We start from the raw sequence: 288358 nt of genomic DNA on the forward strand, positions 1-288358 counted from the left end.
TTTCTTTATAAAATTATGCAAAAGTAAAATTTTTTTATAGACTGAATAAGATTGTACACTTTGGTCAGACATTTCCCTAAGAAAGTAATTAATAAAGATCACAACAAAAAACAATGAAATAGAAAACAAAAAACAATAGAGAAAAACAACGAAAACAAAAGTTGGTTCTTGTGGAAGATCAATAAAATTGATAAACCTCTAGCCAGACTGATCTGTTTCTAAAAAAAGAGACAGGACACAAATTAGTTATATCAGACATGACAAAAGGAACATTACTAGCGATCCTACAGATGTTAAAGGCATAATAATGGAATATTATGACCAAGTTTATGCCAATAAATTCCACAACTTAAGTGAAATGGACTACTTCCTAGAAAGCTGCAAACTACCAAAGGTAACTCAGAAAGAAATAGATAGCCTGAATAGTCCTATAACTATGAAAGAAATTTAATTTTTATGTAACCACTACCTCATAAAGCAACGTCCAGGCACAGAAGTCTTAACTGGTGAATTCTACCAAACATTAAAGGAAGAAACAATACCAATTCGACACAAACTCTTCCAGAGAATAGAGGGAATACCTCCAACTCATTCTATGAGACTAGTGTTACCTTAATACCAAAACCAAATGCCTTACAAGAAAAACTCCAGGCAAATACCATTCATAAACAAAGAGGCAAAAATTCTTAACAAAATTTTAGAAAGTTAAATCCAACAACATATTAAAAGGATAATATATGATGACCAAGTAGGGTTTAACTCAGTAATGCAAGGTTCACTTAACATTTGAAAATCAATATATTTACCATATTAAGAAAATCATATGATCTTCTGAATAAGTGCATTAAAAGCATTTGACAAATTCTAACTTCTGTTCCTCATTTTTAAAAAAACTCTCACAAACTAGAAACAGAAGAGAATTTCTTCAACCTGATAAACGGCATCTTTAGAAAAAACCTATACCAACCTACATCAAGCATCATATTGAATTGTGAAAGCCTTAATTCTTCCTCCCAAGCCCTAAGATTGGGGATAAGGCCAGAATGTCTACTTTCATCACTTTTTTCAGCATTGTTCAAGGGGTTCTAGGAAATGCAATAGTGCAAGAAAAGGAAATAGAGGGCTTGCATTTGGGAAAAAAAAAAGGAGCAAAACTTTCGTTATTCACAGGTGACACTTATCTATGAAGAAAATCCTATAGAACACACATACAAAAATCTACTAGAACTAATAAGTGAGTTTAGTAAGTTTGGCAAATATAAAGTCAGCATACAAAAAATCAATTGTTCCTTCTCAAACTCATTCAAAAAATAGAAGAGGAGGGAACATTTGCAAACTCACTTTATGAGGCCAGCATTACCCTGATACCAAAATCAGACAGACACTATAAGAAAAGAAAACCACAGGCCAATATCCCTGATGAACATAGATGCAAAAGTCCTCAAAAAAATAGTAGAAAACCAAATTCAATAATATGTTCAAAGGATTATACACCATAATCAAGTGGTTTATTCCAGGGATGCAAGATGGATCAACATCTGCAAATCAATGTTATACACTACGTTAACAAAATGTAAGATAAAAATCACATGATCATTTCAATAGATGCAGAAAAAGCATTTCACAAAATTCAACATCCATTTATGATAAAAACTCTCAACAAAGTCAGTATTGAGGGAACATTCCTTAACACAATAAAAGCCATATATGACAAGCCCACAGCTAACATCATACTTAACGGTGAAAAACTAAAAGCTTTTCCACTAAATTCAGAAACAAGACAAGGATGCTCACTGTCACCATTTTTATTCAAAATAATATTGGAAGTCCTAGCCAGAGCAATTAGGCAAGAAAAAGAAATAAAAGGCATCCAAATCTGAAAGGAAGAAGTAAAAATCTCACTATTTGAAGATGACATAATATTATATATATAGAGAGAGAAAACCCTACAGACTCTAACAAAAAGTGTTATAACCAGTAAACAAATTCAGTAAAGTTGCAGGATATAAACTTTATATAACAAATATAGGTTGTACTGCTATGCACTAACAACAAGCTATCAGAAAGAGAGATTAAGAAAACAACCTCATTTACAACTGCTTCAAAATGAATAAAATACCTAAGAATAAATTTAACCAAGGAGATGAAAGACCTGTACACTGAAAACTATAAGACACTGATGAAAGAAATTGAAGAAGACACAATAAATGGAACGATATTCTGTGTTCATGGATTGAAAGAATTAACACTGTGAGAATGTCCATACTACCCAAAGCAATCTATAGATTCAACACAATCAAAATTCCAATGGCATTTTTCAAAGAAATTGAAAAAAAAATCCTAAACTTTGTATGGAATCGCAAAAGACCTCCAATAGGCAAAGCAATATTGAGAAAGAAAAACAACGCTGGAGGCATCACGCTTCCTGATTTCAAACTATGTTACAAACCTCCGGTAATCAAAACAGTATCGTATCGGCATAAAAACAGACACAAAGATCATTGGAACAGAATAGAGAACCAAGCAAGAAACCTGTGCTTATATGGTCAATTAATTTACAACAAAAGAGCCAAGAATATATATTGGGGAATGGGTAGTCTCTTCAATAAGTGATGTTGGGAAAACTGAGCAGCCACAAGCAAAAGAATGAAACAGGACCACTATTTTACACCATACCCAAAAATTAACTCAAAACGGATTAAAGGCTTGAATGTAAGACCTGAAACCATAAAATTCATAGGAGAAAACATCGTTGGTAAGCTCCTTGACATTGGTCTTGGCCATGATTTTTTGAATTTGACACCAAAAGCGAAAGCAACAAAAGCAAAAATAAACAAGTGGGACTAAATCAAATTAAAATCTTCTGCACAGCAAAGGAACCCATCAACAAAATGAAAAGGCAACCTACAGAATGGTACAGAATATTTGCAAACCATATATCTGATAACGGGTTAATATCCAAAATATATTAAAAAAATTGTACAACTCAATAGCAAAGAAACAACCAATGTGATTTAAAAATGGGCAGAGAATCTGAATAGATATTTTTCCAAAGAAGAGACACCGATGGCCAACAGGCACATGAAAAGATGCTCAACATCTCTAGTCATCAGGGAAATGCAAACCAAAACCGCAATGAGATATCACTTCACAACAGGTCAAAAAAACAAGAAATAACAAATGCTGGTGAGGCCTGTGGAAAAAAGGGAACCTACGGGCACTATTGGTGGGGATGTAAACTGGTACCACCACTATGGAAAATAGTATGGCGGTTCCTCAAAAAATTAAAAATAGAGCTACCACATGATCCAGCAATTCCATTTCTGGGTATTTATCCAAAGGAAATGAAAACACTAACTCAAAGAGATATCTGCACCCCCATGTTCATTGCAGCATTATTTATAATAGCGAAGATGTGGAAACAACCTAAGTGTCCATGAATGGATGAATGGATAAAGACGATGTGGTATACATATACCAACAGAGAAACATAAATACTGTATGATTTCACCTATATTGGAATCTAAAACAAACAAACACTGAATCATAGATACAAAGAACAGATTAGTGGTTTCAGATTTTGGGGGAGGGGTATGAAACGCGTGAAGTTGGTCAAAAGGTACAAATTGCTGGTAAAAATAAATGTCTTGGGAACGTAATGTACATCATGGTGACTATAGTTAATTTTACTGTATTGTATATTCAAAAATTACTAACAGAGTAGATCTTAAAAGTTCTCACTACAAGAAAAAAATTTGTAATTATGTGTGCTGATGGATGTTAACTAGACATTGTGGTGATCATTTTATGGTATATACATATATTGAAGGAACTGAATGTTGTTCATCTGAAACTAATAATGTCATATGTCAATAAAAACAATTTTTAAATCAATTGTATTTCTATAACTAACAAAAAATAATCAGAAATTGAACTTTTAAACTACCATTTTTATAGCATTGAAAATATGCAATACTCAGAGATTAATCTGACAAAAGGAGTATAGATTTATATATTAAAACGGTAAAATATTGCTGAGAGAAAATAGAGAAAGCCTACGTAAGTGGAGACATAGACTCATTCAGGGGTGACAACACTCAGTATGGTTAAGATGTCAATTCTCTCTAAATTGTTCTATAGATTCAATACAATCCCAATCAAAATCCAAGTACTTGTGCTGAAACTGACAAGGTGATTCTAAAACCCATATGGAAGTACAAGAATCTAGAATAGCCAAAACAACTTTGAAAAAAAATACCATTGAAGAATTAACACTACTTTATTCCAAGACTTTTCATAAAGGTACAGTAATTAAGACAGTGGTTTGTTGTAAAGACAGACAGATATATCAATAGAACAGAATGGAGAGTACATAAATAAACCTACACACATATGGACATTTGTCTTTTGACCAAGATGCAAAGGCAGTTCAGTGGAGAAAAAAATAGATTGTTTTTACAATAGTGCTGGAAAAAATTAAAGATGGATATGCAAAAGAAAAAATAACTGATCTATACTTTTCATCATGTACAAATTTAACTTAAAATGCATCAGAAAACTTCTAGAAGAAAACATAGGATTTTCTCAGAGAAAATCTTCATGACCTTAGCTTAGGAAAAGATTTCTGAGATATGACACCAAATGCACATCCACAAAAGGAAAAATTGATAAATTACACTTCATCAAAATGAAAAACTTTTGCCCTTCAAAAGACACCATTCTTTTGAGAATGAAAAGCAAGCCACAGACCTGGAGAAAATATTTAATAATCATTTACCTAATAAAGAATTCAGAATATATAAAGAATTCAACTCAAAAATAAGAAAACAACCCATCTTTTAAAATGGGCAAAGAATTGAACAGATATCTCACCAAGGAAGATATATGCAGGGCAAATAAGTACATAAAACTGTGCTCAATATTATTTCTCATAAACGCAAATTAAAAATCACTACATACCTATTAGAATGGCTAATATTAAAAAGACTGACCAAGGCCAGCCCCAGTGGCCTAGTGGCTTAGTTTGGTGTGCTCCACTTCAGTGGCCCAGGTTCAGTTCCTGGGCATGGACATACACCACTTGTCTATCAGTAGCCATGCTGTGACAGTGACCTGCATACAAAATAAAGGAAGACTGGCAGCAGACGTTAGTTCAGGGTGAATCTTCCTCAGCAAAAATAAGTAAATAAGTAAAGACTGACCATACCAAATGTGGGTAAGATGTGGAGCAACTAGAACTCTCACAAATCACCAGTAGAAATGTAAAATTGTACAATCATTTCGGACCATGGTATGATGGCTTCTTAAATGTTAAACATACACCGACCTCCGGATCCTCCACAACTAGACATGTACCCAAGAGAAAGGCAAGCATATGTACAGACAAACATTTGTATGCTAGTGTTCATAGCATTATATGTAATAGCTCCAAACTGGAAATAATCCAAATGTCTATCAACATTTGAATGGAATGGATAAACAAATTATGGTATTTCCATAAAGTAGAATCCTACTCGACCATAAAAGAAATGAACCACTGATACACACAACAATATGGATGAATCTCAAAATAACTGTGATGAGTGAAAGAAGCCAGACAAAAATGGAGTACATAGTGTACGATTCCATTTATATAAAACTCTACAAAATGCAAAGTAATATATAGTGACAGAAAGCAGCTCAGTGGTTGCCTGGAAACTGACAGGGAACATGGGTTGTGAGAATGGGGTGAGAGAGAGGATTACAGAGGAGCACAACGAAGCAAGGAAGGTTATAGATATGTTCACTATCTGGATTGTGGTTGTGGCTTCACATGTTTATAAAAATGTCAAAATTGATTAAATTGTACATTTAAATATATGCCATTTATTGTATGTCAATTATACTTCAATCAAACTGTTTTCAAAAATTAATTTGACATATTTACAGCCTGACAGCCATCACCACTCTCCTTGTACACCGATAGATTTTTTTTAATAATGGACCATCAACCACTCTGCTAAGTCTAGGCTAGACCTCGTCATTCTTCCTAACGTGGCTCCTTTTCTGAGCTCTGCCAGTCTATCAGAGGAAACAAGGATGGGCGGATGGGAGAAAGAAAACCTACCTATATTAAAATGACATTGAAATATTATGAATTCTATCTTGTGAAACTTTAAATGCAAATAAGATGAGTAATTCAGCTAAATATTTTGCTCTTCCTTTTACTGAACGTTTTAGTCTATGTTACTTTTAGGACTCTGTGCTGCAAGAAACAGAAACCCCAATCGAAATTGGCTTAAGCTAAAACTAGAATTCACTGGCTCAAGTAAATTTATAGTCCAAGGTTTTAGAATGGTTTGAACCAGAGACTTCACATTGTTATCAAGGCTTTGGCTCTATTTCTCTGCAATTCTCTGCAATTCAAGGTAGGTTTTCTCCTCTTGCCGCTTTATGCCACATAGGAGGATTTCTTCTGGTGACACTCTCAGAAAACGGAAAGTACCTGGGAAAGAGAACATATCAGCCATATCTCCTTGCTTCTTATTGGCCCAAGCTGGATTCTGTGCCCTTTCTTGTACTAATCCATGAGGCCAGATAGAGGGGCTGTGCTAATTGACTCAAGCCTATCAGGACTCATGCCTGAAGCTAGCAGCAGGGTTAGCATCCTCTGAGCACGTGGGCTACATGGAGGTAGAAGGGGACACCAAACAACAACTGAAGAACGTTTACTGAGAGGAAAGAAATAAATGTTGGGCAACCCAAAGAGCAAAGAGTCACCTTAATGGTGTCATATTTACTCTTTTAGGTTAAATTATACTACAAATACAGCATATATATATTCATACATGAAGGCAAACATTACGAGAGTTAATATCATATAGACAGTTGTGGGGTTGTTTCCACCTTTACTGAGATATAATTGACATATAACATTGTACAAGTTTAAGGTGTGCAATGTGTTGATTTGATACACTTAGATGTTGCAAAATCATACCACCATAGCCTCAGCAAACTCCTGTATCACATCACCTAATTACTAGTTTTTCCTCGTAGTGAGAACATTTAAGATCTACTCTCAAGGTGACATCACTAAGATGGTGACATAGGTCATTCTTAACTTCACTCTCCCTCACAAGAAGAACAGCTAACAGCTATCACGGACAAGACGCCACCGAGAAAATCCTGGAACACAGGAGTGAGGCTGAAGCACCCCCACTGAACCACAGAGACCAAGAAAGACTTGATTAGAAGAGTAGGAGGAGCAGCTATATGCTCACCACTTTGCCCCTCCCCCAAGCTGGTGCAGCACCACATCAAGAGGTCTCCCCTGAGACTACAGTTCCTCTACTGGGAAAATAGAGTGCAGCATGGATATTCAGCTTCCCCAGCATTGTGAGTCACTTGTTGGGAGTCTCCACTCCAGTCTCACCTCACAGGGATCATGAGAGAATCTGTGGGGTTTGACCACTGGGGATCTAATTGTGACGGACAAAATGGAAAGAGCTTGCACCTCAGATCTTAGCAGATCAAGTTCCTACCTGCAGTGCCCAAGTGTAGTCCCAACCAGCAATTTTGCTTATCTGCAGAGCCCAGATGGTAATAGAGTCTGACCAGGGAACTCTGCAGAGTGCAAGTCTGCCTTATTTGGGATCTCAAACGAAGAGCTTTGCCAGTCCTGGAGCCTGGTCTGCCTCCTACCCTCTGCTCAGGCAGGGGAGCTGAGTCATAGCCCTGCCTGACCAGAAAGTCTGGTCAGAACACCTGGAAGCTGCATAGCCCAGCAACACTCAAGTAGAGAGTCTGGCAGGCAGAGCTGGTCATCTACAGAGCAGAGTCAGTGGCACCATTTGGCCAGGGAACTTGGAGCACAGTTTGGCTTGAATGGAGACAACAAACAAAGAGCCTTGCCAAGCTTGGAGTCATTTCCCTGACTCTGCCCGGGCAGATGAGCTAATTCATAGCTCCATTCAAAGCTGAGTATAGCTCCTGGCCCTGTCCAACCACAAAGCCTGACAAGAACACCTGAGAAGATGCTTGGATTGGTGAATTCTCAACCAAAACTTTTTCAGCCAAGAGAGAATGGGATGATATATTTAGAATATTGAAAGAAAAAAACCTGTCAACCAAGAATTCTACACCTGGCAAAGCTGTTCTTCAGAAATAAAGGAGATGGGGCCAGCCCCATGGCTGAGTGGTTAAGTTCGTGCTCTCTGCTTTGGTGGCCCAGGATTTTGCTGGTTCGGACCCTGGACACAGACATAGCACCGCTCCTCAGGCCATGCTGAGGCGGCGTCCCACATAGCACAACTAGAGGCACTCACAACAAGAATATACAACTATGTACTGGGGGGTTTGGGGGAAGAGAAGACAAAAAAAACAGGATTGGCAACAGTTGTTAGCTCAGGTGCCAATCTTTAAAAAAAAAGGAAAGAAAGACAGGAGAGAGAGACTTTCCCAAACAAACAAAAATTGAGGAAGTTCACCACCACTAGACCTGCCTTACAAGAAATGCTAAAGGGAGTTCTCTGAGTGGAAGTAAAAGGGTGCTAATTAACACCATAAAAATATAAGAAGATAGAGTAAAACTCACTGGTAATGATAAATATGTAGTCAAAGTTAGAGTCTGTAATATGGTGATGACGGTGTATAACTTACGCTTGTGGCTTAAAAGTTAAAAAATAAATGTATTAAAAATAACTAAAACTACAATAATCTGTTATTGGAGACACAATATTAAAAATATATAAACTGTACCATCAATAACCTAAAATGTGAGGAGGAAGAGAAGTAAAAGTGTAAAGTTTAGGAACACTATTGAAGTTGTTATTCTTTTAAAACAGGATGTTATAATTTTAAGATATTTTATGTAAACCTCATGGTAACCACAAGGGGAAAATTAGTAATTACACCTGTAGGAATTATACCAAAAAACATGATAAAAAACTCAAAGCATACTGATACCAAAAGATATCAAAACACACAGAAAGACATCAGGATAAGAAGTGAGGAAAACAGATCTACAAAAAAGCCAGAAAACAATTAACAAAATGGCAATAGTAACTCCTTACATATCAATAATTACTTTAAACATAAAAGAATTAAATTCTCCAATCAAAAGACATAGAATGGCTGAATGGATACAAAAGCAAGATCCAACAATACACTACCTACAAAAGATTCACTTTAGCCTTAAAGACACACATAGACCGAGAGTGAAAGGATGGAAAAAGGTATCTCGAGCAAATGGTAAACAAAGAAAAAAAGCAAGGGTAACAATACTTAAATCAGACTAAATAGACTTCAAACTAAAAACAGTAAAAAGAGACAAAGAAGGTCGTTATATAATGATAAAAGGGACAATCCATCAAGATATATAACAACAGTAAATATTTATGCACCCAACATTGGAGCACCTAAATATACAAAGCAAGAAGCAACAGAGCTAAAAGGAGAAATAAACAGCAATACAATAACAGTTTAGGACTTTAATACACCACTCTCAACAATAAATAGATCATCCAGACAGAATCAATAAGTAAACAGCAGATTTGAACAAATATATAGACGTAATGAACCTAATAGACATACAGAACATTCTTTCTGACAACAGCAGAATACACATTTTTCTCAAGCACACATGAAACATTTACTAGGATAGACCGTATGTTAGGCCAGAAAATAAGTCTTAGCAAGTTCAAGATGACTGAAATCATACCAAGTATCTTCTCTGACCACAGTGATATGAAACTAGAAAACAATAACAGGAGGAAAACTGGAAACTTTACAAATATACAGAAATTAAACAACACTCTCCTGAACAATCAATGAATCAAAGAAGAAATTAAAGGGAAGATAAAAAAGTATCTTGAGACAAACAAAAATGGAAACACAACATACAAAAACTTACGGGATGGAGCAAAAGCAATTCTAAGAGGAAAGTTCATAGCAACAGCTCCTACATTAAGAAACAAGAAAGATCTCAAATAAACAACTTAACTCTATGCCTCAAGGAACTAGAAAAAGAAGATCAAACTGAGCCCAAAGTTAGCAGAAGGAAGAAAACAATAAAAATTAGAGGAGACACAAACAAAAGAGAGAACAGAAAAACAGTAGAAAAGATTAACAAAACTAAGAGTTTGTTCTTTGAAAAGATAAACAAAATTGATAGACCCTTTGTTAGACTAACCAAGGGAAAAAGGGAAAGCACACAAATCAACAAAATTGCAAATGAAAGAGGAGATATTACAACTCATACCACAGATATTGGAAGGATCATAGGAAGCTATTATGAAAAACTATATGCCAATAAACTGGACAATCTAGAAGAAATGGAAAAATTCTTAGAAACATTCAACCTATCAAGACTGAATCAGAAAGAAATATAAAATCTGAAAAAACCAATTACTGACAAGGAGATTAAATCAGTAATCAAAAATCTCCCAATGCAGAAAAGCCCAGGACTAGATGGCTTCACTGGAGAATTTTACCAAACGTTTAAAGAAAAATTAACATCAATCCTCTCAAACACTTCCAAAAAAAATCAAAGAGAAGGGAATACTCCCAAACTTATTTTATGAACCCAGCATGACCCTGATACCAAAGTCAGAAAAGTATGCTACAAGAAAGGGAAACTACAGGCCAATAGCCCTGATGAATAAAGATTCAAAAATTCTCAATTAAATACTAGCAAACTGAATTCAGCAGCATATTAAAAGGATCATTCAGCATGATAGAGTGGGATCGATCCCTGGGATACAAAAATGGTTCGAAATATGCAAATTAATAAATGTGATACATCACATTAATAGTATGAAAGAAAACAATCATATGATCATCTCAAATAGATACAGAAAAAGTATTTGACAAAATTCAACATCGTTAATAATAAAAACTCTTAATAAATTAGGAATAGAAGGAACATAGGTCAACATAATAAAGTCCATATAAGACAAGTCCACAGCTAACATCATACTCAACATGAAATGTTGAAAGCTTTTCTTCTAAGATCAGGAACAAGACAAGCATGCCCATTTTCACCACTCCTATTCAAATAGTACTGGAAGTTGTCACCACAGCAATCAGGCAAGAAAAAGAAATAAAAGGCATCAGAACTGAAAAGGAAGAAGTAAAATTTTCTGTATTTGCAGATGACATGATTTTATATGTAGAAAATCCTAAAGACTCTACCAAAAAGCTGCTAGATCTAAAGAACAAATTCAGGAAAGTTGCAAGATATGAAATTAACATAGCTAAATTATTAGTATTTCTGTACTCTAACAATGAATTATCTGAAAAAGAAATAAAGAAAATGATCACTATTTTAAATGTGTTTAAATGTATTTTAAAAAACAATAAAATACTTGGGAATAAATTTAATCAAGAAGGTGAAAGATCTCCACACTGAAAACTACAAAACATTGGTGAAAGAAATCAAAGAGGACATAAATAAATGAAAAGGTATCCCACCCTCATGGATTGCAAGAATTAATATTGTTAAAATGTTCATACTGACCAAAGCCATCTACAGATTCAATGCAATTCCTACAAAAGACCCCAAATAGTCAAAGCAACCTTGAGAAAGAAGAACAAAGCAGGAGGCATCACACCTGTCTTTTGTGATTCCGTACAAATCTTAGGATTGTTTTTTCTTTTTCTGTGAAAAATGCCACTGAAATTTTGATAGAGATTGCATTGAATCTTTAGATGGCTTTGGGTAGTATGGACATTTTAACAATATTAATTCTTCCAATCCATGAACACAGAATATCTTTCCATTTATATATGTCTTCTTCAATTTCTTTCATCAATGTGTTAGTTTTCAGTATACATGTAGATAGTTGTTAATGACATAATCTCATATTTCTTTGGAGTATAAAAAAATATTACAAAAAATTATCATAAAGTTAGGAATAGACTTCCTCCTGTTTTATTTCATGCAGAAATAAGTTACTAATTTATAGTCATTTTTATCCAGTTCAAACTACAAACACTCCCTTTTCTTGGCCCATACATAATGCTAGGAGCACAGACTTATCTTAAATGGTAGGCATGGTATCCCACAGTGACAAAATGCTAAATCAGATACCTAACTCATTAACATTGACTTCATATTCTTTTAATTTCAAGCATTTATAATGAGGAGGAAGAAGATCATAATCATGAAATACGTAAAGTGTTTGCAGAAGACTCTGTGTCCTGCTGCACACAAATGTTCAGGTTCCAAATCTCAGTGCTGCCTTTTATGGAGGATGATGCTGTCTCCTGTGTTGGTTCAACTGCAGAAAATCTTCAAAGACAAGATTATGTGACTGCCATACTACTAGGGACTTCAGTGAATTGAGATGCTCATCTTGTGAGTAACATAAACAAGCAATTAGAAAGGAAAACAAATTCAGAAATGTTATATCTGATAAAGTCTGTTTTCCCGGAAGGAAATGATTTAGTTATCTTTGTGAAACAAAAGTCTGTCATCTTTTTCTTCCACCAAACTGCTTAGCCTTATGCTTAGGATTCAAAAGCCTTGCTTGCTTTCAAAGGTTTTGGATGAAGATTAAAAAATTTCCTTTGGCTCTAACGTGGATTCTCCCAGTAAAACACTCCCCTGAGCAGCTCACTGAATATTCCTTTTTAAAAAATTTACTGATATTATAAATATACTTAGAGTACTAGAATAAATTAATCTGGTTTGTCAGTGCTGGAATCTAGTTACTGTTCTTTTATTTCTTGTGTGATCAGAGCCTGAAACCACTCATGAACTGGCTCCACCTTTGAATAATCTTCTCCCACTGTCCAGAAATTCAAATTGTCAGTGTTACCGGTAGGTAAGTGCTTTTTTCTTTAATTAGCACTTTTCTAACAGCAAAGATAGACTTTCCTTTCCCCTAAACTCCATCCCAATGCTCATCTAGAAAAGGCACTGCACTTGCTCACAATGGAAACCAATGCCGTTACTCAAATTGCTTTATAGGACACAACTTCCTGTTTTTATCAATCCCCAGTTACAGTTAGTATGAATTAAACTCAACTCCTTGACAGAATGTTTTTCTCAGTAAATTCATTTTTAGTCTTATCCAAATATAAAAATATCCAAAATATGGCCTGCATATCCCAAGAGAGACAAACGGTTCCAGAAAGAATCCCTGGATTGATACCACTGCATCATTATAATTTACGTAGTGTATTTAACCATGTATTTAACATAGTATGTATCACTGGGGTACATATAAAGACATGGGAGGTGGGAGGGGTTCATGGGTGGGAGAGAGTTAACTTAGTTGTTCATTGTGGCAATTTTAAAACATGCCTACAAATTCTTTGACACCTATTCCATTGAGAGGTGGGCTCTATAGCTTCCCCTCAAATATGGGAGGGCATGTGACTGACAGACCAATAGAGCACAGTGGAAGTGTTGCTATATTCTAGGCTAGGTCATCAAAAACAACTCAGCTGATGGCTGGTCCTCTTGAGACACTGGCTTTTGGTGCTCTGGTGTCCCATGTAAAAAGTCTGAGGCCACCATGCTTTGAGGAAGCATAGTCCACTTGAAGAGGCCCTGTTTGGGTGTTTCAGCCTACAGCCTCAGCAGATGTCCCAGAAAAAAGCTAATATCAACTGCCAGACACATGAAGGACAAAGCCTCCAGCTGATATTTGTTGCCCAGCATCATCACCTCTAGCTTTTGAGACAGCTGAGGCCCTAAATAATGTGAACAGAGATAAGCCATCCCCACTGTATTCTTTCTGAATTCTTGACCTATAGAATCCATAAGGATGATGAAATAGTTATTTTAAGCTGCTAAATTGGTTTAATAAGCAGGATAGGTAACTTGAACTTAATGGTAAAGGAATAAATTAGCTTCTAAAGGGAAGATAATCAAATAGATAAGATCTATATTGGACCACCAGCAGTCACTCTGTCTTGGTGTGCCGTATTTACTTTCCATTTTTACCTTCAATGCCTACCTTTCAACTTTCTTATTTCCATTAGGGTTTTATGCCAAAAATTAGTTATATAGAATTGGGACTCCTAGGACTAATGCAATCTTGGTTTTTATGTGATGCTAGATATTAAGGGCAGGGTGTCCTTGGTGCCCAAAAGCACAACCTTCATCTAGAGGGTTTCTAATGAAAATGGATAGGTGCTGCTTAACATAAGAAGTCAAAATCCCACAAGAAAATATGATCAAGAAACATCCTCTAAGGACTAATTTAGGGTAAATGTTATACATGTAGGCTCATTCTTCCCATGTCTCTGTGAAAATTTAATTAGCCAGTGACCACCAAACACAAACTTATAGTCTAACAAAATCAGATGTATTGATTTTTAGTGAGGGAACACACTGCAGGGGAACTGTATTAGTCAGGGGTCTCCAGAGAAACAGAACCAATAGGATTTATATAGAGATATATATTAGAGGAGATGCATTACAGGAATTGGCTCATGCAGTTATGGAGGCCAAGAAGTCCTACACTGTCATCTGTAAGCTGGAAAACCAGGAAAGCCAGTGGTATAATTCAGCCAGAGTCTGAAAGTCTAAGAACCAAGAGCGCTGAAGTCCAAGGGCAGGAGAAGATGGATATCCCAGCTGAAGAAAAGAGAGAGAGAATTTGCTCTTCTTCCACCTTTTTGTTCTATTCAGGCCCTCGATGGACTGGATGATGCCAGCTCACATTGCTGAAGGTGGATCTTCTTTACTCAGTCTACTGAATCAAATGCTAATGTCTTCTAGAAATACTCTCACAAACATACTTGGAAATAATGTTTTACTAGCTATCTGGGCATTCCTTAGCCTAGTCAAGTTGACAAATAAAATTAACCATCACAGGAACTGTGACACACCACTCAACAAGAAAGAGAAGAAAACAATTTTGTGTTCGGTTTGGGTTCCACTGAAGGCTTCTGAGGCAGGACTAGGAAGTGGCCATCAGTTCTGGATTGGTTGCTGTTTCTGAGGTGAGATTAGGAGAAGCGGGGATTAACTAGGACTTGAGTGCTGTCATAAAGAGTCCCCTAGAATACATGGGTATAGTAAAGTGGGTCCAGGGGCATCAGTGGTAAGAAAGCAGTGCTCACTCAGAGAGCATGTCACTGTGCTGTTGGAAAGAGAAGCTGTTCTCTGGGACTGCTCTTTGTAACGACTTCAGCCTGGAGTTGCCAAGGCTTACCTTATCATTATGTGGAGACAACTTGCCTAAGGATGAAACCAACATAGATTAAATCAGAGCTGGACACACTGGAATCCCTAAATCCGGCTCTGCCTGAAAATCCTATCTCTTGAATTCCCCATCACAGAGGCCAACACATTTTATTCAAGCTACTCCTAAGAAGTACTCCTGACTAATACAAGCCCAATAACATTTCCTAAGGTTCTTCAAGCCAGACTGGTCTCTAGACACTTTTTCACCTGACCCCAAAGAGAGGCTTGCAGTCTGCATGTGTGCATGCACATGAGCATACGTGCATGCATAGGTGCGTGGGGGTGGGGAGCATCTCATAGTATCTGCAATGCTTTGCTTTGGTGTCGGAGAATAATATTCAAACCCACATACTCTTGACATTTATATGAGTTTATATTTCTAAGTAACTAATAAAAAAGCACCTGATATTGAATAGACTCTGTTTATTGAGTACACATTTTGTACAAGGTGCTAACCTATACTCTGAGGAGGAGAGAGTAATCCAGTATCATCCATGTCTTCAAAGATATAGTTACCTCGTAAGTCACAGTCAAGGCCAAAAGTAATGTGGGCAGTGAGCCTTAAGAGCACTTCAGAGGGAGGCAGGCAGGGATGGAGAGAACTCCCCATCAAGCACAGGATGGGAGCTGGGCTTTGACTGAAGAGTAAGATTTAAACGTGGGTGGGAGAGAAGACACTTACAAAAGGATTCAGATGAGGAAGTGGAACACAATTATGGGAAGAATGACTAGATTAGTTTGGGCCAGGAAAGTGCTCCTAAAGGGAGAGGAATGGAATACAAGTTTGGAAATGTAGGTTCACACCAGTCTGCTGAGATGCTGAAATACCAGACAAAGGATTAATGCCTTATTTGGTAGGAACTGAAAAGCCATTGTAGATTTCTGATGAGAGTAATACCAAAGCAAAAAGGTTTTTAGAAAAATGTTTTTGATAATTTGATGTTTTTGACTGAGGAAGAGAATGGAGAATGCAGGATCCTGTTGCTATTGTGTAGACATAAGGTGATTAAGGTGCGACTGAGCCTTGGAGCAGAAGGAATGAAAGGGTGGGGACAGCTAGTGTACTAACTGAAAAGGAGGAAGAGATGATCTTCCCACTGATAAAATATGAAGGAAGGGAAGAAGAGTCATAGATGAAGTCATAAAATTTTTAAAACTAAAGAGCCCTTGGGGATTACCTAACTTAGACCCATTTTACAGGTGGACTGTCCATTCCAGAGCAGCTGAGCGACTTGTCCAAAGTCACCCATGTGGTCACACCAGAGCTGAGGAGCTGCCATAAAACCAAAGCCTATCCTCCTCACTCCAACCTCCTCTGGGTGGAGATATGGTAATCAATAAGGACTGTCATAGGATAGAGTGATGGAGAAGGCTGGAAGACCCCAGGGCAGTGTGGATAATAATCACTGAAAAGCTAAAGCTACATGAGATGATAGCCCAGGGAGAGAGGAGGATGCAGGAGGTCGTGTTTATCAAACCATCCCACCCCTATTGCTAGGATAAAACCATCAAGATATTAGGGAGCAAAACCTCTAATAGGAGTGAAGAGATTATAAATATTTGAGAGCTGGTAGGATTGGGCCTTCTGAGAGATTTGTTTGAATAGAAGACATTAGGAAGCTCATTTGGAGAGAGTGAAGCCCAGAGAGAGGGATCTAGGGGCTACTATTAGTTTGAACCATCAACTCTCCTTCTAGCTTGTCCAGCTCCATTCACCAGGAAGGGTCAGGCATTAAAAATCCAGGATGTCAACATCATGGCAGAGTGAGCTCTTCCCTTGGATTCTCCCCTCTAAGATACAACCAAAAGGACATTCATGCACCAATAGAGGACATATATACATCACAAAAGATATCTGGAGACCCACGCAGCCATTCACTTGAAGGTGGTGGTGGGGCTGGATCCTCCAGAGGAAGTGGAAGCTGATCTGCAGGAGCTCTGTGGAGGGAGACAGGTTGCGGTGGTGGGAAAGTGTGCAGGTAAAAAGGGTGCCCTGTCCCTGCCCAGTACTCCAGCCCCAGAACTGTCCAGAGCATGGTGCAGTGAGCATAATAGTGGCAGGGGGGAGAGGATGCAGGCACTCCAGCCCCAGGTTTGCTCAGAACAAGGAGCAGAGAGTTTGGTGGTGGCAGTGGGTAAAGTGCGCAGCGCCAGAGTCGTCCAGAGCACAAGGCCGAGAGTGTGGCAGCCATGGAAGGGAAAGTGTGCAGCCAAGAGAGGCGCCGTGGCACCCGCCTGGTACTCCAGCCCCAGGATCATCCGGAGCTTGGTGCAGAGAGTGTGGCAGCCACAGAGGGGAAAGTGCACAGGTGAGAGAGGCGCCCAGCCCCTGCTCAGTAGTCCAGCCTCAGAATCGTCTGGAGCATGGTGCAGAGAGCTTGTCAGCAGCAACAGAGAAAAGGAAAGTGTACAGTCCTGCAATCGCCCAGAGCTCCATACCGAGAGACAAGCAGGGACTGGGGGAAGCACTGGGGAAGGAGAGTGCCCATCCCCCTGCCCAGTGCTCCAGATCTGCCATTGATCAGTCACTCAGAGAGAAAAGCAGTCAGTGGCTGGAGCTGGGGAGACCCTGCTCATGCTTGGCCCAGAATACACAAGGCCTGATCCCCATCCTGTGGAGGTATGCGGCACCTGCGACCTGATAAGAATACCGTAAGGAAGCAAAAATCTACCTCATCAAGCAATATGAGTAGGTATATTAAAGCTCCAGACCAGAAGGAAAGTGACAAGTACCCAGAAACCAACCCCAAAGGAACAGAAATCCACAACCTAAATGACAAAGAATTCATAACAGCTATCATAAAAAAAACTCAATGAGCTACAAGAAAACACAGAAAGATAAATTAATCAATTCAGGAGCTTCTTCACAAAGGAGATTAAAACCATAAAGAAGAAGCAATGAGAATTGGTAGAGATGAAAACCACAACGGATGGAATAAAGAAAAATCTGGATTCCCTAGACAACAGAGCTGACAATATGGAGGAGAGAATCAGCCAGTTAGAGGACAGTACTATAGAAATGCATCAGAGGGAGGAGAAGAAAGAACCAAGACTAAAAAGAAATGAAAAAGCTCTCAGAGAAATATCTGACTCAATCAGGAAATGCAACATAAGGATTATAGGTATTCAAGAGGGAGATGAGAAGGAAAATGAAGCAGAAAGTTTGTTCAAAGAAATAATAGGTGAGAACTTCCCAAATCTGGAGAGGGAGCTGAAAATCCATGTGAAAGAGGCCTCCAGATCTCCTAACTTTGTCAATGTAAAAAGACCCACTCCAAGCCACATAGTGAAGCTGGCAAAAGTCAGGACAAAGAAAATATACTAAAAGCAGCAAGGCAGAAGAAAATAATTTACAAAGGAACCCCTATTAGGCTTTCAGCAGATTTTTCAGCGGAAACCTTACAGGCTAGGAAAGAATGCAATGATATATTCAAAATCCTGAAAGATGAAAACGTTCAGCCAAGAATACTCTATCCAGAGAAAATCCCCTTCAGATATGACAGAGAAATAAAAACTTTCCCAGATAAACAAAAGCTAAGGGAGTTCGTTGCCACAAGACCTCCCCTATAAGAAATCCTCCAGCTGGCCCTCATACCTGAAAAAAAAATAGGAACAGGGCTACAAAGCCCTGAGCAAGAGGATGAATAGGTAGGCAAAAATCAGAAAACAGCAACTCCCTATCAGACCACATTAGTAAACACTTAACTTTAACATCAAGGATAAAGAAAAGGAAAACACCAAAACAAAAATGATCTCATCTTTTTAACCACAAACTTACAACACAAGATGGAAAAAGATATGATGAAAATAACTTAGAAGGGGAAGAGGAAAGGGATGGAATCAGTATAGTCTAAGGAAATAAGAGGCTAAGTGGACTATCTCAACTACGAGAATTTTTTATATGAACCTAAGGGTAACCACTAAAAAAATAACTAGAACAGAGACATTTATGATAAACAAGGAGAAAACAAAGAAAACTACCAGAGGAAACTACCTAATCAAATTGGTAGTCCAAAATGCAGGGGACGAGAAACAAAGGAAATGCAGAAGAACAGGGAAATATGTGATAAGATGGCAGTGTTAAGCCTTCATATATCAATAATCACTCTAAATGTAAATGGATTCTCCAATCAAAAGACACAGAGTGGGGGCTGGCCCCATGGCCGAGTGGTTAAGTTCGTGTGCTCCACTGCAGGCTGCCCAGTGTTTCGTTGGTTTGAATCCTGGGCGCGGACATGGCACTGCTCATCAAACCACGCTGAGGCGACGTCTCACATGGCACAACTAGAAGGACCCACACTGAAGAATATACAACTATGTACTGGGGGGCTTTGGGGAGAAAAAGGAAAAAAATAAAATCTTTAAAAAAAAAATTTAAAAAGACAGAGTGTCAGGATGGATTAAAGAACAAGACCCAACAATATGCTGCCTCCAGGAAACACATCTCAACTCTAGAGACAACGATAGGCTCAGAGTGAAGGGATGGAAGACAATACTCCAAGCTAATGGCAAATAAAAGAAAGCAGGTGTTGTCATACTTATATCAGACAAAGTAGACTTCAAGATAAAACTGGTAAAGAGAGATACAGAGTGACAGTATATAATGAGAAAAGGGACTCTCCACCAAGAAGACATAATACTTATAAACATGTATGCACCCAACACAGAAGCACCAAAGTACATAAAGCAACTATTAGCAAACCTAAAAGGAGATATCAATGACAACACAGTAATAGTAGGGGACCTCAACACCCCACTTACATCAAGGAATCATCCAGACAAAAGTCATCCAGACAAAAAGTCAACATAGAGATAGTGGAATTAAACGAAAAACTAGACCAGATGAACTGAACAGATATATAGAGAACACTCCATCCAAAAATAGCAGAATATACATTCTTCTCAAGTGCACATGGAACATTCTCAAGGATAGACCAAATATTGGAAAACAAGGCAAACCTCAATAAATTTAACAACAAGCCCACATTAACAAACAAGAAAAAGCTCAAATAAACAATCTTAAACTACACCTAGCAGAATTAGAAAAGGAAGAACAACGCTGAAACTCAGCAGAAGGAGGGAAATAATAAAAATCAAAGCAGAAATAAATGAAATTGAAACAAAAAAAGACTGTAAAAAAGGATCAATGAAACAAGGAGCTGGGTCTTTGGGAGAATAAACAAAATTGACAAACCCTTAGGCAGACTCACTGAGAAAAAAAGAGAGAAGTCTCAAATAAATAAAATTAGAAATGAAAGAGGAGAATTTAAATGAATACCACCAGAAATACAAAAGATTATAAGAGAATATTATGAAAAACTATATGCCAACAAACTAGACAATCTAGAAGAAATGAATAAATTCTTAGACTCTTACAACCTCCCAAAACTGAATCAAGAAGAAATAGAGAATCTGAATAGACCAATTACAAGTAAAGAGATTGAAACAGTTACCAAAAACCTCCCCAAAAATAAAAGTCCAGGACTAGATGGCTTCTCAAGAGAATTCTACCAAACATTCAAAGACAATTTATTACCTATTCTTCTCAAACTATTCCAAAAAATTGAGGAAGATGTAAATATTCCTAACACCTTCTACAAGGCCAACATCACCCTGATCCCCAAACCAGACAAGGACAACACAAAGACAGAAAATTATAGGCCAATATCACTGATGAACATGGATACAAAATTCCTCAACAAATATTGGCAAACTGAATACAGCAATCCATTAAAAAGATCATATACCATGATCAAGTGGAATTCATACCAGGGACACAGGGATGGTTCAACATCCACAAATCAGTTAATGTGATACACCACATTAACAAAATGAAGAACAAAAACTACATGATCATCTCTCTAGATGCAGAGAAAGCATTTGACAAGATTCAACATCACTTCATGATAAAAACTCGCAATAAAATGGGTATAGAAGGAAAGTACCTCAACATAATAAAGGCCATATACGACAAACCCACAGCCAACATCATACTCAATGGGCAAAAACTGAAAGCCATCCTGCTGAGAACAGGAACAAGACAAGGGTGTCCACTCTCACCACTCTTATTCAACATAGTACTGGAGGTTTTGGCCAGAGCAATTCAGCAGGAAAAAAAAAAAAAGGTATCCAAATAGGCAATGAAGAAGTGAAACTCTCACGCGTTGCAGATAACATGATTTTATATAGAGAAAACCCTAAAAAATCCATGAGAAAACTGTTATAAAGAATCACCAACTACAGCAAAGTTTCAGGATACAAAGTCAACGTACAAAAATCAGTGGCACTTCTATATTCTAATAATGATCTAACAGAACAAGAACTCAAGAATACAACCCCATTTGCAATTGCAACAAAAAGAATAAAACATCTAGGAATAGATTTAGCCAAGGAAGTGAAAGACCTGTACAAGGAAAACTATAAGACATTACTGAAAGAAATCGATAATGGCATAAAGAGATGGTAAAGACATTCCATGCACATGGGTTGGAAGAATAAACATAGTTAAAATGGCCATACTACCTAAAGCAATCTACAGATTCAATGCAATCCCAATCAGAATCCCAATGACATTCTTCACAGAAATAGAACAAAGAATCCTAAAATCCATATGGGGCAACAAAAGACCCCGAATAGCCAAAGCAATCCTGAGAAACAAGAACAAAGCTGGTGGCATCACAATCCCTGACTTCAAAACATATTGATACCGACCCTGGTATCAGTTTCCCCACATTAAACCCAGCATATATGGGGTTAAAACCAAAGCACTCATTCCCTGCTTACTCTCTGGCTTCCTGCCTCCAGAATCCGCTATCCTCCATGGAGACAGACACCATCAAGGACAAGCACCTGGACCATCTCCTCCCCATAAAGAGATACGAGCTGGTGGGAAAGCTGCTGACCAGCAAGGTCATGAGCTCCCTCCTCTCTGCAAGTGTCTCAAAGCCAAAGACAGGCTGGTGGGAAAGCTCCAACCAGCAAGGCCATATGCTCCCCCTCCCCTACCTAAAGCCCCAAATGAAAACCCTTCCTTTTAGCTTTTCGGGGAGTTTGGGATTTCAGCGTTAGCTGCCCTCTCTCCTTGCTCAGTGCTGTGCAAAAATAAAATTCCTGCTTTCTTCCACCACACCCGGTGTCAGAGACTGGCTTGCTGCGCAACGGGTGAGCAAACTCACTTCAGGTTCAGTAACAATATTACAAAGCTATAGTGATCAAAACAGCATGGTACTGGTACAAAAGCAGACACACAGAGCAATGGAACAGAATTGAAGGCCCAGAAATAAAAACACATACATACGGACAACTAATCCTTGACAAAGAAGCCAAGAACATACAATGGAGAAAGGAAAGCCTCCTCAATAAATGGTACTGGGAAAACGGGACAGCCACATGCAAAAGAATGAAAGTAGACCACTATCTTTGTCCATACACAAATATAGACTCAAAATGGATCAAACACTTGAAGGGAAGACTGGAAACCATAAAACTTCTGGAAGAAAATATAGGCAGTACACTCTTTGACATCAGCCTTAAAAGGATCTTTACAAATACAATGACAAGGGAAACAAAAGAAAAAATAAACAAGTGGGACTTCACCAGACTAAAAGAGCTTCTGGAAGGCAAAGGAAACCAAGATCAAAATGAAAAGACAACCCATCAACTGGGAGAAAATATTTGCAAATCATATATCTGATAAGGAGTTAATCACCATAATATATGAAGAGCTCACACAACTGAACTACAAAAAAAGAAACAACCCAATCAAAAAGTGGGCAGAGGATATGAACAGACATTTTTCCAAAGAAGACATACAGATGGCCAATAGGTACATGAAAAGATGCTCAACATCACTGATCATCAGGAAGGTGAAAATCAAAACTACATTTAGATATCATCTTATGCCCGTTAGAATGGCTATAATCACCAAGACAAAAAATAATAAATGTTGGAGAGGGTGTGGAGAAAAGGGAACCCTCATCCGCTGCTGGTGGGAATGCAAACTAACGCAGCCACTTTGGAAAACAGTATGGAGATTTCTCAAAAAATTAAAAATAGAATTACCATATGACCCAGCCATCCCACTACTGGGTATTTATCCAAAGAACTTGAAAGCAACAATACAAAGAGACTTATGTAGCCCTATGTTCATCGCAGCATTAGTCACAACAGCCGAGACATGGAAGCAACCCAAGTATCCATCAACTGATGATGGGATAAAGAAGATGTGGCATATAAATATAATGGAGTACTACTTAGCCATTAAAAAAGACATAATTGGCCCATTTGCAACCACATGGATGGACCTTGAGGGCATAATGTTAAGCGAAATAAGCCAGACAGAGAAAGACAAACACTGTATGATTTCACTCATGTGTGGAATATAAACAAACTTATCAACAAAGAGAACAGTTTAGTGGTTACCAGGGGGAAGAGGGAGATGGTGGGCACAAGGGGTGCAGAGGCACATTTATATGGTATTTGACAAATATCACTGTACAACTGAAATTTCACAATGTTGTAAATTATTTAGACCACGATAAAAAAAATTTTTTTTTAAACCCAAGCCAGGTCCTGGGTGTGGACATGGCACTCCTCGTCAGACCACGCTGGGACGGCATCCCACATGCCACAACTAGAAGGACCCACAACAAAGAATATACAACTATGTACCGGGGGGCTTTGGGGAGAAAAAGGAAAAAAATAAAATCTTAAAAAAATAAATAAATAAAATCTTAAAAACCCAAGCCAGGACCTACTGTCTGGGAATAAGATCATGTCCAGAGCATCATGGGTTTTACGTCCCAAGAAACAACAAAGGAGAAAAGGTGGGGACAGTAGAGGTCCCCCAACAGGCAGCCTCCTGACTCCTGGGCGTCCCATTCCTGAGAGCAAGAAGGATGGTGATGTTAACAGAAACTGGGAGATCTCCAGTGGGCAAGGCAGAGGGAGAGAATGAAAAGAAACAGATTTGTAAAAGCCCCCTCAGAGGCCTGGGGCTCCTCCAGCCCCTCTTAGCCAAGGGGAGGATGCAGCTAATGGCGAGTACCCCTGCCTCCCACACCACCCCCAGCTGGAGTAGCTCCAGTTACCTGCTTGTTGTTCTCACAGTTTACAGAGCAAGCTAACATTTCTTTGAACAAAGATTTCTAACTTAAAAAACATTTTTGAGAACTACTCCTGCCGGGATCATTCCAGCTGCATTTTGGTTCCTAGCTTTTCAGTGTTATTTCCTTAAGAATACAAAAATGCAAGGACTTGATTTCCTCCACCTGTGGCTGTTCCACAAGCAGACTCCAGAAGGTGCCCCTCAGAACCACCTGGAGCACTTTTTTTCACAAAGCTGTATGCAGGCTCCAGCCTCAGAGTCTGAGCCAGGAAAAGAGATGAGGCCTGGGAATCTGTATATCTTAAAATTCTGCAGATGATTCTAATGAAGAAGAAGGTTTGGAAACCACTCTTGTACTAAATATTTACATAAATTTTAATTTAAACAACAGCGCAAATCAGCTAACTTCCTCTTTGAGTGGTACATTTAAAAATAATCATAAATAAATTTTTAAAATATATTCAAAAAGTCTTTACAGTTCTCCTCGAAACAGGCACAAGCACATCCTTCTCTCACCAGCTGGTCCTCACAGGCATCTTATATGGCTTCTAACACCCACCGTTCCAGAAGCCACCATTTAGGGTGCAGCTGTTCATTACGCCTTTAATACTTCACGTCTTCTGGTTTTTTCCAGTCTGAGCTGCTGCTCCAGCAGCCAAGCCATTGTAGAGTCTTGTCCTTGTTACCTAAGCGAGCAACTCACCTGCCGGAGCCCAGCTGTTATAGGCTGCTCAGCTGATTCAGATGAGCAGCCAGATTTGGGAACGGCAGCCTAAGTGCTATTTTCAATAGCCTGCTTTAGTCCCTCTGAACTGTGTTGTGTCCTATCTAGGTGAACAATACTAAAGGAGATAAATCCTATTCTTTTGGAAGACTTTGAAACAAAACATTAGTTTCACAATCTGAACCACATTTCTTCACACAGATACCAATAAAGCCACGCAATCATCTAAGCTCTGAGTAAGTGCACCAGTTAAAACCTATTTCCCCACGCATAAAAGAAGGGATAAGACCTTCTTATAGGCAGGTTTGTGAGTAAAGAGAGATTGAGTTATGAGCTTTCCTACACTGAGTTAGGAATAATGCGAGTTTAATTCAAATTGATTAAAAGTACTTTGTTTAAAAAGAAAAAATAAACAAGTGGGACTTCATAAGAGTTTCTGCAAGGCAAAAGAAACTAGGATCAAAACAAAAGGACAACATACCACTTGCAAGAAAATATTTGCAAATCATATATCCGACAAGGGGTTAATCTCCATAATGTATATGGAAATCACACAACTGAACAACAAAAAACAAACAGTCCAATCAAAAAATGGGCAGAGGATATGAACAGACATTTTTCCAAAGAAGATATACAGATGGCCAATAAACACATGAAAAGATGTTCAACACCACTAATTAGTGGGGAAATGCAAATCAAAACTACACTAAGATACCACCTAACATCTGTTAAAATGGCTATAATCACTAAGACTAAAAATAACACATGTTGGAGAGGGTGTGGAGAAAAGGGAACCCTCATACACTGCTGGTGGGAATGCAAACTGCTGCAGCCACTGTGGAAAACAGTATGGAGATTTCTCAAAAGACTACAAATAGAAATACCATATGACCCAGCTATCCCACTACTGGGTATCTACCCAAACAACTTGAAATCAACCATCCAAAGTAACATATGCACCCCTGTGTTCATTGCAGCATTATTCACAATGGCCAGGACATGGAAGCAACCTAAGTGCCCATTGACTGATGATTGGATAAAGAAGATGTGGTATATACACACAACGGAATACTACTCGGCCAGAAAAAAAGACAAAATTGTCCCATTTGCAACAACATGGATGGACCTAGAGGGAATTATGCTAAGTGAAATAAGCCAGACAGAGAGAGAAAGACAAACACCAGGTGATTTCACTCATATGTGGAACATAAACAAATTTATGGACAGAGAGAACAGTTCAGTGGTTACCAGGGGAAGGGGGGCAGGGGGTGGGCACAGGGGGTGAAGGGGAGCACTTATGTGGTGACAGACAAGAAATAATGTACAACTGAAATTTCACAATGATGTAAACTATTATGAACTCAATAAAAAATAAAAATAAAAATAAATTTAAAAAAGCCTTCTAATCTAACACACACACACACACAAATTACTTTGTTTAAATTTCACCAGATAGTTCTAATCTGATCAGATTTGTAACTGGAAATTCTGTAAAGGCAGCAGTTTCTGAGTTCAAAATATTGCTTAAATAAAACAAACGAATACTATCGCGTATTGATTTAAATTCTTCCCAGCCAGCAGTAACTTCTGAAAATACCTTTTGGGAAGTGGAATGTTTCACACTTTTTAGAGCAAAGTAAGACTTCTGATTGGAAAGACTTCATTAAGGGGATTCTTGTGTTCTCGGAGGCTTAACACGCCTAAATAAACATTTCTATTTCAGTTTCCAGGATGTGAAAGAATACATTGATTTTAGCAACAAATATACAATTTGATTCACTTCAATTGAAATAGCCATCAAATTCAGGAAGAGAAGAAAAAGTGCAAGGATTTTTTTTTTAAATTTCATGCTAGATAAAAACCATTTTGAGCCTGTGCTAGTGATAGGAACTTCTGCTAGAACTTAGTGCAAGTTAGGAAGACATACACTACTCATACGCTAGAACTAGCACGTGGGTCAGATTAAGGTATAACTGACAGTGGGTCACGATGACCAAGAGAAATACTACACTACTATATTTCTTTGATCATAACATGACATTGCTTGGAAGAGGCACTGTAGATCTAACAGCAGTTTTCATCAAGGTGTGGGATGTATATGTAGATTGTAATTTTTTTCAGCAATGGCAAAATGTCAAAAAAGTGTACATAATAGAAACAAAAAAAGAAGATAATTTGTACATACATGATTAGCTTTCAAAATAGGTTAACAAAAGACAAAAATAGACAAACTGGACTTCATCAAAATTAAAAACTTTCGTGCTTCAAAAGACACTGTCAAGAAAGTAAAAAGACAACACACAAAATGGGAGAAAATATTGGCAAATCATATATCTGATAAAGGTCTTGTATCTAGAATATATAAAGAACTCTTACAACTCAACAATAAAAAGACAAATAACTCAATTAAAAAATGGGCAAATGATCTGAGTAGACATTTTTCCAGAGAAGACATACAAATGGCTAATAACCATGTGAAAAGATGCTGGACATTGTTAGTCATCAGGGAAATGCAAATCACACCACACTCACTAGGATGACTATAATCCAAAAGTCAAATGATGACAAGTGTTGTTGAGGCTGTGAAGAAATTGCCGTGGGTTTGTAAAACGATGCAGCCACTGTGGAAAACAGTCTAGCAGTTCCCCCAACCGATAAACAGACCCAGCAATTCCACTCCTATGTACCCACCCAAGAGAAACGAAAACGTATATCCACACAAATACTCATATGTGAATGATCATAGCGACATTATTCATAGTAGCCAAAATGTGAAAACAATTCATTGTCCATCAACAGATGAATGGATAAACAAAATGTGGTATATCCATACAATGGAATATTATTTGGTCATAAAGAGGAATGAAATACTGACACATACAACATGGATGAACCTGGAAAATAGGCTAAGTGAAAAAGTCCAGTCATAAAATACAGTATATTATATGGTTCTATTTATATGAAATGTCCAGGACAGGTAAATCTATAAAGACAAAAAACATTTTGGTGGTTGCTTAAAGCTGGGGTGGGGGAGGAGAGGAGAGTGGGGGATTTGGGGACTAATACCTGAAGGGTATAAGATTTCTCTTTGAGGTAATGAAAATAGTCTAAAATTAATTGTGATGATATTTGCCCAACTCTGTTAATATGCTAAAATACATTGAATTGTACACTTTAAATGGGTGAATTGTATGGTATGTGTGCTATATATCTCAATACAGCTGTTAACACCCCCCCCAAAATAATGATGAATTTGAATTGCCCAAAGCGAAAACAGAGCTGAAATCAGTACCCTCTACCCCCTAAGAACGCCTTCTCCTGATTTCCTATCCTAACTAAAGACATCACAATTCATTCAGAAGCCCATCTACTTTTTTCGTGCCTCACAGCTTCTCCAGCATCCACTTTCCCCAAATTCTCCCCAAATTCCTCTTTATGTTCTTGGCTTTGTATGACTTTGTTCCCTCTTTACTCCTAAGTCTGCAATTTAAAAGCATTAAAGAACCCGTCTAATGATGTCAGAACCCTTTCTAAAGGGCTAGTGTTGGGGAGAAACTAAGTAGTCAAAGTCAGCACTCTCTTGAAAAGGTGGAGGGGAAAAAAGTCTCCTCAGGTTGGCGATTGCACGTAAGCTTAATTTATTAGGGGAACCCATTTAACGGGGCTGCACCTTATAGCTGCCCAGGGTGTGCACTGCACAACCCACAGGACTCAATAGACAGTGTCCTGATTCCCCGGCCTCATGCTTCCATACGGAGGAACCTCCATTCGTTTCTGGGCTCTCTCCACGCCTTTACTCACTTCTCTACAGGAATGAGTTATTTGATTGATGAGATTGTGGCAGGAGCCGGATGTGCCCAAGTCAGCCACTTCCTCTTTTGAGCTTTGCTTGCCCACAGGGAGTGTCTATTCTGTGTGCTCTTCACCATGTGGTGAGGAGCCTGCCTTTGTGAGGGAGGCCTGCAGTTGCCCAGCCATGCCAACGTCTGCATGTGTAAGTCTAGTTCATGGATGTTGGATTAGTAAGCCCAGATTTAAAGCCACACTGTCTAATCAGCTTTATTAGGTACCAAGGTAATTTTTCAATCTTCATTTTTATTAATCCTGTACACACCTCTTGCCTGCTCCCAAACTCTGCAAGAAGGAAAAGGATGTTATACACCGACACTTAAAACTCTAGCAGAGTATTTCAGCTTTTCCTTCAATTCCACGGGCTACCCCCAATTTTCCAACAATTTATTTTTAGCTGGTCAGTTTCTGTTGCTTGCAATCAACCAAAGCAAATGGAAATATCACTCAAAAAATATTTAACTGAAACTAAAATTTATAATAAAATCAATATTAAATTTAGGAGTATATGTTATAGAATAATATTTAGATGCATTTAAAAGGAAAGAACATCTTTATCAAGAGTCCTTGGGGCCGGCCCCATGCCAAGTGGTTAAGTTTGCATGCTCCACTTCAGCGGCCTGGTGTTCATTGGTTTGGATCCTGGGTGCAGACCTAGCACCAGTCATCAAGCCATGCTGAGGCAGCATCCCACATAGAAGAACCAGAATGACTTACAACTAGGATAGACAGCTATGTACTGGGGCTTTGGGGAGAAAAGAAAAAAGGAAGATTAACAACAAATGTAAGCTTAGGGCCAATCTTCCTCACCAAAAAGCAAAAAAAAAAAGAATCCCTTTAGCTGCTACCTATAATTTCAAAATACTGAGAAGCCCAAGTCCTAAGTAAATCATACTGTAGACAGTAGGACTCATTTTTCATCCCATTCTCATAAATCCTATTATTATTAACTTGGGATGCCAAGTTTTTCTTAAGTTATAGTCAGTTCTATTCAGTATTGTTTTGTGGTTTATTTCAAATTGATTGCAAGACAAATTTAATGATCTTTAAACTAGAAGGGAGCATGATTACGATTTCTGCAGCAGGTTCATTGTACTTGGAGGCTGTATGCGATATCTTTAAAATATACTTTTTTCTCTCCCAAAAGAAATAGTATCACATTATTCTTTGCTCTAATAAATCATTATGTAGAGCTATTTTTTAAGAACCAAGTAATTTCCATGTCATTCTAAAGTACATGCTAAAAAAAAATCTCTTAGGTAAGATGTAGCACTGTTGGAAATGAAGTAATCTCTCAAACAGAATTAGTGTCTTTCTACCTGAAATGAGCAAAAGCATAAATATGTAGGTATTTTCTTAGTCCGTTCTTGTTATACAATTTGTGACAAACTTTTGGTGATTCTGCTTTCTTGAAGTGCTGAGATAGACACTGGCCCTATAACTTAGAGCGATGAGGTCATATGGCATTTGCTGCAAACCAGAGTCAGAAATCAATGGAGCAGCATTGAAGGGACCCCTGGATATGAGATCACAGAAGAATTTTGGAGCAATTTTTGAGTCTTGTTGTACACAGACTCTATCAAGCTCCATTTTTCACAAGCAGAGAATGTTAAATTGCTGATTACCCACATAGATTTTGGAAGCACTAGGCAGACCCCATTATTCCAACCCTCCAAATCATCCTTACCCACGTGCTGATTTCTGGAATTCCACCAGACAGCCTGTGTCAGCTCTTCGGCTTGACATCATGTCAGTCATTAAGACACAAATGTGATGGCCAATAGGCACACGAAAAGATGTTCATCATCACTGATCGTCAGGGAAATGCAAATGAAAACTACACTAAGATATCACCTTACACCCATTAGAATGGCAAAAATAACCAAAACAAAAAGTAACAAATGTTGGAGGGGTTGTGGAGAAAAAGGAACCCTCACACACTGCTGGTGGGAATGCAAACTGGTGCAGCCACTATGGAAAACAGTATGGAGATTTCTCAAAAAATTAAAAATAGAAATACCATATGACCCAGCCATCCCACTACTGGGTATTTATCCAAAGAACTTGAAATCAGCAATTCCAAAAGTCCCATGCACCCCTATGTTCATTGCAGCATTATTTACAATAGCCAAGACATGAAAGCAACGTAAGTGCCCATCAACTGATGATTGGATAAAGAAGATATGGTGTATATATATATATATACAATGGAATACTACTCAGCCATAAAAAAGAAAAAATCGTCCCATTCACACCAACACGGATGGACCTTGAGGGAATTATGTTAAGTGAAATAAGCCAGATAGAGAAGGACAATCTCTGTATGACTCCACTCATATGAGGAATTTAGTCATGTGGACAAAGAGAACATATTAGTGGCTTCCAGGGGAAAGGGGGGTAGGGTGTGGGCAGAAAGGGTGAAGTGGTGCACCTACAACACGACTGACAAACAATAATGTACAACTGAAATTTCACAAGGTCGTAAACTATCATAATCTCAAAATTTTTTTTAAAAAAAGACACAAATACCACTCAGCTCTGGATTCATAACGGTTTAGGAGCTTGGCCTGGTGGAAAGAACCTCTGGTTTAATCCTAGCTCGGTGACACGCTAGGCCCTGGACACCCCAGCAGTGGAGACTGAGGCTGCAGCAGTACCTGCCACAGTGCTGAGAAGTGTCTTCAAGCCCCTTGAAAGAGGACGATCCTTCCAGTGTCCTGCTCCACAGAGGACGCTGCAGACTCGCACAGGCCTCTTTGAGACCAACTCTTTCAGACCACAACGGGGCCATTCTCTGGAAGGCTGGGACCACCTCAAAGACCCAGACTCCAGACCATGTCATCCTTGAGCCAGTGCCAGACTTGTCCACTAATCCCACCCCCTTGCTGCTTTAGGGCAATTTTATTTCAAAGGACCCTTAGCCAGGGTCCCTCTCAGTGGTCCCTTTCAATAGGGCTCCCTAACTAACCCTTCAGGGTATAGAGTTTGAGATATCAGGTCCTTCTATTCCAGGAGACCCTGGTCCCCTTGTGCCTGTTGGTCTACCTTCTCCTCCAGGGCTTTGCTTTCTGGTTCAGATGGCTCCCCAGTTTTCAAAGAGCAACAGCAAACAATGATATCCAGCCAAATACAACAACTCTATCAGAAGATGCAGGGAGCGCTGTGTTGCGAGCTGGTGACACAGTTTACTAGATGGTAGGGGGTATTCTTTCTATTCTCACCCCTTCCCATCCCACTTTGGCAAGGTAGCAGTCAGAGTGGAGCAGAATATCAAGACAATGCCAGAGCAAAGATGGGGGGGGGTGCACAACAAAGGGGGTCTTGGAGGAATCATGCCAACCTGGAGGGGTGCATCTTATCTAGGAAAAGCGATGCCTGGCAATGATGTGAGATCCACATGATGGAAGAAAAGAGGAAAGGGATGTCCTGGGGGAAGCAGGAGGATGCTGGAGCGGAGGAGCATGCATGGGACGTTCTCGCACAAGAAGGGAACAGTTTCCTCGGTGGCGACTGAGCCAGAGGCCACTGTTTAGTTGCACTAATTTATAGTCCTCATTTAAATTTTTCATTTTTAAAACAAAAGCTAAGACGACTGGCTCATAAGTCCAGAATATTTTACAATTTAGTCAGAACCACAGACTGCTGTAACAGGGCTGGCAGGGACCTTCAAGTTGATCTGGCTCTCCACTCACTCCCCATGTTGAACTTTTCTTTGCACCAGCCCCGAGAGAGGCTCCCAGGGCCCCTCCTTGGACATCACTCCCTCAAATGGCAGCACACTTTGATTGTTAGATCAAATTGTCAGACTCGTAGGCTCTCTATAAGTCTCCAAAACAGACGGACTGGATGTCCCCACATCGCTGCTATTCCCAGCTCTGCAGCCTAGATTAAAACAAACAACCTTCCAGTCTATAAGAGGGCATGGCCTATGCCCACAGATTTTCAGTTTGTCCCCTAAGAAGGGGTGAAAAACAGGAATACTTTGTTATCAAACACAGTGTTTTCTCTCTTTAGGTACTATTTTTAAGGATTCAATGATTCTGAAGGGAGAATATGCCAAGGAAATAATGCATTTTCCCTATGAAAACAGAGCTGAGATGGGGTGTTATATACACACAAGGACCTAGTCGTTCTTTTATCCAATCAACACATATTAAGCACACACTATATGCAAGATTTTATGCTCAGAGATAAGGGGGTCCAGCACTCAATGGGCTGGTCTACAATTCAACAGAAGAAATTTCTAGCGCCCCAGGGCCTCTAAGATATGCCCAAATTGCTTCAAGAGGGTAAGAGAAATGCTTAGTTCTCTTGCAGAGTAAGGGCTGTGGAGCACAGACCAACAGCGCTGTGCTCAGAGAGCTGGGCTTCCCAGGAGCGGGCCACTGGGGATGCTGTGTCCGGAATCGGCACCTTCTCTGTTCGCTGACCTCACTTGTTTCCCCAGGCAGAACGTGGGCAGCATTCATCCGAAGAGAGCAGACAACTAATGAGAGGAAAAGAAGAATCTCCATTACCTACTGTTTCCAGGCTTCAGGGGCCTTTTTGCATTTAAATCTATGCAACACGGAACAAAAAGCCCTGAATACAACTGATTTCAAAGAGATGCCGAATTTGTTGTGATTCTCTAATTCAAAGACACTGGAGCCACCAGCTGGCAGACGGGGCAGTCCAACTGAATAAGCAGGAGGCTGGAGGAGGAGAAATCCCCGCGGAGCCACTAGGGGGGACCGCAGCTCCAGGGAGCAGAGAGAGACCCGGGCACGCTCGAGAAAGCCGCAGGGATGCGGCTGGCTGCGTTAATTTTGTCCTTTAAAATTCTTAACTGTGGATTTCTGCCGCTTCTCTTGAACATCCACTAACAGGAGGGCACCCAGTGCTGCATTTATACATTAAGAACGATCATTAAAAATAAAAGGATATTAAATGAAACGAACTAATGGAGGTCTCCATGAAGGGGCAGGTTTAGGATCTCATCTCAATCTGTCCTTTTAATTCTGTCATAATTTTATCATGCACACAAAATAAGAGAGAAATGGGGCGCAAATGATTCTGTACGTCGTAGGAGGTGAAGACGCTCAGACGTGGGGTAATGGGATCAAGACGGAGGGTGGAGTCACCGCCCAGCCGTGCTCCGTCTCCATCGAAAGCCTGGAACGCAGCTCACGGTTTGCTACAGACTGGCCGAGGGGAAGTTCGAGAGGTGGGAGGCGTTTGGCTTAGTTGCGTCTTTATGGGTCCGGGAATGAGATGTGCCTCTCCCTGTCTCTACATGTAAAACGAGCGCTTAGCCGAAAATGCCCAACACATAATGGGCCCAACTTTCAAAAAATTCAAAATAAACGCGAGATCAGGCTGAATTTATAGGACAACAAAATACAGACCTCTCTTCTCATTACAAAAGCCGTAACGCTACGAAAGCATGATCACTTTTTAAAAAGATGTCCTTGTGGTGGGATTTCATTTGAAAGAAATCTTCCAAGTGCATTTAAAATAAGTGAAATTACCAAATTTTTAAACATACTCTTTCAATGTATTTACAGCCGACTGAATTATACTAATAACAGAAGAAAAAAACACATACTCTTTATAAGACATCAGTGCCGGGGCTGGCCCCGTGGCCGAGTGGTTGGGTTTGCCCGCTCTGCTGCGGTGGCCCAGGATTTCACCGGTTCGAGTCTTGGCACGGACATGGCACCACTCATGGGCCATGCCGAGGCGGGGTGCCACTGCTAGAAGGACCCACAACTAAAAAATGCACAACTATGTACTGGGGGCTTTGGGGAGCAAAAAGAAAAATAAAATCTTTAAAAAAAAAAAACAAAAAAGAAATCAGTGTCATTAACATTAATTTTTTTTCTAAGGTTTCATGTGCTCCATAATTATCTCATAATGGTAGTATTAAAATTTTAGAGGTAAGACAAAATTACAATTTAAGTTTGAGAAGGAAAACGCCAATCAGTTGTTTAAAAAATATGATGAACACATTAAGGAGAAGCTGAAAAGCAGCAGGAACAAAGTTTCTACCCAGCTTGTTTTCTCCTTCATTCCTAAATATTTAACACATCAACCATTTAACTATTTAAATACAAAGATTTCCATTGTATTGCTGAACTGGAAATTGCTGAGATCTTCAAAAATATTTATGAAGGAAAAAAAGAACTTGCATCAACGCTATACTAATTAAAGCTATGGATATATATTTTTCAGGGAATGTTTCAGCCCCAGGTTAACAATGTCTGCTTTAGACTGGGGATAACATGGGCTCTAAGAAAAGGTGGAATATGTGGAAGCTGCAAGGCCCATCAACCCCAAAATAGCATCTGTTCCCCCCGCCCCCCAGGCAACAGGAATGCCAAGCAGAGAATGCCTTTGGCCGCAAATCTGTAGGGTCTAAGCCTTGCACAGCAACGGCCTTGAGCAGCGGTCTTCACACGGCCTGTGGAAGGCTGAGCATCCAGCATATGGGCCTGTTGGTCTGTTGTGGGCAGTAGGGGTCAAGTTGAGCAGCTGGGCCCCGATTCACCTGCTTCTGATCCAACCCAGGCAGCTTCATCTGTTTACGTATCGGGCTTCTGAGTACAGTTTTATTTGTAGAAAAGTATTTGCTAAAAAATGGGAATTAGAGGATTTAAAAGCACTGGAAAGGTTATCTCTGGGTGATGTTTTTTTGGGGGATCATCAGTGGTTATTTTCTTATTTTTGCTTTCTGCATCTTCCAAATTTTCAACAATGAAAAAGTATTACTTTTGTAATTAAACACACACAAAGTCATATTAAAAGAAAAGAATAAGCTTTGCCTACTTCTCCAAAAAAAAGTGCTGAAAACAGGCTTTCTGCTGGGATCGTCGCATTTTGAATGTGAGTTGCAGTTTTCAAACATAAAGCACAGCTGTTTTGTCTCTTAGCCAGAAGCTGTGAAAAAGGGGAAAGATTTTGAAAGCAGGAACAGGAAAAGACTATTGAGAAAAGCGGCTGCTATTTCTAGGCCACGGTCCTGCTGGCAACACTGTTCTCAGAAGCTATGTCTTCCTACATGGACTTACCGGGATTTATGAGTGATGAGTCTAGAGGATTCGTGGGATCCACAGTCAGCGGAGACCAGGAGAGATCTGAGACAAAGGAGGGAGTCAAAGCAGGCCAGAGAGATGTGACAGACAGGCGGTTGACAGTGCTGCCTAGGGGTCAGTGCAGCTACGTGGTCCACAGAGATCTGCAAGAAGATCTGATCAGAGAGGTTGTGCAGACGGCAGCCATGAAAGTAAGGATGGGGTTCCTGAGATGCCAGAGGGCCAAAGACCTCAGGGGCTGTGATTGAAGACACAGAACGGCTTCAAGGAAGAGTTACAAAGAGCAGAAGGTGAGCTTAGTCAGCAACTGGCCAGTACGGGAAAACTGCAGCGTGATAAAAAGTGGGTACTGGAAATTGGGGTAAGGAATGATTTAGAGATGAGAAACTCTGAAGCCACCACCATCAAAAGAATCTAAGCCAAGTGCAATTTGAGAACAAAGTGCAACAGATAAAAAATATAGTCATAGTTTTCCTGACTAGATCACAAAGATTTACCCACTCATTTAGGTAAAGAAATTCTTCAATGCATGAATGCCATGAAATAGAGATATATTAGAGATTTGAAAAACAAAAGCAAGAAACTTGCATCAGAAAAGGCGTAAAAACATACAGAATAGAAGCTGGACTGAAGCCAGGACAGAGACAGCCTGAGTACCCTTCACAATCAGCCAACAGCTAAAGCTATGGTTCTCAAAGTGTGGTCTCAGCCCAGCAGCACCAGCAGCACCTGGGAGCTTGATGGAAATGCAAATTCCCAGGCTCCACCCCAGACCTACCAAATCACAAACTCTAGGAGCGAGGGCCAGGAATCTGTGCTTTAACAAGCCCACCAGGAGATTCAGATGCACACTGAATTTTGAGAACCATTGATCCAGAGGCATTAAAAGGGGCAGGAAAAGCTACCTGTCAAAAACGGTAAGACAAAGAGAGGAACATCAAAAAGAGAGTAATGCCCAAGGTAGCCAATCAAGGACTGAGATTCAGCCTTAAGCCACCCATGGCTAGAATCCTTAGCAATCTCCCCACCCTAGTTCAAGTCACCATTGTTGCCTGGGCTGCTGTAATAGCTGGGTGACTATCTGTCCTGGTTTGGCTGGGGAAGTTCTAGCTTGAGCCTGTGGTCCTGGTGTAGTGATAAGGAGTTTCCCTTTCATTCTGAAAATTGTCTGGATTTTCAATATAATTATATGGCTCCCCTAGTCATGGCCTCCTGACCATTCTCCCTGGTTCCCTTTTTGCCCATCTCCACTGTGTTTTCTTCCCAGAAGCTAAACATGTAAATCATTCATTTTACTCCTCTTCTACAAAAGCCTTCAATGGCTTTTCATTGCTCTGAGATAGAACTCAAATGGCTCACAATGGCCCATAGCGCCTATCCTTCCATCTTCACCTCATTCCATGTTCCTACCTGCTTTCTTTGTTCCAAGTACGTTAGCCTCCTGTCAACACCATCACAAGCTGAGTTCATCCGACCTCAAGGACTCTGCACATGCTGGTCCTTCTTCCTGGATTGTGCCCAATCTCCACCCCCCTTCCAATGTCAGGTAGTCTCCTGTTTTCATTTAATAATATTCCAAATGGTTTCTCAAATACTATTCTTTGAAGGTATTATTTTAATGACTGCATAATTTTCCATCATATGAATGCGACATAATTTATTTAGCCATTCCCTAATATTGTTGATTAAAATTGTTCCCTATGTTTTGCTCTTATGAGTGAAGCTGTTAGATGAGTTAGTTGTGGTTCTTGGTTGCAAACAACTCAAACTACCTCAGGCAAAAAGAGAACTTTATTGGAATGATGCTGGGGTTTCTCCAGAAGTGGAATAAGAGTTAAAAAATGAAACTGTGGAAAAAGCAAGATTAGAGGAATAACTTGGACCAAGGCTATAAATGTTACTAGGACACTCTCAATAGGGATAGATAGATAGATAGATAGATAGATTGATAGACAGATAGACAGATAGATAGATAGAATGTATGTGTATGTACACACGTACATCTACATGTATGTATATACACACACAGTTTGTGTATACATGCACACATACTAAAACTCTCCTTCAGCTCCCCTCTGTGTGCAGTATTAGTCTTTCTCATTAGAAAAGATTCACTCCCCTTGGTGGCTAACATAGCTGCCAATGCTCTCAAACCATGGCTTCCACCACCGGAGAGGATAGTGTTTCATACTCTCTAGTGCCAAGTGCAAAATTTCCCAGGGAAGGATTCTAATTGGCTCAGCTTGGGTCCAGTGCCCTCCCTGGGGTCCAGCAGCTATAACAGCATTTGTACAAACCTCATGGTTACCGAGGGGGATGAAGCCCAGCAAAAGGGGGCTGTTCATCCCAGAACAAGGGCAGAGAGCTGCTGAGCAAACACAGTCATGGACATCTACTACAGACAAAGATATTTTTTGTAAGGATATGGGGGAGGGGATTTTTTAAATCACATGCATATTTTTAAATAAGTTAAAGACATAAAAGGAAATGGTTTTTAAGGTCCATGATTTCAATCTCTTAAAAGTCTTTCCTTTTTTGATATTCTTTTCAAATATTTTTCCACATGTATTCATAGTTTCATATAGTTGCATTCAAATTAAACATGAAATCATATATTAAGTAAGGCTTTAGCCACTTAACAATTTATCACTTTTTCATACTTCTGCATTGTCTTTCCTGCTTTTCTTTTTATCTCATTATAAAAATAATATTTGCTCTCCGTACTACTGCTATAATAATAATGGCTAAAACTTGTATGGGACTCCCTGTGTGCTGGACACTGTCCTACATGCATTATGTACTTGAACGCATTTAATTTTGGCCCATCTGCCTAAGCCCTGACTTTCCAGGGAAGGTACAATTATTAGAGCCATTTCTTTGGAAGAGGAAACTGAGGCACGGAGAGGTTAAGTGGCATGTGCTAGTAAGTGGCAGAGTCAGGATTCCGTCCCAGGGAGGCCAGCTCTAGATCCACCATACCAACACTTAGAGGAAGCAGGAAAAGCACCACACAGGATCCTGACTCCCTGAGGCTGCATCCTCTTACACGTCGGTATATCTTCCCCTCATCTTTTTCTTTATTTGCATTCTTCTCCTTACACAGCTGAAATTATGCATAAGATGGATGGTGAATATTTGGCAGGTGTCATACCATTCCATACCATGACCCCCATCCCACCCAAACAACAACATCCTGCCTCCACTTTTGTTGCCCCTGTTCTTTCCCACTGAGCCCAGATGTGGCCGCAAAATCTATCTGAAAAGAAAGAGTCAATCAATTCTAGTTAACATACGAGATAAAACTCTACGCAATTTCTGCACTATATATCATAATAGTCCTGCATTTCCCCATGTTGTTAAAAACCTTTTAAGAACACCACTTTTTAAGGCAGAAGGACTTTTCCATTTTCCTAGAGATAATCATTTGTTTACAATATTTTACTATTATAAATAGGACAGAGCTATTTTTAAATAATACATAATGCTGTAATGAATAACAGCAATTTTGTCTTTATTTCTATTTTTTTCCTTAGTATAGGTTCGATAGGGAGCATAAATGTCAGACCTTTTATATCACAACTTTTCCAATATTCAGTCTTTAGTTTTCACTTATTTCTGGAGCCCTGGCATTGGGGCGGGTGTTGGGGGGCAGGAATGGGATGCATGGATTGATGCAATGGGGAGAAGGGGGCCGCTTCTTCCTTACTCCTGATGTCACCAGTGGAGCACTCTTGGCCCCTTTTCCCGTCGCCTCACTCGCTTTTCCCTGGGTGGGGGTGGAAGTGGAGCAGTGACTTATCTCACCAGCAAGTTTGGGCTAAAACCCAGAGACGTTTGAAATTGCTCCCTCCTTTCTGAGCCAAGCCTGCCTTCGGGAAGCATCTGTTCTGCTCGGCCCCTCTGTGCTGGATGTTTACCAGGTCAGACACCCACATTGCAGGAGACATTTGTGGGTACAGCTGTCTGGGACTGGGGTTCAGTTGAAAAATCCTGTAGTCCATAGATAGAAGGCACATTCTCCAGTATGAGCTTCACCAGCAACATAAGGGGAATATTTTGGCCCATCTTCCCAACTTCTGACTATTTCTAAACCCGTTCAGAACTTGGGCAGAGAAGATGGGTGCTGTTTACTGTACCCCAAACCCTCAATAAGTTGGAATAGTCATAGTTATTTTCATTATATTTTCCAAACTCTAACATATTTTAAACTATCTTCGCCTTTTTATACACAGTTGTGCTGTGTATAAACGTATTTGTTTACAACCATTTAGCCTCAAAACTTTGGCAATATTGCTACATTTTCATCTGGAATTTTGTTTTACAAGTGAAAGGTCTGGGGCCAGCCTCGGTGCTGTTTCTTTCTGGGTAATTTTTTCCCTGCACGAATGTTTTTTAAATCATTTTTAAAAATCATCATTAACTTTTTCTAAATTTCAGGTTATACCTAAAGATGATTCTCTTTTCATTGATTTTGCCTGGAATGTGGTAAACTAGTTCCATTTGCATATTTATTTGTTTTTAATTTTTAAGCTTAGAAAGATTTTCTTATCTTTGATCATGGTTTGTACTCCAATTGCCCCTTTTTGCTTTTAATCAACAGAAGCATCTATTCCTGCTGGATTAGACCTCCAGTTTCGGTCGTCCATGTCGATGATCTTCTCTCTTGTTTTCATCTCTTTGTCCTCCCTTCATTTCTGAGCATCTTCTCAAGTTTGTCTCCCACGTCCCTGATTCAGTTTTTACCAGGCTAACTCTGTTCCTCACTGCTTTCTATTTCTGTGCACGGCACATCTGTGAACATTAAATGTTTCCTGAATAAACAACAAATGAATGGTTACTATGCGATTTTTGGTTTTTCTGTTTGTTTTCTTTTTTCCTCTCATGTACCTCTTTTCATTTAATGCCATTGTTTCTTCATATCAGCTACACTGTCTTCTAATATTTTGTAGCCGTTTTATAGTGTCATGTCTTCCTGCAACCTAGGAACACACCAAACAAGTTTCTCCTGGTTCTTATGATAAACCATTTTTTAGAGGTCTGTCCTTTCTCTGAGTCTTGAGAATGATGCTTTTCTTCCTTTTACATGGCAATACTTTTCCCCGTGAGACCCACATTTCACTTTATCTTCTCATCCTTCAATGAGGTGAGTTCCATTCAGATCTTGTGTTGGCTAATACTTACATACAATGCATGCTTTTCCTTCCAAATGGGGTGAATGGAGTCACCTTCTAAGATCTATGTCTGATGTCTGTATATGATGAGTTGATGCACACAGTTTTTAGCTAGTTCCCAATTTCTAGCAGAATTTCATCTAATGGGGATGTGCTGGGATGAAATAGAGTCTCGCCCTGCCCCACTGCATCACTCCCAGATGCTCTGAACAGATGGAGTTCATAAAGCACGACAGTCCCCATGCGCTGACAATGCTTCCCCACTGCTCCCACCACAGCGCTTTGCTTGTGGGAATCAAACCTCCCAGGATGAAACTCAGTCTTCCCTTACTTCCTGCCCAGTTGTTTCCTGACAGTGTTTTATTCTGCTGAGTACAGAAAAAAGAGGTACAGATGGGAAACAGGGACAATAGTGGCTGCTTCAAGAGAAAGCGCCAACACAGGAGAGGGAAGACATTTTCTCATTTGGTGCAGATCTTTCATTTCTGAATGACAGATGACAAGGTGGGTCATCCCATCTTTGTTCTAGTAGGTACAGCACAGAATAGGTCAACAATCGTCTCTTCCAAATCAGCTTCTGGGGCTTTATAATTGTAAAATTCTTCCAAATTCTGGTACTGGGTTAACCCTTGGTCAACCAACCTTGGGTGAGGGTTTTCAAAATATAAGCTTCTAGAGTCAGAAAGGCTTCCGTTTGCATTCTGGCTCCTCCACTCACCAGCTTTTTGACCTTGGGAAAGTTAATTCATATCTTCAGGCCTAGTTTTACCATCTATAAAATGGGGATATCTCTGTATCTGTTTAATCTGCACACAGAACAAACCATGTGAAAAATTGGGCTGTACTCAGATGAAGGAGGAGCGAGATTGGTGGAAGAAATATCAACAATCTAACATATGCAAATGACACCATCTTTTCTTTTTTTTTTCTTTTGGTGAGGAAGATTCACCCTGGGCTAACATCTGTGCCAGTCTTCCTCTATTTTGTATGTGGGTCACTGCCTCAGCATGGCTGACGGGTGGTGTAGATCCACACTTGGGATCCAAACCGGGAACCCGGGCTGCTGCAGCAGAGGATGCTGAACTCAATCACTACACCACAGGACTGGCCCCTCAAACGACACCATCTTACTGGTGGAAAGCGATAATGACTTGAAACACCTTCTGACGGAAGTGAAAGAAGAAAGCGCCAGAGCAGACTGCACTTGAACATCAAGAAGACAAAATCATGACTACAGAAGAATCACACAACTTTAACCTGAATGACAGTGAAGACAATGAAGATGTTGAAATTGTCAACGATTTTGTTTCCCTTGGTTCAGTCACCAGTTTAAATGGAGACTGCAGCCAAGAAATCAAAGAAGACTGAGACTCGGAAGGGCAGCAATGAAAGAATTAGGAAAGATCACCAAGTGTAAGGAAGTGTCATTAGAGACTAAGGCCACGATTATCTGCACCCTTGTATTCCCAATTACTGTGTATGGGAGTGAAAGCTGGACAGCGAAGAAGGCTGACAGGAGATAAATCGATTCATTTGAAGTATGCGGCTGGAGGAGAGCTCTGTGCATCCCCTGGACTGCCAGAAGAACAAGTTAAGCCTGAATTATTGCTGGAGGCAAAAATGATAAAACTGAGCCTGTCCTACTTTGGGCACATCATGAAAAGGCAGGATTCTTTGGAAAAGACAATAATGCTGGGAAAAGTAGACGGCAGCAGGAAAAGAGGAAGACCAAATATGCGCTGGATTGATGCCATAAAGGAAGCATGAGTTTACAGGAGCTGAGTAGGGCTGTTGAGGAGAGGGCACTGTGGACACCACTCATTCTTAGGGCTGCCAGGATTGGAGGCGACTTGACTGCACATAGCAACGGAATGGGGATGATGATAGTACGCACTCCATCAGTATGTTCTAAGAGGTAATTGGGTTGAACATCTGTTGTAGGGTCAACGTAGATACTCATAGTACTATTGTAAATTTTTAGGGTTATTGTAAATTTTCATTTTTATCTATCACCATAGTATTATCAACCACTTTTTATTTTTCTTATACAGTTCATGAATATCCATTTTATAAAATTTGGAGAATATTGTCAAGCAAAAAGAGAAAATCGAAATCACCTAGAATCCTACCATCCAGAGGAACCACTTGGACATTTTGTATGTTTTTTCAGTTTTCTTCCCATGAGTGTGTGTGTGGTGCGGGGGAAGGTATGGGTGTGTTTAAACAAATGCAAGCTAATACTATTTTTTAACCTTTTTTTTTTTCTTTGTTGGAGAAGATTCACCCTGAGCTAACATCTGCTGCCAATCTTCCTCTTTTTGTTTGAGGAAGATTTGCCCTGAGCCAGCATCTGTGCCAATCTTCCTCCACTCTGTATGTGGAATGCCACCACAGCATGTCTTGACGAGCAGTGTGTAGGTCCACACCCAGGATCCAAACCCATGAACCCTGGGCTGCCAAAGTGGAGCACGTGAACTTAACCACTATGCCACCAGGCCAGCCCCCAATCTTCCTCTATTTTGTATGTGGGTCACCACCACAGTATGGCCACCAATGAGTGATGTAGGTCTGTGCCCAGGAATAGAACCTGGGCCACTGAAGTGGAGTGCACCAAACTCAACCGCTAGGCCACAGGGTTGGCCCCTCTGTTTTTTTCACTGTTTTCCACAAACATTTTCCATGTTACTAATTCTTCTTTAACATCACTTTTGATGGCTGCATAATATGCCGTCGTACAGATATGTCATAGTTTATTTTACCCAACCTATCATTGAATATTTAGGATTCCAAAAATTATTTTACTACTCGCAACACAAATATGGACATTCTTATAAATAAAATTTTCCTCTTTATCTATGCTCATTTTCTTGAGTAGATTCCTAGAAGTGGAAGTGTTGGATCAAATGATGTGTAGGTTTTGTAGGTGCTTCCTGCATATTTGCCAAATCACCCTCTATGAAGTTCATAGTAATCACCAATTTGTGTCATTTTCAACAATGTGAAAATGATAACACTTTTTTAGTGTAATTGTTAGTAAGAATGAACGTTTTAATGTTTATTGTTAATTGGAGTTTCTTTTCCTTTTTCAATAAATTGCCTATTTGTGTTGTTTTTCTGTTTTTAATGAGGCATTTTTTTCATTAACTTTTAAGAGAGCTCTTTATTTCATAAGCATTTTAGTCCCCTATCTGTAATCAATATTTCTTTATTAAATGTTTGATATAATTTACTGGTGATGTTACATTGGCCTGTAGTTTTCTTTGTGGGAAAGTTTTAAATTATGGATTCAATTTCTTTAATAGATATAGGACTTTTCAGATTTTCAAATGCTTTTTGAATCAGTTTTGGTAAATCATGTTTTTCTAGCAATTTGTGCACTTCTTCTGAAATTCCAAGCTATCTGCCAGAAAAAATGTTATAATATCCTCTTTTATCTTATAAAATATGTATCGATGTCCCTTTATTCATTCCTGTTGTTAGTAATTTGTGATTTTTCTCTTTTTCCCATGTTGGCTTGCCAGGGGACTTTGGTTTTAATCGTGTGTTTGTATTGGCAGTGTTTCGATTTACAGCAGTGTCACATTGTTACATAAACCTGTCCTTCTCTTTCTTTGTGATTACTTTCTTTTCACACTTTCCCCTCTCAAAATCAGATAATTATTTATCTGTATTTTCTTTCAGTTGTTTTGTTATTTCTTTTGTAGTTGTTGTTATTAAATTAAAATTTTTTAATCAAAATAATATATAGACATATTTTTAAAAAATATACCAAACAGTTCCAAAAGTATGAAATGTTAAATTCTCTCTTCACCCCCCACCCAATTTCACTTCTCAGCACTCCTGGAATGAGTTCTTGTATGTACTTCCAGAACGTATTTACGCATGGACCGGCCTCTGTGTGTGCATGTGTGTGTGTATGTACTACATATAATATATATTATTTTAACACATTTTGGAAGTTCTAAACACTATACGTGTATTCATATATTGTTATTAGACACTTGATTGTAAGAATAATGATTTTGTTCTTCTCAATTAGTGAGTCTCAAACTTTAATATGAATCAGAATCGCCTGCGAGGTTTATTAAAACACAGATTGCTGGGCGCGACCCCTGGAGTTTCTAGTTCAGTAGACCTGGGGAGGAGCCCGGGAATTTGCATTTTGAACAAGTTCCTTAGTGTTTCTGATCCTGCTGGTCTGAGACCACTCTTTAATAAGGACCACTGCTCTAAATGATTCTTGCAGTATCCCAGAGTCAAGACCCCCATCCAAGGGTATTTAATGAAGAAGAGCAGAACCTGGGACGAGAGTAGTCACTGATGATGGTCTGACCTGCTCACGAACTCCGTCTACGCTGACTGCCAGCCAGCCCCCTTTCTACACAGACACCACTTTCAAAATTGACATCCACGCAGGGAGTGTCCTTCATTTATTTCCTGATAATTCAACCCTGTTGTATAATCAAGTGCTAATAGGTTACTGGAGAGACAAGAATTGAAGCCATTTTCATACGTGACCACATGCGCATGACTCACAGGACACGTCATTGCTGACGGCTGCGGGGAATGTCTAGAGGACAGCTGTGCGGAAGGGGCAGTCTTCAGACCTGCATCAGCATCACCAGAGAGGCTCGCTTGAAACACAGATTCCCCCTCCAGCCCTAAGAATCTGGAGCTCCTGGACATGGGACCCAGGGATCTGCATTTTTACAAATCCCCCAAGGCAATTTGTATACACCCCTACATTTGATTACTCTGGTGTGGGCAATAGAGCAGACAGTAAGATCACAAGGGAAAAGGCTGTTAAGGAAACCTCCAGAAGCAGGTAGTGGCACAGCAAAATGGAAAAAGAAACTGAAACAAGGGGCTGCCTACCACCGATTCTCCATTTATTAGATACCTCCTATGTACCCAGCACTCTTTCAGGCACTTCACATACGTTACCTCCTTTTATCCTCACAATATTGTGGTAAAAATGAGGCTGCAGGGTTGAAGGAAGGAGACCTTGTAAGTGATGGCACTGAGATTTGAACCCATGTTTCACTCCAACGTCGACGTTCTTTTTCTAAGCTGTGCTGCCTCCTCTGCCCTTTCACCTGAGTGAAGCAGGAGGTGGGTGAGTGTGCTCCCATCCGCGTGCCGTCCTTTGAGTGGGGAGGTGGAAATAGTGGCGAACTTCCTGGTGCTCATTATGTGGACGTGCCAAGTGATTAAGAGGATAAGAATGGCTGGGTCACTGGTGATTCTGGTGATAGGGAGAGCCAACCTGAAGGATTAGAGATCAAGTAGAGTTTTCACTCCCAATTGCTCAATTTGCCACTGGCAATGCCTCATTTCTCAGACAACGATTCAGTCAACCATCCCATGAGTCACCATCACAAAAAACCAAGCGTGGTTATAGAAACCCACCAGGCACGAAGAACGGCAAAGCATTGGGAGTCTGGGAGGGCCGAAAACTACCATTGCCAAGATCTCCTGCCTTGTGATTTGTAAATCCATGTGTGCTTCTTGGAAAATTTAATCCACATGTTTGGGATCATTTACACTTAACCCATCAAAATGCGGTTTTATAAGAGGCAGTTGATGTCTAAGAAGCCTGATGTACTTTCTCTTCCTTTCGCTTTTAAACATAAGCCACTAAAAGCACATCCTTTCCCACCACCATCCCAATTTCTGAAGCTGGACGGCAGATTTTGTCAATAAAAACTAAGCCTAAAATCTGAAAACAGGCAACCTTAGGCCTAACCTAACCTATGAAAAGTGACAAGTTTGAAGTCTGGACAAATATGTTCCCTCATTTCCCAGAAAAGTCCCCTAGCAGCTGTGGGGAAAAAAGCCCACCGTGCTGCAGATTCAACTTCCTCCAGACAGCCCTCCGCCTGGCAGGGGAGCACGAGATGTATTCCAGACCCTTGTTTTCAATTCAAAGAGCTCTGCCCACTGTTCTCAGGGTAGCATTCTGGAAGCCCAACTTAGTGATTCATTCCAGTGAAATCCACAGGATGCCCAGCCACGATGAATAGACTCCAAAGTGTTTCCATCTCATTCCTGCGGAAGTGTTTCTCTCGGAAGAGCATCTCAGCCTCCGGCAAGTGCTCACCGCCCAGAGCCTCTTCAGGGACACCTGAAATAGCAGGAAAATAGTGAGCATTATCCGCAGCACAGTTCCAAGTAGGGAAAGAGTAATTATATCCAAATCTGTTGTTCATTTATTTCATATGCTCTAGTCCCCTTTGGCTCTGCTAGCTTGGTTGTAATTGCCGTGTAGTTTTTCCAAGTTTGGGCTACCCTTAAATTACTAGCATCTAGACTCTGTTTTCAGTACTCCTTCAGAAGCAAACCCAAATCCAGGGCAAACTGCGCCCTAGCATGAGATTCCATTTTAAATTCAAAGGAAAAACTTGATAGAAAACAGTATGGTAATTCCTCAAGAAAGTAAAAATAGAATTACCATATGATCTAGCAATTCCATTTCTGGGTATATAGCCCAAAGAATGGAAAACAGTCTCAAAGAGGTATTTGTACACTAATGTTCATAGCAGCATTATTCACAAAAACCAAATGGTAGAAGCAACCCCAAGGGTCCATTGACAGATAAATGGGGAAAAAGAATGTGGTATGTATATGCATACAATAGAATATTATTTAGCCTTAAAAGGAGAGAAATTCTGACCTATGCTACAAGATGGATGAACCTGGAGGACATTATGCTGAGTGAAATAAGCCAGCTACAAAGAGGACAAATACTGCCTGATTTCACTGACATGAAGGACCTAGAGCAGTCAACACCATAGAGACAGAAGGTAGGATGGGGGTTGCCAGGGGCTGGTGGGAGGAGAACGGGGAGTTACAGTTTAATGGGCACAGAGTTTGTTTTGCAAGATGAAAAGAGTTCTGCGGATGGATGGTGGTGATGGTCGCACAACAGTGTGAATATATTTCATGCCACTGAGGCGTACACTTTAAAATTGTTAAGATGGTAAATTTTATATCTATTTTGCCACCATTAAAAAAAAAAACAAAAGAGGAGTTAGTTTAGCCCAAATAGGTGAAGAGCAGCTAGGCTTGAGGTTATTTTGTCACTCGTCAGCATCCGCCTTGGGAAGTTTCATCTTGTTTTGTCCCGACCTTGGAGACCATTTTTGATTGGATAAGAACATTAATGTGGTCCGTGGTCTTTTACTGGATCTTATTTCTTAGCCTTAATATTAATGCAGAAGTGGTAAGGTCTTATTGAGGAGCTGACTTTGAGAAGTAATCATTTGAATAGCACTTCCCCCGCCCCCACCCTGAGGGACAATAAAGCCTTGCAGAACAGGATGGCGGTGAAGCCAGACAGTAAATTTTATCTCCCAAAACCCAAGAACAATGATCCAAAAATAAGTAAAATCAAATGAGAAATACAGGGGCACAAACTCAGGCTATCCTCTTTAAAAAGTGGTGACCAGGAAGAGAAACAAATTCAGAAGTGGCCTCAATACTCCTGCTGTGGCCCTCCAACATCACCCTCTGAAACCGCGGTGGGGAAAAAGGGGTGGAAAACGTCCTCTGAACCAATGAGTTCAGGGGTGGGTTGTACTTCTTTTTTATGTGTGTTATCCTTTAAAATATGGTTATGCACCAGAGTTAAGGCAAAGAATGATAATCCATGTCTTGATTCCCTTTGACTTGGACTTTAGCCCTTCCTCCATAACATTTTGAATGAGGCGAGAATTTAGACAACCCTTGTAGAAATGGAGAGAGAGATCGTGCAGATATAGAGCATCAGGTCATTCTAATCAAAGCAATTGTGAAAGAAGAGCCATTGTGCACAGTATCGGAAATGGGGAGGGGAAACCAAATTTAACAGTGATTTAAAAAAAAAGGTAGAGGTGGAAGATGTAGAGAAGTCAGGAAAGAAAATGTGTAAGAATATATGAGACCTGTTGAAGAGGAAGGAAACAGTCAAAGAAAATGTGGGAGAAAGTTTTTGATCACAGATTAAATCCTGGGGGACAAGCATGTGAATTGTTACACTCACTTTGCGATGACATGTCTGGAAAGTTGAAGCACAAACCAGAGAGACTTGCAAGCTGATCAGGGGAAAGCTTTTGATGGAAACATGAGAATTTGGATCTTTGCCACGGGAGAGGTTCAAGGGTTGACTGACGAGAGGATGCCTGAGCCATTCTCTGTCATAAACCAGAATATCACCTAAGCTCTCCCACAGTGGGTTCCATCTTGAATACCATATCCAGAGAAAGAAACCGCAACCTCCATTTGATTCTTAGCCACTGCCTGACCAAACAGGAAGCTCGTCCTAAAGTCTACAGAGTTCCAACTGTTTGTGGAAGGTGGAAGTCTTGCCAGCACACAATGAGTCAGCCGCCATTAACCAAAGGAGCGAGTTAGGGCAACCACTTGGACAATCTGTTATTTTGGAAATGAGGATTTCTTTTACAACATTTGAGCCTGGGAACATGGTGTGCTTTATATAAAGCAAAAAATAAATAAAAGATTTCAAGGAATTCCTCTCCCACATGACCAATTCGAAAACCCAAGCTGACAACCCCAAGTACTAAATAGATTCAATGAGCTTGCATTTACTCCAACTTTAAAAATACAATACACACGATACTATTTTAGAAGTTCTTTCTCCTAAAAAGGGAAGTCACTGAAATAGAGACAACTGGCCACAATAATTTAGGTTTTATCAAGTGTGGGCTTTCAAATGACATCCAAAAGGCACCAGAAAGAATGGATCTTTTTTTGTGGGAGGAGGAGGGCTCATCAGTTTGCTGTGATGTTAGGAAGCCAAGTCAGTCCTACTCAAAATAATTGCTAATAGTTTACAATTAGTGAGTACACGACTTCAGAGTCCCTTGTTTTTAATTTGGGAAGGAGAAACTCAATACCACATTGCTTCTTGTTTGCCATTATAATGTTTATTTATGACTGATATTCCTTGTCCCCAGTTATCCATTTGCTTCTCCTTCCATAATAAAACCCATGATTTTTAACTGAGCCCATGGCTGCTTGGAAGAAAGACCTTTCCCATTGCCCCTTGGAGCTGGGTGTGGTCATGAGGCTAATTTAGGTGAATGCAAACAGGAAGTGGTATATGCATCCTTAAAGAGAGGGAGCATACTCTTCTTTGCCCTGTTCCTCCTTTTTGTTGGTTGTAATTCAAATGTAAGGAGTGAAGTTCCGGTAATCAGGGCTATGGGATCCTTGAGAATGGAAGCCATGCACGGTGGAGCAGCAAAATAGAAGGAGCATAGGTCTCTGACACTGTGCAGTGCTCAAATTATCCTGGACTGACAACCTCTAGATTTCTGGCTCATGAGAGGAATAAACATCTATACTGCTTAAACGGCTGTTCTCTTACGTTTGTCTGTTACTTGCAGCCAAAGCTAATCCTGGTTAATAAGCTATTTTAAAAACGTTTTGTTTTATTGGGGTAGTGGCAAAGAAGTCTAAATTCTCTAATATCCATATCTTAAACCTGGTTGTTAAGATGACATGGTCATAATGAGCCATCCTATGCTTGTCTATTATTTAGCCATTTGACTCTGTGGCTCCTAACACCTACGAGAGACCTGAGAGGCCCTTGGAAAGGAGTGACTGAGAGCAGCACGGTCCCTAACCAAGAACAGACACATGTGCAGGCCAGATTCTGTGTTTCCAAGGTAAAACGATCTGTGATTAGTATCTTTGTCATGGAGAACTCTGGTTTAAGAACAATTCTAGCACTTGGGTTGGACATCCCATCACTAGGGACTCATTCCTTTAGGTAATATCAACGCTGTAAGTTCCCCTCTTAAAATGCAAACTCCGTGAGAGGCAAAAGAGTAAGTCCCTCACACTTCAGTGTCAAGCTTATTTCATTCTCGACTCTAGAAAAGTCTTTGAAAGATAAAAGATATGTGTGTTGGGGGCAAGGAGAGGAAAGTATGAAAATTGAGGAACTAGAAGAATGAGAAAAAAGAGAGACTTGAAAGACCATCTTTAGAGATTTCATAATTATGCCAAGGACTATCAGTGTAAATATGCCCAGGACACTCATTCCCCGGGGTAACTGAAACCATATAGTAAACAAATGACAAGACAATTCTGTGGAATTCTGTGGAATATGAACCACATGATCTAAGCTGCAACTAAGCTCAAAAAATGTAAAGAGGTTAAAAGTCAGAGTATGAGGAAGAGGGTGAACCCAGAGAGATACCAGCATTATTCAAAACAATAATCCATTTGGAATTTCCAATATTCAGCTGACAGTAGCCATTGATCAAATTAATCAGCTGCATTTTGCAACTCCTAATGAAATAATGGATCTAGGCAGTAATCATCAACGACTGCTAAAACCCCTGATTAAATGCTGCTGGGGACCGTATAATGGATGGGTCAAGCTGACAACATCTGGACTCACTGATCAGTCTTAACATCACAAATGAGAGACAACCAGACAGTATGTGCCTCCCGAAGTGATGCAGTAGCAACTGCATAGCACCGTCTATGAAGTTGTCTTGCCAAAACATGGAAGCCAAATCTGATCAAGCTTCCAGCTCAAACTATTCATCTCCTGGGAAATCCAGAAGTGGAGAAACATGAGGAAGCTATTTTGGGGACGCAATCAGCAAAATCCAGAATGTGGGGCATTCTACAGATAAATGAATGACAAGGAAAAAAGACAGTAGGAGGAGGAAATATTTGATTGAAGAGATTTAGGAGACTTATCACCCAGATGCAATTTGTGATCGTTGTTTGGGTTCCTTAGTTAAACAAACAAACAAACATACACCAATTGTAAAAAGATTTATGGGACCATCAGGGAAATTTGAACACTGACTAAAAATTGGATGATATTAGGAAACTGTCATTTGTTTAGTTGTAATAATAATATTGTGACCTTGGATTAGGCAACAATGTCTTAAAAATGACACCAAAAACACAAGCAACAGAAGAAAAAATAGGTTGGACTTCATCAACATTTAAAAGTTTTGGGCATCAAAGGACACCATAATGAAAGTGAAAAGAAAATCCACGGAATGGGAGAAAATATTTTCAAATCACATTTCTGACAAGGGTCTACTATCCAGAATATATCAAGAACACATATAATGCAACAATCAAAAGACAAATAACCCAATTTAAAAACAGGCAAAGGCCTTGAACAGATATTTCTCCAAAAATATATATAAATGGCCAATGGGCACAAAAAATTATGTTCAACATCATTAGTCATTAGGGAAATGCAAATCAAAACCACAATGAAATCTCATCTCATACCCACTAAGATGACAATAATCAAAAAGACAGATAACAAGCGTTAGCAAGGATGTGGAGAAATCAGAACTATACACATTGCTGGTGGGGATGTAAAATGGGGCGAGCACTTTGGGAAACAGTTAGCAATTCCTAAAAAAGTTAAATGTAGAGCTACCATACAATCCAGTAATTCCATTCCTAGGTACGTACCCAAGAGAAATGAAAACATACGCTCTCATGGAAGTTATACATGAATCTTCATAATTAATTAATCACATAACCAGTTAATCACAGCTTCAATCGCAATAGCCAAAAAGTGGAGGAAACAGCCCAAATGTCCATCAACTGCTGAATGGATAAACAAAATGTGAAATATACATACTATGGAATATTATTCAGCTAAACCATATGGAGGTTCCTCAAAAAATTAAAAATAGAACTACTATATGATCCAATACTTCCACTTCTGGGAATATATTCAAAGGAAATGAAAATAGTAACTTGAAGAGATATGTGCACCCCCACATTCACTGCAGCATTATTCACAATAGCCAAAACATGGAAACAACCTGAGTGTCCGTCAATGGATGAATGGATAAAAAAGATGTGGTATATACACACAATGGAATATTATTCAGCCATAAAAAATGAGGAAATTCTACCATTTGCGACAACTTGGATGAACTTTGAAAGCATTATGCTAAGTGAAATAAGTCGGACAGAGAAAGACAAATACTCCATGATCTCACTGATAGATGGAATTTTAAAAAAAAGACAACCCTGCCAAACTCATAGAAAAAGAGATCAGTGGTTACCAGAGGCAAGGGGGTGTGGTGGAATTGGAGGAAGGCAGTCAAAAGGTACAAACTTCTAGTTATAAGATAAATCAGTACTAGGGATGTAATGTACAACATGATGACTATGGCTAACACGGCTGTATGATATAGGGGAAAGTTGTTGTTAAGAGAATAAATCTTGACTTATCATCAAAAGAAGAATTTTTTTTTCCTTTTCTTTTCATTGTATCTATAGGAGATGATGGATGGTAAATCTATTGTGGTAACCAGTTCACAATGTATGTAAATCAAACCGTCACGCTGTACAACTTAAACTTATACAGTGATGTATGTCAATTATTTCTCAATAAAACTGGAAAAAAAGAGAAAGTAGCCATAGACATTATGTAAAGAAAAGAGTGTGACTGTATTCCGAGAAAACTTAATTTACCTACTACTTTATTTATTACTCTATGTATGTATTGATGGGTGGTAGATGGGCCAGATTTGTTTGGCTCACAAGTTATAGTTTGGCAACTTTTGGTCCAAAAGAATAGAATTCTCCAGACTCTAAATCCTGCTTTTCTGTGGGCTAAGTTACAAATAAATGAATAAAACATAAACTCTGGGACTTTCCATACTAATTGGCTTGTGCTCACAAATGAGGACTCAAAAGGAAGAAAAATACCATCCCTGAATGACAGAGTCCCTGCCCCCTCCATTCCTCACATCTCCACGTGTGACAAATGGATCCACGAGTGATATGGGCATGGCACCTTCACATCACTCTACTCTGTGACGTAGACACCATTAAAAATAGCGCATCCCAACTGTAAACAAACATGACCTCTAAACAAAGTCGGAAAGGTGGGGAGGGGGTCAAAAAGGAAAGGTATTTCTTGGAAACTCTCTTTCAAAAGAGGACGCTATCATACATGGTCCTGGGCAGAATTGTTTTTAAGTCAATCTTTTGGTTTTAAATCCTTCAGATGAAGGATTTAAAATTACGAATTAATTTTAATTAGTTCCTAATTAAATTAGCTCCTAATTTAACTAGTTCCTAATTAATCTTGGTTAGTAGATTAATCAACCAAAATAAATAAAAGTTAGTAATCTAATATTTACTGAGCCTTTAGTTCACGTCAGGCATTCTGATACAACATGCAATATCACATTGGATCTGCGCAAAACCCCAAAGAGTTTCCCAGAAAACAGCCCTATAAACCCAGGACAGGATGAATGGAGAGGCTGTTTGAGGACTCTGAGAGACAAACGCTAGCAGGCAGACTGAGGAAGAAGACCACCAAACTGGCAAGACTGACCATTTTCTTCCTCTGTGGTATCCCTGGGCCTGAGCTCAACCGGGCCTGGAACCCGGAAGCGGGCATTGGTGTGAACAGAGTTCCAGAAGTCCTCTAGATCTGGCTCAGGAACAGAAGAGGGAACTCTGAAATCTCAGAGAGGATGCAGAGGTCCCCCTGCCTCTACTTCTCTTCCCTCCATCTTCTTGCACCCCATGATCCTGTGGCAGCAGTCACAACGGCTGCAACTCGATAGGAGCCAGAATTCTGAGAGAAGGGAGCCTTCCTCCGCAGTCAATGGAGCTGTGATCCCAAGAGGGTGGGGCAAACCTGGTTGCCTGTTTTTTTTCTCTTTCCAATCTTCTACCGCTTGGCCCTGTGGATGCCGGAGTAGAGTAACCAAAACATTCTGGCCAGAGGACCAAAGAGGGGAGCACAGGGAACCAGAAGTTACAAGAAGATGGCAGAGAGGAACGAGCTCAGGCAAGCGAGCCCACAACAGGTTTTGTGAACTCCTTTGGCTCACCCCCTTGTTGTGCTTGTGGGTCGGATCCTAAGGGGCATACCAAACACTTCAGGAACTGAACCACCATAGAGTACTACCTGGGTTGCAGACTGACCACTGGATGGTGCATATGCCAGGGAGCCGGCAGGAGAGACTCAAAGAAACAGCAAGAGGGAGTTTCCCCCAGTATGGGACTTTTCTCTATCCTGATTGTGGTGGCTGTAACAGGAATCTATACAGGTATTAAAATTCATAACACTGTGCACCAAGAAAACCACCAATACCTATTCTGTATGATGATTTTAAAAATAGAATTTACAACAACAAAATCACAGGGAGAGAGTGTCTCTCTCCCATTTCTTGAATGTACACATCAGAAGTGACTCCAGCTAACAGACAAAACGGTTTTATTGGAAGATTACCGATTGGCTCACAGAATTGACAAGAAGGGCAAAGAACTAGGACTGGGAAGATGATACTACAGAAAACTCTGGCTAGCACGGAGTGTCCAGTTTCACCACAGCCACTCATGTCTAGCTGCTTCCACAGAGATTCCCAGAAAGGGGAGGGCAACAACTGCAGACTGGAGAGGCGCTCAGATGTCAGGTGGGCAAAATGAATAAATAAAATACTGTTATCGGCCCCTTCTGCAGATGAGAAAACTGAGGCATGCGGAGTTTCTATCGCTTTCCGGCGTTCACACAATTTCACCAGGACTCAAAACCTGTTTTCCTAACCACTACACGATGATGACTGAAAATGTCTCCAGTCTCAGGAGAACCTTCTGGAAACCATGTTGCCTGTCTAAAAACAAAGAAGAGAAGTAATTTGAAGCAGAAATTCCAGCTTCCTTCTGGCTCTGCATTTCAAGGGAATGCTAACCCAGCTGTTTGTTTTTCTTTTTGACAGTTTGTTTTGTCTGTGAAATATAAACACTGAAATTTTTCAGTATATGCACTGCCTCTGACACATTCCCTAGAGCCATAGCATCCAAACTTTTTTGATCACATACCCATTAGCAAATATTTTTGAGTATTACTCCTAATATATGTGGATTTATTTATAAGTGATATACCTATACTACAATATTTATATATTGTGTGCATCCCAAACAGCATCTAATAAAAGGAAAACAGGATGAAATAATATTTTAAAATAACATTTCTTAAAATAGTACAAAATCATTTTTTATTTCATTAAGAAATAATGTGAGCAATGTTACTGAATATGCTTCAAATGTCTGATCCTAAATTCAGCTTTTGTACATGATTTTAATGGAAGCTATAGTTAGAAAAAAAATTCAAAAAGATATGTAAATCCAAATGAAAGAAGTACATAGCTGGCTATGTTTATTAAACTATGGTTCACATTTTTTAAACTTCATCTACCTATTACACAAAAGAGTTTTTTGTGGAGATGGGGAAAATATGGTTAGTAAATTTCCATTTCTGCTGCTGTTGAGCAAACTGCTGGAAGATGTTGCATTTTTGTATTTTTAACAAACGACTTCAAGACTCACTCACATTTTTTTAGCTAGAAAAATTTAAATAGGTTAGAAAACCATGATTCCTAGTTTTTAACTGCCACACAGATGAAAGATTTTATAAATGCCAACTTGATATCATTTTCAACAACAAAATCTTGAGATGATGGAAATGTTTTTCAAACATTTCTTTTTAAAATCCGGTCTCCCTAGCACAAATTTCTTTTGAAAAGTGGTTTCTTGCTTACTGTTAAACACTGTCTTTACCGTGAAGGAATAAATCAAGAATGTTAATTGTTTTAAAAAATCTGCTAGGGAGTATACCATCCATAATTATTTGGCATCAGGAAATTTGGTACATTTCACCTTTTATAAAACAAATCTCATACTTCATTTTTCCCTTTCAATAGAATTCTGCTTCCAGCTTTGGTGGACTAGGTTGTTTCAGAACTACTATTCCACTTACAACAACTAGGAAAATGAAACAAAATCAGTTTGAAAGTATTGGAAAGCTACTAAGGTGGTGAGGAATCTTGGACCATGACCCAAGAGAGAGGTGAGCCCAAAGAGGTGAGGCGGGCATTTAGAGCGGCTTTTCCCCTCGAGGGAATTGCTAGTCTAAAAGGCAATGGCTGAAAGGCTAAACAAGATTTCCACAGACTCAGGACTCGGGGGACAAAAATCAGAGGAGGAGACCTGGTAAATATTTTAGGGGCCAAACCTAGAAGTAAGATGAACAAGAAATAAATCATCCCTCTTAAGGTCTGAGGTCCAGCTTCAAAGCATGTCAATCTCTTTTCTGAATTAAGGTGATCTGCGCTTGTTAGCACCCCTGGCCTACATACCTGCCTAAGCAAAAGTGAATCCTCTTGGAGGAAGATAACAAAATCCAGAGCTTTAGAATAGTTCTTCAATGTCAAAATCTCAATACAAAATAACCAGGGATACAAGAAGACAAGGCATAATCGAAAATCAAGAGAAAAATGCGTGATAGATACAAATGCACAAGGGACCCAAATAAGAGTTATCAGACGTAACCTTAAAACATACATGATTACTATGTTCAAGTAATTAAAAGACAAGACTAAGAATGTGGGCAGGGAACTGCAAACTGTAAAGAATAATCAAATAAAAATTTTAAAACTGAAAAAAATAAACGAAATTAAGAGTTCAATGGATGGATTTAATAGCAAATTGCACACAGCTTAAAAAATTTGTAAGCTGGAAGGTAAGTCAGAAGAAAATATCTAGACTGAAACATGAAGAAATAAAAGAATGGAAAATAAAGAAAGGAGATATGCGTGAAAGGAGAGTGTGTGATAAATATGGGAAAACATCTGTAATTAGAGTTGCAGAAGAAGAAAAGAAACATTTGAAGAGATAATGACAGAATTTTTCATACAAAAAGTTTTTAAGCAGTTTTGTTTGTATAAAATTAGCTTCATTGATGACATCATTTGGCTCTGTGTAAATTTCTGCCTTCGGTCATTTTTGGAGCAATAGCTCACCTATGAATTGTGTGGAGAATGAATTTCATATATGGTGCTATATTTATAACTCCAGATTCCTTTATTTATTCATTCTGGTCAATGCAGCCACTCCGTTCAGTGGTAATATGTATAAAAATTTTCTATAAACATTGGTGTTTAGCAGCTTTAAAATATCACTTACTATTAAAGCTGTGTACTCTCTGATAAAATTTTACATAGAGACTCACACAAAAAAGTAGACTTTTATATATTTTGTTTTTGAAACAGTCCAGGAAATACAAAATACGTTGATATAATTAGGAGCATTTTACTTTTTCATCTAACTCATGTGTCAGCAAAGTTTTTCTGTAAAGGGCCAGCAAGTACATATTCTGGGCCTTAAGGGCTCTTATAGTTTTTGTCATAACTACTCAACTCTGCCACTGTAGCGTGAAAGGAGCCATAGACAATACCTAAACGGATCAGTGTGGCCGTGTTCCAATAACATTTTATTTACAAACTTTATCATTTTAACCATTTTTAAGTTTAGAGTTCAGAGGTATGAAATACCTTCATACTGTTGTGCAATCGTCACCACCATCCACCTCCACGGCTCTTTTCATCTTGTAAAACTGACACTCTAAACCCAAACAACAATAACACCCCATTGCACCTTCTCCTTCCCTGGCATCCACAATTCTGCTTTCTGTCTCTGTGATCCTGAGTACTCTAAGTATTTCATACAAATGGAATTATGTAGTATTTGTCCTTTTTGTGACTGGCTTATTTCACATAGCATAATGACCTGAAGGTTCATCCATCCTGTAGCATATGTCAGAAATTCCTTCCTCTTCAAGGCTGAATAATATTCCATTGTATGTGTATACCACATTTTGTTTGTCCATTCATCTGTCACTGGACACATGGGTTGCCCATGTTTTAGCTATTGTGAATAACATTGCTATGAACACGAGTGCACGTAGTGTCTTAGATGACCATACATGGAGAGGGTTGTTATTGAGGATAATGGATAGAAGTTCATACTTCAAATTGTCTTGAACAGTCTCTAATTCTCTGGGTTGACTTCAAGGCATCGTTGTTGGAATCTCATGTGTTGGTCAAGGAGTTTGTACTGGCTGTCGTGGCGCTAAGTTACCATTTCCTTAATGTGACCATGTGCTGACATTAACAGTGTTATCTTCAATCTTAATATTCTTTGCAGGAATCTTTTAAAGCCATTTGTCCATCTCATCATGGTTTATTTGTTAAAACTAAACAATATTATCTTTAAGTCCCTTTAATTGGGTATATGCAAATGGTACTTAGTTACCCAAAGGATAAGCCTCTGAGATGATGATGAGCTTCCAGTCCGACCTCAGGACACCTTGGTTGACATCTGTTTAATGTGACTGACTAACATATAGACCTAACAGTTTTAGTAAATATTTGTAAAGCTTAATTTCCTTTCAAATTTTTAATTAAAGATATGTAGGTCTATTCCCTTCTTCCCGTCCCCCAGTGAATCATGACTTAGCACTTGGGAGATTGACCCTCCACTCTAACCATGGCTCTAAAGCTTAGAGGACATCTGAGCCAATGGTACCCTGTTCTGTTAAAATACTTTTCTCATCTGAGAAGTCTAGAACATTTAACTATGTTCCCACAAGCTGTGTAAGCGGTAGCTCTCAGTCCTGTTGAGACACGCACTCTCTGGAGAGTTTGATCAATTCTGTGGAACCCATCATAAAAAAGGAACATAAATTCTCTCTCCCTCTCTCCCTTCTTCCCTCCCTCTCTTCCTCCTTGCTTCCATCTTTCCTTCTTTCTTTCTTTCCTCCTTTCCTTCCTTTCTTCCTTTCTCTCTCTCCCCCTCCTCCTTTCCTTCCTCTCTTGCTTCTTAGTTCAGTCAAAAAATCTTTGGAGTCAGGGGCCTGGGTGAAGAAGATGTGTATGGCATCTCTGGAGGCTGCCAGGGACCCACATAAGGAAATTATGCCAATGTGGGTAGCATCTCAGAGGCAGGGAGAGGGCCACACAAGGACTATTTGCTAAGTGGGGTGGAGGAGGATTGAGCAAATAAGGACATATATTGAGGATAATGGGATCTAGGCTTCTAGATCCTGGAAGAAAGGACTTACAAACATGGGAAGAGGGAAAGCTGGAATGAAATCTGTGGTGTTGGATTGGAAGCAGAGATACCAAAATGAACTTGCGTTTTTAAAATATGTACACAGATAGATAGATAGACACAGAAATAAATATAGATGTAAATGTTTGTATGTGTGTCTCCATATACATACATGTATCCTTGGATGTGTCCACTGAGAAGGGCTGGGAGCTTCAACCCTTCAATAACAATGAAGTGCCTAGTGCCCAGATCTTGATTTCTAAATACCATCCTCCTCTAATAGGTGTTAGAGCTCAGCAGAGAAATGGCCAGTTCAAGGCTGGGACAGGGAAAGTACAAAATGAGTCTGGAACATCTGTTATGCCAGAAAGTTAAAAAGTGCTCAAAAAATGGTGGGGACACATCAAAAGGCACAGAAGTTAGTTTGAGGGGCTCATACTAGCCAAATCTGGAACACCACAGCATCAAAATAAATAATGATAATGCTGTGTCATAATTCTTTGAAAAAGCCTGAGTCTACACTTACGTAACGAAATAAATAATAAACAAATGTGGAAAAGAGAAAGCTTCACCCTACAGCAGAATGTCAACAATAAATGTAGAAACAGATATTCAAACCGTTAGGGAAAGTTTGCTGACTGATGAATGAATAAATAAATGAGACTATAACAGCAACAGCAAAAAGACAATCTGGGGGAAGCCACACTCCTTGAGTGTCCACTGACCAAAGATAGGACAATTTGAATATCAATAAAGACAATGTCTGTAATCGGTTACAACACATCAAAGAGTTCATGGATTTAAAGAAACTTAAAAGAGTATCATTGGCTGCTTCTGAAAGATTCTAGGAAACCACCCCACTGTTTTGAAAGTGGGTAAGTGAGGCGAAAGAACCAAGCCTTCCTCTCGCCTGTCCTGTATGATGTAAGCCTCAGGTAAGCAAAGAGTTGCTGAGAGAACTTCCCCTTCTTGGGCGTATCCTAGGTCATAAACGAAGAAAGAACTAGAAAAGCATCCTTCGGCAGCCCCTGATGAATTAATGGAGCCAGACAGTGAACCCTGATCACTGCTAATATCACAAAAAGGGAAACAACCATACATTATGCATCTCCTGGTGGAAGCACACCACACCCCCCAGGAAGTCAGCTCACTAGGAGAAAATAAACCTGCCTTTGACCACGACTCTCCATCCCACTTCCAAAAAAACCAATTATGAGACAAACCAGGAGACACAAACATCAACTCAGATATTTGTTGATATTAAGGAATTAACTGTTTTTAACTGTTGATGATAATGGTATTGCTTATATTTTTAGAAGCATCTTTATCTTTTAGAGATGTCTACCGAAATATTTATAGGTGAAATGATACAGATTCGATGCAATCCTTTCAGAATTTTCTCTGGAATACTTGAGGTGGAGGAAAAAGTTAAAATATGTATAAATAAGATTGGCCGGGAGCTGATAATCGTTGAAGATGGGTGATTTGCATACTGAGTGCTTTACCTTCTTCTTCCATTTGCTTTGTATAGGTTTGAAATTTCTCATAATAAAACTTTTTTTTTTTCAAAACTAGCATGCTGGGGCTGGCCTGGTGGCACAGCCTGTTAAGTTCGCACTTTCCGCTTCGGCAGCCTGGAGTTGGCTGGTTTGGATCCTGGGTGCGGACCTATGCACTGCTCATCAAGTCAGGCTGTGGCAGGCATCTCACACATAAAGTAGAGGAAGATGGGCACAGATGTTGGCTGAGGGCCAGTCTTCCTCAGCACCCACACACACAAAAAGAGGAGGATGGGTGGTAGATGTTAGCTCAGGGCTAATATTCCTCAAAAAAAAAAGAAACCAAAAAAACAAAACTAGCATGCTGTCTGAAACACAAGGCCTCATATGGTATTCCCAGGGCACCAAGGCTAAGAGGATGACTGGGGACGGAAGTCCAGCCCTGCCTGGCCTCTCTTGACAAGCCAGTTGCCTTGGAGGGCAGTGGTGTCAGCAGAAAGAAGGAGCATGTTTTTTTAAAAAAAATTCAGTTAGAGAGGTCATCTTTTTGCTATTCCTAGGGGGAAATCATCCTTTAAAAATTTGTATAAAGGTGACTATCAGGGGGCCTAAACACAGGTGGCATTCGAGAGCTAGCTAGCATCGCAGCGGACAACCTCTTCTCTAATCTGGAGAACGGCCGTGGAGCTGTGAGCGCAGCGCGGGTACCAGCAGCAGAAGCCAGGTAAGACCAAAGGAGAGTGAACAGTAACAGCCGCATTGTTCCGAAGAGCAGCAGGGGAAGGGGACCAGGTTCACACAAGCCAGCGGCCACTAGGAGGTGCATGAGATTCACCGGAGCCTCCGCGGTGGGCGGGGATAAAAGGCGTTCTCAGTTCCAGTAAGTGCTTTGGACGAGGCTCAAGGCATCCGCCTTGCAGTTATATTCAAGCCTGTGTCCCTAAGGTGGGGGTGGCCTCAGGAAACACAGGCCTCCAGAACACACGCACACACCCCACCCTGCCCCAAAGCATTCATATGTGCCTGATAGCCCCAGGATGCTGGCTAATATCCCACAGGTGGCCACTCACTGATTCCAGCCAGCCGTGTGAACCTGTATTTTCCCAACCTAAATCCACGCTTATTAGGTAACTACACATTGGGAGCCTAGTTTGCAATAGGTGCATTTCAAAATGGTGATTGACTTTGCTTCAGGCCACGATTGTTTCAGAACGGCTAAAAAAGTATTTAAACTGCAGGTGGTCGCTCGATTGGAAGTCAGCCTCATCACAGTGGCACACGCAGCATTCATTCTCAATGCCCCGATTCACGCTCCAGCACTGATGCTCGGCCTCCCACACGTTCCCACGCCGCGGGCTACAGACAGAGGACAATGCTCGTCCACAGACTTGCTGTGTGGGGAGCCTGACTCCCCGGTTTCCTCCCTGGTGATTTCCCGACTTGGCCTCTGCAGGAAGCAGAGCTGCTTTTCTCCCAGAGGAGGCCAAATGTCAGAATAGAGGAAAAGGCTGCTAGCAACCAGGGGCCCCGAATGAGAGAGAAGGGGAAAGGCTGGACCCAAGATCCTGAACAGATCATTTTCCCGGAATGGAGAGAGAAAAAGGAAGGTTTTTCTAAAGCTGATTCATTTACTCCAGACACTTCTTGTCCTGATGCCTCTGCATTCCTTCCTGGATCCTGTCCCCCGCGCGTAGATCCTCTTCATTGCTAGTTCTGGAAATCGGTGAGTGATAGGTTAGCATGGGGCTCATCCCATGGTGTCACCTAGCAACGCAATGTTCATAAATAGCCACAATCATCTCTTCTCCAAAAATGGCTAAAACTTCTTTTAAAGACATCAGGAAAAATGCTTAGCTCTTTCCGAGCTGGTGTGAAATATTCCCTTGTCTCAGGCCTCCGATTCCCAGTCTTCCTCTTCAGCGTCTCAGTTTGACCTCCCAGCGTGTTTATCGTTTATCCTCTGCCTTTTTTTTGAATGCACATTTCCTTCTCCGGGGTCACATAACAGCTGTTCATGTAAAAGCCGCCCAGTAGTTCTGTGAACTCCGTTCAGCTCCAAAACAACTCAAAAGCCAAAAACATTCCTATTTAATCCTCATCCCTTGCACTTTGGAAGCATTCAAACTAAAAGTCATAGAATTCTAAGGCTAAGAAAGAATTACTTCTAGGTAAGCTAAGACCATACTAATCAGATAAAAGTTTTACACTTTTATTAAAAGTTGAAATATACGAGGACAAAGAGGGTCCCTTTAACTAGACCAATATCTAGCACACCTTAATTAACTCATAAATCCAACATACATATTTTGAGCATCTACTGTATCTCAAATACTGTGCTGGGTAATGATACAAAGATGAATAAGGTTATGCCATTGTAGGGTTCTCAGTGTGGGGAGAAACGGCAGGAAATTCTCGTGGCAGATGGACTAAACAGCATTCAGGACAAACCACAGTCCTCTAATTCTGTAGTTGTTAAAGATGGAGAGTCACAGACAAACAGCGTTCAGATGAAAACCACGAGGATCCAGCAAAACGTCAGCGTTTTATAACAGAACTGAGTCTTAGGTTCTTGGCTTGAACAAAGGGATGCATGCTGGGGCCAGGTACCGCGCCGGGAGGACTGGGAGGGACAGGAGTCCTGTTTGGGCCGTGTTGAGTTTGAGCTGTCCAGTAGATGTTCATATCAATCAGGAGCAGGCAGGAAACAGATGTGCACCCAAACCGGAGCACTGAAGAGAGTTGAATGAAGAGACCGTAAGAAGCACACAGGCAAGGAGACTAACAAGCAGTGCTGAAGCCCCCTGGGACAAGCCACCGTGCAGAACGGTGACCTGCTGCAGGTCTGAAGAGCAAGGGGAGGAAGGGTGGGCTTATCAGAAGCCAGAGAGAATAGCTGCAGCCCTTGAGGAGGGCCGACCTCAACAGAGAGAAACACCTAACCCACGGTGAGCAGGCCAGGAGGGAAGCAAGGGAACACATAGCCAGCCTCACTCTCATCCTGCCTTCCCATCTATTGCCAATGCCTCCTATTGGGCAAACCCAACTGGAGGTCAGAAGAAAGACAGCTTAGTCAGCCTCACAGGGCACGGAACAGGGAGGAGATGGGAGGAGAGCGGATCTGGAGGGGAAAATGGAAGATATCCAGCTCCACATTCAAATGGAGATGTTAAGAAGGTTTTATTGGTTATGCAAGCTAGGAGCCAAGGGGAGAGGTCAAAATCAGAGATATAAATTTGGGAGCTTTTTTGGTCAATAGATGGTAATTAAAACCACTTTCCAGATGAGACCACTGAGAGAAGATGGAAGGGCTGAGGCCCAAGCCCTGGGGCACAGTTTAGAAGCTTACCAGAGGAGGAGACGCTAGCAAAGGAGCCTGAAAAGGAGTTTAGGGAAAACCAGAAAGTGGTATCTCTAGAGCTTCAAAGATTTCAAGAAAGAAAAAAGGGTTGGTCCATTCTCACGGACAAAGCTGAGAGGTTGGGTAGGAGCGTCTTTCACTTGGAGATATGAGGATAAGAAACACTATGCACAGATGGAATCGTTCCGTCGAATAAGCAGGACTTTAAGGGAGCAAGAAAAAGCAACTTTAATCCCTTTCTCCCAGTTGCCTTAATAATTCTTTCGAGTGGGCTAATTTTGGTTCACCCACGTGGATAAATTTAGGCCAGGCCCATGGTTTTTCTGGTTACTCTCAGATATAATTACTTTAATTATCTATGGCTTCCTAAATTTTCTTTCTGTTGGTTTTCAGAAGTGGAAGGGCCGTTAGAGCTCAGGGACCAGCGGGCAGATGCCCTCTGTCCATGCAGGATCTCCAAGTAGACAGACCAACGCGCAGAACCAGGCCTAGTGCCAGGGGCACGGGGGTGCCTTCCCCAACGCACAGCTGTTCTCCTTTCCCTCCCCTGTGCACTCTGCACCTGCAATGCAAGTCTCAGATGATCTCAGTGCCTCTCTAGGTGGTCACTGTCACGGAGGAAAGCAGATCTAATCACTCGGAGGGTTCTGGTCCTTGGGCCTCAAGGGAGGACCAGAGGAAGAGGGCGATACTTAACACATTTAAAAAATATTGATTGACACCTCCTCTGCTGGGGATCCAAATGATAAACAAAAATAAACATAGTCCCTGGTCTCATGGGGATTACCGTTTATAATTTCTCAAAAATCACACAAATAAACGTCAAGTGCGTGCGTGAAGCCATGAGAGAGCATAACCGGTCAGGAAGTCCAGGAAAAGCTTTCCTGAGGAAATGATGCTGCGGCTTCTGGGGCTTCTTGCAAGGTGAGTAGGAGCTGGTCAGGAGAGGAGATGTGGTGGGAACTGGCAGGCCGGGACTGCATGGCAGGAGAGCACTTGGACTCAAAGACTGAACCGAGGCCAGAGGGGCTGGAGCCCTAGAGGCCCAGGGGGCCGAGGGGGCTGCGGAGCGGGTGTGGCAGGATTCAGGGGCTGTGCTTTGTCCTGGGGCCAATGGGAAGCCACAGAAGGGGTCTGGGCTGGGGAGGCCCTGGATCGGACTTGAAGTGTAGAGAAGGGACTGAGGGAGATGGGCAGGCACAGATGGATGCGGGTGGAACAGACTAATGCTGAAGTCCAGGCAAGAGGTGAGGGCAGCTTGGATCAAGGAGGCAGTGCTGAGCAGCGGCCCCAGAACGGAGTGCAGGAGAGGCTGAGCCCAGAGGACGCTGGGTTTCGAGCTTGCAGACTGGTCAGAGAGTGGTGACAGTCACTGATTTATGGGGAAAGGAAAGGGCGGAAGACCTGAGCAATGTGAGGAACATTCTATTCTTTATACCATCTCTCAGTAGAAGCTGCTTACAGCCAATTTCTTTCCTTTGTGGGCTACCATTAGTACAAAATAATCATCGATTTTGTTAAGGAGATAGTAAGCTACTGAACGTAGGGTTTCACCCTTCAGTATGGGTGCGACTTCGCATAAAATGCGTAAATGTTTTCAAAGCCTGTTCGCATCCAGCATTTTGTTTTGTCCTCACCAAAATTTCCTCAGCTCCCCTCCTCATCCTTGTTCAAAGATTGGCGTGTTCACGATCTTGATCCATTGTGGTGTGTATTTCTGGGCACATCATCAAAAACCTGCAGCTGCTAAATCCATTATGAAATCTTAGAATCTCAGAGGTTTGAGGGAACATTAGCTCGCAGTTACTTCCAAACCACTCATTTTGCTGAGGCCCAAAAGTGCTAGCTAGAGGCAGAGCCAGGATTATAGTCAAATAAAACAAGTACACATGCAGACATTACTCACAATCTCTGATGGTTATTATATTGCTTTCACACAAGGTTTTTAAAGAAATATGCAGAAAATTTAAGATTCGCCTAAGCATGTCCTTGTCATGCTAACATGACAACCCAGTTCTGCTGGCAAGCAGTCCTCATCAATCAGCGAAAGCTGTGTGGCTCCCTACAATGTGCTGTGGGCACTAAAAGGCAGAATAGGTTCAGTTCCCTCACCTCTGCCCCTCCTGGGTGGGTACTGATCCACATCAGGCATTCTCCACTAGGGGAGAGCTGCCCCCAAGCCTCTGACAGAGCCTCCCCAAAGGGTGACTAGGTGAACCAGAAATGTCTACTTTAGCAGGGACCCAAAGTTGTTCTCTGTGCTAGGGTATTGTAAATTGGGTGGTTGCCTGGAAGTTACTTTTTTCTTTTTTTTTTTTTTTTTGGTGAGGAAGATTGGCCCTGAGCTAACATCCATTGCCTGTCTTCCTCTATTTTGTATGTGGGACGCCTGAACAGTATGACCTGCTGAGCGGTGTATAGGACCGTGTCCGGGATCGGAAACTGCAAACCCTGGGCCACTGAGACTATGTACAAACTCGACCACTACACCACCAGGCCAGCCCCAGGAACTTACTTTTGGGGAGATTTGAGGACAAGAAGACTGCTAAAGGGAGAGGAGGAGATGACAGGTGGAGTGGTGGTACTAAAGAAAACAAACCAAGCTTCTTGTACCTAAAATGAACCCCCAAACTTCTAAGATCCCAACAGTCTTCAGGATGAATTTTTGTGCCTCCTTTAGCTTCAAGCTTGCCCTGCATGTTTATTTGGATCTAATTTGTTCTGCAGGAAAATGCTGAAGGCAAGAAATGAGAGAGTTTCAAACAGAGGACTTGCCCCCTACTTAAATCCTACCCCTCATCCTTAGGGCTCCCTCAGCCTCAGGTCCCTCCTTCAACAAACACTCCCTGAGTGCCGTCACTGTAGCCTTTGTGCTAGCGTCTGGTGGCTTGATCCCAACATGGAAAAGACACTCTCTCTGTCCTTAGGGGGGTTACGTCTAGAGGGACTCAGACTGGTAAACAAATATCACCATATGAAGAGAGGTGCTCACTGGCCTAGGAGCGAGTGCTGGAGAAGGTACTAGAAATAAGGATGGGGATGTTGGGGGAGGCTTCACAAAGAGATGATGTTTCAGTGAAGTTTTGAAGAGTACAAATAATTTGATAGGCAGCCAAGGGCATTCGAGGCGGAGGGAAGAGTGTGCGCAAAGGGCACAGAAACATGGAACCACTGGGAAGAAACTGTCAGGTGACGGCAGATGAGGGGTCAGAAACAATCCCTTGCAATGGCTTCAAGATGTTCAGGGCCTTGGCACATAGTAGAAGCTCGTTTTGCTACAGTCATGCTGAGGAGCAAGTAACTTCAAAATCTCTGTGGTTTGCAACAACAAAGGTTGTCATTCCTGTTACCTGGCAGCAATGGGCGTGCTGAGGTGCAGCAGCTCTGTGACTCTGAGACTCTGCTCCAGGCTGCAGGGGGACTACGTGCCGACCCCTCTCTTCCCATTCTAGGACTCAGGCTGACCAAGTGGGCCCTCTAGGAGACACACTGTTCCCACGGCAGATGGCATGGAGGAAACCTCCCATACCCCTAAAAGCTTCTGATTAGAAGTGACGTCCACTCACCTCTCCATGGGCCCAGGCAAGCCGCGTGGCCAAGCCAAACAAAGGAATGAGGAATCATAACAAGGATGCTGATATAAAATGCTCTTTCAGAGGAGGAAATGGATGATTGGAAACGACAACACAGTGCAGCACAAATGGAATGAGAGGGGGTGAGGAAGCGGCTGTTGGAGTAGTGAAAAGGAACAGCAATGCTCCAGTTACTTACTGCTGCGTAACAAGTCACCCCAGAATGTGGCAGCTTAAAGCAACAACAATCATTCCATGATTGCTCGTGGTTTCTGTGCTCTAGAATTCAGGTGGGACTCATCTGGGCTGTTCTGGCTTCGGGTTTATAATGCACTAGCAGTGGAGGTTTGGGGGACTGGGGCCTGGGGTGGCTCACTCTCAGGTAGTTTCAGGGACTCTCCATGTCAGCAGGTTTGCGGATTCTTAACCACGATGACTCCAGGGCCCTCGGGCTGCTTATGTGGTGGCCGAAGCCTTCAGAGTTGAGTACTCCTGTCACCAGGGCGGAGCTGCATCGCCTTTGACAATCCAGCCTGGGGACTCAGGTAGCATCACTTCAGTTGCACTCTAGAGCTGGGATTGACAAGCTTCTTCTAGAAAGGCCCAGACAGGAACTGTTTTAGGATTTCTGGGCCATAAGGTCTCTGTCAGAACTACTCGTGACCGCTCATCTCTGCTGCTGTAGCATGAAAGCAGCCACAGGCAATTCAAAGGAACCTGGCTAGGTTCCAAGAACGCTTAATTTATGCACAATGAAATTTGAATTTCACATGATGTTCACGTGTCATGAAATATTATTCTTTTGATTTTTCCAACCATTAAAAAATGTAAAAACCATTCTTAGCTTGCAGGCTGTATAAGAACAGATGGCAGGGCAGACTTGGCCCACAGGCTATAGTTTGCCAACCCCTTCTCAACTGGAGAGATATCCAGTGGCATACGTCTACTGGAAACACAAGATTTTTTTGTTTTTTAAAGATTTTATTTTATTTTTTTTTCCTTTTATCTCCCCCAAACCCCCCGGTACATAGTTGTATATTCTTCATTGTGGGTCCTTCTAGTTATGACATGTGGGACGCTGCCTCAGCATGGTCTGATGAGCAGTGCCATGTCCGCGCCCAGGATTCGAACCAAGGAAATGCTGGGCCACCTGCAGCGGAGCGCGCGAACTCAACCACTCGGCCACGGGGCCAGCCCCTGGAAACAGAAGTTTTACAGAGAAATGTCTGGGCCACAATTAGACAGTTGGGTGTCACCTGTATAAGGATGGCAGCTGAAGCTCCCCAAACCAGTGAGGTTTCCCCAGAAGGGCGCATTGAGTGGGAAGCCAAGAGGTCCTGGGATGGAATCTTTGAGTCTCGAGTATTCAATACATGATTAGAGATAAGGAGCCAATGAAGAAAGCCCAGAGAAGACAACAGGCCTGCTCCCCTTTTATCTTTTTTCTCCACTCCACTCTAAATTTCAATCTTCCTGACCCCGTGTCCCTTCCCTGTCCCCAAGCCCAATCTCCCACCCCCAGACACTATTTTCAAAGTTAGAGGTAGAGAGGAAGGCATTGCTTGAAATTTGGAAGTGACATTCTTCACACTCCTTTCTGTCCCATTTATTCATGCAAAAATTTTGTGTTAGTGCTCTCAAACCAATTCTCTCTCTCTCTCTCTCTCTTTTTTTTGGTGAGGAAGATTGGCCCTGAGCTAACATCTGTGCCAGTCTTCCTCTATTTTGTGTGTGGGACGCCACCACACCATGGCTTGATGAGCAGTACGTAGGCCTGTGCCCGGGATTCAAACCTATAAACCCCAGCCTGCTGAAGCAGAGTGTGCTAACTTATCCATGACACCACCGGGCCAGCCCTCCCGGTTGATTCTCACTCCAGTGACCCTGTGTACAGCAGAGATACCCTGCTTGGTCTTTGTGTGCCATCCTTCACCTTCCGGTGCTATATCAGACAATGATCTGCTGCTAGTCGTGGAGTTTTCATGGTCAGTTTTTTCAGAACTGGGTGGCCAGGTCCTATACAAAAATTACAATAAGTTTATTTGTGAAATCCTCTGTTATTTAAATACTAGGTGGCATTATTGGATGTTAAAGGTTTTCTTAAAGAAAGCTGGCACAATAAATATTTATAAACCATAATATTTACCAAATGGAGAAACAGATCCACAAATTTAACCATGCGAACTAGTATTTGAAAACATTATTATTTACACCTTATTGACTGAGAAGGAAAATAAATTTCTCTAGAGGAGGCACTAAATTGAAGCCTTTTGAAAAGAGACTGAAAGTTGCTTAGCGATATTTTCTCTGCTTTTCTTTAGTCTTTCAAAAATCTGTTCAGAACCTCTTCAGAGAAGGGACTCTTAACACTGAGTAAATAATTGAAGTAATGAATGTACTTTTTATTCAGTGTTTGCAGTGGGGAATGTTTGATCTCCTGACACAGAAAAGGTCCGGGCAGAAGAGGCAGTAATATTTGATGAGCAAGGTATTAGAAGTGAGTACAGATAATTTTGCAAATTAAGGCCAGGATAAAAGTGACAGAAAAGCAGAAGTAGCAGTGTCGGGACGCAGCTCAGAAGCAGCAAGGCGGAAGCAGCCCCATCACGTGACCAGTTCTGGGAAGACGGATTTCTGGCTGGTGAGGTGGGAACGTGGGAGGGACCCCAGGGACCCTCCCCTGTCTGTGATTCCTCTATACTGTTTCCACGTGGAAATAACATGTCGCCAAGCGTTCATTGATTCAGCAAATATTTAGTGAACTCTAAGCAGAAATACAAATCAAAATCAAGGCTACTGTGTGGGGCTGAAGGATAAACAATATTTAAATAACATTCAGTCCTTGCCCAAGGGAAATTCTACTTTGTTAGGGAAGATTCGACACGTACATGAAAGGACTGCTCTCGACTGGAACATAAAATTTTCTATTAACCTCCTTCCTTTGAGACTAGTGGAGGGAGAAGCCCTGCCTAAGGAAATGGTGATTTCAAAGCCGGGTTTGCTTGTGGTGCAGATAGCCAAGGATCAGGAAGTTGGCACCTTTGTTTAAGAAAACATCTTAATGAGTGTTTTTTTTTTTCCTTTTTTTGTGATGCAAGTTAGCTTCTGGGGCCCAGTCTGGAGGACTAAAGCTTTCCAGTCTAATAATATAAGAGGCTATCTCCTTTATGGACAGGAGAATTCTTTGCGTAACTCTATTTTGCTATTTTAGAGGTTATTTTAGAATTTATGGTATAAATATTTATCAGTCTGCCTTCAAGTGATAACATTTCCCATATAGTCTAAGAACCTTATAGTTCCCTTTCTCCCCTCCCAGTTTTTGTGCTATTGTCATACACTTTATTTCTACATCTGTTATAAGCCACATACTACGTTGTTTTTATTTTCAGTGAAATAGCCAATATTCTTTCAAACAGAATTAAATATAAGGAAAGCATTTGTTACCAGATGAAACTGGGGTTCTCGTGCCCAATGCACATTAAAAAAACCAATTATTACCACATCAGCTTTTGGGGAAAGGAATCAGCTTTATTCTGTGAGATCAACCTGTAGGGAGACAGGGGGCATGTGCCCTTGGGTCTGTCTCCCCTATCCAGGACTTGGGGCATAATTTATGGGATGAAGGGCAGGGCAGTCTGAAGTGTGGAGATAGATGATTGGGGGTAACAAAAAGTGAGTAATTGATGCTCTGCTCAAGCATAGTCGAGCTTCATGGCTCTTCTTAGGACGCATGTTCACAAGGTGGCAGCATTACAATGATCTGAGGGTAGAGTTTTTAGCTCCTTGACATCAAAAAGTTCACTTCCTGAGCATTTGCGCAGGCCTGGTTGATGTGTTGGTGGTCTCAACTGGCCTGAACTGGACAAGGAGTCTCCGTTTCTGAAAAACCCACTCTCAATTACTCTGTTGATAAGAGGGGGCCAGTTGAACTGGTTCTGGAGGGCCCATGGTTACACATTTCTTTGATCATGTAGTTACTACTTCTGGTGCTCTTCATTCTTTTGTTTAGATCCAGATTTCCATCTGGTATCACTTTCCTTCTGGCTAAAAGACTTCCTTTTACATTTATTGCAGTGTGAGTCTGCCAGTAATGAATTCTTTCAGCTGTCATATATCTGCACAAGTCTTTGTTTTGCCTTTGTTTATGAAATATATTTTTCTTGGACATACAGCTCTGATTTGTTTATTTATTTATTTTTTGCTGAGGAAGATTTGCCCTGAGCTAACATCTCTTGCCAATCTTCCTCTTTTTGTATGTGAGCCACTGGCACAGCATAGCCATCAATGAGTGGTGTAGGGCCATACCTAGGAACTGAACCTGGGCTGCCGAAGTGGAGCATGCCAAACTTAACCACCAGGCCACCAGGGCTGGCCCTGATTTTGTTTATTTGATCCAATCTTACTAGAGGTTTATCAATTTTATTAGTTTTTTCAAAACCACTTTTTGGCTCTGTCGATCTTCTATGTTGTATGTTTTCCAGTTTACTAAATTCCAGCCTTATCTTCTTATTTTCTTCCTTTAAACACTCCTTCAACTTTATTACACTATCCTTTTTTAACTTTTCATATGGCTCTTTAGTAGCTCATTCGTTTTAAAACTTTCTTCTCTTCTAATATTAGAATTTAAAGCTATAAATTTCTCTCCAAGCACTGCTTTAGCTGCACCTTACATGTTTTGATATTTGATAGCTATTTTTATTATTGTTCTGGTCTAAAGAATCTTAAACTTTTGTTATAAGCCCCTCTTTAAACCACAAGTTATTTAGCTGTGTGATTCTAATGTTCCATATATACATATATATATATATATATAGCTAATTATCTTTTGATTCCCTAACTTCATTGAGATCAGAGATATGTCTATGACTAATCCTTTTAAATTTATTGAAATTTGTTTTATGACCCAATATATAGTCAGCTTATGTAAATTTTCTAAGTGTGTTTGAAAATAAAGTTTTGAAAACACGTCCACACAGTTTTAGGGTACAGTATGTGTTCCTTAGATCAAGCTTATTAACTATGTAATTAATAATCCTACAAAAACTGAAGGTCAAGGCAAAATCATTTATATGCCAATTTTTCATTTCTAAACCTGATTGCTCCTCAAAACTGTGTTCACATATTTAAGTCCCTATTCAACATCTCCACTGGGACGTCTAATAGTCACCTCAAATGTGATACGGCCTTCCTTCCTACACCGCCAAGACTTCCTCCTTCCCCAGGCTTGCCCACATCAACGTCTCTCCAGACTTAAACCCAAGGATTATTCTCTTTCTCTGACTCCCTCCCCCATCCTCCCCATTTGCTCCATTGGGAAGTCCTTTTGCTACCTCCTCCAGAATATATGCAGAGTCTGTCCACTTCTTTTCATCCTCACCGCCACCCTGATCCAAACAAGGATCTCACCAAGACTATTCGAACAGCCTCCGAATTGGCCTTCCTTCCTCCTTTCTGTTTCACCTCCCTTCTCCCCAACCAGTTCTCTGGATAGTTGCCAGACTAATCTTTTAGAACTGGAAATTATAAAATGTCATCCCCACACGCACTTAAAACCCTTCAGTTATTTCCTCTCATACTTAGAGTAAAATCGAAACTCCTTACCTTGGTTTACGAGGCCCAGATGATCTGGCTTCTGTCTGTTTCCCCATGCTCACTCTGCACCTATTCTGGTCTTCCAGCTCTTTCTTGAAACCCACAAATCTTGTTCTCACCTGAGGGCCCGCATTAGACAGGATAGGATAGGTTATGCCACTGTAAGACACAATCTCTAAATCACACAAAGTATCCAGGGGGCTAGGCAATTTTCTGCGACAACTGTTGTCCACGAGGGGACTCAGTCATTCAGGCTGCCTCAATCTTGAGCTTCCACCATCTCAGTAGGTGGCCTCATCCGTGATTGTTGTGGTAAAGGAAGAGAGAAATAGAGGGTCTCACATCAGCCTGGAAATTATTTCTATCACTTCCTCTCACAGCCCATTTTCCAGAACTAGTCCATAACCCCATCTACGTGCAGGATGTGAGGGAAATGCAATCCTTCTGTATGCCGAGAAGGAGGAACAAGATACGAGTGGCAAAAGTCTCTACCACAAAACTGTTGCCTATTCCTGGAATGCACTTTCCTCTAATTTTCACATGGCTGGCTCCCTACTGACAGTCGGGTCTCATCTCAAATTCACTTTCTTAGGCTCTCCATTCGCCACCCAGGCACTCTGTATTCCAACTAAATATTAATTTTCTGTATATCACTTTCAACTCTCTGATTTAGCTGTTTATTGAACGCCTTCTTCCTACCTAAAGTATAATCCTTGTGAAAGCAGGGAACTTGTCTGTCTTGTTCACCCTGGAATCCTCTTAATATTTGTTGAATAATCTAACAAAATAATCGCTTAAAAATGCAAATCTGATCATGGCATTCCCCTTCCCGTTAACGGATTTTTACAATCTTTGGGATAAAGTTTAAACTTTCTGGTATGACATATGAGTCTTCGTAATATAATGGCTGATTACCTTTCATTCATGCCCAGGGGCTGCCGCTGGGGATGTGGTCGTAAACTTAGAATTTCCAGCTTCATGTCTTGCCCTACTCTTTCCTGTCCTCAGTATTAGACAAAGTCACATAAACAACCTAAGACAGCCAACAAATTCCTGCTTCTTCAGACAGACAGATCCTCCCCAAAGTTAGGATTTATTTAGTGAAGATGGGGACAGATTAATGGTATACTAATATGCAAATTGTACGAAGAAAGAGATCCATTTCTAGTTTGCTTTCACTGGCTGAAGCTGAATCAATGTTTTAAAATAATTGTAGAAAATGCTTATCACTTATATTAGTCATGAGAGTGCTAGATTATGCTGCTGTAACAAAACAAAACAAACAAACAAAAACCCCAACGTACCATAACAAGTGTTTGTTTCTTATTCAGGCAAAGGCCAACAGAGTTCAGGTGGCCCTCCTCCGTCTCCTGGCTGCACCAGCTACGCATGACTCCGAGGGCTCTGCAGCAGGGCGAGAGACAAAGGAGGTGCACTGCTTCTTAATTGCCTTGCCCCAAATGTGACACATGTCACTACCCCTCCAATTCCGCTGGCTAGAACTAGTCATGTGGCCTCAACCTCTCCCGAGGGGAAGGTCGGAGATGTAGAGAAAGCACATGGATACTGGATAAGCACTGACAATCTCTGCCTTAATCAGGTCATCAATTATTCTTTTTATCCTTTCTATCCCAAGAACACAATCAATCCATTCCCCAGGGAGACAAACTAAAGTACGGTCCTATTGTTGCATGCAGCTTAATGTCCTCAATCTCCATGTGATCGATTTCTCTTCTCTGAGACATGTTTCTTCTCCAGAGATCTATGAGACAAAAGAGTTAACTTCTCTGCCCTTCCCTCCAACACATCCACTATATGATGCTGAGGCAAAAACAGTAAAAACTCTCATCTAAAAAGCGGAGGAATTGTAAATATAAAGCAATCAATAATCCACAGCAAGTCCTCCAAGTGGGAGACACCAGAAAGGTCTCCTACCCTAGAAGTGGGAAAAAATCCTTGATCAGCCCCATTCTGCTGAGGAAAACTCCCTTATCCATTGTTCTCTATGGCCCAAGGCTCTGCCGTTTGAGAGGTGTTTTAATTTTCTCTGGCTTTTGTAACAAATTGCCACAAACTTGGTGGCTTCAGTCAACAGAAATTTATTCTCTCACAGTTCTAGAGGCCAGTAGTTTGAAATTAGAACCACTGGGCTGAAATCAAGGTGCCAGCAGGGCTGTGCTCCCTCTGGAGGCTGTAAGGTAGGGGAGAATCCTTTCCTCCTCTTCCAGCTTCTAGTGGCTGCTGGCATCCCTTGGCTGGTGGCTACCTCCTTCCAGTCTTGGAGGCCAGCATCTTCAAATGTCTCCCTGCACCATCCTTACATTGTCTTTTCCTGTGTGTCAACTCTCTTTCTCTTCCTTATGAGGACACTTGTGATTGTATTTAGGGCCCACCTGGATAATCCAGGATAATCTCTCTATCTCAAGATCCTTAAAATAGTCGTACCTGCAAAGACTGTTTTTGATATAAAGTAACACTTACAGGTTGGGACCCGGTATCTCCGGGGGCCCTTATTCAGCCTACTACAGGAAGCGATTTCTTGTTCATTATTATCCTCCGTAAGTCCACCCAAAGTGGGCCTCTGGAGGCCACACAGTTTTCTCAGCTTACTTCTTGCTGGTTGAAATTTGGTGGTCCGAGGGTGGTTTTAAATCTTGAACACCACTTTTCCAGACTTCTTATTCTTGATTCAGTTTTCTTTTATAATTTTCTGAATCAGATGGCTTCTTAAGAAGCAAAGGGGAGTTGGAAAATTAGATACTACTACTACTAATAATAATAAATAATAATTTATTTCTGGTTAAAAACACCGTCATGTATTGTTAGGTTTGCTCACATTAAAAATTAAGTGGAGAAAATGAAAAGCCTAAGAAAAAGATCACTTATATAGAAGAAAGTGATTTTTAAATGCTGAAAAGGACAAATTCTCTATTAAGATACACACAGATTAAATCTACATTATGTTATCAGAAGTGAGATGATTTTAATCGATTGCAGATCAAACTACAGGACTTAATGCTGCCCCATTACCAGGAAGCAAATAACGGCCTCTTTCTCGGAAACCTGCTGCAGAGGCCCAGCCTGACGTTCCAGTTAGTCATTTTCTTTCTAAGTCTTCAAAGTATAGACTTACCATCTTTAAGTGGCTTTGCTATTGATGGCAATCATGAAACTAATCCTACAGACTGTCCCTTGAAAATCTAGTATCACTTGAGTGTCATTTATAGGTAAGAATAGGTCAGTGAGAATAATAAAGGAAAATGCAGAATGAGACAAAATATCAAGGCAGCAATTCAAAGGAAAACAAGACAGATTGAGCAAAAGCAATAAAGGAATAGAAATCAAAACAGAGAAGAAGAGACCAGGGTCTTAAGGGGACAATGGAGGACACACCTCAGAGGCAGAGCCGTAGCCAGGAAAGAATGGGAGTCAGAAAGACCAGGGTTTGAATTTCCACTCTTACACTTAATTAAGAATGTAGGTAAGTTTCTTAATTTCTTCTATGCCTTCAGTTTCCTCACCTGTGAAATAGAAGTAATTATCTCTACTCCATAAAGTTACTGAGGAATTAAATAACATATGTGAATATGTTCGACACAGTGCCTGGTACCTAATAGGCATATAACGAATGTTAGGGTCTCTTTCCTCATTACGTGCTCACAAAGTACAAGTGGGAAAGAAAGGAACAGAGTAAGGGAAGTAACTGTCTAATTAAGAAAAAAAAATACAGTAACAATTCTGAAACTAAGATAGTGGAAAAGACAAATATTCAATCACCGTAATACATACATACATCAATTCTAAAAGTAAAGGACGTAGCAGTGAAAGAGCGGAGGTAAGAAGCTGTTCGAGAAGTGTAGGCAGGAGATAACTGAGGCTTGGACTGAGATGGGAGAGGTGTGCGCATGGTAAGAACTGTTCAGATTTGCACATCTATTTTTAAGTCTCTTGAAGAAAAAAGACAGTAATTCTTTGAGCAACTAGGTAAACTACAATCATTTCCTAAATGAGGCAGACCGGACTGGAGTAGGTTTGGAGGGAGAAATCAGGAGTCCTGCTTTGGCCCTACTGAAATGGAAATGCCTGACACATCCAAGTGGAGATGTCATGCAGAAGATCTAAATGAGGTCACCACCAGCATATGTGTGACAGGTAACTGAGATTGGATGAGATCCCCTAAGAGGGGAGTATTGCTGGAGAAGAATCTATTACTGGACCCTGAGGAATTCCAACTTGTAGAGATTGAAAAGAGGAGAAGGATCCAGTGAAGAGAGGAGGGACTGGTAAAATGGGAGGAAACCAGGATAGCGTAGTGCCAGGGAAGCAGAGTGTGTCAAAAGCTGCTCAGTGAGGTGAGGTCTATCTAAGAAACATCCACCGGGGGCTGGCCCGGTGGTGCAGCGGTTAATCACGCACATTCCGCTTAGGCGGCCCCGGGTTCGCTGGTTTGGATCCCGGGTGCAGACATGGCACCGCTTGGCATGCCATGCTGTGTCAGGCGTCCCACATATAAAGTGGAGGAAGATGGGCATGGATGTTAGCTCAGGGCCAGTCCTCCTCAGCAAAAAGAGGAGGATTCACGGTATATGTTACCTCAGGGCTAATCTTCCTTAAAAAAAAAAAAAAAAAAGAAAGGAACATCCACCGGATTTAGAAACATAGAAGTAGTGGGGGACTTTGAGAACATTTCACTGGAATGGGCAGGACAAATCTTGAGGTCATACAATACCAGCCTAACATCTGAAACCAGTATTGGGTTTACTACTTAAAAGAAAAAGGGGGCCGGCCTGGTGGCACAGCGGTTAAGTTTGCACGTTCTGCTTCTCGGCGGTCTGGGGTTCCCGGGTTCGGATCAAATCCGAGAATAGTTAATAGAATGCGAATGATAAATGTAATGAGGGCTGTTGAAGGACTAATATTCACGAGAGCTAGCGCTGCTCCTCTGATGAGGTGAGTTGGGAGATGTCCGGCAGTGATGTTGGCAGTGCGAGTGCAGACATGGCACCGCTTGGCAAAAGCCATGCTGTGGCAGGCGTCCCACATATAAAGTAGAGGAAGATGGGCACGGACGTTAGCTCAGGGCCAGTCTTCCTCAGTAAAAAGAGGAGGATTGGTGGCAGATGTTAGCTTAGGACTAATCTTCCTCAAAAAAAGAAAAAAAGAAAAAAAAAGCCACATAGCAGCTGGATCACAAAATGTCCCTGTTCAAAACCTTCCAGTGGATTCCTATCATTCTCAGAATAAAATCTGAACTCTGTCCCATGACCTACACGTCCCAAGACCTGGCACCTGCTCTCTGTGACTTTAGCTTCTGTCAGGAGCTCCCTCACTCCGCCCGCTCCAGGGTGCTAGCCTCCTTGCTGCTCCTTCCAGAAGCCAAGCTCCTTTCTATTCAGAGCCTCTGCACTTGCTTCTCCTTTAACCTGGATGGTTCTTTTCACTCTTATTTGCATAGTATCCCGGGACTCCTCTCTAAAAATAGCACCTTCCCAACATCCTTTAAGTAGTTGGCTTTGCCTGGAGATGTGACCTTCGAAAGGGAAAAAACTCTGTACCAGATAGGCAATTTTTGATGTTGCTTTAGGGAACAATGAGTTGTAAAAGGCAAAGAAACCTTTTTTGAATACGGGCTCACCTGCTTATGGAGCTATTGACTTATAATGCTACTGGCAGTAGGATTCCAAAGGTTTCCCGTAATGCACTCTTTTCTTTCCCCATGCTCTCAGAAAACCACCACCACCACAACGAACAACAGACAACAAGCTTCTAGGAGTGAAAAATGGGAATGGGTTCAAGAAAAGGTGAACACACACAGCTTCAAGTTTCCATTTCTGTAAACTTGTACTTCGTCGTTCAAGTTGCTCTTAACTCCTTAGGCGCTGAACTATTCTTTCAAGTCGCCATCATTCGATTCCTCAGTCCCGCTAGAAACCATTTCTTTTGTCTAAATCTGGGGATATCTCAATCTGAAGATCTCACCTTTTTGTCACCATTTCATTGCAGTCTAAAGTACTTTTACTGTCCAATCATATTTAAAATCCAGATCATCTCTTGTTAAAGATAAAAATGTCCAAGCGATTCAATCCGAATCCCCAACATCAGTAGCATGAGGTGACTTCTACTAGGACAGCAGAGGTGAGGACAGAGGAACACAGACTTGAGAGACACTTAGGGAATAGAACTGTCAAAAATTGAGAATTGATGGTGAAAAGCAAGGGAAAACGAGAAACTAAAGGTGATGATCAGGTTTCTGGCTCAGACTACTGATGTGCAGTGGTGTCACCATCTAAGACAGAGAAGAAAAAAAAAGGTTTGAAGAATGGGAGAAATCAGTTTTGGGCTCATTTTGCAAGAGATGCACTTTAGGCGGTCGGTTGTATGCGTTTAAAGTACACGCGGTGTTTCTAAATAAGTAAATGACCTTGCACTCTCTCAACCTCCTGCGACCTGTTTCTACATTTGTAAAATAAGGGTGTTGTATTATTTCTAAAGTGCCTCCTAGTCCTAAACATCAGTGAACTCGACTTTATCAGCAATGGTAAGTAATCTGGTCTGGATCATTATTTCCATACAACTTTGGAGTATCATGCTATCTCTGTGCATTTTACTTTGATAATTTAACAAGAACTCTAACAAGAACTTTTAACTAGCTGGGAGCTCATGAATTCATACAACTTTGTGTTTTCTCTTAAATTTTAAGAGTCAGTGAAGCACTGGACTCCCCTACTGATGAAAGACATACACTTAAGTTCACTAGCCATTTTGGGGGAAGAATAAAAGAATTTTAAAAAGAATTATAGAATACTGTTGAAAAGTCTTCTCCATGAATTCTTGCCCTCATAGATTTGGAGAAAGTTGGAGACACTATTCCTTAACAGGGAAAAGGAAGGAGGAAAATATGGAGGGCACAAAAAGGATTTATATTTGACAAGTAAAATCCATATGATTTTCTGTTTCACGGTGTTTCAAAAAGAAAAAAAAGCATTTAAATTAATATTTGCAATTTGGCAATGCAAAATTTATAAGTAATGGAAATGAAACTTAAACACCTCTCCTTAAGTTTTATTGTCCAGAAAGAATGATCTTGTTGCATAATGAAATTCTTCCTGTCCCAATTCTTTCCAAATTGCACACCTCATGGTTATTGCAAATTATTTTCAGGTTAAGTTTGAAGAAAGAGAGAACACTAACCTCATCATGATGACACGTGTAGGAAGTAGCCCTGATACCAAATGCAACTCTGGCTCAAAGACAGGCTTGGTGGAAAAACTGACATTCGAACGGCTCACCACTTGAAAAGGAAGAGTACAGAATACTGTCAAAGACTCACTTGAGAGCAGTTTTCTATCGCCTCAAGAGGAAGTATCCTTGTTTTAGCGAAAAAGAATCGCTCAGATTCAGAATCTTTAGAGAAATAACATCAACCGAGCAAAAGGAACACTCCCACACACTGGCCTGTACACGTCTTTACTGCTTCCTGTTGGATCGGCACACAGTGGATGTATCTTGAAGCATTATCAATTTTATTCTCCCAATTTTAAGGATCCCCATGTGTCTTACTGGGGATAGTGCAGAGCCTCCTGAGATAGAGGAACAGGGGACCCAGAGATGAAACAAAAGGGAGTGCAAGTTAAGAAATTATTTCTATATAAAATTATTCCAGCTTAAAAAAGATTTCGTTTTAACAGAACAATGACTATTCTGTGAGGTCAATCTGCGACCCTTGTAACAAAACATACTGCGCATTGTGACTAAAAAGCATGGGCTTTGAAGTATGACAATTTGCTTCAAATCCTGGTGCCTCTAATGAGATCTTGGGAATATTTTTTAACACTTGAAGGCTAAATCTCCTCCTTAGTAAAATGAGGATAATACTTTCATTAGAGGGTTCTTTGAGAAATAAAAGTGATCATTTAAAATACATCACGCAACAAAAATAAAGACTGCTGGACAAAAGAAAACACCATTTCAACTGTGATTTTGTTCGACTTTTATTAAGAATATCTTTTTTGAGCCATTATTTCAAGGATCTCTCTAAAACTGCAAGTCTTAGAGCAGTTTATTTTAAAGGAGTTGATGCCAGCTTTCATATTAACACCAATGTTATCTTTTTTAAGGACCACTGTGTGCACGAACTATATTGATGGCCAAGCAGAAACCCTAGTTTTAATTTGTCTGATGTAAAAACTATTCCACTTACTCTTGGGTATTAACTTGATGTGAAGAACATAAAGCAAATTTCTGAAAATCCGGAAATAAGTAGAAGACTACATTTCATAATTCATGGTATAAAGGTCCCAAAGTTATTCTAGTGTTGAAATACACTATCGTTTTTGAGTATAGTACTGTCCTAATAATTTTTCATGTTGATTATTAAGTTATTTTTGTTTATATTACAAGTTAAGCGAAACTCTGAAACTGACTAGGACACAAAAAAAATTAGTAGTCACCTTGGGTCAAAAATTTCCCACATATCATTTAAGGTGGTTAATCCAGACTTAGCTGTAACATGTTCCCAAACCAATAAATATAATGTATTAGGTAAGAGACTACAAAAAAATCTGGATACAATCAAGGATGAATAAATAAGTCATTAAGATGAACCATACATGAACTTTCAGTTAAAAATATACCTTAAAAAAACTATGATAAGAAGCTTCCAATCATTTCTACTCCTTTCTCCATTAATAATTAGCATCTCATGTGATAGTTTGTTATCCTCTAGAAGAGTAAGAAAAAGTCCTTTTATATTTCAGGATAGGTTTAATCAGGTAATTAAAACAAATTCTTAAGATATCATCTGATATGTCCAATTACATGAGTATGATGTAACAAAAACAGTTACAAACTTATATATGCATATTTACATTATATATCCAAAACTATCAAGCTAGTCACCTATATCTAAGGAGATACATTATGATATGAATTAAACAATTTTTCATTGCTTATTAGAAAGAATGCAGTCAAGCTTTTAATGGAAATAATATACAAGTGAGGCACTTCTGAGGTCAAGAATAGAAAGCAAATGACACTACATACTGGCAACGTCCACAAAAATCTATGTGTATCTTAATACAAAGGCTTTTCAATTAGATTAATCTTGAAAAATTTCAAAACTAGCAACTTATGCAATTTAAAGAGCTTTCAGAAACAATGGCTAACATCAGTGTATCAAAGCATATGCAAGTTTTATAACCACCTGGCTGCTAGGCAAAAAGTACCTTCATACCTTGAAGCCCTTTTTTTGTTTTGGTTTTAGTTTACATAAATCACCTCAGGTTGTGATTTTTTTTTTTTTTAATATTTTGACTCACTGCAAAACACCTTATGGTGCTTTTATTGTGGTTTATAGACCAATTTTTTTTAAGAGCAACAATAATGCAAGATTTTAGTGCTTTCCCTTACACTTAGAAATGTGAGCCTGGAGGTCAAATTAAAAACGAGAATATTTAGCGAAGAATCTGTGTTTTCCAGGCAACTAGAGTTTTCCAAGTTTTATGTAGAAAAATGTTATACTTGCTTAATTGCATCTTTGGGCTAAAATTTAAAACTCAACCTTAAATACACTTTCCAAAGTATAAGCACAAAACCTAAGGTAGATTTCAACAAAAGGAACATACTTAAGATTCCTTAAACTGCCCATCTGGAAGAAAGGCCATTTTTTTTGTACTCTGGAGACTAACATGGATATTAAGCAACAATCTCTGTAGCGTTCAATTAAGTGGGGGAGAAAAAAAGAAAAAGCAAGACTTACCCAAGATATCAGATGGCACTATACATATGAATTGAAAGTGCATTTGTATTACATCAAGAGTTCATTTTAGGCACTGCTGAATAACCAATGAAAATAGGTAGTTTTCAAGTTTTCCCCTTTAAATTCTAACCCCTGCCCCAACAGCATCCCAGAGACAGACACACACTCTCTGAAATTGTCATGATGAAATACACGTGATGTTTATTTTTTAAAAAAATTCTCCCTGACTGGTAACGGGAGGAAAAATAAGAATACCATTTTGGTAGTGGCTTTTGCAAGTTAAAAGAATTGGTTCTATAAATACTTCGGCACATCCATTAAGTTTGACTGCCAGTTCCAAATATCAATACATATTTTAAAACAGGATATGTAAGAAAAAGTGCTTAAAATCTTTCAGTGACCAACAAGACACATTACGGAAAAGATTTGTTTTACAGTTCCTTGGAGATGTTTTGTACTCCTGCCTTCTCCGTTTGCAGGCGGCCACCGTGTAAATAGCCCTTTAGTACTGGTAGTAGTGAGAAGCCCTGTCAGATCCCAGTGCCACCTCATGTCTCTGGTCTATGCATCACCCAGTAGGTGGTGCTGAAGTTCCACCCCTCATACGTCTTCAGAAATCAAATGAGTCCCCCGTCAGAGCAGGAGAGGAATCTCTAAGAACTATCAATTCTGAACACAACAAGCCGTGAGACCAGACCAAAGTCTTTCTTGTTATGCCATCTAGATGATTTCATTTTCAATACTGTTACTGAAGCAGTTTTGTTTAGCCATTTGCTTATACTACCAGATTAAAAACAGAAAGGTTTTAAAGGAAAAGCCAACTGGCAGTGCCAAATGTGTACGCAGAACGAGAAAATAGTTCCTGAACATACCTATACACCTGTTTAGCGAGAAATTCAAACTACCCATTTGTTTTCACATAAGAATTCTAATTTACTCCAGAAAATTTCCACATAGGGATTCAGTTAATATTCTATTATCAGTTAGTCTTCTAAACTGATTTGGAAACTGAGTGTGTAACTACAATGATCCAAGGTGAAATAAAAACCATTTCATCACCATAGTTTTTAATGAAGAAACTTGTTTAAAATTGTAAAGGAAAAAATGGGGATGGGACGGCAAAATCTTAGCAGCAAAGTGGTTAAACAAATTGAAAATATTAATGCACAAACATTAAAATTTTAAAGCATATATGTTGCATATAAAATACAGTACGGAACCAGGAGTTGCACTATACCGATTAGTGCATAACAGAAGAAATGATTAAATTTGTTCTTCCAGAAGTATATACACAGTTCATTTCCACAGCATTTTCCTATATAGCCAGCAAGTTATTTTCTTCAGTTATTCACACCTTGCTCAAACCTGAATTATAAACTCAGCACTTACAAATATGAAAATTCATTCACAAGGAAAACCAATATTTCTATTTCACCAATAAAAAGTAATTTTGAAAGTTAACAGTCTATTCTAGGAAACCAAGTTTAGCTGAAAACTTCAGGGATGAAGATCATCTGATGTAGCAGCGTCCAAATATATAAACAGTAAAAATAAGACTTAAAACTGCTGCCACAGTGTCACGTTTTGGATTTAGTTCATCCAATTGATTTTTAGTACAAAACTAGAAATAACTTCTTCTTCATAACGTCTATAGTTATCAATATATTTTTCTTCTTTTCAATGTGAAATAATACTTCAAGATGATCTATATACACAATGTTGTCAGTTCAAGCTGTCATATAAATATAAATGCTTTCTTAAAAAAAAAGTATTTTACAGACAGATATAGTGTTATATACATTGTTCAGTTTGATCTGGGGCAAAAGAAGAAAGCAAACACAAGCTTAAATGTGATATGTAAAAAGAATGATACATAAATGACATTTTAAAACCTGCATAGAAAATAAGCTTCAAATGGTAGTGTGATTTTAGTTTTTATCACTTCTGAAACTTCAAGCCATTAAAAAAAAGGCACACTTCTCAACTTTATCCCTCTCAGGGAATGTTCTTAAAGAACCCCTTACTTGGCGAGAGTTGTAACGTAACACTTAAAAAAGACAATTTGACCCCAAAGTATTTTAAACAATGTGTTGGAACATTTATCCAACTGTTTTGTAAATAAAACATCCAGTAATACAATGTTCTGCAGAAGAAATCTATTTATATGTACAAGATATTTCATTCACAATGTTGGATTAAATACATTCCTGGGATAGTTTAGCACACACTTGAACACAAAATGATTTTGCTTTTGGCCAGTTTAAATAAAATAAAATGCAACTGAGAAAAATTACTGTTATGTGAATAATAAGTACTGAGAATTAAGCTAAGAAATTAGTAACACAGCTGAACATATTCTGGTTTAGCAGAGAGAGGAATGGAGATCTCAGGAGGACACTTTTATACTGACTATCCAGTTACACTTTTTGCCTTGTCAAACATTTGTAAATGCAATAGAATTTTTTGAAGGAGGAAACTCTGAAAGAAAACAACTTGCTGGTTGAATACCACAAAAAAACAAAACAACAACCCAAAAACCTCACTTTTTTCTATAATGTTTACTCAGTCTCTTTTTATATAAAAATAAGTGTTACGTTCCCATCAGAACATTAGACAATTACATCTGTGCTTTAAAAAAAACTTGGTCACTCAAGGCTATTAGAATATTTTTAAGGATTTTAGATTACCAGAATGTACAGATATAACTCAATATAAACTGTAGCCAAAGGGAAATGAGGATGAAAATATCAAATCATTCACATGGAATAAAAACGTTATTAACTAGGATGAGTAAAATATTCAAAATATAATGGAATGTGATAGTAGATATATGTACATCTACCTCAGAACTAGGAAGGGGAAGAAAAGTTTAATATGTAATAATTCGTACCTTATATTTAGTTAAATATAAACATTTGTTATTTATACATAAAACTGCTTTCAAAAAACAACTAATAAATGATTTAGTTGCACTTCTTTTACGTCTTACAATTCCCAAGTGTTAACTTTTCTTAGATTGAAATCAACTGTCCCCTTAGTGCACTTTTAGTTCACGTCTTAATGAATTCAAACCTTTAAAAGTCCCATCACCTAATGCATAAATATACAAAAATGCCAAAAATTAATCCCTTTTAGTTGGATCATATTTTATGCTCACTTTTTATAGCCAATAACCAGAAATGGTTTCCTTTTGCAAATACTCTTTACAACCTGTAACAAAACATGCCATGCACTCAAGGGAAAAAGTTAGGCATGGCTGGCATTTGTGAAACGCCAAGAACTGAAGAGTTCTGCTTCCTCCGCGTGTGGCCCCAATGATACCAGGCAAGATTTCAGATTGCTTGCCAAAAGCTTCCACAAATCCAAGTTAGCTAATTCCTGGAAACAAAGATTTAAGCTCATTTTGGCACTGGATCCTTTCATCCAGCAGCTTTATGTTTCCCTCCACAGCACCCACATGCCTCACCACAACGATGGCACATTCTCAAAGGGACGTAGCAGCACATACATGGTACAATGAAAGACAAAGCTACTAGGGCTAACCATCGTAAGCAGAACTTGTCATCGCTAGTGTCACATGAACAGGGATCAGAAAAATCTCCCTCTGAGTCTGACATACAATGATACAACATGCTCTCTGCACAGAGCATGCAACTAACTTGATATATGCATCTTTTAATAGGGTCTGGAGCATCCTGACACTTTCCTCTGCCGTTTTCTTCATGATTAAACCTTTCCTGGCAGTATACGCAGCGAGAACGTTCACCATCTTCTTTTCTTCGTTTTGACTTCTTAAATTTTAATGAGGAAGGCTGTGTCTTAAATACCACAGAGTCTTTGAGTGAACTTAACTTAGTCTCATCCCCACAAGAGTATAGATAGTCTGATTTTTTACTGTCTGGTTTAGAAAACTGAATATTGGAGTCAGTATCATCTCTCTCCAGGTCATTTTTCCACATATCAGGATGTCTGTAGTCCGCATAGCGACGTATTAAGATATCTCGAGGGTTTATTCTGACAATCTCATCCTCATCTTGAAAGCTGACATGTCGGATTGATTTCAAAGGGACCTAAAAAGGAAAGAGATGAATATTGCATTAAGGACTGTGAAGGTTAATTTTATGTGTCAACTCGGCTGGGCCACAGTGCCCAGATATTCGATCAAACATTATTCTGGATGTTTAAGTGAAGATGTTTCTTGAATGAGACTAACATGGAAATTGGTGGACTATGGGTGGAGCATATTATCCTCCACAGTGCAGGTGGACCTCATCCAGTCAGCTGAAGGCCTTAACGGTACAAAGACTGATCACCCGTGAGCAAGAAGGAATTCTGCCAGCAGACTGCCTTCAGACGCAAACTGCAGCTCTTCCCTGGGTCTCATGACTGACAGGCTACCCTGCAGATTTTGCTTATGCACCTCCACTATCGCAGGAGCCGATTCCTTAAAATAAATCTCTCTCTGTATATATACACACCTTGTTGATTCTGTTTCTCTGCAAAACCCTGACTCATACAAATTTTAGTACCAAGGAGTGAGGTGTTGCTGTAACAAATACCTAAAAATGTGGAAATGGCTTTGGAACTGGGTAATGGACAGAGGCTGAAAGAGTTTTGAGGTGCATGTTATAAAAAGCCTATGTAGCCCTGAAGGGACTGTTGGTAGAAATATAGATGTGCTTCTGGTGAGGGCTCACATGGAAATGAGGAACATATTATCGGACACTGGAGGAAAGGCAATCCTTGTTATAAAGTGGTAAAGAACGTGGATGAACTATATTCTAGTGTTTTGTGGAAGGTAGAACTTGTGAGTGTGTGATGGGCTTGGGCATTTAGCAGAGATCTCAAAGCAAAGAGCTGAAGGCGCAGCCTGGTTTCTCTTTGCTGCTTATGGTAAAATGTGACAAGAAAGAGATAAATTGTAGTAATTTTTAAGCAAAAAGGAACCAGAATTTGAAGAGTTGGAAAATTCTCAGCCTATCCATATTGCAAAAATTGAGAAAGCATGTTCCAGAAAGAATACCAAAGGCGTGGCTAGACAATCATAAAATAAAGAGATCACGGGACTCCTCCAAGGAATTAAAGAGACTCATGGATCCAATCAGCCATCTGAGCTGAAATGCTGCCACCTTGGACTGAAGGGGACTGAGTTGGGATGAAACGAAGGCAGACTTCTAGGATTTATAGGACTGGCAAAAAGAGCTATGTGGCTGAGAACATGTGTTATCCTGTAAGAAAAGGGAAGAATGACCCCAAAGGTGGGACTGCCTCCTCCGTAGTTCCACAGGGTGGGGCCACCTCCTCAGTTTCAGGAAGGGGGCCTAGGAATGATGCTATCATCCAAGGCCAAGGGGAGTGGGGCCACCACCCTGGTGGGCCTAGAAGACAGAACACTGAGGTAAAGAGGATTATTCTCAAGCCTTAAAATCAAACGGAATTTAGCCTGCTAGGTTTTAGATTTGCTTGGGACACATGACTCCTTTCTTTCCAATTTCTCCCTTTGGGAATGGGAATCTCTATTCTGTGGCTTTCCCACACCACTGTGTTTTGGAAGTAGGTAATTTGTCTCGTTTCACAGGTTCCCAGGTGAAGAGGAATTTTGCCTCAGGATGAATTATACCTTGAGTCTCACCCACACTTGACTTAGATAATATTTAGATGGGATCTGGGACTTAGAGTTGATGCTGGAATGGGTTAAGAATTTGGGGCTGTTGTGAAGGGGTGAATGTACTTTGCATGTGAGAAGGCATGAATTTGGGGACCAGAGGATGGAATATTATGGTCTGAGTTGTACTCCGCCCTCTAAGCTCATATGTTGAGGCCTCAACCCCCAGTACCTCAGAATGTAATTACATTTGGAGATAGAGCCTTTTAAAAGGTGATTAAATTAAAATTAGGCCCTTAGGATGGACCTTAATCCAATTTGACTGGTGTCCTCATAAGAAGAGGAAATTTGAACAGAGAGACACCAGAAATGTGGGTGCTCAGAGGAAAGACCACATGAAGACACAGCCAGAAGGGGGCCATCTGCAAGCCAAGGACAGAGGCCTCAGAAGAAACCAAATGTGCCAATACCTTTATCTTAGACTTCCATTTCTGGAACTGTGATGTGAGAAAATAAATTTTTGTTGTTCAAGCCACTCAGTCTGTAGTATTTTGTTATGACAGCCCTAGCAAACTAATACAAAGACATACACGTTTATAGCTTGGCTATACAAAAGTCTCTGAAAAGGGCTTAAAACACACTATACCACATACAGACACTCTCTCTCCCTCCCTCTCTAACGTTTCTGTGTAGATTGTCTCCTTGAGACCAGGGGGCAAAGTAAATCTCGGGGGATCAATCACAGTGACCCTTCCCTGCACCCATACAAGTAGGCTTCTAGGAGTCCTATTTGTATCTCTTAGCCCCAGTCCTGGGACACAGTGACTAGTCTACAAGTAAGCACCTGGTCCAAGTTGGGGCAAATTCCTATTCCCCAGATATTTAGAATCAGGGCTAAAAAAAATTCCAGGTCTGGGCTAAAGGTATAGTGATGGATGTAGTCCATTAAATTAACAATTTTCAATCCCTATCCAGTGATAAATACACTGTGGCAGTCCTCCAGAATCAAACTAGAAATCTGGATGGAATTCAAATAACAGCATATATGTAGTAAGCACATATGTACTAAACTTATATACAAAAAAATTTTGTAGTACAATTCAACTATATGGAGAATTAGAAGAACTGAAAAATTTCACTTACATGTTAATTAGCTACATTCAATATCAGAAGATAAACTAAGATTACTTACCCTATTTTGGGACTTTAGGCTTCCACATTCCTTGGATATTTGCCGCTGTACATATTCTGTGTTTCTACCCTGAATGTCTAGGCCTGGATGACTGAACGTTATCTAAAACACAAACAAATTCTACTTAAGTGACAAAAGAACAGACTTCTTATTTTTAATAAACTTACATACAGTGTATAATCCAAAACTTCATAACCCATCAGTACTGAAGTCTTTCAGAACAGTTTAATAAAAAGCATGATTTGAGTCATCCTATTTATTATTTAAACATAGGTCTTTCCTTATATACTTAAAATTTAATTTAAAAAGTAATAGAGTTCTCTGCTCTAACAAGTAAAAAGCTGAAGAGAAAAAAGAAATCAACAACTCTTCTTGGATCCATGAGAGAAAAGAGGAAACCACTGCCCCCAAGGTTGGAGAGACAGACAGGAAAATATAGGGAGTCACAGCTTACTTACCAGAGCAGAGACTCCTAAGTGGAAACTGCTGCGGAAACTAGCGCTAGCAAAACCTGAACTGTGTGTGGACAACTCTGAGAGTTTAAAACTCCAGGGGGATTCAGTCACAGTGAAGCCCCCAAACTTTTCTGTTTTTCTCCAGGAGTTCAACCAAGTTCCCACAGTAAATATGAGAAAAGTCCCCTGCATGCTTCCAGCAGGGGGAGGGGAAAAGGAACCATTTTGAAATTTGCCTGAACACTCTGTTCTTAACAAGACCCGCCCTCACAAGAAACTAGTTACCCAGAGCCTCACCTGCTGGGGCATTATCAGAGACTACTTGACCTGGGGAAGGAAAATACCCAACTCCAGTCAACTCTAACCATCTGACCCATCTAAGTGGGGGAAAAAAACCTGAGAAATACTTGTGAAGTACACAGTCCAGAGGCATGGGCTCAGACTAAGACTGAGACCTAATCACAGGACGATAGAACGCTGCCTCTCCCCATACATCTTACCACTACATTGCTAAGGGTCGATTTACAGCAGTTCTTTTGACTCAGTACATCATGTCCAGCTTTCAAGAAAAAAATTACAAAACACACCGAAAGGCAAAAACACAATTTCAAGAACAAGCATCAGAACCAGATATGGCAGGGATTTTGAAATTAGCAGACAGGAATTTAAAACAACTATGATTAATATGCTAAGGGCTCTAATGGATAAAGTAGACGGCATACAAGAACAAATGAGCAATGCAAGCAGATAGAAATTCTAATAAAGAACCAAAAAGAAATGCTAGAGATCAAAAACGTTAAGAGAAATGAAGAATGCCTTTGATGAGCTTATTAGTAGACTGGACATGGCTGAGGAAAGAATCTCTCAGCTTGAGGATATAGCAATAGGAACTTCCAAAATTGCAAAGACTGAAAAAAACAAAAACAATCTTCAAGAACTGTAGGACAATTACAAAAGGTGTAACATACATAAAATAGGAATACCTGAAGAAGAAGAGAGAAAGAAACAGAAGAAATGTTTGAAATAATGATGACTGAAAATTTACCCAAATTAATATCAGACACCAAATCACAGATCCAGGAAGTTCAGAGAGAGAGAACAGCAAGCAGTAAAAATGCCAGAAAATCAAAAAATGCTTCTTCAAAGTTGGTCACAAAAGAAATTTTAAAAAGATTCCATTTATAATGGTAACAACAACAAAATGGCATAGAGGAATAAATCTTATAAAAGAAATATGATTTCTTTTCATGAAGAAAACACAAAGATTTATTGAGAGATATAGAAAGATACTGAAGATATAGAGAGATACCCTAAATAGGAGGAGATATCATATTCATGGATAAGAAGCCTAAATTTTCCCCCAAACTAATATACTGGTTCAGTGCACTTCAAATACAAACTGCAAATGGATATTTCACCAAACTTGATAAGCTGATTCCAAATTTTGTGGAAGAGTAAACAGTCCAAAAACATTGCTAAGAGGAAAAAGATGAGAGAGGACTTGCTCTACAGACACTAAGACGCGTCACAGAGCTAAGGTAATTCTATAGGAAAGAAGACGACGCAGCACTGGTGCAGGGACAAAGAGACCAACAGATCACAGAGAGAGACCAGAAACAGATGCCAACAGACGTGAAAACTTGGTATATGACAGATACGGCCCTGCCTATCAGAAGGGGAAAGGATCCAATAAACGGTGCTGGAACAATTAATCCACATGAAAAAAATAAAAACGAATATCTACCACAGAAGAGAAATCAGCTTGAAGTAGGTTAAAGACAAAACTTTCAAAACAAAATAAAGAGAAAATCTTTGAGACAAGGACAGGGAAGAGTTCATAAAAACACCCCCAGGTAAAGAACGATAAATTCAACTGCACTGAAACTTAGAACATCTGTTCACCAAAACACCATAAAGAGAGTGAAAAACAACCACAAACTAGGAGATATTGGCCACAAATAAAACTCAAAAAGGAGAAGTGTCACAGAAAATTTTATTACTTAGTAACAAGGTTATATAAGAGCATGTAGTTAAAATCAGTTTGTAAAGAAACAATCACAGGCTATTTCCATCTTCTTTCACATGCTCAGTATACATCTCGTTTCCACAGAACACATGAATCCTACAGACTAACTCATCTCAGAGCCTTTTGTAGCCTAACACCAGCAAAAGCCCATTCCTATACACCCTAAAGAAACTCCAGCACTTGAACAGTGGAGGACAAGAAAGCCTGTCCTAGCAGTATGTCTAATAACCACAAAAATATAACACAACTGAAAAATAAGTGGTAGAACTACCAAGAAAAGCATAGGAATGCTAAGCAAACAAAAGTCAAGGTAAGGTTACCTCTAGGATGAAGGGGATAGAATTGGGGGTGCTCCTTTTTGTAAGTTGGTGGTTTCTCAGGGGTCATTACATACACTGTTTTCTATGTATTAAATATGTCATAAATCTTTGATCATAAGCTCACTGATATATGGTCTTATTTGTCTATAGTGAAATGACCTCCAGGAACCTGAAAGTAAGTAAAATGAGTAAAAGACCCACAATGGCTTCCAGGCCTATTAGACTTAACTAAAACCTGACTAAGAGCATCAGTATTTTGAAAGAATGTACCTATCCATCAAAAGCATTTAAGTAGCTCATGGAAGATAGAAAATGAGTTGAAGACAAACACTGGCAATGCCTACTAAAGCACTACTAGAGGGAAAAACCTAAGCTAGTGCTAGGTGACAATTCTCCATGGGTCTCATTTCTGCATATCTAGTGAGCAGAGCACCGTCTGTCCCTGTTTCAGATTATCTTTTCAAAGATGGGTGTATAGTAAAACCCTTGGACGACAGTGTCTCCCATTTGAAGTTAGGTTTGATTAGTATTCAGTATAATGAAGACACTGCCTCTCTCCCTGGCCAAAGTGAGGCAGGCTTACTGCCCATGAAAGACTAAGGTCCCTAAGCTGAGGGTTCCAGTGCTGTGATGCAAACCCAGAGAGTGTGCAACATCCACCTGAGCAGCTCAGCACTGCCCCTCTGGGGCTTGGGAGGCAAGGGGAACCAACACACAAACGTGAAGCTCATGCTACTTTATTGTGCTGTGAGTAACAAAGTCTTTTGTCTCTGATCTAGCAGCCTTACGTCTTCGGGCAGCATCGGTAAAACCTGCAGGTTAACTTGCTAGCTAGGGTAAAAATCTCAGACTCGTCATATTTCTTAACAGCAAAGGAGAAGTGTAGTTCTTCTGGCAGGGCTGTTCGTCTGTTACAGAGAAGGGCCCATCAAACTATCCCAGTCAAATGCAATTAGACATGCTATTGAGTATAGATGTGCAAAGCTAGCTTTTGGTAAAGATCTAGTATCTCATGAAGAACTACTTTATGCAGACAATGCACTAAACAAGATACTACTGGTACTACAGGTCACATGATGGCTTAAATTAAATTTTACATTATGATTTTCACACCTCATTTTCTTAAACCTGATTATTTTAGTCTCTGAAGATGACTCCAGTCTTAATATCCTGGCAAAATAAGGTTTCTGATCTGTAAGTTGATGGCCAGATTCTGTACTGTGGGAAATTCACCCTGTGAGGCCTTTTGGGTGACATCCAAATGGACAATTGGTACACAACAGTGCAGTGCTAAATGCAAGTGTGCATTATTCCTGTTAAGAAACTTCTGCAATATTTATTAAATGTATAGCTAATGTCTATTGTAGCTTTAAAAGAAAAAATTGGGGCTGGCCCAGTGGCGCAGTGGTTAAGTTTGCACATTCCACTTTGGTGGCCCAGGGTTTGCCAGTTTGGATACTGGGTATGCACCTAAGCACCGCTCATCAAGCCATGCTGTGGCAAGTGTCCCACATATAAAGTAGAGGAAGATGGGTACAGACACTAGCTCAGGGCCAGTCTCCCTCAGTAAAAAGAGGAGGATTGGTGGCAGATGTTAGCTTAGGACTAATCTTCTTCAAAAAAAAGAAAGAAAGAAAAGAAAAACTTAATGCCATTCTAATTCCTAATAAACTGAAAAGGTCACTTAGTTTTTTTTGGGGTGAGGAAGATTGGCCCCAAGCTAACATCTGTGTCAATCTTCCTCTATTTTGGATGTGGGACGCTGCCACAGCATGACTTGATGAGTGGTGTAGGTCCGTGCCTGGGATCCAAACCCATGAACCCTGGGCTGCCGAAGCAGAGCAGGCTGAACTTAACCACTATGCCATTGGGCCAGCCCGGTCACTTACTTTAACATCAGCAAATATGTAATTAAATATCTAGTTATGCAAACTTATATTACACAAACCTTGTTTCTCTATGTCACATCAATCTTGGTGATAAGGGAAAGTATTACTCATAAAGAACCTGGAATTCAGACCCAAACAGCCTGGCTCCAGAAGTCATGTTCAAACCCCCATGCTAAGAGCTGTCTGTCAACTGGTTCGCTTCTCTCTCTGCAGTTATCTAGCACTATCTTGTACTTTTCTACATGAGGACAACATTCTTCAACCACCCCATCACTACCATCATTGGCATTTGGGGAGAGGAGTTCAGTTCATTTCCCTCCCATCAATCAAAAGAATAGCTTTAAGTTTATAGTTCCCTAAGCCAAAGAAGGTAGGCCAAATAAATCCCCAGGGTCTGGGATGCTGAATATCAGTCTATTATAACTTTGTGTTATATCTGCCAGGTTTTTTCGTTTTTTCTCTGCTCAACTATACGAATCAGTGACCTAGTTCAAGATGTATGTATTTCCACTTTCTCCTCCACTGGGATGAGTTTTTCTGCCTATCACTCAAGATGCTGGAATATACTTTGTATTGAAAAGTGTTAAACTGGATATCTCCAGACTTAACTGCCTCATTTCCTAGGATGCCTAGATGTTTATGAGCAAATACGACTCCAGATGGATTGTTCCAACATCTGAAAACCCCTGGAGAAGGTATGCAGGTTACTTTCAGCCTCTATTTTTGCTATTATTCTGCTCAAAGTAAAACTGGCTTACAATTACTTTTTTCCTTCTTGTACCAATATTTTAATATGATTTTTCCTGAATTTCTTATAAAATTTCATAAGAAACTTAGACAAAAAACATACATTAACTATAGATAATTTCTACCCCTCAAATGAGGCAGTTTGCCATAGAGGTTGTTGTGAGGATTAAAATGAGTTATGTAAGTAAAGTGCTTTAAACCGTATCCAGCACAGAGTAGGCACTAGCTATGATAAAGATTAACAAACCATAATTATCAGATTGAATGAAGTATAAAGCTGCATATTTACCATAAAGGAAAATATTTTAATTTCAGCTAGAATAAAAAGGAGGAAGAGGAAAAGAAGAGGAAGAAGGAAGAAGAAATATATTTACCGTTTCTAAGTAACATTAGAATTCTAATAACTCAACATTCTATTCATGAATTTCTTCACTGATAAAAACTAAAGATATTGGCTCTGCTCAAATGAAGTACTGGAATCAAAAGAACTTAGTGAAGCACCAAAGGACGATGAAAGCTCATTCTTATTTTAAACAGTCTTGATTTCTTAAGATAGTCACAGAGGTGGTATAAAATTGTTAAACACAAAAACACATATAACACGTTAACAACTAGTCTGAAAATAATTATTAGAATTAAGAATCACTTCCCAAAGTTAAAGTAGAATGAGTCTCAGAAATTTGAGTGTTGCTTTCAGAATGTTTTTATTTTCTGTAGAAGTTAATGAAAAATACCAGACAGGAATACTACCAGGTTTCATTATGCAACTTCACATACCATTTCTCCTATAACATGATATTAGAGTGCAAAAAGTGTCAAGAATATCAGTATAAATTGCAGTTCTAATGTACTGGAAGAACAGAGACACTCATGAGAATGACAAACTAAGACAATCTAACACTATCAAAGAAACAAAAGTCTTGTCTTGTCTTTGGGGAAGGAAAGAAAACCCTAAGCAATGGATGGCAAAACTAACGTGTTTGAAAAATGGTCAACACTAAAGTGAAAGAAGGATTATAAAATCTGATGTGAGGAGGAAAAGTAAAACTTCAGTTAAGTAAATAATTAAAAACTATCTGATCATGAGAATTACTTAGGATAATCATCCAAAAAGTTTAGATAATACAATCCATGCTGCTACGGCGACTCCTGCTGAGACCAATTTTCCTTGAGCCACCCACAGTTCCTGGAGAATTAAGAAATTATAATCTTTAATTATTCTGGCCATGGAACCTCCCCTTTCTTCCTCACTGGGACCATGAATAGCATTAAACCTTGCTAGTATTTTACCTATATCTTACTGAGTCTGTAATTCAGTAAGATCATAAGTAAGGAAAATGTTTACAGATTGCTTAATTCACTCAGGAGAAAATTAACAGGCTGAGAGTGCTATCTCTGGAATCAGAAGGCTTGTCCTTAAGCCAGATCAATGCAACAACCCACCAGTCAGACCAGTTACCATGCCCTTTTCCCCCCAAAACAACACACAGGCTCACAAGCGTCTCTGTATGCGCACACGCATCCTCTGAGAGTCGGTCAACTACGGGTCCTAATCTGAGGCAAAGGCTGAAATACCAAACGTTCTGATCTGATCTTCCACTGGGTTCTCTAAGCTTTCTAAGAATTCACCATGTCATTCTTTTCAAGGAACTCTTAAGAGTCAAGATGTCAAACTCCATGCAGTTAGATTTCATCACTTGTTTTACATAAACAACAGCCACAACAAAAGATAGTAACTATTTGCCCAGGTTTACCCATTTTACACTAAAAATAAACAGCAGCAAGAGCAACCACAACATTAGAAACAGTATCTTAGGACGTATATATTTCTTCAACTTTTATGCTTTAGACTATTTCAAATCACTATAATGTTTAGAAAAGTTATGTTTTTCTTTTCATTATTCTAGGCCTAGTTTATCATTTATCTCCCTGATCTCTCTACTTGTAAAGATTTTTGGTCTTTCAAAGGATTGTTTTACTGTTTTCATTTTTACGCTTTTAATTTTCATGCCTTTAATTTCCTAATCCACACAAGTTTGGGAATTTTATCTTTATACTCCATCTATTCTTCACTGGTTAACTATTTATCACAATTTTATGCCCAGTTTCTGAGTTTCTGGTTCAAACTTCATTAAAAAATTTTAATTTTAATTACTTTTTAAAGTACTGCTTTTATTTACTTTTTCTTAACTTTATTTTACTACCCAATTTACACTGGCTGTCAGGACAAGTCATGTCTTTTACAGCCTCTAAATAATCATGAAGTTTGTTTAATCATGACACACATTATTCAGAATATAAGAGGCCACATGTACTAAAATGTCTGTGGTCTTTAACATACAAACTTTGAATATTAGGCAAATCACTCTGTGCCCTCTGGAAGTGGTGGTGGGAGTGGGAGTGGAGTTGTGTTGGTGGTGACAGAGGGAGTCTTCCTCCGTCTTCTCCATCTCAGATAACGGCATCGCCACCCACTCAGCTGTTTGAACTTCAAACTCAGAGGTCATCCTTGACTCCTCTCTTTTCCTCATATGCCACATCCAATCTACGATAGTCTTTTTTTGGCTCTTCCTCCAGAATTCACCCCATATCCAACCTTTTCTCATCATCTCCATCTAGTCCAACTCATCAGTATCTTTTACCTGGATGAAAACAATAGCTTTCTAAATTGGTCTTAACTCTACTCATGACCATTCTCTATCTGTCCATGCTCCACACTGCAGCCAGAATAACGTAAATACCTTCCAAATGCTTCCCATCAAAACTAGAACAAGATTCCAACTCCTCCCAACAGCCTACACTGTCCAGACCCGACCAAGTTCTCCAACTGTAACTTGCAGTATTTCCACCTTCACGCACTAAGTAAACCGCAGCCACACTGGCCTTTCTGTTTCTCTAAAATACCAAGCTCCTGCTTGGAATATTTTCCTTCCAGATCTTCATACGGCTGTTTTGTTTTATTTTGAAACATCTTCCATATCTCTATATAAAAACCTCCTCACAGGCTTTCCTCAATCATCTTCTACATCTGTCGAAGCCCCTCTCCGTACTTCTACTACTCCACTTTCCATTACTTTAATTCATAGCACTTATTACTACCTGAAATATTATTCGTTTGTGAACTTATTTACGGTCTATCTCCCTCACTAGCACTGACATCCCTCCTGAGGCTAGGGCTGGTATCTTTCTTGTTCATAGCCATGCTCGGGGTTCAGAACAGGACCTGGCACACAGTGGGAGCTCTCAAATTTATCACAGGCACATATATCACTGTATGTATGTATGAGTGAATGAGCTTCCTCCACGCCTAAAATAACACTATGAGAATAAGTGTTATCATTATTGCTGTCTACATACGAGGAAACAGGAAGACGAAGAGCAGCAGTAGCTTTGTAACTGTGAATAAGTTAAAAAGCTCGGATTTAAAACTAGATCTGCCTGCATCTAAAGCCCAAGATCTTACCCATTGCTGCAGAAATTCCTATCCAGGGAATAACTTTTCCCTAATGCCTACTTTGGGTATAGTAAGCAAACAGACCTTAAAGACAAACAGCAGAATAACAAGTTTATGCAGGAAATGTAAAACTCACAGCTCCTACTGACACAAAGCAGAAAGGAGCATCTCCTGACTCAAAGATGAAGATGATTAGCCATGTAACTCTCTTCCCAACCAGCCATAAATATGATCAAACCAGGATCTGGCACTCAACACAAAGGCAGGCCACAAGCTTGTAAGATAGCCTGGAACAAGAGCTCTGCCCAAAGTGGCAATGTTGGATGGAGTACGCATCATTTTATCTCCTCTTTAATCTGCCCATCCCATAACCCTGGAAGGGAGAGCTGTATACACCATATAAATCTGCCTTGTGCTCAGCCAATCATCTTTCTTCTTGTAAGAATACGGAATTGGTTTAGAGACTATAGGGATCTAGGGTGGATTGTTATGTAGACTACAAACCAATGAGGCAACAGAGAACTTAAACCATAGAGAACAAGAATGAAACACATATGTAAAGAGAATCAGAGATAGATGGTCATGTGGGGTTTGTGTGGGTAGGGTAGGAGGGAGGAGATGAAGAGTGGAAAGAGAGAAGCTACCTAATATGCCTTTCCAGATCTCAAAAGTCCTAGCTGTATTTCTTTTTCTTCTTCTTTTTTTGCGAGGAAGACTTGCCCTGAGCTAACATCTGTTGGCAATCTTCTTCTTTTTGCTTGAGGAAGATTGTTGCTGAGCTAACATCTGTACCAACCTCTCTCTATTTTATGTGGGATGCTGCCACAGCGTGGCTTCATGAGTGGTGCTAGGTCCACGCCTGGCATCCAAACCTGTGAACCCCAGGCCAACAAAGTGGAGCGAGTGCTATATGCCACTGGGCCAGCCCCTATCTGTATTTATTCTTAAAATAAATTCTGAGAAATGCAACTGAGTCATTAAAATAAAGTCTGCTTTCCTTAAGCTATTTTGAATGAATTTATCACTTGCTAGCCAATTGATCCAACATTAATCAAGTTCCCAATACTGGATGATAACAAGACTAGGAATAAGTTGAATCAAAACATCATTTGCTTCCAAGGTGATGCTGTTAGCATTTATTCATTTATTCAACAAATAAATGTTTACTGGATGCTTACTCTATTTCAGGGAATTCTAGGTTCTGAACTTATCAGAGAACAAACAAAAAAAGGACAGATAGGAAACAAATTAAATATATAAAGTCAAGAAGTAATAAGTGTCATGAAGACAAATAAAGAAGTTAGGATATAGTCAAGAAAGGGGTGCTATTTTATTTAGAGTGCTTAGGGAAGGCAACACAGAAGAGGTGACCTGCAGTGAGGAGCAAGCTCTGTGGAGGTCTGGGGGAAATATTCCATACAGAGGGAGGAGCAAACGCAAAGCCCCTGAGGCATGGATCTTCTTAATATATTTAACACAGAAAGTCAGAGTGTGTAGGAGACTGTGAGTGAGAAGGAATAAGAAGAAATAATTCTGGAGAAGCCAGGAACAAAATCATGTAGAGTTGTGTAAAAACTCTGAATGTTTCTAAATGGGATGATAAACTTTTGGAAAGTTTTGAGCAAGCTTGATTTATATCTTTAAATGATCACTTCGGCTACTGTGTGAACAGATTGTTGGGGAGGGTGGGAAGGATAAGGGTGAAGTAGAGAAATTAGAAGACTCTAATAGTAGGAAATGATGGAGGTCTGAAAAAGAAATATACATTAAACATAGAGGTGATAGGATTGCTGATCAATTGAATACACAGGGTGTGAGATTAAGAGAAGAATGAGTCAGGATGGCTTCAACTTCTGCCCTGAGCAAATGTATATACCATTTACTGAAATGGAAAATAGTGACATCAGAATTAGTTAGGGTGGAGGTACCAGGGAGGTTGTATGAGTATGTGCTGTTAGCCTGGTACTTACCCAGGTCCTTACACTAAGCCCCTAGTAATTGATACAGCCTGAGAATATCTATTTCTTGCAACCTTAAGTAACCTAATTAATCAGATCCATTAGCAGAGAATCTTTCAAAATTTGCCTACTGAATATTTCAAACTATACTAATTTGCTACGGTATAGCTACATTGAGAGTTTCTGGAAGAAAAGTTCCCAGATGATCTAGAAAGTCTTTTATTTTCTCTTCATCCCCCATCAAGTTTCTAGGATAAAAATAAGAGTTAAATTTTAGGCTTGCCTAAGAATGCTCGGGCCCACACTGCTGAGTTGATCAAGTTTGAATTTCATTAACTTTCTGTCTCCTTCATATTAAATCTAGTTCTTCCTAACTTCTCTTCAGCCTAGAAATGAAGTAACTCCACCTCTTTTCATGTAATTCCTTTACCTGTGTTCCTAACGGTCTCCTTTGTACCTCTGCTCTGTCAATCATTCTCTCTGTCCTGAATCTTTAACCGCTCGCTTTCTTTATCCTTTCAACTTATAAACATATTCCTTCCTTGGCCCTGCACTCCTCTAGCTCTATCTACTCTCTAAAGGAAAGCCTTTGCAGTCAACCTTTTTGAAAGGAGCCCACAGCAAAAAACAAAAAACAAAAAACAAATAAAAAGTCTTCGTGTCTTCTCCTGTCACGAATACCTTCTAATCCCACCGAAACTGTGCTAAAGTTACCAATTACCTTTATAGCGATGAATTCAAATTTTATTGGACCATTTAACTGCAAGACATTAACTACTCCATCACTTTCGTTCAACTCTCCTTCCTAGGCTTCTGAGATGCTATTATCCTTTCCTAGTTCTCCTATCTATGTGACTATTCTTTAACTCACTGTCTTTTAATATTTAGTGATCCCCAGTGTTCTAGTTTTGAACACCATTCTTCTTACAAAGTAATTCTAAGCATTCTCATAGTTTTAATTTGCATCCTTAGATAATGATTCCCCAATTTTATCTCCAGTCCCTATCTTTCCCTGAGCCTCAGATCCAGAAACAATATTTCAAGACACTGGTGGAGAAATTTCTAAATTTGCTCAAACACATCGGCCACAGATTCAAGAAGTTCCATAATACCAAACAAGATAAATAACATAATACCTAGGCATAGCATAATAAAACAGCTGAAAGACAAAAATAAAGAAAATATTTCTTAATAGCAATGATGGAAAACTATAAGCTAATGGTATGATATCTTTGAAAAGATGGCTGAAAGAAAAGAAACGGTAACTTAGAATGCAAGAGTCAGCAAAACATCCTTCAAAAATGGAGGAAATAAAAGATGTTTTCAGAAAAACAAAAATGGAGATTCACTGACAGCAATAAACAGTAAAAGATCCTCGAAGGAAGTATAGTAAAAAACGAGGGCTTAAAGAACATCAAAAATCATAAATAGGAGGATAAACCTAAATCAACATTGAGTATATATAATAATATTTTGGGAGGTTTTAACATATGTATATATAGAGAGAGAGAGAGAGAAGAGAGATAGGGAGGATGAGAACGAATTAAAATTCGTGACAACAGCAGCACAAAAGGTAAGTGAGAGAGAGCTATACGGTGTTAAGGTACTGTAGGATCCATGCATTGTCGAGGAAGCGGTAAAAACAAAATGTCAGTTTAAGGTAGAGTCTAAGGAGTCTACAATGCATACTGTAATCTCCAGGATGACTACCAAAAATACTGAACTGCAGTGCTAATTAGCTAATAAAGGGGGGAAATTAAGTAGTTAAATATACTTGAGAAAGGACGTGAAGGAAAAAAGGGAGGAAACAATGAACAGAGAACAAATGGGGCAAACAGAAAACAAGATGGAAGACGTATACTTAAATATCTCAGTTATTGCAGTAAAAGGACAAAATACTCTAAAAGACAAAGACACCCTGAGGGGAAACAACGACGACTAACTACACATGGTTTGAAAGAGACATCTCACATACAACACCCAGAAACGTTAAAAAAAAAAGGATGGAAAAATACATACTGTGCAAACGCCAAGCAAAAGAAAACTGATGTAGCCATGCTCACATCACACAAAGTAGCCTTTTAGGCAAGAAGTATAACCATCAACAAAGAGGCATATCTCATAACGACAGAAGAGTCAATTCAACAAAAAGATATAACAATTGTAAAATTACATGCAATGTATAACAGCCACAAAACATATAAAGTACAGCTGATGAAATTAAAAGAAGATGATTCTATGATCATATGAAGATTTTTAAACATACCCTGCTCAGTTACTGACAAGCAGATTTAAAACAAAATTAATAAGGATATATAAGATTTGAACATAAGTTCAAATACTTGTTCAACAACAAACCTGACCTAATACACAGAAAGAACATTGAACCCAACATCTAAGAATACATTCTTTTCAAGTGCACATGGCACACTGACCATATGATGAGTCATTAACCAAGTCTCAACAAATGTTACAGAAAGAAACCATTCACAGTATATTCTTTGAATGGATATTTGTAATAATAGAGAGAAAATTAGAAAATCCCAAATGTTTAGAAATCAAACAATCCATTTCTGAATAATAATGAATATATGGCATATCATTTTGCCAATGACTAACGGTAGAGGCAGTGTAGTACATGGTAGTTCATTCTACTATTCATTTTACTTTTGATACATTTGAAATTTTCCATTAAAAAAAGAATGAAAAACAAAATCCTGTACTATACGGATAGCCTTAAATACATAGATTAGAAAAAAAAAGACAAGAAAAAAAATCATGGGACTAAGCTTTCACAAGAAGCTAAAACAGAATAGTAAAATAAAATCCCAAGAAAGCAGGAAAATAGAAGTTAGGAAGAAAAATCAATGAAATAGAAAAGACAAAAGTAAAAAACCCAAAAGTTAAATTGTTGAATAGGCTAATAAAATTAATAAACCCCTAAGCAAGAATAATTGAAAGAAGAGAGGCACACTATTTCTAGTATTAGCAATGAAAAATAAGACATGTTTATGCAAATAAACTTGAACATTCAGATGAAATAGACAAAGTCCTTGCAAACCACAACTTGTCATAGCTAACACAAAAAGAATTAGAAAATCTGAATAGTCCTCTATCTGTTAAACAAAATGAATCTGTAGTTTAAAACCATCTGACAAAGAAAACTCCAGGCCCAGATGGAAAGAAAATCACCCTATCTTAGGGGCCGGCCCTGTGGCATAGTGGTTAAATTTGCGCACTCTGGGTTTGTGGGTTTGGATCCCAGGCTTGGACCTTTGGACCTACACCACTCATCAGCCATGCTGTGGCGGCAACCCACATACAAAATAGAGGAAGACTGGTAGCAGATGTTAGCTCAGGGCTAATCTTCCTCAAGCAAAAACAAACCAAAAAAGGAAGATTGGTAGCAGATGTTAGCTCAGGGCAAATCTTCCTCAGCAAAAAAAAAAAAAAAAAAAAAGACAAAAGAGAGAGAGAAAAACACTGCCCAATTTATTTTATGAAGCTAGTATATGTTGATTACAACACCTGATCAGGATATTATAAGGAAAACTATATGCCAACTTCTTTCAGAAAGACATAAGAATCCTAGATAAGTACTAATAAATCCAATCCAATTTTAAGTGTGCATGTATGTGTATGTATAATGAATATTATATAGCAACCAAGAAGGGTTTATTCCAAGACTGAAAGGTTGCAAAGTACTACAATCTACCAATCAATAGAACAAAGGAGGAAAAGAATAGGATTATGTCGATTACTGGAAACAAAGTATGTGATTAAAACTTAGTCATGTGAGAATATAAAAATACACTTAATCAGATAAAGGGATCTACGAAAAAATAAAGCAAGTATCATAGTTAATGATGACTACAGAAAGCTTTCCCCTGAGATAAAGAACAAAAGTAAAATTTCTTCAATGCCCCCTAGCACTAGAAGTCCTAGTCAGTGCAACAAGACAAGAAATCAACATCTAAAGAATCTACAGATTGAAGTAGAGAGTTAATAAATTAATTGAAGAATGTCTCTGGGTACAGGGTCAATATACAAAATATACTGTTATAAAGAAATAACAGGCCCCAAATGGAGTGATTTATGCTAACCCCCTCCAAGACTTAATACCTATCCTAACTGCAATTGTAGTCTCTCTCAGGAGATTTTTAAGCAGATCAGTCTAGAATTTCCTGACCAACACCAGTGAGGTAATCTGCCTGATAAGACCCCTGCCCTCCCCTAAGGAAGGTGACCTTGCCTGAAATAATCCAGTCTTAACTTCTTTGTCCCACTTTCTTTCTGTCTATAAAAACCTTCCATCATTTTGTACAACTCTTCAGAGTTCCAATGTATTTGTTCGATGGGATGGGTAACTGCCCAATTCAAGAACTGCTGAGTAAGGCCAATCAGATCTTTAAATTTACTTGACTGAATTTTTGTTCTTTAACAACACTTACAATAACAAAAAAATCAAACACCTAAGAATAAGTTAACAAATAATATATAAATGGATATAAACATCATTTCATGGATTAGAAGATTCAATGTTATCAAGATATCAATTCTCCTCAAATTAATTTATGAATGCAATACAATTTCAATCAAAATTTTATAAGTTTTGTGGAAATTGATGAACTGATTCTAAAATTTATATAGGTCAAAAACAACAAAGAAAATCCTTTTTTTTGGTGAGGAAGATTGGCCATGAGCTAACATCTATTGCCAATCTTCCTTTTTCGTTTTTTCTCCCCAGAAACTCAGTACATAGTTGAACATCCTAGTGGTAAGTCCTTCTAGTTCTTCTGTGTGGGATGCCACCACAACATGGCCTGATGAGCGGTGCAGAGATTCACAACCAGGACCCAAACCGGGGAACCCGGGGCCACTGAAGCAGAATGCGCAAACTTAACCAGTACGCCACCAGGCCAGCCCCAATAAAAAAAATCTTCAAGGACAAAGTTGGAGAACATAACTCCCAGATCGCAAAATTATTATAAAGCTACAGTAATTTAAGAAATGTAGCATTGGTATAGAAATAGACAAATAGGCTAATGGAACACAATAGAGATTAGAAACAGATCCATACATACTTAGTCACATAACAAAGGTGATAATGCAACGCAATAGTTTTAGAAAGCATGAACTTTTCACTAGATGGTGCTGGACAATTGGCTACCCGGATGGAGGGGGAAAAAACCTCGACCTTCTAATATCAACCATATATAAAAATCAAACATGAAAGGAAAAATAATAAACCTTCTGAAAGATAGATAAAATATCTTCATGATTTGGTGAGGGTACTCAAAGATTTCTTAGGACACAAAAAGCACTCACCACAGAGGAAAAGATTATTAAATTGCTCTTTTACTAAAATTAAGAACTCTTATCAACAAAAGGCATTATTAAGAGAGTGAAAAGGCAAACCACAGGGTAGAAGACATCTGCAATACATACTCAACAAGAACTTATTTCCAAAATAAATAAAAATAATGCCTATAAATCAATAAGAAAATGACAGACAACTCAATATAAGATGTACAAAAACTTGAACAGGTACTTCACAAACAGAATTTCTAAATGGTCAATAGGCACATGAAAAAAGCTGCTCAACATGAGTAGTAATCACGAAAGTATAAGTTCAAATCACAATAAAATATTACTTTACTTCCACCAAGTGACTAAATTGGGGGTAAAAAAAAAGGGCAATACCAAGTGTTCAGGAAAATTCCCCCCACTGTGGGAATGTAAACAGGTATATCAATTTGGAATTTTTTTGGTTTTCAGTAAAACTGATACTCTGTAAAAATGCAACTGGATTTAACTTGTGGTTTCTTGTGTCTTCTGGCACAAGACCATGTACCCAGGTTTGTGAGGCAACAAATAAGATAAAGCCCAAGGTGTATTGCAGAACATAAAAATCCAACACTCTGGCCCTTGTCCTCTCTGCCTCTCTTCTTTACCCTCTGTGTTGGTTTTCCCCCAGATCTTGCATTCCTTTGCTCATGTTGCTTCTTGTTATGGACTACATGTTTGTGTCCCTCAAAATTCATGAAACCCTAACCATCAACGTGATGGTATGTGGAGATGGGACCTTTGAGAGGTAGTTAGGTCATGAAGGGTGTGATCCTGGTCTTCTCATAAGCACAGACACCAAAGAATTTGCTTGCTGGTGCTTTTTCTCTCTCTCGTATGAGGACACAGAGAGAAGGCGGCTCTCTGAAATCTAGGAAGAGAGCCCTCACCAGGAATTGACCACGCTGGCACCCTAATCTTGCACTTCCAGCCCTTTCCAGAATTCTAAGACATTTGTGTTGTTTAAGCCACCTAGTTTATGGTATTTTATTATGGCAGACTAAGCTGACAAAAACACTCGTCTAAAACATTTATCCTTGCGCTCTTCCTGTGTTCTTTCCCGCAAATCTCATAGCCAGCCCTACCCTCTTCAATTGATTAACAATTCTTTACCTGAAAAGGTTAGGCATATGAGAAAAAAAATCTCTCATTTTCCACAATGAGTTCAATGTCCCCTTCCTGTGCTCCCATAGTACTATGAGCATGTATCTCTCACCTCACCAGAAACTCTTCAGAGCAGAAACCATGGTTTACCTTCCTTTGTAGCCCTCAACTCTAAGCACGGGGTCTGGCTTATGGTATACATATATGGTATAACAAACTAATATTAATACTGAACTGAGCGCTTTATCAAGCTGTTCATTTGATCTGTCTGACTATCAAGAGTTTACACAAATGTCTTCCCTCACAAACAGCCTGTCTGAGTGCCTCAGATCAACATGAGAATCATTAAAGGAGAACTAGGGGGCTTTACGAGAGTCACTCTGCTGCTGGACGATAACACATCTTACAGATGTCGTCTGTCAAAGAGAATAGATATTTTAAAATACGTTTTTAAAACCACTTTGATTGGCCTTTGATTTTGTAGACATATACTGGGTATGGTTTAAATTACATGACTTCACACAGAGTAACAGTTATGTTTATTTAACAACAAAAGCGTTTATTCGTATCACTGAGAGAATTCGGGTCAAGAATGGTCTTCTGAGATTTGATAACACTTGTGAATGGCAGAAAAATAGGGTTATACCCCACAACCATGGTTTCATTTTGAGATGAAGCTGGAAACATTAGAAGGCTGTATCCCTAGTGCCCAGTGGAAAACCTCTCACTGAAGTGATTTAGGAGCACATCATTAGTTTCTGAGGTAAGCTACAAGAAAGAACTTCAGGAAAACTGTCAGTGTACTTGCCACAGATACGTCTGCTAAAGACATGTTTTCACAATCTCTCTTATCTGAGAAGTTTCTTGCAGAATAAAGCAAGGGAAACTTGCTTCCTTAGAGGCTGAAATGAAACACTTTTTCCTCCTGGATAATGAAAATGGAACCAACATATTTCCCCTTTTCACCTCTGTCGTCAAAAAATTTAAAGTCAAATTTATAGCTCAATTATTATACTTGTTTAGGACCTTATGGCCTATATATTTATCACCCCATTCTAGATTTGATTCACTATAAATCACATTCTCCTGGATTTCTGTTGTTTGTTTACTTTCTCTGGTAAAGAGCAGATGGTTTTAATGTCCTTCTCGAACACATCCAATGTCTATAGATAGGAATAATAAACTGAAAAATATTTATCTTCTCACCTGATTGGCTTGGCTTTGCAAGTAGACTCTTCTGGCATTCAGATCTTCAAAAGGAGAAGGTCTTGAGCTTCTATAAGGCTCACTAGTAACAACTGTCTCTTGTTGGAAATGATCTTTCACTAGAGAACTGGAAGTATCCTCTTCAGTTGCCTAATGGGAACAATCCCCAATGAATTAGTTGCCAGAATATAAAAAGCAACAACAAAATAAGACACTTTCACTGAATCTACCAAGTATTTAGCAAATCAGTAAGTATGTAACACCACCATCACTATGAATGGCAATTCCCCAAATTCAAATGCACAAGATTAGTCGTGTCAAAATAAAATGAAATTTGTTATTTTAAAATAATTAAAAAAAAAATTTTTTTTAAATCAACTTTATGAGCAAAATAGGCTTTCTAATAGAACACATCTTGGGAAGAATTAGAAGGCTAATAACCATGCTATGTGAGAGAGAGTTCTAATTATACTGAAGCTTCCAGTTATAACTAAAAGTGCTATGTTTACATTGAAAATGAAGAAATTATTAGGAAGAAAATGCAAATCTATAAAAGTATCATTTTTCAGGTTAAAATAAAAGTATGTACTAATGACTATGCTGTGCTGTGTGATACAGGGGGTCAAAAGAAGGAAGACAGCAGTCCATCACCTTGTTGAATGAGTAAACGAATAGACTAGCCTGAACTTCCTAATTATTTAGACGGATTCAAATCATGCACATGAGACTTAGGTAGGGGATATGCTCAATCAATGACAGTTGCCAACAACATGCTTTTAAAATTCCATAAACAATAATATCTGTGAAATAAATGTTAAATAGGTGAAACTTAGCACACTGCAAAATAAAGTCCGGAAGGGCTTTGCTTGTTTGTTTGTTTCTTTTTTTAAAGAAAAAGTAATTTTGCTATTACTTTTCCCATTACTGTATAATTATTTGAGAAGAAACAGTGTCAGTTAAGTAAAAATGAGAAATATTTTCATTGGCTCATTCTAAAATAATTTAATCACTATAGGGCTAAAAATTTTAAAGGTAGAAACCTTTATAAGCTTTTTAAATTTAAATGAAAATATTAAAAACATCTGGTGTTACTTCTAACATTAAGCAATAAAATTCTTAAAATGGCTACAATATTTTAAATTTATAAATGCACGTTCTAGTCCTTGCTCCGGAACAAAGTAGGCTTGTGACATTTAACTTCTTTGGGACTCAGTTTTCTCAACTACTAAATAATTATAATACCTATACTGTTTTACGACATGGATTAGCATAAGGATGTAGTGAGATGATAATACATGTGAAAATGCTCTGAAAACTAAAAGCTATTATTTTATTAGGGAGTAAGCAATTAAATTTTTAAAAATATATCTGAAAACATACTGTCACTTAAAACTAAATATGTCAAACTCAGTTAATTGCTATTTCAAGCTAATTTTCATAATAGTTGTCCCAATGCGCTATGACAATTAATGCTAAATTATTAGAAAAGTGTTCGCTAAATACTGGTATCCAGCAAACATTCTTTCAACACGCATGATCAAAACTGAGAAGAGTAAAAAAACTCAAGAAATACATTTACTTGTTCCAGAGAGTATTCAAAAAAAAAAAAAATGACTCAAGTAATTCTCAAAAATCATAAGCAAATCGAACAGAAGAAAACATCGGAAAAAAGAAGTTTAAAGAAAGGGCCCACATTGGAACCTTGTTTCATCCAACTAGGGTATAAAATTTAAGCAAGTAAATTCCCTGAATCATAATTTCTTTTTATTATAAACTATGCATAATAGTTGTACTAATAATCTCGGGGTTAGCTGAGATACAAGATTAAAAAACTATAAATGAGCATGAAAAGTATAGTAGTATCAGTAGTAATTATAAAGTAATCATGTTTATAACGGTGACAACTATTTGGATCAGGTTGTCTTTACTGAATTCTAACATAATTGAGGAGGCACTCAAGAATTGTAAAATCAGATAAAGCTTACTTAAAAATCTATATCTGAACAAACACAAAATGCTTACATAACCCAGTGTTTTACTGTACTGACTTAAGTCTACTTACATTCTGTATATTAAATAGTAATATATTTCACTTTGATTAAGAATACATTTATTTTTAAAGAGAAACATCTAAAGTGTTTATTGTTTTGTTATTAAATAAAAATATGGATAATATTTGCATAACAAATGATTTAGTTCTACTTAAAAATGTTTACCAAAACAGCTGGAATTAACCTGCTAACTAGAAATATTTCATATCACACAGTGGATTTACAACTACATACCTAAACAGGTCTCAGCTAAAAACAACTAAAACATCTTTCAGCTATCTGATATGGTAAACAAAAAAACAAAACCCAAAACCCTCATTGTTTGAAAATGCAGAGTTTACAATTTACAATAAGGTAGATGTTATCCATGAATTGTGAGAAAGCAACACTTTTAGAGAATCCTAAGCTTGGAAAGAGTATTTTAATTATAATTCTTTCAGCATGTTATAAATTTAGATGTACGTTAAACTGACCAAAAAAAAAAAGGTGGTGATAAGGAAAATGACCTTTATCATTCATTGCTAATTCTACCACAGGAGTAATATCTGAAACGATCATTTCTGAAAAGCAATTTTAGTAAAATCTATCAAAAGCTTTCAAAATATTCACATATTTTGACTACTTCTTGAATCTAGTAAGAAAAAAAGTACTGAATGGAAGAAGCTTTAGGCACAAAATATTTTTCTCAGAATTATTTTTAATAGTAAAAAAGAAGAAACAATTTTACTGTCCCCAAATAAGGAAATGGTTAAGTAAATTACGGAATGCCCACTTACTGGAATATTTAATGGTCATTTGAAATTAGATTTATGAATAACATCTACTATGTGGGGAAAGGTTTAGTAAGAAAAAGACATTATATAAAATTTTATTTACAGGATTATCATAACCATAGAAAGGTAAAAGATTGAAAAGATATAAAATGAATGTTAACACATTCTTGATGGCATAATTATGAGTAATTTTCCAATTTTTCTATGGCTTGTTTACTTTTATATGGTTGATTTCTTTTAAAATCTAGGTATACACTCCTCCCTCGTTTCTTTTGATATAGAATCATAATACTTTAAAATACAATATATTCTACCAATATTTTCAAGTAATTCAGCTAACTAATGAACCAGTCATTTGCTTTTTGGCTTAAATACATTTTCCCTCAACTCTACATCTGAAATAATGAACTGAGCCATTCTTAAATCCTTGCCCCAAACCCTTCTGAAAAAAGAACATCTTTTTGTCAAAAAAAATTTTCTAAACCAGCTAGCCTTCTGAGTATCTTTTAAATCCACTTTCTCCTCTCCATACCACTATCCACTGTCTTAGTGCAAGCCCTCATTATCTTTTTTGCCTGTCTTATTTCAGTAGCTTTCTAATTGATCCTGTTTCCAGCCTGTGGAAGGCTATTCATGCAAATCTATTGGTTTTTCTGCTCAGAACCCTTCTAAGCTTTCCAGTTATCAAGGCTTTGTTGGGGGACCCTGCACATACTGGAGAGAGGAAAGAGAATCAGTATTGTCTGAGGAATGCTTTCATAAGATACATAATTTACACAATCCAGGGCCCTCTCCCCCTAGAAACAATGACATACAAGATAAAGTCCAATTTTACTTCACAAGAAAAAGAAAGGAACACTAACTATATGAAAAGATGCTGGACTTCATTCGATTAAAGACATAAAAATATAATTCTTTTTTTAATACAGACTAGAAAAGATGGAAAAGACACATAATAACACTCAATGTTGGCAAGGGTAGGAAGAATTAGGTATACTTTGGCACTGCTGGTGGGAGTGTAATTCTTTGAGAAAGTGATTGCATATATAGATACATACACACAAATAATCACAGTAGCACTATTGTTAAACAAAAAAAGAAAACATCCCATGGCTTTTTCAGCAATGGATTTGTTAAAAAACTATGAGATACATATATGATACAATTCTATACAGCCATTAAAAAGATCTGCATGCCGTACTCACAAGATACTGTTAAATGAGAAAAAGCTAGGTACAGAACCGTCTGTCTGACATGATCCCGTCTGTCGGATTGAGAGGAGGATGGATATAGATTTTTAAATTTTACCACTATCAGGAAGGATTATACACTAAACCATTGATCTTTCCCTAAGGAAGTATTTTACATAAAGAACTATGAACATAATATAAAGACTAATAAAATGAATATGTGTATTCGTGTCACCCAACTTAAGAAAGAAAATATAACCGATACAACAAATGACTCCTATGTATTTCTCCATGTGGGCATCCCCATCTCTACCACTTAGACCACCAGTAGGTAAACACTATCTTCAAGGTTTTTTTCATTTTCCTACTCTTCTTTACAGTTTTACCAAACAAGTATTATCCCTAAACGATATTTAGTTATAGATGCTTTTGAATTTTATTTGACTGATATCATGCTATTTGCGACATTATGGGACTTGATTTTTTTTGTTCAGTTTTTTGGGTGGAACTCATTCATGTTGACATGTGCATCAACAGCTCGTTCATTGTCACTTCTTTGTACAATGATAGCTAACACATATTGAACGTTTTCTATGTATCAGACACTGTCCCAAGTACTTTACATGGATTAACTTATTTAATCTCTACAACAACCTTCAAGGTAGACAGTATTATGTCTCTATCCCACATGAATAAACTAAAGCTCAGAGATAAGTAACTTGCCTAAGATGAAATAGTTAATTTTGGCTAATTCAAACAACGTTGCTAAGGGCATTCTTGTGTAGGCCTCATGGTACATATGTACAGTCATGTATTGCTTAACACAAGAATACGTTCTGGAAAATGTGTTGTTAGGTGATTTCAGTGTTGTACAAAAATCAGAGTGTACTTACACAAACCTGGACGGTATAGCCTACTATGTACCTAGGATACACGGTACTAAACTTATGGGACCACCATTATATATGTGGTTTATCATTGACCAAAATGTCATTATGTGGCACATGACTGTACAAGGGTTTTTCTGGTACATATATAGGAGTGGAAATATTGGATTATAGGATATACACATGTTCCAGTTCACATAATAAAAATTATTTTCCAAGGTGGTTTTAACAATTCACATATCCACAAGAAAGTTCCATATTCTCACTAAGACTAGGCATTATCACAACTTTCACTCTTATGTATCTATATGCTATTTAATTTCTAGAATAATGGATCAGTCCTACTAAAAATTATAGTGTTTTCTTTCTGTGGACAAGAATTTATTTTTTTTGGTGAGGGACATTGGCCCTGAGCTAATATCTGTGCCAATCTTCCTCTATTTGTATGTGGGACACCACCACAGCATGGCTTGACAAGCAGTGTGTAGGTCCATGACCGGGATCCAAACCTGTACTCTGCACTGCCGAAGCAGAGTGTGCAACTTAACCACTATGCTACTGGGCTGGCCTGTGACCAAGAAAATCTGAGAATGAACAAAAGAACAAATGAATGCACAGGTTTGTTACTTTACCATGGCTCCTACTCCTCTGTCACCCTCATCTTTTTGTTTCAGAAATACTGGTGTACTTGTTTCTCTCCCATTCCATGTGACATTTCACACCTCGGATTCGTTGTACATGTCATTTCCTCTGCCCACAATGACTATCTTCAATCTTCCCTCTGGAAAAAATCCTCTACAATGTCAGCCATAAACTGTTCAAAAAGTCTTCTTTGATCCACTCCCAAGTTAATCTCCTCTGAACTTCCTGAAAAATACTTGCATCTATCACCCCATATTCTAAGTGTCCTTTTATTTATATTTCTCCCACAAGGCAGTAATGAGACTTGGCCTATCCCTAGAGCTCAGAACTATGCCTAGCACATAGTGAGTACCCTATAAATAACCTGTGATATGCAAATATCCACAAATCGGATCACATTATATTAATATACACCCTTGGAAGTAAATTTGGCATAAGAGAAAAAAATGTAGAGAAAGAATTTAAACAAAAATTCTTCACTCACAAAAGAAATAATTTTAATAACTGTTCAAATGACACAAAAAATAATTTTGCCCCTAATCCCACCCTAAGGAATAGTACCTATTATTATATGACATATAACTTTCTGGACTTTTTAATGAGTGCATGTTTATACCCTATGTACAATTTGATCTCATTTATATTTTAGACAATCCATCTATGTAGTACTTTTTTTCACTTCATAATATACCATGGACCTCTCCCCATGTCAATATATAAAGATGTACTTTGTGCTCTGAAATGGTTGCAAACAAGTGCAGCATCGGTATATGTCAAATATTCCGTAGGCAATACTCTAATTATGGGCATTTAGATCACTTTCAATTTTCTGTTATATACAATGCAATTATCTCCTTATAAAGACATCTTGGTGCATTGGTAATATTATTTCCTTATGATTAATTCCCATAAAGCTCTCAATCATATATGACAAGAAGGATCATTTCCTCACATCTCTGCCCACACTGGGCCTTATCACTTACCAATCTTTGCCAATCTAATAAGAAAAATATTTCGTTATTTTCCAAAAAGATTATCTGTACCACTTCCATAATTAAAATTAATAACCAAAAGACTTCCTTAATTTGGAAACAACTGAGTAAAAACTGTTCAGGCTTAGTAAACTTTGAATGTTTTTTACTGGATTGTAACCCCTTAAAAGTAACAATTACTATGGGAACATAGACATAATCGAAAGTTAGGGGGTGGGAAATGCCAAAAATCTTCCACAAAAGCAGAAAATTGAATATAGGATATGCATACAGACTGTACATACATTTGCATGATCTCCAGCTTTTAACAAATTGCCTATAGTGGTTATATGCGCACCCACACTCAATGTTTTTAGTATTGTGTTAGCATAGGTTCATCTATATTATCTGTAAAGTAACCCATGCCAATATTTAACATACAATGGAAATCTGTTTCACTCTCAGATGGTGGTTTAATAATCATTCTCCCACAGTCACCAAGAGATTGTTTAGCTTTTTCTTTTTTAAAGACTACTATAGCAATTTTGTGCATAGAGGCAAAAGGGTGCTGGGTAAAGCAAAAAAATAATTCCAGCTGTAGCTCTCTATCAAAACACAGGGCTGAGAGCTGTTATCCAGAAAAAATAAAAACACTTTACTTCTCTTCCCCCTTTGTCCCTTCTTCTTGTATTAATTCTGAGGCACAGAAAACTTACCATTGTTCTGCAAACCTTTTTAAATGTATGATTCCCAATAAATAATCAAGTGTGAAAAAAAGTGGTTATCAGTCTACTTAGTGCTCAAGAACCTCATTCTTCTAGTTGTATATGACACATCCCAGGTTTGAAAATGTGTGGCTCAGTCATATCCAACAAAAGAAGTTTTTGATTAGTTTATTAGTTTACCTTAGCATGATGGAAGAATTTAAAAATGTTCTTTGATAAAGAAATCTTATATTTTAGCATTGCATATGTTAAAATGTTATTGAAGCTATTCTTGCGTTATTTAAAATTATACACTCAAATTATGCAAACTTAGAAAGCACAAAAAAGGAGAAAAAATTACTAACAATTCCACAAGCTCAGTAAAATCACTTTATCATTTTGGTGTAGCATACAGTAGCAATTCATTTTAGATTTGACCACAATTGTCTCCTATTCTGTTCATTAGATTTCTTTAGTTACTTTTGATTAGTTTAAGGATAAGAATATATTAACCATTGAGTTTTTCATTTTGCATATTTCTATGAGCTTTGTCTAAAAACATTAATAGCATGTATCTTATTTTGTTTAAGCAACCTGAACGCAATAACCAGTGATGAAATAATATGGAAGGAATCTGAGAATGGTAGCAAGATATAATATCTGGAAAAAACAGAAAAGGAAAACAAGTTCTCCACCCTAAATTAATTGACAGAAAAACTAAACTACGTTTCTAATGAAAAGTTACTTTGGCTTAAATGTGGTACTAGGTTTTCAGGTATTGTTTATTGTCTGTAAATCTGCTTTTGAGTTAATAGGCAGTAGTTACATAGTTCCTGCTACCTATATAAATCTTTATACAATCCTTTAACCGGTAGATCTATTTCTAGGATTTTATCCTAAGGTCACACCAAGAAAAATTAATGTAAAAGGCTGTGAAAAATAAAGTACATGTTCAACAAAACATGAATAGTTAAACAAATTGTAGTACAGTTTCAGGATATAATGGCTAAATTCAAAGACTCTGAAGTCAGACTGTGTGGGTTCAAATTTTATGATCTGTACTACTTAAATTCCAACCACCACCATCAGTACTATGACCAATCAAACAAAAATCCAACAAAAACACAATCAAAATGGAGGAGAGATAGATCCTGATGGAGCTTTTAAAAAGAACTACGTATCTGAATACAATATGCAAGAATAAAGGAAAACCTAGGCAGAAGTACCCAAAATACTAAAACGAGTTATCTCTGGGTAGGGAGGGATAAATGATTCCCAATTTCTTCTTTATAATTTTCTAACTGTCCAAATATTCTAGATGCAGATGGATGAGTCTAAGAGTCTAGAAAAATTTTAAATAATGATGAAACATTATGCAAAAAGCGTATACAGGGGCTGGCCCCGTGGCCGAGTGGTTAAGTTCGCGCGCTCCGCTGCAGGCGGCCCAGTGTTTCGTTGGTTCGAATCCTGGGTGCGGACATGGCACTGCTCATCAGACCACGCTGAGGCAGCGTCCCACATGCCACAACTAGAAGAACCCACAACGAAGAATACACAACTATGTACCGGGGGGCTTTGGGGAGAAAAAGGAAAAAATAAAAAAAATCTAAAAAAAAAAAAAAAAAGCGTATACAGAGGGGTTTTTTTGCTCCCTTATAAGATAATAAATAAAAATCCAATTATATTAAGGTTTTGGGAACTTAACTATAGGATAGTAGTTAATGTAGGACGGTGATTAGTCACAGTAATACAAAATCCATTTCGCTAGCTAACTAAGGCCTGTCCATTAACTTTGTTTTCAAATACAGCACCTTATTAAAACGTTACCGCCTTTACAAAATTACACGAACAATTCACATCCCCCTTGCCTAAAGCAAAATAACTTCAAAAAATAAATATAAATCACAGTCCTTTTAATCATTTTGGCTCAGAAATGACACTACCCAATTCTAAAAAAGAATAAGTTAGTCAAGTATTTCTCATTGGCCAAAAGAGAAAATATGACAATTTTTCACTTCAGATCAATTAGGTGTTATCTTTCTTCTGCCCAAAAGCATGAAATCTGAGATCTTTTCCTCTTATAACCCCAAGCCTGTCGTGAGGTGAGTTTATGGGTTTTATTACTAATCTAGCATATTTGAACAATAAGAGCTGTTATAATGGACACTCTGGTTGGAAAAACACTGTAAAAATGATCTTGAATATAAACCAGCATTAAAAAAAAACTTAACTGGCTCACTAAAATAGTCAAAGGAAAAAACCAAATGAAAAGAACATTCATTCCTTATTATTGCTTAGGTTTTAAAAAAATCCTAATTTTGAAGATTTTTCTTCAAAAAATCCTTTCTTGACTACAACTATATATGTGATCAGTACTGTACTAAACACCAGGGATAAGAGATGAGCAAGATATGATTTTAAATTCAAATGATGATGTGTTATGAAACCCTTCAAAGATAGGTATGAAATAGAAAGGTAAACATCTTCCTGTTGATTTACGACAGCTGAGGAAGATACTGAATCGTAGAAAGGAGACAGCTGTCCAGCAGCAAATAACCAAATATCTAGCACACTTATTGGAACAGAACAAGCACTCAAATATTTATTGAATGAATTTACACACAAAATGGAGAGGATTTCTGCTCTGATATTTAATGCCTTCAAGACATTTGCGATCTAAATATAATCATTACTTCCTCTGGGTTAAACAGATTAGATAATGGGTTATTCTTTAAAACCTGAATTTCAGTTGTCTTTGCAAATAATTACCAATAAAGTAAACCTGATATAACCACAACCACAAATCAGTCATCTTGTATTCAAAATAATTTCAAAATGTTTATGCCAAGGCCATAGGTGAATCAAAAAACAATGATGTACTTAATTCTTAATAAAGAAATTAAATAAATTAGAATACTTTACAACCTCCAATATATTCCAAAATAAGAATGAAGTGAAAACTTCCACATAATCATAAAATAAATGGTGCTAAGGTAAATTTAAGAGTTTTCTTTCAGTGTTTTAATCCTGGATGCTGATTTTTTAAAAATTTTCAAATAGGGTGTTTAGAAAAATTGATCTCATGTTATTTGCTCACCTGTCAGTATCCTCTCCCACTGTTTTTGTATAATTAAGGTTAATATATACTCAGGCTCAGAATATTTTTAAATAAGGACTACGATCTTTTTCTACTTGAATGTACTTTTAGTTATAAAGGGGCTATAAACAATCTTCTATTGAAAGAAGGAATTTAGTCTAAGCTACATATCATCTAAAATAGTTGAGAATAGCATGGGCAGCAGGATTAAATGAACATAGCTACAAATGTTAGCTTTTTTCTAACCATCTTCCCTTTCTGCTTGTGTATTGGTTAGCTACTGCTGCATAATAAATTACCACTAAACAGTAGCTTCAAACAACATTTATTATCTCAGTTTCTGTGAGTCAGAAATTTGGGAGCAACTTAGCTGAGTGGTTCTGGCTCATAGTCCTTCATGAGGTTGCAGTGAAGATATTACAGTGGCCCTCCTTTATCTGAGGTTTTGCCTTCTGCAGTTTCAGTTATCTGTGGTCAACCACAGTCCAAATATATTAAGTGAAAAATTCCAGAAGTCAGTAATTCTTCAGTTTTAAAGTGTGTGCCATTCTGAGTAGTGCCCAGGACATGAATTATCCCTTCGTCCAGTATCCATGCTGTACAGGCTACCTGTACACTTTAGTAGCTGTCTCAGTTATCAGATCAACTGTCTGGTATCACAGTACGTGTGTTCAAGTAACCCTGGTTTTACTTCATAATGGTCCCAAAGTGCAAGAGTAATGATGCTGGCAATTCGTATATGCCAAAGAGAAGCTGTCAAGTGCTTTCTTTAAGTGAAAAGGTGAAAGTTCTCGACTTAAAAAGGAAAGAAAAAAACCATATGCTGAGGTTGCTAAGGTCTATGGTAACTTTTACCATAATGTTCAGAAGAACATTAAAATGAATAGCCATTGTGTAATGGACATAGTGTTGGTATGTGAAAACTCTACTTTTTTAAGTTGAATTTTAACCAAATTTACTTTCATCACAGGAAGCAATTCAGAAAACGTTTCCCTAATTTTAGTCTCATATTTTGATTGATACCAGAACAAAATGGAACTCTGGAAAAGATTTAACTAAAAAAAATTTATTTTGCATTTTATTACGTATTTCTTATACTTAATTAACTGCAACTCACTATATTTTAAAAACAATGATTAAAAATCAATAAAATAATGTACAATAGGGGTATTGGCAATTAGGATACGTCCACCAAAAACAAATTAGATAAAAACAAAAACCTTAAAAATTACAAACCTGAAAAATATTTAAGGATACAGAAATATTATTACGTATTTAAGTGGGAAAAGAACAGACTATACTATAATGATAGCATAATAACACATGTGTACACACATTCATGTGTACAGAAAAAACCCAAAGGCTATATTTAAAAATATGTATGTAAAGGGGCTGGCCTCGTGACCGAGTGGTTAAGTTCACGCATACCACTGCACATGTTTGAATGCCGGGTGTGGACCTACACGCCGCTCATCAAGTCATGCTGTGGCGGCATCCCACATACAAAGTAGAGGAAGACTGGCACAGATGTTAGCTCAGGGACCATCTTCCTCAAGCGAAAAAAAGGAGAAGATTGGCAACAGATGTTAGCTCAGGGCCAATCTTCCTCACAAATTAAAAAATATATATATGGTTATCACTGATGGTAGCATATTTATGTTTATTTAAATTTTGCTATATTTGTCAAATTTTCTAAAATAGAAACATTTTGGTTTTATGATAACTGTTCATAAAACATTTTGCCATGTCTTTAAGCTACAACTATTTTTACAATAATATGAATAATTGATTATTAATACAAGGTATACATACAAACTTGGGTTCTTTTACAGTTATACTAAAACTATTAATACCTTTCACAGAAATTTGAAAAATACAGACAAGTACTGAAGAGAAAGCCCTATAGCTCAGAATCCCACAATCCAAAAGTAACCAACAAAAACATTTAACCTTTTAGCTGAGTAATGATGATAACATCACATAATTTTTGTGTTTTTATTATCAATATATTGCAAGCAAATAAATACCAAAAGTTTTCATGGTTGCATAACAAAGATATACCTTAATTAATTCAACCATTCTCATTCTCCTATTTAGATTGATTCTTATTTTTTATCATTATTTTATACACACATCTCCAAAACTTCATGTAAAAAATTTTTGTGCATCTCTATTTCCTTAGTATAGATTACTGGAAATTGATCCACTGGACCAACAGTCATGAATGTTTCTGTTTGTAAGGCTTTTAAAAAAATACATATCACCAAACTGCATTCTAGAAAAAAACCTACCAATTATGGAACTGCTTTCTAGAAAAAAACCTACCAATCTACATTTTCTCCAGCAGGGCATCAATCTGTCAATCTCATGGATAAATACACTGTGGGGTAGTTATCAACTTTCAAACTTTCGGTAACTAAAAAATGTTAATTAACACTACCTGCTGATTACCAGTGAGATAAAACAGAAGGATGTCCACATACTTACAACAATTTGAAATTCCTTTTCTGTGAATTTTTTATATAAGTAATAAAAGTACTTTGCTTACGGAATGGGGTGTCTTTGATGGTTAAATTTTGTTTTTTGTTCTTTTGTTTTTTTGGGGTTTATTTTTGAGGAAGATTAGCCCTGAGTTAACATCTGCCACCAATCCTCTTCTTTTTGCTGAGGAAGACTGGCCCTGAGCTAACATCCGTGCTGCGACGGTTAATTTTATTGGTCAACTTGGCCAGGCGACGGTCCTAAACTGTTCGGTCAAATACCAGTCTAAATGTTGTTGTGAAGGCGATTTTCAGATGTGACTAACATTTAAATCAGTAGACTCAGGGTTAAAAAGAAAAAAAAACTACCCTCCATAAAGTGGGTGGGCCTCATTTTGAAAAGACTTAAAGACTGAAGTTCCCCAAAGAGAAAGGAAATCGACCTTGAGACTGCCTTCTGACTCAAGACCAAAACATCAACTCACGCCCGAATTTCGAGCATGCATGCCTACCTGCCTACCCTGTGGATTTCAGACGTGCCAGCCTCCAATCACAACAGCCAATTAAACGAACAAACCAAATCAAACCAAACCAAAACAACTCCTCTCCTGTAAATACACACACACACACATATATATATACACATACACACACCATGTTGGTTACTATTTCTCTATATTTCCTGACAAATACGGTCTTAGACATTTTCTTAAAAATTTATATGAGCTGTTTATTTATTAAGGCTAGTGATTTCCTCTATATCTTTTATGTTTAGAAATTCCTTTCAAGCCAAACCACTTACTTGTAAGTCATCTTCTGCACCTTCAGCTTCATTTTTAAATGCTGGGCATCCTACAAAAAACAGGTAAAAGTTAATTTCAGCATAGGATTTTTGTCTCAGATTTTAGTGTTACTGATTAATTGATGATATCATTGTAATGCTGTATAAGAATAATCAGAGATCAATCTGGGAAGCCTGGCAACCAGTCAGGTATTGGCCACGTATACTTGCAAAGACTCTTATTTGTTAGAACAATAGAGAATAAAGGGATTGTTTTCCTCTTCTACAGGTAAATTCCCAGTTTCTTACTAAAGAGATGTTTTCTGTGAAAGTGTACTATCTCTAGCAAGCCCTGCCCATGATCCCTCCTAAACACTTCAACTGCTAGGCAGAGTATATACACCACGCCCCTCTGGTGTTCAGGTGACGCCAACATAGGATTTATTCATTTTTTCTAAATACTCTGATCCAGGAAACAGCATTTAGTATCCAAAACTAAGATTTTAGTTGCTTTCATAATGAAAGAAAATAAATGAGCCTCAATTCACTACTGATAATCAATGGCCAATTGTTGTTATTGACCTTTGTGCATTAATGTCTCTGTATAGGTTTTCATGGTGTCCAAGTGTGCCTTTAGTCCCAATAAACTAATAAGGAAGGATTTGTCCTAGCAAGTATTCTGAGTTTGTGCCACCCTTGAGATAAAGCTAGCATCAAGATGAGGACAAATCTGCCCTTTAGAAGGGGCTGCATAGTTTATTCTTATTGTCATGGAAGACTAAGTAAGCGAAATTTAATAGGATTGTTGAAAGTTAACACAATGGCTGATAAAAATGTTAAGCAACACGTTTAAGAAAATGTTCAAAAATAACGAGACAGGCTGAGTACTAGTCTATTCTACGTGGCTAAGAGTTTGTAACCTCCTCCTTATAAACTGTCTTTTAAAACATTAAACCCAAAATCTATTTGATCCTAGTGAAAGAACTTTGCTCTTAAGGGACATGAGTGTGGGCTTAAAAGTAATACAAAACTTTAAATAAACCATATAAATTCCAGCAGCCATGGATAATGATTTTCTTTTCAACATATTGGTTCTTCAACACTAGCTAAATATCAGAATCAAGTAGGGAACTTTTAAAACATGTTACTGATGCCAGAGTATAGTCCCAAAACAATAATGTCAGAATCTCTGTGGGGTGAGGCAAAGGGCATCACGTATTTTTAATTAAGTTCCTTGCAGTGGTTTGAGAACCACAACCACTGCTACAGAATCTGAGCATTCATATTTTTTTTTTCTAAATTCATAATACAACCATTTGACAAGTCCTCATCACATATGAAATGCATAGAAACTTCAAAAAAAAAAAAACAAAACAAAAAAAACAAAAAAGGAATGCCTCAGCTCCATTCCCCAGATAGTTTGATTCAAGTGGTATGGAGTGGGGACCAGTTATTCTATTTTTCAAAAGCCTCCCAGGTGATTCAAATGCACAGCCAACATTGACAATGCTGATCTAGGGAGAATTTATAGGTTTTTGTAATAAAAATCAAACGAGTGCTATAATTTCATGGAATGTTTTTCTGAATCGAAAATTAAAGACTGTTTGTTTACCAAACTCTTTAAAGTGGCTAATTATTTAACCACAGTTTTATGTACTATCAGTATAGATTTGTACTAAGCATTTCCATGTTCTTACCTATGGTCTATCTCATAATTAGTTCATTTCTTCTAATTTTCCAATTAAAATGTCATCTTCAAAATATACAAATTACAATGCTAACACATTTTGATTCAATTACTCTATATAGAAGCTTATTTCTATTAATAGAGATAATTTTCCTTCCTAATTAGAAAAACAAATCAAGTTTTAGTTATGACTTCTTTTGGGGGAAGAAATAGGTTTTAATGTTATTTTTTTTGTTGTTTAATTGAGCAGAGGCTAGTTTTATATGTAAATGTATTCTTTCTCCCTTAAAAACTTGCAAGCTTTAGAGTTAACTAACCATCAAGCAGATCGCTAAGATACACAAAGGGATAAATGGGGTTGTAGTCTCTGCTAATCCTCAATAATAAAATCAAGTAAAGAGTTAAGAAGGGATTTGTCATAGAATAACTGAAGTCTACATATATTTGCTTATTAGAAATTTTCTTTTCATCATTATCCAAACAAGGATTTGACTGATATAGCACACACACACGAGGATTTTGAAAGTTCTACCTGACTCTTCTCCTCTTCTTCAAGCTCTTATTTTAAAATACTTAACTTATCTGAAGGCTGCTGTTAATGGGCTCTTCAAGATAATACATGTAATTGGTATATACTGTAATGTGACAAATATAAAACAGACTAAGAAGCCCATTATTTTATCTTTACCTACAGTGAGCTTTCAAAGTCTGATCACATGCCACAAAAGCTGACTTGCTTAAAGTTACTCTACTCTACTATATATAACTGATAAACAAATTTAAAAAATAGTCAAGAAAACCTACCTTGAGAAATATCCTCTATAGCTCTTCGAATGCCTCTATCAAAAGCCCTAGCATCAGCAGGACTTTGAAAGGTAAGGCCAAATTTCTTGTCATCAATCTTCCAGTGGTGAAATGTTGGAGTGACCTTATTGTAAATGAGGTCTTTTTTAAGCATACATTCCAAAACCACCTGCCAAAAGTTAAATGCCAAAAATTACTATACATACATGAAATGCATCTGATGTAGCTCTTAAATACAAACTGAGGTGAGAAAAGAGCTATTAAATTTTAACAAGAACATTTCCCCCATATATTAACACAGAGGTCTTGATACTTAATCTAATTCACAAAGTCACTCAATACAGAAATCAAGATGCTATTAAGGAGGATTCTGGGAAGATGGCAGAGTAAGAAACACCAGGAGTCTCTCCCAGACCTAGACAACAATTGCACTGACAGCATCTGTCTGATGTAACTACGTTGGAACTCTGGAGTCTGTTGAAGGCTTGTAACTTCCAAGGGAAGACATGGACAGTAAATTGCAGTTAATTTCAGTCAGTTTCACCTATTAGTACAGTAGCAGCTCCCCATCCCCCACTCCCAACCCCATGGCAGGGAGCTATGTATGTGTTCCTGGAGCAGCTTGCACACAAATTACGGGAACAAAGGTGGGTAAAAAGGACCCTGTCCTCCAAATATCAGGGATCAGTGCTCTGGTCACTGACTACTGCTTCTCATCACAGAGGTGCAAAGAGGAGGGCAGCCATCATTTCTGTACCTTCCCTCATTGTTGTAAGTCCCTCATAATCAGAATGAAGTGACTTCCAGGGTTATTTAAAAGACCAGCACTCTTTTTTACCCATTGTATTTCACTTTTTCCCATTTGGGGAGACAGATACTAAAGACCAGGACATTCAAAAACAACTACAGAAAAATTAGAAAGTGACTATGCACACCTAGGGAAAGGTTCAGAAAAAGACAAAAGAAGACCTTAAGTTTATACCTCAAGCTGATCCTCCACACAGAGACAACTCACAACAATCCAAAAACCGGCAAACTCCAGAAAAGGGGCACAATCTAATATCCAGAGTTACCACATTGTTAGATTCAAATGTCCAGTGTTCAACAAAAAATTCCAAGGCACACAAAGAAACAGTAAAGTGTGGCCTGCTGAAATGAAAAAAAATAAATCAACAGAAATCGTTCCTGAAACAGACCTGATGCCAGATCTATCAGAGAAAGGCTTTAAAAAAAACTGTGTTAAAGATGATCAGTGAACTAAATGAAGATATGGAGAAAGCCAAGAAAATGATGTATGAATAAAATGGAAATATCAAAAAAAAGAGATAGAAAACCAACAAACAAAAAAACCAAACACACAAAACACACACAGACTAAAAAGAAATTCTGGAGCTGAAAAGAACAATAACTGAAATGAAAAACTCACTAGAGGGATTCAAAGTCAGATTTGAGCAGGCTGAGGAAAGATCAGTGAACCTGAAGATAGGACAATAGAAATTCTTGAGTCTGAGGAACAGAAAGAAAAAGGATTGAAAAGGGGCCAGCCCGGTGGCACAGTGGTTAAGTTAGCACGCTCTGCTTCGGCAGCCCAAGCTTCACCAGTTCAGATCCTGGGTGCAGACCTACACACCACTCAACAAGCCATGCGGAGGTGGTGTCCCACAAAGAAGAACTAGGAAGGATTACAACTAGGATACACAAGTATATACTGGACCTTTGCGGAGAAGAAAAAAAAGAGGAAGATTGGCAACAGATATTAGCTCAGGACCAATCTTTCTCACCCCCCTAAAAAAAAGCATACCTTAAAAAAATAAAGATTAAAGGAAAGCAAACAGAGCCTGGGGCACCTGTGGGACACCACCAAAAGGACCAAAATACACATTGTGGGAACTGCAGAAGAAGAGAGACAGAAAGGGGCAGAGAGAATATTTGAAGAAACAATGGTTGAAAACTTCTCAAATTTAATGAAATATATCAATATAAACATCCAAGAAGCTCAACAAACTCCAAATAAGATGAACTCAAAGACAGCCACACAGAGACAGAGAGAATCTTGAAAGCAGCAAGAGGGAAGAGAATTGTCACATACAAGGGAAACTAAACAAGAATATCAGATTTCTGTTCAGAAACTTTGGAGGCCAGAAGATAGTGGGTAGATATATTCAAAGAGAAAAAACTGTCAACCAAAAGTCCTATATCCGGCAAAACTGTCCTTCAAAAGTGTGGAAGAAATTAAGACAGTCCCAGATAGACAAAAGTTGAGGGGTTTGTCATCATTAGATCTGCCCTGCAAAAATGCTTAAAGGAGTCCTACAAAGTGAAATGAAACGACACTAGATGGTAACTTGAAGCCATATGGAGAAATAAGGATCTCAATAAAGGTAACTACACGAGCAATTATAAAAGCAGTACTATCGTAACACTGGTTTTTAATTGCACTTTGTTTTCTATTATATTTAAAAGACATTTAAAGAAAAAAATTATTAGTGCAAAAGCTAGTTATTACTGTAACTTTGGTTTGTATCCACAAAATTTAAGAGACTAATGCATTTAAAAGAAGTATTAGTTTATATTTCTGGGCACAAAATGTATAAGGATGTAATTTTGTGACATCAACAACCAGAAAGGGTGGGAACAGGGCTGTAAAGAAGCAGAGTTTTTGTACGTTATTGAAGTTAAGCTGATTTATTTATTTATTTTTTTTAAGATTTTTTTTTTTCCTTTTTCTCCCCAAAGCCCCCCGGTACATAGTTGTATATTCCTCGTTGTGGGTCCTTCTAGCTGTGGCATGTGCGACGCTGCCTCAGTGTGGTTTGATGAGCAGTGCCATGTCCGTGCCCAGGATTCGAACCAACGAAACACTGGCTTGCCTGCAGTGGAGTGCGCGAACTTAACCACTCGGCCATGGGGCCAGCCCCTGAAGTTAAGCTGATTTAAATTCAAATTCAAGTGTTAAAACTCTACCTTGTTAATGTAATCTCCATGGTCACCACAAAGAAAATAGCTATAGAATATACACAAAAGGAAATGAAAAAAACATTTAAATGTTTCACTATAAACAATCAACTAAACACAAAAGAAGATAGGAATGCAGGAAATGAGAGGTAAGAAAGCTATAAGGCATATAGAAAACAAATAGCACAAGACAGAAGTAGGTCCCTCCTTATTAGTAATTACTTTATATGTAAATGGATTACACTCTCCAATCAAATAACAGAGATTGGAAGAATGGATAAAAAGCACATGATCCAACTATATGCTGCCTACACAGAACTCACCTTAGATACAAAGGCACAAACAGGTCAAAAGCGAAAGGATAGAAAAAGACATTCCATGCAAATAGTAACCAAAAGAGAGCAGGGGTGGCTAGACTACTATCAGATGAAACAGACTTAAATCAAAAAGGTTACAAGAGACAAAGGAGAACATTGCATATTAATAAAAGGTTCAACAGAGCAAGAAGATATAACACTAAACATTTATGCACCTAATGACAGACCATCAAAAAATATACAAAGCAAAACCCAGCACAGTTGAAGGGAGAAATAGACAGATCCACAATCATAGTTGGAGATTCAAAGCCCCCTCACAATAATCAACAGAACAACCAGACAGAAGGTAAATAAAGAAATAGAGGACTTAACACAATAAACCAATTAGACCTAACAGACATCTACAACACACTCTACCCAACAACAGAATACACATTCTTCTGAAGTGCACATGGGACATTTTTCAGGACACACCATATGAAAAGGCCAAAAATTAAATCTTAATATATTCAAAAATACAGATATCATACAAAGTATATTCTCGGACCACAACGGGATGAAGTTAGAAATCAATAACAAAAGGAAAACTGGAAAATTCACAAAATTTTGTAAAACAACACACTTTTAAACAACCAAGCGATCAAAGAAGAAATCACAAGCAACATTATAAAATACTTACAGACTGAAAACAAAAACACAACTTACCAAACCTTATGGGACACAGTGAAAGTGGTGTTAAAGGGGAAATGTACCGCTATAAACGGTTATACTAAAAAATAAGTGGGAACCGCCCTGTGCCCAAGTGGTTCAGCATGGCACTCCACTTCGGTGGCCTGGGGTTTGCTGGTTCAGATCACGTGTGGGGACCTACACACCGCTTGTCAGGCCACGCTGTGGTGGCATCCCCCACACAGAAGAACTAGAATGACCTACAACTAGGATATACAACTATGTACTTGGGCTTTGGGGAGGGAAAAAAAAAAAAAGAGGAACCAAAGTCAGAAATAAATTGAAAATCTGAAAAATCTGAATAGATCTATAACTAGTAAGGATATTGAATCAGTAATCAAAAACCTCTAAACAAAGAAAATCCTGGACCTGATGGCTTCACTGGTAAATTATATCAAACATTTAAAGGACTTATACCTATACTTTTCAAACTTTTCCAAAGACCTGAAGAGGAGGGAACACTTCCTAACTCATTCTATGAGACCAGCATTACCCTGATACCAAAGCCAGACAAAGACACTACGAGAAAAGTACAGACCAATTTCCTTGTGAATACTGATCCAAAAATCTTCAACAAATACTAGCAAACCAGATTCAGCAGCCTATTAAAAGGACTATTTACACTGTAACTAAATGGGATTTATTCCTGGACTGCAAGAATGGTTCACCAGATGAAAACTGATCAATGTAATATGCCAAATGAACAAAATGAAAAAAAAACATGTGATCATCTCAATTGATGCAGAAAAGCATTTGACAAAATTCAACATCTTTTTATGATAAAAACACTCAACAAACTAGAACCATAAGGAAACTACCTTGACGTATTTGAAAACAGTGCCAAGACCATTCAATGGGGGAAAGAGCAGTCTTTCCAACAAATGGTACTGGAAAAACTGAATATCCACGTGCAAAAGAAGGAAGTTGCATCCTTACCTAACACTATATACAAAAATTAACTCAAAATAGATTAAGGACCTAAATAAGGCCTAAAGCCATAAACCTCTTAGAAGAAAACATAGGACAAAAGCTTTACGACCTTGGATTTGGCAATGATTTCTTAGATATGATGCCAAAGGCACAGGTAACAAAAGAAAAAATAATTGTGTATTACTGCTCACTTTTTCCCAACTCCATGTCTTATTGATTGAAATCAGCTATGGTGGGAGTATGTAAATGCTCTAAATCATTGCCTTTTTCCCCTCTGTTGGAGAGCTGATTGTTAAACCTTTACCAGGATATCACTGAATATAACAATTGTTGGTAGTAAGTCTTGTTAATTCTGAAATAAGTAACCAAGAAGGTGACTGAATTCTGTCCTGCCTGCTTAGAGACAAAGTAATGAAACTGTCTGAAGAGTTTTGTTTCCTACACTTCGATGATTCTACATGTATTAGAAAAGAATGAACAAGTATCTAGGGCTTTTACATGCCAGCACTTTGCCATGGCATTTTGTAAAAATTTACTATTTGTCACAACAATCATTTTGCAATAATAATAAAATTCATAATTAAATTAAATTCTGGAATTCAAGAAGTTGAAATTGGTGTTATAGATTACTGCAACGTTTTTACTGTATTCTTAAACAGTGGGAGAGTAATATGCATTTTGGAAAACGATGCTAAATTGCCATTGTTAAAAAAGGGGAGGACATAAACAACTAGTTTGGTCCTATAGTTATTATTACATGAAAATATCACTAAATTAATTTTTAACACATGAAAATATTGCTGAACTAACCCCTATCTTAAATTTTCCAATGCTGTATTCCAACTATTTTCTCTCAGATAAATAAAATCTCAACATGATCTACACTCATCTCTACCACTTGTTCACAAAGGGCATCTATTTTTTAGAGGCTCCCAAAACACAAAGAGAAGTGAGTTTTAAAAATGGGCTTTAAAATACATTGAGGAAATGGGGAGGATAATGAAGTAGCTCTTTGACTCACACAAATACCTTTGCAAGAAGATGTTCCACCTAAGTCATGTAAATATTGAGGTTACACATCCCACCACACACGGTAATTCTAATAGTAATGGGCATATAGGAAGTAGAATTCAATGTTTACCACATTCATGATTGGCATAATTAGCAAACAAACTGTAGACAACGGCAATTACATTTCTGCTAAGAGATTACAACCAATCAATCCAACATCACCAGGTGAGTTATTTGCTCTGTAGGAAAAATAAAGTAACAGGATAAATTATTTCTGGCCAATAGGGAGTTATATCTATTAATTACCAATATAGTAAACTAAAAGGTACTCTACTGGCCTGAAGCAGTTACAACTCTCCCAGAATACAAAATGAAATGAATAACTGTAAGTTCTGCTAAGACTATCCTAAAAGTAAATGCCAGAAACCATTAAAAATATAATCTTACAAATATTTTATATACAGTTGTTAAACCTGAAACACGTCTTTAACAAATTCTAACTAATAGTTGAATATACTTCTTTCTGGGCTTAAGGAGTTCTGGAAATACATGAATTTCATCAGACCTCTATGATAACCATGAAGGACATTTATAAATTAGAGTAAAGATAAATTTAAAAGTAGATCAGTGGGCCTGGCCTCATTCCTACCCAACAGATAGATTAAATTACTAAACAGAAAAGACATCAAGAGTGTAAACAGCAAATGTAAAATGAATATTAAATGTAAGACTGGCTCAACAAGAATAACTACAAAAGAATATGCTGCCAAAGAAATTTGACATCAATAACCCTTAACTGACCCATTAAGAATGTGGCTAATTAACAACGAAGAACAAATTAAAGAGTCATGTTGTAGAATCAGTACTAGAACTTTCTGAATATTTGATCATCTACAAGTATACTGGGATTAGAAATGAAGCATTATTATAAAGGAAAAAGTAAACATATAATGAAAAATTTTAAAACTAGAAAAAGAAACAACAAATTCAAAAGCACTTAAATGTTTATTCTGACTACACTCAAAAAAACCTTTTTTAGACTTTTACATACCAACAGACCTAACCAGGTTGGAGCAGAATACAACTGCTGCAAAGGGACTGGCTGAAGCCAGCTTCAGGAAGGGGACTGTAATAATGAAGGAGGAAAAATACAACTATGTAGGGTATTTGGTAGGACAGCTTTGCATTCCTATACAGATCTAAACACAACTAAGTTGGTTAAGACATACAAGTCAAAATTCTTTTCTGGCTAGATAAATACTTCTGGAACCATGAATATTTTAATAAGATCTTAGTCTTTCAATCTAGTGGTAACAAAAAAGAACATTTATTCTTTTAGTTTCTTCTGTTTAAGGCTAAATAGATGTTATTTATGAAAAAAATACAGATGAACAGGTGAACTTTAAATAGAAAGAAAAGTGAAACTACTGTTAGCATAAATATATTGAAATCTGATATAGATGAAGGGAAAGAGGGAAGAGTAAGGCTAAGAGTTAAAAAAGAAAGGCGAAGAAGAAAGGTGGTTAATGAGAATGGAGATTTACATGAATGAAAAGTGTCCAAAATAAAGTCACCAAGGTATGAATAACAGAAGGAGCAGGAACAGGACACATACACTTCCCAAGAAGAAAAATGTTAGCTCTGTGTGAGAGGAATTTGGTAGCAATTAATTAAGCTTGTGGGCTTTGCAGCTAAGACCAGCTGGGTCCCATCCCGTCTCTACCACTCATTATCCATCTGGCGGTTGAGAATTAAATGAGGTAATGCATACAGAGTACTCAAATAGTGCCTGACACATAGTAAACTTTCAATAAATATTAGTAGTAATGGTGATGTTGGTCACCAAGTGATGCCACGAGCCCATAATAGAACAGTTGCTATGAGAGGCTGGTATGTCATTTATGAGGGGAGACCTTTTCTGAGGATGGGAATGGGGAGAGTATGAATGATAAATAAAGGTACTCAGGACCTCAAAGAGTTTACACTCTGAGGAGCTTAAGTGAACGGATTCTAAAGGTACTGAAAACATTTCAATCTCCAACCTTTTTCCTTCTTCTGAAAGAAATTCTAGGATATTTTATAGAGGAAGCAAAAAGAAAGAAAAAGAAATGCCACAGTCACTAAATAACTAAAACTTCTGAAGATATATTCCAAGTTATTTTGGGAAATATAGAGTAAAACTCCCACCATAAAATTACTGGACTGTTTGCCAGAAGCATTTAAAATAGACCAAGCCAAAAATGGGTACAAGTGCATTTTTGTTTCACTAATAACAACTAATAATTTGGGACAGCAGAGTAAAATTAAATATGTACTTTCAAACTACTATGTACTTTATTACAGTTGCTACCTTACAAGTAGATAATTACATGTTTACAAGTAGTATTATCTAAGAAGTAAGCTAAGTTGGTAACGAGACAAAAAAAATTTACTAGTAATTTTCTGAAATATGAGTCCAAGGTTCATTTTTGAAATAAAAATTCCAAACTCAAATTAAATTACTTGATAACCAAAATCAATAGCTGGTATCTCAAACAGTTCTCTCATATTATGACTTTTTGTTTTCCGGACAATATAAAAACTAGTAGTATCCTTTATATAAAGGAAACCAAGGCATTCTATGAAATTATATTATCAAATACATATTTTTAGCAACTTTCTATTAAGAAAAACTTGTGTTTAATGCTGTGTTCTGAGCTGAGTGGGATTTTAGAATATTTAAAAAAAATGTTTTAAAGTAACAGAAGAAACAACGGCAATGTTTTTCGCATAATAACAGTCAGCTACCACAAAAAGAAGAGAGGCAGTCAGCATTCTTTACACATGTCTGTGTCATGAAAGAAAGACTGAGGAACTGCTCCAGAATACAGCAGAGTAAAGACACACGACAGCTAAATTCTACGTGATCTTGTACTGAAGGAACAAAAATGTTATAAGAACATCTCTAGGACAGTTGACAAAACTGTAGATTAAAGTACTGTATTCTAAATAGAATAATTATACTGTGATTATCTAAGAAAATATCCTCATTCTTAGGAAAAATACACTGATGTAGTAAAGGGTAAAAGTTGGGATGTATGCAACTTACTTCAAATACAGTCATGCACCGCATAATGCTGTTTCAGTCAATAACTGACCACATATATGATGGTGGTCCCATAAGATTAATACCATATAGCCCAGGTGTGTAGTAGGCTATACCATCTAGATTTGCCTAAGTACACTCTATGATGTTTGCACAATAATAAATTACTCAGAATGTATCCGTTTCTTTAAGCAATGTGTGACTGTAGTTCAAAAACAAGTAAGAGTGTGTGTGTGTGTGTACTGGGGGAGGGAGAGAGAGAACAAAACTAACATGGCAAAAGTTAAAAACTAGTGAAACTGAGTAAAAGATGTATAAGAGTTGTTGTACTATTAAAATTTAATTAAAAGTTTAATTAAAAATTAAAAGCTAAAAGTTGATTGTTTGCAAAGACCAGTGAAATGAACAAATAAAAAAGGCCCAAAAGTACAAACAAACAATGTTAGAATGAAAAGGGGAACAAAACTGAAGGTACAGCAAAGATTTAGAAACTAATAAAGAATACAATTTAAGGTTTTATGACGCAAATTTGAAAACCTAAGTGAAATAGTTGATTTCCTAGAAAAACTATAATTTACCAAAACTGATTGAAAAAAATTAGAAAACCCTTAGAGACCTGAAACCATTAAAGAAAGTGAATCACTAGAAAATAAGACGGAGAGGGGATGAGGGAACGGGAGGTGAGATCCACTGGGATTCGAACAGCGCCTGTGGGAAACAGGTCAAGTACTAGGAGCCACAAGCAAGAAGGCCACCCTCTGTAGAGAATTTAGGGGTGATTACTACCAGCAAAGAGGGGAGGGAACTGTCACAATTGAATTCTAATTAGGACACTGCCCTGACTAACTCTGAGTAGCCACACTAAAGAAGATCACAAAATTACTGGGCACACAAAATACTCCCAGCTTCTTTACTTGTCTCCTTCCCAAACCCCTACTGGCTGAGGGACCTCTGAACTGCCAGAATTAAACTAAACAAGCTTAAACAATTCTCTTCTCCCTCAACAGGATCTGCATAACTTGGAGAGGGGCCCATACAATTCTGATGGAATCAATGTTAATGATCTAAGGATTTAACAGACATGAACCTTTATTAAGCGATTCATACAGTAATATCTATATAACACAAAAACATTTCGGAAACACAAGAATATCCAAAAACATGATAGTTGGAGATCTTCAGCCTTTGAGTTGAAGTAGACAAAAAAAAAGAATATACTAAAGATTAAACTTTATAAATTCAAACCTTTCTATTACGGTGAACTGAATCCTTTCAAAGGGTATGGATGTTGGAATGAGGAACAGGCTCAAAGCAATAATTCAAGTTCCTACCTCAAGATACTAGAAAAAGAAGAGCAAAATAACCCCAAAGCAAGCAGAAGGAAGAAAATAACAAAAAACAAAAGTCAATAAAATTGAAAATAGAGGAGAAAAAAAATCAATGAAAAAATCTGGTTTAAAAATAACCAATAAAATCGATAAAGCTGTAGCAAGATTGGCAAATAAAAAACGAAAATACAAATCACCAATTTCAGGAATAAAACAGGGGATTACTGCTAAAGATCCCATAGCCTTTAAAAGAATAATTGAGATACTAAGAGCAACTTTATACTCATAAGTTAGACAACCTGGAAGAAGATATGGGCCAATTCTTTGAAAATCGTATATATCAAAACTCAACCAAGAGCTTTGGTTTTATCATCAACCAAAGATAAAACAGTTAACCTAAATAGTCCTATAACCATTAAAAAATTGAATTTGTAACTTAGGAACTCTCAAAAAGAGATCCCTCTACACTGAGATGGTTTCACTGGAGAAGTCCACCAAATATTTAAGGAGAAACTAACATCATTTTACACAATCTCTTCTAGAAAACAGAAGAGGAGAGAACAACTCCCAATTCATTTTATGATGTGAGTGTTACTTTGATGCCAATATCCGACAAAGGTAGTACCAAAAAAGAAAATGACAAACCAATATCTCTCATGAACTTAAACACAAAATTCCTCAACAAAATAGCAGCAAATCAAATCCAACAATATATAAAAAGATTATAGACCATGACCAAGTGGAATTTATTCCAGGTACACAAGCTGGGTCATCATTCAAAAAGCAATCAATGTAATGTACCACATCAATAAGCTGAAGATGCAATTATATCAAGTGACACAGAAAAAGTATTTGGCAAATTCCAACACCCAACCATGATAAAAATTATCAGCAAGTTAGGAACAGAGAATTATCTCAACTCAGTAAAGATCATCTATAAAAAAAAAAACCCCTATAGCTAACATCATATTCAAGGATGAAAGACAACGTGTTTCTACTAAGATCTGAGCAAGGCAAGGATGTCCACTATTACCACTCTTTTCAACACAGAACTGGAAATTCTAGTCATTGTAATAATGGAAGAAAAAGAAATAAAAGGCATACAGACTGAAAAGGAAGAAACAAAACTGTTTGTATTTGTAGGTACATGATTGTCTATGTTAAAAAATCCCAGAGAGTCTACAAAAAACCCTCATAATTCAGTAAGGTAACAGGATACAAGATCAACACACAAAAACTAATCACATTTCTATACACATACAATGAGCATGTACTAAATTATAAACACAATAAGGTTTACAACCGCTCCAAGAAAAATGAAACATTCAGGTATATTCTTAAAACACATATAGGATCTATATGCTGAAAATCACAAAATGCTAATGAAAGAATTCAAAGACCACCTAACCAGAGACACACCACATCATGGATTGGAAGAGTCACACAGTAAAGATGTCAATTCTCCCTAAATTGACCCACAGGTTTAACAAAGTTACTATGAAAATCTCAGCAAGGATCTTTGCAGACATAGACAAGATCATTCTAACATTGATCTGGAAAGGCACAGACCCTAGAACAGCTAAAATAATCTTGAGACAGAAGAACACAATGGGAGAAATGTCTCTACCCAGTATCAGGGCTTACAATATAGCTACAGTAATACAGTGTGTGATACTTATGAAGGGATAAACAAAAGAGAAATGGAACAAAACGGAGAACGTACACAAAAATGCCCAACTGATTTTTAACAAGTATATAAGTCATTTAAGGGAGGAAGGATAATCCTTCCCACACACAGTACTGAAAAAACTGGATATGCATAGGCGAAATAAATGAACCTTGACCTAAATATCACAACTTATATAAAAATTAACTCAAAAGGGACCACGGACTTAAATATAAAATGTGAAACTATAAAACATCCAGGGAAAAAAACCCAGGATAAATCTTCAGGACTGAGGGCAAAGCAGAGAGTTCTTGGACACGACACCAAAATCATCATCCATGAAAGGAAAAATTGATAAACTGAACTTCATCAAAATTTAAGACTTTGCTCTACAAAAGACCCTGTGGAAAAGATAAAAAGATCCCGACAAAATACTAAGTATCTAGAACATATAAAGAACTCTCAAAACTCAAAGTCAAAAAACCCAAACAATCCAGTGAGAAAATAGGCAAAGGACATGAAGAGAGATTTCACCAAAGAAGGTACAAATAAGCACATGAAGAGTTGTTCAACATGATTAGCCATTAGGGAAATGCAAACTAAAACCACAATGAGCTACAATTACACACCTATCAGAATGACCAAAAAAAAAAAAAAACAGTGACTACCCAAAATACTGGTGAGAACGCTTAGAAAATGGATTGCTCATATATGGCTGGTGGAGACGTAATATTGTATAGCCACTCTGGGAAAAACTTTGGCAGTTTCTTATAAAACTAAATATAAAGCTACCATACAACCCAGCAAGTTTAGTCTTGGTCATTTATGCCAGACAAACAAAAAGTACATTCACAGAAAAACTCGTACATGAATGTTCATAGCAGTTTTATCTGCAATAGCCTAAAACTGCAAACAGCCTAGATGTCCTTCAATGAGTCAGTGGTGAAACAAACCTTGATACAAAGATACCATGGAATACTACTTAACAATAAAAAGGAACAAACTATTGATACACTCAACAACTTGGATGAACCCTCAGGGAACTATGTTGAATGAAAAAAGCCAATTCTGAAGGGTTACATATTTGTGATTTCATTTATAACATTTTTGAAAGGACAAAATTATCGAAATGGAGAACAGAAGAGTGACTGCCAGGCCAAGAGGGAAGTAGCTGTGGTTATAAAAGAGTAACAGGAGGGAGAATTCTTATGGTGATTGAACAATATATTTTGTATCTTTTCTGTGGTAGTGGATACATGTGGTGAAATTGTATAGACCTAAATACAAACCCAAATGAGTACAACTGGGAAAATCTGAATATGATGAATTGTATCAATGTGAATACACAGTCTGGTTGTGATATACTATATCATTGCAAAATGTTGGGTAAAAGGTAACAGAATCTGTATATTATTCCTTACAACAGCAATTAATAATCTACAATTACCTCAATAAAAATATCAGATTACAAAAGTCTATGGAACATTTGCAACACCAGATTTCAGAAAAATCAGTATCAAATTATGGTGGTGGGGACCTACGAGACATTAAGGACATGTCCAAACAACAGTTAGCACCATACTTATCGGTGCAACACTAGAAATTCCATTAAATTCACAAAGAAGCCAAAATTATCACCAACATCATCTAATGTTATTCTGCGTTCTGGCTAGTGCTACACAAAAAGAAGATAAGTTGCATGAATGAGCTTTAAAAGACAGCATAAATGAGGAGAAAAAATCATTTACAAGTCATGAAAATTTTTATGTGCCTAGGAAGAAACATAAACAAATACACCTATATGAAAAAAATGGTAAATTGTTTAGGGTTCTGAAAGAATGAGCAGAAATATATAAAAAAAGGATAAAGAAGACTAACAAGGGAAAAACCAGTATTAGCAGATATTAAACTCTAAATAAAATAACTGTAAAAGTATATTATTTACACAAGAATCAACAAATCAGTAGAATTGAATAGAAAGTGTATGGATTGAATTCTATTCCTTCTGAAATCTAGGAAGAGAGCTCATACCAGAAACTGAATCAGCTGGCACCCAGAACTTGGACTTCCCAGCCTCCAGTACTGTGAGAAAATCACTTTCTGCTGCTGAAGCCAGGCAGTCTATGGTATTTTGTTATGGCAGCCCGAGTAGAGGAATGCAAGACTAAATCAAACCATCGTACTGTACACCTTAAACTTAAAAAAAAAACCCAAAAAACAAAAAAAGTCTAGCACATGGAAGGCTCAAACAGCTGTTGATTAATTAAAACAATATTAGTCAACCAATCAATTAAAAGCATGCTACATTCAGATTATAATTTAGATTCTAATAGAGCAAAAGCAGTGAGGAAATATTTAGAAAGCTAACAGGTAAGGTCAGTAATTTGAGAACAGAATTTAGACTTTAATTTAGCTATTAGGGAGGCTATTAACTGTTATAACAGTTTAATAGCACTTGGGACGTAACGGAAATATTACGAAATATATCACAATCAGGTATAAAAGAGAAAGATGAAGCCAAGACAATCCTGAGGAGCCTGATAGACTAGATCAACCAGGATAAATCAATGACGAAAGAACGGAGTGATGTTAGCCTAAAATAAACAATTCAATAATAAAGAGGAAATATAGTGTAGTCAGTAAAGAGAGTGCTGAAGTAAGTGTTAAGCTGAAGTTTTCTGAAAAGAGGAAATAAAAGTAGCCAGGAAGATAATATGGGACGCATTCTAAATCTTAATTTTCAGGAAACAGCTATCACGTGGCTCCAAAAGAATGAGAATAGAAACGCTAAGAGGCAGGGTTTTTTCTCTTCAGGGAATACTGGCAATATTCAGAATTAACTGCTGTAAAACAACTGCTGGGAGAAAGTCACAAAATTCATGGCTGTAGAGAAAAATTATTAATAGTTGAATTTATTATCTTTTAAATGGACTGACCCTAAAATGAACAAGTAAGTTTTGAATTAGATGAATGTAATTATTATTAGCATTTCTTCCAATTCCAGTCCTTCACAGCAAAACTGGTTTGCCCCAGGTGCTTTCTCTAATTCAATTTTCCTATTTTTTCCATCTGTGACCTACCATGACAATATAAAAGAAACTGTTCCTGCCATTATCATTTCCTCAGTAAGCTGTCTACATTCTCTATTCCACATAAATTCTTAAAATGCTATCTTTATAGTTTCTTAGTTAATGTAAAAGAGGGGAGGGCATTGCCCTAAGCAATGCATGTTTCTGGTGAACCATGAGTTGAACTCAGTAAGGCGGCAACACGGAAGTGATTGCCTTTGGGAAACAGGCAGATGGATTATAAAAGTTTTTGCGTTGAGATAAGGAGATGGAGTTGTCTCTAGGAAATTTTGGGGAACTATTAAAGAAATATTAGACTCAAGCTTTAGAAAGTTCAGTATGGTAAGCAATATAGAAGCTAGAGAGAATAAGTAAAACTAGGCCATGAAAAAATATTATAAGCCTTATCTGCATTAATACAGGCAAGATAAGAGAGGGGCAGAGATGAAAAGGATGAAACAGAATCAAGAGTAAATAAGACTTCTTTGAATAAATGGAGGAATCACAAATAGCTAGGTTTATGACTACTATTGATGCACAGTTTGACACCATTCACCAAATCCACAAGAAGTCCAAGATAGATGTTATATAGTATAGCAGAAGAACTTAACCAGCAATACAGTTTTCTACTTTACTCAAGATTTGAAAATCTGAACATATAAACTAGAATACAATGCCTTATTCATAACTAGAAATCTCTACTCAAATGTTAACACCTACCTTCTCAGTAAGCCCTTTCTTGGTTATTCTATCTAAAATTCTATCCACTCTCCCCATAAAACAATCCCTATACTTCTTTTCTCTGATTTGTTTTTCCCCTTAGCAGCTGGGACTGTCTAGCATATAACTCATTTTACTCACTTATTTGTTGCGGTATTTCTTAGTCCCTCACCAGAAAATATTATTTCCTTAAGAACTGAGATTTCCGCCTTTGTTCATTTAAATATCCCCAGTGCCTAGAACAGTGTCTAGCACACAGTAACTGTTCAATAAATATTTATTGCATGAAAGACTCACTTGTAAAAAGAAAATATTCTCTTTTAATAAGATTCAATGAAGTTCCCTTAGTGCGAGGAAAGGTAAAAAACTCAGCAACATATTGTTTACTGAAATACAAATGATAGAGTGGTTTAAATGATTGACAAGAAAAACTTAGACTGGATTAAAAAAGAAAATAATAAAAAAGATACTGAAGCCAGAAGAACTCTAGTGAAATTGGGTGGAAATAGTGGCAAAAAGTAATAAAGCAAGCATGAAAATGCAGAGCAAGAAAAGGGGAATAAAATAGAAATGACAGGAAATTGTAAAATTCCTCAAATGGAATAGTTCTGGGTAACAACCAGACTCAGGAAAGCAGCCCGCTGAAACGAAGACCAGGAGGTCAGGACAGTGCAAAGAAAAGTAGCCAAGAACGATGATGAGGCTCAGATGGGGAAAACTTGGCTATAGGAAGGAATTGCGAAGGTCACTAAACAAAAAATGAAAGCTAGAGGATGTTGATCTGAATGGTACCGTGTCAATAAAGGGATTCATATAAGTGGGTGATAGAGTAATACTCTGCAGGGGAATAAAAAACACAAAAATGCTGACACCAGCTCTACTCCCACTCCCACTTTTTTCCCTAACTCTGTGATATTATGGTGAACATGAGAACTACTATCTTTCAAGTGACAGAGCTGCTGAATCCTAAGGGACAAGCTAGTTAATGCAATTGGTTTTTAGTGGAGGAAGAGTCCTGCAGAAGGACTGAGGTTTCACAAATGAAATAATTCACAGAGGCACAATGGGAAATTGCTGTTTGGCACTTTTTCAAAGCAATCCAAGGCAGAAAGATGCTTCCCTGGTCTTTAAGGTTTCCCACTATAGAAAGAAGGTCTCATTTTTAATACAGATATTGCTATCTTATAATTACTTTACATCCTTCCTAGAAAACAAATACTCTAAACTTGTTCTAGTCTCTAACATAAGGAAAGAAACCCCATTTAAAAACCCCATTTGCCTTTTTAAATAACACAACTATTACCTTATAGGTATTTTAATTTTTATAAACCACTTTTTATCCACAATCTAATCACTTATTAATCTGCAAAAAAAATTCCTTAACTCTCTTTGGCAACTCTCTAAACTTGAAATGTTTGTTTTTCCTTTCTTCATTTCAATATTACCTTTTTCACTCTTAAGTTTACAATCACATCTATCTTATAACAGCGCAGCATTTTTTTCTTGTTTTCACAGACGGTCTTAAGTAATCCAGTTGTTGTAAAGATACAGTAGGATCTGTATCTTTCTAGGTAGCCTACTCCATTTTTTGTCATCTCTTAGTACATAATGTGCTTTAAAAAGCATGGTAATTTTAATTAAATTAGTAAATTTGCAGTGTTTTGTCTACAACGTAAACTTAAAAATAGCTATTTTAGATCCCTGATTGTAATTAAAAACTGCTGAGTAAATCTTTTAGCAAAATTTTAATGTCATTATTGACAATTTACTCAGGTACTTATAAAGTCTGTAAAGGTGTATTATAATTCAGTGTTTTAAATTTAGATATCACACACAATTTAGCTGAAAATGGTCAAATAATATTACCTATATATACGGTAAACACTTTGGTAAAATGTTTGCCCATAAAATAGAAGTGTTATACAAACAGAGAAGAGCCACTGTATCTAAGGAAAAATGCAAAGGAGAAAGTTTCTACCACGGGGAATGTGGAGCTCTATCATGAAGATTATCTATACAAATTAACAGTTAAATTTTAATTAGCATGTAAAAAAAAAATGTGATCCAAGATAACACTAACTTCTACTAAAGAATTAAAGGGAAAAAAATCAAGGATATAAAGATTTATCAGGAAATGAAGGATGCAATTCACACAGATGAAGAAAAGTGGTTCTGAGAATCTATCCTTGTTAAAGACCACTCCATCCATCCCCTCATGTCTGGGAGAGAGGCAGTACTTCCATTATCTTGGGCTACAACACCAACGTCTGGTGTTTCTTTTGAATTCCTTCTCAACCATCAAGAAAGTATGAAAGCCGGGGCCGGCTCTGTGGCCGAGGGGTTAAGTTCGCGCGCTCCGCCGCCGCGGCCCAGGGTTCAGACCCTGGGCGTGGACATGGCACCGCTGGTCAGGCCACATTGAGGTGGCGTCCCACATCCCACAACTAGAAGGACCTGCAACTAAGATATACAACTATGGACGGGGGAGTTTGGGGAGATAAAGCAGGGAAAAAAGAAAGTATGAAAGGCAATTATGTATTGCAGAGCTTTCCAACTTTTTCCTCAGACACACTTAGAAAAAGCATTTATAAGGCAACCAGAAAGAGGAGGAGCTGCTAGTGTGGAGAGGTAACCAGCCTGCAGGCTCAGCGACTTAGATGTATTCACAGCACACAGCTTGGGAAGCTCTAATTTAGAGTATCAGAAGGGCAACCTGGGAAATAAACCCTACCTTCAGAAGCATCATAAAAACAAGCAGGTTACAGGTAAGCATCAGAGGAAATAATTTCTGATCACTCTGAATGAACCAATGAATGAATGAGTACTGACCCAATCACACAAAATACTGCCTTCCTGAAAAAATCCTGGTCAGTCTGCTCTTTATTTGTGCCTCTTATAAAAAGGGAGTGAAACATAACTCTTTGGGAAGTTTAACAAGACATTTTTAGTACAAGTAATCAGAAATTAAAGGCTGGAAAAGTCTTCTACCAAAGTGCTTCTTTCACCCTTGGGAAAAGCCACCTTTCTTCTTCACTACTGTTACCAGTATTCTGACTTACAAACACTCTTTAAAGCATTACTTTTAAAACACTACCAGTAGAACAGATCACCATAAGCTCTTTCTTAGAAGTCTACAAACCTTATTTCAAATAAGCATCCGTATATGCCAGTCACCATCTTACTCATGGCAAGAACCATCTTTAAATATTTAAACTTTCAGAGATGACGTGTTAAACTTATTATACACATGTCTGACTTCAAACTAGGGTTTCCAACAATCCTAAAACCACACTTTGGTTAATTGAGATACATAGTGACGAGTGAGCCATAAACTCACACAAAACTAGAGTTGGAAGGCTTTCAAGATGATAGAGGCTAAGTCTCCATTTAACTGAGGCAGAAACCGGGTCACAGACAAATAAGACTACTTTCTAACTTACTGAAATAATTTAGTGAAAAATACCCAGAAACCAAGAACCCAAATTGAAAGTAGGCTTATTCAAAATGTTCATATATGAAAGAATTATTTGGAACTTAAAATACATTTTCAATAGAAGTAAGATTATAGATGCAACGTGGGCTCACAAACTATCCACAAATATATATTTAAAAGGAATTCTAGTTATTCTCAAGAGTCTTAGAAGTTTTTGGCACTCTGTTCTCATTTTGCTTCTAAGTGCATGCTCTCCTTTTGCTTGATGCAGGAATGACACTAACATTACTCAGCTTTTCAGATATGATTAGAGTTGTTTTTTGGCTTACAAACAAAGTAAAGAAGAAGAGCTTTACACACGGATTAAAAGAGTAAATATCTAACATTATCAAAGGTTAGGTTCAAATTTTAAAATACAGAGATGTAAGGAAACACTTGTTGGAGTGGAAGATAGCAGTGTTAAAATTAGGTTGGCCACCAGGTAGTCTTATGAGTCTAGAATAACTAGACTAATAGGGAATGAAATAAGAAATCTGAGAACACAAGAATCTAGGGCAGGGGCCAGCAAAATTTTTCTGTAAGGGGCCAGATATTTACAGTGTCTGTGGCAACTATTCAACTCTGTTATTGTAGGGTGACAGCAGCCATAGACAAAACGTAAATGAATGAGCTTTGCTATATTCCAACAAAACTTCATTTTATGGACAAAGAAATTTAAATTTCATTAAATTTCCATGTGTCACAAATCATTACTCTTTGACTTTTTTCAATTATTTAAAAACGTAAAAACCATTCTTAACTCATAGGCCATACAAAAACATGTGTCAGGTCTGGATTTGGCCTGTAGACCATACTTTGCCAATCTCCAGTCTAGGGGATAACGAGGAGAAGGGGAGGCAGGGTGCACCTGGTTTAATAACTAGAGGGACTATTCATGAATGTTCTTGTATTAAACCTAATCAGAAACGCAGCTCCCCTCTAACACGTGTACATTAATATTAGTCCCAATTGCAAAGAAACAGGCACATTTCACTATCTTTAACACTAAACAAACTACAGAAAATATAATCATTTATCCTGGGCAAAAGTAATTCTCATAATGTGCAATAATCATAATTTTAAATAGACAGTTTATTCTAGAGAATCTTAAAATTACAGCAATAGATGCATTATTTTTACCATTTTGTCCCTGAGTCGCTCTCCACGGATAAAAAAGTCAGCACAGCCATTCTCTTCCTGGTGAGGGACTTTGAAGACAGTGACGCAGCTTAGTCCACTCCCTCCAAGTGGTAACCATCCGCCACTTGAGTCATCCCGGGTCATCACCACAGCTCGCACTCGTGCATAACTATTACTAAAATAGACGCAAAGATTAGAAATTAGCTTTTCCATAAACAAAGAACAGTCAAGCTGTCAGTCTTGTTTGAGAAACCAAAGACCACATTAGTTAATGTGTGGTAACTAAATAGTGTTTACTGTTTCCATGATAGTTCACAGAAAGTAACCTACTTAAAAGAAGTCAAAAACCACAAACTAACTTAAAAGGTTAACCTTCATTTTGAAGACTAACCTCAAAATAAAAGACTACAGATCTCTCATTTCAATTCATCATTTGAGTAGTTCAAGCACATCTGACTGCCATGGAACAAGTTATGAAGGACCCCAGAGACAAGCACTGTCAAACTACATAGGCCACTATCAAACTCGTCTATGTACGTCCACCTGCTGCAATGTAACCAGGACAAATTACTGCTGTATTTGAGCACACTTAATTGTGACATCACTAAGTTTCTAACATTTCTGGAATATAGTATAAATAAAATGTTGAAACATACATGGTTAGCTCAGATCTCACATTTTCCATTTCTTCTAACAACTGGGAATCTAAATGACATAAATCATATAAAGATAAATATTGTTTCAAAAACTTATCAAGCAAATTGGTCTACAGAAACTTTTCATGCTTTATTTTTGGTAGACTCTGTTCTTAGGAGAGACTAGACTGTAGTTACATTCAGAATAATTTCCCAATGTTAACCAAAATTACTCTGCATAAAATCTAAGAAATGTTTCATTATACTAATGTTCTAGATAACACATTTAAGCATTTGATTCTAAAACTTTTAATATAATAATTATTAGTGAAATCCTTTCTAAAAGTAATATACCTTACTGACTTCTTAGAAAACTATACTGAATGTAACCTAAGCTTGTCTTGGTTATTATGAGTATCAACTGAGGTTCTATGTAACAGTTCTGTGCTTAGCGTCTCTGCATGTTCTTGCCAGCTGTCATTTCCGCTGTCAGTGCTTGTCTGAAATCTCCTCCTTGCCTTTTTTTTTTTACTTTATTTTTTATTTTGAGGCATACTTTACACATAACATCACATATTGATCTTAAATACAACAACAAAGTCTGACAAATGTACACATCTGTAATCAACATGATAATCAAGATACAGAATATTTTCATGACTTCAGAAAGTTCCCTTAAGGCTCCTTTCCATCAGTTGGGTAAACACTGCTCTGATTTCTAATGAGTGAGTGAGTTTTGTCTCTTATGGGCCTCCAGTAAATGGAATCAAAGAGAATCACCACTTGTACCCTGTTGGTCTGACTTCTTTCACTCTATAGTGTTAGTAGTTCACTCACTGAATAAACAGATCACCATTCATTTGTTCTTTCTTACGCTGATAGGTATTTAGATTGTTCCTAGTTGTTGACTATTATGAATAAAGCTGTTATAAACATTCTTGTGCAAGTCTTTTAATACAGATATGTTTTCATTTCTCTTAGATAATTACCTAGGAACGGAATCAATGGGTTATAGGGTAGTATATTTAACTATATAAAAAACTAACAAACTGTTTTCCAAAGCGGTTGTACCATTATACACTCCTATCAATAATGTATGATAATTTCAATGGCTCCACATCCTTGCCAACATTTGGTGTTTTCAGACTTCTAAATTTTACTTATTGTAGTGAGGATGTAATGGTAACCCACTGTGGCTTTAACATCCATTTCCCCAATGACTCATTACGTTGAGCATCTTTTCACTGCTTATTGGACACTTGCATGCCTTCTTTTTAAGTCTTTTGATCATTTTTTATTATGTGTCTTTTATTATTGCTTTTTAGAAGTTCTTCATATATTCTTGACACAAGTCTTTTGTCAGAGAGCTGTACACTTTTGAAGCTGCACTGTGTCGTGGTTGAGCAAGGAGTCTAAAGTCAAATTTTCCTAAGTTAGATCCTGGCTCAGCAACTTACTAGCTATGTGTCCTTGAGAAAGTTAAAGAACCCACATTTAACAAATGTAAATAATGCCTGACACATAACAAACACTATATAAGTATTAATTATTACTAAAACAAAGAATTTAAAATTGAACTAGCTGTCATCCTGGTAATTCAAACCCAAGTAGGGCCTGGGAAAAAATAAAATTCACCTAGTCAACCATAATTCTCTTTTACTGGGGTCAGAATAATTCTCTATACCGAAGCTCTGAAAGTCTTTAGCTTCATAGGCTACCATTGTGTCTAAGCTTTTTATTATTCAGTTATTCAGAGGCTCTGATTCCTGTCTGAGCCCAGTTCTTACCAAACTTCAACTCAGAGAACTGGCCAGAGGAGGTGTGAGTACATCAACGCTGGGCTGACACAGATATCAAATTGGAATACTCCAGGATGGGCTGGAACAAGTACCTCTACTATAAATAAACAGGACATGCATCCCAAGAAGCCAGAGAAAATTATTACACTGGGAACCAGCTTGGAGGGACAGAATCAATACTAGACAAAGGTCCTTTAGTTTATCAAGAATTTAAGTCTAAGGATATCCCAAGAAGCATAGCACATAACTTAGATAGATTAGGTTCAGATTAAATATGTGTGAACTGAACTCATGCATTTAAAGCTCAATAAATTTGAAGTTCAGTGAAGATACAAAGTCACAAAGTAGAACTTAGGTCAGAACCAAAATTCAAGTTCCCAATAATCATTTAAAAGTGTTTATTTTACGACAAAATCCTGACTCTTCCTTCTCTTCTACTTATATAGTAAATTGGGAAATTTAAGAATTTTATACTAGATTCTACAAGACTTGGAGGACTCAAGGAGTAAAGTGACTCAGTTCAGAAGCTCAGGGTGTACTTTGACTTCAGAGGGTGAGAATAGTTATCCTTGGTAGGGCACAGACTCTTATTTTTACCATCTTTGAATCTTACTAATTCTCATTTACAATTTGTATAATCCTTCTTAGGCATATTTTATATTTTAAAAATATAAATCTGTGCATAAGTAAGATTACTAAAAATCTATACAACTCTAGTGGTTACTTTAGGATGGGGAAATTAGGTATTTTCCCTTCATTTCTCAGTTTCTTCAAAAGTTATTATTTTATAATACCTAGAAATTAAAAGAAACAAATAAATTAAGAATTCACATTTTATCTATAACTTGGCTCTACTCAAAATACTATAAAAATTTTAAAATGTTGTTTTTAAGTGTACAAATATTTCTAAACAAAGGTGTCCCCAACATAATTACCCTCACTACCCCAATTTCTTTTTTTCTACTTTATAAAAAGTAGTACTCTTTTTGACTACTATGTAGTACTTAAGTAGCAGTAGTAAATACTTTTAAAAACTTTTTTTTATAAAAAGTGCCACCTAGAAAGATTTGTTGTCCTTTCTAGGAAAATAACTAAAACAAAGATTTCCTTACTGGAAGAGTAGGGTTGCCCAATTCATTGTTCACCTTAACACAACAAAAGAGGTTTTAAAGCTGCCAAGTAATTTATGGAAAATTTTTTTTGAATCTCATGTTCTCAACTATACCAAATATATAACTATTTCCCTTATCTATTCTAGTTGATCCTTCAAGCTTTAAAGTATTTCAGAAGCTTATGTGTATTCTCCCTACCATAGCCTTCCTTCGTTTATAATTCAACAACTCAGCTTTCAACTTCAAGACCTAAGACTAAAACACCTACCAGAAAACTTTTCAAGTTGTTCAATAAATGTTTGGCTTGTTTTTGACAGACCTTCCTTCTTGCCAAAGTTAATCTTTTCGCCTGTGCTTTTAATCTCATAACCCCCTTACCTTCAAATGTCTTCTTTCCCAAATAAAAGCAGTAACTCCTTTGTTGAAAACATTCACCCACTCCCAAATACTAACAGCAGCTCTTACAAACTTTGTCATACTCTGCCTTGTAGCATAATAAAATTTGTACTTGTCATCCCCTCCTTAGATAAAAGTGACTTAAGAGGAAGCAAACAGAATGCTCTACTTTCTGTGAAAGTAAGAAAGTCCCTAAAATCACGCATATCTGGCAGAGCAAGTATTCATGCATTTACTGAATTACAGCACACACTAATCCTTTTCCATTACCAGGAAGTTAATCCAATTTGGTCTTTGCTTCTCAGCTACGTATGATTCTCTTTTCCCCTGGGCACAGCAACCAGGTCTTCACAGCTGCTGCACAGTGTCAGTGAATTGAAGCCTACCTTCATTAGCATCTCTTTGTATCTAGGACCCACCTGTTCTAGCATGGATTTCTACCAGAAAACTTCCTCATCCCATTCCTAAGCTTAACCCAACTTCTAAACCTTCCTACCCTGCCATGCTTTAAAACTTCCAGATGTCTCTCTCTTTTTTTTTTTACTTCACTGATATTAAACTTTACCTCAAACACTGCTCAATTATATTTTCATTAAAAAACCGCCAAGTTATTACAATGATGTTGCCAATATACGTCAATTATGCCCTTATCTAAAGTTTCCTACCAAAAGGTGTTTAATAAAGATTTACATAGCTTGAAAGTACAGAAAAATTTATAAGGAGAGACTGTGGACAGAGAGATTACTTAGGAAGTTATTATAACAAATTTTACATAATAAAATATCTTAATAAATACAGATATGTATACAGACACTTCTGTTTATATCACATTGTCACAGTACCACACCTATCTATAAGGGAAGCTAGGAAATATAGTCTATATTTCCATGTGACCATGTGCCCATCTAAAAACTGGGGACACAATTACTAAAGAAAAGAAGGTAAGATACAAGGGCATAATTAGCAATCTCTAGCAGAAAGCTAAAAGAGAAAAATCACAAATAAATACTTAAGACCTTGGAACCAAAGCTCTCAGCATGGAGTCCAGAGGTGGGATGGTATGAGATGGCAGAGAGAAAGAGAGGAACAAAGAGAAAAGGAGAGAAAGACTAAGGAAAGTATTTTGAAATGTTAAGTCGAAGAACAGTCAGCTACAACATTATAAATGACCAACAGGTAATTAGAAATGTATATAAATTTAGGAAACAGAACTGAGGAAAAGTCAGAGCTGTACAAGTCATTTTGTTTGTTTTGCATGGTAATGGTTCTTAAATTGGGAGGCCAGGGTAATCACTGATGCTATTTAAAGTGTAATTAACACTACAGATTATCTCCCCTGAAGAAAATACATATATGGCTAAAAACCCACATTTAAATACAATTTTGGGGATTTGCAGTCCCTTCTAAGAAGTTCACAAACCTGAGATTAAGAATATTTGGTCTAAAGGGAAAAGTCGCTCTGCAATAGATTTTCAGATCCTACAATTTAAAAATTTATCAAGATGTTATTTCCTTGCAAATGAGTTACCTGAAACCTGCTTAAGTTACATCATCCTCTCTTAAGTAAACCATAAAATTATTATGGTTCCAAGGGAAGAAAATATGTTAACTCATATTCAGAAAACGAAAATGAAACCAATATAAGATGAATTAAAGTAGAAGAGGGAGGAAGAAGAGGTCAGAATCAGAGAGATTTGAAGATACTACACTTCTTGGCTTTGAAGATGGAAAGAGGGGTCATGAGCCAAGGAATGCAGGCCTCTACAGAAGCTGGAAAAGGCACGGAAAGGGATTCTTCCCTAGATCCTCCAGAAGGAATGCAGCCCTTCCGATACCTTGATCTCAGCCCAGTGAGATGCACTTGGACTTCTGACCTCCAGACTACAATATAATAAATCTGTGTTATTTTAAGTCACTAAGTCTGTAGCAATTTGTTACAAAAGCAATAGAAAACTAAGACAAAAGATGAGAGAAAACCTTCTTGAGGATATAAAAGCAATCTGCTAAAGGAGTACAAAATTCTAACAACTTTGTATGTCTCCTGCCTTCTGGCATCACTACCGTCCATCTCCTCTGACATCTGAATTACCAGCACTGATGCTATGATTTCATCTTTCGAAGTTCTCTAGGTCTATGTCAGAATAGCTGAACTATAAATACAAGTACTCACTGTCAATAAGAGACCAGAACGTAGAAGACAAGGAACCAACATTAATACTAGAGCTCATGATGAGAAAAAGCATTAGAAGAAAATATGGTAAAATTTTAAATAATCTTATAATAGGAAAGGTCTAAGATCTGGAGGCCATTAAAAAATAAAAGGATAAGGTGGCGGGCCCGGTGGTATGGTGGTTAAGTCCACGCACTCTGGTTCAGCAGACCAGGGTTGGCAGGTTCAGGTCCTGGGTGCAGATCTAGCACTGCTACCTTGAAGCCATGCTGTGGAAGCACCCCACATAAAAGAAAGGAAGATTGGCACAGATGTTAGCTCAGGGCCAATCTTCCTCACAAAAAAAATTCAAATAAAAATAAATAAATAAATAAAAGGGTAAATTCAACTATATAAAACACATTCCCCCATAGAAAAAACACATAAACATTAAAGTAAAAAGAAAAAGCAACAAATGGAGAAAAAAATGTATGGCACACATGTATGAGTTTTTGACTGCTGCCATAACAAATTACTGAAAACTTAGTGACTTAAAACACCACAAATTTATACAGTTCTGTGAGTGTGAAGCCTAAAGGGCTTCACTGGGCTTATCGAAGTGCTAGCTGTGCTGCATTCCTCTCAGGAGTGTATGGAAGAGAATGTGTTTCTTTGTTTTTCCAACTCCTAGAGGCCGTCCACATTTCCTTGGCTCATGGCCACCTTCCATCTTCAAAGCCAGGAACACTGCTTTTCTCTGATCTTTCTTCTGTAGTCCCATCTCTCTCTGACCACAGCCCCACAGGCAGGAAAGGTTCTCCACTTTTAAGGACTTATGTGATTAGATTGGGCCTATCCAGATAATCCAGGATCATCACCCCATATCAAAGCTCATAAGCTTCATCACATCTGCCAAGTCCTAATATATTCACAGGTTCTGGGGTTTAGGGCCAGGACATCTTTGAGGTGTGGAGGAGTGGGGAGGAAGATCAACACAGTATTCTATCTACCACAAACAACATATAACAGAAAAAAAAAGAGGTATTTCCTCAAAAATAACTTCAAAATCATTTTACTTTATTTTATTTTTTGAGGAAGATTAGCCCTGAGCTAACATCCGCCATCAATCCTCCTCTTTGCTGAGGAAGACTGGCCCTGAGCTAACATCCATGCCCATCTTCCTCTACTTTATATATGGGACGCCTGCCGCAGCATGGCTTGGTAAGCGGTGCACACGTCTGTGCCCAGGATCCGAACCAGCAAACTCCGGGCCGCCAAAGCAAAATGTGAGGATTTAACTGCTATGCCACTGGGCAGGGCCTCAAAATCATTTTAAAAAGACCAAGAACCCAGAGGAAAATAGGCAAAGTTCATGAATAAAATTCTCAGAAGAAAAATATAGATGCCATGAAATATATAATAAGAAAATTCACCTCATTCAAAATAAAGAAGAGTGCAAATTAAAGACTATTTTTCATCGATCAGATTGGCAAATATCAAGAAATTTGTTATCACAAAAGTTGGTGAGGGGATGGAAGCATGACATGTTTGAAGGGTCATTTGGAAATATCTACCAAAATTTAAGACGCAAATATTCTGACTCAGCAAATTCTACTTCTATTCATTTTCTTCTACATGTAAGAAATCATTACTTGATAAGCATAGTTTAAAGAGAAGCACTGTCTTTAACAGGGGGGAAAAAAAAAGAAAGCAACCTAAATAAGACTCAACAGGGAACGAGTTAAATTGTGGAATACCTATTGAATGCAACACTATGTAGCCATGACAAAAATGAGGAAGCTCTTTATATTATCAAGTGAGCTGATCTCTAAGTTCTATTAATTAGTTTTTTTTTTTAAGATACACAAGTATGTTTAGTATGCTACCAGTTGTGGGGAAAAAACACATATGCACATATGCTTGCATATAGACAGAAACTTTACACAATAAAACTAGTAACCTGTTTCTCTAGCAAGGTGAAATGAGACATAGGTACAAGGGTAATTTTCTTTTCATTAAATATCCTTTTATGCTTTTTGAATTTTGTACCATGTGAATGCCCTACCCATTCAAAAATGTTTTTAGCAAACTCTGACACACACAAACGTACTCTCTCTGAAAGGTTATGATCTCAAAATGGTACTTGTCTCTATAAAAAGAATTAGCAGTTTTTGTACACTTGCCATTCATAGTACAACGATGAATTTCTAGTGGAATGCAGATTGATTTTAACAGCCTTGTGCCCTTCCTGATGTCAAAACCTGCTGCATCCTGCACAGTGCACCTTTCCCACCAAGCTGAAAGAATCAGTCTCTCTGTTCCCACTATTTACAGTTTATAATTCTCCCCCATCACACAGACTCGTTCAGATACAGCCTGCATCCCAGCACTCTCCACACACTTCTACAGAACATCCCACAAATCACATCACATGCATGTATTTCTTCCAAAGATGCTGGGCTTATTTTACTAAACTTAACGTGGCTGCTCTGGGGAAGGGTAGATAGCAAATAAGGTCTTGCCTGAAGAAAGCTGGATACTCTCATGGGCATGTCCTGAGAGGAGACAGGAACTTCTTAGAAGGTGGACAGACAGGAGAAGGAATTCCAGAGTCCTCTTGCACCTTAGATCAAGGTTTCAAGAAGGAAAGATGTGCTTGAGAGAGGTTGCTGGGTGGTAGGAGAAAACGATTTCCACCTTGTGAAAGCAGGCATAGGGCTTAGCAGAGAGGTGTGCCTCCAGACTCCAAGGTGAACAGGGACAATCTCTAAATTTTAACACATTATCTAATTATAATTCTCACTCTCCAGAAAGTCTTCCCTGATGCCTATAATTAGGGTAGGTAGCTTTTGTAACTGCTTCCATTATATAAAGTATGAGTGGGAGACTCAAGTAATTGATACTTGATGGTTAGCTATGGTTAATAATTCTTACTTAAAGCAAAAAGGGGACATTGTCCCATTTTTCTGATGTAGGTTAGGTACATGATATCCTTGCGTGTACCACTATGCAGTTATATGAGAAGTTCCTTTTCACCAGGTAGGAAGAAGGCAGAGTAGTCTACTACTCGTTTCTCAGCGTCTTCAGTAAAATGATATTGCCTGGTCTCACCTGTGCTACCAGATATACTAATGAAAAAACTGTGGGTTTAGGGCTGAGATGAAATAATACTCTTCTGACTGCACCAGGGCAATGACAAGAGCATTCAGTGAGAAATCACCACTCTCTCTAGTCAGGGAACAGACAGGGAGATTGAGTTGACACTCCTGAAGAGGTAATTCTTTCATTGTCAACATAAGATGGCTTTTGCTAAGCAAGCCAGGAGAATCCCTTACATTTAGTACCCTCAACTTTTGAATATGTTGCCAACTCCTTCAATATGGTTCTGTACCTATAACTTTATTTAGCAGAGGTGAAGAGCATTCACTTTTCCAAATGCACCTGGAGGCAAGTATTTAGACTACAGCTTTACCCACGCTGAGAATGCATATAATATCTTGGCATTTAATGGCAAAGAAGAGAGGAGCAACAAGAGTAAGCTGCCAACCCTGCATATTGAGAATGCCAATTCTTCGGGGATCAGGCAAACAAGCCAGGGATGCTAAAAAGACATGGAGTCAGTGGCAGAGATTAATCAGTAGAACAATCTCCTGAGAAAAAAGGAAGCATCTCCACACACAGTATTAAAAATCACCAATATCTGAGAGTCCTGGATATGGCCAACACCTGAAAGTAAGTCCTAGGAGAACCTCCATAAAATAGGCATCTAATAAATGCCTGTATAATTGAATCCAGGGGGAAAAAAAGAAAATCAGATGAAGCAGCATGAAGAATGCTCACCCCTTCTTATAAACACCTATCAAGAGAGCTTCTGGTGAGAAGTAGACAGCACAAGGTGACTTAAACACTTAATCAAATGAGAATCTAGTCAAAATTTAGGAGCTTTAGTAATGTAGGGACATAATTACACAACATTAATAACACTTCATCGTACAGAAGGAAGTTTAGAGAGTTCCTGTGAAAATGCCACACTAGTCTTGGAATAAAAAATATAATGGCAAATAGCTAATCCTAATTGTGTAACTGTGGGACTTCTGAAAATTTTTGATATTTTTTCCTTCTGAATGCAACATAAATGAACTCAATTTTCACTGAAAATTTAATACCCTACAGCAGTACCATCCAATAGAAATATAATGCCAGCCATGTACGTAATCCCCATTTTCTAGTAGTTACATTAAAAAAGTTAAAAGAGGAGGTTGGCACTGAAGACGGCAAAGAAAATAGCTCCATCAGAAATACTAAAAAACAGGGCAAAAATTGTCAGAATAAATTTTGTCACAACTCTAGAAAACAGTCAAAGGTTTACAGCAACCAGGAAAATACTAAATCAAAAGGCAACTTAAAAAATGGTAGGAAAGCTTTGTGGCACTTTCATTGCCCTTGGCCTAATCCCACTCCCACCCCTGCCTCAGCAGCAGTCTGGAAGATGGCAGCCTGCGTTCTCAGCATGGATTCCTGGTCCCAGAGAGAGCAGAGCAGACCTTAGTCTCAAAGAATTGTGTCTTGAGCTATGTGAAGGACTGACACAGGGTGCCTGCACTCCTCAAACACATTGTAAGGCAACTGAACAACCAGTTGCTGCTGGGGACAAAATATTACAGATGAAGCCAACAACAGATGTAACAAAAGCCTGGGAGGAAAAGCTGGGGAGACTGTTTCTTCAGGGAATTAGAACAATCAAACCGATCTCATATACTGGGGAATTTAGGAAGCCACATGTACTCCCAGGACAGGACACATGTTCACAAAAAATCTGAGAAGATCCCAAGTATTCATCTTGGGCTGACCTCTAGGCTCAGCACAAGCAGGAAGTAAAGGGTAAGGCAGAGTTGTAAAAAATGTGGCTAAGTACTGAAGGAATGTCATGATACAGAGATAATCTGAAAAAACTGGGAGAGTTTTTCTTTCTTTCAGTTTCTTTTTTCTAGCTCCTGGTGTTCAAGGACATCTCTGTCAAAACATGAGATGATCACAGACTAAAGGAACAAAGACTTCAGAGACCACACATGGCAAAGAATAAAGACTTTACAAAAAGAGTTTAGAGAAGTAACTAAACAAACTATAGCCCACAGTCAGCAACAAAAATAAACCCTGGAGAGTGGGAAGAATCTGATTTCCCAAGTTATCACATTATAATATGCACTGCTCAGTTTTCAACAAAAATTTATGAAGCATGAAAAGAAACATGAAAACTTGACCCATTAACAGATGAAATTAAGAGAAATCTCCCTGAGGAAGCACAGACATTGGACTTACTAGACAAACACTTTAAATCAAATGTCTTAAATATACTCAAAGCAGTCAATAACACCAGGAAAACAATGTATGAACAAAGAGAAAATATCAATTAAGAAAACAAATTGTGAAAAGGAATGAAATAGAAATTCTGGAGCTGTTAAGTACAGTAACTGAATGGAAAATTCACTCAAAGGTTTCAACAGCAGATTGCAACACACAGAAGAATCAGTAAGCTTAAAGATAGGTCAGTTGAAGTGATCCAGTCTGAGGTGCAGAAAGAAAAATGGACAGAGCCTAAGAAATCTGGGGGACAATCAAACATACCAACACATGTGCAATGGGGAGTCTCAAGGAGAGAAGAGAAAGGGGCAGAAAGAATACTTGAAGAAATAACGGGCAACAGACTTCCCAAATTTGATTAAAGACATAAATCTACACATCCAGGAAGCTAAACTCCAAAAAAGACCAACAAAGAGAGAGAAACTGAGACACATTATAATCAAGTTGCGGAAAGACAAAGAATGTTGAAAGCAGCAAGAGAAAAGCTACTCAACACACACAAGGGACTCTCAATAAGATTAACAGCTGATTTCTCATAGGAAACAATGGAGGCCAGAGGCAGTGAGACAACATATTTAAAGCGCTGAAAGAAAAAAAAATTGTCAGCTAAGAATTCTATATACAGCAAAACTATCCTTCAAAAATGAAGGAGAAATTAAGACACTCTCAGATAACTAAAAAGCTGAGGGAGTTTGCCACAGTTGATCAACTGTACAGGAAGTGCTAAAAGGAGATCTTCATGATGAAATGAAAGGACACTAGACAGTAACTGAAAGTCATAAGAAATGAAGAACTCCAGTAAGGGTTACTACCTAGGTAAATGTAAAGCCATTATTATCGTATTTTTCATTTGTAACTTCTCTTTTTGCTTCCAATAACTATAAATCTATATTAATAGGCATATTAATGTATAAAGATATAAACTGTAACAATAATAACATAAAAAGGAGTGGAACTACATAAGAGTAGAGCTTTTATATGCTATCAAAGCTAAGCTAGTATCAATTTAAACTAAGTTGTTATGAATTTAGGATGTTAACTGGGGTTTCTATGGTAATCACTAAGAAAATATCTAAAAAATATGTACAGTCTTGTGCCACATAATGACATTTTGGTCAACAATGGACTGCCTATATGAGGGTGGCCCCATAGGATTAGTACCAGATCAAAGCCAGCCCCACAGCCGAGTGGTTAAGTTTGTGTTCTCCACTCCAGCAGCCTGGGGTTCACTGGTTCAAATCCTGGGTACAGACCAACATACCGCTTGCCAAGCCACGCTGTGGCCGCACCCCATGTAGAAGAACTAGAATGACTGACAACTAGGATATACAACTACGTACAAAAAAGATTGACAATGGATGTTAGCCCAGGGCCAATCTTCCTCATCAAAAATTAAAAAAAAAAAAAGCATACCTTAAAAAAAAGATTAGTACCAGACAGCCCAGGTGTGTAGTAGGCTATACCATCTAGCTTTGTGAAAGTACTGTAGAGGAGGAAGAAACTTTCCTCTACCCTTCTAGGTTGTTCTGGGTAGTCTTAAGAATTAAACTGACATTTTAACAGATTAACAGGAGAAAAACAAACGAAAGTTAATAATATGTATACATGAGGAAAACTGAGTAACTCGTCAAAATGGCTGAAGCCCTCACCTTAAATATCATCCTCAGCTAAAGAGAAAGATGTTGGGGGTAGAAAGAGTCAGGGACTTCAAAGGGAAAGAAGGCAATTCACAGGTAGGTGAAAGGAGTAAACATTTGGAAAATAAGTGTTTGGCTACAGAGAAACAGAAGAACACAGCAGGGAGATCAACAAACAGGCTTTTTAGGTTCCTCCCTGTCTACTACCTAGTTCATGTTATGCTAAGGCAATAGCTCACTTCCTGAGACAGGTTTTTAAATCTGAATTCTTTTAACCAGTTATGGGGGAGGTAACAAAAAAAACTTTGAGTCTTTTGTTTTCGTTTTTTTTTAAGATTGGCACCTGAGCTAACATCTGTTACCAATCTTATTTTTTTCTTCTTCTTCTCCCCAAAGCCCCCCACCCCAGTAGATAGTTGTATATTCTAGTCGTAGGTCCTTCTGATTGTGCTGTGTGGGATGCTGACTCAGCATGGTAGATGGGAGCAGTGCCATGTCCACGCCCAGGATCCAAACCGGTGAAACTCTGGACCACCGAAGCGGAGACTGTGAACCCAACCACTCAACCACAGGGCCGGCCCCTTTCTGAGTCTTTTGTTTTCTTAAAAATAATCAGCCTAAAATATCTTCATGTTAAAGAGACACATTTGGGGGGGCGGGGGGGGGGGGCAGAATTTGATTGCCCTTTAGTACACTCTATGATGTTCACACAACAATAAAATTGTCTAATGACACATTTCTGAGAATGTATCCCTATCATCAAGCAACACATAACTCTGTATAAAAGAAACTGGAAGGGAATTAAGAATAGACTACAAAAAAAATCAAATGCACAAAAAAGAAAAATGGAGGAAACTGAATTATAGAAAAGGTATAAAATATGCAGAAAACAAACAGCTAAATAGCAGAAATACTTCATTATCAGTAAGTACTTTACATATAAGTGGATTAAACTCTCTAATCAAAAGGCAGAGACTCGCAGAAAGAATTAAAAACAAACAAAAAAACCCATGATCTAACTAAGTACTGTCTACAAGAGAGTCACCTTATATCCAAAACTGCAAACAGGCTCAAAATGAAAGAACAGGAAATGATATTCCATGAAATAATAACCAAAAGCAAGCTGGAGTAGATATATTAATATCAGAGAAAACAGTCAAAGTAAAAAACTGTTACAAGAGACAAAGACAGTCATTATACATTGATAAAAGGGTCAATTCATCAAGAAGATGTAACAATTATAAATATATATGCACCAAACAGCAAAGTCCCAAACTATATGAAGTAAACACTGACAAAATTGAAGGGAGAAATAAATAGATCTACAACAATAGTTGGAGACTTCAATACCACACTTTTAATTATGAACATATCATCTATTAAAAAAAAGAATGAAGTAATGATATGCTACAATATGGAAGCTCACAAATATGCTAAATGAAAGAAGCCATACACAAAAGGTCACATATTGTATGACTGCATCTATGTGAAATATTCAGAATAGGTAAATCTATAGACAGAGGTCAGCTTGGTGGTTGCCAGGCGATTGGGGGTAGCTAAAGGGGAGTATCTGTTTTAATGGATATGGGGTTTTTTTAGGATGATGAAAATGTTTTGGAACTAGATAGAGATGGTGGTCATACAACACTGCCCATAAACTATACACTTTAAAATGGTTAAATCTGTGTTAAGTGAATTCCATCTCAATTTAAAAATAAGTAAAAGCAGATGAAATTAATATTAATAGTATATTTTAACTAATCCAATATATCCAACATATCATTTTAATAGATAATCAATATAAAATAATGAATGAGATATTTTACCTTTTTTTCATACTAAGTCTTTGAAATTTGGTACACAGACACATACAGCACATGGCAATTTTAACTAGTGCTCAACAGTCACATGTTGCTAACAGCCACCATACTGGACAAGGAATCTTATGAAAAGATTACAAAATTAGTTGTCAGGTAAGCACATATTTAAAGACGACATACTTAAAATCTGGAGTGCTCACTTTCTATCATACAACACATGCAGCTAATCCCCAATGCCTTCTCTTTTTTATAAACTAAAAAAGCCACCAAAGAAATAAAAATATATTCCTATTTTTCTCCCCTGGCACTCTTTACACCTGTGCAAAACATTTAACTCTCATCTTGGATTCTAGAGGCTAAAGGCTTCTCCCGGTGAATTCAATGTATTTATCATCTGTGTCTTTCATTAGGCAATTATTACCACTATGATTCCTCTAACATTATCTTCTATTATTACCTTCAAACTTCTCCCATTTATCACATCTTGAACTTCCCTATACCACTCATAATGCCTCATAAACAACAACAACATGATTCGACACTCGACATTTTCCTGTTCCATTACAGCTCTCTCCCTACTACAACTAATGAACAATATTTCACATGCAGGTATTGATAATACCAAAAGGACATCTGCAACATCTACTTTCAACGAATTGTGTTCAGCTGAACTAAATGATCAAACTCCACACAACCTGAATAGGCTACTTAGCATCCTTAACTTAAAAAAAGCACAGGACAGGAAATATAGCAGGACAACTTCAAAACTTTTCTTCAGCAAGAGTCCTCACAGCAATTCAGGGGCTATTCTTTAGTTCCTTAACTGACAGTTCAGTTACAAGGGAATGAAACCCCATGGCTATGAAATCATGAGTGTATGTATGGAATCATTCCTGGCTTAAAAGCCGCATACTCCATACAGAACCACACTATCTCATAACTGTCCCATGGACACAGCTTCTTAAAGTCCTGGCAAGAGATATCCCCAGGTAAAAGAATACACCACACTCAGGGCAGACCAAAGCTCTGGCTTTCCACCAGGTATATAGTTCATTCACAATCCTCCCAGTCCAGATGCCGTTTACCAATCAATCAGCAATGTTGCCTAATCACACAACTCACAGTCCATCTTCATCAGGATTCCATAGGACCAGAGCTTAAAAAGTTAACCCAAAGTCATTTTCCACAAAGAAGGAGAATGGATTTAGTTATTTTTATAATTATCTAAAACAGAGTAACTAAGGTGATGGGGACATATTTACATACATATCCTATTTAAAGAGGTGCTTGCTCACTGTAATTTGCCTTATTAATATCAGCTATCAGAATATGGATATTGCCTGATTATATGCAACTTACTCATTATAATAATATTCTAAGTTCTAAGAATAAAAATCAGTAAACAATGACTTTAGTATTTCTTACGCATGTTTTTTAATCTGTGTTGTAAATCCGAAAAGCATTGCTGTTTTTAACAAATAAGATATCCTCCAACATATCATCTAAAATGTCACTGACAGAGGCAGAAAAACATTCTAGTAGCATCTTATAAAAAAAGTGGACTGTGATAGAACATTTCGAAATAACATCAAGTATGTATCTGTAATTGTGGTGACAGAGAGCAGGTGAGGGAGTTTACAAGACCTGCCAGCCAATTTGTACTGCCACAGAGTCAATTTTAAAAGTGGAAAGACAGGACATATGCTCCTGTGTATCAAGCCTTCTGAGGACAAAGTCTGGCAGCTGCCAATTAACCAAAAGAATAGGGATCCCTTTGGGGATCAAAACAAAAACTCTCGATAACATTTCTCCAATTAGACTAAAAAAAATTAAGAATCAGTTTCAGAGCTAGTTTTTCTTACAGTGAGATTTCCTTAATCCCTCAATTTTTCCATACCCAATTACATACATAGTAAGTGATAGAACAAGTATTCAAGCAAAGGTCTGAATAGACAGCATATGCTTTTATCACTGCAAATGCATGTCAAAGCAAATGCATGACTGATATAACGCACTGAAAAAAACAGTATTCATATGTATTCACCTAGTCAAAAATAAAATCTTTTAATCTTATTCTTCAGGTTTCCAAGAAGCTGTTGGATTCCTGTAGAGTAAGTTAAAAAGCGATCTCTCTTACACACGTACATGTCCATCACACACACACACACACACACACACACCCCTGCCTGCATATGGACACAACAAACAACTATCAATATGGAAAATTTAGCCGAACCCCTGCTATGCAATTGTTTAAAGTGTACTGACAACGCTTCAAACCAAAAGGTTTTAATTTTAAATAAAACTGACCTCATTTTAAAGTTGGCTCTGGTTATGCTTCCTTATTTATCTTCCCCCACCCTATTAGCTCTAGGTACACAAAATCCTTAGAGTCACAGTAGAGAATGCCTCTTCTCAGAGTTCAAAAGTCCTGGAGTTGAGTCTCATTGTCTCTGATTCATCTGGCTTGAGTTACTGGATAATCCCTGAACCAATCACACCCATGAAGGCTCAAACCACTCAAACCAAAAGGCCTGACTGAAAGTGAAGAAAGGATGATTCCCCAAAGAAAAGTAGGGAGCTCTTAACAGAAACAGAATCAAGGTATGCTTGGCATACTAAACAATACTAAAACAATAGATGGCCGTTACAATGTCGAAGGAGGGAACACGGGCATAGATTTGAGAGAAGGTAAAAAAAACCTTTAAAGTGGGTAGCATATCATGAAAGAAGACAAGAGTATGCAATATATATGCTATTCTTGATTGAGTTGGAAGATTACTGAAGACAACAAAAATGAGTTAGACTAAATAGGAATCCTACTGGTAAAAAGGCCTTGCATATTCAAAAGGGAACTATTCTAGGCTTCCGTGCAGGGGGGATATCATTAAATTTGTATCTAAGAATAATTATATTGAAAAATAGGATCAGAAAAGCTTGGAATAGTCGGGAAGCAGAGACAGGCAGCTAGCTATTTGAATCCAAATGCTATTTCACTAATGAAGCTTGGGAATACAGCAGTGTCTTTACAGATAGAAGGAGAAGACAGAATTCTAGATCTATTCTTTTAAACAAAACTCACAGACAATACTAAGAAACTAAGAAAAAGAGAATACGAACAATAAAGGAGTCAAAGATAACATCCAAGATTGTAAATTTGTAAAGACTCAGTCCAGTGGTACTGCACACAGTGTAAAGGATGTAGAAAAGAAGTTGGCGTCAATCTAGAACAAGAGTTCAGTTGTCAAGTATAGTAAGAAAACTCGAAGGAAATAACTAAAAAGCCATGGAGAAAAGTAAACTCAACAGTCCCTAGCACATAACAGATGTTTGATTAAAAAAGCTCAGACAGAAATGGATGGATTGGATGTCTTTTACAAACCAAATGACATACTGAACAGCAAGTAGCCAAATATGAATAAGACACAGTTCTTATTCTCAAAGAATTCACAACTAACTCGAATAAACAATAAGCACATCGTTTTTTTAAACTGCCATCAGATTTCAGATGAACAAGTGATTGATTCTGGAAATGGAAGCTTTGAAAATGAATCAGAAGACTGTATAAAAGTAGAATATACTACTGAGACTGAGCTTTGGGAGAGAGACTACTTTTAAGGAAGAAGAGGAGTCAGGGATGGGGGTTAGAGTACTTAAGACAGGCGGGAAAATTTGAAGAACAGAGTTTAATGAAAGCCAAGACAATGGTTTTGTCTTAAAATGCAAAAGAGAAGCCTAGTTTATTGGAAGCATGATTTGAATGCAAAAGTACTAATGGATTGATACAAAAATGTGGAATATTCATTTCTCTAGTAATAGAGAATAATTAAAGTAATAATTCAGATTCTGCTAATATCTTCTGTTAAGCCAAATCATTTTAAGTAAGACAGTCTGCCTTTTAGAAAGGAATTCACAATATAAATAAATACTAGAATTTTCTAATTCTCATTTCACAGAAGACTGAGAATCAGCCTATACTGATAGCTGTAACAGCATCTGACGTCTTAAAGCAGAGGTCAAAACCAAACATAAATGAGTAAAGACTACTACAGTAAGTGCTTCCAATACTTGTAGTGGTGGGACTGTGGCCATCTAAAGGGAACACTTAACCCTCCAGCCTAGCAGCTGCCTTGTAGGTGTGCAGGCCCAAAACTACGAGAATGTTTTGATCTTTTTAGAGAAGCTGGAAATCCTGCCCATATGAAATCTCCTGATTTTCTAAATACTGGCTCATTTATATGTGGACAAGTTTCAATTGCAGTTTTCATCTTTTGTCTTAAACGAATAATGATCCTTTAGTTCAAGAGAAATATAAATTGTTTTAAAATGTTTTTACCACTGCATTTATCTGTTTTTTTAAACTAGAAAACTACATAAACAAACATAGCATATTTTGGGATCTCCCAAACAATGCAAGAAACAAGAAGGAGCAATTAACCAATCAGTACGTTACCTTTAATTCCTTAATCTAAATGTCACTTTAATATATTTTTTCACTTCAAAGTGCTGAATACACTTTGGCTCTTAAACATGAAACACAAAACTTGTAAAATCCCAACAAATTCATTTAATAATGACCACACGAATGATCAGGAATCATGGCCAACTTCTGGATAAAAATTCCACTAATTCAGAGGTCCTTAAACTCACGTCTGAGGACTGACTCTCTGAGTATCATGTGAAGAACTTTCTAAAAACACACATTCTCAAGGTCCGCTCCGTGATGCCTAAGGGATGAGGATTAAGAAATCTGTATTTTAAATTTCTGAAGCAGTTCTGATGTATAGCTGTATTTGGGAATAACTACTTATTCAGAATCTTAGTAAACTAATCTTAATTTTGAATAAACTAACTGAAAATTTGTCACTATAAAATTCTATTCAAAATAATTTCTTTGCTAGTACTTCAGGCAATACAGCCACAGTCACTCCAGTCTTAGGCTTTATTTAATTAATTAATTTATTTTTAAAGATTGGCACCCGAGCTAACATCTGTTGCCAATTTCTTCTTCTGCTGCTGTTCCTCCTCCTCCACAGCCCCCCAGTACTAGTTGTATATTCTAGTTGTAAGTCCCTCCGGCTGTGCTACGTGGGACGCCATCTCATCACGGCCTGATAGGAGGTGCTAGGTCCACGTCCAGGATCCGAACCGGCAAAACCCGGGGCCACTGAAGCAGAGCTGCAAACTTAACCAGTTGGCCACGGGGCTGACCCCTCTGGCTCTAGATAATCTTAAAAATTAGGGAAAGTACTAACACAAGAACACAGTAGTCAAAGCAAAAATATTGATTTAAGGTAGCTTGGCAATCTAAAATCTTTTAATAGCTTCTTACCATAACTTATAAGACTATACTTCTCTGACTACCTCTCTTAGCTCACTCACTATCTCCAACCACAATAGCACTCTTTCCTCTCCTTAAACAATTTCCTTTTGCCCCAGGGCCTCTGCACTTATTGTTTCCTTTACTTGGATACTCCCCTGAGATATTCCATTGGCCAACTCCTTAACTATCAAGCTAATATGAATCCTCCTCAAAGAGAATTCACCTGATCTAAACTAGCGCCAACATCCAGCTTCCATCCACCCTATTCTATTATACTCTATTTCTTTTCGTGGTTTTATTTTCCTCATAAGGCTTACAACTATCTGAAATCTTATTTACTTACTTCTTCAGTATTCATTATCTGTCTCCTACTAATAGGATTTATGTTCCTCGTGAGCAGGACTCTTGTTTCCCCCAGTCACTACTGTATTGAATAGAATGTTATCTGAGATACAAAAAGTGCTCAATATGTATGAATTGTTGAGTACACAAACGGAAAAGCATACAAACTCCCAATCTCGCTCTCAACTTATTAATGTCCCATATCAATGAGCCTCTATGAAGACAATAAAATGTTTTATAACATTTTAGTCCTGAGCAAGATTAAAATAGAAAACCTTCAGTTCCCCAGTTTCCTCTACCTTCCTCCTGTGAGTGCCCTTCCTCCAGAAACAATCATCCCCTGCACCCTATGGTCAAGTAGTTTTGACCTGGGGTAAATTAAACGAGGGAGACTCCGGAAGCATTCTAACGACAGAGAGATACAAGCAACTTACAGTCCAAGCAAAGAGCAAAAGATATAGAACTTTTCTCAATTATGTGTCATTCAGAGCAGACTACCTCGGATTTCAGGGTGATCTGTCTTCCCAGGAGCCAGATGCACTCCGGATCCTAAGAGAGCTGCAGGACGAGTGGAGGGAAACTAGACAGAAGGGGAAAGTGAAGGAGGGGAAGAATGGTTTTCCTGAGAGAAGGCATCTCTTTCTCTCCAGGAGTTCACAACCCTTCCTCCTCAAGGAATTCATCATCTAAATGGCATTATTAAATAGCATTACAGACAATGGAAAAGCGACATAATGTGCAGTACGAACAAAAACACACAGAAATAGAGAGGAGGAGCAGAATCTTAAATGTAAATTTGATAAAAATAAAGTGGGGCAATATTATTTTTACATAGTTTGTAACCCAAAATTCACATCTGAAAAGGGAACCAAACTGGGAATCAAGAGACATTGTTTCAGAAAAACTTTACTACTTCGAATGATGCTCAAAAATAATTTTTAATTCAACATTGATTCTTGAAAATGTCCTTGATAAAAAATATTAGAAAGATACTCCTTAACATGGTAAAGGCTATTAATACCTCAATAATTACCAGCATACCTCAAAGCAAAACACCTGAGGCATTTCTATTACAGCCAGATATAGGACAACATTACTGAGGAGGTAAAAAAAAAAAAAAAAAAATTACAATGATAGTAATGATTAAAGAGGAGAGCGGAAGAGAAATGAAATATAAATATTAATTTAAAAAATTACCCTTATTTGCAGATTATATGATTGCTTACCTAAAAAACACAAGCAAATCTTTTTGTTAGAAAACTAAGAAGGACTTTCAGTTTCCAGTCCAGCCTGTAAGAAGCTTGGAAGGCCCCAATCTGTGCTAACAAGTAAAAAGCTGAACAAACAAAAATCAACTCTTCTTAGATCCATAAAAGCGGTGAGGTCACAGGGCAAGCGCTGCCCCCACAATTGGAGAAACAAGTGGACGAATACAGAGAATCCAACTTCCTGGAGCAGAAACCCAAGAGCAGAGAGCAGAGACTTCCATGGGAAACAGCGCTGGGGAGGGAAACCTGAGGTCTAAGCGATGAAGTGCTGAAGGTTCAGTGAAGACAACTCTGAGAGAAAAGCTCCAAGGGGACCCAGTCATCAAAGCGCCCCTCACTTTTGAGAGTTTTACCTCTTGGAGCTCTAGCAAATCCTCACAGTGAATATCAGAGAAAAAGCCCCTCAGGCTTCCAGAAGGGAACGGGAAAAGGAAGCATTTCAAAATACACCAGAGCATTCTGCTCTTCTTAACAAAGTGTGCCCTCAGGAGAAATTATTTTCCCAAAGCCTAACCTTCTGGAGTTTTATCAGAACCTAACTGACTAGAGTAAGGGAAATACCCAACTACAGCCCCCCAGCCATCCTGTCCTACCTAAGAGGGGCGAGCGGGAAACTAAGGAACTCTTGAGAAGTTCACAGTCCAGAGACACAGCATCACAAAAAGACTAAGACCTAAATACGTTCTGGAGATCAAATATATGCCACTGTGATTATAACTAACAATACTGTACTATATACTTGAAATTTGCTAACAGGGTACATCTTAAGTATTCTTACCACAAAGAAAAAAAAAGAAAAAGAAAGAAAAAATGGTAACCATGTGCTGTGACAGATATGTTAATTACATTGTGATAATTTCACAGTGTATATGAAAACATCAAATTATACACAAGTATAAACAATTTTTATGTGTCAATTATACTTCAATAAAGCTGGAGGAAAAAAGACTGAGACCTAATAATAGGACAATAAAACACTTCCCCAGCCCCCATACTTTACCACCATATTACTAAAGGTCTCCTTACAGCAGTTCCTTTTAATCAGTACATCATGTCTGGCTATCAAGAATTACAAGGCGTACCAAAAGGCAAAAAACACAACATAAAGAGACAGAGCATCAGAACCAGACTCAGATATAACAGAGATGTTGGAATTATCAAACCAAGAACTTAAAACGACTATGATTAATATGCTAAGGCTGCTAATGGATACAGTAAACCATATGCAAGAATGGATGAGCAATGAAAGCAGAGATGGAAATCCTAAGAAAGAACAAAAAAGAAATGCTAGAGATCAAAAACACCGAAACAGAAATGAGAAATGTCTTTGACGGCCTCATTAATAGGCTGGATACAGCTGAGGAAAGAATCTCTGAGCTTGAGGATATCTCAACAGAAAACTCCAAAACTTAAAAGCAGAGACAAAAGACTGAAAAAAACAGAACAGAATATCTAAAAACTGTGGGACAACTAAAAAATGTGTACCATATGTGTAATGGAAATACCAGAAGGAGAAGAGAGAAAGAAATGGAAGAACTACATGAAACAACAATGACTTAGAATTCACCCAAATTAATGTCAGACACCAAACCACAGGTCCAGGAAGCTCAGAGAACACAGAACAGGACAAATGCCAAAAAAAAAAAAAACCTACACCTAGGCATGTCATTTTCAAACTACACATAATCAAAGATTAAGAAAAATATCCTGAAAGAAGCCAGAGAAAAAACATCTTACCTATACAGAAGCAAAGATAAGATTTATATCTGACTTCTCCTCGGAAACCACACAAGCAAGAGACTGAAATATTTAGTGTTGAGAGAAAAAAAACACTGACCTAGAATACTGTACCTTGTGAAATTATCCTTCCAAAGTAAAGGAGATACAAAGACTTTCTTAGGCAAACAAAAACTGAAGACATTGTTGCAAGTAGATCTGCCTTATAAGAAATGCTCAAAGTTCTTTCAGGGAGAAGAAAAATAACATAGGTGAGGAACTTGGATCTACATAGAAGGGAAGAGAACCGAAGATGGAATGAGTGAAAGTAAAATAAAAACTTTTATTTTTCTTATTCTTAACTGATCTAGCAGACAATAATTTGTTCAAAATAGTAACAACAATGTATTCGATTATGTGCGTTTATATGTATGTAAACATGTACATGTGTTTTTTTTGTGTGTATATATACAAAACACATATCTAAAATAACACATGGATCAAAGAAATCTCAAGTGACACTTTAAAATAGTTTGAATCAAATGAAAATGAAAACACATTTTGTTGAAATTTGTGAGATGCATCAAACAAGGCTTAGAGGAAAACTTACAGCATTGAATGTATATATCAGGAAAAAAGGAAACATCTAAAATCAATTATCTAAGCTAACACCTTAGCAAAGCAGAAAGAAAAGGGCAAATGAAATCCAAAGAAAGCAGAAGAAAATAATACAAATTAGAGCAGAAATCAATGAAATTGACTACAGAAAATAAAGAAAAATCAAAACCACCAAAACCTGGTTCTTTGAAAAGTTCACTAAAATCAATAACTCTCTAAGCCAGGCTAACTAGGAAAAAAGAGAGAAGACACAAATTACTAATATTAGACATGAAAAAGGAGACATTACGAAAGATCCCAGGGACAGTAAAAGATAATAAAGGAATACTACGATCAATTCTATGCCCAGAAATTTGATAATGTACATGAAATGGTACATGAAATGGATCAATTCCTTGAAAGGCATTATCTGCCAAAACTCACACAAGAAAGAAACAATCTGAAAAGGCCTATATTTACTTTAAAAAATGAGTCAATAATTAATAACCTTCCAAAACAGAAAGCACCAGCCTCACTTGGGTTCACTGACGAATTCTCTCACACATTTAAAGAAGAATTATACTAATTTTCTACAATCTCTTTCAGAAAATAGGAGAAGGAATACTTATTAACTCATTATATAACGAGACCAGTGTTACCCTAACATCAAAACCAGACAAAAACATTGTGAGAAAACTACAGACCAATAGCTCTCATGAACATGGATGCAAAAATCTTTAACAAAATAGCAAACCGAATCCAACAATGTGTAAAAAAATATATATGCACATCACAACCAAGTGGGATTTATCCCAGATATATAAAACTGGATCATTATTTTTTTTAAAATCAATTAATGTAATGTAAAATAATCACATGATTTTATCAATAGATGCATACAAAGCATTTGACAACATCCAACACACATTCATGATAAAAACTGTCAGTAAACTAGGAATAGATAAGAAATACCTTCATAAAGAATATCTATGAAACACCTACAGCTAACATCATGCTTAATGGCAAGAAACTAGTTTTCCCATTAAGATCAGTAACAAGGCAAGCAGTCCCCTCTCACCACTCTTTTTATTTTCTTTGGGAGGAAGATTGTCCCTGAGATAACATCTGTTCCAATCCTCCTCTGTTTTATGTGGGATGCTGTCACAGTGAGGTTTGATGAGCAGTGCTTGGTCTGCTTCTAGGATCCAAGCCTGTGAACCCCGGGCCGCCAAAGCAGAGAGTGAACTTAACCACTACGCCACCAGGCTGGCCCCTCACCACTGTTTTTCAACAACATATTGGAGGTTCTAGTCAATGCAGTGAGATAAGCAAAGGAAATAAAATGTATACAGATTTCCCAACACTGTACTTGGATTTCTAGCTAATACAATTAAGACAAGAAAAGAAAGTAAAAACTATACAGATTGAGAAGAAATAAAACTCTTTCTCTTCACAGATGACATGATCATCTATGTAGAAAACCTGAAAGATTTGACATTGAAAACTCCTGGAACTAATAAGTGATTATAGCACAGTTGCAGGACACAAAGTTCATATACAAACGCCAATCACTTTTCTACATACTAGTAAGGAACAAGTGGAATTTGAAATTAAAAACACACTAATATTTATATTAGCACCCCCAAAAATGAAATACTTAGGTAGAAGTCTAAAAAATATGTACAAGATCTATATGAGGAAAACTATAAATCTCTAATGAAAGAAATCAAAGAACTAAATAAATGGAGAGAGACCCCATGTTCATGGATAGGAAGATTCAATTTTGTCAAGATGTTGGCTCTTCCCAACTTGATCTATAAATTCAATGCAATCCCAATCAAAATCCAGCGAGTTATTTTATGGATATCAACAAACTAATTCTAAAGTTTATATAGAGAGGCAAATGACCAGAATAGCCAACACAATACTGAAGAACAAAGTTAGAGGACGGATACTGCTCAATTTCAAGACTTACTACAAAGTTACAGTCATCAAGACAGCATGGTACTGCCATAAGACTAGACAAATAGATTAATGGAACAGAACAGAGCCCAGAAACAGACTCACATAAATACAGTCAAGTGATCTACACTTTTACAAAGGCAATATAGTGGGGCAAAGATGGTTTTTTCAATAAATGATGCTGGAACAACTCAACATCAACAAGCCAAAAAACGAATCTAGACACAGACCTTACACTCTTCACAAAAACCGACTCAAAATGGATCACAGATTCAAATGTAAAACACAAAACTATCAAACTCCTAGAAGTTAACATAGGAGAAAAACCCATATAACCTTGGGTTCAGCAATGACTTTTTAGATATAACACCAAAGGCACAATCCATGAAAGATTGATGAGCTGAACACTTCATTAAAATTAAAATCTTCTCTGCAAGGCACTGTGAAGAGAATGAAAAGACAAGCCACAGTCTGGGAAAAAATATTTGTAAAAGATATATCTGATAAACGACTGTTATCTAAAATATACACAGAATTCTTAAAACTCAACAATAAGTAAACAAATAACAATTAAAAATTGGACCAAAGACCTCGAGACTTCACCAAAAAAGATACACAGATAGCAAATAATCAAATGACAAGATTCGCCACATCATATGTCATCTGATTAAAACAATGCACCACACACCTTTTAGAATGGCAAAAATAAAGAACACTGACCAAATGCTGGTCAAGATGTGGAGCAACAGGAACTCTTTCATTGCTTGTGGGAATGCAAAATGGTACAGCCACCTATTTAGAAGACAATTTGGTGGTTTCTTAATAAAACTAAACATACTCTTACCATGCAATCCAGCAATAGCACTCCTTGGTATTTACCCAAAGGAGCTGAAAACTTATGTCCACATAAAAACCTGAACACAGACGTTAATAGCAGTTTTATTCATAATTTGTCCAAACTTGGAAGCAACCAAGATGTTCTTCAGTAAATGAATGGATGAACTGTGGTACTTTCAGACAACAGAATATTATTCAGCACTAAACAGAAATGAGCTATCAAGCCATGAAAAGACACAGAGGAAGCTTACATGCATACTGCTTCATGAAGGAAGCCAGTCTGAAAGACTATATATTGTATAATTCCAACTATACGACATTCTGCAAAACAAAACTACGGAGACAGTAAAAAGATCATCGTAGTTGCCAGAGGTTAGGGAAAGGGGGGGCAATGAACAGGCAGAACATAGAGGATTTTTAGGGCAGTGAAACTACTCTATATATTATAATGCTGGATACATATCATTGCACATTTGTCCAAACTCAAAGAATGTACAACACCAAGAGTAAACCCTAATGTAAACTGCGGACAGTGGGTGATAATGATCTATCAATGTAGGTTCATCAAATGTACCACACTCTGGTGGAGGATGGGGACAACGGTAGAAGCTGAGCATGTGTGGGGGCAGGGAGAACACAGGAAATCCATACCTTCTGCTCAATTTTGCTGTGAACCTAAAACTGCTTTAAAAAATAAAGTCTATTAAAAAAAAATAAGAGAGTGCAGTGTGGTAGATATGAGAAATAATAAAAAATTAATAAGCCTTCATTCCTATCTATCAATAAGCAAAAAAAATACAATACAAAAAGAGCCAATGTATAATAATAAAAGAAATATAAAATTACTATAATAAAATGTGTAGGATCAATATGAAGAAATGCGTAAAACTTTAATGAAGGGTATAAAGGACTTGAATGAATAAAAAGACATTTTATGTTTTCTAAAAGCAAAACTCAGTATCCTAAAGATGACAATTCTGTCTAAATTCTGTTTACTTATAGGAAATTCAGTTAAAAATACTAATGGACTTTTCTGAGGAAGAAGGAGGTAACTTTAAAAAAAAGTGTCTTAAGTCTATATAGAAGCCAAGAACATTTGAATGATCTTTTAAAAACCTAAGTCAGGTCATATTACTCTTGCTCAAAACTCTGCCAAAAGGTGCCTATTTCATTCATGGTAAGAGGCCAAACTCTAAAGTCCTAGTTTGGAAAAAATAAGGCTAAAATATGTGTAATATGCCTTAAAAAAAAAAAAAGCACCTGGAAAAATTTACAACATAATGCCATCATGGCTCCCCCTTAGTACTAGAGTTAGAGGTTACCTTTATTTTCTTCTTTTATAGTCACAAAAACACAATAAAACCACCTAAAATGAAACAAAGCAATCTAAGCTTTAATAATAAACATTTAATAGTAAACATTTGTCTAGCTCTTACTACCTGCCTAATCTATTTCGGGTATTTGGTTAAAGGTGTTACCTTTAATTCTGACAATAACCCTGCAAAGTGGTGTTATTCCATATTACAGACAAGGAAACTAAAGTTTCAAGAGGTTAAGTGACTTGTATCATTTGTAAGTGACTGAGCAAGGATTTAAAACCCATGCTGTTCTAGTTCTGCTATACAACTTAAAGAGTTCTTTATCCCCAGCTCCACTTACATCGAAGTAAAAATATTCGGAGTAAATATTCTCTATCAATTACATTTTTCATTTTTCTACAATTTTAAAAGTCTAAAGGTAAGCTCACAGCATCTACTTAAAAAACAGGAGTCTACAATCATGACTCCCCATCCTGCAGAGAAACAAATCTCAAACTCTATAATCCTATTTCACAAAGTAAACCCATCCACCTTGACAACATAAGCTTTATGTAATGCCCAATACCCCTCAACCCCCCCGCCTCCACCCCAAAAATGTTCAGCAACCCAGTACACCTCATGGAAATACACAAAAACTTAGGAGATGCTTTTTAACTATGGGCAATACTGAATTCCAATTGGCATCAGGCTCCTCATACACAGTGGTTTAAAAAAACAAAAACAAAAAGAAACAGCATGCCAGTAAGGAAGGGTCTTACAAACCATGGTCCTCACATGGAAGGAAAAAAAAATAGGCAATGAGGAAATAAAAACAACCAGCTCCAGATAAATTTTAATCATCAGACTAACTATAATCTAGAAACTTTCATTTTGAAAGTCATGAGTAAAATGTAGAGAATACATTTCCCATTGATATTAGGAAACAGGCATAGATAAGAATTTTCAAGAGTTTCCAAGGTCTAAAAACTCAAACCATTCTAATACCACTTATCCATCTAGGTCAGGAGTTTTTACATCAGACACAGGTGGAATGAATCAAGGATACTATCCATGGCTTCTTGGGCAGAATAAAGACTGCTTAATGCATGTACAGTAAACTCACACCCATTCCCAAAAGGATGTATTTATGGAAAATATATGGAATATTATGGACCATGTATGACTGCAGTAACGCTGGTGTCCACTAAAATACGACAATTTAGTGAGTATTAAGGGTCAATCACTTAACATAAGAAGTGAAAGGTTTTTCATTTCATAGACAAATTTAAAACAGCCACAAAAATGTACTTTCTTTGCCCTATAAGAGCTCACAGCATCTACTAAAGAGAAAGGTATGCTAAACTGGGTATCAACTTTTCATTTAAAAATTTCAGGAACTTCTTGTAAGTGAACATGAACTGAGTATGTGTGCTTTCCTTTAAACCAAAAGATTAATGGGGTTCGACAACTTTTTCCTCATCCATAAATCTCAAACTCTAAGGTATTTCTCTAAAGCTATGCATTTTATTTTTAAGCAAAAGATATGCATTTTTCAAAAGCTGGAAACTTTAAAAACAAAGTAATGTATTAAGTGTATAAAAATTAAAAGCATGGAACTTAAACAATTACAAGGAACCTAAATGATCTAGACTAACCTGACACACAACACAGCACTCCTTTCGGAAAGATCCATACAGATGCTCCATCTTTCCTGTCTCAGTTTGAAAATAACTTACAAGTTGAGAAACTCCTGACTTCACAAGACAGTCTATTCCATTATCACTCAAATCACATCATTAGGAAGTTGTCTTCTGGATAAAACAAAAATTTACATCCCCACCCTTTAACCTCCATCCACTAATTCTAGTTTTATTCTCAGGGACGAAACAGTCTACGTTTAATCCTAATATTTTATGAGGTTTTCAACTATTTGGAAACAAGTTAATAATTTTCATTGATCAACTCTTCTCCAGGTTCAACCTGACAAGTTTCTACAACTTTTCCTCATCTAATCTAGTTTCTAAATATCTCATCATACTGGTAGGTTATGAATTTATCACAATGGTTATGTGTGTATGGAAAAAGAATAAATAATAACCTTTTAGATTTGGAGGTTAGGTGATAGGCTCAGCTCACTCACTAGCAAAGTGACTCACTGCTTTCCCTTTTAATGTGCCATCCATTCTACAATTATATTCCTGAATGATGGTCAAGAGTTCACAATCTAAGCAGTTCTTTTACTTTAAGAGATGCTAAATAATTTGTACTTATTAATTCTAACTCATTTGGTTTTCCAAACAATTGTTTTTGCTTATGAAAGAAAATGTAGCTTGCTTGTCCACATACAGACTCATTAACTTCATGAATACAGTTCCCAACCAAATGTCCTAAATAACTATAGCTAAAATACCAGATTTTTCATCTTTTAGCTCTCTTTAGATAAAATAGATTGAGTAGATGAACTCCATTATAACTACCACATACAACTGATTTAAAAAAAAAACTGGGGGCAGCCCTGTAGCCTGGTGGTTAAATTTGGCAGCGCTCCACTTTGGCTGCCCAGGATCAGTTCCCAGGCATGGACCTACACCACTCGTCAATGGCCATGCTGTGGCAGCAACCACATACCAGATAGAGGAAGACTTGGGGCCAGCCTGGTGGCACAGCAGTTAAGTTTGCGCACTGCGCTTTGGCACCCCACGGTTCGTGGTTTTGGATCCCAGGCATGGACCTAGCACCACTCGTCAAGCCATGCTTTGGTGGCATCCCACATAAAATAGAGGAAGATTAGCACAGATGATGGCTCAGCAACAATCTTCCTCAAGCAAAAAGAGGAAGACTGGCAAGAGATGTTAGCTCAGGGCAAATCTTCCTCAGCAAAAACAAAAATTGGGACAAAGATGGTAACAGTGATTAATTTTCGATGCTAAGAATATAGATGACTTATCTTCTTTGCATTTTTCTGTCTTTTAAATTCCTAAAAAGTAAGCAACCCACCCAAAAGCTAAATAAACTATTCTTTGCCAAGAGCCCGCTGGCTAGAATGAGAATCTAAACAGTGCTTTTGGAGAAGCTTTTGCATTGACCTGTTTCTCATACATTAATAAAAGAATTCTGATTAAAAGCATTACTATGCTATCATACACCCTTAAAGAGGCAAAACAGACATTTTCCTTCCACCTTACATTGGCTATATTTTAAGAATCAGTGTTGATTACTGGTATCAATGATTCCAAAAAATAAAGAGGATGATGTCCCGAAACAAATTATTTCTCTTAATAGAGATTGAGGTTTCCATAGACATATTGTGGAAAGAAAAAGAACACTGAAATTAACGGTCACGAAGCCAAAGTTTCCAGTGAAACTGACACACACAACTGTAATACTTTGGACAAGCCATTTTATCATTCCAGGCCTTTACTCTCCTTCAAAAAAAATCAGGCAAGATGCTATTTGATCAAAATCTTTTCTCACTCTAAATTTCTTTGATTCCATGAAATACTCAAGACTTGTAAAATTACCCCAGTTAGTCCACCATAAATGTTTGTCATGTATTACTTTGTTGATTCTACAGTATGAACTTTTGATGTTTCTTTGCAATGAATTACTACTTCTACTACTACTACTACCACTACCAGTACTACCATTAAGGGACAGCTAATACTTTAGTATTTGTTCCCTGCAGACACAGTTCAACACTTTACACGGATTACATTTAATCCTCACAATAACCTTCCAAAACAGGTATGATTATTATCCTCATTTTGCAGATGCAGTTTACAAAGGTCCAAGATCGCAAACCTGGTAAGAGACAGAGCTGGGCCTTCAATCTTGGCAGAGTGAATTCAAAAACCCCCATGGAGGTGTACAAAATAGACTTGTCCACCGAATCCTCAACATCAGAACCAAGGGACACTTTGAACGTCCGAACAAAATGCATACATAACAGAAACAGTACTTCAAATAGTAAGCAATCTGAAAACTGGATTTAAATCTACCTTATGGTATTTATTAAACCTTATGATCTTAGGCAAGTCACCTAATTTAAGCCTCTTTGCTCACTTGGAATATGGGAAAAATAACATCAACTCAAGAAGCTACTGTAAGAATTAAAAGCAACAATAGAAAGTGCTTAAGTGTTTTTAGCAAATAGCTATCATTTAATGTTTGCATAATATTACTAAAATTATGAAATGACAGTACACTAAATGGAGACACATATAAATATATATAAATCAAGGGGCTGGCCCCGTGGCTGAGTGGTTAAGTTCGTGCGCTCCACTGCAGGCGGCCCAGTGTTCCGTTGGTCCGAATCCTGGGCGTGGACATGGCACTGCTCATCAAGCCAGGCTGAGGCAGCATCCCACATACCACAACTAGAAGAACCCACAACAAAGAATATACAACTATGTACAGGGGGACATTGGGGAGAAAAAGGAAAAAAAATAAAAAATAAATCTTTAAAAATAAATAAATAAAAATAAATAAAATATATATATAAATCTAAATACTATATATATTTATGTAGTATATAATTATATATAAATATAAATCCCTAAGCCATTTGGCTTTATGGACAATGAATTAATTTACAATAGCTATACTACTTACCTCTACCCCTTAACCATCTATTGAGGGCAAAAAAAGCCACAGTAAACAGACAAAAAAAAATTCTCAGCACAATGTTCCCCACAACACATATATACATACACTTAATTACTACCAACGTCTAGCAGGCTGCCTTACCCATAGCAAGCATATAATAAACATTTTTGGAACTGTAATGACTATTTTCTGTTTTGAAAGAGCTATATCTCTTATTAGCAAATAATCTTCCTGAATATTAGAATTAAATTGTGCCCTGTCCTTGCCAGGAAAGACAAATAAAATTAATGGAAAAGACAAGTGTAAGGAAGGAAAACTATGAAACTAAGTAGAAAAATACTAAACTTTGGACTGAGAAGGCCTGAGTTTATGTCCCAACTCTATCGTTTTTATCTGGGTGTTATGAACAAGACTTTTAACCTCCAGTTTAGTTTTCTTCATCTGTAAAATGGGGTTAGTACCACCAACCACACCCTAACAGCAATGAGCACATCGAGCAATCAGATGATAGTTTCTAAATACAATTCTCCAATAAAAAGAACCAGAGTTCCTTGGATAAATAGGATGACTCCAAAGCTGGGACAGGAAAAATATGAGATGAACCTGGAACATGTTGTGAAGCCAAAAAGGAAGTGCTCAAAAAATGAAGGAATATGTCAAAAGGGAACAGAAGCCAACTTGAAGAGGTTCCCAATGGCCAAATCTGGGACAAGAGAACATCAAAATAATGATAGCAATGGATTATAATCCATACTGATAAATACTTAAATGTGGGGAGAAGAGAAAGCTTATCTATAGAATTCCAATTAATAAAAGTAGAAGGAATGATGGAAATAGAAAACCACCATTTGGCAAACATTACAATAATTGTTGCAGGCAAGAATCATCAATAGATGTTAAAAATAGTGGAGCAAGTGTATGACAAGAAATAGGATATTTACATAGTCTCAAAGTACCTCTCCCAAGAAGATACTTACTCCAAAGAGGATTTACCAGTTGAGAAACCTGGCCGACACCATCCTAATCAAATGATCAAAGTTCACATCATCAGTGTGGGATATATCAACATCACGGACCTCCTGATTTGAAGCATGAGGACGCCATCTCTCTATAGCATTGTAGCCAAAAATGAGACAGACTCAAACTGAAGAACATTCTACAAAATACCTGGTTAGTACTCTTCAAAAGTTTCAAAGTTACGCGAGAAAGACTGAAGAGCTGTTCCAGATTAAAGGAGACTGAGGAGACATGAATACTTAACATAATGTGATGTAGGATTGTACCCTGAAATCAAAAAAGGCCATTAGTGGAACAAATGATGAACTTGAATGAGGTCAGTAGATAATATTACATCACTGTTAATTTCCTGACTTGGCTATGTAAGATGTTAACAGTTTGAAAAGCCAGCTGAAGAACATAAGGATATTCTTTGTATATTTTCCCCTCCTTTTTTCTAGGTCTAAAATTATTGCAAAGTGAGAATTAATATACATATATATACTGTGTATGCATAAGAATTTCTGAAGTAACATAGAAATACGAGGACTAGCTTATACTTATTTTACCAAGAACTGCCACATATCTTTGAATAACAGCTCCTCAGTATATAATAGTGAAAAAATTCTCAAGCTTATCTAGACTAGTAAAGGCAATGACAGTCCAGCATATTTACATAATCCCTTCTGCTTCTACCTTAACCTCCCACCCATAAAATCTCCAGTTTTTAATACAAACAATTGAGAGGAAAAGACAAATATTATAGTTGGGTAGGTTCATGAGAAGTTATTTGAGGAGTGTGGAACTACAATTGCGTAGTTCACCTAAAATGCCCTTAGTCTTCCAATCAGAAGTCTAGGCTGTTTGGATCATTTATCGGACTTAGACTGACACATCTCATGCTCTTACATTAAAATCTGACCCAACTTGGCTAAATAGTTAGAAATTATTCATTTCAAAGCTTTTTCTAGTAAAAATACAATTTAACAAAAAGAAAAGATTAAAGTCACACACATCCCATAAATAATAAAGTATTATTCATATACAAATTTTATTAACCATACATAAAGGCTAAAGTTATAAAAGACTAAGTTCACAATATTCATCTGATTATTAGCTCTAATTTGTTGATGCTAAACTTTTTACCTTTCTTATACAATCTATTCTGCTATACAAACTTCAAAGTGAACCAAAGTCAGTTAAGACGGTAGCTACTTTGTCAGATCATAAGACTCTTGAACTATATGTAAAGTTAAGCATAACATGTAATGATGCCTCTTCAAAAGGAAGTAATTTTTACTTCCAATAGTCTTTCTCACTCTTCTGGTGAAACTGTATTTTCCCCTAGCAGGAATCAATATTTCGAAGTCCTTCATTACCAAAGAACCAATCATTTATTTCCACTATCAGACTGACAACTCCTGAGGGCAAAGATCCAGATTTTATTTATCTACATCCTTAAAGTCTACCATCTTTTGTTTTTTGTTTGTTTTTTTTTAAAGATTGGCCCTGAGCTAACATCTGCTGCCAACCTTCTTTTTTTTTCTTCTCCCCAAAGCCCCCCCCAGTGCATAGTTGTATATTGTAGTTGTAGGCCCTTCTCGTTCTGCTATGTGGGACCCCACCTCAGCATGTCCTGATGAGCAGTGCTAGATCCGCACCCAGGATCCGAACCAGCAAAACCCTGGGCTGCCGAAGCAGAGTGTACAAGCTTAACCACTTGGCCACGGTGCCAGCCCCCCTACCATCGTCCTAACAACACCTGGAACACAGTATACCTCACAAATGTTAGTTCCAATCCTTTTTCTGGCATACGATAAATGCTCAATAAATGTCTGTTGTAGCTATTTCATTCTGTATCAACACTGACTGTGCCAGACCTAAGAGCAGTGTAAAATCCAGGAGACGGACTAAAATTGACTAATAAGAAAAAAAGCTGTAACATCCTGATCTCCATCTGTTTGGCTGCTTCTATCACGCTACCATTCCAACGCACATGTGTGATTGATCCTTTTCGGCCCAGTGCACTGAAACATTTACCGCTGAAATATGCAGCATACAGAAAATGCATCAGAATTAAAAGACTTTTCCTTACCAAAACAGGCATATACACTGTTTTTATAGAATATAAACAGCTTAAGAGCTGAGGTTTAGATAATACCCTACTTTGGCAAAATATAGGGATAATTAGGTGTTTATTATTGGGTCTAGCACTTTGTCATTCAACAATTATTAAGCAAATACATTCTCATCTCTCACTAGAATGATAATTGTAAAATAATATTTTATCTTAAAAAACTCAGTACCTAAGAAGTAAAACAAAAAACATCTATTGAGGGGCCAGCCCAGTGGTGTAGCTGTTAAGTTTGCAGGCTGCATTTGGTGGCCAAGGGTTTGCGGGTTCGGATCCCAGGCACAGAACTACACACCTCTCACCAGGCCATGCTGTGGTGGCAAACGACATACAAAATAGAAGGAGATTGGCACAGATGTCAGCTCAGAGGCAATCTTCCTCAAACAAAAAGAGGAAGATGGGCAACACATGTTAGCTCAGGGCCAATCTTCCTCACTAAAAAAAACAAATAAACAAACATCTATTGAGCATGTAGGAGATGATAAACAAAGATGACTGGCTTAACAAAGAACTACCTCAAGGACATTACCTAGAAATGTTAAAGGAAAGAATTTCTCTCAGTTCAAAAGATGTATGTAAAAAAGCTTATGTGGAGATCAGTATACATTTTAGTCCGCTAGAGAATTTTTTTAAACTACTTTACATTTAAAATATTCTATTAAAAAATAAAGAATTAACTTGAAATAAAATTATACAATTAAATAAAGTATACTAAATTGTTTCACATTTTAACACTAAAAAAAGAGAAAATGCAAATAGATTATTCGGAACCTAAAAATGAACTATACAGGAGAGTAAGTCAAATTACAAAATATTAGAGCCAAAAGTGCTAGAAATCATCTGAGCCATCTTATTCATTCTAGCAATGAAGAAACTGAGGTCTTATAAGAAACTGCTTTTTAAAGGAAGACTACGTAACGGACAATGCCAACACAATAATATAATGATAAAATAACCAACACTCACCATCACAAGCACACAGAGGCCAAAAGGTTGATGGGGGCAGGGGAAAAAGGTAAGAGAAGATGAACGCATAAATATGAGTATTTGGAGAGGTAAAAATATCACATCAGTTAAGAGGCTGAACTCTGTAGCCTGACCTGCCCAAGACTGAATCCCAACTCTGTGATTTACTAGCTTAACCTTTTCATATCTCAATTTCCTCGTCTATAAAACAGACGTAACAGTACCTACCCAATACGGTTGTTGTGGGAATAAAAGAATTTATTTATTCACGTAAATTATTTAGAACAGTGTCTGGCAGTGAATTTATTAATTCATATAAAGTATTTAGAACAGTAAGCACTCAAACAATTTTTAGCAAAGATCATTATCTGTTATAGAAAATACAAATCAAGATCACAATAAAGTGCAATTTTATACTTATTCTGTTACATTGCTAGCAAGAGTACAAATTGGAACTATATTGGGACACAATTTGGCATTACCATGTAAACTTGAAAATTCACAACATATCTTATAAGCCAACTATTTTACTCCAAAATACATACTCAAGAGACTCTTTAGCACATATATATCAGAAGCACATTACAAAAATGTTCACAGTAGTAATGCTCAGGATAGCAAATATACCCTTAGACAAGAGTGTCTAAATTGTGGTAACTTCACACAATGGAATAAATTATATAGAAGTGCAAATGAATAAAAAATTACACCAAAAACAAAAAAAAGGCCACATCTTAGTAACGTATTATTGAGCCAAAAAAAAAAAAAATCAAGTTCCAAGAGTTGACAGATAAGTAAATATATTCCTTTTATAGAGTTCAAAAATAATGAGACATTGTTTAGGCATACATATATGTGATGAAACTTTGTTTTTTAAATAGGAGGGGAATGGTAAACACACAACTCAGGACACAGTAACCTCTGAGAAGAAGTCAGGGGAATATGACAGAAGCACACTGGTAGATGTTAGTTATCATTAACGTCCTGACTCTAGAACTGTACTGTGAGTGGGTATTTGTCAGGTAAGTAAAAAATCAAAATAATAGGCTACAGAGGTCCATACCTAAATCGAAAATGACAGTATGAACCAAGATAATGATTAGTCCAATTCTGTGCTTTTAAAAGAAAGGATTGAGGGGTTAAGTGTAGTCTGCTTTGGAGTGAAGGATTAAATGAAATAATTCATGTTTGACATACAGCAAAATGCTTATACATGTTAGCTACTACCCAAACGGTATGATCTACCTGAACTTATTACAGAATAAAAGACATTTTAAAATTTAAAATCTCTTCTCACTCTAAACCAACTTCTTCCCAAAGCAATTTACCAAAGCAGAAACCATACCTAACAAGACGAGAGAGACTGCCTCAGCAAGCCAGAGGCACAGCAGGACTCTCGGTTCCATCCCAATTCTCCTCCCACTAGACCCAGTATGTCACACACTTGTTTTTGTTCTGACATTCTCTACCTTCATCAATTTTTTTGCCTTAAATGTGTACCACATTTATTATCCAAAAAATGTTGTTTCTAAAAGGGAAGGTTTTAATCGCTGCAGCCAATTAAAAAAAAAACTATCACAAATCATAAATAGACGGTAACCAAAAAATTTAATACAGTGAAAGCCAAAGAGTATTGGCTTGTCTATCAGAGACTGAGGTTGATATTACTCTATTATTAAAAAAAAAAGGAAAACAGTCCCACCACACTTAAATAAACCTTTTAACTTGATAAAAATGCAAAAAGTTTTGAGAATGGAATAACTTTAATTTAATGTCATGTCTGTGAAACAACTAAATTTATCTTACATACCAGGGGCAAGTTCCACACTTTGGAAAAAGCTACACTACCTCCGGCTACCTCCCTATTAAAAAAATTATTACTTTCTTCAACAAATTGGCTAAGATTGAATAGAGAACATGTAACTGTTTTCAAAAATTTGCTGAAATTGAAGGATTAGAAATGCTAAGGATCCATGCTATCCAATACAGGAACCACTAGCCACATGTGGCTATTTAAATTAAATAAAATTAAAAATTTAGTTCCTCAGTACCCAAGCCACGTTTCAAGTACTCATTAGCCAAAAAGCAACAGAGAAGCTACCACACTGGACAGCACAAACAGAGCATATCCACCACCACAGAAAGCTCCACTGGAAGCATGCTTTAGATTCTGAAAGGATTCTAATAAGGCTCAAAGGGTGGCAAATGGAAATAAGGACAATTTTAGCAGGAAAAAGTATCTCGCAATAAAGTAATAAAAAGATTTGGAAAGAACTGTGAGAGACAGAGAATTAAAAGCTAGTAGGAAAAATATACTTTCTTTTTCTACAATTCTTTTATAGTCTGATGATTTCAAAAGCTGGAGATGTACTAAAGCAGGCAGGAATTCTTTCCCTACTCAGGTTATTATTGTAATTGAGGAATGGACTTAAAAATTTCAAAAGAAAATAAGGTTAAGAGACCGGGGCCATACCTGAATGCATATTGGCAAATGCTTAATGCTTACTGTCTACAAAACACTGTTTCAACATATGAGCCTATGAAAACTCTCACAATTACCTTACCTTCATTAATGAAGCAATAAGGAAAGCATGCTCAAATAATAAACAGAATATCAATAAAATCTCTCCTTAAAAATAATAGGTTTTATATAAAGAATTTTCATTTACCATCCCCTGATCACTTTAAAATGTTTAGGATTTCTCCCCTACCCTTACATGATCTCACCATCCCTGTGGATTTATTGCTTTGTTGCAAAAATATCTAAAAAGGGCATTTTCCAGTTCATTTAACACACCACTCAAATTTTCAAAGTCTGATTTTAACTATGTAGATATTTCGCAAAACTTCCCAATATATAGGTTATACAACCTTTAAGTTGGCTAATACTCCTTATATATATCTCATTTAGCTCCCAAAATAGATCCAGACATTCAATTCTAAGGCCTAGGTTCCTTTTCCTCAGCTTTCCTCTTCTCCCTAAGGTTTTGCTAAAACCTTACCGTTTTCTGCCTTCTGCTTTACCTCCTTTTTTTATTCCAATCTTCTATGAAACCCTCCTTTTCCTCGAAAGTAAATCAAGACTTATACATAAATAAATCCATTTATATACAATTTTCATGCAAAAGTAATTTACGGATGGGAAAAGATTACTGTCTTCATTAGCACAGATACTCACCCTAAAAGATTTGCTCTAAGTCATATAAGTAAATGGTAGAACTGAGACTAGAATCTGTTTCCTTTTCTTTTCTACAAAACTTTGCAGATTTCCTAGAGTGCCAATTAGCATAATTGCATTCTTTCCAACACAGGTAATTCACCTATATAAATTGTATGATCCACTGGTTTTCATAGAAACAACAAATTTTAAATTTAAGATCCCTCTATGTATTTCTTGCCTATATATAATATAAATAAGTGTACATAGGAAAATTTTTTCTAGAGGCAATTTCCTGTCATCTTCCAAGTTTTCTATAATGTGATTATATTGTTTTGTACTTCAAAAGTTTCTATTAATCTTTGCTAGATCCAGATGTTCCTCCTTTTCATTTGAAAATGGCGGCTGCTATAATCACAGTGCACAATCACGCCCTTGACTCTGGAGCAATGCTGTCATGTAGCCCAATGCTGCCTTGCACCACAGCACTTCCTCCCAAGAATGTGCCACCCGACCGAGAGACACATAATGCCATAGGATATAAAGACGCAAAGATTTTGTGGTTTAAAAGCTTTCCATTTTTTCCCAAGATAAATAATTTAAAACATTTCATTTGGAAATACAACTATATTAGTGATTAAAATGCAATAGTCAAATGAATCTTGGAGACAGTTTACTAGATTTCAAAATGATTATATACTTTTTAAAGGGTGGTTTGGGATGCATTCCCTTATCATTCGGAGCAATTTAGCAAAGAAATGTGAGAAGCAATGATGTAACATTTATTATCTATAGCTACAGCAATTCAAATCTGAATTCCCCTGGAATTCCTCACAACTCGACCTTGAAATGCACTCCCCTGAGGATCCTGTACCTTTCAGTATGATCTCTTATTTTCATGAAATCATAAGCTGAACATAAACGTAAATCCTCAGTACCAATAAGGAGGTACATGTTTAGACGACAACCTCCCATATACTGCACTTAGTTTAGAACAGGGGATTTTTAACTACAAGGGTCTTGACCAGCATTATGTGTTTGAATTGAATAGAACAGAAGAGAATACAAAAGTCAGCCTGTGTCATCACAGTAAGTCTAAGTTGCTTTATGAAAGGTTTTGTGTGTGTGTGTATGTGTGTGTAGAAAGGCATGTATGTATGTATACTACGTCAAAAGGTGTGATGTATTTGTTACTGTAACAGTCAAAAGTTTAAAACCCACTGTTTTAGGGCACAGGTTTTGGAGTCTAAATCGATAAAATAATTTTAAGACAATGCTGGTAAACATTCAAATATTAGCTATCATTTAATTATATACTGTGAGCTATATAAAAAACATCAAGGTACTAAAGAACAAAAATGGAATCTAAGAAATATGAAAATGAATTTTATTTATAAATAATCCACAACAGAAAAGAATGAATTTTTGGAAGCAGCAATTCACATCAAGAATTTAAAAAAAAACACTTATACTCTGACACAGTTTATCTCACTCCTGTAAATTCATCCTAAGAAATTCGTTGAACAGAAGCAAACAATTATATGCAAAAAAAGGATGCTCATTACAATGTTATTTATAACAGCCAAGAGCTGGAAATTTAGTGTTCACTAAGATGATAGATGTGTAATCTTGAAGTACAACTTGATGAAATATTACAAGCATTAAAATAATCACTACAAAAAATTAAGTAAAAGCATAGCATTTTTTAAGTATATCAGGTAAAAGTGAATAATAAGCATTTGTATGTATACTAAACAAATAAAAATATATATGTATGGAACTAGAAGCAACTAGTTGTGTTGGGTTTTTAATTGATTTCATTCTTTCTTTGATGTAATTATTGCTCCTTGTCCTCCCCAAACAAAGAAAACTCAGTGTCTTAATCCATTCGGGCTGCTATAACAAAATACCAGAGATGGGTAACTCATAAACAACAGAAATTCACTTCTTACAATGTTGGAGGCTGGGAAGTCCAAGATCAAGGCACCAGCAGGGTCGGGTGAGGGCCTTCTTTTCAGGTTCACAGCCAGAGACCTTGTGCTATGTCCTTACCCAGTGGAAGGGGCTAGGGATCTCTCTAGAGCCTCAAGGCACCAATCTCATTCAAGAGGGCTCCACCCTCATGACTTAGGCACCTGTGAAAAGGCCCCACCTCCTAACATCATCTTTGGGGGTTAGGATTCAACATATGAATTTGAGGGGGACACAAACATTCAGACCATAGCAGTCAGTTAAAAGGATTCCAGCTCAGTTTCACTGTTTTCCTCCTCCTATAGCTAAACCTATTTGAGACAGGGTAAACATAAAAATGGGACAACTAGAAGCTAGCCGGTAGACAGCCACATGCAAAAGAATGAAAGGAGACCATTATCTTACACCATACACAAAAATTAACTCAAAATGGACTAATGACTGGAATGTAAGCCCTGAAACCATGAAATTTCTAGAAGTAAACATAGGCAGTATGCTCTTAGACATCGGTCTTAGCAGCATAATTTCAAGTACCATGTCTGACCAGGCAAGGGAAACAATAGAAAAAATAAACAAATGGGACTATATCAAACTAAAAAGCTTCTGCACAGCAAAGGAAACCATCAACAAAACAAAAGGACAACCTAACAATTGGGAGAAGGTATTTGCAAACCATATATCTAATAAGGGGTTAATATCCAAAATATACAAAGAACTCATACATCTCAACAACAAAAAAATCTAACAACTCAATTAAAAAACGGGCAAAAGACCTGAACTAACATTTCTCCAATGAAGATATACAGATGGCCAACAGGAACATGAAAAGATGTTCAACATCATTAACTACGAGGGAAATGCAAATCAAAACTACAATGAGATATCACCTCACTCCTGTCAAAATGGCTATAATTAACAAGTGTTGGAGAGGATGTGGAGAGAAGTTAAGCCTCAAACGCTGCTTGTGGGAGTACAAACTGGTGCGGCCACTGTGGGAAACAGCATAGAGATTCCTCAAAAAAGTAATAAAATAACTACCATACGATCCAGCTATTCCACTGCTGGGTATTTATCCAAAGAACAAGAAAACACAAATGCATAAAGATACATGCTCCCCTATGTTCACTGTATCATTATTCATAATAGCCAGGACTTGGAAGCAACCTAGGTGCCCATCAAGGGACGAATGGATAAAGAAGATGTAGTATATATACACAATGGAATACTACTCAGCCATAAGAAATGACGAAATCCGGCCATTTGTGACAACATGGATGGACCTCGAGGGTTTTATGCTAAGTGAGATAAGTCAGAGAGAGAAAATCAAATACCATACAATTCCACTCATAAGTGGAAGATAAAAACGACGAAAAACACACACATAGAAATGGAGATTGGACCAGTGGTTACCAGAGGGAAAGGGGGGAGCAAGGAGGGCGAAAGGGAGAATTAAGCACGTGTGTGGGGTGATGGATTATAATTAGTCTTTGGGGGGTGAATATGATGTAATCTACACAGAAATTGAAATATAATGAAGTACACCTGAAAGTTACATAATGTTATAAACCAATGTTACCACAATAATAATTAAATAAAAGTAGCCAGATACAAAAGAGAGAGAGAAAAAAAAGAAGTTAGCCAGTAATTATAAGTCAAACTATTTTTATTTGATGTATGCTGGTGCTTAGTACACATTATATAAGATTCAACCGCAAGAGGGTCTATATAATACCAGATAAACCTTTCCTTTTGGGCTCACTTACAAGCTAAGCTTGTTCTCTCCTGAACTATCAAGACAAGGAAAAATTGCTAAGGAAAACTAAGGTGTTTGGAAGCTAGCTTGTCTCAGTCATTCATCTCCTGTCTCTCCCCTTGCTTTTTAAAATGATAATACAGAGTTGAAGAACATCTTAATCTGACATACTTAGTAAAGTTATTTGTTAACTTTATTATGTGGTAACAAATAAGTTATTTGTTAATGTTCTTAACTCTTACTAAGTTAATTAAGTTTGGTTTTTTGGATCAGATAACTCTCAAGAGAAAAAATATATACATTTTTCATCATATTTTTAACTTCCTGATTTATGTTCATTCAAGATCTTGATTCATAGATAACTTCAAATTCATTCCCAAACCAAGTTTCAGTAATTATGTATCTAAGGCAATCATTTTTGAATTAACAAATTATACTGCTTCAGAATAAGGCTAAACATCAGGCTAAATCAAAATATAAACAAATTTTTGCTTTAGTTGTTGATGACTATAAAATGAACCAAACATTTTACAGACTGTTAGCTGCCTGAATTAAAGTTAACAGACTAAATCAAGAGCAATGAACTGCCAGCTAGCAGATCTATCTCACCTATCAACAGAGATTCTAGTTGATACCAGTTATAAAAAACTAAATGTCTAAATCTTTAATAAGCTGAAAAAATCTTCCTCTCCCTTTCTCTCCCACAAAGTAGATTTTTGCCTTCCATTCAGTATTTGAAAGCTCTTGTATTCAACTCTGGGAAAGATGGCTTTTTCCTTTGAAAATGACAAAGAGACATCAAATCTACTTATACTTCCAAAACATGCTCAGGTATTAAAATTGCTTTAATTAACAAGATCTAGAAATATACTCCTTCTATAACTAAATAGTTGTATCTTCAATCAGTCTTGGCTCAGAACACGGAAGAAAATGTTCACAATATATATTTAGATTATTTTCTTCTTGTTGGAATTTTTAGATTTTTTTCTGAAAAGCTGCCCTTTAATATTTAAACTGAAATATAATTTTACCAACAGGTCAGTAATTCTTCTTAAAAAGTAACCCTACCTTCAGGCTAAATGAAAATGAACACGGATTATTTCATGAGCCTAGTACCTTTCTTCTCAAGAAATAAAAGTTCTTTTTAATATTCTCCTATCGCTAATCAAAAAATGTTACTGAGGGAAGGGAGGTTACATTTATCTTAACATCCCTCTGAAGTAGGGACATATTATCCTGGTTTTACAGATGGGGAATCAAGCACAAAGACAGGTTATGTGATTTGCCAAAGTCTTAATGCCACAGTCAGCAGTAACCACAAGATCACATTAATTGTGAACACCAAGTTAATTGTAGAAATTAGAGATCCTATCATATCCAATACTCTCAACTTCTGCCAGCTAAACCCTTCCCTTTTCTTCTCCTCCTCCCTGACACTCGATTCTTCAACCTCCAATTCCAAAATCCCTACTCCTCTCTCTTTAAATTGCAGAGGCAGATGTTAACATTCATACTCCCACCCTACGTCACTCATCCCACAGACACATTAAATACACTGAGGCTGGCTCGGGATTCCTCTCCACCTCAACTCCTGATACCAACCCAGTAACCCGAACAGCCATACTCTTGACCCTTTTTAATATCTTAGCAGATCTTGGCTCCTCTACTCCAATAACCTGTTTCTGCTTTTATCTTCCCTCATGTTATCACTTCGGAGTCTGTGTTCTCTGATCAAAATCTATCTTTCGATTTTCCCCACTTCCACTCTACATGCTCTTTTTTTTTTTTTTTTTTCACTCTACATGCTCTTTAACAAAACTTCCAGTCCCTCCAAACAGCTGTCAATACTGTGTGTCTACCTATCACTTCAAGCTTATTTTTTTCTTTAGAATCTAGTCTGGGCATTAGTCTGGCCTCACACCACTGTATGAGGTACAATGTGGTATAAATACAGTGCAATTTAAATCTCAGCTCTACCACTTACTCCCTTGTGTGGCTGTAGGAAAGTTACTAAACCTCTCTTAGGTCTCATTTATCTCATCTGTAAACTATGGATAATACTTGGCTCACCGGGTCGTTAGAAGGATTAAATCTAGCCCAGCGTCTCATAAGCAATAAAACAGTTTGACAGACTCCTCTTTCCTGGGCCTTGCTCTACTCACCTTTCCTTAAATCTTTTTTTCTCTTCCTCTCCACTACTGACATCACCTCATCCAACAAGTCATCTCAACGCCCAACTTCCCCCTGAATGAGTATCATCTTACTCTTTGCTGTCTCCACTTCATCACTTCCTATTCTGTCTTTAATACTTTCCTCTGAACTCTGCTACCTCTCAAGACTTGTCGTCTTTTAGTGTCTCATCTTAGTCTGCCTTAAAAAGGCTGCTGTTTCTTGCTGTTCTTTCCATTACTATATAATATTCTCCTTGGGCAATTTTCCACTGGCTTCAACGATTACATATGCTGAAGACGTCACCTCTAACCCTACATTCATAACCTTCTTTAGGCACCAAAACTACATGTAGTTAAAATGCCTTATGAGACATTTTCTCCTTGATACCTAGGACATGAAACTACAAACTTAAAAAACATCAAAATTGAGTTATTTTCCCATCAAAAACCTTCTCTGCCTCTTTCCATTTAAAACCATCACAGCAGCCCAAATTTAAAATGTTGCAGTCATTCCACACTCTTCCTACTCCTTCCTTCACAATCAAGTAATCATTCTTACTGGACATCTGAACTGCCTCACAAATTCATTCCCAACCGTTCCAAATGCACCACTTCCAGCCATGTTTTGCCTTATGCAAGCTTCCTCATCAATTATTGTTCATTTTTTTCTGCCTCCAATCAACGGCCCAAATAAGTCCCAGTATTCAGCTTTCTACACAAATTTGATATCCCCCTCTCACTTAAAATAATGGTTCCCCACTGCCTACATGATAAACTTAAGCTGGTTTTCATTAAGCATCCTTACTGACCTAAGAGTTTTGGTGAAGAATGAGGGAGGATATCTTGAAAAACAAATTTTCTTTGAACTCTTAGTCCTTTATCTGAAAAATTAATGGGAACTCTGTTCAAAATTAACGTTATTACTGACCAGTTAAATACATTTTCCTCAACTTTGCAAGAAAAACTGATTTCCAGAAGCTTCTGTCACATACATCTGTGGGTCTCACGCTCCAGTCCTAGCCACCACCCTTTGCCCCAAGGGTGTGGATACATATTAAGCACAAACCTAGATTACTCACAATCTGGCCCCCAATGCTTTTCTTATCCCCCTCACCACTCCTTCAAACAAGTGTATTCAGAAAGCTACTTTTTTCAAACAAACTTTCCTTTTCTCCTTTTATGCTTGTTTTTGTTTTATTTTTTCCCTCTCTTCTTGGAATGCCCTTCCCCTTTCCACTGCCCTCCTCTCTGGGTGATTCCTAAAATGCCACCTCTTTTCTGAAGCCTTCCCTCACACACAGCTCCCAACCTGCCATCCATCCCCAGGCAGCATCACTTTCTCCTTGAGCCCTGAAGAACTTCATAAGCAGAGCACTTATCACATTTCAGAGGGATCTAGTTCCCTTGTTGGATAGTGAAAGCAGTTATCAGGTTTTACTTATCTTTCTATCTCGAGGGCCAAGGAGAAGTCAAGTGCCTCGTAGACACTCAAATGTCACTAAACCGAAATTCTTGAAGAAAAAGTTACTAATGGATCTGTCCTGAAAAACAAACAAATCCATATATATGTAATGCAGCAACTAAAATTCTGAAATGCTTTTACATATTATCAAGGGTTCAAACCCAGAACTGATCCCTAATTCCAATCGCAAAATATCAATGTAATATACAATACAACAGTAAAAAAAAGTTGGTGACTTTATGACAAAATTAACAAAATACTCTAATCTGGTGAAACTTTCAATAACTTTGAAAAAAGTAGCATCAGAAAAGTCACAATTCACTGAATTCCACCTAAATTTTTAGTAATCTTACTATAGGATACTAATACAGAGAAGTCATTAGCAAATACTGTGTTATTTGTGAAAGGAATCTTTAATCAAGTGAACAAACAAGATGCATCTAATCATACGCAATAGTATCATTAAATCTGACCAGGAAAACAATGACATTCTACATTCCAAGCGATAATTGCCTTTATCTAAACTATAATCCCTGTTATATAGATAAAATTTAGAAATAAAATACACAACTGATATTAGATTAAAATCTAATTTGCAATTACTCTTGAATTTACTAAAGCTTATTCTTTGCATCTAAATGCAGAAAGAAAATGCCTCCCAAGATAATTCAAAAATTTCAGATAGAAAGTAATTTGTACCAGTCCATCCTACACTTATGAGTAACAGGAATAATACACTAAATGTAGATTTTGGAAGTACAAACAAAATCACTTACGATTCTAGAACTCTTCAACTAAAAGAAATCCTAAAGTTGACCAAATCCAGCACTTTCATTTTAAATCAGAGAAACCAAAAAGGCTAAAATTCTACGGAGGAGAAAAGTAATATAAACCTATATTTACGAACATTTATAGTATAAATCTGTATGTTATGAACATTTACTTCCATATTACAGGTAGAGATGGATGACAATATTGCATTTCTGGCATTTAAGACTGTATCACTTCTCCTCCTTAATCTTCCAAGGTGATAAACGACATTGATTTTCTCATGTTGATCCATTCTTGCAATCTCAAGACAAACCCGGTCTGACTGTGAGGCTTTGTTTTGTTTTCAGTTCACTGAATTGGGTTTGATTTGCTACTTCTTGAAATTTCTCAGCCATTATCTCTGAATATTTCCTCTCCTCCATTATCTCTTCTTTTGGAACTGTTAACTCTATGCTGGACTTGTTCATTTTATCCTTCATGTTTCTTAATCTTCCTATTTTATATCTCTATCTCTGTGTTTGGCCTTCTGGGCCTCAGTCTACAGCGGGAGATTTTTAATCTTTGTGCCACTGACCTCTTCAGGAGTCTAGTAAAGCCTATGGCCTCCATTCTCAGAACAGTATTAAAAGCTTAAAACAAAATACATAGGATTACAAAAGAAAGCAACAAAATGATTATCAAAATATGTTTTATTTTGATATAGTAATATAATGTGCTTTATTAAAATATTAAGGGGCCAGCCCCAAGGCAAAGTGGTTAAAGTTCCACATGCTCCTCTCCCAGGGCCCAGGTTCACAGGTTCGGATCCCCGGTGCGGACCTGCTCCACTCATGGTGTGTGGAGGCATCCCACACATAAAACAGAGGAAGATTGGCACAGATGTTAGCTCAGGGATAATCTTCCTCAAGCAAAAAAAAAAGGAAGGTTGGCAATGGATGTCAGCTCAGAGTGAATCTTCCTCACCAAAAAAAAAAATACATATATATATTAAAATACAAGCTCTAGCAATGGTTTAATAACGATAATAATTTCAAATTTGTGATGACTGTGCTATTTCAAGATATCTGTAATAACTGAACAGCAACTGTACTATAAAAAAAATATCTAATTTCTACTGGGTATCAGGTTGAACTGTATCCCTCCAAAAAAATATGTTTGGTACCAGTACCTGAGAACACGACCTTATTTAGAATAGGGTTGCTGCAGGGGTAATTAGTTAAGAGAAGGGCATACTGGCATAGAGTGAGCTCCTAACCCAATAACGACTTGAGTCCTTACAAGAAGATCGCCAGGTGAAAACAGAGACACACAGAGAGAACACCATGTGATGATGAAGGCAGAGAATGGAATTAGGCAGCTGCCAGCCAAGAAATACCAAAGATTGCCATCAAGCAGAAGCTAGGAAGAGGCAAGGAAGGATTCCACTACTGGTTTCAGAGGGACCACGGCCCTGCCAACACCTTGATTTTGGAATTCCAAACTCGAGAAATGTGACGCAATAAATTTCCGTTGTTTTAAGCCATCCAGTTTGAGGTACGTACTTTTGTTATGGCAGCTCTAGGAAACTAAGACAACTGCTGTCACAAGTACTCATACATAATGCTGCGATCATTTGTTGGCATTTCTTTCAATTACGAATATAAACGAGTTTCAGTTAGAGATTAGCAAAAACACTCTAAATTCTAAGAACACTATGTCTAAAGCTATTTAACACATCAGTCTAAGATTCCTTACTTTTTGATACTTTTTTTTTTTCTAGGAAGATTAGCCCTGAGCTAACATCCGTGCCCATCTTCCTCTGTTTTACGTGGGACACCTGCCACAGCACAGCTTGACAAGCGGGGCATAGGTCCGCACCTGGGATTCGAACCTGTGAAGCCCGGGCCGCCGAAGCGGAACATGTGACCTTAACTGCTGTGCCACCCGGCCGGCCCCCAAAATTCATTACTAATGAACTATGTTTTAACAAAAATAACGAACTCTATTTAAACGGAAATACATCAATAATTGTTTTTTCATTTCAAACCATTCTGAGTGCCACAGAAACAACACTGCAGGCATTTGTCCATGACTTTGGTTCTGGACTCTAAAATAAGATGCAGCTATAACACAAAACTTGCATAAACAGCTAATTAAATCTAAATATTAAACAATGAAAAAAGCCATCTACATTAACTTCTTTAATTAAATGTAAAATTATCGCTTAGTGTTAGATTAATATGATTTGTATGAATAATCAAATGAAAAGACTTACTTCTGATACTTCTTGGCCAATAAGGCATGAGGGCTGGTATCTTGTTAGCATATTCCTCTCAGAACTACTCAAGTTGGTGTTTAAGCCCAACAGCCTTTTGCTCACTTATTCACCCACAGGCCATATTTATTTAAAAAAAAAAAAAAAAAAAAAAAGAGCATTACAAAGTTCTCTGTCTGTGATGTATACATATATTACCAAAGACACATGGCTTTTAAGCCTAAAATAAGAAAGTCTTAAAAAAATTATGACTGTACCAACTGTTTCCAAATTTTTTATCTTGGTTCCTCAAAATTCATGCTTTTACTTTATCATCCTACCAGATCTCTACTGGAAGTCTCTCATTTACTTAAATGTCAAAAACAGTATCATAAAAGTAATCAATTAAAAATATGTATGTTATATATCTAGTGACTTGCAATGTGTCTATCACTGTATTACTTTAGGGTAATTTAGCCCAGGAAGGGCCCACACTGATGCTTAGTTCAAATTCCTTGATTTACAAATGAGTAAACCGAGACCCACGGAGGCTGTCACTTACCCAGAATCGCAGAATAAACCAGTGACAGCTAAGACAGAAACGTATCTCCCAGTTCTAAGTCCAACACTCTGTGTATTATACTACACCGCATAAAAGTTGCTAAGAGATAAATAAATTACCTGCAAATGCCTTTTGTATGATCACTTCAATTCCATTTATAATATAGTATTTAAAAACACTCCAGCTGCCCAAAAACAACCTAACAAGTTTTTTGTTTTTTTAAAAAATTGATTTCATTTTACCATCCAGCACATTTTAAAAATAGGAATGAGATCTCATTTCCACCTTCAAAACTGGCAAAAATTTTTTGAAAGAGAACTGGACATTTCAAGGCATAAGTACTCTCATACACTGAGTTTTTTCTTATCTAGAGGGCAATTTAAAATTTGCTTTTTTTTAAAACTCCATCCCCAGACTATGTCAAGAAAAAAGTAATAGATCTGGATGAAGACAGAACTCAGGATCAAACGCAGCATTGTTCAGAAATAACAGAAATACCCAGCAACAGCAGACTGATTAAAACTAATGTATGCTATACACTGAATATAATGTACCCATTAAAAACTATGTTCTAGGAAATAACGACATAGGAAAATATTCACAATATATTAGGATATGATAGTACGCAACTCCACTCTGCTGAGAACACACATGTATAAATTACATAATACGTGTGTAAAGTATCACAGTGCCTGGCACATAATAAAAATCCAACAAATAAATACAATTCCTCGTCAACACCATAGGAAAAGAAAGGTTTAATTACATACCAAATGTTAAGATTTACTGTTATGTGTGGTAGAAATGCAAATCCTAAATTATTATTACTTATTCACTTTAAAGACCATTTTGTACATTATCTGAAATAAACCATTACTCTTGCATGAAGGGAATTATTTTTTAGAATGGTACTTTTAATGCAGTTCCAGTTCCTAATGAAGACTGGAAAAGAAAAGCAGACTTTTAGCACCCCTTCCCCAAGTTTGGCATAGCATAAGACAAAGTCTTACACATAACAGATCCTTCACTAGTTCTTGATTAAATATATACTCACAATCAGCCTCTGAGAGCTTTCTATCCCTACACAGAACTCTAATTTCAAATAATAGAGCATGTACTAGAGAATTTCAAAATGCAGCCTCTGAAGGCCTTACTGGATTTTTCCACAACAGCTATCTAGAAAGGGTAACCGTTTCCAAAGATACTGGTGATTTAACTTTTTAAAGATTGAAATCAGGTGAAAAAACATTCGAGTGTTAAGAACAGTCTGTACTGTAATTAAATTCCTGTTCACTGTGGCTTTAAAAAAAAAAAAAGGAAGAAAATATATACAGAAGGTCCAAATAAAATCCATATTTCAGGGCAGTTTTAAATCACACTAAGGCTGTAGGGGTGTCTGCCATAATAGATCTCTTTTGTTTCTTCATTATATGATCATAAATGATAAACTGCCATTTCAAAACATTACTTTACATATTAAAGATGAGATATACAAATTATCGGAATAAAAGGTACATTCCAAAGAAGTTCATTCTTTGTGGTTTAGTTAAGGCACACACAATGTTGGCTCTAATAAAACTGATTACCAGATGATCACTTTCTAAAATAAAAAAAACTTACTCCCCCAAGAGTTTATCCCCATTAAGAGTTAATATCTCATAGTGAAATATCATATGCTAAAACATATTACTCTTGTCCTACCAAAGCTAATATAACAAAGACCCTAGAATATAAATTAATAAAACAGGATAAATTTGTGAAAACAGAATTCTAAAAATCTGGGTGAGTGAAGTAATTTCCAAATTGTCCCATACTAAGTAAAAAAAAAAAAAAAAAAGAAGTAAGCCCCCCAGTAAAAATTGCCATTAAGTGTTTCAAATATCAACATCTTTGGAATCAAACTACTGGGAATATTTACAAATTTTTAGTGTAACAGCAGAATCACCCACAGATAGCACTACACCAAAAACTTGCACCCTCAATTTGTCCATGGCAAGTATTACAAAAAGACCCCATCTAGAAACAATATATTTTACACTCGTCAATTCACATTCCCTCATTTGCTGCATCCCAAAAGGAGGTATTCAATATTTTACTTTAAATATCGTAATTAGTCTTGGCCCATCTCTAAAATAGAACTTTGATCCAGGCTACTTTCTTAAAAAAAGATACCAGTAGAAATTATTGTTATTCCGTTCAGGATTTTTAGCAGTTTTTCTCCTAACTCAGCGTTATCTGAGATACTTCTTGATCTTTCTCAAAGTAGGTCTAATCTGCGGAAGGCAACGAGACAGTGTACTGCACTGTGAATGGACAGCCAGGTATTTTATGAATGGAGGCAATCACGTGATCCCAGCACCTCCCCGAACTGATATTTCCCACATAACTGTGTCAACATTCTGAGAACAGGGGTAGTTGTTTGTGTGTGCGTAGGTTTTTGAATTTAACCTAGAACTTCGAATTCTCCTTACTGCCTGAACTCAGAAATCTACATGAAGACCGAGAGTCAAGCTTCGAATTTTTTTCTTGGGAAATTCTTTCAAGATGTCCAAGGTGATGGATGTTTAATTATTTTTTTATGAATGAAGAGTGTGCTATGCAAATGAGGGCGATTCACAAAAAGAGAGAGAACATGGCGGCCACTTCTGCTTCCAGACTGCACTGACACTGCAGCAATCTACCTTCTCCCACAGCCGCTCAGCAGAAGAGCGTGCTGGGGGGGCGGCGGGGGGAGGAGAAACGCTGCTGGGCATTTCTCAAGCTATTTTATGTTAAATAGGCCTAGGTTTTGGACTTTAAAGTTTTCTCAAAACGGTCTGACTCGAGGAATGCACTTTATTTAAAGGAATGCCTCCTAGGACTAGTCCTAACTCACTTAACTCTTTCCAACCCTCCAAAGATAAACAAAATTGGAACTTAATTACAAGAAAAAGGCTGCTAATATTCTGCATGGAATTAAATCCCATCTCAAAGAAAACTGTTAGTGCACCATTAGTCCTCCAGGCGGCTGTTATGTCAAAGCAAAATATCTAAAAGGCAAAGTATTTCGTTTGAAAAACATTAAGGACAGCCCAAATAAACAAAAACTTAAACCGGGATGTTCTAGAAGTTAATGAATGAAGCCATCAGCATGTTCAACAATGTAAACACTGTTAGATCAACGTAAATGGTGTGTTTCCACATAGCCAAAGGATAAAAAAATTAGCATTCAAAATTCTTCTATGCTCCTGATCAAGACATGTCCGGTATTCGCAAAGGTAAAATATAATAGTTCCACATCTCCCACACTCCAGGTGTCCTTAATGCTATTAAACGCTAAAAATGTTTCCCTAGCCCCATTTTTTGCAAGAATCTTACAGGTCATAAGTTTAAAAGGAGGGGGAAGGGGGAGGCTTAATCGGTATTTAACAGTCACTGACTCATCGAATTAAGATTCAAGAGCAGTTTGCTGCAGAAGGTGCTCCCACACGTTAGTTTCCAAGTGAAATAGCTATAAAGGAAGCAGGATGGATATTCAGGGGGTGATGATTGGCATGCTAAGAAGAAAAAGGACAGGCCAGGGGTCTTCCAGGCTCAGGGGTAATTTCTACCCCGCCTCCATCCATCCACATCACTCCATCTCACGGACAATAATTGCCATCCCACCCCAACACTCAATGCCCTCCCTCAGAAGAAAGCAATTAAACGCGGGGGGTGGGGGGTGGGTTTGCTGCCATTAAGTAAAATGGCTCAAGAAATGAAATGTTCTCTCCAGAACAAGATGCACCGAACTCTCTCAGGGCTGCAAGCTTTCCGGCACCCGAGTCTCCGAGGGGTCTGGGGGAGTGCTGAGGAACGATGAGGGGGAGGAGGGTTGGGGGGGGCGAGGAATCAAGATCAATGAGGCTCTTACTCGTTGTCAGAAGTCGCCGTCTCCTCGCTCATCTTTCCCTCACCGTGATCCGATCTGGAGATGGAGGAGCAACAGCAGGCGGAGGAGCAGCAGCAGCAGCAGCACCGAGGGGCAGGAGGCAGTGGCGGCCGGGGGGGCGCGGGGGCAGCGGCTCAGGGGCCTCACCATGGTGGATGCCTCACCCGGAACGGGGCCCCCCCAGCCGGGAACCCCGGCCACCCCCGCAGGGGGGTGGCGGCAACAACCTCGGCCGTGGCGACCCCAGCCTCTTCCCCCGCCTCAGCGTCCAGCCAGGGGATCCGAGGAGGGTGGGTGGGAAGGAAACCAGGCCGGCCGGGGGGCTGCGAGGCGGACTGGAGAGCGGCTGCTCCGGCCGCTGGGGTGGAGCGCGGCGGGGTCCGGCCAGGAAGGAGCGGGCGGGCGGGCGGAGAACCCGGGAGCAGAGGCGGCGCTTCCCTCAGGGATGCGGCGAGGAGGAAGCAGAGCTCCGCTCGGTGGGGGCCGGCGGGGGGGTGCCGAGCCCAGGCTCCGGGCGGCGGCGGCGCGGTCCCGCCGGAGCCCACCCCACCATCTCCCGCCTCGCCGCCGCTGCCCGCTCAGCCCCCGCTGGCGACCGGGGCGGTCCTCAGGCGCGAGCAGACCCGGCGACGGGCCTCACCGCAACGGATTCCTCCAGACACGCTCCAGCCCGGACGAGTCCAGAGGCGGGAGGAGGGGGCGGCGGGAGGCTGGGGCCGCCGAGCCGATCGCCCCCGCCCCGGCCGGAGGAGAGCGGGCGCGCCGCGGGGCAGGGTCCCGAGCCGCGGCGGGCGAGTGGGGAGCGCAGCCGCGGGGGCCCCGGCAGCCGTGCCCAGCAGCAGCGCGGCGGGCCAGCTCCTCACGCCCGCTAGAGGGGAGCGCGAGGGGGGCGGCGGAAGCGCTCACGCCGCCCGCTCCTTCCGCCGCCGCGGCCCGAACCGGGGGTGCCCGCGGGAGAGGGAGGCGAAGTAGTCCCTGGCGACTTCTCCCGGACGCTGGCGTGCCCCGGGGGCCAGAGCGGGCTCGGGGCGGGCTTGCCGAGCGAGGCGCCCGGGCTGCGAGGGCGTGTGGGGAGGAGGACTCCGAGCTGCGGCCTCCGGGCGAATCACTGCAACTCGAAGTCGTGTGCAGCATAGCAAGTTTCAGGAAAGTAGTTCCCTCCTCCCTTCATTTCCCAAATCGTTGTCGAGCCGCCGAGCGGGGAGAGGAGGAGGGAGGCGGAGGGATACGCCAGCACCGCGCTCGGTGTGCGTGCGCGCGCTCCAAACTCTTGGCACGCTGCGAAAGGGGGCGGGGGTGCGAGCTGCACGGGGAGCTGCTGGGGAGGTTGCATTGTTGCGGCGCGCTGCTCCCCGTTCCTCGTTTTGGAATCTCCGGGGTGTTTGGACGAAGAGGCTAGGATGACAGTGTGCTCAGGAAGGAAATTGGAGGCTCCTCTGTTCTGCCGCGCGCGCGTGTGTGTGCCTGTGTGTGTTTTCCTTGCAGAGCAAAGAATGGAACTGGCATGAGTTCATCTTTACTTGGTGGGGGTTAGAGGGAGGGACTGTACCAAGAGAGCTCCGCCTGCTGTCCCTCTGGTTGCATTGCTGCAGTCCCCTAGCTGCATGCACAGCGGGAGTGTGTGTGTGTTAAAGACAGACAGAGAAAGAGTTAGTTTTAATACGTTGGATTCTTACTGCGCAAGGAGTATGCAGTGCAGGGCATTCATCTCTGAAAGCTAGAGAGGTTGTTAATGGAGAACGACTTCCATTGAAGCCCGGGGTAGGCGTGTTACATGAATCTGGCGCAGCCAGAAGCACAGGAAATAACTCCCGCTGCGAGTGAGGTTGCATAACTATAGCGCAGAAGATGCCTCTGTGGCACGAACTGCTCTAAATGGAGGAGGAACGATTATTGAATAGGCAGCTGTCACGTTTGCATGTTAGAGGACAATGTATGCATTCATCTCAAAAGGTTTTTGCACAGAAACCTGCTGGAGTTGCGGGCTAGAGTCTAGGGTCTGCCCGACTGGAGGACTCAGAGCTCCTGGCTCTGTAAATTCTATTCTCTCTTCTCTACCTAGAAAGCCAGCCTATACTTGATCCAGCCTGGGGGACTGAATCCCAAGTTTCTGACGCATCTCCCTAGATATCAGCCTAGCTCTGTGTGCAATGCTATTCTCTTCACTCTCAGGTTTGTGCGACCTGAGAATGAAGGTGGCTGCTCCTGCCAGCTTGAGGGGTAGAACGTTTCCTGAGGAAGAAGAAAGTGGGAGACCCTCCCAAACAAGCCAGCCCTCCTCTTCTGCCATCCGTCTCCTGGGAGTTTCAGGACTGCTCTTCTCCGGAGCGCGTACACCAGCCTGTTGACAGTGTTTTGCACAAAGTAGATGCTTAATAAACGTTTGACCAGTAAATAAAGGAACTAAACCAGTCAGTCTGCCCAAAAAACCATCCCATTGATTCCTGAGGTTTCTTTATGTAACTCTTGCTTCCTGCCTTGGCAGCAGCATCGCCCATGCTCAAAGGGAAGAAGGGACAAAGTTGGTGACAGAAAGAGGTGAGGGGATCCGCAATAGACAGAGATGACCTCTGAACCTGCGTTTTTGATCTTGTTCCTGCGAAAAAAACTGCAACTGGCTGAGTGTTGGTGCTGGCCTGCTCTCTGTCCAATGCCACTGCTAACCACTTTGGCTGCTCAGATTTGAATCAAGTCCCATCGGTTATAATTTGTGTGTTCTAGATTAATTACCTAAACTGTGTGCCTGTATAAAATGGGGACAATAGTACCTAATTCATAAAGCTGATGTACTGATTAATGAGGTAATAATATACATGAAGCACTTGAACAGGTTAAGAGCTCAATACATGCATCCCAGCTCTTAGAATGACTTTGTAAAATGGAGATATTAGTAAACTCCATGACAAGGTGGTGGCCATTGGTCTGAAGGTTAAAAGGAAAGCTTTCAGTAGGCTTGTTCATTCATTCAACAAATAACTAGCAGTTTTCTCCTGTATGGACACATGGCCTGGCCCTCAGTAAGCCATCAATAAATGATCGCTCTCAAAGTCATTATGATTAACTAAGTACGAGGAAAGTTGGGTCACGTGCAAAGGCCCCCTTTTCTGTTGAAGAAGTTTTGCATCAGTTTGAGATTCAAGTACATCAGAGAAATTATCAATTAGAGGCTTTGGGAGAAAATATGAAAAGCACCTTAGCTGTCATATGCAAGACACTGTGCTGGCCACTTTCACACACATTATTTACCTGAAGGGGCAAGATATGATGAATACCCCAACTAATGCGTTTTAGATTGTTCCCAACCCCGTGACCGCGAAGCAGTCACCAAACTGTTCTTTTCCTTTGGTGTTCTCCGTGCCATTCTCGGGACACCTATGTGCCCTTCTCTTTAAGGGCACTTTCGTAGCTCTCTCTTCTCACCCAGTTGTTGAAGATCTTACCAGCTTTTAAAACACGATCTTGGTCTGGCCAGAGCTCTAAGTGCTCTACCCTGAAACAGTCAGAAATGATCCTATGATGAGGCTGAGAGCACAGGGGCCTTCTAGTCTTTCTATCAGTAGCTGCCCTAAATTCAAGAGGCCTGTCCTGGTCTATTCCAGTGTCCGGACCTTAAGAAGTATGAGAGACGTAGCAACCAGATGCAGTGTGTGAGATCTTATTTGGATCCAGATTTGAACAAATATTTTAAAATTTGAGATAACTGGGGAAATGAGCACTAACTTGAGATTGATGATAATAAGGATTTTTTTTAAGTGTTGATATTGTGGTTGTATTTTTTTAAGTCCTTATCTTTCAGAACTACATACTAAATATTTACAGGTGAAGTGATAGGATGTCTGAGATTTGCTTCAAAATAATCCAGTGGAGTGAGGAGTAGGGAGCAGTGGGTGGGGATATAGATGAAAAAAGATTGGTTATGGATCAATGATGAGTACATTCTCTTTACTATTTTATATATTTGAAATTTTCCATAATAAAAAGGTTTTTTTTAAAAGTACACTGCAAGTACTACTTTAATGCAGATTCCTAGGCCCCAGTCCCGAGACTGTGATTGGCAGATCTGTAATGGAACTGACAAATCTGCTTTTTCAGAAGTATGCCTGGCACTGAGTCCTTCTAGGCTTTCACTGTCTTCTCCTCCTTTCCTTGCAGCCACTTGTGTCACCCCATCTCTGAACACATTCCTAACTGAAACCTCTATTCCAGAAGAACACAAAAAAGGGTGGCCTAAAGTGTATCATAGGCAACGTACATACTGCTCAAGGCCAGAGGGCTGGTTCAGCGAGGGAAGGGGGACCCAATAAGACTTGAAAAGCTGTGTGAGAAGGTGAATATAGTGCACGGTTTCACTTCAAGTTCCAACTCCATTCAGCTGGTATGGCTCCCAATGAGCACTAGTCGAGAAGGATTCTACAGCCATGTCAGGGGTCAGCAGGGCAGAGGACACTTGTATTTGCTCAGTGGTGTTTTCTCAGGTGGGTCTGTGAGAAAGAGGTTGGTCACAGTAGCTGGTGCTCACAGGTGGCTCTTGGTACTGTTGTCCTCAGCTTTAGAAATTAGCCACAGCCACTTAACAACCTGTTATAAATAATTAATTACCGAAAGCAGCAGTGGGCTAATAGCAAACTGCCAAGTAATAGCCAATATAGGACATCATCCAAGTTAAAACAGTACCAGTGGGTTCTGTGTTCCAGGCAGATGTCAGAGCACAGTTCACCAGCACAGCAAGGGGACCTGTCCTCATGGAACCCCTGCAGACGGCATGTAGCGCTCCACTTCAAGACTTTCTCCCTCTTTCCAGACCACTCTGTCATGATCATCTTTCTTATGAACTCAGAATTTGTCTTCTCAAATTCTTTTATTTTTGCCTTTACTGTATTATAGTTGTATTGCTAACTATCTTTTTTTAATTTTTTTTTTTTTGGCTAATCCACTTTTTATAAGTTTATGTTTGTTTTCCCAGTTAAATTTTAAGTGACTTGAAGGCAGAGGCTGCATTTCATATTTTTTGGTGTTCTCTTCAGCAGTGGTTTTAAGTAGCGGAGACATTTCAAGTGAAATATTCTGCTAAAGTCTCATGGATGTATAAAAATGAAGCTGGGTTGATGGACAGTGTGATGGAAATCCGGAGGCCCCTCGGGCTTCCTATTGCCACTGGAACACGACTGCAGTTCAGCATTTCACACACACTGTCCCTTGCACTATTAAGCTCTCAGCAGATATCTCTATATTTGAAAAGCCAAAAGAGGTGACAGCCATGCCAACATTTTAGGTTCTAAGAGTACATAAAATACATGTACACGTTTCCATTTCTAAACTTAGTCTTAACATTACCCCTTAGCAGATGTTATTAAAATTTTGTATTTTAAAACTGTAGTTAATATGTGCTTAGATCAAAGGGAACTCTATTTTCAAGCTGTACTTTGTTTAATGAATGATCTTTTTTTTTTTTTTTTTTTAGTGTAACCAGTCTCTTGGCTAATGAGCTCTGCCTCTCAGTGGAATTACTAAATGGTAACCATGTTTCTAAATAGTTTCCTTGCCTCTGGCATGAGTCTGTTTCTCCATCACTAGGGTTTCCATGTTCTTCCAAACTAATACAAAGTATAAAGGATAAGTATGCTATTTTATTTTTCTCCCAGAGGACTGTAATTGTTGGTCTGGTAGTATCCGGTGAGTGTGAAATCAGTTTACTTTTAATGCTATAACTGCCTTTTACAGGAAGTTTCCACAAGATTACAGCCAGTACAAGGGAAATGAGCCGTCTGCGATTTCCTTTATTTTCAGTATAATCTTAGCAGGGAGGATGCTTACCAGGCTCCACACTGCTAAATAAAGCACTCCTCTCTTACCATCCTTCTCCCGAATGGCTTTGGCATGCTCGTTCCTTGAAGGTTATATCCCATTACAACAAATACGAAGGATTGAAATATCCATTGCATAAGATTTCCAAGGCCGTGTGCTTGCAATACAAATTGACTCCAACAAAACAGTCTAAGCAGTTCCTTGGATTTTGTTTTAAATGTGGCATTTGACTTCTCTTTCAGTGAATAATAATTAGCCATTGTATAGGACTTTAAAACTTATGATGCCCTTCAGAATCTCACTTTCTCACACTCTTGCCTCCTGGGTATTATTGACTCCAATTTACAGAGAGAATTGGGAACTGAAGGTCAGAGAGGTTAGGTGACTTACCAGACATCACATATTAGTATGGATGTGGCCAGAGCTCAAATTCAAATTTTCTCCTTTAAAAGCCCATGTATGTGTATGTGTGTGCGTGCACGCACGTGTGTGTGTTAATGTTGTATATAACGTCTCAAAGATAGGATCCTTGGTGGGATATTCTTTCTATTTCAAGTCCTTATTACTGTGGATGATGACTTGGCAGGAGAACCTACTTTAGATAAAGGGAGCATTCAAGTTCTTGGCTGTTACCAGTTGCTTTCTGTGGGACCCTGGTAGATAAATTCCCTTATACCATCAGTTCTCAAAGTGTGATCTGAAAACCCTGGGGTCTCTTTTGTAAATTGGTGGCTAATTCCAGAGCCTTGATAGGAAGACCACTTCCATCAAGAGGCAAAAAACATCTGGTTGCAGCTTTGATAATTATGTCAACCGCTAGCCATCTGTGGCTATTTAAATTTAAATAAATATGATGAAAAATTTACTCCTCGGTGTACTAGGCACATTTCAAGTCTTCAATAGCCATAGATGCCTAGTGGCTACTATGTTGGACAGTCCAGGTACGGGGCATTTCTGTCATCACAGAAAGTTCTATTAGACACTTTAAAGTGCAGATGCATTGCTATAAACAACACAGGTAGTTATCTTATTATTAATATAGACATCTAACAATGGTTATGCTCTCAAATATGTGATTATTGGTTTGAACTGGGGCACTATATTCCCTCTTTTGGTCTCAGATAAGTCTGTATTGCCATCAACTAAGGGTAAAAGAGAGGATAATTTCATAAATAAAATCTTTGATAAACCCACAGAAGATATCTACTGGGAAACACTAATTCATTGATTTCTTCATTTTGTAAAAATGCTATAAATGCTCACGTTTGATATTGTAAATCCTTGCTACTCAAAGCAGCATAGCTTCACCTGGGAGCTTGTTAGGAATGCAGACACTTGGGCTTCACCCCAGCCCTGCTGAATTATAATCTGCATTTTAATAAGATCCCCAGGTGATTCATCTGCACATTAAAATTAAGAAGCCTTGCTGTAAATAATCTATTTCTCTCTAATAGTGGCCCTTCCTGACCCTGACTAGCTATATTGTTCTTCAGGCTTGTCCAGCCTCCAAGTATACAAAAGTAGGAGATTCCCATCATCATTTCTAGCCCTTTACCTGGCCCCCCAAAAGGACTTTTTTTCCTATTTCCTTGCAGCCTCTTCCTTCTGGCTATGACTTAGACCAGTCAACACGTTATCTCGGGTCCTCTGTGGATTAAGCCTCCCATGTACTCCTAGCTCCGTGCGGTCCTAGGACTCTCCACCAGGGGAATGTGCCCTCGAGGGCCGCCCCTTTCCTTCTCAACCCCATTTCCTTCTTTTCTCTCATATCCCTACCGAAAGAACATTCCTTCTTTTTTCCAACTCTCTTTCTGACTTACCTGAAAGTTCCTTCCTCGTCCCACTCTGCCACATCACACTTTAACTGGATTTTATCGCACTCTGTTAGGCGCATGTAAAGTCTGGGGGCTCTTCCCCACCGACTCAGGGAGTCTTAAAACTTTGCATTTTGTTGCAACTTCTATTTGCTCTGTTTCAAATTAAAAACAACACAAAGTAAAACTTAAGACCCTGCAATGACATACAACATTGGCTCCTCCAGCCCTCTATTTGTGTTGGCAACATGCATGTGTGTGTGTATAATATATAGTTTAACAGTTATAATTCAAAGTCAGAATACAGAAATTTAGGTGATAGAGGTAGGAGGAGAGCTGTAAAGGAAATGTCAGTATTGGAGGAAAAAGATTGTTATTTTTATTATCTGTTTTGTATAACGTGTTATCCGAATGTTTCCATTTGGTTTTCCATGTCTTTCTAGATATATTGTAAGATATTGGAGACCAGTAAAAAGGCTGTTGCAACGGTCTATATGGGAGAAAAGTTAGGGCACTGGTGAGGGGCTAGAGAGAAGCAGATGGATACAAACACATGTAGGTGCCAGAATCTTCAGGACAGCTCTAGGGGCTGGGGTGAGGCCTGCTTTCCAGAAACTTACAGTCTAGCTAGGGAGACATGGAAAAGCAAAAGGAAATGTTTAGAAAAGACAAGATGTGATACGAATAAATGCCATGACAAGTAATAAAAGTAACTGCTGCTGTTGTCCCCTAACGACACTAATCTTATGAGCATCCCCAAATATGTCCATTTTGGAATCCTATGATAATGTCTTTAATATCTTTGTATAATAATATCTAAAATATACACCATATTGAAAAATTCTGTGTTCAGAAGTTATTAGATGCTGAAAACTTCAGTTCCAGTGACATCCGGCCAGTCCTTACCTCACTAGAAAGAAATGTTTTCATTCTTCACAAGATTTAAAATCCGAAGAAGACACTGACTTTCCTTCGTTCTAGAGAATGCCAGCTCAGCTCGAGCTCTTTATCAAGAAGCCTTAGAGCAGTCCACTCCTTTATTGTCCTCTGGGTCTCAGACAACCTGTGGTTATTTCAAGTTTCCTTCCTTTGTCCGATCACCTCAGTCTTCCTTCTGGGTCCCCTGCCAAGCTGTGCCAAGTACTTTGAACAGTCTCTCCTTACCTGCCTTATTGTCCTTGCTTAGTTAATAAACTACACCTCCTGATATTTTCCATAAAGCTTTTTAGAACTGATTTGGGAAAAATGGCTTTCTACAATCCTGTATCATTTGGTCCAGTCTCCATCTTAGAAATGTAGTTATTCTCGATACGTCCCATGCTGCTATTCTTAACTATGTATTTATTTAATGTCTATATTTAGTTATCTGTCACTTCCAAGTTTTTGTAAAGCCCCAATAGCTATATGTATCAAGTTATTTTTGTATAATAACTTGTAAAGTGAGATGTCTGCTGGGTACTTATCAAATGTTACTTTATATACTAGTAATTTATTGCTCCAAAAGGACAACTTTTAATTTATATTTTGAATTTATATCTCTGGAGCTCCTATCCATTCAAATGTATAAATGACATTAGAGATTTTGCCAAGCTTTTATTCAAATTCATAAATTCTATTTATGTATGGTCCCAGTTTCTCTTTTACTTTTCATATATCTACAATGTCAAATTTCCTTGGAAATCACTTGAAATGTAGCTCATTTAATTCTAACAATAATGACTTCATGTTTTTTTTTTTCTTTTTCATCACCTTCGCTTCTGATAAGGATCTTCTTTTTTAAAACCAAAAGTACTCAGTAAAGGACAGAGAAATCCTTCAGAAAACTATCATTAGAATTCATTAGAGAATGGTGATTAGGTCCAACTCTCAAAGGATCCATCTTTGATAAACTCACAGAAGATATCGAGTATCTATGTCAGTATTAATTAATTAATTTCATATGCCCGGCTCAGTACTGGAGATGCCATTAAAGCAGTTCCTTGACTTCAGGGAACTTATGTCTAGTGAAGACGTAAGTTGGTAAATTGCCGTTCCCATGGTAAGTGCTATGAGAGTTATAAGGTGCTATGAGAGCACCTGACTTTGCTTCACACAAAATAGAGGCTTAACAGTAGGTGAGTATTTAGGAAACAACTCAGTTTTCCTCCTTCTGTGTAGGGAGAAACGCAGTTCTTTCCTACTGTGTTCCCCTCCTGGGTGTCTCCTTTACTTCTGCACAGAACATTTCACTTCTGGTCACCAAATGTGGGGAGGATTTTCCCCACACCAAGCAGTTCTCCGCAACACTGGTTGTGTGTCCTACAATTTAACTCAATTCTGATACCATCTACCTGGAGATAGCAAAAGATTCCACAGGTTAAGGGCTTAGTCCCAGAAGACTACCCCCCACTCCCCTCCACCTCAGAGTCCAGTCGAAAGCCCAGGTTGTCACTGGGCTTCTGACTAACAGGCTATAAATTGAAGGTTCCAATGGCCCCCTCCTCAGGTTTGATTAATTTGTAGAGCAGCTCACAGAACTCCGGGAAACATTTACTTACATTTATCAGTTTATTATAAAAGGATGTGATAAAGGATACAGATGAAGATCCAGATGGAAGAGATGCACAGGGCAAGGGATGTGGGAGGGGGCGTGGTGCTTCCATGCCCTCTCCGGGTGCCCACTCTCCCAGCCCCTCCATGTGTTCACCAACCCAGAAGCTCTCTGAACCTCCTACTACTGGTATTATGGAAGCTTCCTCATGTAGACATGATCAATTATTAACTCACTTTCTAGCCCCTCTCCCGTCTCTGGGTAATGGGGGACGGGGGGGGGGGGGCTGAAAATTCCAAGCTTCTAATCACAGCTTGATCCTTCTGGTGACCAGCTCCTATCCAGGAGCCACCCGGGAGCCCACCCAGAGTCACCTCATTAGAATGGAAGATGCTCCTAGTGTTCTTATCACTTAGGAATTTACAAGAGTTTTAGCAGCTCTGTGTCAGGGACAGCGTCAAAGACAAATATTAGAACAAGAGACGTTCCTAGTCTTCTTATCACTTAGGAAATTACGAGGGTTTGGGGAGCTCTGTGCCAAGACCTGGCGACAGAGACCAATACTTATACTTTCTATTATTTCACAGTGAGTTCCCATAACACATCATTGTGAAACAAACAAGAACAGTGAAATGAAAAACCATCCTTGAAAATGGCTTCACCCAATGTGTTCAAGGAGAATGTGAATAGAAAAAACAATTGCTGATCATTGTTTCTTTGAATAACTTCAACCTCCAAAGGGACAATTGGAGCTAAGAGATACTTGATAAATGTTTGATTCTTTTTGGTTCTTTTGGTTCTTTTATATAACAACAAGATCAGAAATGCTGAAGATGAAGCCCCATGTGGATGAAGCTCTCACAGCCACTGCCCAGCCTTCAGCCTGTTTAAATATGTTACTCCTTTCAGCAATACCCTACCTGTCTTCCTTTTCCCTGGAAGAATATCCGTTAGAATGTCCACAGTGACCCAATGGATGTTTATGCAGCTGGCTTGTTTGTTTTCAGTTATGTTTTCTGGCAGATACTTATTGTACAGGCCCTTTTGGTTTATTTCTGCAATCTACTAATTAGTACCTAAATACTCTGAGAAAATAGTCTTTTACATAATGCACTTCGTTTTGATTCCCAACTCAAGAACTGTCTGTGGTTGCTTTTTGTATGCTAAAGGCCCAAGGCCACCTGTCCTGCTTCTCTTCTCATCCATCCCAATGTCATTTTCACTAGGCCTTCTATTTCTCTTGTCTATTCTGAGTGCATGTAAAAATTTTATGCTGGACATATTTTTTTTTCTGTTTATTTTGTTCCAAAAAGTGTTGTGAGGTTCCTAGGGTATGTTCTGAATATCAAATTAAGAAAATGAGACTTGGGCCAGCCCTGTGGTGCAGTGGTTAAGTTTGCATGTTCCACTTCGGCAGCCCAGGGTTCACCGGTTGGGATCCCAGGTGAGGACATGGCACCGCTTGGCAAGCCATGCTGTGGCAGGCATCCCATATATAAAGTGGAGGAAGATGGGCACAGATGTTAGCTCAGGGCCAGTCTTCCTCAGTAAAAAGAGGAGGATTTGTGGCAGATGTTAGCTCAGGGCTAATCTTCCTCAAAAAAAAAACAAATAGAAAATGAGACTTGGGGACTGGCCTAGCAGTGTAGTAGTTAGGTTCATGTGCTCTGCTTTGGCAGCCTGGGGTTTGTAGGTTCAGATCCTGGCTGTGGACCTACACACCGCTCATCAAGCCATGCTGTAGCGGCGTCCCATGTATGAACAAGAGGAAGATTGTCACATATGTTAGCTCAGGGACAATCTTCCTCAAGTAAAAAGAGGAAGATTGGCAACAGATGTTAGTTGAGGGCCAATATTCCTCATCACAAAAAGAAGGAAAGAAAGAAGATGGGACTTGTTGTCTAAGATTTCTTTTATCTTCCTAAATGTCTAGTATCGTACCCACAACAATATTGACAGATAGAAGTTGCCTCTTGCCTCCCCAAAATTTTAAGGAAGCTCATGTGAACCTGGGTCATCATGCACAATTCAAAACTATAATTTTAAAAGGCATGAAATAATTTATATCAAGATGAAGAAATCCCAAGACTTAATCAGTTACCTCCCAGCAGATATACTGGAGTTGCGAGTTTACACGGACTTTCCACATATCACCACAGTAATCCCCAAGTGCAAAGACAAAAATACTAAACTGCCTTTTTTGTTCATTTTTAAATTAAAACAAGGGCTCCTTGTAAAAACTTAGAAGTCTATAGAAATGTAGTGCAGAGTAAAAGTGGAGACTCTAATACTACTTGCCTCCAAGGCGACCACTCTTAACAGTTTAGAATATATAGTTTCAGATCCTCTCCTGTGTATTTACACACACACGTGTAATAAACACAAGTTTTACGTATTACTCTACTTCTTTTTCAACATGCCATAAACATTTTCCGTATAAGCATTCATTCTTTTAAACGGCTCTATAGTATCTTATAATGTGGGTATACAATAATTTATCTATTTCTCTCTACAAATGGGCATCAATCATTGATTGTTTCCAGATTTTGTTTTTTCTTTTAGAAACAATGCTTAAGTGAACATCCTTATACACCTACCTTTGGGCTTAAAGGTGAAGATTTCTCTCAGAAAGATTTATATAAGTGAAATTGCAAGGACAAGAGAATGAACATTTAGTTAATGAAACATAATGCCAAACTGTCTTCCCAAAACGCTTTTTTAATCAATTTTCTCACCAATAGTGTATGAGGTACCCTTTTTTTATACCCTCACTCAAAGTGAATATTAATAATCTCTTGTAATTTTTGCCAGTGTAATGCCACCCAATATGGTATCTTATTGTTGTTTTCTTTTTTTTTTTTTTAAGATTTTATTTTTTCCTTTTTCTCCCCAAAGCCCCCCGGTACATAGTTGTATATTCTTCGTTGCGGGTCCTTCTAGTTGCGGTATGTGAGACGCTGCGTCAGCGTGGTTTGATGAGCTGGTGCCATGTCCGCGCCCAGGATTCAAACCAACGAAACACTGGGCTGCCTGCAGCGGAGCGCAAGAACTTAACCACTCGGCCACGGGGCCAGCCCCTTATTGTTGTTTTCTTTCGCATTTCTCTAAGTTTAATTTCATTCACATTTCTTCTTCAGTGAATTCCCTAATCCATCTGTTTCTCGTTAATTTCTCTTTGCCTCAATTTCCTTAGCTGTACCCTTAGCTGAATATTGTTGTGAAGTAACTGTTATGAAATACTCATTTATCAAATACTATTATCCGTGGGTCACTGTCTTTTCTAAGGAAAATAATAGATAAAAAAAATAAAAGTATTGTTTAGAAAGGATTTTCAAAATTTTCTTTGCTGTATTTGATATTCTATTTTTATTTATGTACTTTTAAAATTTGCTCTTTCTCCATTCACACAGAAACTGTATACGTTGTATTCAGACTAGCAATAATAATGCATATACTTTAGGGAGACACTCAATGGAACTACATATGTCGTGTTATTATAAAATGTGCATTCGTCCTTAGTGTTCCCCCAGCACAGCTTCCCTAGCACAAATGTGTTAAATAAAACCGGCATTATTCCTAAAAGTGTTATGAGACACATATGTAACTTTCTCCTCTCCCAGACCAGTAATATAGGGTAACCCTCTCGGTAAATACAAATGGGCGAGTGTTGCTGGGCTCTTTTATATGAAAGTGTGGTACATTTTCTTCCCTGGTGGAGGACATGAACATAATCATAATAACTAACATTTATTGGGTGCTTGCTGCACAGCAGGCTCTGTTCCATGTGCTTTACATACGTTAATGCTCATCATGAAATAGGTACTAGTGGTATCATATCCATTGTAGTGATGAAACAATAAACGCACACAAGGTTAAATCACTTGTTTGAGTGGGTCTCACAACAAGAAAGTGGTAGAGCCTTGATTCAAACACAGTCCATCAGGTTCCAGAGCCCCACTCACAGCCATGATGCTGGGCTTCCATGACCAGTGTTTGACCGAAAGAGTACCAGGGGAAAGGAACTATAAGAAGAAGGACATGGACAAGGGGAGAAAAGAAAGAAGCGAGGGATCAGAGGAGAAAAAAGGAAGAAAAATAAAGCTGGAGAACAAGGAAGGAGGTTATCCTCCATGAGTGGGTTGGATGGGGCCAGCCCCGTGGCTGAGTGGCTAAGTTTGCGCGCTCCGCTGCAGGCAGCCCAGTGTTTCGTCGGTTCGAATCCTGGGCGGGGACATGGTACTGCTCATCAGGCCACGCTGAGGCGGTGTCCCACATGCCACAACTAGAAGGACCCACAACTAAGAATATACAACTATGTCCCGGGGGGCTTTGGGGAGGAAAAGGAAAAAAGTAAAATCTTTAAAAAAAAAAATATCTGGAAGAAACATTGTAAAATTTGGAATTGGATTTCAAGTTCTCCCTAATTCATTAGACTCATTTCATCTTGAGCACAGCAGAAAAGATAATGGGGATTATTCTGTGACAGTGGTTCTCAACTGAGGGCAACTTTGCCCCCCAGGGGACATTTGGCAATGTCTGGAGACATTTTTAGTTGTCACAGCTGGGGCAGGGGGTGGGGGAGGAATACCACTGGCATCTAGTGGGTAGAGGCCAAGGATGCTACTAAGGACAGCCCCTCACAACAAAAAACTATCCAGCTCAGAACGTCAACAGCATCAAGGTTGTGAGTCCCCATTCTGTAAGGCAATGCTCCCCAGGTCAGGTTAAAGCTCCTCTCTGGTGGCATGGGAATTTGTTCCCTAAAAAAAAATACAAGGACAACTGGAACTTTTCTTTCCAGCCAAACTCTACTTTTTCCTTCCAACTCCTTCCTGTCTGGCCTAAGGCCAGTCCATTCATGAAAAAAAAGTGGTGCAAAACAAAACTAGTACAAAGGTCCAGACCAAAATATTTGGATGCAATTTCTTGCCAGAGTTTTCTAAGTCTTGTGAAATATTTTGCAGAAGGATTTTGTGAATGATGTTATTTGTGTGTTTCTTTATAAAACCATGGACTGAAATGAAGCTGAGCAGGTGTTATTGGGAAAATAACAGAAGAAAAGAAAGGAAAACCTTAATGCTACTGAAACTGCATAAGGAATAATTATTACTCAATAGTTAGATGAGGATATTTAGATTAATATTCCTTATTTAAGAAAATTTACTTTACAGATTTGAATATTACCTTTTTATGTGTCGATTAATGATAACGTGATATAGTTAGAGAGTCTAAGAAAATCAATGTTAATAATATATTTGAGATTTATATGCTATTTAAAATTTTATATACCAGATACTCTGCTCAGTCCTATGTACATTACCTCATGTAAGCCTCATATAACCAGTTAGCAGATGTGGAAACTGAAGGCTCAAAAAGGTGAACTTATCTGCCCAAGGTTACATAAACTAGTAAGAAGCAGACCAGGATTTGAATTCATGTTCTCTGACTCCAACCAAGTTTAGCATTATTTGCACAATATGATTCTGCTTCTCTCAACATCCCTGTTCTCAAGATCCTTCAAAGAATGGAATATAGCCCTATTGGTAACTTTTTCAATATAGCCCCAAATAAAATCAACATATAAACTATATTCATATACTACTGTATTAATATATTATGTTCATTATAAAACACTCTAAAATAAAATTTTTAAAATGAATGAGGTAAAGAACAAGTGAAAATAAAATGTCTAATATTTTTATTCCTATGCCTCAATGGATCATCATCGTGTATACTTCCTGGGCTTCTCCCGCCCGCTTTGGGGACCACTGGAGAAGTGGAGTCAGTTCTTCTTTGCTGTATATGTCAAACTGGAGACCTGGCCTATCAGTACCTCTTCAGAGACTCCAGGAGAAATGGCTTTTTGTCCCATCAATATTCGATACCCATCCCAGTTCAGATCCACGCTTAAAACCAAATGACCAGCAGAACTGGAGAATGCAGCCGTCATCCGTGAGAAAAGTACATGAAGAATGTGGTGGGAGGGGACTTCTGCCCTTTTATCATCATCAAGATAAAAATACCATGTGACAAGATGGATCCACAGCACAAGATTGAAACCTTCCCAGGATTTCATTATGAAGAAGGCCTTTATCTCAGAGTCCCAAGGAAATATGCTTATAATTCTTCTCCAGTACTTCTTCCATAGAAATCACTCAATAAAATACACTCAGTGAAAATGTAAAACTATTCTACTATAGAGGAAGGAAATCTTGGGGACATGAATTATATGCAGGAAGGCGAATTCTAAACATACCATTTAGTTACTTTATGTAATTTGACGTAAGATGCTACTAAAGCTTCTGTAATTTTCTCGTTTCACTTCTTACCAATACCTGTGCTTCTACCCTTCGTGCAGATAGAACTCTGTCTCAAGCCTGCAACTAAGGGGAGGTGAACCAAATATCACAATTTTAAATAATGACAGAGGAGTCTGATTTGTAGCTTTCCTGGGATTGTGGAACTAATATGCATTCTGTCTTGTTTCTCCATGACTTACCTTCACATTTGGGCAAGACAGTACTTTGTTTAAGTCCCTGATGTCCTGAGTGAAAATATTCCTTTGACCCCGACTCCAGGAAATTTCCCATCGGGAGAACATCTTGTGTTTTGAAGTCTGCTCCAGTTAAATTGCTTCCTGGCAAGATATAATGTTTCTATCTGGCCACCCTACAGCCTTCATAATCCTTGAAATCTTCAACTCTTAGAAATGAAAGAGAGATGAGAATATATTGGCTATAACTATTTTCATCTCAATTAATAGATAATTTAATGGCTAAGTGGCTCATTTATTTTTTTCAAATGGGGAATTTAATGTGAGGACTCTAAGGCATCTGAATACATAAAGGACGGAAATGCCTTAGGCCTCAGGATCATGGATTTAAAAGTTATTTCCGTCTTTCTGCTCCACTTCTGTGTCTGATCCTTTCTCCTCTCTGTCTATTGGCTATTTCTACCACTCAGATCAAACCAGGGAAGGTGGTCACCAAGTGGTTGCAGGTTTGTACATTCTCAGTTTTTCAGCCACCAGAAGAAGGCTGACATTCATTTTTTGGTGCCAGTTCTAAAATTCCTTGGAGAAAACTCATATCGGCCCAGTTTGGGAGTGCCCATCCCTGGACTAATCAACACTGTCCATGGGCAGGGTTAGACTTTACAAATTTGGTGATCAGTAGTATGGTCCCATCATAGCCACACAGATGGGATGGAAGGGGAGCGGGTCCCCCACTAAGTGGGAGCTTGGCAGAAGAAGTATCTGTATCTGCCATAAAAATAATTTCATCCAAGCCTTTCATGAAATAGATGATGAAAATGAGACTCTGAAAGGTGGGTTGACCAAGGCTAGTCAGAAAGCCAGAACTGGATCCCAGCTCTCTTGAGTGCCAGACTCATGTTCTCTTACTCAACAGACATTGACTGGGCATTCACCATGTGCCAGGCCTGGTTTCAGATGCTCACTTTGGTTACAACAGTAAACAACAGCCACAGAAGTTCTTGTCCTCACTACACTGCTTCTTAAATCAAACAGATTGTCTTCTGATCTCCCTTCTTCTAAGCTTCTTTTTTTAATCACTGCCCCTAATCTTCCTTATTGAAAACTCCAGAAAATATTCCATTCTCTCTGCCTCTTTGCTTTCCCGCATGCCAATTGATGCTGGCATTAGGTTGTTTTAAATCCACACGAAGAGTGATTGCTCTGATAGACACCCAGTCATGAGATACACGTTTAACAGACATAATGCTTTTGAAAGGTTAGGGATGTTTTCACCATATGGGAGGTGCATTGCAAGTGGAGAGGAAAAAAATAACACCTTTATTTAGTAGTTATGATGCCCAGTTACTACTTTGCCTCAAGGGAGGAACATTTTTAGGTAATGATCGCAATTTATTGGGGAATTTTTTGGAAATGCCAAGAGGGAAAGAAAATAAAGGAATGAACGCTAAATTGAATCTTGGCATATAGTCACACCTCACACGTTCCATTGGCTGTGTGACCTTCAGAAGTTCACTTAACTTCTCTGTGCCTGTTTCCTAATTTATAAAGTTATGAGTGGGGACTAGACAATCTCTATTGAAATTATTTATAATTCCTGCTCTTCCTATGTTCTTAAAAGAATTGGAGAAGCCGGTGAAATATAAAATCCACTCCAGTTTGAGAATTCCACACTTTCCTGATAGTAAGTGGTTTCATTCTGTTTTGCAAAGGTGAATAGCCATTGAATTTTACTATTTGTCCTCAGATACTAAATGATCTCATTATGTTCATTAATCAACCAGATTTCTTTGAAAACAAGATGGCTCTGTCTCCCAGGGCTAGTATTATAATGGGTTGCTGCTGTGATTTTAAAAATATCTATTTAAGTACCCAAAAACATCTCGCACTGGTCTTACGTGGAAAAATGCCACCCCTCCAAACGATTTCCTCTGTCCCTCCCCATATCAAAGGCTAAGATACGGTATGAACACGTAACTCATATTATTCAGAGTTCTTCACACATTTCATTCCATGAGAATCTTAGAAATGAGCAATGCGGAGGAAAAGTATTTTATTTTTGTTCACTGGATGACTCCAATATGCCTACCTGACTAATTTTTTTTAGGCCTGCTTTAATTTCTTTATTACCTGGACATTTAGGTCAGTGCATATTTTTTTTGGTCTGATATCAGAACATTTTCATGTTGAACTCTTTAAAAAATGACCTTGAATCCAGCATTTCCACACTGCCCTGTGTTCCCTTGACTAGTGGCGATGGCTATGCCTTGATAGACCCAAGAAGGAACAGCATGTGAAATGTGCCAGTTCCCAGAAACAGCATATAATCCCTGTGGCTGGATTCTGGATAGGCATTCCTGGAAGCAACCACTCAGGAGTGCTACTTTTAGCAACAATAGCAGCTAAGATATGATGCAGGAGTCAGGACATTGTGCTGTATCTTTTCTAAGTCTCTTGAATGAGCCACTGTTTGTGGGTGCTTACTGAGCTGATAGCTGAATGCTAGTCTTCATGTAACACAGCCGTCAGTGTTTTCCCACTCAAAAGTGGCCACAAAACAAACCTCTTGGAGTGGCATCTTGGCAATGACATCAAAAACCTTAAAAATGCACAAAATTTATTTCAGTAATTCTACCTCTTACGAATTTGTCTTAAGGAAATAAATGTATAGTATAGTGGCTGGTACAGAGAAAACATGCTATAAATGTTAGCTGTTGTTATAAAGACAGTCATCACAGCATGATTTATAGTGATGAAAACTTAGGTTAAACCTAATTGCCCAAGAAAAGGAGATCGATTAAATAAATGGTATCATGTCTATATAATAGGTTACTAGACAGCCATAAAAAGTATGTCAGTGGTTTCAAAATCTTGGTGTGCATCAGAATTTCTCAAGGAACTTGGTAAAAATGAAATTTCCTAGGCCCCATCCAAAATATTCTAAGATAACTGGAAAGTCCTATAGGTAAGAGAGAAGTTAGGTTTCATATGAACTCATATTGCAGAAATATTACTTTTGCTTAAAGGATTATTATTTATGTCAAACACTTGGTGACTTTTCTTAACCAGTCTATTTCAGAAACAATCCAACTATTTTAAAAGGGCTCATTTAAATTCTTTAGGTCATTCAAAACAGGCTTGACTTGAAGCTATATCTCATTCAATGGGCATTGCTATAAAATGTCTTTTTCCCAATCTTCCAAATCATGTAATCTTCTCTCTCTATAGGTATATATATCTATACTGTAGAGATATACCTATAGATAGATAGATAGATAGATAGATATCTCTTTCAATAAAAGAATAACATTTTCCTTCAATAGACGGAGTCCATTTTGGATGATATTTCACATTTGGGACTGTCTTTCAATCTGCCTTCTCTGTATGTCTTTTCATAACATCTGCATTGGAATGAAAGATTGGAAGGCTGTGGGTGAGTATAGTGAAGGCATATTAACTATTGACTCTGAAGATTGTTGCAGCCCTAAGATAAAAAACTGTTCATCTGTAGTTCCTATTTTGCTCAAAGAAATATACACACTAAGAAAATGGCCAACACAGTGTTAAAATAATTAAGCAAGGAGGCCATTAGACCGAGGTGGCTATAATGCCTTAGTCTACAGAAGTAAACCAAAACCTATGCCTGAAATGCCTCTAGGTTAAGAAATCGAAACCTAAGGGCAACCAATCACAAACAGCCAACTGGACTTTTCCAAATAAGGCACTGCTTAAGCTACAGCCAACCAAATAATTGTCTTGCTTTGCTTCTGCCTCTTCTCTGTAAAAGTCTTTCTGCTAGCTCCTTTTGGTGAAGCTCCTGACCACTTCCGGTTTGTCTCCGCTTGGTTTGAATTGATTTTCGCTCAAATAAACTCTTAAAATTTAATACACCTCAGTTTATCTTTTAACAACAGGATTTGTTTTCTTCCAGATGAAACATTACTTCAAAAATCAATATAATAGATTGGATTGACATTGGAAATCCCAGGGTATTCCCTTGTTCTGGGTATTCCTTGTTGCTTATCATATTGTCCCGAACCATGCAGCTGACCCTTCAGCAGCCGAGTGACTCAGTGAGTACTGATATGTTGTGTTTAAGGAAGAGTGTTCAAGTTCTAATTTCTTATTCCTTTCTACACAACAACTTCCGTAATGACAGCAGCTTACAATTCTGTAATGCTGAGCTGTGCCAGGCACTGCTCTATTCACTTCTCCTAGGTATTTACACATGTGGGTCTCCCTCTGTAACGTGGTGGCACCATTTGCCATCCACATTTTACAGATAAGGAAATATCACCCCAGGAAGGTCCAGGCATTAGCCCAAGGTCACCCAGTTAGTTACACTCACAATCCATAAGGATTTGAACCCAAGTATTTTGAGAGTTCAGTGTAACCTCTGAGCCCCAGTCTTAGGTCTAGTACTCTAGGGCTGACTGGAGAAGCTATGGGTGGAGGAGAGAAGGCACAGAACTGAGTGGTACAAGCAAGTGCCTCGGGACAAAAAAGGGAGAGTTCTGAAGGTTGTAAAGAGGAACTCAGAGAAGGAGCCTGGTCAGGCAGCCTGCTCCTCTCTGCCTCTGAGTGGCTAAGGGTCCTTGGAAAAAGGATTTCATTTTTCTGAACCTCAGTTTCCTATTCTGTAATAAGCTGGCAATATTACCCCTTTCATCGTCCTCGTAATGAAATAAGGTAATACACGCATGATAGGCACAGAGAGGCCTTAGCTGGCATCTACTCCCACCCCTCATCAAAGGCAAAAAAGAAACGAGTTCTTTGAATTAACCAAACTGAAAAGAGAGATCTCTAAGTAGACTTTTGTTGGAACTGGAAAATGAAACAAAGCAAAGCAACAAAACAAAAACTTAAAAGAAACTGGCGTTTGTAAACATTAATTTCCATATTTCAAATGTTCTTTTACTGCTCTCTTCATTTTTTTTTAACTTTCTGCCCTCCTCCTCTTCTTCCTCCCCTTGTTTATTTTCCCCTTCTTTTCTTAGTAGAATGCTTTTTTGAAAACTTCCAGCTTTGACTCCACTAAGAGGGAAGAAGGGTAAGTTGCTACTGAGGCCAGGAATCTATGGAAAGCAGAGTGCCCTGGGGGCCAACCCAGCTGCGAAACAAAAGCACAAAAGCTGGCTGAGCTGGGAGATGAATATTCTAGAGGGAGGAAGTGTTGGGGATAACTAAAAATTGCAGTCTTTCCGGCCTGGGATTGACTTTCCCAAATTCTCCTTTGCTTACACAGTTGATTTACTTTACTGGAAAGTGGTGCTTTGCCTAGGCCATCTTATATTTCCTCTCGTATTCCCTTAGAATCGCTTAAGTTTTTTCAGGCCCATGTGTCTCATTTACCAACCAAATTGCTGGTTGGAATAAGGGAATGCATCTTCTCCTTGAGTTCTGCCTCTGTGTGTGAACAGGAAAGAACCGGGCTTTGGGGTCACAGAGCTGGGGGTTGAACTTCAGCTCACTACTTATTATTCTTTTTCTAACTTTTTTTGTGTGTGTGATGAAGATTGGCACTGAGCTAACATCCATGCCAATCTTTCTCTAATTTTCGTATATGGGACACCACCATAGCATGGCTTGATATGCAGGGTGTATGTCTGCACCCGGGATCCGAACCCACGAATGCACAAACCCTGGGCCACCAAAACAGAGTGCATGAACTTAACCATTTCTCCATTGTGCTGGTTCTGGCTCACTACTTATTAGACAGGTGAACTTGGGCCAATTACTTACCCCCTCTAACTTTCTTCATTTGTAAAGTGGGCGTGTGAAAAGTAACAGCCACATAGGCTTGTCTGATTGAGATAATACATGTAAAATGCTAGCCTAGAAATGGAGCCGAAGAAATATTCATTGCATGATAGCTACAGTGATTATTTTTTAGTCTCTTTTTCTCTCTTCCACAAGTGCCTAATTGTACTAAGTTTAGTAAGGATTTGTCAGGTGAACTATGTGAATGAAACAAGAATATACTATCAGTCAGGGCAGGAGATATATTATAGAAAAAGGCTTGCTTACGTCTTTCTAAGTTTTGAAAAATTTTAACATTCTAGGTTATGTTTTAGCATGAAACCAGAAAGGGAAACATAGAAACATGAATATAAATACAAAGGAATATTCTGCACTGTTGTCATAGTGGTTAGGAAATCTTACGTAAATTATTTTTAGTGTCTTATCTACATTAGTAGAATACTGTAGTATTTGATAAGTTAAAAAACAACAGGGCTTCATTTCCATGAAACTAAAAGAACTAATCTAAAACACAATAATTCCGTTCAGTTTTGTTTTGGTGAGGAAGATTGGCCCTGAGCTAACATCTGTGCCAGTCTTCCTCTATTTTTTTGTATGTGAGATGCCACCACAGCATGGCTTGATGAGTGGTGTGTAGGTCCACGCCCAGGATCTGAACCCACAAACCCCAGGCCACCAAAGTGGAGCGCATGAGCTTAACTGCCACACCACCGGACCACCCCATCAGATCAGTTTTAAAGACTGAAAGAATACTTAGATTCCAACCCCCAAATTAGTGGCTTTTTGGCTGGATGAGGCTACCTAGTAGGTACCTTTCTGCCTCTGAGTAACTTGTTACTTTCTTTCTAAGTGACTTGCTATTTCAAAATATTTAAAATGTTAATTAAATATTTTTATGCATACACCATGTACTAGGCACCTGGGATTAGAAAATGAGCAAGCTACAGTTGTAACCTTGGAAAACAAAAATAAGGTTGCAAATGTATTGAGTACACAGAAATTGTCATTTGAAGAATGTGGTTGTGCTCGTTTGTGCTTATTAGAAGACTAGAGTGAAATCAATCTCATCATTCCTGCTGTGTCCTGGTTATGGAACTCTGTGTCCATATGTATTTTCCAGGTTGTTGGTTTACTAGGTTAGGCGGATATTTATTTTCCATCTTGTGAATGACAGTCAGAATTTATGCCCCAGAGTCAGAAGCTTGGGTGAGCCATTTGCTAGGGCCCTGAAAACCACCTTTCTCTGTCATACAAGCAGTTGTTGTAATCAAATTGGCTCCATTCCTAGAGCAGGCTGTGTGACTCAGTGACAGTTGCAATCAGAGCGTGGAGTTGGAGACAAAGAAGTCATAGATCAGGAAATCACAGAGACAATGGCCAATTGGGATTGGATGGTTTTATATGAGTGGAGTGATTTTTTTTGAAGAATTTTTTTTCTTTAAATATCATTCATGAAAGACACATTTAATCCTGTCACTTTTGCATGAGATTTAAATAATTTTTTGTCCTGGTAATACTCTGTTCAACACTACAAGTGATTCTCTACTTAGGGACAGCCCCAAATATTATAACAACCCTTCAGCACTTCCAAAGCTTTTAGATCTGTGCTTGGTGAGGGCATATATGCCCACTCTCCCTTGAATTAGATCCACTTTTCCAAGTCATTTTGATTTTAACATCCACTCCAGGCTACAGCCAATTCATTCTGGTAAAGATAGAGTTAATTTCCAAGAGAAATCTTAAATCAGAGGTTCTCAAATGTTTGGAAGTCCACAAGATGCATGTTTCATTAAAAAAATGATCAAGCACTTAATGTTCCTATCAATCTAGTTATTAATAGTTATAAATGTGCATGGCAAATGATAATAAAGGTATACATTTGTAACTATTGGTCAACTACAAGGGGAAGGTGCAAACGATTAGGGGAGGATAAATAAGGCTGGGGAGTTGTGGTGGTTATAATACAGTTTATTTCTTCTGTTTTTACAATATCAGTTATATGGTCAAGCAAGGTGGAAATACCTGGGTAACACCAGAGGCATCCTCCTTCATGGTGGTTGGGTAGAACTCCTGTAGCACAGGGTAACGATGAGGGAAACCTAGAGACAATAACAGAGAAAGACACTAGACTCTGAAATAATGTCCTCACATACACTTAAAATATTAGGGTAGGGAAGCAACTGTTTCGTACTGTACTTGGTGTGCTCTTGGTGTGAAATGATCTTATAGTACCTCAAGACGGAATGCGAGGGCTCTGTATGAGGCAGTTTGAAAAAGCCCTGGAGAATTGCGATGCAATTTGAGACACGTAACTGTGTGAAGATCAGACTACATCACCCCAAAGTGAAGAGCCACTACTTGGCGAAAGAATTGGAGTGACCACTGTGTGTGATTCAGTTGACCAGGTACTTGAAATGAACATACCTGTATGACTGGGTCACCGTGTCAGGACCTCCCACCCCAAGGAGTGTATGCAGGGATAGAGTTTATTTTTCATTCTTTTTCTCTCCCAAAGGAATTTTGTTTTTGTAGTGGTTCATTGTTTGAAGATGGAAATTTTGTATTTTATTAGGAACATACCTGTCTGCATGGAACAATATCTCTTCTTTGTGGAAATAATTGCCATCAATAGCATCTGCAGAAGCTTCATCCAAAAATATTTATTGGGCACCTATTGTGTTCTCGGTGCTTCTCTAAGGTCTTGGGATACAGTGATGAATAAAATGGACAAAGATGCCTGCCCTCATGGTAGTTACACTTTAGTGTGGGTGATTGAAAATAAAAAACCTAATAAATAAGTCAATTAAGTAGTATGGGAAAATAAAACGAGGTAGCAGGGTAAAGTAGGAGTGCTGAGGGAGAGTGTTGCAATTTTAAATAGAGTGATCAGGGTAGGCCTCGTTGAGAAGGTAACATATGAGCAAAGACTTAAAGGAAGTGAGAGAGTTAGACATGTGGCTACAGAGCATTTTTAGGAAGAGGGAATAGTCAGTGCAAAGGTCCTAAGGTCACTATTTTTACATGGCTCACTGTCTTCTTATCCAAGAAGTATGGCGTGCTACTCATAGGGAGGTTATTGTATTCCTCTGTTCTGGGCCATATTTTACACATGTTGCCTGTCTCCGTCAACATATGTAGCATAGGGAACCAATTCAATTACAGAGTATTAATTTTTTTTTCTGTCAGACTAAACAGTTTGGGAAGGAACAATTGTTGCTGACTACCTATATCTATCAACTATAAGATGGACATACTATAAGGATAATTGTTGTCTCCTCAGCAATTTAACTGATGAACTTGGCAACACCATAACTACTTAGTAAATGAATGATATCTCACACACGCACACACACACACACACACACATACACACACACACATATTTTCTCTATGTGACATTTTGCTCCCAAATCTATTCTTTGATAATCTTTGAGGTACATGGAGTTGTATTGATACCAAGTATTTAATAAGCAATTTCAGATGCAGAAATGCAATTTCATACCATATGATAAACTCTAGAATAAAACATTTCTGTAACATTGTGGCATCATGGATATAAACGAATGATGATAAACTGTGACCATATATATATATATATATATATATGTATGTATATAAAATTACATATAATACATAAAACATATATATAATTGAATATACATACATATGCATGCATACATGCATGCTCACACATGTAAAAGGGAAAAAAGGAGATTCATTCCAATCTTGGAAATGTAAATTAAAAAAAAATAAGAGTCCGCATACCCCTTGCCCAGACAGAGAATAAATTAGGCAAACCATAGAGATCATTAACAAACATTTCTTGGGCGCCTAATATTGGTGGATACTGTGGCAAGCACCCTGGTTCTGTTGCAGAACTTGAATTAATTCTGCTTCTAGGGGAAGCACAATATAACAACAACAACAATAACCACCACCATGCACTGAGCCCTGACTACTTGCCGAGGAATGTGCCACGTGCGTGTACTTGCATTGTTGTATTATTGCAATATTGCATCATTTAACCCTGTGCAGTAAGTAATATTACTATCAACAGATGAGAAAACAAAGGCTCAGAGAAGCTAAGAAACTTGTGCAAGACCTCAGAGCTCGTAAATTCTAGATCAAGCATTTGAAACCAGGTATTCTGTCTCTAGGGCCTGTAGGCTTGACCACTGCCCTGTGTTGCTTGAGAAGGATCCCAGAAGTAGTGTGAGAATACTGGAGTCACATGAGACCCAGGTTTAAATCTTATTTCTGTCTCTTATGTGGCCATAGACAAGTTACTTATTTTTTGAGACTCCAAGGTTAATAGTATTATACTGATATCTAAAATACAGTAGTTATAGGACTATAGTATCTTTAAAAATCTATAGATGCTGGTATCTATAGTACTAGTGTCCAACAGCATAGATAATAGCATTTACTTTGCCAAATTGTCATAAGATTAGAGCGCCTGCCACATGGTTGCTATTCAATAAATGATAGTTGTCATGATTTAACTGTTAACTCTGAGTCTAAACAGTCATAGAGGAAGAAGGTTATGCCAAACTCAGAGTACACCAAACTTTTCCTTTTCTCACTAACCAGGACTACTGGCGACTCCTTGATAAGTTGTCCCTAGAATCAAATGTCGCCATTGCTGGAGGAAAGAAGACCAGGGCGTGCGTGCTCCTTCTGCATTCTGCACAGCTTAGGAAATGAAGCTCATTTATTTAATTGACACCAGAGCTTTGGCACCGTGTAAAGTCTTCCTCTAGAGGAAACAGACAACCAGCTAATGTCCCAAGGAGGGAGGGACAATTAGCTAATTCATGACCTAAGGTCATAGTTACAGTATACTCTTTTAGCCAAAGATAGTAATTTGCTAGCCTAAATAACACCAAACCAAGATTACCAATGTTGCTAGAGAATGTGCTGCTTAAGGATAGGTCAAGCCCCAAATTATAAAACTGAAATTCCGAGATGTTTGGGATGCTCAGAGATGTTAGGATTTTCATAGGGATTTTGCAATAGAGATAGAAAATCAAGCCTAAAACAAGTTATTATCCTGAACAGTAGAAGTATAAACAGGATACTAATTAATGAGCATTCTAGTAATTTTTAAGGGCATAATATGATATCAGAGCTGGAAAGGGTTTTAGAGCTCATTTATTCACACTCTTCTTTTTTTTTTTTAGGTGTGGAAACTGAAAGCAAGAGAAAGAAAATGCTGTGGCCAGTTCCATATGGTACAGTAAAATATTTCTCATCTTGATTTTCTCCTGGATGAGGAGAAGGGCCTTAGTGAGAAGCATAGTTTAGAGGGGTTCTTCAAGCCAGGGGCCTTGCTAAATTTAGATTTGGTTCCTGCTTATGTAATTTTCCTTGCATTTTCAATTATTTATACAAATATATTATTTATATATGTCTGGAACTTGTGCTTTTAGCACTCAATAAACAGGAATAATTTATAGGATTCTGGAGTGCTTCCTGTCCTTACCTTTCAGAGTATGTCCTTTTGCATTGTTAGTTAATTGTCATATTTCAGCCTTGTGCAGCTTCCTTTCCCAGCAGTCTTGTGATGATGCTTAACTAGCCAGAGAGAGCTATGTTAGGATCTACCTTCATCTTCATACTCAGATTCCAAAATCCAGGTTAATTATCTTGTTAGCCGTTTCCCTAGCACGGCTCCCTGTGGGGGGCTGAGTGACATGACCGAGCAGATCATGTTCCTTAAGTACAGTGAGACCACACTGAAAGAGGAAGCAGGCTGCCAGTCCGGAATAGAAGTTGCCTTTGCTTCAAGTTTCTTCTTTGCCTCTGCTATTTTTTTTTTTTCATAGAGTTCTTGACATACTCTTTCCTCTCCCCTCCCTCATCACCTTTTTGCCTTCTGCTCCCTTGCACTGAGCTCATGGACCTCTGTCATCCCGGCTCATGGATGTGGGTCCGGATTCTACCACCAGAAATGATTCCTGATTTTTGCCTCTCTCCCTACACTGCTCTTTGCCAGGTTTTCCCCATGTCTGATGCTGCAAGCCCTTGGGTCTCACCCTGCCTTGGATTTCTGAGGTTCTTGTCCTGTAACCCACAGGACTGAATGACAGCTGCTGGGAAGAGCCCACACAGCAGGTGCCCCAGAGTGGTGCTTGTGTAGAAAGAGGCCTCTGCAGGGCTGGGGCTGGCTGAGGCGGCACTGCAGCCTCCGCTTCTGCCCCTTTCCTTGCTGCCTCCTCGGCATTGCTCAGAGCAAATGGAAGAGGTCCTTGGTTCTTTCTCTCTGAGCCTGGAGGATAGAGCTCTCTAATCAGTTTTTAGAAGAGTAAATATAGTGCCATACATAAACTTTCCCTCCATGGAAAGGGAGAATAAAGATGGCAAACTGAGATGGGCTGTCTCTTTTTGCTACTGTCACTCAAAGGCATGAGGTCCTTTGCTGTGGTTAGTCCCTGGAGAGTGGTCTTTCCAAGCTTCCTTCTTTTTTTTTCTTTTTTTAAAATTTTCTCCCCAAAGCCCCCCAGTACACAGTTGTGTATTCTAGTTGTGAGTGCCTCTGGTTGTGCTATATGGGACGCCACCTCAGCATGGCCTGATGAGCGGTGCCATGTCTGCACCCAGGATCTGAACCAGCGAAACCCTGGGCCACAGAAGCGGTGTGCACGAACTTAACCACTCGGCCACGGGCCCGGCCCCTCCAAGGTTCCTTCTGTCTCTTTGATGGAGGCACCAGGTGAGCAGCCCCCTCTCAGGCCGTTTAATCTGAGGGTCAGAAACTACCTTACCACAGTCATGAGTATTTATGAGGATAGAGACCAAATACACCATTGAGTTGACGTGAGAGGCTATTGAGACGTAAACAAAATAATTCTTAGGAAAAGGGGCCATGGAGAAAAGTTTCTCTTCCCTTTTCTCAGCATTGTCAGGAATTTATTTTCTACTTCATGGCTTGGGACACAGTGGTCAGTCATAATATTAGATGTCAGAATGTGTTGAATGAGGATCGATGGGTGGATGAATGAGCCTCTCAGTGGAAGACATGGAACTCTCTAGACCTGAGCTTGTTCATGCTGGGAACTCCCTGTGACACTATATATGTGTCAGAAACCCTGACAGCAACTTGAAAGGCTGAAGCGGTGCACCTGGGAATCTCCTAGTTCCGTGAGACTGACTGGCTACCGCACTGGCTATCTGGAGCCTCCCTCTCGGGACAATTTGTTCTCTAGCACACTTCAATGGATAGATGCCAGGAGGTTCTGATGCCCTATGGGGCCAACTAGGTGGCCAGGGAACTCCACCCAATCCTACCTGATTAGGCCAAATAGGTGGTAGTTAACTGTGTTAAAGGTGAAGGAGAGGATTTTGAGAAAGATTCCATAAACGCCCCAGGCAAAGAGTTTTCATAAATTCATCTGGTTACAAAATGTGCATTTGCTCCATATTTAAAACATCTTATATTTTAAGAGTTATTTATGTTTATTGTAAAAGATGCAGAAAGTACAGATGAATAAAAGTCAATTCCACCCCCCCTCCCCCACACCGTGTGACGCCCTGTTCCCGCCCCGTGAGTAAGCACAGCCGAGTTTCTTGTTTATCTTTTCAGGACTGTTGAATGCATGTAGAACTGGGATATGGAAGGGCCTAGACTAAATGGGGGCAAAATCCAGAAAAGTAGCTCTATTCTTCCTCTAACCCAAGCCCCTCACGCTCACTCTACAGAGTTCCCTGCACATCCCTTGGGTGGTATCTTGGGCAGATCCTGCAGCTTTTCCAAACAGGTCTAGATGTTAACACAGTCTTTTATTTTTAAATGTATTTTAAATGTATTACATTTTCAAGTGTACTGCAAAATCTAATCAAAATCGAAAGTTCTTCCTAACATCTAGTTGAACATTTCTCCTCTTCCCGGAGCTGAAGCCTAATCTGTTCAGAAGCCTACAGGGAGACAGAGGAGCTTGGGATGTGGCTTTTCACACCCTTCCTCCTTGCTTTTCCACTCCTCTGGATCCCGCACTGAACCCCGCTGCCCCTGGCTCCTCCAGGACTGGGCTACGGAGGTGAGATGGCAGGTAAAAGGATGAGGCCTTGCTCAATGGGTGCTATGGGATCAGAAACCTACACCATGTGGGTGGTGCATACCTCGTGCTGGCATTTTCTTACATGGGATGGTTCTGTCAGTTTTTCAGACACTCCCTCTGTCCAATAAGGGATTTTGCTCTCTGTTGTGGGAGATACTTTCTCAGCCTAGCCTCTCATAACTCTCCCTAAAGTACAGTCTTAAGGTTCCCTTCATCTCTCAGATTTTTTCCTGCTGGGGTTATCTTGCTCCAGTAGGCAGGGCTCTGGGGTGAAATCTTTTCAAGATGGCCCAGCTTGGCTAACTTCCAGCGCCATCGCTTAGCCCTCGGGAAACTTGGCATGGTTGCCCCACTGAACCCTGGAAGAACCACAGCCCTCTTTCTTTGCTATGCCATTACAGGTCATTTTAGGCAAGCTCTGGCCTTGGCCTTTGCCAGGCAAGAGGCAGGCACCTCATTCTGTGCCTCTGAGTTTTAGGGAACACAAGAGCTCTCATTCTCTTGCAAGAGCCTTCTCAATTTTTGCAGATCGGCAAGTAACGAGATGAGGGTGAGATGCTTTTTCTCCCTCTGATAAGCCCCCTCCATTCTCTAGGAGGTTTTCTCTTTCTTTCCCTCTCTCCTGTCCTCCATTCAGCCTTCCTCATGAGGAAGGGAACCCCATGGGGCTATAATGCTATTAGGCCAACAACACTTATCCAAGCTCTCCTTTTCTTCCTCACTCTGATTGTCCTCTAACATCCTCTTAAATACTGAAGGTGAGTCATGAGCTAAGGGTCACAGTATATGGTTTTGTTTACCTTTTAGTAAGTTATGAATGGATAGTGTCGTAGCTCTATTTACAATATGGGGGAACACGTCAGTTACTATCATTAATGTTGAAATCTCAGCCCAAGTTCGGATACAACAGGAAGTCCATTTAAGCAACACACACACACACACACACAGTTTTCTAAATATTATAAATCCTTTCTTAACTTCAAATGGGAGTATACTATGTTTACTGTTCCAGAACTTGTTTTCTTATGAACTTAGACAACTTGCATTGTCAGTACACATGCATGCACTAGAGTATTGCATTACACGGATGGCTGTTCCCAGATTTCTGTTCTGACAAACAATGCTAAAGTGAAGAGTCTTTGTGTACTTTTGGGAACGTATCTGCAGAAGAAACTCCTAATAGAAGAATCACTTTGAATTTACAAGCAAAAATTTAATATGTGTTACCAATCTGCCAACTTTTTATCGGTTTTCACTCTAATTATGAGCATGGGGGAACATCTTTCCATACATTTATTGGTCTTTGAATCTTTTTCCTGAGTTGCCTAGATATCCCTTTGCTTTTTTGTGGTCATGATTTTCATATTGATTTCTAAAGAGCACCTCCTACCTTAAGGACTGTTGCATTTTTCTGATACGCAAAATGAAACATTGCCTCTAGTCCTTCTTTGATACATTGATTTGGTATCTTTTGTCTTTTCCTGTAAAGAAGTTTTACAATTTTATGTAGTAAATCCATCAGTTTTTTTCTTTTGTGGCATCTGGACTTTATGACATCCTTAGAAAAGCTCCAAGGTTCTAAAAATATTCACCCATTTTCTTCTAGTGTTTTCATGGCATCATATTTTTACATTTAAATTATTGATCCTTGTAGAATATATTTTGGGGTAAAGTGTGAGCTTTTTTGCATCTAACAAAGCAAACTTTTTACCTCCTAGACTTCTCCACTCCTTCTTCTCTTCTTCACATCCCTGAACAGAAATCTAAGTTATACTCAGAGTCCCTCTTTAAACACATAGCTTCTCACATAATTAAACACAAAAGCAAGTAAAAAAGGCAAAAACTTTTTGTTTTAAATTATGCCCACTGTTCACTTTCCAGGATTCTTAGCCTGACTTTTCTGGGTATGGGCCTCTTGGACCAATACTTCTTTTCATGGCAGTTGTAATGTCTTTTCAAATCCAGTGGTGAAAGAGGCAAGAATATTTACCCCTCCGCATTTTTACATCCGATGCCAGGAGAGGGGAAGTAACAGGCCCAAGGTCACAGAACAAATTAGGGTGTCGAAATCCAAGGTTCTGAGCCATCTAGCCTGTTCCACTAATCATCCGACAACATCATGTACAAAGCACAGGTAGAAAGCATTCTTCTGATTGCATCACTCGCTAAATTACATAATCCACAACAAAAACAGCTAGAGGGCAGTGGACAGGGTAAAGCTTAGCCCATTGAAGTGCACAGATGTTTCAGTGAATCGGGAAAATGGCCTGCTCATAGAGATCATATATAATATTTGACAATGTGAGTCAGACTTGGGCATCATTCAAGATTAATCTTATCCCCTTAATGAAATAGCTGATTGTTTTGACTTGTTCCTCTCTGCCTGTTCCAAGCTGCCTGAGAGTGTGTTATAGAGACAGTCTTGCTGGTCTGAAGTTCTATTCTCAAATGCTGAATTATGGAGTCCATTAAGAAGTTCAGAAGATCTGTTTGGAGAGGCAGGCATCCAGTAAAGCTTCTAATTTTTCCATGATGACTGATGGATTTGGAGCACTCTTAAGGGGTGGCTGCATAATGCTAAGTGTTTAGCGAGTGCCAGCTTTGTCACCTTATGTGAACCCTGTAACTACCTTTTATTCCAACCTCGTTTTCACAGCCTGCCTCTGAGGGAAGGAGAATTTCTGACTTTGGAGGGAGGATGGGCAGAGGAGGTGGTGTGGAGGCAGGCGGCACCAAAGAAAACCTGCCTGTGTCTTAATTACCTGGCAGATTCTCTGCTTGAGTTTCATAGCTCATTGGATTTCTTCCAGAAATGTTGTTTTGCAAAGGGCGTGTGGAGTAGTGTAGGCCCTCTGGTGAATAGGATACTCCTTTCAAGCAACAGGATATGGGAGAGAGTTCAGCATGAGGAAGATCCTTGTGTCCAAAATGGTGGGGAGAAGTCGGAAATGGTCTCTGTCTGACCAGCTGCTATTTTCTCTCAACTCAAGTGGCTCTGGGGATTGGTCCCAGTGCCTCGTAATACTGGGAGACCGTGTTGAATCCTAGGTGCCTGAAGTCCTTCAGTTAGTCTGTGGTTTATGCGGTCAGCTCTGGCAGCACTGGCTAAGTTGGAGTTATAGGCAGTGATTGTGCCTGTCATAGAAATGGTTCATTCCTTGATGTGCTTTCAAGTGCTGTGTCCTATGAATCCTATTGGCAAGAAAACCATCCTCCACCCTAGCACTTAGTTAATAAATATGGCTTGAAAAGCAGCCAAAAATGCATATGTTTGCTGTGCTGTTAGATTCCTTCTGGAAAGGGAAAAGCTCTTCTGAATTTGATGCACAAAAGATTCTATTAATTAGGAGAACTTATAATGTCTCCCTATAGAATAAAGAAAAAATAATAGCCTCCATGGCTCCTCCACTGGTTCCTTTGTTGGACAAAGTTTATTGCTCTTGCTTCTAGCAAAGAAACTGCCACTCTGACCCCTCACTTATCTTGTCTGTCTTGTCCTCTTATCCTCACACCGTACACACACAACTTGTCTCTCTTATCCTTGTACTGTACACACACAACTATTCATTAATGTCAACAAGACTTATGAGTGCATATCCGGTGGGGCGGAGGCAAGGCATTAGATCCCAAAGTCAACATCTTCGCAATACATTCCAAGATGAAAATGATCAAAGTCCCATTGCTCTTCAATGACTAACAGCAAACAAAGTGGAGCATTCAGGACACAGGTTAAGATGGAGCAGAAGATTTTAACTTTTGTTCCCCTGAATTGTGTTCATACATCCACTAGTCTCGAAAACATTTCAAGTCAAACTTGTCCCTAGGTAGAGGATAGGGTCATCAGAGCTTACTTGGAAATAGAATTTCTAGAAGGAAATTTAAGCTTCAAGGAAGCTGATGGAGAAAAGAGCAGCCACCCGGACAGAAACCAAGTGCTACAGATTCTGAAACACACACCAGGGAATGTAATCAGAGGAGGAGATGTATGTCGGAGGAAGGAGCTAGGGAGGGGCCTTTGTGCCCTGAGGAGGCAGATTTCTTAATGCCTTTCTGCCTTGATGAGTCTGTAGTTTGACTGAGGAGGGCTCCTCAGAAGACCTGGTCTCAGCTCTAAGAACAATGCCCTAAGATCTCCATCGTGTTCTGAGGGACAGTCCACTCATTTTATCCTTTGTTTGTTGCGCGGTCTATCCTGTGTGCCTCTACAGATAAACCCCCCACCTTCTGCCCTCTGAGCCCTTTGAGGCTGATGTCCATGGACTAAATCGCCTGGCTCCCTGGCCTCTAGCTTCTGCTTGGATTTGGCTGCTGGGAGGGACTGGCAAGAAGTCAGAAGGCAGCAGGAAAGAGAAGCAGATCTCCTTATTGCCCAGCGCCCTTCCTGCCAGGCCTCAGGTTGTGAGTGGCTGTGTTCTTCTAGAAAAGACCACAATGAAAAACCTTTCCTACAATGCAGGTCTCACGGGACCCCAGCAACCACTCCCTCTCCTTGCCATTCAGGCCTAGGATATGTGGCGATGTCCCTCTGCTGCTAGCCCAGGGAGGCTCCACCATCCTTCTTTGACATTCCCTAACAAGAATTACTCTGTCTTTCACTCTTTGAGTGAAACATCTGTTTTCTGCTAGAACAATGATGTGTACATCTATCCACATCAGCAAGGCTGCTTAGAACAGGTGGCAGCAGCCAGCCTGTCACACAGGGTCCAGCAGTCACACTGTACAGCACTGTGACTTCCTGGTAGTTGGCCTACCTTTGGAGATGTTGTTCCCAGCCCCCATGTTGAGTCTTCACTTTGTGCTGTGTTGTACCTCTATCCTATGGCCACGTCAGCTGTTGGGTGGCAACCTTGGCCTATCTGCTCCCTTTCTTGTTTTGGATAATTTAAGTAAGTGCTTCCTAGGAGGCAGGTCCTGTGCTCAGCTCTTTCCCTCTATATTTTATTTAATCTTCACAGTAAACAATTACTGCCTTTATCCTCACTTCACAAATGAGAAAAGTCAAGCTCAGAAAAAGCTGCCGAAGGTCACACAGCTGGGAAGAGCAGGGATTCAAATCCTGCTCTGCTCTAAACCACCAAGCTTGCATTAGCTGATCCTCTGGCTTGGCTCTCAGAGCTCTCTGTAATCGCATGCCACGTCTCTATATACACTGGTGCTTCCCTTGTGTTTTCTAAACCCTGGGGCATTCTCGCTATTCAGATTGCTCACTGGGCTTCTAGTCCTGGCCCATCTCCTGCTCCTCCCAATCTGGAACTTGATCTCTGTCTTAGTCTGCTAGGGCTGCCGTAACAAAACACAACGTACTGGGTGGTTTAAACAACAGAAATTGATTTCTCACAGTTCTGGAGGCTGGGAAGTCCAACATCGAGGTGCCAGCGTGATAGGTTTCATTCTGAGGCCTATTCTCTTAGTTTGTAGGTGGCTGCCATCTTGCTGTGTGCTCACATGATCTCTTTGTGTGTGTGCAGAGAGAGAAGGAGGAAGAGAGAGAGAGGGAGAGAGAGAGGGAGGGAGAGGGAGAGAGAGTGAGGGGGAGAGAGAGAGAGAGATCTGTTGTCTGTTCTTCTTCTTATTAAAGATACCAATTCTATAGGATTAGGGCCTCACCCTTATGACCTCATTTAATCTTTTTTACCTCCCTAAAGGCTCTATCTACAAATACAGTCACCTTGGGGGTTATGGCTTCAACATGAATTGGTGGGGGGGTGGGCGGGACACGACACGATTCAGATCATAGTAGTCTCTCTCCTTAGGAACCTGGATCAATCAACTTCGCACTGATTCCTGATCCGTCATGTCAAAAACAAAAATCAGACCTTTTATTGTAGGAAAAAAGTTGTCATTCCCTCATCTCTACGAGGTAAAAAATCTTTCCAAGTTCTTACAAATGAGTACAAAATTTTTAAAAATACTCCAGGATTTAGAAATATCACTTAAATCAAACTCAGTTTGAACTATACACATACGAGGACCCTGACAGATCTTTGTAGTTAGAGCATCCCATCCTAACTCCAGGAAGAGCAGCACTATGTCATCCTGGTAAGATGTGGTCTAGGTCAGACTTAATCATGCCATGTTGACGTTTTCCCTTTCTGAAGCGGCCAGGGTTTACTTCTACAACGTGAGAAGGGTGTGGAGGTGAGAGCTGACAGTTGTGGGTAAAAGTTAATTGGAGGTGCTTAATTCAGGAAGGGAAGAAAGGAAAGCTGTGATGGTGGAGAGATGGGGTGGAGTAAACATTTTGTCCTTTGACATATTTTTGGTGATAAATCACAGGATGAAAAAAGTGGTCACGTGAAAGGTTTAACTCCCTTTCCTGCCTCTCCCACTCTTCCATTCCCTTCAATCTGATCAGTTTTTTGGTTTCTGCTCAGTTCTACCTCTAGAGAAGAAGAGAGATTTGCTGTCTACAACGGACTAGGTTGGAGTGAGCTAGCTCCTAAAGTAAAGCTGACACTTGATGATGAAGAATCTTCAAACTTCAGATTGTCTCAACTTCTAAAAAAGCTGGCAAATCTGGTAGAAATACCATAGCTCTGCAGAGGAGTAATTTAGTGCTTTGATTGGAAAAAGAAAATCAGTATGTGTTTACAGGTAGATAAAAAAGTTACAGAACATGATTTAGAATGATTTGCCATTTATATATATATATATATATATTTTTTTTTTTTTTGAGGAAGATTAGCCCTGAGCTAACTACTGCCGATCCTCCTCTTTTTGCTGAGGAAGACTGGCCCTGAGCTGACACCCATGCCTATCTTCCTTTATCTTATACGTGGGACGCCTACCACAGCATGGCTTTTGCCAAGTGGTGCCATGTCCGCACCCGGGATCCGAACCGGTGAACCCCAGGCCACCAAAGTGGAACGTGCGCACTTAACCGCTGCACTACTGGGCCGGCCCTGCTGTTTATATATATTTTTAAGTTGGCTTGTGTGGTTATATGGTATGTGTCAACATAGATGAGTCTTTGTGTTGTGTTTTGTTTTGGTGTACACTATTGAAAGGAAGTCTAATGAACACCGGTGGTGCTGGCTGTTGGGGTGGGGGCACACCTCAGAGCAGGTAATCCAAACCCTCTGTGTCCCCCCAAAGTCCTGGGTATGTTTTGAACTGAGAGAGCAATAGAAAGAAGGAAAGAGTTTGGGGCCTTTGAACAGTTACAGGTCTGGGACAACTGGCTCCTGGGATGTGTGAGGGGAAAATCCTCGCGGAGACACACTGATAAAATGTTTGACACACCACTGTGTCCTAATATGGCTGGTGTGGAAAATCCTGGTGTGTTGTTACTCTGGTCTTTTCAGGAAGCGGAGTCCACGGTCACTCTCAGACTCCCTTTTACTCTGCAGTTCTGTCAGTATCACATCGTTCTCTATAACTTCAGTCACCCATGCAAAGTCTAAGCCCATTTTCTCTCATTCTGTCTACAGTGAAGCTAAAAATTAGCCAGTCTGCAGAATGATTCTTGTCATGAAAAACTTTCTCTTCCCTTTACTAAATATGCTGTCCCTCTTTGACTTATAAAAAGACAAAGGGAAAAAGAAAACAAAAAATGGGTGTGGTGTGAGACTGAATGTCTTCTTGAAATGCCTCATGCTCTGTGAATTCTCTGACTTTTACCTCTTGCTTACCTTCTTGAATAAGGGGATATATGCACACAAAACCAGAGCATGTCGTTTTTCTCTTCAGGAGCAGAACGGAGGGGTTTTGTGAATTAAAAAGTCAAATGCTAATGCCATGGGGAAATTATAACTGGTATCACAAACACGGTTGGTGTGGTGAAACTATAACACATAACTCCTGTTTCTTTACGTAAGCACAAAAGTATCAGAGGGAAGCTACTTATGTGAGGTCTTTTTTTTCCCTTTCTTTTCTTTTCTTTTTTAATGAGAATGTGGGGGAAGACTTTCAGCTCTTAGATGTCAGCCTTTATAACTTCCTTGTTGAAATTGTGAAGTTTCAAAGTTAATGTTTCCCTCAGGGAATTTCCTTGACAAACTAAACAGTTCTTGCCCTATTCTTCCAAGGGGGGAACTCTCAAAGGGGAAGGTCTCTCAGCCACACCTCTTCCCAGAACATCTCACCACTCCACTCTGGCTGTAGGGACCAACGAAGCCTGTGGTAGGTGGGAGTCCTGGGCAAGACAAAGCCTGGCTCTTCCTCTTCTAAAACTTTGCTTTGTCTGTTCAGCAACTGTCTTGACTGAGCTGATGCCCCAGCACAGAGATGCCATGAGAATCTGTGGGAGTAGATACTCTTGGGAATAGATCTCAAGGATATTGGGATTAGGAAATGTGCTCTCCAAAAACCAGAAGGGTCAAAACCTCGCTCATTTACCTGCACCAAGAGGCACTTGTGATGGTCAATTTTATATGTCAACCTGGCTAGGCCAGAGTACCTGGATATTTGCTCAAACATTATTCTAGATGTTTCTGTGAAGGTGTTTTTCAGATGAGATCAACATTTAAGTCTGTAGATGTTGAGTAAGGCAGATTATCCTCCATAACGTGGGTGGGCCTATCTAATCAGTTGAAGGCCTTAATAGAAAAAAGAGTAAAAGATTCCCCAAAGAAGAGGGAATTCTGCCAACACACTGCCTTTGGACTCACATGGCAACTATGCCCTAGGTCTCTGGCCTGCCAACCTTCCCTGCAGATTTTGCATTTGCCCACCTCCCACAATCGTTTGAGCCCATTCCGTAAAATCTCTCTCTTCATCTCTACACACTCACATCCTATTGATTCTGTCTTTCTGGAGAGTCTTGACTAATATAGCACTGAACGTACCTTAAAATTGGTTCTTAAAACTTCATCAGAAGCCTATTTGTGGAAGATAGTTACTTGTACCTCGATAAATTGGCAAGACTGCTCTTTTCAGGCTATGGTTCCCCGTCAGGCTGATGTGAAATATGCAGTCATAGGAGAGACCTCTCCTCATAGGAGAAACCAATTTATTCTCTACTCCTTGGCTTTCTCAAACCATCATGTTATTCCCGTGCTTAAAATTGTTTACTGCTTTCAAGAAAAAGGTCAACATGATTAACACGGCCTGTGAGCAGTGTGATCATATAATTATCCAACTGGGGACACTTTTGAGAGCTAAAGGGAGTGCTATTAATAGGAGCATCATAACTATGAGACTTTGCTGGTTCTGGCCCCTACGTTGCCTAGCTCCACGTTCTCCTCCACTCGTCTTGCTTGGGGGCCATGCTTCTTCCTGCTGCAGGGCCTTTGCACATGCTGATCTCTCTGACTGGAACACCCCGCTGCCCCAAGTACCCCCAACTCTGCCTAGCTAATGCTTCCCCATCCTTCATTCTGAGCTCAACATCACTACTTAAGGAAGCCTCCTTAGTTCCCTGGGTGAGGCTGATATGCTCTCAAAGCAGCATGTACCTTTTCTTTGTAGCACTTCCCATTTTGTAACTCTACCTTTTTGCTTTATTTGGGTCATTTTTGGATTCAGGTTTGTCTCCCTGACTGGCTGTAGGCTCCCCCAGGGCAGGGACTGTATCTGTGGTTCCAATGTTTATGTGCTTGGCACACAGTCAAGGTCCCCAAAATATTTATTAAATAAATAAGTGAATGAATTCTAACCATCTTGACTTCTTAAAATGAAGCATCCTTTCCACTGGTTAGAGTTGAAGAGACCAGGGTTCATATAACACGCCCTTGGTCACAGTGGTAAAACTGATATTCAGCGCCAGGTCTGTTGACTGAGAGCCCATGCACTTTCCACTATACCGACTGCCTTTCTCTGCAGCCTGCAGAAACCACAGGCAAAAGGACTTAAAGAAAACGCTCTGATCTGTGGACTTCCCTTATTGCTGCATCTCTGATAACATGCCCCAATTCTTGACACTACCAAGGGAAATGAGAAATCTGAGTATTTTAGATTGGAACCAAACTTAGAGAAATTGTCTGGAAATCATGGTGCCTGTTGCCTCCGAATCACCAAGCATCAGAGCGAGGCCTCCCACTTAAAGGTGAGAATAAGCATGTGAAGAATTTTCTTTAGTCCCAGATGGTAGAGGGTGAAAAAAGCTTATGAAGGAGAGAATCAGACAAAATGTAAACCATCTTCACATATCATAAAAATGGGGATTAAAACCACAAATCTCAAATTTTTATACAACTCAAAGGGGTTTTAGATATAATCCTAAAGGATCAAAGCTTTTGATTTTAATTGATTCCTAAATAGCAATACTGAACGATGTCCCGGTTGTCAGGTAGATAATCCCATTTCATTTTAGAAACACAGCAGCTTAAGAATTGTGCAAGCTTCCTTGGGTGTCATGTAATGAGCAGCCAGCTCAGACAGAGAAACTTGCAAAAATCTAATCAAAATGGCCTTACAATACCGTCTCCTGAATTTCAGACCCACAGGGCAGTTTCACAGCCAAGTCTGAAAGACTTGAAAAAACAGGGATAGATTGAAAGTGCTGACACAAGCCGGGCAGAGAGAATGGCCTTACTATGTTGCTGCAACAATCTGAGAAAAAAATGAATAATTTTTTGTGCGTGCATTAATCTCCGAGCTGTTTTTACGTGACTTGAGAATATGCCACTGAAACCAATAGAACCAAGCCATGTAGATCATGTGTACATTCCTAGTGGATAGGCCCTTGATCACATTCCTACCAATTATGCTGTTCTCAGAAAGACCTGAACTAAGTCCCAACATGTTAAGAATGCTCAGGGGCAAAAAACAACAGTGGAGAATTTTGCTTCTCTGTTGTAAAAAATAGAAGAAGGAGGGGCTTATGGCAACAGCAAGTTAAGACTTTTTTCAGGCGATTTCTCCTGAGGTGAAGTCAACTGATATACAAGTATTATTAGGTGAGCTTAGAGTTAACTTCCTGGCCAAGAACTCCAGGTACTTTGGGAAAAATCTCGGTAGGACCTGCTTCCACAGGACTTGGTTTTTCTCTCAGGGCATTTAGCTTACCCTGGGCTGAATACCAGATATTTGTGTTTTTGCTTCCCTTTCCAGATCTGCGCTCCCACCCCTAGCCCCTTAGATTGAGTGGCTGGAGGACAGAGAATATGTTTTATTATTCTTTTAATCCCATTCGATACTCAGTAAGTGCAGCAAGCACAGCAGAGGCAAAACACACATTAACTGACTTCAATTCTATTTAGTAACTGGCGACCTGGACAACGTGAGATATGGGCAGAGGAGGTACATTATGGCAGATAAAATAATGACAACTCTTGAAATGTATAGAGTCACCTGGGCCTGAGAGTCTGTGTGTGTTTTATTATTAGCCTCTTGAACACTAGCACTCTTAGCCTGCACCAGCTCACCTGTCAAATCAAATTGGCAGCATTGTGTTTCCTGTGAAGGGGCACCTTGAACCACAGTCAACAATGTGGTCGCCATCACCCAGTCTCTGTTAAGTCTGTTTGGCAGACTTAGATTTGAATCCCTGTCTTTCCAGTTACTGGCAGTGTGACCTTGGGCAACTTTCTTAATCTCTTTAAAGGAAATGGTCTAGACGCATTCCGAATTCCTAATTCCTTCGGCTGGCGGGTGTTTCATGTGCTCGTAGCATGCATTCATGTGGGCGAGCTGGTTCATTTAAAGGCACCGGGATGACTGGAGGCCATAATCCATCTCTTGGACATGCAGGGAGTCTTGAGAAGAGTGGAACTTGGAATTTGATCTATGACTTTGGCATTACCTGTTCTCCTAATTTTATCTAGGGGAGCTGGATAGAGACGAGCAATCAGCCACTATGTCTGGATCCGGAAATCGCTGCTTGTGCATTGAAAGTGGACGGCAGTCGTGCACACACACCGTAGATAATCCTGAAACTCTACTACTGAGGTTGCTGCTGGGATTCCCAGTATTCTCTCCACATCCTTGAATGGTAAAAGAACTGCGGAAACCCCCAGATGCTGCTTCCTCCACATTGACCCGCGTTAGGAAATTACCAGGCTCTATACCCTTCAGGCTTTTAGGATTGGGGAAATGGATTGCACTGACATTTCTGAGAAGTCCATATGAATCATTCTAAAAATCTGAGGTTTCGGGTTAGATATTGGCATCTAGCATCGCAGGCTCCACTTATGCAGTTTAGGGTTCAGTATATATTTGTATAGTTGATAAAGCATCACTAGTGGCACATGGATATGGTGGCTGCTCCTGGGAAGATATTATCCTCATTTTATAGACAGTTAAAAAGGGGGCCTTGGAGTGAAGCTTCTTGCCCCAGGCCCTGTAAAGTGACATAGTAGAGGCAGAAGTCTCGGGATATTAAGACCAATTGGTTTGATGTCCCTGAGTCTTTTCAGGACTGGGAAGTGAGGAGGCTGCAGCATGGCAGAGCCTTCCCAATTCTACTCTTTCTGAAATGGGTTGCATCATCTGACTCTCTGAAATTAAGTTTACTTTAAAAAAATTAATGGGAATTTTTATTACAAAGGATGCAGCGTTTTCACAACACTGCATGATTCAGTGATTCATTGCAGAGATTACTTACATAACAGGTATTTCCCTCGGGCCATCCCAGTCATGGGATAGAGCTGGGATGTCCTACTGTAGCAAATGGATTTTTCTGCTTTCCTTGCCCGTGACCTGTGGGAACTTCCAAGTCAACCCAATCCTTCCCTCTGCTCAGGCAGGGGAGGGGAATCCCTGAGGGATGAGTGTCTTAGGAACTGCCGTCTTTCCTACACGTTTTATCTGTGTGTCTGGCCAGTGCTTCCTGACCCAGCCACAGGCCACAGAACCTTGTGCTAGTCTTGTCTGCCCTGTCTTGGATGCCGAAATGTTCCACAGGCCAACACAGAACGCTTGTCTCTTCTTTATTTCCAGCAGATGTGGCCATTTTCTCTACTACAGAATGCAAAGAGGATGACTGACAATATGTGCAAAGCTCTCTCTCAGGGATTCTTTTCTTCTCACCTTCTGTGTCAGCCAGTCGCATCTAGCTCTCCTCTTGAGGAGTGAGGTCCCTAAGAACCATGCTGATCTCCTCTGTTTTCTTCCCTCCAGGACGGTCTCCAGGCCTCTTCCTCCAGCTATTTCTTCCCACCTCCATTAGTAGATTCCTTCTAAAATAGAACCAGCCAATTTCCGGGGGCGGGCAGAGGGAATGAGGGCTGGTGGCTTTTGTTATCCTTGCCAGAGAGGGGAGGTATCCAGGATATCAGTACACAAGATAAGGAAATTCTGTAGATATATTCCTAACCTTGACTCTGGTTCCCTATGAGGTTTTGTTTTGTTTTTAATTAATAGACTTGATGTTTTAGAAAAGTTTTAAGTTTACGATAAACTGAGCAGATAGTACAGAGAGTTCCCATATATCCCCTCTCCCCACTGTACGAGGTTTTAAGAGCTCAGTTTTGGAAAGCATGAAGTGTTGGAAGAACAAATGCAATCTTGCAAGCAAGTACCACATTTCTAACCTGCTGAACCACGGAGAGACAAGCAGGGAAGTGAATAAAATCAGCATCCTAAGTAGATCACTTATCATCTTGGCCCACAGGTTATTTATAAAGGCAAATTACTCAATGTACTAATTGCAGAGCACTTTCCGTTATTCAGCTAAGAAGCACAAATAGTGAAGAAGCTTTATTTTATGCTTTACACATACTTTTCAAGTTTAAAAGAAGTCTAATATAATTGAGTACTATTCTAACAATAATTAGACTTTTCTATTTGCTTATCTCCTTTTTCAGCTGTTTCTGTTCTGGGTTCTCATTCTAGTCGAGCCCATTTGCTCAGAACCACAAATTGATTCTTAAAAGCTCCCTGCAGTTGAAGTCCGGGAGCAGAGTGGGAGCTCTATTAACTGTCTATGGTTTCATTTTTCTGCACCTAAATCCCTAAAGCCTTTAGAGAGCCTGGAAGTTCGAAGTCTTTTCTAATGATCAAGTAATGGTTGAAAAAGCTTGTTGAAAAGATTGTAAATATTTGTCGATTGATTGTCAACAGAGAAAAAGGCTTTTACTCCTCCACCGTGGCTGAGAGGACAGTAAGAGAGGAAGCTCTTACACACTCGTTTGAATTCGGCTTTTTCTTTCTCATGCTTTGAGCTCCTAGACACACATTTCAAGAACATATCTTCTCTTTCACCTTCAAAAGAGAAAAATTAGAATAAAACAGTTTTCTTAAGTTTTGCTCTGTAACACAGGGAAATGTACAGATAGTCAGTTCCCAAGTTGGGCAAGACTGAGCAGAGCTCTTCATGAATAAGAACAAACTTTGAGTTTCAATCCACTGAAGGGAGATGGAGGAGGTGGAGTAGGCAGCTGCTGATGTCGTGAGATGTGAACATTGCTAAAAGACTTGCCTGCACAAAAATATCTTTCCCCTGAGTTTAGCCTAGATACTGAAAGGCAGCCAGCTATGGGAACTGCTCTTCTGGATAAAGACATTGTCTCCATTAGATGCCATTAAAATACACACCTATTCCTTGGGAAAGGTAAATGTTAACACATTAGGAAAGATTAAAGAGTGTGTGTGTGTGTGTGAGTGTTTTATTTTGAGATCGTTGTAGATTCACATGCAGTTGGAAGAAATAACACGGTGACTAGTAATAATTGACCCATTTTCCCCACCTTGCATAACTATAGTACAATAGCTCAACTGGGAAATTGACATTGATACAATCTACAGATCTTATCGCGATTTCTCCAACTTCACATGTACTTATCTGTGTGTGTGTATTTAGTTCCATGCAATTTTATCGCACGTAGAGACTGGTTTAGCCACCACCATAGTCAAGATAGAGAAGACACAAGATTCAAGATCCATCACAAGGTGGGTGGCCCGGCTGTGGTCTCCCTCCACGCTCATTTATTGTTTGGGAGCAGCCTTGGGGAAGTGTGGCCTCAGCATAAATGCTGCAGCCAGTTCTAAGATGTGGCAGCTGGAGGCTACCAGTCAACTGCATTCCTTGCAGCAGGTACTTTCTTGACAGGAGATCTGAGGGGCATACCGCTGTCGCTGCCGCGATCGCCTTTCTTTGTCTTTTATGGCATCGACATTTTTGAAGAAGAATCTTCCCTCTCCTTTATTTTTAATAAAACATGCTTCATTTTCGGTTTGTGTAATGTTTAACCCAGTGTTTTTCAAACATTTTTTCACAGATTCTTTTGCTAATAATTTACCTATTAGCATCCCTTTGGCATCCCTTTGAATTGGTCCTCTATGGAACACACTTCGGGAAACTGCACACATGTTGATGTGACTGCTGGAAGGGATCTTTCCTCCTCTTTTGTCGAGTGATCTTCCTCTGCCTTCAAAATTCACACTCTTCAGTGTTTTAGGTGGGCATGCTCTCTTCCCATGATGTGCTGTGCGTCATACCTATCAGATAGGCTGTCATCAGTTGACTTGTCCAACTCCTTCAAGCTCATGTAGAAGATGTTCAACAAATGAATGCATACAGTACGGCACTATTTCCAAAGGACAACATTTCTAGCAATTCGAATATTACCTAAATTTTATCTATATAGAACCAAACTATTAAGAGAAAATAATTTGGACAATTCATAGTAAATAAGAGGTGAGAATATAGTACAGGAAGGGAGAATATAGCATATCCTCTTACACTCTGGTATCAAAGTCTTATTAATGGGAATTCTTCCAGAGTTTTTACAGGAGGCCACTTAGCAGCTATAAATACAGTCCTATCAAGATGCCATTTGGAGGCGGAAGCTCCAGTATTGCTGCCGTTGTTGAGACTTTGAACCCTGCGGGCTTATGTGCTGGATTCAGAGTTGAAATGAGACATGTGAATGTTCTGGGCAGGCTGAAAATTTGGCAGCCCTATAAGTTGAGTTTTTAAGCTTTTTAAGTATTTCTGTAGAGGAGAGGTGAACACTGCAGGGGAGAAGCATAGAAGAAAGGCACTGGAATCAGGGCTCATCCTATTCTTTTTATTTCCAAGCAATTTAATGCTGTCCCCAAACTCTTATACACTATTCAGCAAATCAGAAAGTCTGAAGTTAACCTGATGCCCCTCTTTAGAAAATGGGGCCTGAAGGATGCCTCTCGGGAGGTCTAATACCCCATCCCAATACTTGCCTTATCCAAGTATTTCTTTAAGTTTCATGGTTCACTCTTCCTGAGAAAATTTCTGGCAAATACAATGTTCTCCAACTCATTCCATTAGCAGCAAAGAGTGATTGCTCCCTGATATGTTGACTCCCCATACAGTAGCCTGGCTGGCAGTCTCTTAATCTGACTCTGATTGAATTTGGGGAATGGAGAGACATGATCTTGGCACCTAAATATGTACTCCCTATTTATTCTTTGTTTTAGGTGCCAATATTGACCTCCATTTTCATTTAAAAATAATTACCGACAGTAATACTTGTATTGAGCTATAAGATTTGTGTACTTGTTGAACTTCTTAATTTTTTTGGTGAGGAAGATTGGTCCTGAGCTAACATCTGTGCCAATCTTCCTCTATTTTAGATGTGGGATGCTGCCAGAGCGTGTTTGTTGAGCGGTGTGTAGGTCCATGCCCAGGAAGTGAACCTACAAACCCCAGGTCACCAAAGCAGAGTACAGGAACATAACTACTATGCCACCGGCTGGGCCCCTGTACTTGTTATACTTTGGTAAAATAATTACTTACTGTCCCTTAAAACTTAGACCACCCACAGACAGAATGGATGGCTGATTAGGGGATAAAATTTGAGGGGAAATAGAAAACTCTACCTGGTTAAAATATGTTTTCTACTGACATTACCACGAGTTTTTAACGTATTTAACTAAAAAAGAAATATAAATAATACTCATCATTGGGTAAAAGGAGAAAATACAAATAAGCAAAAATAACAAAAATTAAAATAATCCCAAAACACCTACCAGAGGTTTTATAACAATGTTAACATTTTTGTGTTTCCTTCCAGGGTTTTCCTGGGAGGATATGCATATGAAAAAAAATACATATTAAAAACATATTTACAAAGACTAGATGATTTTCTATATTATGCTATGTAACCTACTTTTTGTATCTCATAATATGTTATCAAAAAATTTCCATGCCAATAAATATATAATTTGTTATTTTACTGCTTTTTTGCTTTTTTTTCCCTCCCTAAATGCCCCCAGTACATAGTTGCATATTTTAGTTGTGGGTCCTTCTAGTTGTGGCATGTGGGATACCGCCTCAGCATGGCCTGATGAGCAGTGCCATGTCCGCGCCCAGGATCCGAACGTGAGAAACCTGGGGCCACTGAAGCAGAGTGCACAAACTTAGCCACTCAGCCACAGGCCGGCCCCTAATTTGTTACTTTAAATGTTTGCATATTATCCCATTATGTGGATTCTTAGCCATTATTCAACTAACTGGAAATACTCTATTTTATCTAACAATTCTCCTACTTTTGGATATTCAGATGATTTCCAAATTTTCATTATGATAAGTAACATAGTGGTGACATCTACATTACACATGTTTGGGTTCAATTATTTACCTGGTACATATTCCCAGAAGTCTAATTGCTAGGTCAAAAACTTTTCACTTTTTAAAGGTTTTTGCTAAGTATTGCTGATTCTTGCTACTGTTTTTTGAAGGTCCAAAGATCTAGGCCTCCAGAAGATCCTAATAATAAATAGTTTACCTGGAAGGAATAATTAATTTACTGGTTAACCAGTGCCAGTGGAGCAGAGTGACTTCAAGACTCTGGGAAGCTGGATGAGCAGCCTAGAAAATTAAGTAGGACTCAAGAAATTTTCTTAGCAGACCAGAAGGCCTGGATGAGTAGCTGTCACAGTAGCCCGTGCTGCTAAGTGTGGACAAAGCAGGAAAGCACTAGCGGGGTGTGTGTGTGTGTGTGTGTCTCTGTGTGTGTGTGTGTGTGAATGCATGGGGAGGAGGGGTGGACCACAGACTTTACTCTCTCCTGGTTTTGCCTGCTGTGCTGCATATCTGGAAAGAGAACAAGTATTCTGTGCTAAACTGACCATGTAGAACTTCTACTTACGCCTTTCTAGGAAAAGTCTGCTTCACTGTTATAGTAACACACGCCTGCAGATTATTTTTCCTACTCTGGGGTCTGTAATACCTTTATTTGCCACCTGATCCATTTTCTTTCTCTTTTTTTGGTGGTTGTGGGTGGGGAAGTGTTATAAGAGGGAATCCTGAAACTCTCACAGAAAAGTAAAGAACATACAGGCATATTTCATTTTATTGCCTTCGCAGATGGTGTGTTTTATTTATTTATTTATTTAAAGATTGGTACCTGAGCTAACAACTGTTGCCAATCTTCTTTTTTTTTTAATTGCTTTTTCTCCACAAATCCCCCAAGTACATAATTGTATATTTTTTAGTAGTGGGTCCTCCTATTTGTGGCATGTGGGACGCCGCCTCAACATGGCCTGATGAGCGGTGCCATGTCCGCGCCCAGGATCCCAACTGGTGAAACCCTGGGCTGCTGGAGCAGAGCGTGCGAACTTAACCACTTGGCCATGGGGCTGGCCCCAGATGGTGTGTTTTTTTCAAATTGAAGGTTTGTGGCAACCCTGCATTGAGCAAGTCTATCAGTAGCATTTTTCCAAAAGCATTTGCTCATTTTGTGTCTCTGTGTCACATTTTGGTAATTCTCACAATATTTCAAACTTTTTCATTATTATTACATTTGCTATGGTGATCTGTGATCAGTGATCTTTAATATTACTATTGTAATTGTTTTGAGGTGCCATGGACTGTGCCCATATCAGATGGTAAACTTAATCAATAAATGTGTGTGTTTTGACGCTCCACTGACGGGCCGTTCCCCAATCTCCTCTCTCTCCTCAGGCCTCCCTATTCCCTGAGACACAACAATATTGAAATTAGGCCAATTAATAACCCTACACAGGCTTCTCAGAGTTCAAGTGAAAGGAAGAGTCACACATCCTCACTTTACATCAAAAGCTAGAAATGGTTAAGCTTAGCGAGGAAGGCATGTCAAAAGATGAGATAGGCCAAAAGCTAGGCCTCTTGCGCCAAACAGTTAGCCAAGTTGTGAATGCAAAGGGAAAGGTCTTGAGGGAAATTAAAAGTGCTACTCCAGTGAGCACACGAATGATAAGAAAGCAAAACAGCCTTACTGCTGATATGGAGAAAGTTTTAGTGGTCTGGATAGAAGATCAAACCAGCCACAACATCCCCTTAAGCCAAAGCCTAATCCAGAGCAAGGCCCTAAGTCTCTTCAATTCTGTGAAGGTCAAGAGAGATAAGGAAGCTGCAGAAGGAAAATTTGAAGTTAGCAGTGGTTGGTTCATGAAGTTCAAGAAAAGAAATCCATTCTGCAATCCATGAATCAAGGAGTTATTTAGACTTTCAAGTCTTATTATTTAAGAAATACATTTCATAAGGCTATAGCTACTATTGTTGGTGATTCCTCTGATGGATCTGGGCAAAGTAAATTGAAAACCATCCAGAAAGGATTCACTATTCTAGGTACCATTAAAAACAGTTGTGATTCATGGGAAGAGGTCAGAATATCAATATTAACAGGAGTTTGGAAGAAGTTGATTCCAACCCTCATGGATGACTTTGAGGGGCTCAAGACTTGTGGAGGAAGTAACTGCAGATGTGGTAGAAATAGCAAGAGAACTAGAATTAGAAGTGGAGCCTGGAAGATGTGACTGAATGGCTGCCATCTCATGATAAAATCTTAACGGATGAGGAGTTGCTGCTTATCATGAGCAAAGAAAGCGGTTTCTTGAAATGGAATCTATTCTTGGTAAAGATGCTGTGAAGATTGTTGATGACAACAAAGGATTTAGAATGTTACATAAGCTTAGTTGATAAAACAAGTGGCAGGGTTTGAGAAGATTGAGTCCAATTTTGAAAAAAGTCCTACTGTGGGTAAAATATCATCAAACAACATCACATGCTACAGAGAAATCGTTCATGAAAGGAAGAGCCAATTGATGTGGCAAACTTCATTGTTGTCTTCTTTTAAGAAATTGCCATAACTACCCCAAGCTTCAGTAACCATCATCCTGATCAGTCAGCAGCCGTCAACATGGAGGCAAGACCCTCCACCAGCAAAAAGATTATGACTCACTGAAGGCTCAGATGATGGTTAGCACTTTTTAGCAACAACGTATTTTTAAATTAAGGTACGTACATTGTCTTTTTAGACACAATACTATTGCACAGTTAATAGAGTACAGTATAGTGTAAACATAACTTTTATATGCACCAGGAAACCAAAACATTCGTGTGACTCACTTTATTATAATATTCCTTTATTGCAGTGATCTGGAACCAAACCCTCAATATCTCCAAGGTATGCCTTCATAAACTTAAAAAACACCCTTCTGCTCTCCCTTTGCCATGCAAACATCAGTAAGCTATTGAGCATGACAACACTTGGAATAGATTATTATTTGAGCTAAGGAAAGAGTCAGGTCTCAGGCAGGAAAGTTAACCAGTGAGCCAACTTTTGTCATATCATCAAGGATAAGGCACCTTTTGGGGGAGAAAAAGAAGCTCCAACCAAATGCCAAATATGGAGCTATTGACTTATTTTCTACATGGTAACTGATGATTCTGTCGTGCTGAATACCCACTGACCATTCACTGGACAGAGGTGCTGGGACCCACACTCACTGTGCCCACCTCTTTTCCATGCCTCTCTTTCTCAATTTACAAAACAAAGACCTCTAGATTTCAAGTTGTCTATTTAGAAACTTCAGAGTAAGATGGTCCCTTAAATTTAAAACACAGAAAAACTTGGTGGTGTTTCTTTAGAACAATAAGGGCTTGTGTCAGATTGTATCTTCCAAAAATGGCCACAGCAGTATTTCCACTCCTGCATGTTCTTTCAGAACCAGGCTTCTTTGCCCTCAGACATGGAGTTTATTTCCCCTCCCCTTGAACCTGAATGGACTTATGACTCATCTGACCAGTAGAGTATGACAAAAGTGATGTTGAGTGAGTTCTGGGACTAAGTCGTATAAAGGACACAGCTTCCGCCTGGCTATCTTTTTTGCAGCCACAATATTGTAAAGAAGCCCAAGTCACATGGAGAGGCCATATATAGATGTTCTGATCAATAGCTCTTAAGTTCCCAGACTGACAGCTAGCATTAATTGTGAGTGAATGAGCCTTCAGATGATTCCAGCCTCCAGCCTTCAAGTCTTTCAGTATCAGACATCTAGGAGCAGAGACAAACCATTCCCTCTGTGCTCTGTCCAAATTCCTGACCAACAGAATCCAAGGACATAATAAATGGTTGTTTTACTCCACTAAGTTTTCTGGTAATTTTTAATGTAAGCATAGTAACTAAAACAAAGCTATTGGCTCAATTCAATGCTGTAACTGGTCGATCACTCAACAGATAGATATTGTGAGACTGCTCTGATCAAAGCACTCTGTTAGACTTGAGGAGTTTGCAAAAACACCCAAAACACAACGAACAACATATTCTTTGTCCTTGAAGAGTCCAGTAATCTAGTAGAGGAATCCAAATATACAAGGGCTAAAAGATGGCTAGCAATATGTGGTAAGCGCCAAATGAGATAATAAACACATGCCATAAGGGAGTTGGGTGGAGGGACAGGCCATGCCGGGGAGAGTAGGGAGACTGGGTTTCATTATGTAGCACCACAGCGCCCAGCACACAGCAGATACTCAGGAACTGTTCATTTGACCAGAGAAGAAGGCAGATGAAGAATTGAAGGAAGAGTGGCAGGTACTTGGGAAGGAAAGATGACAGTATTTAAGCAGACTGGAAAACAAAAAGTTGAGTCTGGAGTATTGGAGTGTGGATAATAACAGTATTAATCCCTTATGTGTATAACAGTGTATACTTTACAAGGCACTTTCACCGACATTATCACCTTTAATCTTCACCATGACCCTATGAAGTAGGTTATCTTATCTCTATTTCATGGGTAAGGAGTTTTAGGCCCAGTGGTCAAAAAACCGCTTTGATTTTATTTGAAGTTTCTGATAGGGGTAGTGGTGAATGAAAAGGAAAATAGAACTAATGTTTAATGAGCACCTACCAAATGCCAGGCATTTTGCTCGGTTATTTTCATAATTTATTTCACAACCTGTACTCTAATTTTATAACAACCCTGGAAGTCATTGTTATTATCTTGGTAATATAGATGAGGAAATTGAGGCTCAGAGACATCAAGTTAACTTCAGTTCGTCTGAGTAGAAAGTTAGGACCTAGGAATAGACATTTGCAAATGTGATGGCAAGTTCAGCAAACCGCCTGCATTCCTGTGGGATGCAGTCCCTCTGCTCCCCTCCACATAGTTTCAGACAAACCTCCCTTTCACACTTTCACAGAAACATCTAGACGTTGCCTGTCGAAAGCACTCAAGGCATTAATATGGGAATGACCAATGGGTTTAGCACCTTCCAAAAAAAAGAGCTAGCTGCTAACCTCAAAGAATTTCCAGTTGGTAGGACGTGAAAGGCAAATCTGTCTCAGTCCCTCTCTAACAGGCTGGGCACTCATGGGAGACCCGGGAGCTCAGCAACGAACTAGGAATATGGCCTTGAATGAGCCACTTAAGTCCTCTGGGGCTGAGTTTCCCCACCTGTAAAATGAAGGGGTTGCTGGATGATCTTCAAGGTCCCTTCCAGATGAGATGTTTTATGATTCTATAAACCTAGAACTAAGATGAAAATGGGGAATTCACTTAAAAAAAAAAAACTTACGTTATTCAGCCTTTTGCTTTTCTTCACCTTTACAAAGTGAGTCTGTTCCACTCACTGAGAGCATGAACCATTACTGAGAAGAGCGGGTCTTGGGGCAGTGATGTTCTGAAGCACCAATATGTAGTGGAACCTCTACCCAGCGCGGTGATTTCAGAATTGCCGCCACTATTTGGTAGATCACTGTAAGCCTATGAAGTCAAAGGTATTTGTGTCAACTGCCCTACGTACTGAGGGACCATATCTTGCTATTCTAGGTTTTCCTCTGCTAAGTACATGCCCGGTTTAAACTTGATGCTTCTGAGATGTTTCTACTAGGTGAGATTGCAATAAGAATAAGTCCCACCAATTTATTCTCATCAGATGGCAGAAGGTTCTAATGGTATAAAACTAATCACTAAAAAAGTCTGTCGCAATTCAGACTTGATAAAGCAACCAAAATTATGATGTTAATTGCTCTCTTCCACTTTCTCTCTGTGTTAATTGCCACTGATAATTGCCACTTCCCAGGGAGTCATAAAATATGGGGACAGCAGGTAGATTGCCCTCCCTGTCTATATTAAACCATTTGTAACAACAAATGAATATGCAGGAGCTGGTAGGCAAACAAATTTACAGCCTTAATTTTATTGCTTGGATGGAGTTTATGTGTTCCGAAACTGTGCTTTAATTGCTATGTCCTTGTCTATCTTTGAAAGGCTGGGCAGTTGTAAGTTGTTACATAAGATCTAATGATAGGTAAACCTTCTATCTCCAGAAGTTGACTTATTTATATTCTCTTACATTTACACTTAGGAAATGCCAATACATTTCTTGGTAATTTTCAATTGCTTATGAAATGATGTATTAGGATAGAGCTTCAAATAAGCCACAATCAAGCAGATGATTGATAGATGATTCATAAAGCTGATGAAGCTTAATTTCGTATTTGCCTTCTACTTGGTGTCCTTAAGGAAGATGAAAAAATGCTGTTTCCTGTATAGGTCTCATTTCATATAGATATCTTTGAGTAATAGTCTTTTGCTCCAAATGAAAGAAAATTTAGTTTTAAGTATATCGCTTCAGAATGATCCTCTGAATAACATGAATATTAATTGTTGTCCTCAAAAAGGAGAAAAGATTGACCCAAACCTACCCATCCTATTTTATTTCCAAATATTCTCAAGGTCCACTTCTGGTTCTCCCAGCCTGCTATTGTTATGCCAAACTCCTCTGCCTAAAATAATCACGTGCTAGCTGTAACAACCTTCAAAGCTGTTGAGATCATGATGAACGAGATTGTCATTATTTGATGATTCCAAAATCTGTCCCAAACCACATTTTCTGTAGTGGTGTTGAGCATCTGACCTCTATTAGTACTTACTTAAAATAATTTTTAAGGATGCAGAAACTATATGCTTAAACGACTGAAGCTGGAAACTGGGCACATCTTAAACAGCCTTCAGCTCCAGAAACCCATTTGCTAACCACAAACAACAGGGCTAGTGTAATATATATTTTAATTCTTTTGGAGAACGCAATAATCCACTAGGTCAGTGCTGACTAGAAATGGTGACATCGCGTAAGTTCCCTGAATTTGGGATTGGTTGAGCTCCTCCGAGGTAGAGCGTCCACTTAAACTTGCTTCTGTTAACTATCATCATCACTGTTTTTCTTAGTATGGGTGTTTCTAGCGGTTTGAATAGAAAGATGCTACACTTATTTCTAAGCGAGGAGCCTTATGCAGATCTGCATACAAGCAGAAGGAGTAGCGTTTAGGCCACGCAAGTGTTTCCCAGCCCATGTCACAGAATAGGATCAATGTTCTCCATCCAGGCTGCATCATACTCACCTATGGGGCCTCAAAAATATTATAGATTTCCGGGCTCTGCCTTGGATATTCTCATTCAGTAGTTCCAAGGTGGGATCTAAGCTTCTACAGTTAAAAAAAAGTGCCACAGGTGGTTCTGCTGCACAGTGATCACGACGTCTTCTTAGGTGTAGTAAAGTAATATTAAGAATCTTAATTTCTTGTCTGTTACAAAATTTGTGAAAGGCAGTACCTACAGTTAAACTTTGGAATAAGTAGACTCGGGCAAAAATCCAGGCTCTACCACTTACTGTGTGAACTTGGGAAAATTACTTACCTTCTCTGTACCTCATGGTTTTCATCCGAAGAAAATAGGCATAATAGTTTCCAAATGAAATGTGGTGAAAATTAAATGAGGTGATGTGTGTGCGGACTTCCCACGGTGCCTGACACGTAGTAAATAGATCATAAAGTATAGCTGGGATTTGATTTCTCCTTGGGTAGGTAATCTGGAGAAACTCATACATGAGTGATCAAAATATCCCATTAAAATATGAAAGGCTATTTTATCTACTTATGATGCGAGGACCTTCGAGGAAATAAAAATTGTAAAACTGGCAGTTGACGTCAAAGCATTGGAAATCAAAGGTTAGTCACTTTTCTGATGGAGGGAAATGGAAAAACAGAATTGGTCTTCTTCACTGTGAGGGAGATGCCTAAGGAGAACGGATCTCTGAAAAACAAGATGTAATAATGGCTGTTGGGTTTTGGCCAACCTCTACCGGCGAGAGAGCAGATCTCTTCCTACTCCCAACTCCTCCCCTGGGGGCAGTAAGGTGGTCTCTTCCTTATTTATTTATTCTTTCTACCATGGTTATCCCTACTGCCTTGCCTGGGCTTACTCCTTTTCCCTCTTCTAAGATCACTTAAGTGCAACGTCCTCTTGTCTCTTTCCATCTGCCCAGCCTTCGGTGAAGCTTTCTCCCCATCTCTTGAACTTCTGTTGCCTCAGTTCATACCTTACACTGTGTCCATTTTACTATTTTGTGGATGTTAGTTCTGTCTTTCCAAATGGACTTCAGATTTTCTGAGGGGAAGATATTTTTAACCTGCATTTACATCTTTTTTCCTCAGCCCAGCCTACAAAGTCCTAGGCATAAAAGATTCCCTCATAAAAAGGATGGAGTGCCAAAGAGGGTCATCTATAGAGAGCCAGAGAGGCCGTCGATAATGGTTGGTGTGCTAGCATTTAGCGTTCAATTTCACCAGCTCTTTGCCTTCCAACAGAGACATAGAAAACATGGAGATTGCTTGAACTGTTCATTGACTTTCCTTTTTAATCATTTCAGACTTAATTTTTTTTCTCCTTTAAATAGTGATTCTCAAAATAGTTTACATGTTAGAATCATCTGGGGAGCTTTAGAAAATTCTCATGTCCAAACTACACCCCAGACCAGTTAAATCAGAATTTCTAGGAGTGAGGCCAAGCCATCAGTATTCTTTTTTAAAGCTCCCTAGGAGATTCCAATGTACAGCCCATATTGAGAACCACTGTTTTAGATCAAGCTATGTAAAATCTGATTACTAGAACCCCAAGTGGAAGATTATAAACAAATAAACACCCAGGAATGGGATCTCATAATGGAGCCCACCAGTCTGTGGACTCCCTCTGATTTTGACTGTTCTTTTCCAAGGCTGATTTAAGGCACGCTGCTCAGTGGACCTGAAACTACAGTTTGAGAAGAGTCTGTGCAGGAAGTGAGGCTCCTTGCTGCTGCAAGGTTCATACACCTGCTGTCTGTAGCTCTTGAATTGCCCATACCGCTAATTGGTACTCATTATTTAAATCACAAATTGAATGTCATTTCTTAACAGAGGGCTTCTCTGACCACTCCCATACTCCATCAAGATTTGAAACACTAGTTATACTTTCTCAAACACCCTGTTTTCTTTTATAGCCCCCATGATGTGTAGAAATTTGAGTGATTATTTGCTTAATATACTGTCTCCTCCTCCCGCAGGATTTTAAGCATAGTGATGGAAGATAATCTGTTTTATTTATTGCTGTAAAACTGGCACCCATCACAGTTCATGTGGTAGGAGCTTAGTAAATACTTGCTGAAGGAATGAAAATCAGAGTACTAGGTTTTGATGGGCATTTTGGGGGGTGGGAGAATGGCAGGATCCTGTGGGACATTCTGTCAACAGTGAGATAATGCAGAGTGGTGGACACTCTCCGTCATCCAGTTTCACCCAGCGATTCTCAAACATGACCTTCTCATGAGAACCACTTGGATGTTTTGTTGAAAGTCCAGATACTTATGCCTCATCTTCGAGAGATTTGGCTTCAGTAGTGTGAGGTCAGAACCAGCAAAGTTTGCCAGCTGATTCTGATGCCCTGGGCCACAGTCCAGTGTTTAGAAACTACTGCCTTATGCATTGTCCTGAAATGACTTTCAGAATCATTGTCAAATTTGGAGGCTGTGGCCTCCATCACTCACTTGTTCTTTTGATTCCGTGATGGAATTGTAAAGGTGAGGTTGAAGGTTTTCTCTGGAAGAGAGACACATTGCTTTACACCACCGCTCTGGGGAGATAATGCCCCAAATATCATCTACTCTATTTAATACTGTGTCTGCCCAAGCCTGTGGTTTCTTAGAAATCAATGTAATAAAGTAGTAGTAAAGTCTGATGATGATATTAGAAAAGTATCAATGTAGCAAATTTCCCAAGGACTTGGGAAACTTAACCGTGTTGGCCATGGTCAGCGGCCATACCGACCATGCCATGTTGGTCAGTGTTGGCCATATTTTTATATACTTATGTCTATTTTCAGAAGCAATCAACATGGGAAATATTATATTAACTATTCATGGCATTTGCATTCATGCTAAGAAAAGATACACAGAATATAAAACTTCAGTTATTCAGAGGTCCCTCATTTAGCAAACTCAAGTTTGTCAGAGCAAAGAAGGAAAAAATAAGCAAAGAGAGATCTCCATATCCAAAAATGGGTATTACAAAAACCCTGTAATTAAAAGTAAGTATTTTGGGGACTGGCCCGGTGGCTCAGCGGTTAAATGCACACGGTCTGCTCCGGGGGCTTGGGGTTCACCGGTTTGGATCCTGGTGCGGACATGGCACCTCTTGGTAAGCCATGCTGTGGTAGGCGTCCCACATATAAAGTAGAGGAAGATGAGCATGGATGTTAGCTCAGAGCCAGTCTTCTTCAGCAAAAAGAGGAGGATTGGTGGGGGCTGGCCCCGTGGCCGAGTGGTTAAGTTCGCGCGCTCCACTGCAGGCGGCCCAGTGTTTCGTTGGTTCGAATCCTGGGCGCGGACATGGCACTGCTCATCAGACCACGCTGAGGCAGCGTCCCACATGCCACAACTAGAAGAACCCACAACGAAGAATACACAACTATGTACCGGGGGGCTTTGGGGAGAAAATGGAAAAAATAAAAAAATCTTTAAAAAAAAAAAAAAAAGAGGAGGATTGGTAGTAGTTAGCTTAGGGCTAATCTTCCTCAAAAAAAAAAAAGTGTGTTTTTTTTTCCATGGAAGAATCCATTTACTCAGAATCTATTTACCGTAACTTTAAGCATAATCTAACTGCTTTGGGGAATTATGATTCATATACAATAAACATAAAAACATCAAAATCATAGCTGTATAACACTTCTTTGGCTAAAATGCATCTTTATTTTAGTATCTATATTCTTATATTCAATAATTGATTGATAACATTTACATATGTTATAAAATTTAACATTTATCATAAACAATGAGAAATCCAGGGAAGATATTATTCCCATTTTACAGATGAGGAAACTGTGTGTCAGGGAGGTTGATGAACTTGAAGTTATTGTGATTCCTAATCTAATACTCTTTCTGTTGCTCTAGGTTGCCTTAGAAAATATAGAACAATCTTTAAAAATCATAAAGATAATCTGGAACCATCAAGCAAAGTTTAAACTTTAGCACACTTAGTTAAAAAACATAGAATAATCAATGTTTGAGTACCTGAAGGAGTAAGTTTTTGTTATATGAAGAATCTACTCATGTGAAATCTTTATGTAGTAGGAATTCAGAGGAAAAAGAAGTACATACAGACACACGTACACACACGCATATTTTTTCAACTGGACTTTTCATCTTCTGTGAGTTACCACCACTTCTTATATATTTCTTAGATATTTCTTATGTGGTGTAGGCTATTTATTATTTACGTGATTTACAAACCATTCTTCCGTGCTCAAAATGGCCCAGGAAAGGAAGAGAAGGAGACAGCAGTAGGCAGTTAAAGCTAGACAGGGATTTTTAGCAGACAGATGGTATCTCCCCAAACTGCAAGAGAGCTAAGACCCTGCGACTAACTTCTCCGAAAAACAGTGGTTTAGGGATCTTGGCTTGTGCTGAAGTTCTGCTGGGCTCATAGATGGCTGTGCTGTTACAATAGATTATGTAATTTATGCCTTTTCAAATTCTAACCTTGGACTTTATCCACTTAATCCTCCAATCCTAGGATCAGATATTGGCTGATATGAATCCGCAGAGAAAGTAACTCTATGTGCTTGCTGTCCTCCACCTGCAGCCACACCCGTGTGTGGACAGATTGAAGGTTTTCTTTTTCAGAAATTTATAGGGGTATTGCAACCCTTGCAAAGTTGGAAAGTGCTATTATTTTGCAACTATTTCATTCATTACCTTATCCACTGATGACATATATATATATATCTTTTTTGTTGCAGAGCTGTGCTGGCTGTTGGCTTTTGATCTTCTAGGATTTGGTATTTTTTCCTCCAGGATATTCTGAGATAGAGGAGCATTTATGAACAGTACACCTCTGCATCCATGTTGAGTTATTTTTCCGTCTCTATTCTAAAACTAGGACAATTGATTTTGAGTCATTACGTCAAATTCTTCCTCATCCCCTTGTCCCTTAACTTGTTAACTGGTTATGTGCTGGTTTTAAAATATGTCCACAAATTCTTTGACACCATTCCTTGCAAAGTTGGAGAGTCTAGTTCTCTGCCATTTAAATGTGGGCCAGATGTTGGGACTTTCTTCCAACAAACAGAATGTGGCAGAAGTCATAATTTGTGACTTCTGAGGCTAGATCATAAAAATATACTACCATTTCCATTCGATCTCTCTTGGATTGCCCACTTCAGGGAAGGTGAGCTGTCATGTTGTGAGAATATCCAAATAGCCTTGAAAGAGGCTCCCACCGGGAGGAACTGAGACCTGGCAACAGCCAGCACGAACTTGCCAGCCATGTGAAAGCTCCATCATGGAAGTGCATCCTCCAGCCCCAGGCACGCCTTCAGAGGGCTGCAGCCCTGGCTGATGTCTTGGCTATAACCTCAGGAGAGACCCTTAGCCATACACTTCGCTAAGCCACTCCCAAATTCCTGACCCATAGAAACTGTGAGACATAATGTACGATTATGGTTGTTTTTAAAGCACAAAGTTTTGGGGTAATTTGTTAAGTAGCAATAATACAGTTATCTTACCAATGTAAGATAACTATTGCCTTTAACCATACAATGAATATTTATTAAGCATCTAATATGTTTCAAGTAGTCTCTTAGGTGCCAGATCTACTGAAGTGAATAGAAGACACATAGTTCCACCCTTTAAAGAATTTATAATCTTGCGATGGATACAAATATCAAATAAGTGATTATACAATTATTTAATTACAGTAAGTATGAGAAGGAATAACAGGGTTACGAGTGCTTATGATCCTCAACCTGAAGGTCAGGAAAGGTTTCCCTGAGAAACTGATATTTAACCTGACACTTGGATGGATGGGAGTTAACTAGGTAAAGAGGAAAGTGAGGATGGGAAAGAATTCTCCAGGCAGAGGGACAGTTTAGGTGAAGGCCCTTGTTCGGTGGCCCCAACTAAGAAACTTCTGTGCTAGAAATTACTGGGAGATGTTCTTTTTGTTTATCCAATTTCTTGAAAGAAATATTATCTGAGCACCTACTGTGTGTCAGGCATTGTTCTAAGCACTGGGGATACTGCAGTGAACAAATCACACAGAAATCCCGGCCCTCACAGAACTTACATTCTAGTGGGTGAGAAGGACAAGAAACAAAAATAAATGAATAAAATATATAACATGGACTTCTGGTTTTGTTACTGAACCAGGTTCGTTTTGGCCCATTGCCCAGAAAGCCAAACACCGAGACGATGAGATTGTAGCAGAGAGAGGGTTTAATCACAAGGCAGCCATGCGAAGAAGTGAGAGCTTGAGCCTCAAATTTGCTTCCCTGAAAATAGGGACTCAGGGATATTTATGGGATGGGGGCAGGGTGGTCTGAAACGTAGAGATAGGTGATTGGAGGTGAGGTAATTGATGATCTCACAAGTGTAGTCAGACTCCATGCCTTTTCACAGGACCCAGGCTCACAAAATGGCCCCTGATTTTGGGTGAGGATGGAATTTTTAGCCTCTTGATATCAAAAGGTTGCCTATCGGACATCTGCACAGGCCCAGTTGATGAGTTGGTGGTTTCAACTGGCCGGAAGTGGACAAAGGGGTTCAAATTCCTGAAAAACAGCTTAAACATCCATTACCATGGTGACCCAGGCTCCAGGGAGATGTTATCTATAGGAACCCAGTGGGAGTCAGACAGCATATTGCCTATACAGCACAGTTAACAATGGGTGGGTTAAACAGCTAAATGCTGTAATCAGCAATTGCAAAAAGAAAAAAGACTTTAGTTCCTAGCTACTTAATCATCAGTGACTAACTCTCTGCCAGTTTTAGTCCCTCCTATTCTTGGGTATTCCTCATTCTTGAGGGATTTGGGACAACAACCCATCTAGCTACTTTCAGCTGAAATTGGGGCGTAGATGTGGGTTAGAGGAATGAAACTGTTTAGCACTCATTTGGAAATATTGTCTTGTTCCCCGCTTCATGTTGACATTTTTGTATTATTAGAATTTTGTATCTTGCTCAACATCTAAAACATCTAAAAAGCACATTTTATAATCAAGTGTCCGACCAGGAGGATAAGAAGTATAGACAACCCAAATTTTAACAGTCCCTGAAAAATAGACCTAATCCCAGTGGGGCCTCTATTTGATCTCCAGGTGGGGCAGAGATCTAGTCTCAGTTCCTCATAGTCTTTCTTTTTATTGGATATCCATCAGAGACCGGAGCAACGGCCTATACTCTGATCTTTCACTTGCTGTTGATGACAGCCATCAGCGCAGACTCTCTGCCTGGGGGTCATCACATTCCCAAGGAACTCAGAAGAACAAAGTTATCAACTTATAGCAGCTGGGAGGGTGCATAAAATCTATAGAACATGTCTGGATTCATTAATTAGAGGTCCTTCAAAGTTACAATATGGTTTCTCTTCTACAATATGGCTTCCCTTATGGCAACCTTGTGTTGATGGGTATCAATTTCTGGTCCAGCATGTAAAGATCATGGAAGTTGTCTGTTTCCTTCACACAGCGAGAAGAAAGCTGAGCAAACTGAAAATCAACAACTCTTCTTAGATCCGCCAGAGAACTGAGGTCACAGGGCAAATTGTTCTTTGCTCCCCAAATTGGAGAAGATACAGAGAATCAGAAGCTCAGGAGCAGAAGCCTCCTTGGGGACCAGTGCCCAGGGAGGAAAACCTAATCTGTAATTGAGGATTGCTAGAGGCTCGGTGTGGACAAGTCTGAGAGAGAAAAACTCTGGAGGGGCTCAGTCTGAAGGCGGGCCCCTACACTTTTGTGAGTTCTAGCTCCAGGAGCCCTATCAGGTTCTCACAGTGAAGATCAGAGAAAAATCCTCTGGTGTTTCCCGGCAGGGGAGGGGAGAAGTGGCCATTTTGCAATATGCCCAGGGCATTCTGTTCTTGAGAAGTTCTGCAGTCAAGAGAAACTATTTTACCAGAGCCTAAACCACTGGGGTTTTACTAACTAACGTAGGGGAAGGGAAATACCCAACTCCAGCACCCTTTAGCCTTCCTGTCTGTGTTAAGGGGAAAACAAACCAAAACAAAACTGAGAAGCACTTGTGAAGGTCACAGCCCAGGGGCCCAGACTCACTAAAGACTGAGACCTAATCACGGGTTATAAAATGCTTCCCCCTGCCCCACACCTCACCACCACATCAATAGGACACCTTTATGATAACAACCCAAAGATCTGTGCATCTCAGACGATAGGATATTTGAGATGGCTCTAGAGAAATCCGAAGACAACAAGGGAGGCACCACAAGGACACCAGAGGAGAACTTAACCTCTGATATCTACAGCTGCAGTAAAAACAGCCCAACCCCTGCCCAAATAAACAAAATACGGTAGAGAGCAGTTTTGGTACCTGGAAGAGGCAAAAGCCTGATTAAAGGGCCTTCTAGAGAGAATGGTAGAACAGGGTTTAGAGATGTGAGTATAGGTAACTCTTTAGAGGAATTGCTGTAAAGAAGAACGCAAATATGAGGACAACACAGATGAGAGAAATAACATATTTGTGTGCTGATGGAATGATCCCCAGTCCACAGGGGAAAAGTGATGATGCTGGTCAGGGAAAGAGGAAGAAGTTCGGGAGGCATGTTCTTGAGTATTTAAAAGGACTGGGATCTAGTGAACAAGTGGGGAGTTCAGCCTCACGTAGGAACGTGGACAGTTCATCCCTGGTAACAGGAGAGAAGGCAGCATATAGGGCCCAGATGCTGGTGGGCGGGTGGAGGTGTTGGTGGGAACTTGTGGAAGTTTTCTCCTGATTGTTTCTATTTTCTCAGTGAAATAGCAATCAAGGTCAAGAGCTGAGAGTGAGGATAGGGGAGGAGGTGTTGGAAGTTTGAGGAGGGAGGAGAAAATATGGATTGTAGTCTGGGAGAGTGGGATTGTCAGCAGGCTAGGGAAATGCACTCTGATTGCTGGGCTGCATGAAGGGCACACTGGAAGTTAGTAGTCGGGAATGTCATGAAATTAAAGAGACACTGCGCAGGATGGCTGGACCTTTCTTCTGGCATCATTCTGCTGCCTGTGTTCTGACTGAGAGTAACATTTCTGCACACGAGGATAACATAGCTGTTTGTTCATGCCTAACAACCAGCTGCTAACATAATTAAGAAATGAAGAATATGTGTAAAATCAACTTCATTTAGCACTAAAAGAGAATGGGGGTCTCTGGTTAATTGAATATTTTAGGTCACTAAGTCCATTATATGACATATGAACTAATTTTTCACAGAATTAGAAGATTAAAGAAAACCTCTGAATATCACATAAGAGTTTTGGGATAATAATCTGTCTAAATATCTCATAGCACATTAGTGCCATTGTTATGAAAAGTAGTGATCATTGTATACCTCAGGAAAAATCTGGTTATTTGAGTTTTCTGTCAGTTTGGAGTCTGGATACATTATATTGAGAATTTTCCAAAACATGTACAAATGGAAAGGGATGTCACTAAATGCAATAAGAATATCTTCATAGAAATCATCTATTGTGTCTTGGTTGTACCTGTGATAGCATTGGAGTAACATTTTTTCCCTCCTCTCAGTTGCCTTTTTCTTGGATAATGAAGCAACAATAATGTAATTAGATTCTGAGTCTTCGGCGATGGTGATGGCGGCATCGGTGAGTGTGTGCTTATCTAGACTCGCTCCATCTCAGATTGCTCAAGACACACTTATTTCTCTCTCAGCTACTTGTGTTTTCTAGAAGCTCAAACTCTTTCACTTGTGAATCTGTTTTACATTATTCACTTAATTTTAAAAATAACTGTCTGATTATATAAGAAATACATATTCACTGAATATAATTTGGAAAATATGGAAAGGTAGAAAGAACAAAATAAAAATATCTATTACCTCACTAAAGAGAGGTGAACACAATTCACATTTTGGTGAATTTCAATCTAATATTTTAATTCATACATACATTGATTTGGAAAATTTATATCAAACTGTCTATCATTTCATATCCTTTTTAACTTACTATTTTATCGTGAGAGTGCCAAAGCCATCACATAGTCTTTGAAAACACAATTTTTAATGACTATTTGGTAGTCTATTGTATGAATGGGCTATAATTTATTTAACAGTTCTCCAATTATTGCACATTTAGAATATTTTTAAATTTTAGAAAACATTATGGTATGCATCCTTGAACATAAATCTTTTTTATAGGACTGATTACTTTGTTAAGATAGAGTCCTAGAAATGGAATTATGGGGTCGAAGGGAGCAAACATTTTAAAGTTCTATGCACATATGGCAGCTGCCTTCCCTAAAGATCACGTTTATTTGCGGCGCCCCTGGAAGCAAGCAAGGCTGTTGATTTTGTTGCACTCTTGAGAATTCTCTGTTCCTAGCCCCCATCCACATGCCTTAGCCTTGGGGGTCTCCCTGACTGCTCTCTTTCCCACCACCAAGATGTTCTCCACGCTGCCAGAGGAAGCTTCTCACACCACTGACCTTGTCACTTCCCTGATGAAAACCTCAGATCCTCCTCAGTCCCAGTGGGTTACAAGGCAGCACATGACACCCTTCCCTGTCGGCCCCAGCCTCCCTTGTCCGCCTCATTGACCACTCACCTCTAAGTGTTCTAATGAAGCCACATAGAATATCTTTCTATTTACAAAACATACAATGCTCATTTGTGCCTCCGAACCCTAACACATTTTCACCCTGTCCAATCCATCTTTCAGGACACAGGGCGAAGTCCCCTTTGGTGATGCTTCCCTGACTTCCCGGGGCGAGGCAGAGGTGCATGGCACCCACCGAGTGGCAGTCCCACAGCACTGTGCCCACGCCCACACTCCAGCACTAACGGCTTTGCCTTGCAATTATTTGCTTACCTTCATTTCCCCATTGTGTACCTCAAGGACCTTGTCTTATTTATTTTTATCCTCAGTTCTTAGCTTATTACATAGTTGATGATCAATAAATATTTATTGACTCCGTGGCTAAAAGCTCAGAACCGGTTTGAGGATTCTGTTATTATCTAGCCTGGAAGAATTGGATTTCAGGGGTAGAGTAAGCCATCACTAACTAGTCCACAGAGGTCTCTTAAGTGGACTTCCCTTAGCTAGCATCTAAGCATATAGTCTGCACCATGCAGTCTTTGATCTCAAGCTTCTGTTTATGTTTCCATCTCTTCCTACTATTTGTCTTAATTGTATTCTGTAGTTCGCTCTCCCCAGTTCTTTCAGTCCATGCATCCCATTTTTATTTCAGTCAGCTGACAAAGGTCACTGTCATGAGCAGCTGAGGACTGCACTTTCATACTTTCCTCTTTGTTCTTGCATTATTCCCACAGAACACCCAGCTTTATCATTCCCTGATCCTTTGTACAGGTGGCTGAGCGCTGGCTGGAGAAACACACAGAATTGTGTTGCCTAGAGCATCCTGCTTGTGAATTCTATTCTATTATATATTTATATATTCTCTCTGCTTCTGATTTTTTATTTTATTTATTTTCTGATTTATTTTATGTGTGCCCTGTAAGAAACCACTATTCTTTGTGGAACAAGGCAGAATATAAACACAGATAAATCAATGCATAAACACATGCTGATTTCCATTCTTGCAGACTGCATGCTCTTAAAAGGCCACTGGGCACTCCTTGCTGCTCACCCGTATACGTATTTGTCAGTCTTTTCAGACTACTCCTCAGGATTGCTGTTCCAAACCTTTTCTCTTCTCTCTTTCAGTCACTTGGCCCCAAAATTCACTTAAAAAAAATGGAAGCCATCTGAGGAGATTTTCATTAACTTCCGTCTACCCATCGTGTCCTCTCTTTCAGGGCAGTCCAGCTGGACATGTCTGGGGTACTGCCTGTATCATGATGTGTGTGCATGGGCCTTCTAACTCTGTGAACTTTGCAGTTTCTGAGGCCCCTGCTCCTCTGCCTACAAGCCTGCTCCAGAAGAGCTTGGTCCACATACCCAGCGCAAAGCCTACCTCTCTGTCCTTTCTATATTGCAACTTCGTTTCTGACTCAAAGCCCCATTCTGCTGATGTGGTTAAAAAAAACATTGACTTCTTTCCTTCTTAGGGTTTACTCTTTCCCCACAGTGGAAGTTCTGGAGTAGGAAGGCCTGAGAATGGAGGGAGAATGAAGAAGTCACCGTTGAGAAGTTTGTTTCCATGCTCCTTGGCACGTAGGCATCTTTGCTGAACTTGCCCGGCATCCTGTACCCCTAGACAGATCACACGGCCCTTGTCTCTCAGCTCTTACCTCCTTCTCTGGGGCTGCTGGGAGGCAGGCCCTCATCTCCGCTCTGGGAATCCACAGACTTTCTATTTCCTCCTCCTGCCCTGGCTGTGGAAAACTCTAGTCTGAGAGAAATATGTCTCCCTTCATTTTTCTTCAAGAAATTGGTTCTTTAACCACAAATTCCCTAATTTCCCCTAAGGGCTTAAGAGCTTGAAAGAACAACAACAAAAAAAGCCCGGAAGACTTTTTAGTAAGGATGGAGCCGACTGAATACTTTAAATCTCGGAAGGAAAACACATAGAACAATATCTCAAATTGTGTTCCCATCACAGCAAATAAAATAAAGGCAAGCAAACAAAAATTTGTCCCTGAGTTTTCTAGATGCACTCTCAATCCTTTCACCACCCGCCCTTCTGAGAAAGCCATCTGTACCCATGGTCTTCACTCTGTGGCAGTCACACCTTTAACCACTTGCAGCCTGGCCTGTACTTCCACCATCTGTTGAAAACATTCTCCTAATCACCAGCCCAACTGTTTTTAGTTTCTTCCTCTATCCCTCCAAACTCCTTTTTCCCCCCTCCAACTGCCCTCTCTCCCTCTGTATTACTTGACTATTCAGTGGCAGGCGTAGTGTTGTGCATTGGAAACACAAGAATGAATTAGACATTTCTGGTTTTTAAGGAATTTAGGATCAGATGAGGTACATAGATAATAAGCGAGTGCTTCGCAAAAATCTGTTGCTTCTGTTTTTGATGCCAGAAAGGCCCTGGCCTCTGCTGATGTTCACATTTCTAACTCCTCCTCCTTACATTTCCTGTCTCATTTTTTCACTGGCTCCTCTTAAATTTTCCATCCACCAAACTTCTTCCAAGATGTTGCCTTGGGTTTCTTCTCCCTAGGCTTGCTCCTTCATAGAAGTTCTTCATGTCCATGTGGATGAGTCCTAATGCTGTAGCTTTCGGTTGGCTGAACAAATTCACTTAGATGTCCTCTTAACACCTCCCCTTCTCCTGGTAATGACATCACCATTCTTTTTTCAGTGAAGCTTAAGACTGTCACCACCTTTTCTCTCTTCTCGGTATCCAGCCAATTGCCAGATCCAAATGCTTCTTCCTCTCCAGGGTCTTCTCACTCAGCTTTTCCTTTTCTTGCTCACCTTATCACTTGATTGAAACCATTACAGCACTGAGAACTTTCTGCTTTGTTCTTCCTCAAGCCTGGAATGTTGACTTCTCCCCAGGACAATCTCTTCCAGGACAATCACAATGTCCTAGAAACTTCTCTCCCTGTTCCAAACATTTTAGGTATCAGAATAAATTTGCAAAAGTACCACAAATAAAATCATTTCACAATATTTACATATATCAAGTCATTATGTTGTACTCCTTAAACTAACACAATGTTAAATGAAAATTTAAGGGTCCCAGTACTAGTTCCAATCTGGGGGGTGGGGTTCCCCACACCATCAAGCAATTCTCTGACACCAGCTGGATGTCCTACCATTCAACTCAATTCTAACACTATCTACCTGGAGATAGTGTCAGATCCCACAGGGTAAGGGCTCAGTCCTACAAGATTGTCCTCCAGCCAACTTCAGACACTAGTCGTAAGTCCAGTTTGCCACCTAGGCTTCTGACTGACCGGCTATAGGTTGGAGGTTCCAGTGGCCCCCTCCTTGGGTTCAATTAATTTCCTAGAGCCACTCACAGAACTCAGAGAAACATTCTATCTACTAGATTCCCAGTTTATTATAAAGGGATATAACTCAGGAACAGACAGGTAGAAGAAATGCATAGGGCAAGGTATGGGGAAGAGGCAAAGAGTTTCATGCCCTCTCCAGGTGTGCCATTCTCCCTGAATCTCCACCTGTTCACCAAACCGGAAGCTCTCTGAACCCCGTCCTTTGGGGTTTTTATGGAGGCTTCACACATAGGCATAACTGATTAAATCATCGGCCATTGGTGATTGATTCAACCTCCAGTCCATCTCCCCTCCCAGGAGGTTGGGGGGAGGGACTGAAAGTTCTAGTCCTCTAATCACATGGTTGGTTCTCCTGGCAACCAGCCCCGTCCTCAGGTATTTCCCAAAAGTCACCTCCTTAACATAACACACCCTCGTTGCTCTCATCACTTCAGAAATTCCAAAGGTTTTAGGAGCTCTGTGCTAGAAATGGGGAGGAAGACCAAATATACACTATTATAAATCACAATATCACACAATCATTTCTCAATAAAACTGGGGGGAAAAAATGTCCTACATCTATCTTGTCATTTCTTTGCCCCCAATCCTTCATTGTCTCTTTCTTGTCAATTGGATTAAGTTTAAATTCTTTACCAAGCATTCAGTGCCCCTATGGTATAGTCCAAATTTATGTTTCTAGGTTTATCTGCAAATAGATCCTTATGGATATCTGATACTGTAGTGTACATTTATTGTGCCTTAGATACCAGATATATTGCTGAATTGCTTTTGCTGGTGCATTCCCAGCTAGAATATCCTACTGCCCATTGCCACTTGTGGAAATCTTAGCCATCTTTAAAGCTTCTCAAAAGCTTTATTCTCTGAAGATGTTCCAGTCTCCCTCATAGGTATGGTCTTTTCTGCCTTTGATGTCCAAGAGCCCTTCGTGTGACCCTCTTGCATAGTTGTTGTCTTACTCTTCCCTGTATTATGGCTGCTTTCTACTTATCTCCTTGTTAAACTTCAATCTCCCTAGAGATGGTGCCCTTCTTACTCAACATTGCGGATTTAACAATCCTTAGCATTGTGCCTTCTGTACAGAGGGACCCAGTACCTGGTCTCTCTTGTCTTAAGTACCAGACTCTATTTGTTTTTCAGAGTGGTAATGTGCTCAGCTAGAAATACTTACTCACCGAATTCCCTCTCAATCAGGTGACCAAATGAGTCAGTTCTATACAAGGAGATGGAAGCTGAGCGTTTCTGGCTTTCTGGATATAGGCACCATACTCCTTTCTGCTTTGTTCTTCTCCATGCCTGGAACATGGACCTGAGGCCATTAGGCTTGTCTTGTGGCCATTATGTAATAAGCTTTAGGGTGAAGATTAACACACTGATTCTTTCATTCAACAAGCATTTAGTGAACACCTACTGTGGTGCCAGGCACTATTACAGATGCTTCAAAAAGTGACAAAGCAGGAGGATAGAGTCTGGATCCCAGATGATATTATTAAATATTGAAACAGCTTTAACTGCCTATCTCTAGACTTCATGAACCCCCTTTTTTTGAGCTACTTTTTACTCAGTTTTATTATTTTCTGTTATCTTTAGCTGAAAGCATTTCTTATCCATATAATGCTGTTCAGTTACTTTTTTAAAGCCTAGAATTTTAAGTCAGACTGACTCAAGTTTATTTCTCTATTGGAATAACCATATGGATTTTCTCCTCTATTCTATTAATTATTATTGATTTTCAAATCTTTACCAACCTTGCATTCTCGTAATAAGCCCTACCTGACTGAAATGTAGTTATTATCCTTATTCTGTATCCACAGATTCACTTTGCTAATATTTTGTTTGGGAGTTTTGCATTATGTCCATAGAAATACTGGCCTGTAATTTTCCTTCCTTGTAATGTTAGTGTCAAGTTTGGTATCAAGGTCATGCTGGCCTTATGAAATGAATTGGGAAATAGTGTTTCTTTTCCATTATCAGAAAGAGTCGGCATAAGATTGTTCTTACTTCCTTAAATATTTGGAATAATTTTACTGGAGAAATCTGGGGCTGGAGTTTTTGTTGTTTTAATTATGGATTCAATTTCTTCAATAGATTCAGGACTATTAAGATTTTCTATTTATTTTTTAGTCATTTTTGGTAAATTGTGTTTTTCAAGGAATTTTTCCATTTTGTCTAAACTCAAATATATTTATTATCTGTTTATTATCTTTTTAATGTCTGTGGAACCTGTCATGAAGTCTTTCTTTTTATATATGATATCAGGAAGTTGTGTTTTCTTTTTTAATCTTTCTTGGGCTTGAGCAATTTTTAAATTTCTTTTCAAAGAGCCATCTTTTGCTTTTGTTAATTTTCTCTGGTGTATGTTTACTTTCTATTTTATTGATTTCTGCTCTTATTTCCTTTGGGTTTAATTTGCCGTGTTTTTTTTTTCAGCCAAGTTTCTTGAGATGAAAACTTTAATCTTTTTTTCTTTCTCATATATGCATTTAAAGTTATATGTTTCCCTCTCAGCACTGCTTTAACTGCATACCATAAGTATTGCTATGTCAAGACTTCATTATCATTTAGCTAAAAATTTTCCAAGTTCCATTGTGATTTCTTCTTTGATCCATGGGTTATTTAGAAATATATTGCTTAATTTAAAAATATTTTGGGATATTTTGGTTACTTTTCTGTTATTGATTTCTAGGTTAATTCCACTGTGGGCCAAGAATTTACTCTGTGTGATTGTATCCTTTGAAATTAGTTGAGACTTTCTTTAATGGCCTAGCATAAGATCCATTTTAGTAAATGTTCCATGTGCATTTGTAAAGAATGTATAAAACAAAGTTGTTGGGTATAGTGTTATGTATGTATTAATTATATCAAGTTTTTAATTATAGTGTTAAAATCTCATATATCCTTACTGATTTTTCATCTGCCTATTCTATCAGTTACTGAAAGAGATACATTAAAATTTTCAGTTATTATTATAAATTTAACTATTTTGCTTTATAGATTTTGAAACTACGTTATTAAATGCATAGACATTTATGACTTCTATTGAATTGACACTTTCATCAATGTAAAATATTCCTCTTTATTTCTAGTCATACTACTTGCCTTAGAATCTTCTTAATCTGGTATTGCTGTCATTACACCAATTTTCTCTTGGGTACAGTTGGTATGGTATATCTTTTCCATCCCTTTACTTTAAACCTTTATGCATCTTAATGTTTAAGATGTGTCTTTTGTCAGAGTCAGGTTTGAATCCCAGTTCTTTTGTTCCTTATTACCTAAAGCTCAATTTCCTGACTGTAAAATGGATATATATACACCAAAAATAGTTACTATTACTATTAACTATTGTATTTAATAGACACACAGCCCACCTTTTTAGATATAGTTTTTTTCTCATTTTTTATGCCAATTAAATACTATTCCAGCATAGTACTTATTATATGGTAACATCACTTTATATTAAAAAAAGAGGAAAACACATTTCTATTTTTGTTTGAGTTTCTGGTTCCTCATTATGGAGCTAAATCTGGGGAAAATATGCATGCAATTGTATGCTTCCTCCTTTGTAGCACTGCTTCAGAAAGGGTAATTAAGAAAGTCCCCTTATTTGACTTCCATGAGTTAGTGGGAGATATTCTAAAAATTTTCTCAGTATGAAGATCAAAAAAACCAATTATAAGCTATGTACCAACAGAAAAGAAGTGATTCACTAAAGATTATCATTCGCTTCAGTCTGAGGGCATATTTCCACTCCATCCATCCATCCATCCATCCTTCCAAGGAGACATTAATTCATTTAACATACATCGAAGTCTTATCATGTACTAGGGACTGTGCTGGGAGCTTGGGGTACAAAAATCAGTATGACAAAGTCTCTCTTTCTGCAAGGAAAGTAGGGAAGTCTAGTAAGGAAGAAAGATAATATTATGAAAATCTTATTTTCTGAGATATATGCAATGATAACCATATGTATAGCATGCTATGAAAGTTTACAGAAGAAAATGTAAACTTCCATCTGGAATACCCTCCTGCTTGTGGATGACTCGGATTTCCTAGACGAAGGAACATTTGAATTAGGGCATATAGAATAACTTGACATTAGAAGGTGAACCAAACAAGCTTTTGTATAGAAAAAAGAAGGCACTCTAAGTATTTTAAGCAGGAAGGGATTAAATATAGGGATTTACGTGCTTTTCAAGTTATTGGAAGAGCTAGAAGAATGGGCTGTAGCCTGAACCTCCAGTAATGACTCACAGACTTGTCACCTGTTATGGGAGCTACTATCTTGTCACAATCAGAAGGAGAGATTCAAGAGGTCCTCTGGACTTATTGATTTCAAAAACATGGTGCTGTAATTAAGACGCAGGAGTCAGGAAGCTGGAATCAGGAAGCCACTGCTGTGGACAACACCCATGAATCTGGAAGCTGGGTACTGGAATTCAGAAATATCCATATCTGCACAACTTTTCTGGCCCAAAGGAAACACACAGCTGGAATATGGCTTCTCCTTCATTTCCTCCTTCTGATTTTCAAGTGATTGCATCTGATTTATGAAGTCTAATTCACACCCAGAACCCTAGCTGTACGGGCATCTGGGAAATGTGATTTTCAGCTTTCTAGGCTCTGCTATACAAAGGAAGATACACTAAGAGGAGATGGGAATGGATGCAGAATGTAGGTCAATCATCAAACATACCAGGTGAAGAGGAGGTGAAAGTAGGAGAGTCAGATGGAGAGAATAGTACGGAAAAAGGAGGCAAAATATCAGAGATTTGGGGGAACTTCTGGGATGTCTGGATAAGAGAAACAACAAAAGATGAATCTGGAGGGAAGTATCATCCAGATGATGAGAATGGCCTGGGAGAAGGTGGCAGGGAGGAGGAATATTAAGCTTAAGTTGACTAACCAAGAGGCCATTGCGTTAATCAAGTGAATGGCAATGGTGACCTGAACCAAGGCTGTTACAATAGATGGAGAGAAGAGACAATTTTGGGTGCTAGCGAAAATATCATGATCATTTTTATCACATGCTTTTCTTTTTTAATGGTGATTTTCCTCTCTGGAACGCTTGCTTTCTTCTTGTTTTTTGCTTGTTATAAGACTTCTAGAATGTTATTCTAGCCCATGGCAATTCTCTGTTCACTGAGCATCTGCAGCACTTGTGGCTGATGCTGTTTCTATCCTTATGTAGTTTCAGATGTTGGTTGCCTTCCCAGTTAGAAAGGAAACTCTTCAAGAGCAGGGATCAGATTTTATACTTTCTTGATATAATAGGATGTAACATTTGAAAATTCTGACCAAGGTGCATAGTGTTAATAGATATAGTTCCTGGAGAAGTTCCAGGTCAAAACGTAAAGTTTCAAAGGCTGTATCTCAAAACCAGTTACGTGACTGGCAACTCTTGCCTACATTGAGGGTCTGAAAAAACAGAATTGAGGAAGGATTTTAAAGAGAATTTCTTTGGAGAGAGCTCAGCTGGGATTCTAATACTCCCCAAGGGAGCAGGATGAAGTCCTTGCACCTTATTGTAAGCCCAGTGCAAGGGCCTTATTAGGAACACTCACTGAGCTTGATATGAAATTAGGATACAGAGAAGACTTGAGTTTTCCTCCTGTTTGAGAAATCTAAAAGGCATCAGACAGGCCGGCTTGCTTTAGACGGATGAACTGGAGGAGTGCACATGACTCACATCAAGGGAATCTCTGGGCAGAAGTCCTCAGTGATAGGGCTCTTTCTTTCTAAGAATCCACAAAACAGCTCGTAAGAATCAGGGTTATTCACCAGAGACTGCAGGACTGTTTTGTGATAGTTCTAATAAGGTGAGAGCTTTCCTGCCCACCTCCATCTCTCCTCTCTCCTTTCAAAACCCTCTGGCCTTGGAAGAAAAGATCACAACCAGATTAGCAAAATGGAGAAGGGACGGAACAAGGACTCCCCTTTCCCTGTCCCCACCGCTTTCCTGACCTCCTACCCATCAAAAGTCTTACGGGAGGAGGGGAAGGAGGAGTTTTAATTCCAAATCTGGTTTGAAGTTTTGATTATTGCATGTAATTCGATTCTCTTAATTATGAATTTGAGACTGTGTTTGCAACTTGAAAGGGCAGCTTGATTTTTTAGTATCTGAGCGATCAGAAGAATCACGGGACTTTTGAGTTTTCATCTAAGTCAGAAGAAGAACGTTCCCCGTTGATTAACCTTTATAGGGAGAATGTGAGCCAGTATAAAGTTGCTTGGTGATTATACCTCATGAATCTGTTTGCTAAACTACTGATTAAACTTTGTCATTCCCAGAGGGCCTGCTGGTGCAATCCTGGGCAGCAAGTGGAAAAGACAACATGGTTTGGTATAAAGAGGCTTCTGCTACATCTTAGCTATGCGACTTTGTGAAATGTACCTAATTCCTACAAATCATGGCTTCCTAATCTGCAAAATAAAGTGAATACAGAATATGTGCCTTTTTTACTTCACAGTATTGTTGAGAAGATCAAATAAGATTGCACACTTGAAAACGTTCCTAAATTCCAGTAGGCACTCAAAATCAATTAAGTACTTGATAATTAATGTACCTCGCCTAGATGGTAATTTGAAAGCTCGTAAAATCTTGCCCTCTTGCCCATTGACTGAGCCATCCTAAACCCATAGCCAAATAAGAACAATTAAAGAAGGGGAGGAAAACTCCAGGGAAGGCTATCCCTCGGAAGCCTGGTTGCCCCTCCCTATTCCTGACACTACAGGATAAGCTGTTCTGCCTGAGTATTCTTAATGTTTTATCATCACTTATAAAGGCCACTGACAGCTTAGCACTAATGAAAGTTTTCTTCCCTCTTCAGTTTTTCAGCACCTTCTCCAACATGAGTGTTGAATTATACTGGCCAATTATCTGGAAACTAAAGTGAGCCCAAGAGAGTCAGTGTATTATTAAGAAAATCATTTACAGAGGGAGGTAACGTCGATGGAGAATGTGGATTGAAAATGCAACTTCATTTGCCTCACAGAAGGGCTGGGAAAGTAGAAGACAGTGTGAGGAAGAGACTGTGGGATGACTTGACTTATCAACAACAAGGAGAATAGTATGAGCATCTCACAGACAATACAATATCTGTCTGTGGTTATGGCGTGGGATCTCCCTGACAAAGCCACCAGGAAACTGGCTGCTGCTAATTGAAAACGGTTCTACCAGTGCCTGAATGTCACAGTGTTCTGTTGTATTGTGTAGAATAACAAAAATAGGGGCATTTGTGAAGGAAAACGGACCATGAAATCTAAGGGATGCTTGAGTTTTTGCAGGAAATCATTCCTCTTCTCTCTCTCCCCAGAGTGTTTCAGATTTAGATTTTCAGCTTCTCGAATCAGTGATGACGGTTTCCACCACCTCCAGGCCCACACCCTATCTGTCTGCTTTTTCCCCTGTGGTTGGTGCAGTTTAAAAGAAGATAAAAGACCTCACTCATGGCTTCTTAGGAGCTTATGCTCTAAAATGAAGTTTGCATTCACAAACCAGTGAGAGAATAAGTACACTATGTGGCAGAGTGGATCGAGGAATAGAAATGATGGATAGAAAGCCCTTTTGATCCTGTGTCCAGGATTATTATTAATGATCCTGTGTTCAGATGTTAAAAGTGATATATTTATATATATATTGGAATGGAGGAGGAGAGGGGGGCAGTGCAAGGGAGCTATTTTAGTTGGTGGAGAGATGAGATGTTACCTAAAGTCAAAAGAAAAAATACTCTTGGGGGCTGGCCCCGGGGCTGAGTGGTTAAATTTCTGCATGCTCCACTTTGGTGGCCCGGGTTCGCAGGTTTGGATCCTGGGTGCTGGCCCATGCCACTCATCAGCCATGCTGTGGAGGCATCCCACATACTAAATAGAGGAAGATTGGCCTGGATGTTAGCTCAGGGCTAGTCTCCCTCAAGCAAAAAAAAAAAGAGGAGGATTGGCAACAGATGTTAGCTCAGGGCAACTCTTCCTTACCAAAAATAAAGGAAAAAGAAAAAATACTCTTTAAGTATAATATTTAAAGCTCTAACAGTAGTGACAAAAGGAATAAAAATAAGTTAAACTCTCCAAACTAGGAAGGGAGCGCGAGAAAGTAGAATTGAGTAGATCTTTTATGGTGGGCAGTCAAAAGATACTGTCTAAAGTTGACAAGGCAAGGAACAGAAGTGGAACATATTTTTATAGCAATAGAAGTGACTATCTTTGGTTATAAACACAAGAGCAGTGGCTTCCCTAGGGGCCTGAGGCAGGGCTTCAGGGACACCAAGGAGCAAAATGTAAGGAGGAGGTGCGCTCTGCTCCCTCCCCACTCCCATTCAACCAGAACAACTCAGCTTTTTATCTGTTTTACGTCTTGGGTTATAGTAAAATATTTTGTTGGAAAAAAGAGAGGTTTCCTTGCTTTTAAAATGTTTGGAAAACTTCATCCTAGCACAAAATGCATCCGTTAGAAGAGTTGGATTGAAAACCTAAATTTTGGCAGGGCCAAAGAAATTACAGGGAAAAGTAGGGCTTGTATAGTATAATATGTATTCATGTGATCTCTCCTTTGAGAACAATCTTCTTCCGCCCACAAGTTGCTCCAGAAACTGTGATTTCCCACCTGATCAGGCCATAGCTTATTGAACCAAGAGCAAATAGCTCACCGAAATTTGGCTGTTTTAAAATTGGGTCCTTAGGTCGTAGACTCTGGGATCTGAACTGAGTCAGTATGTACTCGAGAGCTTTGGTGTGGCTGTCTTCCCCATTTTGTAGGGAGACAATAAAGAAATAGAAGGAAGCAAAGAGGAGATGAGGAGATATTAAAGAGCCCCGAGAGAAAAGATTTCCCCTCCTTTGCTTTTCCTGGTTCCCCATCTCTGATGAAACCATTAGATTCCATTATCCTAGATCTTTCCAATAAAACCTCCATTATGTTTGTCAAGTGTGCATGGGTTTCTTTCTCATGGAACTGAAAAGAAAAGAAAAGAAAAGACAAAAGTCTTTAACCAAGATATAGAAGAGAATGTGCAGAACTTTGGGGCGAGAACCTAGGATGATCTGAAGGTGACAGGAGCAGTTAATAAAATTAATCCAAGAGAAAATCATTAGAATTCAGAGAGGCTCAGATGACAGATTGAAAAGGCACAGCCCATGAACTCCTGCAAGGTGACTTGGTGGCTGGAGCTCAGAGAACCTATTGAGATGAGGATCTGGTGACTGGGAGGAGCTAAAGCCAAGGAGGCTGTCAAGGGCATGGACAGAAAAAGACTTTGCTTTCCAGAGACAGAGAGAACTAAAGGAAGTACTTTCCATTGGATTGAGGCTGAAGGAGAAAGAATAGACAAATAAGGCCAGTTGCAGCTACAGATAGAGCCAGCTGGCTAGAAGTGGTGATAGGAACCCAGGAGTGACAGCACGGACTGAGGAGTGCTTGAATCTATCAAATTAACGGCATTAAAAAAACTGTTTCTAAGTAACTTACCTAATCTGTACATGGCTTTTATCACGACATTCCTATATGGTAATTTAGTAAGCCAGATGCTGGGGCCTCCCAGGGCTATGAATTAGGTTCAATTGAACTATCCACAGCTCCCGAGTTTCATTTTCAAACCTACCAAGGTTCTTGGCAGAAGGGTCTACTGGTTCACAGGCTCTTCTCAGGAGGTGCTGCAGAGATGGACAGCAAACTTTGGCTCTTCAGAAGGAGTATCTGTGTGCTGCAGCCCAGTGAATTAGGGTGGGGAGAGGGTTTGCATTATAAAAGGGAATATTGAAGGCATATAATACTCATCTCAGTGTTTCTGTGTATAGGAAAGGTTACTGCTATGCAACTCCATGCACCTCGGAGAAATTTTCTTTTTGCCTTCCTTGACTCTTTTCTATGGTGATGGAGAAGACACTGAAAGAGTTGGCATGCCATTTCTAAAAGGATCTGACGCTTGACCCAGATTCTTGAGATAATTATCTACAATACAGCTTTGTTGATCAAGTACCAAATTTTACCAGTCCATGAACATATTCAGGAAGACCACCGCCCTTCAAGAGGTAGATATATATAGTCAAACAACATCTTTATGAAGTTTTTAAAACTACAGACATAATATGTGCTCCTTTTAATTAGTTAATACATAATGCTGCTTTTCTGATCTGTAAATTTAAAGAGTTCTGTAAATATCATACACTAATATCAATTGAATAAGCATTATTAAAAGAAACATTTGAGTCAACCTTGGAAAAAGGGTTCCCTCTTCTGATTAGGAGAAAAGAAACTCCTTGTTTTTATTATTTGCCTATTACAAGCATATTTACACACACTTATTTATTTAAAAACATTTGCCTTTTGCCCCAAAGGTGGATTTTCTTTTGAAATCAATAAGGGTCCCCCCTCTTATTATTTTGGTAAGTACATGCTGTTGTTCAGTAAAACATTCAGGAGTGTAGGTGGTGTTGGCGAAATCACATGATTTAATGGACAAGCAATCTGTGAAATTGCAATTGTGCTATATCACGTTTTGTAATCCACGTTCTCACATAGTGCCATGGCTCTTCTCAGAAGGATATTTGCGTTATTGTCCTTGGGAATAAGAATAGATTAGAATTTGCTGTTACATAACAAGGATCCATTATTAGATAGTGTCTTTCATGCATGGTAACCAGGCTCCAAATGGACTTTATCTCCATGGTTCTCACTACACAGCTAACAGAGGCCAATCTGTTATATCAGGGTTTTCCCTAGTGGGATCCACAGCCAACCTGCCTGGGAATCACCTCACCTTAGCTCTCCTGAATCACGATCTCACCATCCCAGCTCCTCACCAATTTCTCCACTCTTTGGGCCAGCAGTTCTCAAACTTGGCTGCATACTGGAATCACCCAAGATGCTTTAAAGCATAATGATGCCTAGCTCCTTCTCCAGAGATTCTGAAGCAATTGGGCAGTAGTGGGACCTGAGCATCAGGGTATTGGAAAGCTCCCTAAGTGATTCTGATGGGCAGGCAAGGCTTAGAGCCACTGCTCTAGGACTTCTTAGACTGTGGGCGGGGAGTCTGATTATGTCAATGTCACCTCCCCTCATTGCTGTGGCCATGGGGCATCCTGAAAGAACTAGTTCAGGGATTGGTTGACGCATGAATGCTATGGGAAGCACTTCATTTCTCACTCTTAGTAGGAGGAGATTGGCTCTATCTTCCAAAAAGTTTTCCTCAGTATTGATGATCTTTGCCCTTATGGGTCGCTCCACCTCCCTTCCCCCTAAAGTTCTACCAGCAATATTAGGAGTAATATCTAATATCTAAGTCTAAGAGGATGGCCTATTCATAAGCACACTCCAGGCTTCATAGCCTCTGGACCACAACCACACCTTAAATGATCTACTAAGCACAAATGTAAAGAAATAAGAAGGTACATTTTGGTATTGTTGACAAAAATTCTTAACTCTTTTGACTCTTGTTCCTTTTCCTCTGCCTCCCTCAAAAGTACAAGAAGACAAAGCCATGGGTCCCTCTTCCAGCTTCTTGCCATACTTTCCTGCCTTCTTGCCTTTGCTTAAGCTTCTCCATATTTGAAATGCCTTTCTCCTTATTCCTCCCCCACCTGGTGAACTCATTTCATTGGGCAACTTTCCCAAACAGCCTTTCCTCTAAACAGATTTATCTGATTGTCTTTATATGCTTACACCTCATCTTAAACCTGTTTTAACGGCAGCTCTTCTCAAATTGCATTATAGTTAGTTGTTTTCACAGTTGTGGTCTCTGCTAGATCAATCCAATCCAACAAAGGTTGAATGAGTGGCCCTGAGTGCCAGGCCTTGGGTTAAGCAACACAAAAGTGGATCCTATTCTCTCTGCCTTCCATGCTGTTTAGGAGCTCATACTGTAGTGGGGAAGATAAACAAATCATTACAAGATCCCTGGATAGATGCTATAGAGATGCACAATGCTAAGGGAAATTCTAAGTGCTTAGAGCTGTTGCTTAAGATGGGAACACAATTTCTGGATGTTGGGATAATTTTCAGTTGTTAAGGGAAGCTGGGTTATTTGGGTAAACAGCTAACCTTTGTCAAAATGCTCTTTCAGAGAAGTCTTAGCAGAACAATACAGTTGGATACAATCTTCTGGCTAGGATCAACTACGGGTCACCTACAGAATGGTTCTGGTTGTGATGTTATGAGCTGTGTAGAATCTTTTTAAATTTTGCGCTACCTAAAAGGTTGGGAACATTTCTATGATTTCAAGGTACAAATCCCCAGGGGCAGGAGGAAAAAAATACTGAGATTTGAATTCATTAGGTTTAGGTTTAACCCTGGGCTCTACTATTCATTAATTAAGTGGCTAAGTTGCTTGCTTTCTCTGAGCATCAATTTGTTTGTAGAATGAGCATAAAAATAGATACCTCACGTGGTTGTATGGATGATTAAGTATGACAATGCGTGTAAAGTGCTTAGCACACTGCCTGGCACAAAAAGGAGCTCAGCAAATGTTAGTTTCCTTCTATATACTTCCAAAAATTAAAAAATGAACAGGTTGGTCCAGAGCCAGAGGGAAAATGCCAGAAAGACTTTTGGAGCAGATATCAGCTGCTTGCTTCTCCTTTGATCGGGTGACTAGTATCATTCCACAGCTTGCTGAGCTTGTTCAGCAGCTGAAGAGTTAATTTTCAACCCCAATTCCCTCTCCCAGTGTAGATTCAGGTCCCTTGGGTTCAGAGCTTCCTGTGTCCAGGGCGAGCAGAATTCCTGGACCTCCTCCTTCTGTGCTAACCTCCTGAGGCTGGCTGCTGGAGGAGTGCTCACGATTTCTCTCTTCAACACCATGCAAGGCTGCCTGGAGAAGAGAAAGAAGGTTGTTTCATCTCCCGTTCACTAAATATCTCAGGGCTGGGCAGAGAGCAAGGACTTGGAAAATGAAAGAGGAAGGGCTTTCTGATTCGTGTCTGGCTCCCCCAAACTCTGAGCAATCTGTTCCTCTTTAAAACAAAAAGCAAAACATGTTTCCTCAAACTGGTTTAAGAGAATAGTGATGACTAAGGCAGTCTATTTATTTCAGCTGTCACAGGAGTCATGGATTCCTGGATTTTTTTTTTTTTAGTTCTCCCGCATTTTTGAAAATACTGTGGTTCCCTTCCTAGGGACTCTTGGAAAAAAAATACTTTTTTTTGGATATTAAGATATCAGGAGAGCAAGTTTTCAATTCTGAAAACTGTTCTTATTCAAAAAGATTGGGAAAGTTTGCTAAGAAGAACACAGATCTAAAGATGGTTGAGCAGGGTTAAAAGAAGTGAATAAAGGGACAGATGGAAATTGCATTCATTCATTCAATAAATAATTATTAAGCGCCTATTGTGTACCTGTGACTGTAGATACAGTTCTGGTTTAACAAAGCTGAACAAGATGTACCTGACTCCTCAAGTTTCTTAACAGCCTAGGGGGCTGCAGACCAGTAAACACATCGTTAGAATACAGTGTGATAAAAGCTCTGATAGTGGAAGCACAAGAAGCTATAGGAGAGGACCAGAGACCCAAAGGATGAGCAGAATGTAGCGAGAGGAAGAGAGTTGTGGGTGGAAAGAGTGTTCTAAGCAGAGGGAACAGCGCATCTTAAGGCTTAGATATAAGTGGGAGTGAAATGGGTTTGAGGAATGAAACTCATTTCGGTGGAATGGGATCACAAACGTAGCAGGAGTAGCTGGAGAGGAGCTTGGCAGGATGCCCATTATTTTCCTCTCAGCAGCTGGATAAAGGGTGGATTTAGGATTGAGAGGAAGGTAAAACTCCCTGGAGATTTTGGGCCCAAGCCATGCGCTCCAAGCGAACCTTGCCAAGCGAGATGTGTAACGTGGTTCCGTATTTCTCATTTTGTATTGTTTTATGTGTGAATAGTTTCCAAATGAAACTCAGGGGATGTTTGATGGGGCTGGATTTAGGTATTCCTCGGCCTGCTTGCTAAATAGCAGAACCTCATCTCCAGTCTCAACTGCTGGGATGTTGGCCTCCTCGGCAGATGGAGTCCACTGTCTAATGCATCACTAATAAATGGAAGATGAAGGGGACAGTGATGGGAACGAGTCCTAGATACAAGCACTTCCTATCAATGATCTTTGACTTGTCTGTATGAGTTGAGGGATGGGAGGCGAGAAAATACCAGAAGAATAGATCTACAAATGATGAGCTAACTTAAATGCTGATTAGAACCCCTGATATGTGGCCATTTTAATACTTGCTACCTTAAAAATGTAGCCATGGGTTTGTTCCCATTAAAAATACAATTCTGTGTTCTCCCTAGAACACTCAAGAATAGTCATCTTAAAAATAGTCATGAAATCCGAGAATTACTGACTTCAGGGATCATTGGTCCAATATCTTTATTTTGGAGAAGAGGAGTCTCTGATCCAGACGTGTGAAAGTGGACTTCCGGTCTGGCTCCTGCCTCTGGGCTTTTACACTTGCTGTTCCATTGCTATTCCCTCTGTGCCCTCACCCCTGCTGTGCTTGTCACCTCGTTATTCAGGACTCTGCTCAGTATTTATTGAATTCCCTAATTAAAATAGCTTCTGACCTTTTTTTCATAATATTTTTACCTGTTTTATTGAACACACATTTTCTGAAATATTTTGTTTTGTGGTTTATTGACTGTCTTTTCAGTAGAATTTAAGCAAGGATTTGTCTTAATCGTTGCTGTTCCCCAGCGTTTAAAACAGTTCCAGGAACATAATAGGATTCAATAAACATATTTTTTAAGTTTATGAATGAATGAAAAGTAGAACTTGGGTCTTCTAGGCCATTGACTTTTCTATTATTCCAGCACATCTCAAATTTTAATGTGCATATGAATGATGTGTGGAGGTCTTGTTAAAGTGCAAATTTGATTGAGAATATCTTGAATTCTGAGATTCTGCATTTCTGACAAGATCTCAGGTGATGCCAATGATTCAGGCCCATGGGTCACATTCCAAGTCCTCTACTACAGCTGTGCTCCTGTTAGCAGAAAGTTAGCTAAACTTTTTGAGAAACATTTTTTTTTTCCAGCGAGGAAGAGTGGCCCTGAGCTAACATCTGTTGCCAATCTTCCTCTTTTTGTTGGAGGAAGATTGTCGCTGAGCTAACATCTGTGCCAATCCTCCTCTGTTTTGTATGTGAGATGCCACCACAGTGTGGCTTGATGCTCGGTGTGTAGGTCTGCGCCCAGGATCCGAATCCCACGAACCCCAGGCTGCTGAAGCTGAGCATGCGAACTTAAGCACTACGCCAGTGGGCTGGTCCCCTAATGGTCAGTCTTGATGGTTCATTTCCCCTGGCCAGGTTAGACTCCCTCCTCACCAGGGACTAAATAGTCAACAACTTCAAGGTGATCTTCTCAGCCTGTTGGACTTTTCTGATCCTGTTAATCAGATCCGCCTGCCCTCTGAGCCCCCTCTTTTGTCTATTGCTCCTAACCACAGAGAGCTGCTAAAGAAAGACTCGTAATTAAACCCAAATGGCCCACAAAAAAATTATATTTCCTCCTTGGTCATTGTACATCAAGTCTGTTCTTTGTTCTTCCTCTATTCCCGCCTAACTCCATCCCCTAATGGTTGTTTCAAAGACATTTCTCTATAAACCCCCAAGCTTGCTTTCTTTACCACTGCAGAAATACTGACAATCTCACTTTTCTTCAGCAAGATTACGGATATTTTTCATCTTCACGTTAACATAGCCATGTTTCTTTATTTTCATTTGATTCTTCCTTCCAGGCTCAGCTAAGAAGTGCCCCTTCTCTTCTCTTGCTTATGAACTGTTCTTTCTGGGCTCTTTAACCAGGCTGAGGATCTGTATTTGTTTGACTTAGAATTGTTTCTTTATATACTTGTGGGCAAAGTCCAATTACATCCTGCTTTGCCTCACCCAGAGCTGACAAAATGAGATCTCTTCTCTGCAAGCTCTCCTTTTAGTTTTGCTGTGAAGGTGGAAAGAAAACACAATGTATTGTATTTATTAACTCAGCTGCTAATAATTTGGGGGCCTTTTTCCCATGATACCTCTAGTAGAGAGCTGGCCATATAGCACAAACTGAAATACTGAAATTACTCATCAATTGATAGATTAAAGTAGTGCGTGACTCTTGTTTAGCTCCATTTATCTTTTCTTTTCAAAGAACAATCATGTTCCTGGCATAGTTTATTCGTCTGGCTAATTACCTCCATGCTTGATTTTCCTTTTTGTTTTTCCTTTAATCAGTCATCAGTTTTCTCTGGTACTTATGATTAGAAACTCTTTAGCCCACGAAAGGGCTCTCCTAGTTAAATCAGTCTCCACCAATTAGCTCTTATAATACAGTTCTGAAGAAATTCGTAGAAACCTTATTTTTTGCCGCCACCCACAGAAAATCAGTGTGGGTTTGCTTATACAGCGAGCAAATATTCAGCTCCTCAACTGAATAGGTCTTTTAATTCATAATATTTCCAGTAGTTTTTCTTTTAATCCATCTTGTTTGGCTGCTTGGGCAGGGCCAATGTTTTAGGGCTAAATTATCCATGTTCCTGGGCGAGTCAGTTAACCTCTTGTTTACTCCAATGGTGTTCCAAAGATCCTTTCTGCCCCCCGATATTCAAGATCTTCTCCTGTTGGATTAGAAAATGAGCAGGGCATGAGTTTTGATGGGATAGCTAAGATATTTCTAATGTTTTGGGAAGGTAATGCAGAATAGCATTAAGACTACTTTGCTGAAATTCAGGAAATGTTGGGCTTAGTCCTGAATCTGACAATGGCTTGAAATGAAATCGTCCTTAATCTCTCTGTGTGTCAAGTTTACCTTCCGAAAAGTGAAACTGCCTTTCAGTTAAACATTTGGTGGTTTCTGTGTTTCCAGTACTACTGTGAAATGAATATTTTAGGGACTTTATCCCATTGCTCCATAATTTCACTATGATGGACCTTGCTATGGATCCTTGTAAAGTCATTTTTTTCGTTTGTTTGTTTTTTGGTGAGGAAGATTGTCCCTGAGCTAACATCTGGGCCAATCGTCCTATATTTTTTTTGTTTATTTGTAGGTGGGATGCTGCCTCATCATGGCTTGATGAGCGGTATGTAGGTCCATGCCTGGGATCCGAACCAGTGAACCCTGGGCTGCTGGAGCCGAGCAGGCGAACTTAACCACTATGCCACTGGGCTGGACCTGTAAAGCCATTTTTCAGGCAATCTATAGGCTCTATCAATTTGGAGACACATGTCTTAGAATTTTTCTCCTATTATCTGAGCCTTGGAATTTGAAAGGAGCTTAGCTAAAGTCATACGCTCTGAAAGTATGTGGACGTTAGATTTAGAGAATCTAGTTTGTGTAGAAGATGAGATTAAATGCAGTCTTGGAGTCTTGAAGAGGCTACATTTGAGAAGAAATTGGCTGAGAATTTTCCTGAATTGAAGAGAGACATGCATCCTTAGGTGGAAAGTTCAGTTCAAGTGTCAAGCAACTTAAATAAAATAAATCCACCTCCAAGTGAAACTGCAGAATGTCAAGGATAAAGAGAAAATCTCCAAGATTACCTAATCTCAGAGAAAGATTACCTACCAAGAAAATCAGCTTGCCAGGAGACTTCACATCTGTAATCATAGATTTCAGGGGGCAATGAAGCAAACATCTTCAAAGTCCTGAGGGAAAATCACTGGCAATCTACAGTCCTATTCTCAGCTAAATGGGTATTCAAGGGTAAGGGTAAACTAAAGATATTTTCAGGCATACATTATACCCATATGTCTTTTCTAAAAAAGCAATTATACCGTAAAGATGAGAATCCTTAGAGGGGATGGGAGGGATGCAATAAACAACAGTGAGCACGGAAGTTAAAGGATGCTGGTAAATTTAAAAAGAACAATTGGACTATTAAAAATAATAATCCCATCTTGGGTTAAAAAATAAGAAACCAAAGCTAGATAGTAATAACTTTATGGGGGTGGGAAGTGTTCACATGTTCTAGGGTCATCATCTTGTTCATTTGCAGGACAGAGACACTGACTAATTTAGACTTGGTTAGAAAAGCACATGGCTAAGTATATATGTTTAGGGAAATCTCTAGAAGAATAGAAAATAACCTATAGCTTCCACGTCAACATAGAAAAACCTTCTATGCTAACCAAAAACAGGAAGGTTGGGGTGGGAACAGAGGGGAAGACCACTAAACAAAAAAACAAAAAAGATGGATGAAATAAGTCTCAGTGTATAAAGAATAATGATTGCTGAATATATACTATTTTATTTTCTTTTTATTTTTCCTTTTTCTCCCCCAAACCCCCTGATACATAGTTGTATATTTTTAGTTGTGGGTCCTTCTAGTTGTGGCATGTGGGATGCCGCCTCAGCATGGCTTGATGAGCGGTGCCACGTCTGTGCCCAGGATCTGAACTGTGGAAACCCTGGGCCGCCCAAGCAGAGCTCGTGAACTTAACCCTCCGCCACGGGGCTGGCTCCCTGAATACATACTATTTTAATCATGGGTCCTATTTTATAGAATTTTGGATTACTCTAGATTTCCTGTGGGTGTTGGGAGGTCGGAGGGGGTGGAAACCATCTAAAATACCCGGATTATCAAGGCTAGTTTGCTCTTATATCCAGTTGTTAGCTCAAAACTGAAAACTTTCTTCCCTTTTATAACATAATCTCAGACAGATTTCCAGGTTTTTTTTATATAAGCTAGAAAAAAGCTCATATGAAAACCATTTTCATTTACTACTGAAAAGAAGAGAATACCTTTGTATTGCCTCTCAAACACCTGGAATCTGGTGTTTAATTCCGCTTCCCAGATGGCCCCTTTTAATCCAGCTCTTTATAGACAGCCCATAGGTTAGGGACACCAAATAGTATGCTGCAATTTTAGAGATTGTTGTCTATGTTTACTATAATTACAGAGGTATTTAAAACTTTTGCATTTCACCATCAGGAGAAAAAAATAGAAGGATTTGGGTAATCAGTTATGGACATGTCTTGAAGTTAAATCGAAACTGATTAGTCTGCTTGTAGCAGTCTGACTTCAAAAAGAACCTAGGTTTTTGAAAGTTGGATATTTGTAAATATTCTAAATTCAGTTGCTTAAGTTCTTCAATCAGCTACTGACCTTCAAAAACCAGGAAATCAAT

At 38.9% G+C, this 288358-nt stretch overlaps 1 protein-coding gene and 1 long non-coding RNA gene across 3 annotated transcripts; one reads left to right on the top strand and one right to left on the bottom strand.

Annotated features, from left to right (window-relative positions):
* Positions 1–37348: 37348 nt before the first annotated feature.
* Positions 37349–53145, top strand: LOC139084162 (uncharacterized). Its single transcript, XR_011541518.1, has 3 exons — positions 37349–37473; positions 43150–43254; positions 50640–53145. It is a non-coding gene; the product is annotated as an uncharacterized lncRNA (long non-coding RNA).
* A 28856-nt stretch (positions 53146–82001) lies between these two features.
* Positions 82002–200945, bottom strand: SPRED1 (sprouty related EVH1 domain containing 1). 2 transcript variants are annotated; one of them, XM_008534205.2, is made up of 8 exons: positions 198781–198952; positions 196068–196171; positions 145576–145750; positions 125155–125323; positions 122685–122734; positions 109088–109237; positions 90583–90684; positions 82002–87855 (listed from the first exon to the last, which is right to left on the bottom strand). In XM_008534205.2, the coding sequence occupies exons 3-8, from the start codon at positions 145717–145719 to the stop codon at positions 87205–87207; spliced, it is 1266 nt and encodes a 421-aa protein (XP_008532427.2). In that variant the 5' UTR covers positions 145720–145750; positions 196068–196171; positions 198781–198952; the 3' UTR covers positions 82002–87204. The 2 variants fall into 2 exon arrangements, with proteins under 2 accessions (XP_008532427.2, XP_070481762.1); XM_070625661.1 differs by lacking the exons at positions 196068–196171; positions 198781–198952 and adding an exon at positions 200501–200945.
* Between the last annotated feature and the right edge of the window lie 87413 nt (positions 200946–288358).

Source organism: Equus przewalskii, chromosome 1, assembly GCF_037783145.1.
Source record: "Equus przewalskii isolate Varuska chromosome 1, EquPr2, whole genome shotgun sequence".
Taxonomy (NCBI): domain Eukaryota; kingdom Metazoa; phylum Chordata; class Mammalia; order Perissodactyla; family Equidae; genus Equus; species Equus przewalskii.

Bases quoted from the DNA above. Each gene is read 5' to 3' on its own strand.
- SPRED1 (XM_070625661.1), bottom strand. From the start codon at position 200,532: ATGAGCGAGGAGACGGCGACTTCTGACAACGA. The intron at 122,735-125,154 runs GTAGGTTTTCTT...TGTTTTTTGTAG, and splicing joins TATAGAGGATATTTCTCAAG to GATGCCCAGCATTTAAAAAT. The intron at 87,856-90,582 runs GTAAGTAATCTT...TTTCCTTTTTAG, and splicing joins GCCTAAAGTCCCAAAATAGG to GTCCCTTTGAAATCAATCCG.